Below are 219,596 nucleotides of genomic sequence, written 5' to 3'. Positions count from 1 at the left end.
GACAACGCCAGCGTGAATGGCGGTGGCTACGTCATAAGCGTGCCACGTGCTCTGCACAGTCCTCTTGACTGGCAGTGGAGTCTGCCTGCTCTTTATCAGCTTTAGTGTCACACTTGCACAGAAGAACCAAAATAAATGTGAGCTCATATTTGGATTTGACACCTTTCGCAACATCCGCATACACAATGTTGTACGCCTTTGTCCAAAAACGACAGCGTTTAAATAAATATGCTACACGATTGTGTAAATCCAGCGTTTTGACTTTTCTCATGCGCATATACTAAGTGGTATTTGTTCCATGTCAGCGATATAGCCCTTCGAGGTCATCATTACAATGCATGTCAGTCACTCGCAACTGGGCAAATATAATATAGTTTTTTTAAATGTTCATCACACAAAGACAAATATACCCCGTATAGCCTTTAACTGGCTGTTGAGGCAAATGCTTTTAGCAACCACCTATGAAGGCAGGCACGCCACACAAGGGGGTGGGAGGCCAACACACCCCGACCGCCTTTGTCTCCCCGAGTTCTGATGCTTACACACCGCGCCAGGTACTCATTTGAGGCTAAGTCAACCTCGGGGAGGTCCAGAGCAGGTTCAAATAATCGTCGCTGTTCTTGGCCGCGAGCGGAAGTCGAACTCGGGTCGCCGCGTACCTGTCAACCCATACGGTTTACCCCGTATTCTTGTACAGGGAAATTGAGTTTTCAGGTTCATACGGCGCACAGCCGTTTCAATACGGGCAAAAGAATGTCTTTTTCTCCATTGTGATGGGACTTTGTAGGATGAACGTTGAGATTTATAAGGGCACGGGGTGAGCAATAAGGTCTGAATTGGTCTGTAATAGGGTAGACACTGATAAGGGGTTGACAGGTATGTCGCCGGGTTCGTAGCGCAGTGTGCTAACCACTGCGCCACCGCTCCCCACACGTTCATCATCGGCGTTGCTTGACATGGCCCATTCGCACGGTGGATCACTAAACAACAATCCTGCTGACAACATCCTCCATAATACAGGTTTTTTTTTGGGGGGGGGGGGTTAGGTCGCGTAAATATAAATGTGCCGTTAAACCCGCCACCACCCGACAGCCAATGAGTAAAGTTTGTCACGTAAACAGAACGTGCCAATTCGTGACTAGTTCAGCACACCGGTGTGTTGGAGATTGTAAGTGTTGGAGTGCAAAGCCACAACATTTACAATCTGAGTACAAATTACAATCTAAGAGTACTCAAATCGGTGTGCTGTACTCGTAACGAATTGGCACGTTCTGTTTACGTGACAAAAAATAGTCATTGGTTGTGTCGGGTGGTGGCGGATTTAACGACACATATTTACGCGATCTAACACAAACAAAACCTCTATTACGGATGATATTGGTCGCGAAAGCCTCCTACGTCTTAAAGGAACACCCTGCCAACATCATCCTGCTGATAAGTCCAACGCTGCGTTGCGCAATCGCCCGTGTAAAAATACTGATTTTTCTTAATCCTGTCGGCTCCAAGGACCCTGCTTTTGTATCAACCTTTGACGTATGATTATGTCTAAAAGTTAATTATGTCTAAAAGTTTAATTTTAAACGTTATCCGTCACCGCCAAGCGGTGCTATTACACGGGATGGTGCACTAGGTGGCGATATCATGCTTTAACAGCTCAGGCCAGTGCACAATGCTTTCACGTTAAATGCCGTACGAGGACATTTTTTAAAAACCACGTTGTAAACTTGCTCAATTAGCAGTTACGAACGCCTCTAAGTCTTCCCGGGATATTAAAGTGTGCCCGTTTGTTTTTGTCATTTGAGTAATCATACTACAGTAATAATACCATAGCTGTCCATAAATGACGTCACGCGATTTTTGACCCCTCCCCCCCTCGTCACACGGTGTCACAAAAAGTCAGACCCCCCCCCTTTAAATATGACGTCACAAAGCTCTGCCCCCCCCCCCCAAATAAAACATGCTTCAAATCGCTTTAAACTATTGTCATTGTAGTGCGTATTTAATGTGCCGCTGCACTCTGATGTTGTAGGAGAAAACATTTATTAAAAAGTCTATTTAATTAAGTAGAACGTGTTGCGCATTTTGATGTGACGTCACATTTCTCAAGCCACCCCCCCCCCTCGTCACACATCGTCACAAATGTCTGACCCTCACCCCCCCCCCCCCTCTAGGTACGTGATGTCATTTATGGACGGCCCCTAACCCCTTATCAGTGCCTCACCTTATTACAGACCAATCCAAACCTTATTGGTCACCCCGTGCCCTCGTAAATCTCAACGTGCACATCCTACATCGTCCCATCAGATGGGAGAAACACAAAACGACTGTACGCCCCGTGGACCTGAACATTCAATTTCCCTGTACAAGAATACGGGCTAAGGGGCCGTCCATAAATGACGTCACGCACCTGGGGGGGGGGGGTGACAAATGTGACGTCACATCAAAATGCGCAACTTTAAATAAATATAGAATTGTTATAACAACACTAATTGTTATAACAACACTCCTACAACATCAGAGTGCAGCGCCACATTACATACGCACTGCAATGACAATAGTTTAAAGCGATTTGAAGCATGTTTTATTTTCAAAATGGAAATATGGTTTTGGGAGGGGGGGGGGGTGGCAGAGCTTTGTGACGTCATATTTAAAGGGGGGGGGTCTGACTTTTTGTGACGCCGTGTGACGATGGGGGGGGGGGGTCAAAAATCGTCCAAAATCGCGTGACGTCATTTATGGACGGTCTCTAAACCGTCTGGACGGACACGGTACGGACGAAGGCCTTCCCACAAGCCACGCGGTCTCAGGAACGTGAACGACGTGACGGGCACATAGCCGCGCAGCGGGCGAACGCGACACATCGCCGGTACACTGTCTTGCCGCATTCTCCCGGGCAGCCGAGGAGGGCACGTGGCATCACCCACCCGAGCGCCGTCTTCACATCACATGCCCGTGACCCCGGGCGAACCGTGATCATGATTCGTGATCCGTTGCCGACAAAACCGAGTGTGCGTGAACACAGCCCGTTTGTGCACGGCCTTGTGCTGCTGCTGATGATGGTGGTGGTGGGTGGGTGGGTGGTGGTGTTCGGGTTTGTTCCGCGCGTGATGCCTGCTTGGAGGGAGCTTCTTCCGAAACTGAATTCAACACGTGCAGCGAAACGTCGCGCATCGTGCCGAAACAACACGCAATGGAACCCCCCCCCCTCCCCCCTAAAAAAAGTATCAGCTCTACAGCACAAACACTAAATTTACATGAGTAGTATGTTGAACTTCTTTCGCACCGTACGTAGCCAACCGTGTTAATCGGAGGTGCTGGGGGAGGACTACAAACCAAACACGCACAACAACAACACAACAACAACACAACAACAATACAACAACAACAACAAAAAACGCGCTCTGACCCAATCTTCCCAAGTTGGATAATGCGTGTGCGCGCCTGCCCATCCACCGTTACGCAATCGCATCCCTTGCGTTGTCTTCATAACGCACGTCGCCTGGCACAATCACGAACCGATGACGGTCAGCAGGAGGCACGCCGAGGTTCCCGCTGTGGCCGCAGGGGCCGCTCAAAGAGTCTCCGGCCCCGCATCGACTCGATCGCACTTCTCCTCCTCCTCCTCCTCGCCACCGCCGTGTGCCCTGCCTGACGTCTCACCGAGCCAGGGCTTCCACGGCAGGGACGTGCGGTCAGGGGAGGCAGGGGAGGCAGAGCCTCGCCTGTCATTCTCACAATGAAAATAGCTGTTACAAAAAGTAAAAAAAAAAGAATAATCAAATAAAATCAATATTAGGATTTTTCCACTGATCTGTGTTATAAATGTCATTTCTGTACGATCCCAATCATTTTTATCGTCAAAATCGCCAAATTTGCGGAGCTCCGCTGGAAATAGAGGAAGAGCCGAGAGGTGATGCAGCGACGAGATCAGCCTCCCCTCTGATTGCGCAACCCCCCAGTAACTGGTTGGAGCGCGGGCAATAAGCGCGTGCCTGTTACTATCTCAGTATGTCACCAATGTAATGTTTGTAGACCCCTTAATTTCATGTCCTCGCCTTCCATACTCCAGGTAACTTATTTCACGTATGTGTATGAAGATGTTTAGGCTCGCTGGTCTCGTCATGAAACTGCAATGAAAAAGCACCAGGGGAGGCAGCTATTACATCTGCCTCACTGAAGGGGACGTTTCTAACACGCCCCCCTCAGTGAGGACACGCCCTCCTCCGTGAGGCCACACCCCCTCTCAGTGTGTGAATCTGGCTCTGACACTAGCCAGTGCCTCCCCAGCGATTGACCTCACCACACGTCACTGCTCTACGGTGTGAATGTTGAGCACTCCGGACTCTGAATCCAACGATCCGAGCTAAAATCTCGGTGGGATCTGCTAACGTTCCTTTTTGTGTGTGTGTGTCCTTGGTGAACAATATATTTTCATTTTTTTCAGTTTCATTAATTAGGTATTAGGTATAGCCCTGTGAGCTAATTCATCCCCACCGATATGTCCTATGAAAGAATATTCCCAAACGCGCGAATCGTGTTGTGCAACCGCAAAAAAACACAGGCGTGCTGAACAAATCATCTGGAATGCACCCGATCCCAAAAGCTAAGCAGCTGTGAAGCCTGTGGATAGTGCTGGATACACAGCAAGTTGTTATAGACTGGGGTAGTGATGGACACATAGCTAGTTGTTATAGACGGGGGTAGTGATGGATACACAGCAAGTTGTTATAGACTGGGTAGTGATGGATACACAGCAAGTTGTTATAGACTGGGGTAGTGATGGACACATAGCTAGTTTTGATTTAAAGCTTTCGTGACTGCAGTAATTCATATTCTTAGTTTTTTCAGTAAAGTCACGTTGAAGAGAAACAACAAAATAATAAAATATATATAAAACAATAAAAAATTCTCACGACGTTTCGACCATAACTCAAACGGTCGTCTTCAGGTGTGTTGGTTCGCATAAATTTATTTTTAAACGGCGCATTTATTTATTTATAAAAAAACGTTAGCGCCACGCGCAACGATTTGGCAGTTTACCCAGGACTAGTCCATCTATATTCTGAAAAGAGGAGGGGGGAGACGAATTTTTTTATAATGTATGCTGTCTGAAAGCCACTGTAAGCGTGAACAATCAATTAAGACCTGAAATGGTTTATCAAATCTTTCCAATGATTGCTAAGATATTCCATAAACCCAGCCATCAGATTTACCATGGAAGTCGAAATAGATGGCAAGATACCTTTTTTGGATGTCCTATTTAAAAAGAGACCTGATGGTTCAATGAGCCACTCTGTCTACAGGAAAGCTACCCATACGGATGCTTATTTGAAACCGGATTCCCACCACCATCATCTCAGAAGAATTCTCTCATCAAGACTCTGTATCATAGAGCCCAATGCATATCCGACCAGGAACACATAAGCAGTGAACTCAAGCACGTACACCAAGCTCTTAGGGCTAATGGTTACTCCGACTATACAATCCGCAAAGCTATCACTCAAACCATGAAGAAGAACCCTCTTGAGGAGCCTTTCAAAACCATCACTTTACCCTACATTGCTGGGATCACAAAAAAGATCTCCAAAATCTTGAATAAACACAAGATCCAGGTCCGTTTCAACACATTACATAAAATCCGTGATCTGGTTCCGTCTGTAAAAGATGTGATTCCGGACATACAATACCCTGGTGTCTACAAACTAAGTTGCCTCTGTGGTAGTAGTTACATTGGAGAAACCAAATGCCATGTCTCGGACCGCATTCGTGAACACAAAGCAGACCTTAAACACGGTAGGACCAACACCTCGGCCGTGGCAGATCATTGTTCTAATTCAGTAGGCTCATATGCCATTGACTTTTCCAAGACAGAGGTTCTTTGTAAGCCATCTGGCTTCCATGAGAGATTCGTTCATGAGGCTATCCACATATACAAGCACAGAGACAATTTCAACCGAGAAGATGGATTCTATCTTAGCAATCATTGGAAAAATTTGATAAACCATTTCAGGTCTTAATTGATTGTTCACGCTTACAGTGGCTTTCAGACAGCATACATTATAAAAAAATTCGTCTCCCCCCTCCTCTTTTCAGAATATAGATGGACTAGTCCTGGGTAAACTGCCAAATCGTTGCGCGTGGCGCTAACGTTTTTTTATAAATAAATAAATGCGCCATTTAAAAATACATTTATGCGAACCAACACACCTGAAGACGACCGTTTGAGTTATGGTCGAAACGTCGTGAAATTGTTTTATTGTTTTATATATATTTTATTATTTTGTTGTTTCTCTTCAACGTGACTTTACCGAAAAAACTAAGAATACATAGCTAGTTGTTATAGACTGGGGTAGTGATGGATACACAGCAAGTTGTTATAGAGTGGGTAGTGATGGATACACAGCAAGTTGTTATAGACTGGGGTAGTGATGGATACACAGCAAGTTGTTATAGACCGGGTAATGATGGATACACAGCAAGTTGGTATAGACTGGGTAGTGATGGATATACGGCAAGTTGTTATACACTGGGGTAGTGATGGATACACAGCAAGTTGTTATAGACTGGGGTAGTGATGGACACATAGCTAGTTGTTATAGACAGGGGTAGTGATGGATAAACAGCAAGTTGTTATAGGCTGAGTAGTGATGGATACACAGCTAGTTGTTATAGACTGGGTAATGATGGATATACAGCAAGTTGGTATAGACTGGGTAGTGATGGATACACAGCAAGTTGTTATAGACTGGGGTAGTAATGGATACACAGCAAGTTGTTATAGACTGGGGTAGTGATGGACACATAGCTAGTTGTTATAGACTGGGGTAGTGATGGATACACAGCAAGTTATTATAGGCTGAGTAGTGATGGATACACAGCTAGTTGTTATAGACTGGGGTAGTGATGGATACACAGCAAGTTGTTATAGACTGAGTAGTGATGGATACAAAGCAAGTTGTTATAGACTGAGTAGTGATGGATACACAGCAAGTTGTTATAGGCTGAGTAGTGATGGATACACAGCTAGTTGTTATAGACTGGGGTAGTGATGGATACACAGCAAGTTGTTAGAGACTGGGTAGTGATGGATACACAGCAAGTTGTTATAGGCTGAGTAGTGATGGATACACAGCTAGTTGTTATAGACTGGGGTAGTGATGGATACACAGCAATTGGTTAGAGACTGGGGTAGTGATGGATACACAGCAAGTTGGTATAGACTGAGTGGTGATGGATACACAGCAAGTTGTTATAGACTGAGTAGTGATGGACACACAGCAAATTGTTATAGACTGGGGTAGTGATGAATACACAGCAAGTTGTTATAGACTAAGTAGTGATGGATACACAGCAAGTTGTTATAGACTGAGTAGTGATGGATACACAAAGCAAGTTGTTATAGACTGAGTATTGATGGATACACAGCAAGTTGTTATAGACTGAGTAGTGATGGATACACAGCAAGTTGTTAGAGACTGGGATAGTGATGGATACACAGCTAGTTGTTATAGACTGAGTATTGATGGATACACAGCAAGTTGGTATAGACTGAGTAGTGATGGATACACAGCTAGTTGTTATAGACTGAGGTATTGATGGATACACAGCAAGTGGTTAGAGACTGGGGTAGTGATGGATACACAGCAAGTGGTTAGAGACTGGGGTAGTGATGGATACACAGCAAGTTGTTATAGACTGAGTAGTGATGGATACACAGCACGTTGTTATAGACTGAGTAGTGATGGATACACAACAAGTTGTTATAGACTGAGTAGTGATGGATACACAGCAAGTTATTATAGACTGGGGTAGTGATGGATACACAGCAAGTTGTTATAGACTGAGTAGTGATGGATACACGCTAGTTGTTAGAGTCTAGGGTAGTAATGGATACACAGCAAGTTGTTATAGACTGGGGTAGTGATGGATACACAGCAAGTTGGTATAGACTGAGTAGTGATGGATACACAGCAAGTTATTATAGACTGGGGTAGTGATGGCTACACAGCCAGTTGTTATACACTGGGGTAGTGATGGATACACAGCAAGTTGTTATAGACTGGGGTAGTGATGGACACATAGCTAGTTGTTATAGACAGGGGTAGTGATGGATAAACAGCAAGTTGTTATAGGCTGAGTAGTGATGGATACACAGCTAGTTGTTATAGACTGGGTAATGATGGATATACAGCAAGTTGTTAGAGACTGAGTAGTGATGGATACACAGCAAGTTGTTATAGACTGGGGTAGTAATGGATACACAGCAAGTTGTTATAGACTGGGGTAGTGATGGACACATAGCTAGTTGTTATAGACTGGGGTAGTGATGGATACACAGCAAGTTGTTATAGACTGAGTAGTGATGGATACACAGCAAGTTGTTATAGACTGAGTAGTGATGGATACACAGCAAGTTATTATAGGCTGAGTAGTGATGGATACACAGCAAGTTATTATAGACTGGGTAGTGATGGATACACAGCAAGTTGTTATAGGCTGAGTAGTGATGGATACACAGCTAGTTGTTATAGACTGGGGTAGTGATGGATACACAGCAAGCTGTTATAGACTGAGTAGTGATGGATACACAGCAAGTTGTTATAGACTGGGGTAGTGATGGATACACAGCTAGTTGTTATAGACTGAGTAGTGATGGATACACAGCAAGTTGTTATAGACTGGGGTAGTGATGGATACACAGCAATTGGTTAGAGACTGGGGTAGTGATGGATACACAGCAAGTTGGTATAGACTGAGTGGTGATGGATACACAGCAAGTTGTTATAGACTGAGTAGTGATGGACACACAGCAAATTGTAATAGATTGGGTAGTGATGGATACACAGCAAGTTGTTATAGACTACGTAGTGATGGATACACAGCAAGTTGTTATAGACTGAGTAGTGATGGATACACAGCAAGTGGTTAGAGACTGGGGTAGTGATGGATACACAGCAAGTGGTTAGAGACTGGGACAGTGATGGATACACAGCAAGATGTTATAGACTGAGTATTGATGGATACACAGCAAGTTGGTATAGACTGAGTAGTGATGGATACACAGCTAGTTGTTATAGACTGAGGTATTGATGGATACACAGCAAGTGGTTAGAGACTGGGGTAGTGATGGATACACAGCAAGTGGTTAGAGACTGGGGTAGTGATGGATACACAGCAAGTTGTTATAGACTGAGTAGTGATGGATACACAGCACGTTGTTATAGACTGAGTAGTGATGGACACACAGCAAATTGTAATAGATTGGGTAGTGATGGATACACAGCAAGTTGTTATAGACTAAGTAGTGATGGATACACAGCAAGTTGTTATAGACTGAGTAGTGATGGATACACAGCAAGTGGTTAGAGACTGGGGTAGTGATGGATACACAGCAAGTGGTTAGAGACTGGGACAGTGATGGATACACAGCAAGTTGTTATAGACTGAGTATTGATGGATACACAGCAAGTTGTTATAGACTGAGGTATTGATGGATACACAGCAAGTGGTTACAGACTGGGGTAGTGATGGATACACAGCAAGTGGTTAGAGACTGGGGTAGTGATGGATACACAGCCAGTTGTTATAGACTGAGTAGTGATGGATACACAGCACGTTGTTATAGACTGAGTAGTGATGGATACACAGCAAGTTGTTATAGACTGAGTAGTGATGGATACACAGCAAGTTATTATAGACTGGGGTAGTGATGGATACACAGCCAGTTGTTATAGACTGGGGTAGTGATGGATACACAGAGAGTTGTTATAGACTGGGGTAGTGATGGATACACAGCTAATTGTTAGAGACTGGGGTAGTGATGGATACACAGCAAGTTGTTATAGACTGAGTAGTGATGGATACACAGCAAGTTGTTATAGACTGAGTAGTGATGGATACACGCTAGTTGTTAGAGTCTAGGGTAGTAATGGATACACAGCAAGTTGTTATAGACTGGGGTAGTGATGGATACATAGCAAGTTGGTATAGACTGAGTAGTGATGGACACAAAGCAAGTTGGTATAGACTGGGGTAGTGATGGATACACAGCAAGTTGTTATAGACTGAGTATTGATGGATACACAGCAAGTTGGTATAGACTGAGTAGTGATGGATACACAGCTAGTTGTTATAGACTGAGTAGTGATGGATACACAGCAAGTGGTTACAGACTGGGGTAGTGATGGATACACAGCAAGTGGTTAGAGACTGGGGTAGTGATGGATACACAGCAAGTGGTTAGAGACTGGGACAGTGATGGATACACAGCAAGATGTTATAGACTGAGTATTGATGGATACACAGCAAGTTGTTATAGACTGAGGTAGTGATGGATACACAGCAAGTGGTTAGAGAGTGGGGTAGTAATGGATACATAGCAAGTGGTTAGAGAATGGGGTAGTGATGGATACACAGCAAGTTGTTATAGACTGGGGTAGTGATGGACACATAGCTAGTTGGTATAGACTGGGGTAGTGATGGATACACAGCAAGTTGTTATAGACTGGGTAATGATGGATACACAGCAAGTTGTTATAGACTGGGGTAGTGATGGACACACAGCAAGTTGGTATAGACTTGGTAGTGATGGATACACAGCAAGTTGTTATAGACTGAGTAGTGATGGATACACAGCAAGTTGTTATAGACTGGGGTAGTGATGGATACACAGCAAGTTGTTATAGACTGGGGTAGTGATGGATACACAGCAAGTTGTTATAGACTGGGTAGTGATGGATACACAGCAAGTTGTTAGAGACTGAGTAGTGATGGATGCACAGCAAGTTGTTATAGACTGGGGTAGTGATGGATACACAGCAAGTTGGTATAGACTGAGTGGTGATGGATACACAGCAAGTTGTTATAGACTGAGTAGTGATGGACACACAGCAAATTGTAATAGATTGGGTAGTGATGGATACACAGCAAGTGGTTAGAGACTGGGGTAGTGATGGAAACACAGCAAGTGGTTAGAGACTGGGATAGTGATGGACACACAGCAAGTTGTTATAGACTGGGGTAGTGATGGATACACAGCAAGTTGTTATAGACTGAGTAGTGATGGACACAAAGCAAGTTCGTATAGACTGGGGTAGTGATGGATACACAGCAAGTTGGTATAGACTGAGTAGTGATGGATACACAGCAAGTTGGTATAGACTGAGTAGTGATGGATACACAGCAAGTTGGTATATACTGAGTGGTGATGGATAGACAGCAAGTAGTTATAGACGGGGGTAGTGATGGACACACAGCAAGTTGTTATAGACTGGGGTAGTGATGGATACACAGCAAGTTGTTATAGACTGAGTAGTGATGGACACAAAGCAAGTTGGTATAGACTGAGTGGTGATGGATACACGGCAAGTTGTTATAGACTGAGTAGTGATGGATACACAGCAAGTTGGTATATACTGAGTGGTGATGGATAGACAGCAAGTTGGTATAGACTGAGTAGTGATGGATACACGGCTAGTTATTATAGACTGAGGTAGTGATGGATACACAGCAATTGGTTAGAGACTGGGGTAGTGATGGATACACAGCAAGTGGTTAAAGACTGGGGTAGTGATGGATACACAGCAAGCTGTTATAGACTGAGTAGTGATGGATACACAGCAAGTTATTATAGACTGAGTAGTGATGGATACACAGCAAGTTATTATAGACTGGGGTAGTGATGGATACACTGCAAGTTGTTATAGACTGAGTAGTGATGGATACACAGCAAGTTGTTATAGACTGAGTAGTGATCGATACACAGCAAGTTGTTATAGACTGAGTAGTGATGGATACACAGCTAGTTGTTAGAGTATAGGGTAGTGATGGATACACAGCAAGTTGTTATAGACTGAGTAGTGATGGACACACAGCAAGTTGTTATAGACTGGGGTAGTGATAGATACACAGCAAGTTGGTATAGACTGAGTAGTGATGGATACACAGCAAGTTGTTATAGACTGAGTATTGATGGATACACAGCTAGTTGTTATAGACTGAGTATTGATGGATACACAGCTAGTTGTTATAGACTGGGGTAGTGATGGATACACAGTAAGTTGGTATAGACTGAGTAGTGATGGATACACAGCTAGTTGTTATAGACTGAGATAGTGATGGATACACAGAAAGTGGTTAGAGACTGGGGTAGTGATGGATACACAGCAAGTGGTTAGAGACTGGGGTAGTGATGGATACACAGCAAGTTGTTATAGACTGAGTAGTGATGGATACACAGCAAGTTGTTATAGACTGAGTAGTGATGGATAGACAGCAAGTTATTATAGACTGGGGTAGTGATGGATACACAGCCAGTTGTTATAGTCTGGGGTAGTGATGGATACACAGCTAATTGTTAGAGACTGGGGTAGTGATGGATACACAGCAAGTTGTTATAGACTGAGTAGTGATGGATACACAGCAAGTTGGTATAGACTGAGTAGTGATGGATACACAGCTAGTTGTTATAGACTGAGTAGTGATGGATACACAGCAATTGGTTAGAGAGTGTGGTAGTAATGGATACACAGCAAGTGGTTAGAGACTGGGGTAGTGATGGACACACAGCAAGTTCTTATAGACTGGGTAGTGATGGATACACAGCAAGTTGTTATAGACTGGGTAGTGATGGACACACAGCAAGTTGGTATAGACTGAGTAGTGATGGATACACAGCTAGTTGTTATAGACTGGGTAGTGATGGACACACAGCAAGTTGGTATAGACTGAGTAGTGATGGATACACAGCAAGTTGTTATAGACTGGGTAGTGATGGATACACAGCAAGTTGTTATAGACTGAGTAGTGATGGATACACAGCAAGTTCTTATAGACTGGCTAGTGATGGATACACAGCAAGTTGTTATAGACTGAGAAGTGATGGACACATAGCTAGTTGTTATAGACTGAGTATTGATGGATACACAGCAAGTTGGTATAGACTGAGTAGTGATGGATACACAGCTAGTTGTTATAGACTGAGGTAGTGATGGATACACAGCAATTGGTTAGAGACTGGGGTAGTGATGGATACACAGCAAGTTGTTATAGACTGAGTAGTGATGGATACACAGCAAGTTATTATAGACTGAGTAGTGATGGATACACAGCAAGTTATTATAGACTGGGGTAGTGATGGATACACTGCAAGTTGTTATAGACTGAGTAGTGATGGATACACAGCAAGTTGTTATAGACTGAGTAGTGATGGATACACAGCAAGTTGGTATAGACTGAGTAGTGATGGATACACAGCTAGTTGTTATAGACTGAGTAGTGATGGATACACAGCAAGTTGGTATAGACTGAGTAGTGATGGATACACAGCAAGTTGTTATAGACTGGGGTAGTGATGGATACACAGCGAGTTGTTATAGACTGCTGCAGGGTAACGTGCTAGGCAGCAGAGGGCATTGAAGCAAAATCCATTGTTGGACTGTACTACGCCCCCACGTTTGCGTACCCCGCCTTCACCAACCCGCATTGACCAGCGTGGTGAAGTATGGTCAAATAACCTCCACGACCTGCACAGCCGAGGGAGGTCCTCATCCAGCAGTGGATTGACACAGCATTGTACGCATATGTACTTTATGCTATTGTAACCATTGCTGTATTTTTCAGTGTTCTGCAGGTGTCAAGTGTGGTTTATTATAAACGTCGCTTGCTGTGAGGTGGAGCGGTGGCGCAGTGGTTAGCGCAACGCGCTCTGAGCCCAACTTCTTAATTTGGATACATTATTTAGTGTCGCTGTTGCGTTGAGTGCACAAGCACACACATTCAAAAAACTCAACAAATTCAACATTACGGCCTTAACTCTACCTCTCTATGTATGTGCTATGAAGGGCCTTTGTCCGAAACGTCGCCTATTATATACTTTTCCTTTTAAGGTCACATTGTTATTGCCGATTGTGTTGAGGTTTTCTCTTATTTTTTTTTAAGTTGCACGACAATCAGCAGCGGAGTGGCTCACGGCGTGAGAGGTTGGCGAAGTCCTTCTTCATCTGGCAGTTGGCCAAATTGCGTGGCTGATTATTATTATAATTTACTATAGTAATTAAACACGAGGTCAAACAACGTCAAAACATCGCTGTTTTTCCAAGTACATGTGTCACGGTGAAGCTTCCCTATTCGTCATCCCTGGTAGTCTAGTGGTTAGGATTCGGCGCTCTCACCGCCGCGGCCCGGGTTCGATTCCCGGTCAGGGAACGTTGATTTTTTTTATCGATCGGCATACAACACACTCACACGTAGTCGGGTAAAAACAAAAAAATAGTGGTCCACATTTTGCAATTTAGGAAAATTATCTGCAAATAGCTTTTAACAATAATCGCACCATACTGTGAAATCTCGGCAGGGCCTTCCTGAAAAGTAATGATGAGGCTTTCCTACGTAAAAAAAAATCAAGGATAGTCGTAATAATAAATAAAGTGTGGGATCTCCATTCCATATATTCCTAGACGTCCAGCAGTGGCGTGTTTACTGCCCCAGCAATTGACGGTGCTGTAACATCACCTACTATTCCTGACCAAATAAAGCCACGCGTTACGTGGCTATTCTGCTCTGTTGGCAGTGGTGCGCTGGTACATTTAACAGAACGCGAACTAAAACATTCGTCAATTACACCGTGGCCTTAAAAGGACACACACACATATACATATAGCATGGGCAAACGTATCGGGCAATGGGCATTCTTCATCGCACTTAAAAAAAAAACAGTTTGAAAAAGAACCCACAGGATTACGATGACCGTGAGCGTATGGTTGCGCTATCTCGCTATGAGAGAGGGGTGAGAGAGAGTGGCTGGCCATGTGGTTTCATTGTGTTACGGTCCTGGCGTCACGCACGATCTACTTCGTGGCGATCGCGCGCCTGCAGATGGACCGTGCACGGAACGCCGTGTCGTGTGGTGTGTGTGGTCGCGGTCTTCATCTCTCACCGGGCTGAAACGGCCAAGGGGGTTTGCTGGTAGGGCCCTGCTCTCGGCCACCACTCCGTGTACGTGTGGACGTCAAACACAAAAAAAAACGTTCTAAGGAAATTCGTTTTCAATCTAGACTTAAAAGTGCATCGGCTCCCAATGGCTTCCCAATACAAGTCCAGTCCCATTCAATACCAACACATTTTAAAGAAGAAAACAGATAAGCAAACAATAAGTCCCCATTATGAAAACCTGTCTCTCCACATTAAAAAAAAATGTTTAATAATAATAAAGGATAATTCCACAACCTATCGCCCAAACCTAATTCTAAAAATCTTGTGAACATAGCCCATTTAGTTGATGGTTTCAGACCGGTCACGGACGACTGCACACACACACAAAACCCCATCATCATATAACGTTTATACGTTTGGTGTTAAATTTGATTTGGCAAAATTCCAGCTCTGAAAATGTTTTTTTAAATATATCGGGTCGAATTCCATGAGACAAAGCGCAGTACTGGACAGTATTGTACTGTCCAATATTCTACTTACTGTGCAGAGGGAGGACAAGATCGTCACTTAAAGGATGTTTCAGAAGTACCGAGCAATGGGCTTGTTCTCTGACACACGGGCCCACCAGCGTGGCTTTTGGGCCATTTCCAAACGGATTCTTCGTCTCGTGCCGTCATATTGACGGCACAATCGAAATACATCGGGTGAAAGGACAGCGTTTCACGTGAATGCGCGTGCAGACAGGGAGCGGGGGAAAGTGTTGGTTGATCCGCCCTCCTCTGTCGAGACGTTTGGCCAACGTGCAAGAGTGGGTCTAAACAACCATTGCTACAGTCTACAATAAATAATAACCATTGCTACAGTCTACATCATAGACTGCCAATACGCTCACCAGCTTAAAAAAAACAGGCTACAGTCTACATTATAGACTGCCAGTACACTCACCGAGGTTAAGAACCAGGCTACAGTCTACATTATAGACTGCCAGTACACTCACCGAGGTGAAGAACCAGGCTATAGTCTACATTATAGACTGCCAGTACGCTCACCGAGGTGAAGAACCAGGCTACAGTCTACATTATAGACTGCCAGTACACTCACCAAACTTAAGAACCAGGCTACAGTCTACATTATAGATTGCCAGTATACTCACTCCGATTAAGAACCAGGCTACAGTCGACATCAGTGGTTTTTAGTTTTTTTATTATTTTTATTCACTTTGTTCTTATTTTTATATCTACGTGACTTTACCGAAAGAACCAAGTAATATCTAAACAGCCCCCAGAAGGCCTCTCATTAGGAACTCCCTCTTGATGAGAGACCCTTACGCCAGCAGTGGCACGGGAAAGCAATCTTTACCTTTATGTTATTTAATAATATTTCACCGGGTAACAGCAGTCAAGGCGTTCGGTCATGCCCCTTGTTTTTTGCAGCGCCAGCTAAGGCCCATTGAGCATTAACAGATTATAAATATCGCGCCACAAAAAGCCTGCCGATAATAAATGAATAACTATTGACCCTGACTAAATTATACACGCTCACTGACTCGGGCGACCAAGCACAAATAAGCGGATGGAATTGTCTCCGCAGAAAGTTCTGTATTTCGCTCTCTATCTCTCTCTCGACATCTCTCTTCGTTGCCAGCATGTTAACTCAGCTGTATCTGTCCAGTGACAGAAGCGATCCGTTTTTTTCCCCCGCTGCGTCCCACGAACAGGAACCGCCCTTCATACTCGCATCAACGTTATGTGGAAGCCCCCAGGTGCGATGAATTACTCAAAAGGATCGTGCACTACTTGGGTCTGTGGCCCCAATATATTTAAATATCCGTGTATTTGGAGACCGTTGCCCTTACTGGGTATAGGTATTCGCGGTCGTGCCGTGTAACTGCTCTCCGACGTGTTTCCAGGTTGCGGCGACCCACGTATTCTGCGGCGATGAAGTCCGACGTTTCGTTGCACGTGCCAGCAGCTGCCTGCGGCGCTCTGCAATCGAGGGATAAACGTGAGCCGCTCCGTCCGGTTCTCAGAGAAAGCTCCCAAGGACGTGGAGAGAAACGTCTGGGCCATCGTTAACTGAACAATGCGCGGTAGAAAACGCATCGGAGAGCACGAGGTTTTTTTTGGTTGGCTTTCCAAACCCATCTCTTTGAAGTGCCGACATGGAGCGTTTGGGGGGGGGAGAGGTAGTAGTAGTAGTAGTGTAGTTTGTATCTTTACTGTCGGGCTTCAATGCAGAAGAACCGACACACAATGGCTGTCTTGTGCACACGTATTGAAAGGGGGTTGTATCGGATGACTTATACCCGCACGGTCTTTTCAAAATGTTTGAGGGCATGCATTTAAACATCCTGTTGAGTCTCAATTGTGCACGTCAACATTGTCTGGCTCGAAGTTTTTTTGCTGAGATTTATCGGGTTGCAGTCAAAATGCCTTTACGGATCAGAGATAATTGCCTGGTAACGATACAAAAATGTCAATAGCATTACACTGCTGATGCTGATCACGCAACATTTACGATAATTATCGACAACATAGCACCTATTATTGAATATGAACGACGCTAAGAACAGCCTACGCCACAATGCGAATTAAGAGGCCCTTTGTCAATGTCAATGCTGCGGATTGAAGTTCCTTCTCCTCCCCACGCCGTCTCATCAACGTTGTTCGGTGAGGATGAGCATTGGTGAAAGCTCACTTGCTGGGGGATAGCAGGGCCAGTTCAGATATCACTCCCCGCTGATGTTTAGTCGTGGCCGAGAATCCCAAAAGTATGGTGGCCGTGTGTGTGATATCGTACGGGGAGCACTGTCACCGCCCCACCGGAATTGTTGATCTCACGAGGACCCATCATCGTAAAGAGAGCGTCTTTGCCTGCTGCACCTTGCAGCCCTGCCAGCATGGATTAAAGCAAGTCTGATTCTATTTTGATTTAAAGCTTTCGTGACTGCAGTCATTCATATTCTTAGCTCTTTCGGTAAAGTCGCGTTAAAGGGAAACAATAAAATAATAAAATATATATAAAACAATAAAAATTCTCACGACGTTTCGACCATAACACAAACGGTCATCATCAGGTGTGAAAAGCATTGCTTTAACGTGACTTTACCGAAAGAGCTAAGAATAAGTCTGATTCTGTTGACGAGACCATGCGTGTCGATCAAAACCGGTCCAGGGGTTCGCTGCTGAAATTGTGCACCACTCCCAGAAGGCCGTGGCGCTTGGGGCCGATGGGATGTACAAACAAATATTTTTTGTAAGTGGAGAGACGGATATATGAAGGGGACGAGCGAGACAAACCTCCGTTTTGTATTTGTTTCAAAAGTGTACCCGGTCTTCCTCTACTTTAGTCCTCGCTCTCGCTCCGGCTTTCCACGCTCACACCAACTACCCATTCACGCGAGAACCGATGCACCGCAGCACAACTCTTTATTGCCAAACACGGGAGAGGTGAGGGCGCGGTGGGATGCTCGGCCCACTCGACGTTGGCAGTCTCTGGACCTACACGGAGCTCACATGGGATGGCTGGCGCATGGACGACGCCTCCATGGCTAGATTCATCCTTGCCTCGACCGCGTCATCCCCGGCGATCACGAACCTCCTCGGTCGCTCATACCATCGTTACTTTTCCATTGAACTTCATTAATTCGTTGATTCATCCCGTCATGTCGAGGACTCGGTCCGCCCGACTCACTGGTTCGTCTCATCCACGTCGTGTTCAACGGCCACACTGCAGTCACACACCACTTTTAAAACTAAATGAGAAACTTTTTTTTGTTACCAGGTAAAGCCCACTGAGCTATGTGGCTCTTTTTCAGAAGCGACCTGGGCACAAATTATACCGCAACGAAGTGGCTTATCACGTGGAAATGTATAGCAGTCAAATACTTTAAACGCGTGATGTTGATTGTAAATGTGGAGATAAAACCCGAATGATCCGGAGAAAAATCGAAGCGACCACGGCGAGAGAGACACGAAAATTCCAATTTACAGCAGGCGTCAGGGTCGGGATTGAACCCACGACCTCCTGTACACCTAGCGAGGTAGTTAACATCTCGTCACCTGTTTCGCGTCTCTCCTCACACTTTGGAATTCCATCCCATTGTCCCCCCCACCCTGCGCCAAAGTTTTCTTGCAACTTTGCTCAATTCAATAAACGTATGAACCGCTTCTTACACGTTCTACATTCAAGTGTGATGTTGTTTGGTGGCCGCTTGGGGTTTGTGGCCTTTGCGGGGCCGTGCACAGCAACCGCGGTTTAAAAAAACACAAAACAACAACACAAAACCCCTCCACAAATGTCGCCCCGCGTTCTCCACCAGAGCGCACCGCGTGGCCTCCTCGCCTCTTCCCCCAGCGAGAGATTCCGAGCAGCAGGGAAGGGGGCACGAGGGAGGGAAGCTGTGGGAAGGGGCAGGGAGGGGGGCAGCGGGGGAGGATGAGGATGGGGGGGGAGAGGGGGGCGGAGGGGGGGATGGGGGGTGGGTGGGTGAGGGGGACCCCCAATTTGTCCCGTTCGCTGACCCTACAAGCCCGAGGATTGACATTGTGTTGGAGCGGGCGGGGCTGCTGTGGGGTTAAAAAAAGTGGGGGGTGAGGGGCGGAGGGAGGGAGGGAGGAGGGGCAAAGCGAGGGTCCCAGGGCTGCATTTGGATGAGGAGGGGGTGGTGGAGAAGCGGGATGAGGAGGAGGGTGGAGTGGTGGTGGTGGTGGGGGGAGAATGTGTGACTGTGTGCGCGTGTGTGACTGAGCGCTGGGTGTGTGTGGGTGCGTGCGCGCAATGGACTGGCTGGTTGGGTGGAGGGGCCCTGGTGGGTGGATTGACGAGGAGGCAGGGAGGGGGTTATAATCGCATCTCTGGCTGCCAGGCGCTGTTCGCAGTGATCGGACACCGACTGCGCGCGACACGTGGAGGTGGTGGTGGTGAGCGTGGTGGTGGTGGTGAGCGTGGTGGTGGTGGTGGTGAGCGTGGTGGTGGTGAGGGTGGTGATGGTGGTGGGCATGAGGAGGAGCACCGGGGGGTGAGTGCGTGGGAACTTTCGGATGAAGAACCGACGCGGGACTTCTATTCTACTTCTTCTATCTTCTCCAGATTACCGAGCGAGAGCGATTACGCGCAACGCCTCTTTTAAACTGCACCAGCCACACGCGAGAGTATCGTTGTTTTTTACGAATACCAAAACCCTAATCGCCGAGAGACCGCAGAATCCCAGTGAACACGGACCGAGAGGATTCCTTCCTCGCTGTCGCCGCTGCCGCTGCTGTTCAGGTCGGAAGTTTAACTCGAGTAAAGTTTGAACTCGGCTTGAAGTTTGTGCCGGCGTTGGCAGGAGGAGGAGAGGAGGGGGGGGGTAGGCCGAGCCCCCAGGCAGGAGAGACACTTTGCCAGCGTTTGACTTCTGGAGACGCGCGCGGCACCGAGGGGAGCCTTGGAAGACGAACTGCGCTCGCGAACCCGGCAAACAACTTTGCGTCCACATGACAGCAAACCGCCTCGGACTACTGCAGAGCCCATCGGGAGGGGGGCGACGACAAGCCACGGGGCCCGAGGTGGTACGCTCCAGGTAGGGAAGCCTTTAGGGGCGTTCTGGGACTTTTGCTCGTTTCGACTCCCTGCCCGGCACCCCCCCCCTGTCCCCTGTCCCCTGCGTGGGGGTTCCGCCTCTGCCTCCATGGTTCCAGCGGGGTGAACCCGAATCCCGAGCGGAGGCGAGTCGACGATCACCGGCGACCCAACACAGCAGCAGGTCCCCGGCCCGTGTCCTCGCCGGCGGCACACGCGGGAGTCGTAGGGAGGAGGAGGAGGAGGGAGGAAAGGAATGGCGCAACATCGGACAGCCGAGCAACAGCCATTGCGGCGACTGCTGCCCTGCCTGCTGCTGCTCCTGCTGCAAGCGGCGCGTTGCGTGCGCGCCAGCGCGGAGTACTGCCACGGGTGGCTGGACCCAAGCGGGACCTGGCACGACGGCTTCCCGTGCCCCGAACGATTCGACACGGCCGAGGCGACCATCTGCTGCGGCTCGTGCTCGCTGCGCTACTGCTGCACGGCGCCAGAGGCGAGGCTGGACCAGGGGCAGTGCCGGAACGACCGCACGGAGCCGCCGGGGGGACAGGGCAAGGAGGGCGACGCGCCACCCGGAGCCTCTGCGCGTACGAGCCAGTGACACGCACGCGCGCACACACACGCACACACACGCGCACACACACGCGTACACGCACACACACGCGCGGACACACGCACGCACACACACGCACACACACGCACACACACACACGCGTACACACGCACACACACACGCGCGCACACACGCACACACGCGCGTACACACACGCGCGCGCATACACGCACACACGCGCGTACACACGCACACACACGCGCGCACACACACGCGCGCACACACGCGCACACACACGCGCGCGCACACGCGCGCACACACACGCACACATACGCATACACACACACACGCGCGCGCACACACGCGCGCACACGCGCACGCAAAGACAAAGATCCCCCCTGTACGGCCTCAACAAACTGTTGGGGCAAGTGGTGTTAGCGATCAACAATGAAGGCCGCCACGGCACACGAGTGGCCGGGTGCCCAGCACCACGCCCGGCCGCCTTTGTATCACCAGTGCCGATGTTTTTCACACCGCACGGGGTACTCGTGTGAGGCTGGGTCGACCTTGGGCAGAAGCGGTTCAAATACTAGCCACGGTGACTGGCCGTGAGCTGGAATCGAACTCGGGTGACCGGGTTCGTAGTGTGCTGACTGCTGGACCACAGCTCCACACACACACACAGAGTTGAGCACTGAGTTTTGCATGCCTACGCTCACGCAGGACTACTACCTCGATACATACAACACCCGGGCAGGACTACTACCTCGATACATACAACACCCGGGCAGGACTACTACCTCGATACATACAACACCCGGGCAGGCAGCTCGGCACAGTTGCACGGATGCATCAATCAAGCCGGTGTCATCCATTCTCTGAACAGATGCGCGCGCGCGCGCACACACACACACAAGTCACTCGCCGTACTCCACAACACATGTTCGGGTAATCTTGACATTTCAAGTCCTAGGAACGACATTGAGCGAGTTCATTGTGCTCATAGTGTGGTTCTTTAACATAACCATTGACCGGTTAAAACTTCCGGAGAAAAGTACCAGAACTTCTACGCATGCCAAATCTCGACACAACCGAGTTGGAACGCGCTCGTGTGACTCAGGGATTCGTTTAATTCTCCCGATGCATTCTCGGGTTGTAACTGTGTAATCTCCGGCAATGACGTCCGACGTTTCGCTCCGCGTGCCGGAATCTTTTTGACAATGGTTCAGTATTTAAATTAGTTTTTAAAAAAGCTCTCCTTGGGCAGGTTAATGAAACAACACGCGCTTACAAATTAAAACCCCTCTACGCATTGGGGATTTAGTGATAAGGAGCGGCGCTGTAATCGTGGCGAATGAGAAGTTTGATGAACCGATATCAACTTGGAATAGGATGCGGGGGGTGGGGGGGGGGCTATGGCTGGTGGAGTCGATGATGCCTTGTGAGCTTTACTGGAGCATACGCCAAGTTATTAATGAGACGAGTCTTGTACAGCCACAGTCCCTGCTTGCGGGGTATCTATTGAAACGTTTCTGCGGACGAGTCGAGCGATCACTGTCGACCGCTTTGCCAATCCACTGTTGCTGGATGAAGGATCTCCCAGCCACGTGTTTGTCGTGCAAGGCTTGGTTTTCAACGAGGGCTGAACGATTAATCGATTTCAAATCGCAATTTGAAACAATTCAATTAGCAAATCGCAAAGGCTGCGATTTCTTTGGCGATTTGAAAAGTCCTATTACTTTCCTATTGGAATTGTTTCATTCTTTTTATTATTATAACTTTATTTATTTAACTTAACAATTGTTCTACGTTTGATTGTTCTATTTCAATTATAACAATTTAATAAATACACGTTGCAAGCAATTAATATATTTTTAAGTTCCCATCCAAGCATTAGAATATATAGAGCTGTTCATATTTTGATTGTATCACGTAGTAATGCTCCATCACATGTTTTAAATCTATTACACAGTGAATATTTAACTGAAGCTTGCCTTTAAAAAAATCTATAATCGCAAATCAAATCGCAATCGCAATATCTGTCCGAAAAATCGCATATTAGATATTTTCCCCCAAAAATTAGGTGAATGTTGTTATATGCAAAAGCGACCATTGCAACTTTATCGACATCATCTTCTTCTTCACTTTACATGACGACTCCAGCAGTCAGACACCTGTCCCATCAACAACACAGTCGTGAGCACACTTACTACTACACACTACTACATACACACTTGCTACAACATACACACTTACTACACACTAACTACACTACACACTTACTACTACACACTTACTACAACATACACACTTACTACACACTAACTACACTACTACATACACACTACACACTTACTGCTACATATACACTTACTACACACTAACTACACTACTACATACACACTACACACTTACTATACAGTACATACCTACTGCTACACACTACACACTACTACACACTTACTACTACACACTTACTACACAGTACACACTTACTACTACACACTTACTACTACATACACACTTACTACTACTACGCACTTACTACTATATACACACTTACTTACTACACACTACACACCTACCATTACACACTTACTACTACATACACGCTTACTACACACTAACTACACTACTACACACACACTACTACATACACACTACACACTTACTACTACACACTTACTACTACTACACACTTACTACTACATACACACTTACTACACACTAACTACACTACTACATACACACTACACACTTACTACACACTACACACTTACTACTACACGCACTACACACGACAACAACCACCATTCGCTACTAAGTGGCGGTGACATCATCATGACGCTTGTGCCAGGCTATGTGCACGTTGAGGCACGTGAAGTGTCGAACACCCGCTGGCACGAGGTCACGGGGCAGACCTAGGTGCCACAGATCGACTGAGATGACTGGCTGATGCACCACCTGTGCCCCCTACTGTGCCAATCTGCTGTGCTTTAGCCACCCGGCGCTCCGCTCGTTGTTGTGAGCGTCGCTCCTCCGCCCTCCGTTGTTGTTGGAGGGCGACTGCCTCCAACTGCCCAGTAGCGTCCTTCACGAGCCTCCTCTACAGAGGCCGATCTTGACACCGCTGGTACCAGTCATCGGCAAGTTCATTCAGCTCCATATCCTCCTGTACCACATCACTCCATCTCTTCTCTAGCCCGTGCCGCGCCCATTTAGCCCCCTTGATCTGGCCAAAGAAAAGCTGTTTCGGCATGCGGTGGCTGGGCATGCGGGCTACATGACCCAGCCATCGCAGCCTTGCCCGCCGGAGGAGCTCACCGATGGGACCTTGCCCAGATCTTTCAATGATGTATGAGCTCCTAACAACTATACAGCCTGGTTAAACCCAGGATTGATTGTCGGCAGGCCAGCCTAAATGTTTATAACCGGTGAAGATGTTCCATTAGGGGGGTCCACGTTTCGCAAGCATAGAGAAGGGAGGGAAATGACGGTGGCCGAGAAGACCTGAAGCTTCGTGCAGGAGCGACAGACCAGGTAGCTTCCACACAGCATTACGCAACCAATGAAAAGATAATGCCGCTCGACTGATTCGGAGTGAGACCTCTACTGTCAAACCGGAGCCGGTCATGAGCACACTGCTCAGGTATGGGAAACTCTCTACTCTCTCCACAACTACACTCTCACCAATTGGGAGTTGTGGGGGTGGAGTGTCCAATACCCAGCCAGGTGCTTAGTTTTGGTGGGGCTGATTGTAAGGCCCCACCTCTTAGTGGCAAGCTCCAGGTTCAGCAGCAGCGCCTCCAACTCCACCTCTGAGTGAGCAGCAATTACCAGATCATCGGCATACATAACATGGTTGAGCAATAGGGAGCCATTCCTTGACCACACCAAGGCATCGATCAGCCTCCCATTGTGTCTGTATTAGATTGAAATTCCTCCGGTACAGCTATTGAAGGCTTCACGAACTACGTGGTCGAAATATATGTCAAATAATGTGGCAGCCAGAGGACATCCCTGTCGCACCCCAAGGTGAACAGGGAATGCCTCCGACTCCCGGCCACGTAGTTTACCCGGGCCCGCTCACCATCATGAAGATCCTTAATGATCGTGAGCAGAGGGTCAGGGACTCCGAAAGCATGAAGAACAACCCAGAGCCTAGGCCTACTGATGGTATCATAGGCCTTGACCAGGTCAATAAATCAGAGATGTCGGTCTTGTTGGAATTCCCTACACCTCTGCTGTGGCAGACGGAATGAAAATATTGCATCTATGCAGGACCGCCCTTTCCTGAAACCGCATTGGGGCTCCGCAAACCTCTCCTCAGCGTGCCTGGTAAGGCAATTTTGATTAATCCTTGCCAGGACCTTTCCTGGCACACTGAGGAGTGAGATGCTCCTGTAGTTGTTACAGTCTGCAGTCCCCCTTCTTAAAGAAGGGAACCACCAGGGCATCCTTCCAATCCTGCGGAACCCGTCCAGTGGTCCAGACTGTTGTTATGATGTCATATAGGGCAGTCTGTGCACAAACGCCACCCTCCCTCAGCATTTTGCTTGGGAGATCATCTCTGCCCGGTTCCTTTCCTGGTCTCAGACTCCAGATCACCTTCAGTACGTCCTAAACAGATGGCACCTCAGCCAGCCACTCACAGGGGGTGACTTCTTCCACTATTTGAAGCACCGCAGCCTCAGCAGGGTCATCCCCATTTTGTCCCACGATGTTTTCCAGGCTGAGGGATTCCCCTCCCCCAGGACCTCACAGAAATGCTCAGCAAATCCTCAAACCTGTTCCGGAGGTCAGAGATTGGATCACTTTTCTTTTCCTTAATGATGGTAATAGGTGTGGCACTGCAGGTTACTTTTTTGATCGAGTTAAAGAGCGATGTGTAATGGCAGGCCATTGAGGCAGACTCCATCTCCTCAGCAACCCACGACCACAACCCATCCTTGCAGCACCTCACGGCTCTCCGAACCTCCGAGCGAAGGCTGCAGTAAGCCTCTTTCTCTGACGTGGGATGCTGTAGATGGTGAGAGTGGGCCTGTTGCTCTTCTCAGCCAGCCTGAACACCTCCTGTGTCAGCGAAGGTCTCTGGGGAGGTTTAGACCATGCAGCCAAAGGAGCCATTGCAGCTGCATGAGCCACAGTCCTAAACCTCGCCCATTTCCCCTCGACATCAGGAGGAGTGGGGGACGATGCCAACCCCAGCTGCAAGCGATGATGAAATTCTCGCTTGCAATTTTCATTAGCTAGCTGAGACCATGCCACTATGGGTTTGAATGGGGTCCTGAGTGTACACCCACCACCGGAGTGGAAGAATGGCAGGTGCATCTTACAGATGACAAGTCGATGGTCAGTGGGCAGATCAGCTCCACGGTAGGTCCTGGTGTCAAGGACATGGGCCCACAGCCGCTGTTCCGTCACTATGTAGTCCAGCAGATGTTCTTGCTTGGACCCGGCATGCATCCATGATGTTGTGTGGATGCGCCGATGCCGGAATAGCGTGTTAGTATTTACAAGCCCATGGGCTGCACAAAAATCTAGCAGCCTCCTGCCATTGTTATTGAGCTGATCTGGCCCATGACTTCCAATCACTGCAGACCAGGTGCCAGCATCATGACCAACTCTCGCTTTGAAGTCACCCAACAAGATGACTATCCCGAGGGGCCACTTTAGCTAGCACCTGTGACAGGAGGTCATAGAAGGCATCTGACTCATCAGCTTTGCCTGCATCCCTCCACGGATGTTCGTCTTCGGTGGGGTTATAAGTAACCACGACCACCATTCCTTGCCTCTGGTTAATGGGAAGGCAAGCCTAAAGTAGCCTGGAGCTTAGAGCTTCCCACACCTCACCGCCACACTCCCACAACCCCTTCATTCTTTTGTTCAGAAGAAGAGCCACTTCCTGTTGTTTGGCAGTCTCCTACCCCGAGTAGAGGACTGTCCACCCCTCATGGTGGCAGGAGCCAGAGCCAGTCCATCGGACCTTAAGAATACCACAGAGATCCAGGCAGTACCGGTCCTGCTCCCGACAGAGGAGTAGCAGCCTCTCCTCCGCAATGAGCATTTGAACATTCCACGTGGCCACCCGTAGTGGTTTTATGTTGTTACTGGAGGAGCCCCAAGGGCAAGGATTCAGTCTCCTGGTTCCGCCAAATGGGGTTTTGCCCAGAGACATCATAGACGCCTGTTCCCCCGGGGCCTCCGGCACAAGCTTAATTAAATGTTTAAATCGTGGTTTGGTGGTAATTCATTCAAGGTGGAGGGGTTACCAGCCCCTCACACCCATCCAGAGCCCCTATTTGGCCACTGTGGTGTTTACAAACGCCATGAAGGGAATGGCCAATCTAAATAGGCCCTCCCCCCATAGCACTGCCCACCACAGTTTTGCCGTCCGGCACCAACAAGGAGGTAGGGGGTTGTTTTTGCCGGACAACACACACACATACTACAACACACTACTACACACACTACTACATACTACACACTTACTACTACACACACTACACACAACTGCTTACACAAGCCAATCGTGAGACCGCACGCCAAAGCCAATCTCCACTGCCTGCCTGCGTCGCTTGTACGTATGTTGAACTTCTTTCTCATTGTACGTAGCCAACCGTGCTCATCGGAGGTGCGCTTCCTTCTTCACGCTCTAGCGCGAGAGCAGCCGATCACACATGGCAACAACATCCTACACCGATGAGTAGTCATGATAAGAATATTTCGGATTTATTTTGTTTTACGCAAAGGAGACGCACTCATGCAGTCAGACAATTCGCGGCACTTTCCACGCATCACGGATTCTGGGTCAACCCGAAACCCCTCCTTGTTGGGCATCACCACCACTACCGCCACTACTGCCACTACCGCCACACCGCCACTACCGCCACTACCGCCACAATTGCGTCCCTCTTCGTGCCTGGCCCTACACACGGTCAAGGCGTGTGCGTGTTTCGACGTCGCAGAACGGGCGTTCGAGTCGCCTCTCCTCCTCAGTCGCCACTCAAGACAGATCCGCCTTTAATGTTGAACCACGGTTACTCTTATGATTGCTATGGTTACAATTTTGCTTCTTTGCTCAAGAAAGCCTCATCGAGTCTCATGACTCTGTTTTGCAGGGGAGCCCTCCCACCTTTCGCAGTCATTCTAGCGGTGACATTTTTGAAATATGGACCACGACTCTGGCACACAGCGGCATACTCTTGCACACGGTGTCACGGGATCTTTAGCTTGTGCATATTGCACGGTATATTGAACTTCTTTCGCGCTGTACGTAGCCGACCGTGCTTAACCGGATATGCGGGGGAACGACAACAAGCTGAGCGCTGTGAAGCGGCAGATGGCACACGGTGACCCCAAGTGAGTTACCTGTCCAGTGACTCAAAATACCTAGCGGCCAGCAACGAACAGCGAATATAAAGTGATTGTAGATGAGCGTTACTCCATGTTTTTTTTTATTGAACAAAGTTACACACTCTTAACAACTTGGGGACTCTTAAGAAGGGCCATTTCCCTGAAACTGCGTCGATGACATATTTTTCCATTTTAGCGCAGTGTTATTGACTAATGTGAGGGGTTGGTTTTTTTTCTCTCTATAATAACTTGGCAAAAGAGACTACGTCCCTTGTTGGTCTCTTACAGTTGTAACAGTAATATATTATAATAAACTCGGGAGTTTTTTTGCTATTGCGCAATTCGCATAAGGCCTCAAAGCTTTTAACATGAAGCTTAAGTTACGGGAAAAAAACCTGCAGTGACAAGAGGTCAGTTTGAAGACGCTGTTAAAAAAAAAGGTAACAGACTCAAGATTGCCTGATCGACCAAGGAAGGGAATTCCACGGTCGAGGGTTGTGGAATTCCATTCGCAAAAATCAACTGCTGGATTACGTTTGGGCATTATTCGCCACGCTGAAGGAGTCGGTCCCTGCGGCAAGGTTGGTTGCAGGTGTTACCTTCCGTCAGCCGCGGCCTGTGACTCGAACAAAACTCAGGACGCTAGAGCTGAATGGGGAGCGGCAGTGCGGTAACCCACTGCATCACCGCTCACACGCACCCCCGAAATTCCGCCGAAAAAAAGGAATTGCGGTAAATCCGACTCCCGGCCGCCTACAAAACAAGAAGAAGATTTATCCTCTTAGTTCTTTTGGTAAAGTCACGTAGAAGGGAAATAATAAAATAATAATAAAACATAATAAAATAAAATTCTCACGGCGTTTCGGCCACAACACAAGCAACTGTCGGAAAGACAGCGCTCCGACAGTTCTGTTTCTTCACCCGAGGACGGCTGCTTGTGTTGTGGCCGAAACGTCGTGAGAATTTTATTTTATTATGTTTTATTTGTATTATTTTATTGTTTCCCTTCTACGTGACTTTACCATAAGAACCAAGAAGATGAATCCCTGCAGTCACCACAGCTTTAAATCGAAATAGAAGAAGAGTGTTGTGGAACCTGGCCCCTGGCTCACGGTAATCCTCTTATCAACGAGTCCAATCAAATAAGCTCCATTTGTTAGTATTGCCGAGCCTAATCGAAAAAACGCGGGCTTTAAATCCTGACATGCATTTGCGGAGAGCGCCTCTTTTCTGTCTTCGCGTAATTAATTTGACGCGCTGGTGGTGGTGGTGATGGTGGTGGTGATAGTGGTGGTGGTCGTGTGTGTGATGGCAGTGGGGGTAGGGCCTTAAGTGAAAGCACGTGTCTTCTCCTGAGCAAACCTTTTCTTGGTGGGCTTGGTTGTAATTTATGTATAATTATTCGTTTCCAAACCACTCATTGATGACGCCCTATGTATGTACGAACTTCTTTCGCACCGTACGTAGCCAACCGTGCTAATTGGAGGTGTGGGTGAAGGATATTAAACTAAACACGAAAAAGCAGTTCTAAATAAATGAGTTTTCATTCTAGATTTAAAGGGACATAACTCCAGTGGCTTCCTATGAACAGCACACCCAGAATGTGCTATGCATTACAGCTTGCGTAAAGCAGGTTGCTGTTGTTGTGGGCTGCTCCGGGGCTGACACAGTGTGCGTAGCAGATGACAGTGCAGCAAAATCCATTGTTGTATTGCACTATGCTTCCACATTTATGCTCCCCGCCTCAAACCCCCGCACTGGCGAGCGTGGTGAAGTATGGCCAAATAGTTTAAGACGTAGGAGGCTTTCGCGACCAATATCAACCATAATAAGAGGGGGATTTTTGGGGTTAGATCGCGTAAATATATAAGTGTGTCGTGAAACGCCGCCGCCACCCGACACAGCCAACTAGTAAGGGTTGTCACGTAAACAGAACGTGGCCAATTCGTCACTAGTACAGCACACCAGTGTGTTGGAGAGCCAAGCCACAACTTTATGGCCAAATAACCTCCACAACCCTTGGGGCGTGGGGAGGCCATCATCCAACAGTGGATTGACAAAGAGCTGCATCTGTACATATGCAATTCGTAAGGCAAATGTGAATGTCATTTGAATAAAAAAATGCTTATTATATCCACAAATATATACCCCATCCTGCGTTCGCCAAAGGGAGAGAAAACAATCACGATGTGAATTCACCAAACACGATGAAAATCAATTTAACACGTAGGAGGCTTTCGCGAGCAATAGCATCCATAATAGAGTTTTTTGGGGGTTAGATTATATATTTACGCGATCTAACCCAAAAAAAACCCTCTATTATGGACGATGAAAATCATTCCACATTACCAATCAACAAATATTGAACCCCACTCGTAAACTTTGTCGCAAATGAATTCACGACTCGGTGAACAGCTGATTTCCAGCGTGAGCTCACAACCCCAAGGGGGATGCACGGGCGAGGCCCTCCGTCCCATGAGCAGTGACTCAACCAGGGGTCGGCAACCTGCGTCTCTGGAGCCGCACGCGCCTCTTTAAGGACTGCTTCGTGCTGTTATTTATTAAGGATCCACCATCTCGTATTCACACGCGTTGAGGCTCTTCAAATATTGAGCTTTTTTTACCGAATTGTAAAAAAAAAAATGGCTGTTCTTGTTATTTTGGTCGCCTGCCCCTGAGCTCAACCAAAGGAACTGCGCATGCACCTACGAGCGACACGATCGGCGAGTCCGAGCAAGGTCAACTCCAAACGCCTCCTCCCGCCTCTTGTCTCCACAGTGCCCATCTACGTGCCTTTCCTCATCGTCGGAGCCATCTTCGTGGCGTTCATCCTCGTGGGCTCCCTCATCGCCGTGTGCTGCTGCCGCTGCCTGCGCCCCAAGCGCCAGGCGGCGCAGAGCCGCCAGGCCGCCCAGTCTCGCCTCCTCGAGACGCTGCCCATGATACCCGGGGCAGCTCCGGGCTCCGTGGCCGGGGCGGCCGGCGGCGCCGGAGCTGGTTTTGCGCGAGCCCCCTCTCGCCAATCCAGCAGCGCCACCAGTTCCACGTCCAACGGTGCCCCCAACGCGCCCGGGATGACCGCCAACGCGCCCGCGGCGTCCTACAAGGCTCAAGGAGGCGGGCAGCAGCAGCATCATCAGCTGAACTTCAAGATGCCGGTAGGGGCAGGCAGAGCGCAAACCGGGGGACACATCGCTCCTGGTGGTGCCGCGATGATGCTCAAGGCTCCTGCTCTGTGCGCCTCCTCTGCGCAAGTGGCCGGGCGAGCTGGCCCCGTGGACACGGTGAACACTTACTACAGCTACCCCTACGGGTACCCGTTCCACGCGGCGCACCATCACCACCACCAGCAGCAGCAACAGCAGCAGCAGCAATTTCATCATCACCAGCAGCAACAGCAGCAGCAAGCGGCAGCGGCCGCGGGATTGTTCATGCGGCCCCAGCAGTACGTGATCTACTCGGTGCAGGGCGAGTACAGCCAGGCGCACGCGCAGGCGCAGGCACAAGCGCAGGCGCAAGCTCAGGCGCAAGCTCAGGCGCAGGCGTACGCCATGCACGGGCACCCGCCGCACGGACACGCGCACTCCGCGAGCGAGGCCGGGGTGCGGCCCGCTCTGGGTGCTCCGGCGCCGGGCGACGCTGCGCGGGCAGCGACCCAGCAGCAGCAGCAGCAGCTCGTGGCCACCGCGGCGTCGACCCAGGCTCCGGCGCCGGGGACCGTTCCCGCGGCCGGAGAAGCCGCGCAGGGCCCCGGGGGGACGGCCAACGGCCCCGCGTCAGAGGCCAATGGCCTGGGTCAAGCGGCGGTGGCGGGCTCGGCGCCCCCACGACACAGCGGAGCGCCGAGTCAGGAAGAGGGCAGCGTAGCCCCGGCTCACATGTGCGTCTGAAGTGCGTCTGAAGCGCGCGCGGGCGCACGTCCCCGCGGACGGTGCGGATGGCGGTGGGAGTCGTGGGGGGAAGACGGAGATTGACGACGCGGGTCTTCGACAGTCGCCGAGGTGAAGAGAATGAACGCCCAACCGGACGAGGGACACGCCTCCCCAAGTGTGCTTCTGGCCCGCGAAGTGAACGCTGCCAGACACTCCACGCCCGAAACGTGTGATTTGCGCGAGTCGCTTTTTCGTTTCATCATCATCAGCAGCCATGGGCAATCCACTGCTGAATTATGGCATCCCTACGTGGTCACCTCCTCTCACGATCCTGAGATGTAATTATAATTATAGTAATCCAGCTATAGTACCTGGCCGCACACGCGGTGATTCCTCGGTCTCATCATCTCCCGGAGAGATGCAGCTCTTAATGTCATGCCCGGTTTTTTTTTTGCGCATTAGCATCACGGGTTCAGAAACGTGCCACGTGCACAGCATCGGAACGAGGTGACGTGGCCCATTGATGACTCGTCGCGGGTGTGCGCGTGTTTATTTTCTTTATGCGTGCCTCATCAGGTTCAAGTGAATTCTCACCATTTCAAAAGGTGTGCGCCCGCGCTCGGTCAATGGCTTGGATTCTGTCTGGATTCTGTCTGGATTTGTATCTGTAGGATCGTGTCGTTAAATCCGGGTCCACGTCTCCATCCGTGCTTCATCGGTTCCACGGGGAATTGAAGCGTAAGTTTACGTGGCACACCAATTTCATGAATTCGGCAGTTTAGTGTTCTCCAAAAATGTTAGATTTCAGCAGCAACATTGTCACTGCTTTCTTCTGGAGTACTCCGTTTTCACTGTCACTCCATGTGTACCTTATAAATTATAAGTCGGTGTACGTTTGCTGAACTTTATTACGAATGTAGTAAATATCTGCACGCCGGCTTTTTTTACCACAAAAAGCGAGCGAGCGTGAGAGATTTCTCTAATAAACCAAGCGAGTTGGGTCTGTCGCGCGACCACCAATCCCGCGATAATTAGGCCGCATTAATACTCGGCGCGAGTGTTAGTGCGGCTGGAGGCTGATATATTGCCATTTATTTTGTACTAAGTACATATATTACTGTACAGTCGTTTCGTGCGTGCGGGAGCAATTGTCCATTCTCGCCACCATTAAAATCAGCTTACGCAGCACCAGCAACAGCCATTCCTTACAATTAAGATTATACAATTATACAAACGCGGTGCGGTGGAGAGATTATAATGACAGACAAGATCTTGCGCTCTTGTATGGGGTGTTTTTTTATTTTCTTTTTTAAAAAAAAAAGCGCTCTCGTTTTGTCATTAGGCAATGCCTAATGTAGACGGGGGGCACAAGGTGAAATAAGTTTTATTTATATATATATTTTAAAACGTTCACTGTGTAATGCCCCTGCAATTCTGCATCGCCTTTACCCGCTGATACACACACACAGAGAATAGTTAATTGTGTTCACGTGCAGGGCCCCTGCATACTCATTAAACCGCTTGGGATTTACTCTTGAATAGCAAATGTAGAATTTAATTATATTTAAAGGCCTCTTCTGCCCCATTACAATGGCCCGTTATTGTTTATGCGAGTCTCTTAATGGTTTAGAAATAGCGCTTACGTAATTGTGGCTGTCTCTAGCCCCTGACACTCGCGACTTGTTTTATCCATTACCGATAAAGATGTGTTTTTTTAAGAGAACCAGAGAATTGCTTATCATAAATTAAGTGCTCATATGCTGTGCGCTGGGCTTAATTTAAATCGGAGGTGTCCGGGGCTGAGCTCCGGAAAAAACACATTTACTCCGCACCCGATATCACCGTTTGGGAGGTCCTGGAAAATATTCCAAGAGAAATGAGGCCCTGGCCATGTGTATGGGGAATGGAAAAAAGCGTGAGGGCCATGTTTTGAAAATGAGACACCAGAGTGTGCAAAAATTCTCGAACATTACGGTTGCTGTGGTCCTAGTGTACTGCCCTATTGTCAATCGAGGGCCTCCCGCATGTGGTTACAAGTCGTGGTTGGTTTATTTGACCATACTTCACCACGCTGGTCCAGTTCGAGTTGGTGGTCGCACATCCAAACGCGCTCGACTCAACTCTGCTTAGCGGTGCCCACGATCCAACGACATTGGGAGCGCAATTCGGGTGATTTGGAGCGGATTATTGTCATGAAAATGCGTTTTTAAAAAAATATCCACAAAATCGGTCAGTGTTGCTATAAACTAATGCACGCCACTTGTACGGTGCAATGTGCAACAACCTAGAGATACGGCAATCCAGAGCAGTACTTTGTAAAACTGTACATTGATAACACACACACCATGGACATATTAAACATTTGGGTGTGCATAAAGACGTGTCGCCTTCACAGACTGTGGGGCAAGTGCTGTTAGCGAGCGAATAGATAAATATTTGAAGGCCGGCACGGCACAACGAGGGGGTGGGTGGCCAGTACCACGCCCGGCCGCCTTTCACACGCACATACGCCTTATTCACACACACACACGCCGGTTAATGCTGTGTTAATGGCTGTGATGAGTCACGTGTACTTCAGAGCCGACGCTACGTTTGTCTGCACTACAATATTGTAAAAAGCTTTCGTAATTATTCATACGGTGCCAATGTTTCTGAACTGAAATCGTCGTTACCTGTTACTGTACAACAACCATGTTTTTACAAAATAAACAGGGCTAAAATATGCACTTCTCATTTCGTGTTTTGCCAAAACGTTATTTCTCAGGATTGTTTTTTTTATAGAATGAGAATTTACATTTTTACACCTACCACGCTGTCTTTCCTTGTTTACCAATTTACTTTAAATATAAATGTATTTCTTCCCCGCTGCACTCACCCGATGACTGTTAAACAAATCCCAGGTGATACGCTAAGCAATTAACACTTCGTTAATAGATCCGATTCAAATTAAGATCTCGCTGTGCGCACGTGCTCCACACGACTGCAGACAGCGTTAAATGCTTTGCGTGTCACGTGGGACGTGTTTAACAATCATCAGGTGCGTGAAGCGTGACAAGAACTTAATTTGTATTACAATGGGGAGTAAATTGGTCAACGCGGAAAGACAAGGCAGCTCTCGGTGGGTCGCGCCGACTCGAGTTTTAGAAACAGTCTTAACGCGTGCGATTAAGATGCATCTTAAAATGGTTCCGTCTGTTCAAACTTTAAATCTTTCCGGATTATTATGAGTAGGAACTTCTTGACAGGTCTAGAGGAAGCAGTGAGGCATTTTTGGGTTCAGAAAAAACTAATTACATTAAACATACACCACGGGTTTTATATCCTGTATATCCTGTACCCCACCCCATTATACATTTCAACTTATGTGACCCAGATGTTCTTGTATGTAATACCAAACAACACATGCAACACATTGGGGGAGGGGGCGGGGAAACGTATCCAAACGCATTATTTTTTTTCACACCGTCTGCAGCCACAGTAGCATTCATTCTATGAAATCACTTGTCAAAAACACACCATTTCTATACTCTTTGGTTGTTTCGGTAAAGTCACGTGGGTATAAAATAAAATAAGGTGGGAAAGCACCTGATGATGATTGCTTGTGTTGCGCCCGAAACGCCGTGATTTATTTTATTTGATACCTACCGTGACTTTACCGAAATAACCAAAGAGTATGGATTCCTGCAGTCACGAAAGCTTCAAATCAACATCATGTCGACCATATGTTTGTTGTTCAAACCCGCCCAGAGTAACATGCGAATCTTTACAAGTTTTACACAGGCGGGCAAAACAACAACAAAAACCTATCCAGCGGCGTGGACACTTTAATTTTGAAAGTTGTTCTTTAATAAGACGACAACAATGAACAGCGAAACAAAAACACAAATACACAGGAACCCCCTTGCAAACGGGCTCAAGAGATGAGCGCTGGCCATGCAACCGCCGTGACGCGCTTCAATAAATAGGAGTTGTGTGGATGGTGGTGGCGGGAGGGGGCGGCGAGTTCCTCTGTGACGTGGAGCAAGCAACGGCGATTTACTCACAACCCACCCATGCCCGAGAGACACGCGCGCACACGGACGCCGACGAGACGCCGACGAGACGACGAGGAGGAGGAGACACCGTCGCGAGACTGGGCGCTAGCGAACCATTCCGAGGCATCATGCGGCGCCTTCGGTGGACGCGCCGCCGACGCACAGCGGCGCGAACGAGCGGCTCAAGGCGCGGGCGACGACGGCCGACGGACAGAGCCATGCGCGCCAACTTGTAACGCGAACAGAGAAACCCCCACCGTGGAGTGTTCCTGCGGATCTGAAAAACCTGCGGGGTTAAACCGGTGGATCGACTTCCGTTGGTGCGGCGCAGCACGGCACATTTACGGTCGCACCTCGGCTTTGTGCCGTGCACATCATAACTCAGTAGTTTTAACGGATATGTTCGAACGTCTACTTCGTTTTGTCCACGTAAAGGAAGGAAAACAAACAACTTAAATCATTTAAGACAAACTAGACATTTGAAAATGCAAATGTGATATTTTGCGTTTCTTTATATTCCCAAGGGACTCAGAAGAACATTCACAATACTGCAAACAACATTTTAGTCACAAGCCCACAGAATGCAGTGAGAATTGTAAGGTTTTTTTTCGTTAAGTAACTTAAACATACGCAAATATTGATATAGAAAAAAAAACTTCGTGAAAATCCATTTCTCTGCAATAACCTTGTTCACATGCACATTTTGACGTTACATTGCAGCGTCTACGTTTTCCATTTGACCTGTCAGGATACTTTTGCTTGACTCTATGAGCCACAGGCATTTTACTGCACATCACGAAGACTGAAACAAACTTTAGTACGAGAAATCTACAGTGAACTTGACAAAGAAAAAGCATACACAACACAAATGTGAACACAAACTCACAAGAGCACGCACGCACACAAGCACCACCTACTCTCCTCGGGACAATTATCTGTACTCCAACTACATCAAATTTATGTTTTGACTTGTTTGGTCGTGTGGTTACGGTGAATGAACGGAGAGCATGGACAGAGTGCAGATGCTTCTAAAATGAGGCTGTTTAGGAAACACTCGTGCTCTGTAGAGTTTCTGGTTTTGGTCAAGAGGCACTTTCTTTCATTTAAACTTTCACAAAACAGTAGAGAGCTTCTCTCTGTGTTGACCAGCAGGGTTTTGCTTTGATTTCAAAAGCAATTTAGGAAAATCTCAACAACAACAAAAGTGCTCGTCGATAAAAAAAGCACACTTGTTATGTTATGAAAATATCACTGCATGGCCTGGTTCATAAATACAATCGTCGTGTACCACCAAAACACACACACGTTAGTTTTGTATAAGACCAAATTCATGGGGTTGGTGGTGTGCAGGGGTGGATGTGTAGCAGAGGGGGGGGTGTAGTGGTTTTTAGTTTTAGGGGCACAGTGGAAGGAGAGTTTTGTTCCTTTTCATTTACTTCCACCCCCCACCCCCCAGAAAAAAAGCAGAGTTTTCTAGTGCACAGAAAGGAATATAATTGGTGTGGCCCCAGTGTCCTGAATGCTAACAGGGCAGCCTTTGAGGCCTCCCTTCATTCCAATGGCAGGAGCATGGCTGTTAATGGGTGGAATCAGAGGGCCCTTCACCTCTCCCCCATCTTGATGACAACAAAGATGGAGCCACAATGCCCGTGGAACCACACCCACCCCAGCCACATCGCGGTGCCCAGAAAACGGGGTTCCTTTTTTTCTTTCCCACAATGCCGCGCACAGTACTTGGATGCCTAATTAGGACTGTGAATCTGGTGACAAAATAGCTAAAGGGAAAATATATGGATTTATGGTGATAACATTGCGATAAAATGGTCAAAGTGCAGCGAGCTACGTACGAACGTGCCAGGTCAAGCAGCTCGTAAATAAATGTCTGATTAATATGGATGGAGATTTACCTTCCACTGAAAAAAAAAATCAAATAGCTGGAAAAAGTATATGTAAATAAAAGGAGACAGACAGACATAATAGACACTGGTAAAAAAAAAAAACCCGAGAGAGATGCAGGGATAGGAGACAGCCAGGGTTGTGAGAGTGGGCACGCAAAAAAATGAGAATTCGGGAGCCAGACAGAGATGTAAAGAAAGGAAGCCCCTTTTAAAAGACGATGCAGAAAAGGGCATTGCGACAATAGCAGGGAACACGCTGCCCACAAACCCCCACGTACCACCCCCTTTCTCTGCCCCCCCCCCTCGCATCCCCCCACCGCCGATCCCCGTGTGAATCCCGGCTCCACAGGGGCCTCTTTGTCCCCCTGGCCGGCAATGCTCAGTCGCACAGCACGAGGGATGAACCAGCAAGGGAGGTGGGAGCGACGGGGCGGGCGGGCGGGCGCAGGAGGCGACTGCCGTTCTGTTTCGGTGGACGAGTGGCTTGAAGGACACCACCCCACCCCGCACCCCCGCTCAACGTCCCCATCTTCCCGCAACTCAAACCCAGCAAATGGAAGAGGGGGCGGCGGGGCGGCGGGGCGGGCGGGCGGGGGGGGGTAAAGAAACAGAAAGCGAAATAGACATGGAGAGAGGGAGGCACAGACGCAACACCCCTCACACCCATCGCCCCTTACACCCCATCATCCCAACCTCCCGCCCCCCAAACCCCTTCTCTCCGCTGTTCACGGCTAATTAGCGCAGCGGCACGGAGACAAAGCCCGCTGGGTCGTCTCCTCAGCAACAAGGTCGCCCATGGGGTTACAGGGTGAAGGTCAGGGGTGATTTCACACCAGCTGTCCCACTCCATCACCGGCGGGGGGTTGCGGTTTGTGGGTTTTCTCGTTTTAGTGACGAGAGTGGGAAAGGAGACAGCCGGTGTCGGTGGCGAAGGGGGGCGAAGGGGCTGGTGGCTGGGATCGCGGTGGAGGAAACGTGCGGAGGCCACGTCTTACAGATTTACACACGCGGGGGGAGGGGTTAAAGTGTGCAGCAAGGTGGTGATTATTGATGACGGTGATATGATGATTGATGATGACGGTGGTGATTAATGTTTTCGTTCAGCTGCTGTCACTAGTTTGGCTGTGATCCACGCATGCCTTTACTCGTTATATAACTCAAGCCAGCAGCCCAAAATATGTACCTGTAACGTTAATGCAGTGCGTATTAACGTGAGCGTATAAATACGTGTTTTGATGCACGTGCTCGTGATGGACCACGTGCATCCCGCGGAATTCTGGGGTCAATAAAAGCCACACGGGTATGCGTGTAATCTCAATGCATTGTTATATCAAGGGCAAGCAACATCTCCAAAGGTCTCATGGGGAATCCGCGAAGAGCATCCATCCAAGAAAACAGAATACGTTCAACGGCATGAGCAAAATAAAGTGGTCAAAATATTTAACAAACAAGTAAAGTATTCTTAGCTCTTTACCGAAAGAGCTAAGAATATGAATTACTGCAGTCACGAAAGCTTTAAATCAAAATTTAAAGCAAAGTGGTTGGGTATTCAAAACCAGAAGCCAGCCACCAGTGGTAAGCCTTTAAAAAAGATTAAACGTAACCTACATTTTGACATCCTGGCAAGTGACCCAATTTCGTTTCTGCTCCAGACATCACCTTTCCTTCAGTAGTTAAATCCGCTGAGGTAAATAAAACACATTTAGTCACCAATAAAACCCAACCGCAGTTTCTAGCACGCGAACAAAAATGCGGTTGGGTTTTTAGTTTGTTTTGTTGCCGTGACGGCAGACGAAGCGTGAGAAAATAAAAGTACTGCATTTTTAAAACAAAACTTAAACGACATTCAACGCAACAAGTTGATGAAAAACAAAGTGATTTCACACGTTAAATGTCAATCGCCTTCAATTAGGTAGCCACGCGAGTCGGGAGGGTGTCTTTCACAATGGGGTCAATATACACCACGTGTGTGTGTGTGTTCGTGTGTGTATGTGCGCCTGTGTGCGGGGAGCGGGGTAGTGTGGCATTTATTAGCAGGCCCAGGTGTTGGTCCTGGGTGGACCAACACCTGGGCCTGCCCTAGGTCGACTCGGCCTCAAATGAGTACCTGGTGCGGTGTGTAAACATCGCCACTAGGGAGACAAAGGCGGCCAGGCGTGGTGCTTGCCATCCACCCCCTTCTGTGGTGTGCCGGCCTTCATAGGTGCTCGCTAACAGCACTTGCCCTAAGTCTGTTAAAGGCTATATAGGTGATATCGTTGTCTTTCTGTGTGTGTGTGCGCGCGTACAAACAAAATAACACCCAAGCAAAACAAGTTATGGGAAAGGTTTCAAACAATAAATAGTGAGAGATGCACAATGGCAAGAGGGAAGTTCAGCTCAGCGGTTCTGCTTCACGGTGTAACGGAGTGCTTGGCAGGCAGTCGTTGACGTTGGGCGTAAGGGGGGGCCGGGTGGCGGGCACGGAGGCAGTCAAACACACGGCGACGCAGCCCCCCCCTCCACGAGTTTAGGCACCACCAGGTTTCTGCTTGGTGGTGTCGTAGGCTCGCACCACTTCCTTTTGCGAAACGACACCGTTTTCTTCTTGCGAGAAGGCAAATCCGCCTGTGTGGGCATACGCAGAGACAGAACACAAAAACACCCCCACACAATTATCCCTGGAATTGACGGATGGCATCAAGAATAATTCATCAGTACCTTTCTTTGGACTAACCAAGCCTACAACTGGTACCTGCTGCAGCAAGAAACCCATCAGGCTTGGTTAGGCCAGAGGATCGGCAACCTGCGGCTCCGGAATGAAATGCGGCTCTTTAAAAGGACCGATTCGTGCCGTTATTTATAAATGACCACTGTCTCGTATTCACATGCATTGCGGCACTTGAAATAGAGATTTGTTAAACTAATTCTAACAAAAATCCCTCTGCTTGTTATTTTGATTGCCGGCTCCTCGATTAGACTCATCACACTTCCTACAAGCCACATTCAGATGTTGCCTCGTGTCACGAATTAAACCCAGATTTCAGCAATTGTGCTGCAGTGTGCTAAATGTCGCAACGTCTGCATGCACACGCACACACAAGACTAAGACCCACCCCCGTATAGCCCTAACAAACTGTTGGGCAAAGCAAGTGCTGTTAGCGAGCGCCTATCAAGGTCGGAATCGACTCGGGTTGCAGGCTTCGTGGCGCAGCACGCTAACCACGCACATGATCGCATCGGTATAAATTACGGCCAGTGTTAAAAGCACCGCACGCAAAATAACCGCAACACGCGCGCGCGTGTACAGCTGAACCACCACCCAGCCCGAGGACTCACGGAGGAGACTCTGGTCCATGGACTCGGAGCGACGTAACCCCGCCGTGTTGGTTCTCCGGAACACGTTCTTCAGGAGGCGTGCTCGCTCCGTCAGGCTGTCGGCGTGCAGCAGGAGGACGAGGTGACAAAGGAAGTGACGACGACGGTCAAGGGGATGATCGCCGTCATCATAACAACCGGCCCTCAAAATTGACCGCGCCACTCGAGCTTCCGTAAGCAAAGCGTCATGGCCCAAGGAAGATCATTTGCGATGGGTTAAGCGGTGGCCGGCAGCCAATGAGCAAATCATCCGGTGCTATATAGCGCTTTTACAGAAGCGACCTGGTCACAACTGATAACTCGACAAAGTGGCCTATGACGTGGAAATTTATAGCAGCCAAATGCTCTGAACGCATGTTTCTAAATGTGAAAACCTGAGGACCCGGAGAAAATTCTAAGCGACCACGTGGAGAAAGACACTCAAACTCCAAACATAAAACAGGCATTGTCAGGGTCGGGATCGAACCCACGAACTCCCGCGTACCGGGTGAGGGAGTCAACATCCCGGCACCGCAGCACACTCGATCTCAGAAGCCAAACCGGGGGGAGCGTGGACAGCACCGTGCCAGACGACCGCCACGCACAGCGGCTGCCGCAGGGCCACGGAGGCGGTGGGGGGGGGTGGCTACGTGGTAGGTAGGCAGTAGAGGGCAGTGCAGAAAAATCGATTATTTGCCTGTATTTCAATGAATGCTTCCACGTCTATGCTCACCACCTTCACCGCACTGATTAGCGTGAAGTATGGTCTAATAACGTCCACGACGAGCCGCGTGGGTATGGGGGCGGCCGTCATCCTGTAGTGGATTGGCACAGGAGCTGTGCGTGTACACACAGCGGTTGGAAACCAACAGTGGTCATGTTTGGATAACCGTGTGGGATTTCCACCGGCGATTCACGGCCCCACCGATAAGAGATGCGCACCGCGCTATTCCGCCTGTTTAGACAGGGAGACGCATGGACGTCTCTTTAAAGCGGTAATTATTGGAAAAACGGGGGATTACGTCTTTAAGTCAGGCATGGAGTGGACGCCGCACCTCTTTCCACGCTGGTGTTCCATGAGAACCTTCTCGGGATCCTGGCAGGCAGCCTCTTGCTCCTGAACCTCATCCATTAAGCTCTTGAAGCAGGTACGTTTGATCCTGGTCAGTAAATACACAGCACGGACGCGCAAACAAACAGACGTAGACACACACGCGTACGCTAAGATGCTAGAGTCTGTGATGAGCGTGCATTTGCATGCACACCAAAGATAAAGATCCCCCGTGTAGCCTTATCAGACTGAAGGGGAAAGTGCTGTAAGCGAGCACCACGAGAGGGTTGGTGTCCAGCACCATATCCGGCCGCCTTTGTTTCCCCAGTGCCGATATTTACACACCGCACCAGGTGCTCAGTTGAGCCGACCGGGATACGTTTCACATAATCGTCACTGGTTTTAGCCGTGACCGTGTATTGAACTCGGGTGGCCAGGTTCATCGCGCAGCGCTCTAAGCACTGTGCCACGCCTCCCATTCACGCACACACCTATAGCACCGTCACCCTGCAGGCAGAATAGACAAACGACAAGCCAAACGCGTGGGCGTACGTCAGCGCGTTCGAGAACGTCACAGAAATGTGCAACAAACTAAATCGAATATATCTTTGCTGGGTGTCAAAATAAATTAAACAAAACTTTTACTACTAAAGCAGCGCTGCGAGTAAAAAAAATAAGTTAAAGGAACGCAGTTCACGGGGAGAGAGCGAAGAGAAGGGCGGGGAAGGAGGTAGGAGATGAAAACGTCGTGAATTCATTCATAAAAGTGGGATATTAGGAGGAATGGAGAGGGCTCTGGAAGGCGCGGATCAAAAGGAAGGGCATTGTGGGGGGTAGTGAGGATGAGGCGATCCTCTTTCTCAAGCGTCAGGGACAGATCAAGAGGCGGGTGGCCTGCAGGATGGCACTTTCCCACTCGGTAAATGCGGTGCACCAGGGCAGATATCACGCGTGCGTGACCATGTACTTAGTTTGCGTGCAAGTAAGCGCGTGTACATGAGGTGCACATGTACAGCACTTTGTTAATCCGCTGCTGGATGAGGGGTTTTCCCGCGTCGTGCGGGTCGCGGGGGGTATTGGTCCATACTTCACCAAGCCCGTTCAATAAGGGGGGGGGGGGGGCAGGGAGGTTGTTGTTGGCGAAGGCGGGGAGCGCAAATGTGGGAGCACGGTGCAATGGATTTTGATGCATTGTCCCCTCTGGGGGCAACGTAGCCCTGCAGCAACACTCGATACCTGTTGTACGCACGGTGATTTGCCCGTTCTAACACTTTGCAGGCTCAACCCCAATTCGTTTCCGAGACCTGACGAGGGAAAATTCTGGGCGATTTGGGTCGTGGGTGTACGTACAAGCGAGGCTATGATATGCACGGACACTCACGGCTATCGACCTTTTGTGAAGGCAGGAAGACAGTGTTTGAGAATAGGTTTTCCCCTTTTTTACTGGCAACAATACAGGTGTTGAGATGTTAAAACACCAAACTGAAACCTTTTACAAGGAATCATGTCTGCATTAACCACACATACTTGTGATCAGAATGCAAAAAAAACCATAGTCTGATAATATATGCATTGTCTTTGAAACTGATTGGTCCACACCAGAGACAGCTTTCTTTTGAGCCTCGTCTCAAGACGGTGTTAGACCAGAGGACGCCAAAAGGCGTACAGTTCTGTTTTGCAAGTAGTTGAGGCTTTTCACGTTGGACGTCGCCACACTCATATGCACGCACACGCAGGCGTAGGGTCAGAGGTGAAAAGCGATAACTGTGCCCAAGTCAGCTCCAAACTGATATTAGCCATAATAACATCGATAACTAATCTATATTAGCAGTGGCGATAGCAATCTAATAACGAGACTAACATGTATATTGTACTTTACATGGATAGAGTAAATTCTGTAATAACATTTACTTTAATTAATAAATACAAGTTGGGTACAATAAGGCTTTGTGGTTTCACCTATTTTCGTTTAATTTTAGTTATATTATCCTTAGATTAAACAAAAACTTTGCGCGTAAAACTATACAGTGAAAACACTACTAATGAGATTTGCCGACGGCGTTACTTGCGAATTATACGAGGTTTTACATCGTGCAACGAAAACAACGAGAAATGGGAGGCAATAAAACGGTTAAAATAAACACTTGGCAGATCAAATTCAAAACCGGACCGCTCCCCCCCCCCCCACCAAAAAAATCATTTTGGCTTTTAGGATTTCCTCTCAAATGACAATGAAGTGGGTGGGGGGGGAGCACTTTGGAGGGAGAAGCCACAAGCCCCCCCCCCCACTCCCCAACCGGGTCTGTGAGCGCATCTGAGCAGTCACGGTGGATAATTGCCCGGCGCTGGGCGAAAGCGTGTGGGGGCTTGCCAGCCCCTCGCGGGGATAGCATCGACCCTCGTGGGTGGCGGCGGTGGTGGAGGTGGAGGGGGGTGGAGAGAGAGGGAGGCGGGGGAACGGGTGGGCAACTCTGAGCCCCCCCCTCGCCCCCACTCCCCCCAGGAGCAGCAGTCGTCACGTGGTGCCCCTAATTGCTGTCGTCCCCCCCCCCCGGTAGCGAGCGCAGTGGAGCCCTCTCGTGCGAATTTATAACGAGATTTATTTAAGCGTCCTTCATCAACCCCTTGAAAAAGCCTCGCTCGACGCCTCGAGACTCCGCACTGAAGAGGATCCTGCGATGGGATGTTCGGCCAATTCCTTACAGAGGTGCATGCGAGGAACAATTAGTAAACAAGACGCGACGCGAGACTTTCCAATACGGCAGCACAAGGGTGATCCATTTATAGATACCCCACTAAAATAATGGGTAGACGTAATGTGAGATTTCCAAAGCGCCACCAGTCGCTATACACATTACATCTTTTAGCACCCTCCTCCTGCGTCAGTTACGGAGCAATCGCTTTCACAGAACATCACAAGAAATCCCGGGTCAATTAAAAATCAGTGGCCTATCAATAAATGAATCACCCCATACGTGTGAAATGTGACAAAGAAAAGCCTACATTGAATGAAAATCGAAATAACGTATCAATATCTCGTGGGCAAAAAAAAAGTCCCCCCCGGGTGCTATGTCAAACTTTCTCTTTTCTTCCCAGCCATAAAAAAAGATTGCTCCTCCAACTACTTTCACTATTGGCGCACGCAGCCAGTCCAGCAGTAAGATATACATTCACTGTATTTAGGTAAACACTAAACCGAGCCACAGTGTGCGTGCGTGTGTGTGCGTCCGCTCAGCTGTGAGGTATAAACAGCCCGTAAATGAACTACTCGCCTTCAGAATAGTAAGTGGCTATGGGCAGCACACGTCGCTCGCAGCAGGCGTTATGGCTCGCGGTTGAGATCAGCGGCAGAGTCGCAACCCAATGAGTGAAACAATGCCACGAAGAGGACGTCCGCATGAAGCGATGGAATCGGCTCGGCTGAAGTCGCTGGGTGAATTGCGGCATCGCAGGGATGGTGGTGGAAAAGAGAGTGGTGGAAAAGAGCTTTATAGCTCATCGGATTCCTCCAGTATCAATAAATATTCTGATTCTGGCTTGAGAAAGCCTTCATCCAGCAGCGGATCGATCGTGGGTCATTTATGTACGCTGAACTTCTTTCGCACCGTACGTAGCCAACCGTGCTAACCGATGGTGATCGCGGTAAAAATGGACTGCGCCACTCACGCCATCCACGCCACGTCCCGCATGAGGCACACGATCGGCACCAGGAAGAGGCCCATCCAGAACACGCCCGACCTGAAGAGGGCACTCGCCTGTGGACAAAACACAAAGACAAAGACTAAGATCCCCCGTATAGCCTGAACAGACCGTTGGAGCAAGTGCTGTTAGCGGGCACCTATGTAGGCCGGCACGGCACACGAGGGGGTGGGTGGCCAGCACCACGCCCGACCGCCTTTGTCTCCCCAGTGGCGATGTTTACACACCGCACCAGGCACTCAATTTGAGTCCGAGTCGACCTAGGGGAGGCCCAGGAACGGTTCAGATAATCGTCACCAATGTTGGCCGTGAGCGGGAATCGAACTCGGGTTAGCCGGGTTTGTAGCGCAGTGCACCGACCGCCTGTGGGGAAAAGGCAGACACATCGACGCAACGCGTTCACCACTCCACCGCACTCGCGATTCACACACCCCGGTTTCATACCCTCTCATCAAATCTCACAAAGCCAAGCAGGTTGGGGCCTGGACAGTGCATGAAGGGTCGACTACCGTTTCACGAAGGTGTCGCGGTGCTACGTTGTCAGAGGGTGGGAGCGCGCCACCCACTTTCACCATCTCTGAGCAGTGTAGTGAAATACAGGCAAACAATCCCCACGACCTGCATGGCATGGAGAGGCCTTCATTCTTCAGCTGTACTTGTCCGTTGCAACTGCTAAAATGAATGTAAAGTTACAAGTTTTTAAGGATGATTTGAAAGCAGTTTTTGATGATAACCAAATAATATACCCCACCCTTTGGGGGGGTGAGAAAGAAACCAATGTAAAGTGACTTCATATTTATAAACAAACCACATTACAAATTCTTGGTTCTTTCGGTAAAGTCACGTAGAAGGGAAACAAAATAATAAATACAAATTTCACACCTGTGGTTTTCACACCTGATGATGATTGCTTGTGTTGCAGTTGAAACGTCGTGATAATTTTATTGTTTTATATTTTTATTATTTTGTTTCCCTTCTACGTGACTTTACCGAAAGAACCAAGAATATGAATCCCTGCACTTTGGTTTTTTCGGTAAAGTCACGTAGAAATAATAAAAAATAAAATTATATAATAGCATACGACGTTTCGATTGCAACACAAGCAATCATCATCAGGTACAGAATTAACACAGACACATCAGGGGACACAGAGAGAGGCGGAGGAGCACACTAAATCAAACAGGGTTTAGCAAAAATTATGAAACTATATAAAGCAACACAGACGGTCGGTTAAAACACAATTAACGCATGGTCTGGTTGATTACGCTATTTCAAAGATTGCTAAATTGTAAGTTAAGTGTGAAATTTAAGAGAAGTGATAGAACACAGATCGCAAAGAGACATATGGTGAGGGACACGCACACAGCGCATCTATGTGCCGAAGCCTTATATAGACAGAAACGGTGGAGCTGGGACTCAGAGACAATAGGACACAAATTAGCATGAGGAGAGCACATATCAAAGGAAGGTGCGGGTGCAGTCACGAAAGCTTTAAATAAAAATGTAAACCACATTTCAGTTAAAATATATAAAGATATCCAATCTGTGAAAACTTAATGCGTGAATTAAGTCAAACGCTGCTTGCAGCATGAACCCCGAAACCGCAACCACGTTCACATAATGAACACACCTGCAAAACACTGCAGTCCATTTATTGCAGTGTTGAAACATTCACATGTACGTGTTTGTCTTTTAAACAGTCTCAAGGGAACAAATAGAAAAGACAATCCAACCGCCCTTTCATCACTTCCAAGTATGTGCCCATTGTTTGGCAGAGAACATTTACCGGAGAGTAACCCAGTTGTAAGGACTGCTGGGTGCAAGAGGGAAAAAAAAAACACTGTCAACAATAAATAGTCAGCGTCGATTGACATATTCAGGGTAAATTCGGGCAGTAACGAAACGCCGAGGGGGCATGTAGGTCGTCTGAACGCGCTCGTGTCTGATAGTGATGCGCTGTGGACAGATGAGCAAACAAACGAGCATTATCATTGGCGCGCCTTCCCTGCCTTACATGGTCTGCCCCCAAAATCCCACCGTTGCAATTTAAACCCCACAAATAAGACCACCAAGAAAGCTTTAGGCTTTATATTTGTAGAGAGTGGGGGACTGGCAGGGAGGGTGGGTGTTTGGTTGGTTGAAATCCAGAGGCTATTGCGTCAGAAGCTGTTAGAGAGTGGGAGAGAAACTGAAATGACTTTTAAACTCTTTCATGGAAAGAATATAGTGTTGATGCTGAAAAAAGTTGTGTTTTTTCGTACTTGAATGTGCCCAAGGCAATGGAACACCACTGGCCTTGCTCACATAACCGTGTCCGAGAAAAAAAAACGACAGCGGTCTAGCAGAGATAAAACTAAAACAACACCGCAAAAAATATGCAAGGAAAATTAATTCATCCCCAGGCCAATGTCCGTGCAAACACATGCACGCACATTCAGCACAGGACATTCATCTGCTTCGGCTGAAACGCCACGTGCCAAGGATTGGTTCAAAACTAAACGCCTTGTAGAAGATTTTAAAGTGAGATTTGCATTAAACTACCAACAGGGTGTTATTTTATGACTTTCCATCTTACAGCTGACGCGGCAGCGTCCAGCAAAACTACCCGGAAAACGACTAATCCAGGACCTCGTGCTCCGGCTGACATTTCAAGAACAAAAGCCCAAGGGTGCTGCGGGGAAAAAAAAGCATCCCAAATCTAACAGGTGTCCATTTTTTTTGTTCCTTTTAACAGGACAGCATGATGCATATTTTAGGCTGTATTTAGGCTGCCCCCGTGCCAACAGGTGGCCTGGATTAGTCCCGGTGCCAATGCTCTTCGGCCCAAAGATTAACGGTGCGAGTGATGGCCACGGGGTCCTGGTGCGTGCGGGAGGCATTTCAGGGTTTATGCGGAGGTGGCATGGCATGGAGAAGGTCTTGACCCTCACAGCGGGTATTTTCAGTGCAGCCATCGATCACGGTGCATTAATGCCACGATGCACGCACACAAACACGCACAAATACAAAGACCCCACCCCCCCCCCCCCCCCCCGTATAGCCTGAACAGACTGTTGGGGCAAGTGCTGTTAGCGAGCAGCACCTATGAAGGCCGGAACGGCACACGAGTGGGTGGGTGGCCAGAACCACGCCCGGCCGTCTTTGTCTCCCCAGTGGCAAAGTTTAAACACAGTCATAAGTGCGCTTTGCGGATTCACGCTGGCTGCTGCGTTGGTAAATCATCAAATGAACAGCGGAACTCGTTGAGCTTAAATATATCAAAATTGGTCTTTCAAGCCACTCTTAAGATGGCAAAGTGAATTACTAGTAACACACCCGTTAGTAATTCCAGGCAGCAAGCTGTAAATTGTATTCAATGTGTTTAGAAAGATACCCAATCAATATGCGAAGTGGGGGGGGGGTAATCTATAACATTAAGTCAAGCAAACATTAGAATGCACTATAAATAGAATGTGGATTTTACAAGTGGTCCCATTGCAACCTGACTGCATACAATCAACTGGACACTCAGCATGGTTTGGCTCTCGCATAATCCCAGCCGCACACGATTTGGAAGCCCCTCCATCCACGGAGAGGGTGATAAAATAGCATTTCGGATGCGGTTTTTCACACACCGCTTTCGTGTTCGAGGCGGCAGGGAACCCAAGGGCTCACGACTTTAGGTTCCCAGTTTTCCCCAACACCCCACCGCTGCCACCCGTTAAATGCCTAACAAATGTCGATGCACCATCTGCGAGAATTAGAAAGTCATTTGGAACATCACCTTCCAAAAAGGAGAGGATAAAAAAATGCAGCACTGTTAATTTTTCACACGAGATTAACTGGCAAAGCAGTTACATTTTCCGCTCCAATGTCGTAACAAAAAATAAGAACAAAATCCACTGCATTTATGAATCAATGGGGTTGCTCATACTGTACAGATTTATTGTTTTCATTCATTGTTGCGGTTCTCGATTGCTACCAACCAGCACATGTGCTGCACATGCAGAGAGTCTGTCAGCAATGCCCTTATGCTGTGAGTCAGAGTGAATTTCTGCCAAGATAAACTAAATGTAGGTTACAGTGGCCATTCCGCTCTGCCCATGTGCATTTCTATCCTCAACATCGCGGCAGCTTTAGTGGGCAGACGTGCCATGACACACCGGGAAAATGTATCCGCTGAAGGTTAACGAAAAGTGGATTTGACATGGTGGTGGTGCAATGGGAAAAGGGCTTTGGCGGCCCCTCTGCTGTGTAAGGGATTTAGTGAGAAGCCAAAATGGACAGGCAGCTTTTTTTTTCACAGACGCTCTCATGGGCTCTCATATCTTCCCCTCCATCTGTCCCACCGTCTCAAACCACGTCAGTCACAGTTCACATGCATGCTAGTCAACGGGAGAGGTGACGACAATGACAAGCCACTCTTATTTTCGGAAGTATTGACATACTGGCACTGACGCGTGCTTGCGTCTGCCGAAGATTGGTAAATCTACAATTCTTCCAGCGTCAGAAAGGACAATGTTTTGCTGCGACTCGAAAAGCTCTCGGGTGAGGCACGTAACGTCCCGGATGTAACGTTTACTCTGCTGCAGGTGCCTTCCGTATTCGCCTCCTCGCCCGTGCGCGCCTTATCGCACGCTTTATCCACCTTCGCCATCACACGAACGATGAAGCACAGGCGTGAAAAACACGTCCCCCGTCCCTTCTCCTCACTCCTCGCCTTTCAGCCCCAGCAGCCACGGCGAATCCCCAACCCCGCCAACCCACCACGTCCACAAAAAAATGACACCTCCGACGTTCTCATCATTCCACCCTGGAAAGAAGAAAATAAAATATTTAATTAACGTTAGTAAAATCCAGTAAAACTCCTCCCGCCACGTCGCGACAGCCTCCCACCCCATCCCCGGCAAGCGTCGCCCAGGACCCCCCCCTCCCTCACATCGCACGCTCCTGTCTAGAGGGAGGTTGGGACCAATGGAATAATTGACATTTTAGGTGTAATTATAGGCCGTTGGCATTATCCCCGAGGCTCCTTAAGGGCAGATTGTTTGCGGCTAACGAGAAGGGGGACTGGCAGCTGCTGCTGGGGTGGTGGGGGGGAGTTGGTGGGAGGGAGTTGGTGGGAGGGGAGGGGAGGGGGTAGCTGGGATGGGAAGGTTTGCGGAATGAACATAAAATCATGGACTAGGCACGCGGCAACACAGAATTGTGTGCGAATGTTGAAGGAGAACTGCGGTGTTATAGCAACTGACAGACGGAACGCTGGAGGTTATCAAATGGCCCAAAGATATTGTACAAGAAGGTGGCGGCAGCTTGGGGGAGGCATTCATCCAACAGTGGATTGATCATGGCGGATGATGTTTCCAATGTTCTTTGTAATAATCTATTTATATATTAATTAATAACACCGTAAGGTGGAATTCCCATGCATTGGCAATCACCATATATTAAATCCCACGGACTTTGATCTACTTGTTGGCTTCTCTTTACCCAGATTTAAAACTGCAGAAACAACATAAAACCCACATGTTGGAAACCACACAAACATCACGAGAACCCATTCAGTGCAACTCTCAACTGTTTTTCTTCTGTGGCTGCAGATTTAAACCGCAACACACATGCTACCGGAAATCCTTTACACAGCAATTTAAAACGCCTGATTTTTGTAAATATTCTGTTTACAATTTTCCTTTTTTCTCTTTTTGTCGATATGCACAGATAGAAGCGTCTTGCCATGAGGCTCGTGTTACACAATACATGTATCTAATAATGCAGCCACTACCCCAAGAACTTCCCCCACAATTTGTTGTTGTTGTTGCGCAAAGGGATGAGAGATGATTGTAGGAGCAGATTAACTCCCTAGGGGAGGGAGGGAGACAGTCACTTGCATAGTCAACCTCCGTAAAAAAAGAATCACTTCCCCCACCCGCACAAGCACATGTGAACACGCGACAAAGATTAAGATCACCCGTATAACCACGGGACAGACTGCTGTGGCAAGTGCTGTTAGCGAGCAGTGCCTATGAAGGCCGGAAAGGCACACCAAGGTAGCGGGGATGTGCCAGGCACAGTACTCATTTAAAGTTGAGTCGACTTAGGGTAGGCTGAGTACTCCAAGACTGGTTTAGATATATGGCATTGATGCTAGCCGTGGACACGAATCGAACTCGGGTCACTCCGAGTTCGTAAGCGGAGTGCACTAACCACTTGCACCAACGGCTCCACCCACACATGAACACACGTGCACACGAGCGTTCCCACCTGTGGAGGTAAGTGTAAGGAAAGCACGAATTGGTGGGTTAGTACACCTGCACGCACACAAGCATGCACGCACGGCCTTACACATACACAAATACACGTGAACACAAAGCACGTGCACGGTAAACTGTGCAGGGCCCAAGGCTTTGCGAAATCCCGCAAGGGCCAATGGGCAAAAAAAAAACGTTCGGTCGGATGTTTTTGTTTTGAAAAAAACCCACCGTGTCCAATAACCTCAAACACCCCCGAGAAGCAAGTCGCTTACCAAAGGCCAACAAAGGAATGCATTTCTGTTTTTATGCAACTCAGATTTCATTTGTGCTCTGCAACAACAACAAAAATCACACGTGCAAGTACGAATCTATGTTTTTCAATAAAGGACTTTACACAAAATGGCAATCGTTTTTTGTATGGAATCTGTCCAGAGCTATTTTATGCAAATCTGTGCATTACTAAACAAAGCTTTCTCCAACACCACCCAAGTACTTTCACTCGCTTTGTCAGTAAGAACACTATTCTCCCGGAATTTTGCAGACGCGGGGTTTTTTTTACCGTAAGTCATCACGTTGATGACGTCACCTATCACCACGAGTACATTTTCAACTAATATCTCCACACATTGTATTAATTGAATGTAAAACAATTTAAGCTCATCAGGCGTGCTTGTTTGATTTTTTGAAAAATGTCCAGAAAAATGGCTCACGAATGAAGATGGCAACGTCCGAATGTTTTTATACGCGGACCTGCAACCCTCCCACGTGCTGGTTAAAATCAATTCCAGATCGTGTTGGGCTTAATCAGCCCTTCAGGGATTTTATCAACAAACAGCAGAGACTGACTAGTGCAATCCGTTCTGCCTCTCTAACCCCTTAACTTTCAACACAATTCTGGGCATGACTTCTGACCAGTTCGCCACCCATCAAATGTCTTCACAGTTCTCACCATAGAATCCAGAAGCAGAAGAAGAAAAAAAAGCATCTGTTCCGTGTCTCTAACTGCAATACATCATGAGGACCAACCCGCATCCAACACAAATTGCGAGATGTTTTCTTTCCTTGCATAGAGTTGTTTCACCACTCAGTTAAGAACGCCAATATAACTGTGCATGGGAACTTCGACAGACCGGCTGTTTTTCTGCCCTGCTGCTAAATCTTCGTGTCTCATAGACGCTGACTCAGTACCCTACCATGGGCACTGGCTTCCTAAAGGCTGCAATGGCTACGGTCTCGGAAGTTGATCTGTTAAAATTATTTAGCTCCTCTTCTTCGTTGTATTTATTGATTTTGGTTGTGGGGGAAAAAAAAAACATTCGTTGACCCTGCGCGCTTTTCTCAATGTGACGGGGAATACAGAAAAAAAAAACATTGGGAGCACATGAACGATAGCCTCCTGCCCCGGGTCTGTGCATTTTCAAAAAATTGGTTGCACATGCATTCAGACCACGAAGTGTTATTGGAAGCAAAAAACCAAACAAACATCCGTCTCAACCCCCGGCGTGCTCGCTAGACATATGGACAAACAATCTGAGCCGTACCCAGCTTTCCAGAGCCCCACCCTAATGCCAACACCCAGCAGCACCTCCCTACTCCCGCCAGAGCGAGCAGAGCCTGGCACGTCCAATGACGCCCACTAAGAGCTCAATGCCTTAAATGCATGCCGATGTTTTTTTTGTGTGCCCCCAATGATTTTTAAGGTCGCATTCATTGCACACAAAGTGCCTGCCACAAATGAACCACAATACTTCGCTGATCTCGTCAAGGAGCATAAACCACCACGCAAACTTCAGTCATCCTTACAGCACCGACTTTTGGCTAGCCAACGTCCTTCTTCAGGTGGGGAACAACTTAGCAAAAACACACCGCTTAAGTGTGTCACACCGCTTAAGTGTGTCACACTTAAGCGGTGTGACACACCGACAATTTAGCGAAAGTGCTTTCGCTAAGTTGTCCCCACGTGAAGAAGGACGCTTGTGTTGCGCCCGAAACGTCGTGATTTAATTTATTAAAAATTTTTACCTACGCGACTTTACCGAAAAAACCAAAGAGTGTGAATCCTTGCAGTCACGAAAACTTCAAATCTAGAATTTTGGCTAGCCATTGAACAACGATGGTCACCGCATCGCGCGACGCTTTCAGGTGCGCTTCTGCGGCCGTCTGGAACGCTCTTCTAATATTAGAAAGCCACTGGAGCTATGCACTTTTAAATCTAGATTGAAAAGTCATTTCTTGATCGCTGCTTTTTTGTGTTTAGTTTGTTGCCTTTTCGCCGCACCTCCAATGGTGCGAAAGAAATTGAACGTATGATCGGAGTACTGCAGTGGCAGCAATTGTGTGAGCCTTAAGCAACAGGGCCGTGAGCAACCCGCGCGCATTTTTATTCCGCCCCATGTCACACTACAAACCCGTGATAAGGGCTTAAGGCTCGGAAGCCCGGCAAGGAGGGCGTCACAGGATCAAAGCATGAAATACCCTTTTATCCCTTTCATTTGAGGAATGCAACCCAGTGCCTCGCGCAATTCGCTTGCCGCGCAGTGCCATAATTCAGGTGGGATTAGGAGCAACCTTCGCAGCTTTTTCGGTGGAGACTTATAGCCAGGCTGCCACCCTGTAATTGAATTTAAGACTTATTTTTTTCGTGACCAGCATGGGTTTAGTTTTGTAACGATATTCGTTTAACACGTACCTTTGCAAGAATTACAAAAGGATTACTTTCAAGTGAAGCTAATTATTTGGTGGTGGTGGTGGTGGTGGTGCTGCGTTGGCAGTGTTCGACAAGCACAAGTAAGAAAAGACAAACTCGTCAATAACACTGTGGCCTTAAAAGGAAAAATACATGAGGCAACGTTTCAGGCAATAACCCTTCTTCACAGCATATCGAGAGGCCAGAGAGGTACAGCGGATCAGAGTTTTGAGACTGCACTTTATAAACACGTTTCCTGATTAATGGTTGTACATAAGCCACTTATTTAAATAATTAAAAGTCAATAAAGCATGCATAAATGTGGCGCTGCAATATAAATAACTAAACGGTCATGTTATTGGCTCTGTGATCAGTACGTACAAATAGGGTTTGATACAGATTATATTGGTTTCATCTTGCTCCATTAATGAGGATAAATATAGTTGTCTAATTTCGCTGGAATTGTGATATATTTGATTTGCATTACAACAAAAATCTACATATATACATCAAGTGTTAACTTTCTAAAGAAAATTTACCCTGGTGAAGCTGGTTGTAATTACCAGCAAAAAGTCGTACTTAAATTGTAAATGTTGTGGGTTTACTCTCCAACACACCGGTGTGCTGAATTAGTAACGAATTGGCATGTATTGTTTATGTGGTGGCGAGTTTAACCACACATTTATATATTTACGAGATCTAACCCAAAAAAAACTTCCATTAGGCAATTAAAACATAGTTTGTGCTGTAATGAAAGCACAATGCGAATCACAGCCACGACCAACATCAGTGGCGAGTGACATCTGAACCGGTCCTGGATATCCCGGCTTCACCAAACCGCACGAGCCAGCCAGGTGCGGGCTGGTCCAACGAGTCTCATTTGTACAAACTCGCTCACAAAGCACTGGCGGCTCCAACGCGATGCCGGTGAAGCAAGCCCCCCACGAGCACACCTCAAAGATGGAGGCAGTTCGCGTACGGTACTTCCAAGTAAACATTCATTCATTTTATGCATCGGGGAGGGGGATGATGAGCCGGCCTGATCGATGGTGGCGGTGGCGGCGGTGGCTTCGCCAAGAGAGGGGGGGGGGGCAATGTAAGCCAAAGACTCGGTGGTGGGCAGGGACAGGCCGTACAGCTTGCGGAGAACAGACCCGCGGGGGGGGCAGCCGTGAACCACAATTTGGACCGAATTGAAAACAAAGTGAGGGGGAACAATCAACGGCGAAGAAATTGTCCCAGACCATCACGGCCTCACTGTGCACTTCATTGCGAGTGACCTGTCACCTGCTGGCTGGAGGCTCTTCATTATTTGCCGGCGGTATATACATATAGGAAAGACGGGGAGAGCGGCACAAAAGAGCGTTTAAGAAAGGAAACTGTTGGTGGTGATTGCATGCTGAATAGGTGGGCCGGCTGCCAGCGCAGGGGCCCAGCGTGGGCCGATTGAGGCAATTAGAAATACAAGCACTTCCCGCAGGCTCCGCCAATCCCTGCTTCCTCTCCCTCGGCCATCACATTCATCCTTTGTTTTCTGCGGCGGCTCGTAGGCACGCGGGGCCTTGCGCACATACCAGCAGTCCAACACACGCACGCACGCACACACGCACACACACGTGCGGGTCGCACACAGGCACACGTGGGCTGGCGGGGGGGCATGGTTGCGGGGATGAGAAAACGCCCAGTGCCCGCTTTTTATGAAACGTAACGCCATTTAACACACGCACACGTACATGCACAGGCACGCGCGCACGCACACTCACGTGCGCCCACTGCCATGAATTTGAGCGTCACAACGCACGAGTGTTTCAGGACCGCACGATTGTTGCGCGATGTGGTAATGTGCACGCGGGCAACACGTGCGTGCCCACGGCCACCCGCAACTTGTGAGCGTGTGCACAGAAGGGGCCTATTTACGTCCGCCGCACAGATGCCCGTGCGACACCGCGCCCCGTTAATTAGCGGCCGCCGCATTCACCAACGCGGCAATTGATTTATGCTCTGTGGCTAAATGGCCGCTGGAGGAAAAACGGGCCACCAGTTATCACAAATTGCCACGTAGCAGCACCTCATCAGCTGTGCTCGTGGTAAATGGGCCGAAACAATCGACGGCAGTGTTGCGTCGGAACAAGATCCAGCTATGTTTACTACTCGATGTATATATGCTGATGAGAACGAGGTTGCTGTAGAAACCAGACATGGAATGCGTGGAATTAGTGTCCAAGGCAAGGTTATACATCCAGTGGCTCCAGCCCACTTGTCATTAAACTCCGGTTCTCTGGCTACATTCCACACGAACCCTATTTATGAAGCTACCCGGCACTTAACAACGTTTCGGTGTCACGTTAAAAGCCTGCCAAGCACACGAGGCTGTTGTCGGCCATCCCCCCCACGTGCGACAGATGCATAGCTCACTGCTGCAGGTGAACTACAAATGGACTACAAATGGACGGATGCTGAGAGATGCCTGCATTGCTGCCAAGAGCACTTCTGGACAAGTTAAAGTGTCACCGAATCACTGTCCGTCTCTCCTCACTCACCGCTAAACTGAGCTTGTTAATAACTCAACCAGTTGCAGGGTGGACCCTTTTGTCACGTTACACTGTGGCGTGATAGATAGTAGGCGGTTCCTCCTGACATGTTTCACTTGTCCTCGAAGAAGAGTGGCTCACACGAGCGGAGGTGCAATGGGTGTGACCCCACTAATGGCTGTCCGTTCTTCACAGTGCAGGTGCAGCCATTGCACTGGTAATGTGCCGGTGTTTAAACAATCCTCAATTATCGCCCTGAGCCACATCTGGCGTGGGGAATTAAAAAAAAAGCATGAAGCAGACTTGAACCCGGTCACACGAGTTCGATTCCTGCGCCATGGCTAACGTCAACGGTGAGTGACATCCGAACCAGTTCTAGTTCCCCCTTCTTCCCCAATCACCAACCGGCATCGACCAGCGCGGTTAAGTATGGTCAAACAACCTCCAAGAACAATACAGTGTGAGGAGGCCTTCAATCAGCAGTGGATTCACAATGGACAATAAACAATGTTGTTTCTTATTTTCGGCGGACTAATCCAGCCTGGCAAAAAAATAACACGTGGGCATCTACACCCGACGCAGCAGGGTACCCTGCCGTTCAGCCCCAACGCATCCCTCAAGTCACCCGGCTTGGGACACGGAAAAGTGTCAAAAATGCACAACACAAATAAATATGGCCACACGTGCGGACTCACTGTGACGGGGCGACGGAGCCAGCCTTGAGGCCAAACTGCCAGACAGTAATTGCGAAAACACTTACAGACTCTCGCCAGAAGCCATTACGGCAGCAAAGTGCGCATTATGCGGGGCTGGGTCCCTGGCGCCGGAAGATTAACTGGGCCGCCGTTTGCAGCCGAGCTTCTACGCTGGACAGGAGGCGGCCAAACAGCGCGCCGGTGATTGTGATGGCGATCGGAGCGGCGATAATGACGGTGGCGGGGATAGTGACGGTGGTGGCAAGTTCAATTTTTTTCGAGTTACTGCGCTAACGATGGCAAAGATCAGAATTAAAATAATAATAATTACTAGTGAAACATCGCACTCGAATTGTAGATGTTGTGGGCTTATTCTCCAACACACCCGTGTGCTGAACTAGTAACGAATTGGCATCTTTGGATTATGTGACAAACCTTAGTAATTGGCTGTGTCAGGTGGAGGCGGGTTTAACGACACATTTATATTTACGCGATCTAACCCAAAAAACATCTAATATGGATATTAATTAAAAACAAATCTTGATGCAAAGCGTGTGCCAACTGACTGCTGGAATCCCAATGCACAGCTAAGGAATACTGATCGTCTCCTTCACAAACATAACAAATGGACAAAGGAGACCAATGTACAGTTTATGTATATATATTGTGATACGCACCGACTCAGATACAGTTATAATCCAGTTATGCACAATCACTGACGAATGCATCCCACGCGTGCAAATTAGGGCGCACGACCGTGAACTATGTTAAAATGTTGTGAAAATAAGTGTGGCTCCATGGAGCCACGGGGAGCAAAAGTGGCTGCTTCATAAAGGTAGGGAGCAGTTGAGGTGGAGGAAAGGGGGGGTGGTGTGGGGGAAGAAAAAAAATCATCAAGAAGGAATGAAAGTTGTCCGCTCGTTAATCGCCTGCTCGTTAATGAGCTGCTGGCTTGGCTTGGACCCTCAGCGGTGCCTTACCAATGGCTATTTAAATATAATTCTTGATTTAATCAAGAGGCCTTGCTTACCTTAGCCCTCCACTGCCCTCCAAACGCCACAGCTGCCGCCCCACCCAGCCAACAAAAGCAAGCGGCGAGAAAAGCTCACGACACAACCTGCACCTTCGCCAAAATCGCTCGCAAATTGACCAAGCACAGCTTCACCTGTTTATCTCAATTTATATTCTCCCAACTCCCAGCAGCGTTAAGAGCCACATGGGAACACTCTCGACTGCATTAAATTCGTTTTTCTCTGCTTTTTTTTACAGGAAGAAATGTGCAAGTCAATTTTTGCGGCAATCTCAGCACGAAGATCTCAATGCATGCTCACTGCCCGATTCGTGAACCGGGAACGTTTTTTCACGTGAATGCAACGTCACATTGTACACGCTGCTGTGCTAAAGTAGCGTTGATTGACATATGTGTGTCGCCAGGACTCAACTCTCCTGCTTAAAATGCAGACTGAACCTAGTTGCACAACTCATTAAACGTCACTTCCACTGCGCCGTTACCGGGGCAGTAGAAGCCGCTAAACAATGACACGTGTGTGCAAATGCCAACAGGTCAAATTCCAAAAACGAGTGCATTTTTACTCTCACTCAAGAGGGTCAACGAGTTTTTTTTGCCCGCGCTCTTCCGGCAACGGATGTGGGAAGAGAAGCTGCCTGTGCACCGGCGCAATCCGCGTTTAAAGCCTGCACCTACGTGTGGCGCTGGGCCCTCTCGGCACACTGCCCAGCTTTCGGCCCGTCGCACACTCTCACGCAAACGCGCAAACGCGGCTCCTTCGCGCGCGCACGGACGTCCGGACGTACGTACGTACCTACGTACAAATGGACAAGCAGAGGGACGAATGGGCGAACGGGACGAAGGGCCGGTGAGTTTCCCCCCCCCCCCCCCCCTCCTGTTGTCCCGTCACAGCTGGCTGCCCATCTGGCTCCTGTTTTTCAGCCGACGCTATTAATTCCCCAATTATTACCTCCCTTGCTTCCCCCCTCCCCCCCCACATGAAATCTCATTCTGACTCAAAAAGCACAGGGAGCAGAAAAGAACCCCTTGCCTAAATAGTGCATTATGGAAAAGCAATACATTTTTGTTAATATATAAATAAGTAATAATACAACCGCAAAGTGAACTTGTGGAAAGCACGGGGTAAGGAGGCCGGCGCAAACCTCCCCCCACCCCGAGTGTGGGGGCATGGGAACCGTGTGAGGGAGCCGGGGAGAGGGAGGGGGTTGGGAGGGGGGCCAGGGGGCAGCGACTGACCTGGCCCGACATGTCCGGCGCGAGGGGGATCAGCGGCCATAGTGCGGAGTAGATGAGGAAGAAGACGATCCACATGGCGATGCTGCCCCAGATCGCCAGGTGTGTGAACTGAAGGGAAGTGGACGACAAATCGGCTCAGAAAACTATGTGTGTTTTAATGAATTATATCATGCACCTGAGGCTGTATTCTAATACTTTTCGATTTCTCTAGAAATATTTCCAATTCAAATATAAAATACAAGTTAAGTAATATTAAGTATTTATTTTATTATTCATATCTACTTTACTTTACTTCATATCTACTTTTGTGATGCATGAATACTAACAAATAATATAAACAACCATACATGAAAATAAAACCTTGTTTAGTCCATTTACTTGCACCAATTTGGCTGCGTAAATTGTGCATGGTATGGGTGCTACGCTACCTTAGTCCATGCAGATGTCACGAGCCCAGCCTTCAAACATACCGTGATGACTACGTACTAAAAACAGAAATGAAACAAACACTTAGTTACACGGAATAAGTTCATGGAGTGAGTCCACATCTCACTCCCGCACCTCCGATTAACGCGGTTGGCTATGTAAGGTGCGAAAGAAGTTCAACATACAGTACATAATCTGCTATTCGTGGCATAACTGCAGCCTGCAAATTTCCTTGAAGTATGCCAGTCACGTATGCAGTCACGAAAGCTTTAAATCAAAATTTGTATGCCAGTCAGTTATAGAAAGCACCCACCAATCTGAAACTACATCACATGACAGTGGTGGGAAACCTACAGCCCACGGGCTGGATGAGGGCCATGACTTCACGTCATATTGGCCCGTGGGCTCTATAAAGCCTACCATTTGAAAAACCGCCACAGACGATATTTATCCATCACTGCAAGCATCTGAGACGCAAAAGTCTGGAAATGGAGGGGAATATTTTGGACCAGGCAACACGGCGAAAGAAAGACGTGGCTTCTGGGTCGTGCTAACGTGTGGCCCGCCAAAGGCAATTCAAGGTCCAATTTGACCCTCGATATAGTGTACGCTGGGTTTACGCATAAAAATCACCGCCTTCTACTGGCAGACAAACACCAGGTGCCGAGCCACCTTGTGTCCACTGGGGCTGCCCTATCAGATGTTTCAGATGAGATGTACAGTGCTCTGAGACGCTCCGTCGTATAGGAGAGGCGCTCCATCCAAAAACATCATTATCGTTATTATCTCTGCATCTTCAATTTAAAGGTGTTCTGGGGACAAAAAAATACTAAATAACCCACAAAATCTCATTGTCCAGGATGCAGGCTTTGTTGAGAGCAGGCGGATTTAAGATGATGGCAAAAAGTGTATTAAGCTCATTGTGTGGCCATCCGTGGGAGAGATGATGCAATAAAACTTGACAAAAGTGAATTGTGAAGTGTTCAAATGAAGCTCGAAATGGTTATCTCAATCTATATCCACGTGGGCGATCAACCTTTTTTTTCTCCAGGAAACCCCACAACTGTGAAGGGTTCATATGGCAGGAAATGTTTAAGCGGGCGTGCGCGTTACACGAGCTCCCGATGTAGGAAAACGGGGGACAATATGCAAATAGGGTCAAAAACAACAATAATGGTGCCCAGAATTCATTGCTAACACGTGTATGCTCTACAGAAGCGATATATGGCCACACACAGCCACACACGCTCCCAAATGTCAGGCGTTTAGTGTGGACTTCTCGATTATCGTTCTGGGGGGGGGGGGGGGGATTTTACTTGAAAAACACCAAGAAATCTCCTAGCACTCTAGGCAGTCACAGTTTACAACTCACTTTGTCTGGGATCACGGGCGAGTCCGCTGCTCTGGGTCAGGCTACCTTCACGGATTTCGATCAGCACCAACAGTGGTGCCTTTATCCAATCACAATCGTCTCCAATTCAAAGGATTCACAATATTCTTGGTTCTTTCGGTAAAGTCACGTAGAAGGGAAACAATAAAATAATGAAATGTCGAGTACTCACGATCGCAAAGCTTTGAGAACGTATTTTACCACGTAACAAAATTCTCTTACCAATGCAACAGCAACCTGAGGTTGATTCCCAGCCTTGGCTAACATCAGTGGTCAGCGATATTTGAACTGGGCCAAGGCTTCTTCCCTCTCTTCACAAAAACCCACACTGACCAGCATGGTAAAGTATGGTGAAGTAAACCCCATAACTCGCATGGCATGGGGAGGCCTTCATCCATCAGTGGATTGACAAAGGGCTGTACATTTTTTCAAGGTTGCATGAGTATTTATTACACAGCATGTGTACGTAGATTCTACACTTTATTTTGCAGACAAAATCCTTGTAGTATCTGGAGAGTAAATCTTGCTTACCGTATAAACCATGTTGCCCAGAAAGAGATTATCGACCACCTGGCCATTTCGAAACAGTGTGCCTAGAAAATGAAAGCAAAAGGCAAACGTGAGACCAAAATCCTGCATGGCCAGATTCAAAACACACGTAAACATTTTGTTGGGCTGCATCGCTGAACTTTGCAGAGCGTGGATGATACGCAGTAACTTTCTCTGCACGAATATTTGGAAAATTGCATCAATATTTATGCAGGACCAACATTTGTATTTCCTGAAGGGCTTCGCAAAGAAATAGAATATTGATGAGGACAAAAAAAAAACAACATTAACTATTTACAAAGCATCTTTTAAACGATGGAGTGTCGAGCTCAAAGCGGATATTTAATGTTGTCTTCGATGTAGTAAAAAATACTTATTTCAACAAAGGAGTAACAAATTACAAGTTCAGACCACAAAAAAATGCTGCTTTTGAATTTCCTCTCTGTACCTCTGCCTTGGCCTCACTCAATAATCACACACATTTCCTGGCCGTGAATTATAATAATAATGTGATCTACTTACTAAAAAAATATATCATAAACATAGACACAAGGTCCACAGAGAGTAAAAAAAATGTACCGTACATTGACATTATAAATACTTAACAGCGGCGATTAGAACAAAAACCCACACTGTGCGATAAAAAAATATATATCGTGGCGATTAAGGGTTAAATATATTTTTTGTTGTTGTGGAGACTGCAAGTTTAGCCTTTCAAACAAGTGAACGGACACACGCGCGTGCACGCGCACACACACGCAAACGCGCGCACACACAGACACATTCACCCATCAGCGAACGCACCCGCAGACAGAAACGCGCTCACACGGGGACAACCCACCACTGCTCCATATGCTAATTTCACAAATCATTCTGGAGAAACGCGTTTCTGTTTTCCCCGCGAGTCGGCTCAAGCCTCCCCCTCTACCCCCCCCCGTCGTCCGCGCGTCCACCTCGGTCTCTCCCCAGACACACACAGAGAGCCAAGCACCGCACATAATACCCAATTTGCATTCACACCACACGTAGCGCAAGGAAGACGGGCCAAGTGTTTATTTCCATATGAAAACGTCCATAAGGGTGACCCGGCCCCCATTGGAGATGCAGAGATGCCTGGTGTCGGCCGGGGGGTCTCTGTCAGCCCCTTGCAGTCTCCCCCCCACTACCCCCCTCACTACCCCCCCCCACTACCCCCCCCACTACCCCCCCCCACCCACAAAATAAATTAACCTTTAAGTTGCACAACTCGCAAAGCTCAAATGTGTTTTGTGATAAGTATAAAAGTTAAACTGGATATTGTTTAATGTATGCATCTGTGCAAGTTTGTCCATTTTTACTTTTCTGTGCAATTGATGCGCGCAGATTTTGTTACCCAGTAGAAGTAACTCGTGGAGAAGTGAGAGAATGGGACGAAAGAGAGCAAGGCCATCAACCGAGCTGAGCTCCTCCACAGTAATATTTGCGATGACATCTAAACTGCTGAGATATGGCCATTACTTTCTGGACAATAAATTCCTACAGTTAAACACAAGTGTGCAATTTTTTTTGCGGTGCGTTACTGACTGCAGGCCAACCTGGACTTATACCGAGGAATAATCCCAAATAGTTTTTGGTGTGTGGCCACCACTTATCCTTCCAAGTCGCCCCAGCCGCCCTCTCCCCCAGCCTGCTTGGCCAAGAAGGACACACAAGAAGGACACACATGAAGGACACACAAAAAGGACACAAGGACACACAAGGACACACATCAAGGACGTACATGAATGACGCACAAAAAGGACACACAAGAAGGATACACAAGGACGCACATGAAGGACACACAAGAAGGACACACATGCTGTACTTCCACAAGGACACGCGATGACCATGGAGAGGGGGGCTCCACTAAATATCCATTCCACTCGACGATAAGACCGAACCAACGTACAAACACCCGCACGACTCTAAAGACGTCGCAAAATGGAAAAAAGATAACTAAATGAAATGCCACGCCACACTCCCCACCGCACGCCCACCAAGCTTCCTGGGACTAGTGTGGTAAAGTATGGTCAAATAACCCCCGGGATCCGCACGGCGTGGGATTGTACACATCCAACAGTGGATGGGCAATATCTATATATAAATGCCACAACCACCTGGTTTCCTACTCTATCAGTTGGCCGGGATGAGGGCTACGTATGGCCTCCTGCTACTCAGACATTTACAGAGACCCTTTTTTGTAAGCGATTCCGTGTACACGCCCACCGAGGTCTGGCCCTCCCTGTGTTGGCTGCACAGAGAGGCCATTCTTGTGAACAACTTTATAGAAGGGGGGAGTGGGAGGGGGGAAATCAGCGGGCAGGAATATGTTGACTCAAGCATGTGCGCCGTCTGCCATTCATTGTTGCTTCAGCGCGTGTTGCTTTAGCGCGTGATGCTCAAAACGGTCTTCATCGGTAGCACTAAAACCACGTGGCGAGCATCGGAATTGCCTAACTTCCATCGCGATATTTTCATTGCTAATGTGCGTCAGGCTCATTTATTTGGAACTGCTTCTTGTGTTTAGTTTGCTGTCCTTCCTCTGCACCTCCGATGAGCACAGTTGGCTACGTACGGCGCGAAAGAAGTTCAGCGTCCACGCGTCACACTTGCGCACTGTGGTTATTCGCTTAAGACTGTTTTTTTTTTCTCGGGAACGTGTTTTAGAAGAAGAGAAAAAAAGACATTAAACAGAAGATCAAGAGTTGGAATGTTAACGTGGCGTTTCTTATGAGGGATGCAAGTAAACAAAAGCAGCCACCAAAGGTCACATGAAATAGCTGAGAGGACACAGGGGACCAATGGCTGCCCCCCCAAGCCACCCAACTCCTTCAGCCACGATGTAAACATTAGCCCTTTATTTATTTAAATTTGAAGGTGGGTAGAATTATAAACACACACACGCGCTGAAGACAAGCCACCTATTTCACAGTGTCAATGGCATTTCACATTTGACGAAAACACAGCTACTGTACTGATGAGCTCTGAAGAATAATGCAATCCCCAATTTAGTTTCTCTGGACTCGTTGATTATTCTATTGAAGAGTTCCTTAAACTTGTAATGAATGCATAAAATGTCACGTGAAAGAGGCAATGTGTTGACATTCGTATGTGTTGTACGTAACGAGTTTGGGTCAACCGGGCCAGCCAATGCCCGTCGATTACATTTGCCGCAACGTTCAAGGAAGAATTAAGGAATCAACTCTTAAAACTGATTTGCGACGTGAAATAACAAAAATGTATCAAAATCTCCAGGGAGAAACAACGAATCATTACGCCTCTGGTTGCCTTCTACTGCCGTTGTGCACAATGTTTTTCTTTCACCGCATCCATTCGCTCGTTCCTTTCTTCGAACATTGCACCTGACCGTTTGGTGGCTCATGCTCAGGTCGCGGTGGCGAGATGTTAACTACCTCGCCTGGTATACAGGAAGTCGGGAGTTCGATCCCGACCCCGACGCCTGTGTATTTGGCGTTTGCATGTTCTCCCCGTGGTCGCATGGATTTTTCGCCAGGTCATCCGGTTTTTCCCCTCCGCATTCAGAATCAACATCATGCGTTTAGAGTATTTGACGTTGAGAGTATATATATTTACGCGTTCTAACCCAAAAACCTCTATTATGGAAGTATTTGGCTGCTATAAATTTCGACATGATAAGCCACTTAATTGGGATACCATTTGTGGCCATGTCGCTTCTGAAAAAGAGCTATATACCTCAGTGGGCTTTACCTGGTAAAATAAAAAATAAAAAGTTTAAATAGTAAATAAGTGAGACACGGGCTATGGGGGCCCCCCACCCCCTCCCATGCCCGTGGGTGGTGGTTGCGAGCGCGACATCCACGCAGTCAAGTGGTCACATCCTCACGTACCGTACTGGAGCATTTTCAGTGGGAACCAGAATAAAAAGATGGAGTCCAGAAGTCCATTGAAGCAGTGACTCCAGAATACCTGGTAAACAAAAAGCCAAAGCATTCCGGCAGCATGATCTTGTTTTAGGGGGGGGGGGAATACAACTCAGAGGGGGGGGGGGGGAGAACAACACAATGTAAAACACTTTAACTAATGTTAAGCTCACCAAGCGCATTGCTTTGGTCTATCACGCATTCTGTTCTATCGTGTATGTATTGTATGTTGAACTTCATTAGCACCGTACGTAGCCAACAACCGTGCTAATCGGAGCCAAGGCTGTACCTATTTTGTTATCGACTGTAATATTTAGAAGGGGGGGTGGGCTGAGCTTTTCAGCAGGGCAGGGCGAGGTGGGGGCTCGACCCCCTCCCCCCTTCAGTTGCCCTGACCCACTGCAGGGCAGTACCAAAGGAGGCAGCAGCAGCAAAGAAGCAATGGAAATGCAGAAATGGGGGCTATGGTTGAGAGACGGTCAGTCGTGAGGAGGGAACAGGAGGTTGTGGTACTGACGCGGTGACGTTTGGGACGTGGAGGGAGAGGGATTGGCGACGATGGCCGAGGGGTAGGTGGTGAGGTGCGAGAACGAGGGCGATGATTAGATGGTGGGTGGTGAAGGGCTGAGTGGGGCGACGGTTGGGCCGTGTGTGTGTGTGTGGCGTGTGGGGGGTGGCGGAGGAGATAAAGCCGGGAGAAGTAGAAAAAAAAAGGTCAGCGGTGATTAAAACTGGCGACCTTTCTTGGCCTCTGACCCTGCGGAGAGGGCACATCCTGAATGCATACCTACGGGAGGAGAAAGGGCTAAGGCCAGGCAACCCTGGGTCATCATATATTTTGAATAATTTAAACATCGGCTGCACGGCAAATAAACACGTTTCCAACTGAAATTGCACTCGTTTAAACTATTTTAATTCAAGTTTAAAAATCAAGAAAAATAATGACGGGAAAAAAACGGGGGGGGGGGGGTGGGAGTGGCGGTGGGAGTGGCGGTGCTCTTTATTTTCCCGTCCGCTCCCCTCGCGCCTTTCCCTTCCGCTCGCGCGCCGCCGCCGGACCCCGCTTGCTGCGGCAGGTGTCCCGCGGTGCCGACAAGCCGGGCCTACACCGGCAGCTGTCACTCAGCGCTCGAGCAGGGCTGGGAATAGCTGCCACCGGAGCACCCGTGTACGTGCGTGCGTGCGAGCGAGCGAGCGTGTGTGGGTGTGTTTACACGTGCCAAAGCGCACGCGCACGCACGTGTGCGCGTGCGTGTGGCCACTTAAGGTTTAAAGTGCTCGATGTGTGACTGAGAAATTACGAGTTCCACCGGGGTACCGGAGTTGGACAGCACCGCGGCTTGCCGTCGTGCACCAATCAAGCGCTGGCAATTAAGCCTGGTGGTCGCGGTGGTGTGTGTGTGTGTGTGTGAACATGTGCGGATTCTTTGCCTTGCCGCACCAGGGGTGCCTCACAGCCGCCGTGATCAAAATAAACCGGCCACCCACAATGCTGAAGCTCAAAAGACTTCTCAAATGTGTACACCTCCCCCCCCCCCCCTTGCATACAAATTCATAAAGTAAAAAAACTCCTACCTCACAAGCGGGCACTATCTTCTCACCCTTCTTTAATATCGTCTGCTCTACTGTTAACATTACACGATACGTATTTCCACCGCACTTTCAATAACATATGCACATCTTCTAAGCCATCACTCAGCGCATATTTCATCTCAGTGAAAGCATCTCAGTCTCCCCGCACAAACAGAATTGACCTTTATTTTAGAGTTCCATTCTGCCCTGTTTCAGTGCCACCATCAGCAGCCATTACAACCGACCAGCCCATCTTAATCACTTACATTACTTGACCTGCATTCCCGAATACTCTGGATTAAACGCAGCTTGCCCCTACTCAGCAAATCTCTTCCGCCCCTGGCAGCAGCTGGTGGTAACGGAAGGAGCTAAGGGATCACATGGGACGGAAGCGTGGAGGTGTTCATACGGTAGTTCTCCCTCGCTAACCATGACCCCCCCCCCCTTCCAACCCACGCAATTTCACCCCCCCCCCCCCTCCTTGGTCCTGAAGGTGCGAGGCAGCGGGGGAAGGGGGGGGGCTCCCGCACGTAATTGCATCCAGCCTCGTCACCCGAACTTCCGGAGCGGTTCAGGGGTCTCGGAATGAAGACGATAATGTTTTCCTCCCTGCGGCGAAACTGAAATCGCGAGAGGGCTTAACGGCAGCTTACACATGTCTGCCGCAAGCAGGGGGCTCACGGGGCATTGTTCCGAGACACGACTCCCCGCCGGCCCGGCTAATCCATGCCTAATCTTCACTACGCAACCCCGCAGAGCCCCCAACTACATCCCCACTAAACCCGAACTAACTAACTATCGCGCCCAACCCCGGAAACACACCACCGTGACATCGCCATTCATTAGTATGGCGCACACATACGCACACACGTAACCAAAATAGCTAATCACTTCGACACACGCGATTACTGTAATTGATCATTAACAGGGGTTGGGGGGGGGGGTGGCTAAGTTTTTGTAATTATTATTACTTAATCTATACATTGTAAGCAAGAAGACCAGGCAGGAACCAATTACCTTCAATTGGTGAAACATGATGAGGACGGCAAAATAATAAGCACATTGTGGAAAATAAATTGGCCCCTAACAAGATCTGTTACAGCAGGTACAACAATCTGCCTGGAAACGTGAAGAAACAGACCCACGACTAAAATGTATTATTATTATTATTGTGCAACTGCTCTCACAGGGCGAATCTAACCCAGCAGGGAGAGGGTTAACTGCACGGCCAGATTATATTATGGGAATTTTTTTTCCTGCTGCTGCTGGGAGGCACCCCGGTGCCTCTCCTAATTGGCGCATTAGGCGCGGGGTGAATCCAGGCTGCTGTCTGTCAGACGAACCCATCAGCAGTAGCCACGAGCGTTTCGCTCCATTAAACTTTAAATCTGTGTGGCGGCAGAGAGGAACAAGCGGTTAGGACCTGCCCCCGCCCCCCCCTCCAACCTTCTTACCCTTCGTACCCTTCACGTCACCCTCACACCGCCTCCTCCCCACGGCCACCTTCAGCCCATGCACCCGAGGCCCCAAAAGCTTCGGGACAGAGGCTAGCGAAGGACCATGGCTTTGTCAGCACGTGCCTGCCCGACCGATGTCCCGGAGGAGACAATCGGCAGGCCAGCCCTGCATATTAAAGTTCGTAAAAAACATCACTGATCAGAGCATGAAGCCCGATTGAAGTCCTGCACACCCAACAGGGTTGAGTTTGTCTGAACTGTTAAGAGTGGTGTTCAACGTGGAAAGAGTTGCACTGTCTGCGCCGTGTCCAGAAACTTTAATAACGCTTGGACGTCGAACTTCACAAGGGCAATTGTTATGAGCGTTAAATAACTTTGGATGTAAGTATGTATGTTGAGCTTCTTTCACACCGCACGTAGCCAACCGAGCTAATCGGAGGAGCGAGGCAATAACAATGAGAATGACCATAACTGTGGTGACGACGATGTCGGTGATGACGGCGATGATGAGCGAGGGAGGATGATTACAACGGTAATGATTGTGATGATGGCGCCCCGTGAATACCTTGGTGTTGAAGACCACTGCGTTCTGAGACATCTTGTAGAGCTCAGGGAAGCGCAGCATGCTGTTGGCACTGCACATCTGGTCGAATATCCCCAGGGCAAAGGGCGGCAGGGCCAGGAATGCCTCGAGGATAACAACAAACAACAGACAACAAACTACAACAGACGCATAAAAACCCCTGCACGCACGTGCCCGCAACACTGTCCCCCATGTCAAGTTTTCTGAAGAAAAAAATAAATTCTTGATTTAAAGCTTTGGTGACTGCAGGGATTCATATTCTTGGGTCTTTCGGTAAAGTCACGTAGAAGGGAAACAATAAAATAATAAAAATATAAAACAATTAAATTATCTCGACGTTTCGACTGCAACACAAGCAATCGTCATCAGGTGTGAAAACCTTCTACGTGACTTTACCGAAAGAACCAAGAATATGAAAAAATACATCTTCATTAATATTGGCATGAATATCTAAGTTTCCAATTAAGTAGTTCATTTCATTTATATTCTGCGTAGATAAAATACTACCAGAATGTACAGCATGTCTATGCAGAGTACAGACAAACTCATTTCTTTAGAACCGCTGTTTGTGTTAACTTTGTTGTCTTTCCCCGCACCTTCCATTAGCACGGTTGACGACATACGGTGCAAAAAGAAGTTCAGCACTTACATGTACAATGAAGGGAGCAGTAGTGGCGTTGTTAGCGCAATGTGTTATGAACTCGGCGATCTGACCTCAATTCCCGGGCCAGGGCTAACAACAGTGGCGAGTGATATCTCCAGCGGTTCGGTGCATCCACATCACCGGCCCGCACTGCCCAGAGAGGTGAAGTATGTTCAAACAACCCCCTGGCGATCGGCACAGCATGGGGGGGAGGCCTTCACCCAAGCCAGGTATTGAAACATTGCCAATTTTTTTATATTAATATTTTATTGCATACAATTTATATTGAAGCCAGGTTGCGTACGATACACACATTCATACCGTTCAAACTGTATGCACTGGAAGAAATCACAGCATGCAGTCTCTCCAGTTTGCCACACACAGAGTACCCCCAAGTGCACAGACAAAACCAATTATGGTGGCAAAACCGGATCGCGTGTCTATGGTAAGAGGCCAAGTAATAATTCGAGCTTAGCCCTGTTTGCATGAACAATCCGTATAAGAAGGCCGATGCGAAAGAAAATAAAAACCCTTCAACGACCGAGAACGTTGCGTCACCTGTAACCGACGGTAACATCGGCGACGTGCCTGCCTCACTGCGATGCACGGACAGGTTCTAATGTGCGGTCGCGCCTTAAAGAAGCGACTCGAGCGGATACTTACCACATTGTAGAGGCCGATGCACCACCGTTCAAAGAGGATCTGTCCAGAGAATCCGCTGTTGAAGGCAAACCAGAGCTGAAAAAAATAATAACAGAAATAAAGTTTGAGTCAAGCAGCTTACATGCGGCGAGTAAGAACCCCCATTCAGCACAACCCTTTTGTTGCAGGTTGAAGACACAGCATTTCGTTATCGTGTTATGCCAGGGCTTCAACACAGGATTCCATGAATTATGTCCAAGCTCTTTTGTGTGTGAAATCACATCACATGAACGGAAGATAAATCTGAGTCGTATAAATAACCCGAACTTTATCATTGGCGCAATGGATAGTATTTTGTTCTTAACACATTTTCACAACTGCTGGTACTCAAATGAATAATTATTTCAATTAATGTACAACTCTTGATTAATCCAGTTGGATCAAGCTTTCCCATGCTGTGTGAGTCATGGGCATTTAGTTTCTCCATACTTCACCATGCTGGTCAGTGGGTACCCAGGACCAGTTCAGATATCAACCAACACCGATGTCAGCCATAGGCAGGATACAAAACTCAAAGTCTCCGGGACCATAATACAGTGCGCTAAATTCTGCGCCATCTCGGCACACACTATGGATTAACTTTTAACATTAGTACCAAATGCAGCATTTGCTACTAATGTTAAAGGGAGTGCAGACTATTATGAAGAGTGAGCTTCTAAAGGCCTGGCTCAAAATGAAAAACAATGATATAAGTAATAAATAAAAGCATTCGTCACAACAACTGTACCAACTGTTGTAAATAAGTCATCATTCCTCCAGCAACTTCTGTAAATATTTAGTCTTTTAAAACTTGCAAGCGTGACAATGTCAAACTCACGCAAACAGTTGAAGTGGACCTGTGTTCATAAATCCCGTGGAAATGCGAGAGATGTTCGGGCTGCAATCAAATCTGAGATCTGCGAGTATTAAAACGTTGAAAAAAAAATTTAACCTAACTTTTGGCTTAATGTGAGCAAGATGTGAGCTTGCTTTTTTTTTGGTAAATGAAACTCTGCTCCAAAAGTTGCAGAGCCCCAGGGACAGTCACGTGCCCTAAGTGGAGACAGAGACCGGGATTGTTGACGGGGCTCCCGAGATAACACGTGCACGGGACAAGGACAGATCTGAGGAAGAGCAGGGCAATACAACAATAATTATAAAAACCCTACCAAAAACACGTGTCTCTTCAAAACCCTTGCAATGATGCTGTAATGCCATACCCGTATTCAAAAGCCGGGCATGAGTGCTCACATTTTTGATCGTTTTTCCCAACCACCCCCTCTTCTGGTTCGACATGGCTCTCAAAGTGCACGGCTCAGTGAGCCAGCCAACACGGTAAGGGATGATGGTGTGTGTGGTCATTGGAATGGTATTGACCAGTCTGGCGCCCCTACAGCTGAAGAATGCAACACGTGTAGAGATATGTGTTCTATCCAATTTGCCATAAAAATGGTTTCAATCATGTCCAGTGTAAACACTATTTTTTGTACCCTCCAAGTGGGAGTACATTCTTCTTCACGGCAGTTTAGAGGTAAAATGCGGTGCAATTTATTATTGCTGTGGTTGTTGGCTAACGATTTTGACAACAAACCCAAAAAACTCACACTTGTATCAAAGTAATGCATGGCGGGGCACAGGAACTAAAATATTCAAATGAAGTAAAGTAAGAGTAGAGAAAAACATTTATTTCATTTTCCAGCTTTAATCGGACGTAAAAAAAAAGGATCTACCTCGCTTCCCTCCCATGCAACCCTTGGCCTCTTCCTTTCCCCACCCTCTCTTGGCGTTCTCCTTAATTAATCCAAGGGCCTCACCTCAGCATCCAGAGCCGACTGACACCCGCCCTGCAGCGAGCTAAACGCCAGAGCAAATCTCTGAGCGCGGTCAAGTCCAGGCCACGAGGGCTTCCTTTTCTGACCGTCTGGATTTTAATTAGCGAGACGATGGGGGGGGGGGGGGGGGGGGCGGGCTCCAAAATGTGTCCTGCTCGACTGCTGCCACTGCTCTCTCACTGCCGCCCCACCTCCTCCCATGCACACGCACCAGCCTCTCACCCGCCAGTCCAGTCCCTCGAGGGCGGTGAGCGCGTTCGCCTGATCGCTGCGGCGGCTGCCCCTTCACGAAGAACGTTAAAAGATCCCCCGCGTCATTCGCAAGAGGAGGCCATTGGGTGCCAGCCGGGCCTGAGCGTCCAAATATGGCATTATTATTCGGGAATTGCACCGCCAATTATTCAAATTGGGATTAAACACAGCAATCATCGCCCGCCTACTCTCAGACTATGTATTGCCCCCAGGTCATTCTTGCAAGTGAGACTTTATCCTGGTCCCTTTAGTTCTCACCTGGTTAAAATAAAATTCAAGCTCTACTCGGCGAGCACCTCAAGTCTCACCACACAATGGAAGCGCAACATCCGACCACGCCCACCGCGGGTGCAACAGCTTCTCCTGAATAAAGCGGGGAAATGGGATTCCATGGATTGTATTTCTTATGCCTGCCCCCGCCCCTGCCCAACAACCCCCCAATCGCCCCTGTCCCTGCCACTGCACCCCACTGACACCAACTGCCACGTGCCTCAGTTCCCAGAGGTCCCAGATATTTATTGTGCCCGTTTGGAGCCCCCAAATATGGCACATCACCTTTGATTTATTTCTTGGAATGTGGGTGCAGTTAAACTTGCTCAGTGTCATCCTTCCTCTTGAGTCCATAATGAGTATTGTTTACCCGTGTGAATAGTCATATTTACACGTTTTTGTGAAAGCGCATGAAGGTTGACGCAAGAGATATTAAACAAAATCAATGCCACATTAAAAGCCACGAATGTCCGTTTCTAAACTTGCAGCTCAACCAATTTATAATTGAAGCAACAGAGTGCACACTTGTAAACACACCACGGGCTATGTCGGCAAGTACATATCATGACAAATCTACACAAAAACAAGGAATCAAGTTTGTCATATTTGGGAAAAATATTGCTTAAAATCAAATCTTTCCCTACCTCACGATACACGAATAATGACAGTGAAAACATACGCTTTACAAGGTTATGCACGTAATTACGTGCAAAATATATGCTCACGTGGCAATTCGACCGACTAATGTGTGTTGAGCAAAACCAGACTTATGAGACAAATAAAATGAGACAAAGGAAATGAAAAACAATTTAAAAGGACAATACAAATGAGACAAAAAAGTATCGTACTCCTGCACAGTGGTTCGGTACAGACCTCCGATGTGTTTCCAGGCTGCGCCACGTTGTTGTTCGGCACGATGCTTAAATATTTGGGTTGTACCAAAACAACAAATTGGCACATCCCGCTAATATATCGGAGATCTAAAAGAGAATTGATTCTTAAATCGAATCACAATGCTTATTCGTGATAATTCATCGTGTGTGGTGAGGGGGGGGGGGAAGGAGGTAAATCATTAGCCAGAACCAGGATATTTATTTACACGGGAGATATCCGATGAGCGATAAAGCTCTTTTTCACAGATGTCACCCGAGTCAGAGCATCACCCTCTTAACAACTCAACGGGCCACGATGGCCACCGTAAGGCTTAGCAGAGCAATGTCACCACCACTTTATCACAGAATACTCTTTGGTTCTTTCGGTTAAGTCACGTAGGTAGAAAAATTATCACACCAATCAAAAGTCGTTGGGAAATAATCATGGGAAATGTTTATTTTTAATAACTGGTAGTTTTTTTTTTAAGTTAAGCGCTTTTCTTTTGCCTCGGCCTAATAAAGGGTTTCACTGACACAAGGGACCATCTCAGCCACGTTCAGGGCCTTAGCACCACAGCAGCAGCCTAACCAAAAGCACTGGCCAAGTGTAAGTAATATACAAGTAAAATATTATTTTATTGTTTCCCTTCTACGTGACTTTACCGAAAGAACCACGAATATGAATCCCTGCAGTCACGAAAGCTTTAAATCAAAATTAAAAATATACAAGTAAAACCATTTACAGAACTGTGCAAACAGGTACAATTAAAAACGGCCAGAAAATACCCTGAGTTTTGGCCTACTTTCAGACCCTCTCAGGGGTAATATTAGGACTAACAATACACACGATTCTAAGAAATGCCACTTTTTATAACAGCTGTGCTGAAATCTGGCATGCCAAATGGGTTTTATTTTTATATGAGGTTTTTTTCCTTTCAAAGAGCAATTAAAATAATATTTTTGTAATACTTTGTGTTGCATTTTAAACCGTATAACAGCATTAGTCTTCATGCCTGCACTCTGCTTTGTAGCAACTTATCAAAAATGTCATTCGAGCAAAACAAGCTCTGCTTTCATGACATTGAGTAATTTAAATATTTAAACAAATTGTCAACGCACCTAACATTTACTCCATCATGATCGTCTCCGTCACAAGTTTAACATATTAATGCACAACATCAAATGTTGTACACTTAAACATGTTTTCGAGTGTCGGTTTAGAACTACCCTCTCTGCCATTACAACGGCCCTCATTAAAATTTTACTGTAAAGTGTTTTTTTTTTACATATAAATGCAAAATGAACGCCTGCCATTGTCAATATTGAAAGCTTATGAAGGTTGGTGGTCCAAAGAACGCCTAGAATTGATTTATTCAATTGGCCAAATGTTTGGTTGACTAGAAGCCCGAAGTGTTTGTGAGTGTTGGTAGTTCGTTAAAAGTGATGGTTTAGAATAAAGCTGTGGATTAGTTGCCAAGTTTGGTGTGTACAGTGTGGGATGGGTAAGGTTTAAGATGAAATGCAAGTTAATCAGTCTGTAACCCTCTCACTGTGATTACTGAGAACTACTGCAGCTGAACATTAAAACAATTCATATTGATACTGCATTCACAGGAGGTGCACAAGCACATACAGCATCAAACAAAACACAACTATGCATCCTATGAAGGATGGGCCAAAGCAGAATCGTTGCCTCTTGCATATATATATAATTCACTTGTTCGGGAAGAATTATTGACAAACGTGTGTTTTGTAATAAAGTACGATATATTGCAATGAAATGGGACAAAACCAATTAGTATAGCCTCGAATGTGTGTCTGTTATATATACACACACATCCACAACAAGTAGTTTATTTTATACATAGCCACAATTAATAGTAAACATGCAGAAAGGTTATTATTTTCAGTGTGGTATGATGACATCAAAACTGCTGGCATACAGACGATAGCAGCAATTAGTGCAATTAGGCAGAGCCAGCGAGAAGCGAGCGATTAGGGCCCCCGGCAGATGGAGGGGACTCGTGATTTGCAAGTCCGGCTGGGCAGAGACAGCAGAAAAAGTGAACGTAAAAATAAAGGTACATTTGTGTGTTTTCTGAATTCATATAAGCACACACACACACACAGTCACATAAACAACCAAGAATCGACATTCATCTCGGCAGTATCCCAGACGATACAAACTGTGGAAATTGCTATTTGCAACAATAAAAACAAGGATACATACACACACACAGGGCCAGCAAGCTAATGAACTAGGTCACACCATATCACCAACCATCCCCCCCACCCCTTCCATAGTTTTCTCTTAAGCATTTTTGCTTAAGACTTAACTAAACTTGTAATTGTGGCCAGATTAGAATAGACCAGTTTGCAAACATTAAACTTAGTCATTATCCCTTGTGAACAGACAAGCATAACTGAAACACTTTGGTGTGAAACGTATATACCCTGACATCACTGTTTAAAAATAAATGCTCTGCTTATTTAAGGATAGCCATCTCAAGCGTGTTGCCAAAGAGGCCAGTTATATATTATGCATAGTCTTAATTAAAACCTCAGCACCAGAAAGTGTGGTGATGGAACAATATGAAACCAAAAGCATGGAGGTGTCATATAACAAAGCTGCTGCATGTGATTATGATCTAAATTTGCGATTGCTGCTGCTAGAAGGGACATTTCTGTCAGCGAGGTTGGATGTGGCCAGGAGGAGATGCGGAGAGGGGGCTGGGGGGGGGGCACTTCAGCTCAGAGCTGGCGCAGTTTGGGTTTTAGATTTCCGGCGACAGGCGGTGAGGCCAGACGGAAGGGCGAGGAAGCTCAGGAAAGAGGACGATAGCGGCTGATGCTTCTCCCTCGTGAGACAGGTGGCTCCCAATGCAGCAGGGGAGTCCGGAGCCAGAGCAGGTGTCGGCTTTCGGCAGAGTCTCCAGGCAGGAGGAGCGAGCGCTTTCAGAGTGAAAGCAGGGATATCCATAGTTGTCCGTTACAAATTGACTCAACTTGGCAACATTCCAGCTCGAAAAATGTTAATGTAGGTCTGACGGTTGTGCGACAAACATTACTCTCGTGAGAAAAGCGGATGGGCAAGTGGTGACCCCTCCCCTCTACAATGTGGAGCAGAGGTCAAACAACAAGGGACATTAAGAGATAGCTCTGTGATATCTACTTCTCCGGGCTGTGCTCTTAACATGAAGGGTTACACACTGCAAGAGATCTGAACAGACGTTTCATCTCATGAGATGAGAGGAAGCACTGTTTGGCAAAAGACGAAGACAAAATGACGAAACAAAATATATAGTTTTAAAAGTATGGCAAAAGAACATATTTATTGCCTAGTGAAAAATCAAACATCTAAATGAATGTAAGAAATGTGCCTATGCATGCCATAGGTGGATTGATGTGCAATCGGCAAGACGCCACACGTAATGCTGCTGGATTTTAAAAGCCACCTGCGATTTACAAGGAACGTAATACAGTAAGGTGTCACGAGTAAGCGGCGGCGGCGGTTAGGTTCCGTGTACCCTCGCGTACGCGCAAATTCGTGTAAGTTGGGGGTGTTCGCTCACACGAGTGTCATATAAAATGTATATAAATGTTTAATAAAGCACAGTACATCCACTAATCAGCGGCGGCATCCAGGTCATATAGAACGCGAGATTGTTCTGGACTGGTTTCTTGCGCGGGTGACACAGTTACATGCCCTCAAATCCACGTCCACGTTATGGCGGCGGGGGGGTCATTAATGACTCCTCGCGACCCACTCTGTGCATGTAGCGAAAGTACGAGTCACAAAGTGCGAGTATGAATCGGGGTCGGTCACGTACGAGTGGGCCCGCGTACTCAGATCCCGCGTACTCAGATCCCGTGTACTCAGATCCCGCGTACTCAGATCCCGCGTACTCAGATCCCCGCGTACTCAGATCCCCGCGTACTCAGATCCCGCGTACTCAGATCCCGCGTACTCCGAAACCGCGCTGTATTCTACTTTGTTATGCATTCACTGTAACTTTCTTCGTAAAGCAAATTTTTTTAAATTCCATTACGTGTGCACAGCCAAATCCTTCATTGAATTACGTCAAAAACAATTTGCGCCCCAATGGTTCGGCGGAGTTGACACGACAGATTACAAGGAACTTCTCTCGAGCTCTTAGACGCCTGCCCTCCTCCACGACCCCCCCCCACCCTCCCGTTGTGATGTCAATTGAATTCCGACTGCAGTGGTCGTGTCAGCTTCTACTTCGTCTCAGTTAAAGTCCCCAGCATTATGTCTGCCACTCAATTAGCTACCAACGGGTAAACTAGTCATAGGCCAAACATATTATAATTTGATTTTACATTCTTCTCAGATTAAAGTCTCCAATTCGTCTCCATGGTCTGCCTAGTCGCTGTGAAGGGCCATTTCCCAAACATAGCCTCTTATATATTCTTAGCTCTTTCGGTAAAGTCACGTTGAAAGGAAACAATAAAATAATAAAATATATAAAACAATAAAAATTCTCACGACGTTTCGACCATAACACAAACGGGCGTCATCAGGTGTTATGGTCGAAACGTCGTGAGAATTTTTATTGTTTTATATATATTTTATTATTTTATTGTTTCCCTTCAACGTGACTTTACCGAAAGAGCTAAGAATATGAATTACTGCAGTCACGAAAGCTTTAAATCAAAATATAGCCTCTTATATTTTATAAGGCCACAGTGGTATTGACGAATGTGGTGGGTTTGTTTTATTTGTGTGTTTGGCACCACTGCCAACAGTTTCACAAAATAACCCGTTTTATATACACAAAACAAAAAAGACAAATATCCCACTGTAGACTTAACAGACTGTAGGGGCAAGTGCTGTTCGCGAGCACCTATGAAGGCCGGAACGGCACACGAGGGGGTGGGTTGCCAGCACCACACCCAGCCACCTTTATCTCCCTAGCGGCGATGTTTACACACCGCACCAGGTACTCACTCGAGACTGAGTCCACCTACGGAAAGCCCAGAACCGGTTCAGATAGTCGTCACTGGTGTTGGCCGTGAGCGGGAATTGAAGTCGGGTTGCCCGAGTTCATAGCGAAGCGTGCTAACCGCTGCACCACCACTCCCCATCTCACGCGTACACACACACATACGCGTTCTTTCTTCAATGTTTGTGTTGGCGGTTAATATTTTATGTGGGTTTTTATTGTCCATTGTCTTTTGTCATACAAACATTTCCTTTTTTTCCCCATTCTCGTTTTAAAAAAAAATGCGAGGCTGGAGTCTGTTAACAATGGAGTGGGGGGGGGGATAAACATGCCCCCCTCCAACCCACTGTGACAGAGAAAGGAGGATTAGTATCACATTTGTTTACTTACCACAGCAGCACAATTACCGTTGTCAAACGGCTCGCTAATCCAAAGCAAATGCCAATTACCGTGGTTTAAAATGGATTAACTTGTGAACTTAACATGTTGGGTCGGTCCATTTCTCTGTTAATTTACTTTAGGTGTTCGTGTACAGTACGTATAAATTGTATGCTTATAGGATTATGCGTTTCCACATATATCCGCTTGTGCGGTTATCCTGTCTCAACATGTGATTAAAATAGCGACACCTTTGAATTATAATGATGTTGGCATGGGAGATGGGGAGTATGATTTTTATCGAGCAATGCTTAACAATTACAAACACAATGACTATTTGATTAAACTAAATAAAAATAGAAATGTTCAGCCTTTTGTAAACCCCACAGCTCGATGAAGGCCTTTCCACACCGTGGCGGTTGTTTGACCATACTTCACCTGACTGGTCATTGCAGGTTGGTGAAGGGTTTGGAGAGGGCAGGCAGGGCCGGGTTCAGATATCACTCGTCACCGATGTTAGCCGTGGCCAGGACTCAAACTCGTCAGGTTCATGGTCCATTGCGCTATAACCAATGCAACGTTCGTAACCTCAAACAATTTACGAATATACATTTTGGGATAAACACACCCTGTAACATGGGTAGAGAGATTACGTCTAAAACTGCACGCTGGTAGCAAGATGCGCGTGGAGCATTGTTAAGGGGAAGAATATTCTATGGTTCTTTCGGTGAAGTCACGTAGACAGAAAAAAGAATAACAATAAAATAATATTATTTTTTCCCTATACATGACTTTACCGAAAGAACCATAGAATATGAATTCCTGCAGTCACGAAAGTTTTAAGTGAGAAGGGGGAAGAAAAGTTAGGTTCGAAACACCCCACACGAAATCAAACATTGCGAACACGCCACTCATTAGGCCACCCAGCTGCTCGTACTTGTGTGTTTATATTTAACAATCCTGAAACATTAAAGACTATGCGGTTGCACTTGACGGCAATGACAAATGTCACAATGGTGCCACCTGCTGTCCCACTGCGTGTGTTCGGACCACAATCCCAGGGGTTGACTGCGCCCACATGGCAGCCAAGAGCCAACAGAGGCCCCCCAAAACTGACAGGCCAAAGCACCAAAGTTGACATAAATAAGTTAAAATTTAATTATCGCTGGAATGTATACAGTTGGTGCTAAATGTTTTAATTAGAATTTTTTTGTGCTGCTGCTGCTGCTGCCAACATATAAAAAAATTAATACGTAAAAAAAATGAATTCATATCAGATGGCCTGGCAGTGGTTGTCGGCGGCGACGCGGAAGTTTCTCCGGGGCTGCCGTGGCGCGCACCTGGGAAACGATACGTGTCTTGAATAAACACGCAGGGCCCCGAATATGCACCGCCGCGTATGGAAGGAATGCAACGCATTGATAGGAAAGGGTGGGTGCCGCAAGTAGAAGTTGCTGTCGGGAACTTGTAGGTGGGGGGCAGGGGCGGGGAGGCCAGATGGCGGTGTAAACAAGAAGACAAGCGGGCAGACAGCGCAACGTGATGGGCTTCTTCACTCCCACTCACATCCCATCTCCACTGCATTCCTACGCGGACCTCTCTCCTCATTTTTCTATATCTGGGTCTCTTTTTAAGCCGTGGAATTTGCCGCTCTCTGCTTCAGGTCTCCCCAATCCCCCCCCCCCTCCCTCTCTCCTGCAGCTTTCGGCTAAGCATTCCTAACCGAGAGCCTCCCAGCACCGGTGCAAAATCTCAAATTTGAAGAAGGGCCCCCAAATGAAGCGACTCTTCCTCTCGTACCCCCCCCCCACCGCCCCCCCCCGTTTCCAAAGCTCTGCGGACGCCTGTGCGTCCGCAGGATGGCGAGTGAAATTTCCACTCGAAGGAAATCTCATCAGTGGAGTGCTCAAATCACGTCCCATGCTGACACTCAGCTGGTTCCGTTCCACCGCGGGCCGCTCCACCACCCACTGCACCTCCTTCGCCACGCCGAGCCCAGGAGAAATACGACTGGGGAAACATTTTATTCCACGTCCAATGACAGTTTCGGTTTTTTTCACACCTCCCCGACTGAAACGTGTGAAGTTACTTCATTTAATTATTTTTTTTAATGTTTAGGCCAAATATGCATATTTTCAACGCAGGAAATCCCTGGTCAAAAACTTGACATCCGCAAAAATGTCGAACACCCATGGAAACAAAATCGCATTTTGTATAAGCAGTGTACATGTATGTTGAACTTATTTAGCACCGTACGTAGGCTAATCGGAGGTGCAGGGGAAGGACAACAAACTAAAAACAAAAATCAGTTCTACGTGTGTGCTTCAAAACATCCCGACTCATTAAAAAGCATATTTACAAAAACATTTTCTAAAGAATGCAGCAATGGTTTTGTGTTAGGTGGCGTGTAGGAATGTCAGCTCACGTTGTTTTGGGTTACGGTGCACGCGTTCCTTGCCTCTTTATGGCTTAAAATATTTGTAATAAATAATTAGCTGACTTGAGCCTCAGTTCCCAACCGAGACCTCTCTTATTAATGTCAGAGTAATTTTTACGGTTATCGCGGTAAGCTAGGGTTTAAACTGTTACCTTTGAACCTCGCACACGGGCAGGGCATAACAAAGCCGGCAAGCCCCTCTTCAGCTGTTTGCAGACATCCATTCCATCTGCTTCACATTTTTCTTCCACCGTTTTAATTTTTTCATTTCTCCCCCTGTCTGACGGGGAATAAGCTCCTATGATCTATTCCATACACTGCAGTAAGCATATATATACACATATGTATACTGTATATGCCAATCTCAATGCATTATTCAATACCACTGGTGTGGCCTTAAAAAGGAAAGAAATGTATTGGGTGACGTTTTGGCCAATGGGCCTTCTTTATTGGATATAGAGGCCAGAGAGAGAGTTTGATGCAAGTTGATATCTCTCTGGCCTCTCTAATGATGGGCTCTGAAGAAGGGTTATTGCCCAAAAAGGTCACCTATCATGTATTGTTCCTTTCTAGGTCACAGAGTTATTGACGAATGTGTTGAGTTTTTATGAACCGTGCTTGTACTTAACAAAAAAAAAGATACATTCCAACGACTCTCATTTAACAAATGGATGAATATCTCCTGACGTAATTCAAGGTGGTTTTTTGACCATACTTCACCGTGCTAGTCAGTGCGAGTCGGGGGGCAGTTAGGGCAGGACTGGTCCTGATATCACTTGCCACTGATGTTAGCCATGGCCGGGAATCAAACTCGGGTAACTGGGTTCAGAGCGCAGGGCAAAGCACTGTACCCACCACACCCACGCCATGTTACAAATCTTCTGCAACATTTAGGGCTCATCGGGAGCTCACGAAACCATGAAAATCTAACCCTCAAAATAAAACCAACATCTTTGTACTCCGAGAGCATTATGCTTCAGTCACCCTGTAGCAAGTGTTGGAAGTAAACCGCGTACTGGATACTTTACGCATTAAAAATATAAATTCTGCATGGCCTTTACTGTCATGCGTAATATCAATTTGGCTGTACAGCTTGAGTTTGCACAATGCAGCCAGCGTGCGGTGAAAAAGTGATTCACGAGGGGCCACCCGGTGATGTGGTGTTTAGTCTTTGTTTTTATTGGTATATTCTCATTGACAATCTTTCTTTGGATTTACTTCCTCCTTTTTGAGCTATTATTGCCCAATAGGGAGATGTTATCTGCCTCGCCTGGTATGCAAGAGGTCGTGGGTTCGATCCCGACTCTAACGATGCCTGTATATTTGGTGTTTGTATGGTGGTCAGGTGGATTTTTCTCCGGGTTTTCGGGGTTTTCCCTCCACATTTGGAAACATTCGTTTCGAGTACAGTAAAACCTTGGATTGCGAGTAACTTGGTCTGCGAGTGTTTTGCAAGACGATTAACGAGCAAGGCCTTGCAATACGAGTAGTACGTATACGCTTTGTCTGCCGAGCGTCACGTGATCACACCTAATATACGAGTGCTTTGATATACGAGTGCTTAGGATTACAAACACGTTCCGGAACGAATTATGCTCGCAATCCAAGGTTTTACTGTATTTGGCTGCTACAAATTTCCACGCGGTAAGCCACTTCGTTGAGCAATCATTTGTGATAGCCAGGTCGCGTCTGAAAAAAAGCTACATAGCTCAGTGGGCCTTACCTGGTAAAATAAAACATCTTCTTTGGTTCTTTCGGTAAAGTCACCTAGAATGAGAATAAAATAATAAATTGATAAAATAAAATAACACAACACAAGTGGCCTTCATCAGGTGATGAAGGCCGCTTGTGTTGTGGCCGAAACGTCGTGAGATTATTATTGTGTTATTTTATTTTATCTATGTATTATTTTATTCTCATTCTACGTGACTTTACCGAAAGAACCAAAGAAGATGAATCCTTGCAGTCACCAAAGCTTTAAATCGAAAAATAAAACATGTTTAATAGTTTGTAAAACCAAGTTTTTGCAAAAGGCTTTAGTCAATGCATACCCTTGAGAGGCCTTCATCCGGCAGCGGATTGATCACGGCTGATGATAATGTTCATTTAACAGATGTGCTACGTTTTTTGTCGCAATGTGGGAGCCCGGGAAACTAAGCCGAAACAATTTTGTGGTTTCTTTGCAGCAATTAAAACTGCTCCACTAATTATTTTTTTTACTTTAATGGAATTGCCAGCTATTATTGAGGCAGTGGCTAGAATATAAATTGCAATCATATGCAAGGAATGCTTTCACGATTTGGTGGCACTTAATCACTCGGGAACTAACAAAAAAAAATCGCAAACGGGCACACCCTTGCATCACAAGTACGGGTACTTTTATAGACCCATGCACAGTAAACAGAAGAGGAACCAGAAAATAACGAGCGGGGTGTATTGCACAATCATGTGCTGGAAGGGCTTCCCTCGCTTAACCGCTCCCATCGATTTAACGACACACAAAGGTGTGCATTGCGTGTACAAAAGGCTTATCAAAAACCAGTTCAGGAGAACTGCATTGTGGTCATGATTGCCTTTGACCACAAACTCCATACAATGTGAACAAATGTGAACAAACTACAGGCGGCAGTAAAACAAATACAAAACTGCAGACTGGTTGTCTTCTTATGAGGACTTATGAGTACAGTACTGCCTCTGGGAAGTCTCATATATGAAGAGGGCTTAGCTTGACACTATGGGGACTCATTTTGCTTTCCCAATGGCAACAATAGTTCAAATCCATAAGTGACAAAAAAACAGTGCTAGATGTTCTCTCAATGTTATGAACAATGCAGTTCTTCTGAACTGGTGGTTTTGCATAAGGCCGAGAGCTTTAGTACATGCTATGCACATATTTAAGTATTGTTAAAATCTATTTGTTTCCGGCCTGTGCCAACCGTTCTTTTGTGGTAGGTTTACAGTGAGGGAAAAAAGTATTTGATCCCCTGCTGATTTTGTACGTTTGCCCACTGACAAAGAAATGATCAGTCGATAATTTTAATGGTAGGGTTATTTGAACAGTGAGAGACAGAATAACAAAAAAATCCAGAAAAACGCATGTCTAGAATGTTATAAATTGATTTGCATTTTAATTAGGGAAATAGGTATTTGACCCCCTCTCAATCGGAAAGATTTCTGGCTCCCAGGTGTCTTTTATACAAGCAACGAGCTGAGATTAAGAGCACACTCTTAAAGGGAGTGCTCCTAATCTCAGCTTGTTACCTGTATAAAACACACCTGTCCACAGAAACAATCAATCAATCAGATTCCAAACTCTCCACCATGGCCAAGACCAAAAAGCTCTCGAAGGATGTCAGGAACTAGATTGTAGACCTACACAAGGCTGGAATGGGCTACAAGACCATTGCCAAGCAGCTTGGTGAGAAGGTGACAACAGTTGGTGCGATTATTCGCAAATGGAAGAAACACAAAAGAACTGTCAATCTCCCTCAGCCTGGGGCTCCATGCAAGATCTCACCTCGTGGAGTTGCAATGATCATGAGAACGGTGAGGAATCAGCCCAGAACTACAATGATCTCAAGGCAGCTGGGACCATAGTCACCAAGAAAAGAATTGGTAACACACTACGCCGTGAAGGACTGAAATCCTGCAGCGCCCGCAAGGTCCCCCTGCTCAAGAAAGCACATATACATGCCCGTCTGAAGTTTGCCAATGAACATCTGAATAATTCAGAGGACAACTGGGTAAAAGTGTTGTGGTCAGATGAGACCAAAATGAAGCTCTTTGGCATCAACTCAACTCGCCGTGTTTGGAGGAGGAAGAATGCTGCCTATGACACCAAGAACACCATCCCCACCGTCAAACATGGAGGTGGAAACATTATGCTTTGGAGGTGTTTTTCTGCTAAGGGGACAGGACAACTTCACCGCATCAAAGGGACGATGGACGGGGCCATGTACCGTCAAATCTTGGGTGAGAACCTCCTTCCCTCAGCCAGGGCATTGAAAATGGGTCGTGGATGGGCATTCCAGCATGACAATGACCCAAAACACACGGCCAAGGCAACAAAGGAGTGGCTCAAGAAGAAGCACATTAAGGTCCTGGAGTGGCCTAGCCAGTCTCCAGACCTTAATCCCATAGAAAATCTGTGGAGGAAGCTGAAGGTTCGAGTTGCCAAACGTCAGCCTCGAAACCTTAATGACTTGGAGAAGATCTGCAAAGAGTGGGATAAAATCCCTCCTGAGATGTGTGCAAACCTAGTGGCCAACTACAAGAAACGTCTGACCTCTGTGATTGCCAACAAGGGTTTTGCCACCAAGTACTAAATCATGTTTTGCAGAGGGGTCAAATACTTATTTCCCTCATTAAAATGCAAATCAATTTATAACATTCTTGACATGCGTTTTTCTGGATTGTTTTGTTATTCTGTCTCTCACTGTTCAAATAACCCTACCATTAAAATTATCGACTGATCATTTCTTTGTCAGTGGGCAAACGTACAAAATCAGCAGGGAATCAAATACTTTTTTCCCTCACTGTATCATCACTTACAGATTTACACTGATCTCACAGTTGGAGATTACAGTGGCTGTTTATCTGTATCGAACATAGTTTGCATATATTTTTATGAAAAACTATTTATGCCCTTACAGCCTTCGTGGCCAAGAGAAGAAGTCAGCCTTATTATTAAATTAACAACAAAAAACACTCCCCATTGTTGCACACGGATTCAAAGGGACACACAACGGATGGCTTGCACATTTGGTTTCGGGTGCTGTACATGAACGGTTGGCACACGTTAATAGGGGCGGCCCTATTCTATCCAGTGCGGCGAAACGAAACGAGAGCCAAAGCTTTATGTTTCCATGTTTCCATGCCTCTCGGGGATTTGCAGAGTACACTTTTGACCTGCTCGGCAGTGGAGCTGTGGAGGCCAATTTCTTTGAAGCCATTTTTTCTAAACTTTTCCCAGCGTATCCAAGCGCCAAACAACATTCACTCGACACAAACTGGGCGCAAGTGAAGAAAACGCACGTATATATCCGCGCGCACGCACGCCGTTTCACACAGACCAACGCACACTCGCAAATTATCGTTGCACCACACGGTCCAACTAAGGCTCTGTGATGCACTGGATTCCAAGGGGGATCAGGGGTGAGAAGCACCCAGGCCGCAATAAGTCACGAGCTTAAGCCTGCCAACAGCCGGAATTTCACTTTGAACAAAGCAACGCATTGGCCACCAGTAGAGCTGGCCAGGACACTGCGCAGAAAATCCACTGGACCCTCTGTAAATTGTTAAGCAAGAAAATTATTCAAACACAGATAGCATTTTGCCAGACAGACATTCTCCTCAACTAATTCCCCAAACCATATCAGCGATGGAAAAAAAAATACCTTCCTGTTGTATTTGATGTGAGCCCAACTGGCCATCACCCACTTTTACACTTGCGGCCTGTAGTTCCTCAAACTAATTTTTGCCCTTTTACTGGGGGCAGATGTGGGGAGTATAGGGCATGGGGTTAATCCACAAGGGACCTAGAAATTGATGATAAAATCCTTCGAAATTGCCCTTTTAATAGCAGAGTGAAACGAACAGCAACCAGATAGGACTGTGGCAGCCCAGGGCTCTGGCTTAAGTCATTAGGCACATGTGGTGAAGGTGTGGAGCCCACGCGTGTGTAGGACCTCTGAGTAAGCCGAGCAATGAGACACCAGAACTGGTCCCATGTGAGCCGTTTGCAGTGGGAAGGCAGAGTGAATGTGCACATGTGTGAGCACAGGTTTTTATCAGTCGTAGGCATTACATAAACACATGTGTGTGTCAATGTACCTGTGTGTGTAATGATTAGCACCCTGCACTAGAACCACATGACCAAAATTTGGTTAACATCAGTGGCGAGTGATATCTGAACCTGGTTCAGGAGACACAGATATTTAGAAATGGTGCTGGCCAAACTCCCCCCAACCCCCATACACTATGCAAGTCTCAATAAGTGGTTGCTCACAGCACTTGCTCCAAAAGTCCTTGAATGCTATATGGGGGATCTCTGTCTGTATATACAGCAGGGTCAGCCACAAGCCATGGTTAATGTCAAATTTCAGGCATTCAAAAATTTGCATAAATTACTTTAAATTTACATTAACTCGTATATTGGACTGTACAAGCGACACATTCTTTCATGAATAATTGCCTTCCGTGTGACTTTTCAAGTATCTTATTTTCTTAACTTTCTGGCTAGTCCTATAATAAAATTGTGAAAATTTAATACATTCATAAGCCACCGCGTGAAGCAAAGTTTTGATGAGGAATGCACAGGTCAAGGTCAAACCAATACCTTTAGCTTTTGTTACGATACTGCTTACTGGGGAGAAGAATATTAATTTTTTTTGGGAATTGCAGACAGAGGTCTTTCTGCCTTCCGTTTGCATACAAGCGGAGATATGCATTCACACACACACACGCACACAAACCACACAAATTTCCTATTACTGTACACCCACTAAAGGAGGAAAACGTTGACAGATAACCTTTGTAATGCCCAGACCATGCATCCGCTGGAAGGATTGACAGCTTATTTTCATATGATGAGTCAATTCAATTATACACAGCTGTCAGCAGGAGTCAGTTTGAACTCCGTTCATAGCTCACTTTTTTGTATCAGTTGAGCAGGCAGTAAATATAACCTCTTGGGTGTGTCTGTGTGAGCACGTGTGAATGCTTGTAAAGGACAGCACCTTGGTTAGCGCAACTACCATACGAACCCGGCGATTGCCGGCTATGGCTAGCAAGTGGAAATTCATATCTGAACCAGGCCTGGGCTTCTCCAAAGTTGACTCAGCCTTAACAGAGTATCTGGTGCAGTGGGTAAACATCAGCACTGGGGAGACAATAGGCAGCCGTCACGCCCTTCGTGCGCCGTGCCGCCCTTCATAGGTACTCGTGAATAGCACTGTGTAGGCTAAAGCATGCTTGTGCGTATGTATGCTTACGTGGGAAGGCTTAAGTAAATAATGCGCGCCTCTATTCTGTCCTCTGCAAACAGCCAGCGTCAAAGACGCTGCATAGCAAATACAAAGTACGATTCCCCATACAGCCTTAACACACTGTTGGGGCAAGTTCTGTTAGCAAATGCCTATCAAGGCCGAAACATCACCCGACATGGCACCCGAAAGGGTTGGTAGCCAATGCCACGGACGGCTGCCTTTTTCTTCCCAACGCTACTGTTTGCACACCGCACCGGGATAATTTGCATTTACAGCAAATTTCCAGCACTTTGCTCAAGAAATTGCACTTGGCTTAAGAAATGCTTTGAGATTTTAACCATTCTCTCCAACCATCGACGACGGCTGCCAATGCCGCACGGCACACGTGTACACCTGGGCACAAACCTCAATGATGTAGAGCACGACGTTCTTGTAGAAGGAGTACAGGATGCACTTGGCCACGCGGTTATAGCTCCAAGCGCCGTGGACCAGCAGCAGCTTCTTCAGGAAGCGGAACTGCTCACCGCACAGCGGCGTCGACACACACCGCGACGACGGGACACATGGTCAGAACACGGCAAACCACAAAGCCGAGCATTCTTTGTTGCAAGGCCCGTGGGGCCACTGGCGGCCCCCTGGTGGCCTTTAGTGCGGCCCCTGACGTGCAGTCTCCCGACAATTCACAACACGTGCGAGAACACCCCCCCCCCCATCATCGTGCTGCTGTCAAACCCGATGGTTTCAAATGTGTGGCGGCCTTCGCACTGAAAATGAGTGAAGGATACTGCCACGACACGCCAACCGCAACGCTTTTCACATTCGTACGACGGTGAACAGGTTGTCCGAGCGCCCACGGCTTGCTTCTTTGCCCAGACGGTTGTGACGTTAAGCTCCTCCAGCCATCATTCTCTGCCCCTTTTATTTCCAGTTTTTTTTTATAACACTTTCAACTTGTAACGCACCGTACAGGATTCGTTCAAACTCCCAGAGACTCAGGAGGCGTGAGGGCCACAGACGAGCTGTAAGGCGGCTGGCAGGGTGTGAGCCGAGGCCAATAATTGCCCAAGTTCTGTGGTCCTCCATATATTAAGGTGTTTACATGTGGGAGGTAAACCGCAGCACGCGAAGAAAGCCCACGTGTGCGAGGGGGTAACGCTCTATCCCATACAGATTTAACTCGTGGAATCTACATTCGTGGCAAGCCAGGGTATGGCACCTCGATGCCACAGGAAGAGAGTTTCACAACAGTGGCGTGATCCACCAACCCTAGGTGCCTCCACACTGCTGGATAACAGGATCATATTTACGCCCGTTATTGTGCCCCCGGGTCATAGGCGGACAGAGCTGATGCATTAACGCTTTAAACCTTAAGTTGAAAGGCATCAGTACATTGTAAATGTTTACGACGGGGGCTGCTAATGCGAGTACCAAGAGCAACGAAAGTTTCCTACACGTGGCGTGGACTCAGCCAACCTGATTCCAAACCAAAAAAAACGATGAGTGTGACAATACAGCGAAGTCACATTTTTTTTTTACTTAAAATGAATAAAAACATGCAAGACACTGAGCTCGCTCACAAAGTCGTGCCACAAGCCAAGAGTTTCGGCTTTTTTGTGTTTCTTATTAATCTTATTGCCCCACAAGTGAGTTTTATTATGAGTGAGGTCATCAACTGGCACGAACTGTGGCAGCACGTGCCAGGTTCGTGAACATCTGCCTTTTAACAGCAGACGACACATGCGCCACGTCAAACTCAGCTCTAGTGTAGAAATTTCCTTTCTTGGTCCTTTTATTTTTTGTAACATTAGTTGGGAGTATTAGTTTGGACTAACACAGAACCATCAGCAGCAAAAGGCCTCTAGGGTTTTTCTTATATCACCCCATTTCTCTGCATTATACCCGCAAACCGTGTACGGCACACGTGCACTTTTGTCAACACGTGTGCGTGAGTGCGTGAGTGCGTGAGTTTAAGTGCATTGCGCGAGTGCGTGTGCGCGAGTGCGTGTGCCTGTGTGTGAGTGTGCGCGAGTGCGTGTGCGTGAGTGCGTGAGTACGTGAGTGCAAGTGCATTGCGTGAGTGCGTGTGCGCGAGTGCGCGTGCCTGAGTGTGAGTGCATGTGCGTGAGTGCGTGTGCACTCCTCGATGTGGAGAGTAGTGGCGCGGCTCTTAGCGCACGGCGCTTCGAACCTGGCGACCTCAGTTCGATTCACGTTCATTGCCAACACCAGTGACAATTATCAGAACCATGTCGAACGCGTCTCCTAGAGGTTGACTCAGCCGTCAACTTCGTACCTGGTGCGGTAAGAAAAAGGCAGCCTGGGAACGGTGCTGGCCACCCACGCCGGCCTTCATAGGTGCTGCTCGCTAACAGCACTTGCCCAAACAGTCTGTTAAAGCTATACGGGGGGAATCTTTGCCTTTACTCGCTGGTGTGCGAGCGAGTGAGTGCGCGTGTCCTAGCCCCATTGTAATTTAGCAACGTCCATGAGCCGCGCCCCATGCGGCTGCAGTTTAATGGAAAAATAAGCTTCTCATTATCGCGCTTGAGGTGTGAAATATGAACTGCCACCCAAGCACACGCCGCACTCTCCTCCGCTCCTCCACGGTGTGCCAAGTAATTAATCTAAAGGTGACGTTACCGTTGCAAGTCGAGACAAAAACCCAGACTGGTGTACACCCAGGGTGGAAAATGGCCGTGAAGGAATCTTTTTTTTCCTCTCTCCTCTCTTCTGGATTTTGACTCCGTGACTGAACAAAAGTGCATGTTTGGCACGAGATGTGTTGCACTCTCATGCCAAACATGCACAGTTGTATTTGAACAGCCAGAAGAGAACGAGGTGGGGGGGGGGGGGGCGACGCATTGGGTGACGACCCTGGGGAAGGGTCAAGAGGTGGGCTTGCGCTGGAGGCGAGGGAGCTGGGGGGTGCGCACAGCAGCAGCAGCAGCGGAGCTTTTGGGGAAACATCGGCACCGCAGTGACGGGCCAGGGGGAGCAGGGAAAAACAACGGAATCATTAAGACTCGTGCAAAGACTGAGAAGTGCGCAAGGCAGCGTGGATGAAACGCACGCTTGGAATTGCGCTGGAGAGACAGAGAGAGAAACGGGTGAGATATTTACAGGCATCGTTATAAAATGGTGAAGAGAGTAAGCAGGCATGGGAAGGACATGTCGTGTGAAGATACGATGGCCGACGGTCAATAATAATTATGGAAGTGGTAGCCAAGGCATGGAACACGTCTGGGGAGACGACTGCCAAGGAGACAGAGCGATGACATCAGGTCGGGTGCAGGTACTGGGTGGTTTATTGCATCGCAGGACCAAGGAGAGATGGCAGCTTGGGTAAGTCTTCATGCGGCAGTGGATTGAGCACGACTTAACGACGACGATGACGATGATGATGACACATACGCTGAAACATTCTCACACACGTTTTGTGCGCTGCTAGAGTCACCGCTGAGTTGAGCTACAGCAACATCAGGCAGCTAATCTGAAGGGAAATACTACAAGATAGCGTAATAACGTTCTTTGCAACAAATCCACCTCAGTGTTGGCATGGGACGTGGTGCAAGGAATGAAATAAGACTCTCTCCTGGGTTGCCCAGCCGTGTGCAGTTGCACTGCCATCGACAGCTACACCGCAGGTCCACACATCCTATGTATCCTGGCCACAAGAAGTCATTGGAGCTATGCAGATCATCACACCAGCCACTGGAGCCAGCGTGATGGTTTTAGGAAGCCAATGGAGCTATGCACTTTTAAATCTCGGCTGAAAACGAATTTCTTTAGAGCTGCTTTCTGTTTTTAGTTTGATGTCCTTCTGCCGCACCTCCGATTAGCGCGGTTAGCTACGTAGTACGGTGTGAAAGAAGTTCAACGTGCATAGGCGTACTTGATGCCAAGGTGTCAATTTCTTATAACTGCACTTGCAATTGGATCTGACATATCGGTCTGTTTACATGTTAGTATAAAAGTCACCCTTTACCCGTTTATGTTTCTATTGTAATTGTAAATCGCGCTATGACCAGTCTCAAAATAATTTTCCCCGAGCCAACTTACACTACAGGGAGTTTATTATTTAACAGAGATTTATGTTTGTGCATCAATTTCGATTTCTCATGTGGTGACGTGGTTTCTGTACTTTATTCATTTTGCTTTCGTCACTTAGGTGACCCAGATCACTCTTACGAAGGATAAGAAACTAAACACCAAAGGCAGTTCTAAAGAAAGGATTGAGCAATGAGCGACCGCAACAGAGGTTACTCTGGGGGGGGGGGGGGGGGGGAAATCACGAAAGAGCAGGGGAGGGACGGAAAGGAGTGGAGGTGGCGAGGGGAGAGAAGAGAGAGGGAAGAGAATGGGCAACAGAAAAGAGGTGGAGGCTTTTAAGAGTGGAACGGAAGGCGATTACGAGTGGGACGAAGTGAGGCGGGAGGGCGGGCGGGCGGGCAGCAGGAGGGACCGAGCGGAAGGCAGCGCCACGCTACCTGCCCGATGGAGTAGTCGGAGGAGTTTGCCGCCTGCAGCCCCTCGACGCCGCTGATGCCCACGCCCACGTGCGCCGTCTGAATCATGCCCACGTCGTTGGCGCCGTCGCCCACGGCCAGCGTGATGGTCTTCACCTGCCGCTTGATCATCTCCACGATCTCAGACTTCTGCAGTGGGGACACCCTGCGAGGGCGAGGCGGCCCACCCCGCCACCCCCGAGGCGAGATGGACGCGATGAGGCCGCGAGGAGGACAGGGACGGTGGGGGGGAGGAGGGGGGGGGCGACAACGGGGAGGAGAAGGAAACAATTAAACGTGAAAAGGGAAAGCGTGTGCGTCGATAAATGTGGAATAACAGATTAGCAGAAATCAAATCGTCTAGGCTTACCGCTTACTCTTGCCCCCCCAGGTTTAGTGGATGTAAAAACATCGAAGGAAACAGCCAATGACCGCGGCCATTTTTTTTTTTTACATTCTGCGTATGCAGTATTTATGTAACTTAACGTACGCCTTGGCGATTTTTATTCAGAAATAGCAAGCATCTGCCAACTCTCCGTAGGTGCGTTTCAACCTCGAGGCTAAGATCACAACATAGAGAGACGTGTGCGCATTAAAGACAAGCTGAATAAACCCGTCGTGTCCAAGAAAACCAAAATTGCCGACCACCTCCAGGCACGAAACCGTGAAGCCCGTGACCTCCACGTGAACCGGATTGTCCTGAAATTGACCGCTCTTCCACAACGAAAAAAAAATAACAATAAAATTGGATGAACGGGGGGGGGGGGGGGGACGACGAATGGGGTTGGGGGGGGAGGGAAGAGGAAATGAGCAAGAAGAATGAGACGGAGAGACAGAAGCAGATGCTCCTGTCAGGTTTTGTTTTGGTTTTTTGGCGACGATGGGCGGCCGTTTGATCCTCCACCCAGCAGAAGTGCCACGGGCCCTGAGCTGTCAGCAGGAATCCCACAACTTTTCTCAGTTTCTTTTTACTTTCGTTCTATTTTCTTTTCACGTTTTTTGTGTATATATATATAAAGCTTCCCTGAAGATTTTCATTGGCCGTTCCATACAGATGTAGAAATTTCGCCGAAACGAAAAGCCGAAGAGAACATTAAACAAAAACACCCAACTCTGCATTAATTACACGGAGAGCCTTCTGGAGCACGTTCAGATAACAAATGACAACGGCAACGGTGAGCAAAAGAGGTCAAACGTAGGCACGCACGTCAACCGCGCCAGAGTGTGCAAGCAAAGAAATACGGAAACACGACAGAGAAGTGTACGAAGCACACGGGGGGGGATCCGGGTCACTGCCAACAGACAGCACGAACGGGAAAAAAACAATCTTGATTTTAAGCTTATGTGACTGCAGGAATCCACACTCTTTGGTTATTTCGGTAAAGCCACGGGAAAAACAACTCGAAACGTCCAGCAAAGTTCAACTCTCGCTTTAATTTCCGTACGGTTGCTCTTTTGCCAACAACAGAGAACGTAAAGACCAAATCAGGCACGCTCGATCGGTCAGATCACCGGTCGTCGAGAGCAACAACGACAAAAACGACCGGATGTGTAATTTTTTTTTACTGCTTTCCATTTTTTTTGTTTTACAGAGGTCACCAACCGGCAGCAGATGACGGACTTGCAAGAGAGGGCGAGGTCGAGGAACGAGTGGCGGAGGTCGTAGGCGAGGGCATACTTCAGCGTCTTTCCGTCCACGATAAGGGCCAGCTCGTGCTCCTGGCCCAGGTTCTCGCCCAGCGAGGTACAGTGCTGAGCCAGCGTACGCCTCGTGGCCTGCCAAGCCCAGCCCACGAGCAGAGACGGTGTCCGTCAGCGAATCATTCATTTATTCATTTTGAGTCCACCATACCGCTCATCTCGTCAAGAAGCATAAACCGTCACACAAACTGGGGTCATCCTCGCAGGAGGGGCTTTTGGCTAGCCGGTCACCGCATCGCGCACTTTCAGATGCGCTTCTGCGGCCGTCTGGAATGCTCTTCCTTCCGATATTAGGATGCCACTGGAGCTCTGCACTTTTAAATCTACATTGATAACTAATTTATTTAGAACTGCTTTTTGTATTTAGTTTGTTGTCCTTCTCCGCACCTCCAATTAGCGCGAATGGCTACGAATGGTGCCAAAGAAGTCCAACGTACAAATGTAGTGGCCTTATTGACGTCGCAGACTGTTCACTTGAGGCAACACATTTATTACAGACGCTTAAATTACAGTGATACTGTACTGATACTTTAAGAGGTAATGGCCTCTTCACCCGTACTCTATAGAGGGAACGTTCCCCGAGCTTTAGCCCACGCTAGCTCCCTGGTTCCCTCTATCCTGGTCCTCTCTCAGGAGGCTATCTGACCTGGCCCAGCTTCGGCGCAGGTCCCGATCACCAGCCCCACGAGTCCGGCCCTCAGAAGGACGTCGGCCCTCGCGGCTCTGGTGTCACACCCTGGCTTGCTTTGCCCGGCCCTCAAAAGGACAGCGGGCCAAAGGAGTTCCAGGGTCTGGCTAGTCGATCTTCTTTCTTCACTGGCTCTTCATCTTGCTTGAGTCGAACTGCCTCTCAGCTCTAAATCATTGGCTGTGCACGACTCCTCTAAGAGACGACACCGGAGCAGACGAGCGAGGCATCGTCTGCTCTCCGCCGCATACGCAGTTTCGTGTTCCGGGTATCCGGGTGGAGACGGCCACGATCGCCGAGGTTCGAGCTGCAGCAGCCGACACCTGCACGGAGGCGGTCCGGGCATCGCCAGATCGCCCGCGGTCCTTCTAAACGTCGTTGGAGAAGTCTGCGCTACTCGCAGTCTCATCTCAGCAGCCACAAATATTGCTTGCAGTCATCACGAGTCATCCGCCAGATGGATAATCTCTTCGCCGAGCCTTTTATGAATAACCTCAATGAAACAGGTGAGGAGTAAGTATACCGAACAACAGCAGCCAAGCAACAATAAGACTGACGGTACTGCATCTCTACAAGGAGCTATAAATACTTGAGATGTGACATTAAGATTCAATGATTGAAATTGGAAGCTGGCGGTCACAATGCATGCATTGAAACATTCACGTGCTAATAGAATATGTACGATCGTTGAAAACAATATGCAAATGCTCTGTTAGCGAAACATTTAGGCTGGTCGGGCAATTCTTGAAAACAGAATCGTGATCCTGATTTGTGACTTGTCAAATTACGGGTGGGAGTGAACCATTGCACCTTTCATGAATACCAATTAAAAAGGCTGCATGCAAAACTAATTAACGCTCATAATTCACTGTTCAGACATTGTCAATATTGGGGGTAGGATCTTGCCTCTCACATCTGGCAAGCGAGCAGTAAGTGTTTCATAAGCAAGAGAATCAAAACCCAGTCCAGAGTTGTGAACTGCTTAAACAAACGTTACTGGAAAAGAATGGTCGACAGGCTGCCGGACAAGAAAATACATTTTACTTGAGCGGCGTGTTGAACTTTTCCTGCGTTTATTATTTAGTTGCAGGCAATCAGATTTAGCAGGATTAATGCGGGATATTTTTTTGTTTAAGTAATTTGAATAAAAGTTTAAATTGAAACTCCAGAGCCGTAAAGGGAAAAATCCTACAGGGGCTACTTTGGTATAATTTATTAAACCCCATATATATAACAAATGGGTGCCAAATACCAAACACCGCGTATGTGACCGACAGAGGCCTGGAAATTATCTCTGAATGAGCCAAAACATGGCCTAACACCACCAGAGACCAATCAACAAGTCCACTTGCATAACATTCAGAACACATAAAATACCTATGAATGTATAGATCATTTTAAAATATATATATTTAAACATTGCTGAACATCATCAGCGGAGAAAAGAGGAAAATAAAACAAAATGACCACTGTCTGAAAAATGTGTTATTTATTTTTGTTAGAAAACACACTTAAGGATTTGGAGTGGGGCTCAGAGAAAAGGCACGCCCTCGTTAGGGTTATAATTGCATTAGGCACCCCTTTTTTATTTATTTAGTCTGCACATTGACTTTCCAGGTCCCGAGGGGCCAGCTTATTGCATTTAAGGACGGAGCGAGAGGCAGGCGGTGCACTATTAGAGTAAATTACTGTGTGACGCTGCACACTGCCACTCACACGCAACCCAGATGGGGTGGCTGAGAGCGATTACAAAACTATCCGAGAAATGATTCAATGTTTTAAGAAATTTTTGAAAATAAGGATACGTATTATGCAATTAGCTCCCGCGAAGGAACGCGGCCGGCTCTATTTTGCCCCCCATCCCATCAGCGGCGATGACGAAATGGGATCACACTCACGTCCAGCGTTTCCTCGTTGACAATGAGCACTGACATGTTCTGTGACAGCAGCTTGCAGGCGTAGCCTTTCGGACGACAAAACCACAGGAAGACAACAACAACAAATGCCATTCGCGACTAAGTGGTGGTGACGTCACAACGGCGCTTGTGCCAGGCCACATGAAAGTGTCAAACGCCCGCTGGCAGGAGGTCACGGGACAGACACCGGGTGCCACGGGTTGACTGAGACAGGAAGACGTGCGTGCAACAACAACAACCGCCATTCGCCACTAAGTGGCGGTGACGTCACCACGACGCTTGTGCCAGGCTATGTGCACCTTGAGGCCACGTGAAGTGTCGAACGCCCGCTGGCAGGAGGTCACGGGGCAGACCCAGGTGCCACGGGTCGACTGACTGAGATGACTGGCTGATGCACCACCTGTGCCCCCTTCTGTGCCAACTTGCTGTGCTTTCGCCACCCGGCGCTCCGCTGATCTTGACACCGCTGGTACCAGTCATCGGCAAGTCCACTCAGCTCCACATCCTCCTGTACCACATCACTCCATCGTTTCTCTAGCCCGTGCCGCGCCCGTTTAGCCCTCTCAATCCAGCGTAGCAAAAGCTGTTTAGGCATGCGGTGGCTGGGCATGCGGGCTACATGACCCAGCCAACGCAGCCTTGCCTGCCGGAGGAGCTCACCGATTGGACTTTGTCCAGATCTTTCAAGGATATGTGAGCTCCTCACACAATCCAGCCTGGTTAAACCCAAGATGGATCGTAGGCAGGCCAGCCTAAATGTTTCTAACCAGCGAAGATGTTCCATTAGGGGGGTCCACGTTTCGCAAGCGTAGAGAAGGGAGGGAATGACTGTGGCCGAGAAGACCTGAAGCTTCGTGCGGAGTGACAGACCAGGTAGCTTCCACACAGCATTACGCAACCGATGAAGAGATAATGCTGCTCGACCGATTCGGAGTGAGACCTCTGCTGTCAAACCAGAGCCGGTCATGAGCACAGTGCCCAGGTATGGGAAACTCTCCACCTCTCTCCACAACTGCCCTATCACCAATTGGGAGTTGTGGGGGTGGAGTGTACGATGGTACAAAATACCCTCCAACTCCTCCTCTGAGTGAGCAGCAATTACCAGATCATCAGCATACATAACATGGTTGAGCAATAGGGAGCCATCCCTTGACCGCACCCGGGCATCGATCAGCCTCCCATTGTATCTGCACCAGATGGAAATTCTTCCGGTACAGCTAATGAAGGCTTCACGAACTACGTGGTCGAAATAGATGTTAAATAATGTGAGAGCCAGAGGACATCCCTGTTGCACCCCAAAGTGAACAGGGAATGGCTCCGACTCCTGGCCACGTAATTTTACCCAGGCCAGCTCACCATCATGAAGGTCCTTAATGATCGTGAGCAGCGGGTCAGGGACTCCGAAAGCACGAAGAACAACCCAGAGCCCAGGCCTACTGATGGTATCATAGACCTTGACTGGGTCAATAAAGCAGAGATGTAGGTCTTGTTGGAATTCCCTACACCTCTGCTGTCGCAAACGGACAGAAAATATGGCATCTGTGCAGGACCGCCCTTTCCTGAAACCACATTGGGGCTCCGCAAGCCTCTCCTCAGCGTGCCTGGCAAGGCGATGTTCAATAATCCTTGCCAGGACCTTTCCCGGCACACTGAGGAGTGAGATGCCCCTGTCGTTGTTAGTCTGTGCGGTCCCCCTTCTTAAAGAGGGGGACCACCAGGGCATCCTTCCAATCCTGCGGAACCTTTTCCAGTGGTCCAGACTGTTGTTATGCCATGTAGGGCAGTCTGTGCGCAAACTGCCACCCTCCCTCAGCATTTCGCTTGGGAGATCATCTCTGCCCGGTGCCTTTCCTGGTCTCAGGCTCTGGATCGCCTTCAGCACTTCCTCAACAGATGGCACCTCAGCCAACCACTCACAGGGGGTGACTTCCACAGTCCTAAACCTCGCCCATTTCCCCTCGACATCAGGAGGAGTGGGGGACGATGCCAACCCCAGCCGCAAGCGATGATGAAATTATCACTTGCAACTTTCATCAGCTAGCTGAGACCATGCCACTGTGGGTTTGAATGGGGTCCTGGGTGTATACTCAGGCATTGAAGTCACCCAACAAGAAGACTCTATCCCAAGGGGCCACTTTAGCCAGCACCTGTGACAGGAGGTCATAGAAGGCATCCGACTCATCGGCCTTGCCTGCATCCCTCCACGGATGTTCGTCTTCAGTGGGGGCATAAGTAACCACGACCACCATTCTTTGCCTCTGGTTAATGGGAAGGCGAGCCCAAAGTAGCCTGGGGCTTACAGCTTCCCACACCTCCACCGCCACGCTCACACGGCCCCTTCATTCTTTTGTTCACAAGAAGAGCCACTCCCTGTTGTTTGGCAGTCTCCTGCCCCGAGTAGAGGACTGTCCATCCCTCATGGTGGCAGGAGCCAGAGCCGGTCCACCGGACCTCCTGAATACCACAGAGATCCAGGCGGTACCGGTCCAGATCCCAACAGAGAAGCGGCTGTCCTAAGTGTTTTTTTGTTGTTTCTGGTGGAGCCCCGAGGATAAGGATTCAGTCTCCTGGCTCCGCCAAATGGGGTTTGGCCAGGAGACGTCATAGACACCTGTTCCCCCGGGGCCTCCGGCACAAGCTTAATACGTTTTTTACATCATAGTTTAGTGGTAGTTAATTGAAGGTGGAGGGGTTACCAGCCCCTCGCACCCATCCAGAGCCCCAATTTGCACGCTGTGGTGGTTACAAATGCCATAAAGGGAAAGGCCCATCTAAATTGGCCCTCCCCCCCACGGCACTGCCCACCAAAGCATTGCCGTCCGGCACCATGAGGAGGTAGGGGGTTTTTTTTGCACGTGCACACACCGTGTGACATGCAGCGGGTTAGCTCGCCACGCTCTTCTCCGCATGGAAAAAAAAAACACAATCGACGCCACAACCATTGGAAAACGAACGTGAAGCCCCGCGCGCATCTCAATCTGGCTCCATTCCATCAAGGTATTGCAAATCCAGTCCACATTTTACGCCGCACCAGTGCGCGCTGACAAGCAGATCTGCCGCCCACTCTGAAAACAAACACGTCATCCAATCTGATTATTCATAGCATCATAAGTTATGTGCCCCTTGTTTTGTAATGCCAGCAAATACATAGAGGCTGAACAGACGGAGCGGGTGTATGTCCGCTTGGAATGGATACCAACTTACAGCTATAAAAAAATCTGTGCATTTAATTGATCCATCCAAAACTTGTTCCTCCGCTGTGGGTGGTAATAACGCACCCAATCCCACGTGTATGACAATCACGTAGACTGTTTTCCTTTGGTTCGAAATTACATGGCCATTTTTTGATGGATTCAAAATCGTCGCAGCGCTGCCACGGTGTAACATCTGGCCAGCGTGGAAGAGTAGGCCAAATACCCTCTTGGAGGGGCTCTCAAGGGCTCTCTGTAGCGGAGCCCCTTCTTCTGCCAGTGTTGCTGTGAGCACGCAATTGCAGAGTCGGACCTTCACTTCAACCCGGAAATCTTAGCAAGAAGACATCACATGGACAGATTTGAGAGGTAAAGAAAAAAAAAAACACAAAAAAGGGAGCTCTATTTCTGTTTCTCATTTGACTGTGCATTCAGGTAATAGATAATAGAACAAAACGCTCACTAGATTGCGTTATGAACAAATGCTTTCAAATTCCCTTGTCGGAAGTGTGTTCAGTGGTCTGTAAGAGCTGCAAGGAACAAATTCCCTGCTAATCAAAGGCAAACGTGACCCATCTAAACCATTTACGTCCATTGCACATTCAATTCTTTCTGTTAGAACTACTGCATATCTTGTTTCAGCTATTAAAGCCATTTTCGTAGGCCTTTAACATTTACGGGAAAAAAATGGTCTTAGGAGCAACCTACTGGCATATGGGCCGAATTCCTTGGAGGGAATGTTGGCAGCTGTCCAGTTAAAGGTTCAACAATTTACATGCCTTCAAAAATGCATTTCTGCTAAAAATCCACAATGAGCATTTGGTCATAATCGTGACCTTTTCAACAACAAGCAAACCAAAACTATATCAAGTCATCAGCAGCATCTTAAGGATATTACATCATGCTGGTTTCAAGGCTGTGTGTTTTTCTGGTGAATAAACTTTTCCTCTTGTCACCATGCATTACGCAGTAGGAAAAGAGCAATAGGTTATACACTGCGACTTGTGTTACATGACAGAGATTAAGCTGCAATTGATTACATAAACACAGCTTTTCTGGTGACATTTACACTCTTCCCATTATGTTTTGTTCGTTTTAACAACATGTGTACATCTCTGAGTCCGTAGTTTTGTAGATGCCCTCTATAAAAAAAAAACAGTTTACAAATAGCAATGTTGAACTTTACTCCTGGGTATGCGTCACTGGCTGTGCCTTTAACATAAGGACTAGCAAATGTGTTTCGGGCGAGTGGGTAAAGAATCTGCCAGATTTTGATGTCGGCAATCAGCGCTGTACCAATGTTGATCGCGGTCTCCTGTTTGTCTCCCGTGAGCACCCAGATCTTGATGTCAGCCCGTCGGAGCGTGGCAATCGTCTCTGGGACCCCGGGTTGTAACTTGTCCTCAATGGCCGTGGCTCCCAATAGGTGCAGGTTCTGCATATACCAGCACACAAGTACACACACACACACAATCAATTCATTCATCAGCTGTATAGATTGTTCGAAAGAAGAGATAACCGATTAAAAACGCTTCTGAGTTGCCACACCACTGGCTACATTTGCTCTCTCCGTAGAGCTGACATTGACTGGCACACTAAACCCATTTTAAGCTTCATCAATCTAGGGCAGGCCCGGCCAATGTTCAGGTTAAAATCGTCACTGAAGATGTGCACAAATGAAGAAAAACACTCTGCGTCAATGGAATTACAGTGCATTGCAACGCCACCCACTCCAGCAGCACGCCCCTTAAAGCATGAACACAAACGCAAGCAGGTATACCAACATGCACACACACACAAACCACGAGCTTGCACGTGCTCACACAGAGGAACGGACACACGTAACGATTTTCTTTTAATATTGGAGAGGCTGATGGCGCAGGTGCTTTTATCTGGCAACTTTTATTACTGGCACAGAAGGGGAGGGAGCGGTGGTGGCCAGCTTCAAATCCTTTTTTTGTTTGCCTCCCCAGAACGAGTGTTTCCGTAACTGCACCAGGTACTCATTTTAGAACGTCGCCCTTCGGGAAGCTTACAGCAAGACCAAATGGCAGCAAGGTAGCGGTAAGCGGTGCTAAGAGCCGACCCGTGATCACTGGCATTGTCGTGAAACGCACTAATTGGTACACCGCTGCGTCGCGGTGGCATTTACAAAGACCGTGGTGCGGTATTTTCAAGACCACGACCGGGCGGCCTGCCTGCCAACCGCGCTCATCCTGCGTGGGACGCGAAGATTCCCATTCGTCACGTGGAGCGAAGGGCGCGGCCATGGGATCGCTTAATCCCCGCCGTGCTGCGAGCTTCGATAAACGAGTTCCGCCGAAACGCACACAACACGGGTGGGGGGGAGAGCGACGCGTTGCGTACGAAAGCGAACCCGTGAAAAGCTAACGGAGGACTCTGGGAGGATTCTAAGCCCGCCGAGGTTCTGCCTCGTGCTTTATAAGAGATGCCCCCCCCCTCGTGCGCCTGGCACGCGTTCACTCGCCGGCATGCAGGAAGTCACGGTTCGTGCGAGCGGGCCACGTGCAAGAGTTTTTCGCCCACGATGAGGGGGAAATTTGAATCAGTGGGGCTGAAGGAATGGACTAAAAAAAGAAACTTTTCTAAATTCCCCTTGTTTATTTTATTTCTTATTTGATTGTGAATTATTATAATAATTACACTTGTTGGTTTTCGTGCGTCACCACTTCACGCCTGGCGTGCACGCCATCCTCCTTCGTGCCGGGTGGCTGACATCTGGTGGGGCTTTGTTTGGGGTCGGGTGAAATTTCATCCGACTTTGCAGCTGTTCCAGTAGAGTGTTTGGATTGGATTCCTCCCAACACTGGACTGATCTCACTTTCTCAATTTTATTTCCCCCCCGCCCTCTTTCTTGATTTATTAATTCGACAAAAAAGACGTTTTTTTATCCATTGTCTCTGTGGTGTTTTTCAAGCATTTTTAAAATATATATGATATCAACGTGTGCCTCAAACATTCCCAGAGTTTCTTTTGCCCTTATATACGAATTGAGTTCCGTGCTAGCACAAGCTTCCTTTGTTATTCGCTCTCTCGGTCACGTGAGAGTTTCCTGCGTCTTCCGCCAAAAAAACCTGAAGCTTCAGGCAAAATTCCCCCACCACCACCCCCTTACTTTTTATTTTTAGAAGAAAAAAAAGTAGAAACCTCATTATGACCAAAATTTATTTTAATTAGGAACGTCAGCCTTCTGAATAGACGAGTTTGTGCTGGGTACGTACAGCTCCCCCTTATTCGGCTTTGCCAACATCACATGTTTAACAGGCCTGCCAAATTGGAGGGTTGTTTACACTTGACTTTGAAGAAAATTGAGTTAAATTAACGGAGCGCCTTTTTGGACGGCAGAGCTGAGCAGAACCCACAGCCATCCTAAGGGTGGCTTCTCAGCATCACCACGAAGACCCGAAAATGTTACTAGAAAGCGGCAGCAGTGCGTCCATGATTTAAATTGTAAAATAAAATAAAAATTCAGTTCCCAAAACCTGATTGTACAATGCATCTATGTTATAGCAGACGTACAGAAGCAACCTGATCCATAGACTGCACTTCAAAGGCATGCTGGTCACGGCCGTCTGCGGTCTCTTTGAAATCATTATGCAGGGGGTTGTTCTGGCTGATGGAGATTTTCATCGCCTGTTGACAATGTTTTCCCTTCACGCAGGGCTATGTTGAGCCACACGGGCGGCGTGTTTACAGGAATGGAATGCTTTTGTGTCAGGAAATATCGGTTACTCTCAGTGATTAATTTAGCCACGGTGCTGAAGAACCTTGCCGAGATTAGATGAAAACCAATGTGGGGTTCTTTCAATGAATGATAGGGGTCAGGGCTAAATGCTCAAAACTAAATGTGTTGTTGGCTCATGATATCTCTGTCACCAAAGCGGGCAGTAGGTAAATACTACACGTGGATCGTGGTCGTATATTCCAAGTACTAAAGCGTACCCCATGGCTTTGGGTCACGTGTAACCAAAATTATAACCTGATAAATCAAGCAAGAAACTGAAATGCCATCAAGCAGTAATACAAACAAAACGTTGACCCAAAAAAAAGATTCTTCCCCATGAGAAAATAAACCTCAAAACATCAGTGTGTCTGGCCAAGTACCTACTCAGTAATGAAATCTTTGATCTCTCAATGTGGGTATTTGTTTCGTGAGCTACACTTGGGTAAAATCTAAAGTCCTTAATGCAGGGGCTTTTATTTCTATTCTCCTGGCGCCGCCGTGGCTTCTGTGCCTTTGCCAGCGTTCGCTCGTGTGCCCTCGTCCCTCCTGCCCACGCGCGCGGTGGATGATCTGAAGTCTGCACGACGTGGTCTGACATCCCATTATTCTCACCAAGTGGAAGGGCAACAAGCCCCCTTTCAAAAAAAGCCCTCTCATAGCCACGTCATCCGTGGCCACTGAGAAGTAGAGCCGGTTCGGTTTCGAGAACCGGACTCAGCCCAGATTCCCGTGGCAGCCTCGCCAGGGCGACCCAAATCAGTGTTCAGGGCCCGTGCTTTGCTCTCTTTTGTAAGGGAGCCGCCACCGCACGCATTTTTCACCCGGGCCGCACTCGTGGGGACGACGACAACGTCTGCGCTTCCCACCGTCACCAATCTGCACTGACCAGCATGGTGAATTATGGTTAAATAACCCACCACAACCAGCGCTACGAGGGGAGGCCCTCGTCTGGCAGTGTATAGCCGAAAGGGCTGTACATGATGTGGTATACATAATATATATGTAAAAACATGTGTTTTGAGAGTAAATATAACAATTTTCCCATGTAAACAATATTTTTTGCCAAAGGCTAATTAAAAAAACCATGCCGGTAACGAATCTCACCCCTAGCCAAGCTGTCACGGTGTATTTAAATTCCACATTGAATCACAGGCCTCCTACGGCGAGGGAGATTCTCACTCCAAACGAGCAGCTGTTGGCTATGAGAAGCTCGCCACCTCGTGGGCAGAGCCGAAAGTGCTTCTGTGCCAAAGTAGAGACGTTAGACGGGGGGGGGGGGGGGTGTGCCAAGCGACCAAGCTCTGAGAGAGTGAGCTGCACAGAGCCGTGTGCAGTGGTGCGGCGGTTGGGTGGTGGAGCGGTGTAGCGGTGGTGGAGCGGTGGTGGAGCGGTGGTGCAGCGGTGGTGGAGCGGTGGTGCAGCGGTGGTGGCACCTTCTCGATGAGCTCGTAGGCCTCGTCCAACTTGACGGCGCGGTCCTGCAGCGCGGTGCTAGCGCGTCGGTACTCCTCCAGCCAGTCGCCGTACTCGTCCTCCGACAGGTCCGCCGACGCGAAGCACAAGGTGCGCAGGCCTGCCGCAGACGCGGCACAGCACGCCTCCACGCTTACCGCCGTACGACACGACCTCGTGGTCATCGAATTAAGATTAATTTGGTTTACCGCACGGCGGTCGCGGCAAGGGTGATTATTGGCCGGGCGCCGAGTTGGCAAACCATCGGAACAATGTCATTTAGTGCTTGGCTGGGTGATCACGACGAGCAACGGGACGGGTGCTTGAGGCGTCTCATCCACACTCGCGGATGTTGTGGGCGGCAGAAAGCAGTGCGGCACTATTTGCTGTACCGCCGCACTGCCTTCTGTGCTGCTGCACTGTACTTCTATGTTCCAACGTCTCCCCACTGTCAACAAACCGCACCAACCAGCGTGGTGAAATAAGCCCCATGATAGCACAGAGCCTCAAATGAGTCGCTGGTGCGATGTGAAAACATCGCCACTTTGGAGACAAAGGCGGCCGGGCGTGGTGCTGGCCACCCACCCCTTCGTGTGCCTTGCAGGTCTTCATAGGTGCTCGCTAACAGCACTTGCCACAACGGTATGTTAAGGCTATACGGGGGATCTTTGTCTTTGTTACCTCAAAAAGCCTCAATTAGTCTTAAGACGTTTTTAGGAGGGTTCTGCGTTGGGATATTTGGCCAAACCTTTAAAGAGTGATCGTTTTTCATGTGTAGGGAAACTAGCCATATGAGGATATAATAATGAAAGTTCCACTATGAAAAATGTACAACCTATTTGATGCACTGCCACCTCCTGCCCACCTCGGCCCAGTGGGTTTGGGAATCCCAAATATGCGCGACTTTGACCAACCTTAATGTCCGGAGTACTGGGTTAAAGGCATACACCACCTTTGGTTTAACTATTATAATTCGTATTAAAATCTGCATATATATACACAATATGATACTATGCCATTGTGACAAGGTGATATCCAGATTGCTAGAAATACAATGAACTCTTCGTTCGCGTGACGTTGCTGAACACGTGACGCGTATTCTCACAATGTAACCACAGTGCCCATGGTTACGTCAACTGTGCCGAATACGACAGTGCTTACCCTCGGAGGCGAACAGCTCCAGGTGCTGGAGGGTGTCCTCCTTGTACAATGAGTTATTCGCTAGGCGCTCGTATATAGCGTTATCCTGCAAGGTGAACAACAACAAACAACGACAAAAGGGAGATGGTACAACGCTGGAACACGTTCACATTTGAGTTCTCTTCCCCACACGATCCTACGCTGCAGAGCTTCCCGCCTCCACCTGCGCAACATCTCCCGAGCTGCTCTATTTCCTTACCCCAGGTGCCACCGAGACCCTCATCAATGCCTCCCCTCACGTCCCGTCTGGACGACCGCAACTCTCTCCTCCACAATCTCCCCCCACAAACATCTCACCTCTAAACTCCATTTGATCAAAAACGCTGCTGCTGCTGCTGCTCAACCACACTCGTTAACGTGACCGCGCCAACCCCCCCCCCCCCGACGCTTCAATCACTGGGCTGGCTGCCAAATGCAATATCGATTCTCGGATCAACATCAACATCAAACTGCACCATCTAGGGGATCCTCCACGGGCTCGCCCCTACCTACCACGCGCCCGCTTCTCACCTCGCTCGACTGCTTCTGTTGTGGCACTTCTTCCCCCGCCACCAGCGCCATTCTCTGCTACAGCAACCAAGGCTCTTTGCCAAAGACACCGCCACTGACCCCCCGCGATGTAACCGTCGCTCAGTGGGAGATCACTGTTTTTCTCCTGTTCCCTCCCCCCCATTGTCCAGAACCACTTTCGTTCAGTCATCTGTGCTGCTGGCTCCCTGTTTCCGTTCAAGTCCAGGCTCAAGACTCCCCTATTTCCCTCTGCCTCCCAACTAACTGTCTATTATCTAAATATCCGCACCGTTTCTGCGGAGCATCTTGAGACGCGTTCGCAATGAGATGCTGCACAAATGCACAGTGCGCCGCGTCGAACTAAAGGCGGCGTGCCGTAGGAAAGGGCTGTTGCCAGACTCACGGCTCCTTTGCAGTAAAGACGAAGCTTTCCGGACGGGGTCCTCACGATCACAGACATGCGGCGCCGCACGCTGAAGGAAAACAAAGCACACAGCAAGGGAAAATCATTCGTTCACTCACTCACCGACCGACTCCTTCGTTATCGGTAATCAATAGCTGTCCTTTAGAATTGGATACATATGGGAGTTTGCTTCACCGTGTGTACCATATACATGTACACCTGTGAAAGAGAGCTTTATAGCTCATCGGATGCCTCCAGAATAAATATTCCCATTCCGATGTACGCATTGCATGCAGGTACGCACGTACGTATGCGTGTGAACGCGGAAACGGCGGTGCAGTGGCCAGGGCACTGTGCTACGAACCCTACGACCCGAGTTTGATTCCCACAGCCACTGCTAACATCAGCAGTAGTGGTCTTTGAATTAGCCTTGGATCTCCCCGAGGTCTACTCAGCCTTAAATGGCTGTTGCGTTGCGTGTAAACATCGGCGCTGGGGCGATAAAAAGAGAATCAGAATGGTTCTAACCGTACCACCTCCTTCGCGTGCTGTGCCGTCCTTAATCACTTGCTTGCTAACAGCACTTGCACTCGAGTCTGTGGAGGCTAAACGGGGGACCCTCTTTGTCGCGTGCGTGCGTGCGTGCACCGCATTACAATAGATGCACGTAACGGATGTGTACGCACATTGCGAGGGTTCTGCACCCTTACCTTGTAAACTCGAGCACATGCAGCAGCTCAAAGTTCTGTTCCTGCCCCAGCTGCAAAAGCAAATAAAACAATAATGAATGCACAGTCAACTCTCAGAATACACAATGACAATAATCCTTCCGCTTGAGCCAATGGAATGTTTGGGGGGGGGGGAAATAAGCATTTATGTAAATCGATCAGACATCTGTCACGAAGCTATTGCCATAAACAAACTTTAGACATTGTAAGTGCCCATGTGATACGAGCATTTCCTGATTATGCGCGTGTGAATCCTGAGCGTATAAACAATGTCATACAAGACTAACGTATGCAGCATCACAGAGTCAGAGAAACAACACCACCATTGAGAATACACACATTCCACATACACTATTGTAATAATGATCCACCCAAAAAGATAGAACACGCCCGAGAGGACCTCAAGCGTGAAGACGGAGCTATACACTCGGCTAGCGTTGCAAATGCGTGACGGATCGTCGTAGCGTCACAAGATGGTGGTTTACGGGGAGCGGAGATCCTTCATCGGGCAATCGATTGATCATTTATGATTGATAGCCAACCAATGATCACGGTTGGCTACATCCGGTGGGCGAAACAAGTTCGGCATGCATCCGTGCGAAAAATGCACACATTCTACCCAGTAGTACCCCCCGCCGTCGCCTCGCCCTAGCCCCCTGCTCACAGCGTCGATGACGACCATGTTTGGAGTCCGCACGGTGAAGGTGAAGCCCAGACTGCGGGCGGCTCGCACCAGCGCCCCCTCGTCTGCAACACGGGAGCCACGGACAAAGCACCACGGTCGTATCGCTCTGCGGGCAGCGCGACTGCAGAATCAGCATCTTTATTTATACTGGAGGAATCCGATGAGCTGTCGAAAAAGAGCTTTACAGCTCAGTAGGCGGCACGGGGTCAGAACGTTTCAAAAGCAGACAATGCAAACACGCGACAGGGAGTGCAAAGTATTGGAAAGGAAAGTAAATCACTAAAAGATTTAAATAAGCATTTTATTTTTATTTTACCAGGTAAAGCCCACCGATGTATTAGCTTATTTTTCAGAAGCGACCTGGCCACACATGATATCTCAACGAAGCGGCGCATCATGTGGAAACTGAAAGCAGCCAAACAATCGAAATAATCTCGATGCATGTTGTGATGTTGTGCGCACGAAGAAAACGAAATGTGGACGATCGCGTTAAGTGGGAGCAGAAATGTTCCGACTATCAGCTAATGTACAAAAATTTTAATGTTGATCGCAGAGTTGGATTATGTTTTAATTATTCCGAGTTAATCTTTTTTATTTTAATCATTTGTTTGCCGCGTGTTTCATCCGTTCCCGAAATGTGTTTGCAAAAGGGGGCTGTGCATGTACAGATAATGCTATTCACAGAAAGCTTGACAAAAACCTTCCATAGGCCTATACCGCATTGTGGTGCTTGGGCATCGAAAAAAAAAGTAAATTTCAGGTGCTAATTGTACAGTACAGTAGGCTGCAGGTGTTTGACTGCGGCATTGAGCTGCTTGTGAGTGTACAGTTGGTCTCTTGATCCCTCATTTACAATGGACACAGAAGACAATGGTGTGCACTTTGTCAACGTTGCAACACGGCTGGACATAAGAGGTCAAACTTTTTTTCTGGCCAAGGGTCAAACTAAACACCGGTGTTTGCGTGTCACGCAAGTGAAACTGGTTCTCAGTGAAACCCAACTCCAGTAGTGGACAAAAGATTGACTGAGTGAAACGATGAATACCCTGGTGTTTAACGAACACCAAATCCGTCACACAAATACGTGGCACTCTTAAGGATGGCACTCCGAGAAATGCTGTGTGGTCTGTAGAATTATATTTTAAATATATGGAAAGTTTAATGTGAAGATATTATGTTCAAGTAAAGGATACCTTCCACGTGTTAAAAAAGTGAATCAAATTACTAGAACATTAATTTTAAGATTATATTCACCGGTGTAACCATGACGCACACTGGCTGTAACAGGTCATGCAGTGGCCATGAATTACCATGAATGGATTATTGAGAGCAGGGGTGGGGACCCTACAGACCACGAACCGGAAATGTCCCACAAATTCTTCTTCTTAATTAATGTCTCGAGGCTACATGAGGCCTAACACTTTAAAACAGCATCCCCCCCCCCACCCCCAAAAGATTTTAAATCCATCATAGCAAGCATCGTAAAAACAATAATTGGGTACTAAAGGCGAATATTTTCAACTTAACCACACTGTGTTTTTTAATTTTGCATGCCATGATGGGCCTCCTGCAGGGACAGTAGTCACCAAGGTCAAGGTCCAGATCACTCTTGCAAATGAAACTATCCCGGTCTCTTGAGCTCCCACTTGGTTGAACAAAATAAACTTGAACGTGTGCTGCGTGTTAATGTGCGGCGCACCCACCAAAGGTAATTGAAAATCCTATTTGGCCCGCAGCAAGGCACAGGCAGGTTCCACCACCCCCCCATAACCGCCGATTTAAATTCTTCCGGTGAGAAGCGAAGGTCGTCCTCTTACCGGGCGAGGAGGCTTGATAAACGATCGAGCCATCCTCCGCTTCCGGCACAGCCGTGTGACACACGGACATCATGACGAGGAATTCGTAGATGACCCCAGCCGACGGCTGACAGGACAGATGACGTGGAAATCAAATTTTTATTTTTACGCCATAATTACAATTCCACGGGCCTAAATGTTTATGTTTGAGAAGTGTTTTCATTTTTTGCACAAAAAATAAGTAAACAAACTTTTGGTAGCAACAACACCCACATGGCAAATTATGTGATGGTAATCAATGTTATGAAACTGTTATTTTTACAAAAAACCACAATAATAATAACGCTTGTCCTTTTAAACACATTTCTTTCACCAATGTTTCACGGCTCACATGATTGCTGTGGAGATTTTGCAGCAAAGCTGGGTCCTGAAATCCCACTTCTGATGGTTCTTCGTTATGCCTTGGAATAAACAAGTACAATTTTCAATCCACCCTCCATGTGATTGAAAAAAATAAACATGATAACGACCAGTCAGACAAAAATAAACTATTGATGTCCACAACTTACCCATAAGCGATGCCGGCCACTGTGGCTTTCTTGAACTCCATGACATTGCAGGTTAGTGTGCCGGTTTTGTCCGAGAAGATGTATTTTACCTGCGAAGATTAGAGATTGCCAAAATTCAACTCACCGAACTCATGGTAAAAAAAAAAAACCAGACCAACAAAAAGAGGAAATGACAGCTCAATGAATTTGCGTTTTTTTTTGTGTATGACAATAACAGTAAAATTTCGTGAGTTAGTCCAACAAAGGTCATGCTCGTTATGATGACAATGAAGAATGCCTGAGATGAAGTCACTGTGTGCCCTACCTGTCCCAGCTCCTCGTTCAGGTTGGATGTGCGAGCCATGGCATTCGTGTTGCTTTCCTCGTGGTACATCTCCGAATCCTGTGGGCACACCAACAGCAAAAGTCCGACAAATGATGCCACTTTCCCCTAAGTTGAACTCGTACCGTGACACGCTACTGCTAGACACGTTAATTTTTCCATTGAGATATCCCGTCTATGTGGCGCTGAATCAGATACAATTTATATACGTTTTAAATTGGCGTTAATAATAACAATACAAATGTAATTTATCCAGGATAAACAAAGAACACCTTAAGACTCTTTTTCAGGAGGGTCATCATGAAATTTGGCCAATTCTATGAAAAAGTATTTGGTGCGTGGGAGGAAAATGGAGTCATCGGAGATAACCGATGCACACTGGGGGGAAAACACAAATCTCCGCACAGATGGATTCAATCGACTTGCTGTACTACCATATCTCGGCCATCTCGCAGCTCCTCAGACGTGTGTGATCAACCATCCCTCGCCTTCCAAAAGGGTCGGATTCGAGGCGTGAGCCACCCAACCAGCGTATTAAATTGATAGATTATAAATACTAAAATTAGCTTTTTTTGACACTCGGGGTTCGTTTGGCAAAGCTGACGGTGCAAACAACTGTAGCGCAGCAGAGTGAGCAGGTGCATACCCAGTTGATGAAGAAGGCCTGTATGAACTTGACAACCTCCAGGGTCACCAGGAGGCTTATGGGAATCAGGTTATTGTAGAGGATAATGAAGGTCAAAAAGTTGAAGCCAAAGTTTGACGGTGCATTATCTAAGATAAAAAACACACGCAAAAAACAAGTTAGGTTAATGTTTATAAAATCACATTAGCTTACTGTTGAAGAAAAAAAACAGAGCATGAATCGACAATGATCAGTCAAAAATAAACCAATGTTTTCTACCCAACCCTATTAAACTTGGCAATCATGCCCATCAATCCCCATAAGCCGACACACCCATCGTGGTGCCCTGCCAAGCCCTTTGAGTTAACACCTAAACTGTATTATCACGCTCCCAATGCCCGTACGTTTACAAAATAAGACGCCTAGAAATTACCTCTCATAAATCCTCATATTCCATCACGACATCTCAAAAGCTCTACAGAAACAAACATAACCAGCCATGACAGCCAAAATAACCGTAGCCCCGGCAAAACCCATTACGCCGCTGTTTGCCACGTTTCGTAAATAGTCTTCATCCATCATGGCACTCCAGAAGCTTCACTCTCCCGGCAATCTTCTGGGGCTGCAAAAAGGGGTGACACACATTTAACCCGATCATCGCACCCGCATTTGTGCACCCAAAAATCTGACCTCGGAACCCCAGGTACCAGTCCCCTTTCCAGTGTGCCGAGGTCCAGATGGAGGAGCCAATGGCACTGGCCAGGGCCATGAGCAGAAGTGTCACCACCAGCAGCAGGATCTGCAGGTTCGTCACGCGGTCCACGTTGGAGCGCTTGAGTGGTGCGCGAGTAGAGTTCTGAGGTGTAGAAAGACAAGAGGAGGTGTTTGACCACGCAAGTTTTGCATCCGTTCGTAATCCAAGTGGTCTTCCCGGGTGAGGCCATCTTTTGAGCATTTTGTCTGTTAAGCTTCACCACACATAAAGACAAAGATCTGCCGTATAGCCTTAACAGACTGTTGAGACAAGTGCTGTTAGCGAGCACCTATGAAGGCCGGAATGGTACGCTAGGGGGTGGATGGTCAGCACTACACCCGGCCCCCTTTGTCTCCCAAAGTGGCGATGATTACACGCCACACTAGGTACACATTTGAGGCCGAGTTGACTTAGGGGAGGCCCGGAACAGGTTCAGATATTTGCTACTGGTGTTGGCCGTGAGCGGGAATGGAGCTCGAGTTGACAGGTTCGTAGCGTAGTGCACCAACTGCGACACTTTCGCTCCCCACACAAACACTACCACAGGCATCTTCTGGAGATGAAGATACCCGCAGTCGTGCATGGCAAAAGTTTCAGAAAAAATACCCAACACGCAACCTAACAAAATACTCATTCATGAAATTGGCCCAACATCCCAATGCAGGGCCCTCACAAAAAAGAGTTTACTATAGGTTACTATAGGCCGTGGCACTCTGGTTGACCCCAGAGGACACGTGACCGGTTAAGTCTACACAGGGCCCCCAAGTGGGTGCTAGGGGTGGTCACGTGTCAGGGTCGAGATCCTGCTCGAGGATTCTGGAAGGTGGTCGTGGCTAAGGGCGGGGCCAGCCACGCCACAGAGGATATAAGCCGGGTGCCCCAGAGGGACCGGCTGCTGCTGCTGTTCATCCTGAAGAATCTACGTTCCACAGAGTCACACGTGGACCTGGACCCAAGCTGTGGTCCGGTCCGTTGTAGCGAGTTACGTTGTTATTAGCGTAGTTAGCCTGGTGGTCCACCACCACAGGTTGTTATCTTGTTCAGGGGTATTAATAAATGTGTTGCCTCCAAGAAGTGCGTCTGCGACTCAGTTGAACTCACTACACTTGTATTTACGCATGAATGAATGCCTGCTTATTTGAAGCGATAAACATTGCTTTACCAGGTGAGAATCAAATGAGGATGTCTTCAAATTTCAAATGTGCTGAGTAGCATGCAACACGTGTGCTGTACCTGCATGAGCTTAGTGTCGTGGCCTGTGTACACCACAACGCCAAACACCCACTGGGTATTGCGCAGCTGGGCTCCTCTCAGTAAGATCTGGTCTGGGCCCAGTGGCACCGTGCTGTTCAAAGACAAAGATCCCCCGTAGAGTCTCGGGAATTGAACTCGGGTCGTTGAGTTCATAGCGCAGCACGCTAACAGCTGCACTGCTGCTCCCCATTCACACACCCCCGAGTATAAATCGCATCATCTCCATCAGTCGTAACCATCGTAACCTTATCAATCAATCGCAGCCAATAACACGAACAATTAAACTATATTTACATATGAAGAAAATGTATTCCCTTTCTACCAAGTGTTTTTTTTATGGGTCTGGCAGTAGCATCTGCAACATGTAAAGCGGTCAGTTCAATGCATGGCTCTCCAATATGTTTTCGGTTTATGCCACGTGTTGTTCAGCATTACGTCCGCCGTTTCATCCCAAAGACTGGGAGCTTTTTCAGGAATAGAAGTTCTGACGTTCCTGAAGAAATTCCCAAAAATGAAGCTCTAAGCTCAAGAAGATGCTCCCAGCCCGTGGAGCGAAACGTTTGAGATCATGCCAAACAACATGTGGTACAATCCAAAAAACATGTCGGTTAGTTGCATGTACGTTGAACTTCTTTTGCACCATACATAGCCAACCATGCTAATCGAAGGTGCGGAGCTACACCGCATAACCACAAAATACTCCGCAGTAATTCAAACGCAGAATCAAATAAATGCATTTTCTGGAGGCTAGAGCCTCGAGCAATGGAGAAAGTGACACGTTATTCGAGGAGACCTACCCATGTCCCTGTAGTTGGATGTTCCCCGTGAAGTCATAGAGGTGGCGATTAGGGGCCTCGCATTCAATACGCCCGTCAATTGACAACAAGGAATCGCTGGTCTGCAGCCCAGCTGTCAGTGGCAGGCCCTGCGTGTGGTCGGTGTAAGGCAAGAAGAGATTTGCCGGTGAACAAAGGGTGAGTAAAGAAGACGGGAGTTAAATTGTAACAGCCGGGGTCGATAAAAAAAAATCATGGAACCAATCTACGAAAAGACAAAAGCAATTTAAAACTTGATCAAGTGCCGGGACTTTGTTGTTACCTGCCGAATTTTCAGGTTCGTCTCACCGTCCAGGTTTGCGGTCTCGATGTAGCACATGGCTTGCGGCTCACTAAATAAAAACCAAAGCACAGAATGTCATCGTCGATTACCAGACTAACCTGCATCATAAAGATGAAATAATATAGCTTCTTAACCAGCGGGAGATAATAAAGATCGTAGGGTATATTATAGAAACGGAGCGATATTTGATTCTAATCGTGAGTGCTGACCTATGCTGCTGCTTGCTTGTGAGCATAATATATTTTCACATTGGATCTCAATCCCAATTCATCTTAATGTGGATATGTGGTGGTGCTGCTGCAATGCTCTTTATGGAACAAGCATCCAAAACAGAAGCTGCCACAATGAGAAAAGATGAGTGATTGCTCGCTGAATGGAAAGCAAAAGCCAAGGCTGAACAGAGACGTTGTGACTGGATTCTAAATTAAGTTATGCAATCTCATGGGGGTTTTTTTTCGCTTTGTACTTTTACAAAATAAAAGAAATATAATAATGTATTTCTTCTTGGTTACTTGGTTCAGCAGTTACACATCAACACGTTACCAGATGACAAGCCCTGTGTGAGCTGTTTGAGTATATATATTTTACATGTATACTTCCTTTCGATACAACAACATTTTAAAATATATTTTTGTCAATTTTGGAATCCTTTTATGTGTACATAAATGTATTGCACATTTGTTTAAATAATCATCTGCCAAGAATTTTTTTGCCCGTTTATAATTAGTCCTGTAAAGGATCTTTGTTATTCTTTCAACTTAGCACACGGTGCACATTGCAGGCATGTAACAATCCACCCCACCCCAATGATTGAATGGATTAAAATTTTGAGGTCTGTTTGACAACAAAAACGCATGTATTCATGGTATCTTGTTTAAAACGTCTCATTTGAATTGCTTTACGTTTGTTCTGTCTCATTTGTAGAGTTTCGTTTGCCCAATTGGGCCAATGTTAAGACCCACCCATAATTTCCAGAAATAATACGCAATAGATTCTCACAAGGCACATATTACGAACAAGACAACAATTTTGAATCGGGGCAATGCTACATGCCCAGCGTCGCATCAAAGTGTACAGCGGAGTGCGTGCCATGCCGCGTGAAATGGACCGTGATTGGCCGAGCTACGCCGCGGTCATTCAGACAAGCACCGGCGTGGCCGAATATTCACCGCAATAACGAGCACAAAGATGAAAAAAGTGGATTCGCGTGTAAACAATAAGAAGTTTGACACAGTCGGGAAGGACAAAAAAAAAAGCCGTCGTGAAGAAAACCAAAGGGGGGAACAAGAGGAGAGCGGAAAGGGACAGACCTGGAGGACAACATGACCAGGTCTGCTGGCAAATTCTGCCCATTCGTGATTCTGAGAACATCACCGACGCCAACCTCGAGGGGCCATGGGAAAAAGCGCACGGCAAGGGTGCAGAGAAAAAGAAGTTCGGAAAGGGACAACAAAGAGGGTAGAGAGGACAGAGGGAGAAGAAGGAAGAGTCAGATGGTGAAGCAAGGGAATACATTTAGTGAGAACCGTAGCCAGGGCGGGAGGGGAGGGAGTCACTTCAAAGGGATACGAGGAGGAGTAAGTTGGCACAGTTGTGTGCCCACAGCTAAGAGCTTCTCAAAACCGTCTCAAGAGCCACTACCTGGATGCCAGAATCACAATGTCTGCTGGGAAATGCTCCTTGCTGTTTATCTTTACTACATCACCCACTGCCACCTGTAGGAGAGAATGGGTGAACAGCATCCACAGCTGGTGGCAACGTTAAACGATATCAATGCAGGTTTGGTAATTGGTCGGTAGGTTTCCGATATGCGGCAATACTACGGAGCACTCGAGACAACAGCGTTCAAGGACGAGTATAATTTCAAGTAATTGTACAATAACAGCATTTATTCAATTGCATCGCGTCATAATGAAACTTTTTTTAAAGACATTGTTTTCCGAAAGTAGCTCGGAGTAAAATGCATAGGAAAGCATTAATTTGATAATTATATATAGTACATATATATTACAGCCCTTTGTAAATCCACTGCTGAATGAGGACATCCATATACCATGACGATAACAGGGGGTTGTTTGGCTATACTTCACCACGCTGGTCAGTGCGGGTTTGTGCAGAAGGTAAAGCCCAGGTGCAGTTCAGATATCACTAGTAACTGATGTGAGCTGTGGCTGGGAATCAAACTTGAGGTTGCTGGGTTTGTAGCGCGGTGTGCTAACCATGGCACCACCGCTCACCCGATGTGTACATAAACAACCAATATTGGATAATCCAATTACCGCTGCTTTGGTGCACGAGATAACCGGGCACTCACCTTCTCCCAGCTCACGGTATGCCAGTCTCCATTCTGCAACACTAAACCAAGGGTGGGTCATCAAAGGGGTTGGTGAAATAGACACGGTTAAGAGAGCAAAACACAATCAAGCACACACGCAGATTGCACAACGCGTTCCAACACACACACACACACAACCCTTCCCACTTTGGAAATATTTTATTTGCAACAATAACGGCCAAGCTGGAGCCAAGCGCGGCGGGAAGCGGTGCGTTGTCCCCGCGCCAGGACGAGATAACGGGAGCTCAGATAGCGGCTCTGCTGATAGGGAACGTCTCAGGCGGCAGGGCAGGGACACCAAGCAGAGTCCGTTTGGGTCGTGTGTCCAACCTTTTTGGGAAACCCTTCGATCAGTGTGTCTGGTTTTCAAATCGGGTAAGTCCCTAAAGAGCAAACGCAACCTCATGCCCACACTTAATTGATATTGGATCATTTTTAAGAGAATTATCATGCCTACCAACCAATTTCGGACAAATGGACAGAGCTCGTGGATAAATGCTTTCAATGTAAAACGTCAACAAGCTTGGGCCCTTTAGAGCCAAGTGAAACTGGAAGAGTTACAGCCCACTGCTGGGCTATCCGTGCGACACCACTGCAGAAAATAACCGAGATGACCAACAACAGAATGAGTAGCACTACCTTTACCACACTTGGCTGTAAATAAAGGTCACAAGAGCTGTAACGGAAGCTAACAGTCCCTCCGAATGTAGATACAATGTCATTATACTCGAGCCAAATTTCCAACAAGAATAATTGAATCAGCTAAGTTGCTGCAAGTTACTGCAAGAACCGAATACATTAATAATCACAAGTCAATGGCACCCATTAACACCACTTGTGCTACTACCCTTTGGCAATACAGCTGCTGACCATATCACAATATCACACTTTAGGCTCCAGAAAAGACGAGTAATAAATATAAGAATAACGGAAATCACCTAATCACTATGGAGGTCAAACTGAAGGAACATCAATTGCATTCAAGAGGAGACCAGGCCCCAAATTAGCCTCCTGAGCTTTGAGATAGGATTTTGTACGTGTGTGTGTCAACCATTGGTGTCGTTTCAAACTATACAATCTGGCATTATTACCTTGTGTCGTCTTCTTCTTATTGACTTCCCTGTCAGCTCGGTGTCTTTTCTGGGAAAAGGATAAGGCGTGACATTTCTCTGAAAAGTGTCAATCCTTAGGAGGCTCAAACAGAAAATAAAACGATGCGGCAATTTGTACACAAGTTGAACACATGATCGGTGAGAGCATAACCAAGGGATTTCGTTGCTACCAAACCGAGACACGTTATAAGCCTTATTTAATATGCAGAACAGAAAATGTACATTTTTATGATTTAAAAAATATTCGTGTTAAAGTCAGAAAATACAGTTACCTGCAGCAAGAAGACTGACTAAACTTGTTAAATTCTCACTTACCTTATTTTTATTACGTAACTGTTATGCAACTGAACATATAAAATGGAACAACAAGTGGACTAATGCTGCATCCCCACGACGACTCGACACGAGATCTGAGCCGCGCTTGAGCAGCCTGACTCGGGTTTTGTCCCAACTCGCTGATCCACGGGTTCCATTACTCACCACCTCCATAACCCCCCTGTCTCTCCCTCTACTCTCCCTTCCCTCTACGGTTGAAAGGAAGTAATCAGATGTCATTTAACTTGCGCTACATAATATTTGCCCACTTTCCAGTTTTCTAACCCGGTCAAGTGGGCCGTTAAGATGCCCCGTGGTAACCCAGCATCGGTGGGGGTATAACTCACGTAGTCCTCAATTATCTCCTTGAGCGCGGCCACGACAAGGATGAAGATGAGAGGCATGAGAGTTGTGTAGCGCCCTGTCGGAGACACCTCTGGGATTTGCTGCTCAAAGCGCGGAGGCACAAAAAAAAGGGAGCGGCACAATTAGCATCGTCACAAAAGTGCCATTTCTCCAAGCAACGTCCACGGCGCTGCTAAAAGTGGAACAAGGGAGAGAAAAAAAAACTGGAAAATGTACGAGTCGGTAACATAGCATTGCTTTCCGAGATAAGCACACACCTAGTGCTTTGGGCGAGCCTAGTCGTCAGCGGAACACACATCCGTCTTTATCTCTGGCTGCCTCGCTATGCTATTGAACATGGCGGGATTGACCACGCCTGACCAATGCACAAGCAATTTTGAATCTTTGCTGAACACGCTCTCACCACGAATGAGCTTTGCAAAACTCCTGGATTTCCATTCGCCTTTTACCGGAGGCAGCTTTTGTGCTTTTCTAACATTAGCCCTCATTTGGCTCGAGGCAAAAATCTGCGCATTGCCTTCGCGCGATGCCATGTGGCCCACACGCGTAATCACTTTTCAATGTGTACCCCGTGCTCCAGTAAAATACAATCTAGAAAATGGACGCTCGTAACTCTCCATACAAACACCGACACGCATTGGATCTTGCCATTTCGTTTTCTTGATTGCACACAATATTTACCATGCACGACTTGTTTTTTTTTTATAAACCCACCACATTCTTTCATTTGATGTGTGCATTTAAAATCACGAGTGTATTTTTGGACCCCAAGCAACGTCTTCATTGGCTTGCTATGTCAAGAAATGGCTGGGGAATTTTCATTGAAAGTGCCGCTGAAAACTGATACTGTACTATCCTTGGTTCTTTCGGTAAAGTCACGTAGAAGGGAAACAATAATCATTGGAAGGATTTGATAAACCATTTCGGGTCTTAATTGATTGTTCACGCTTACGGTGGCTTTCAGACCGCATCCATTATTTTCGTCTCTCCCCTCCTCTTTTCCGAACATAGATGGACTCATCCATCTGAATAACTGCCAAAATCGCTCTCCGTGGTGCTAACGTGAAAAAAACCCGCCACTTTTTTCAAATTTTCTTGCTGTGGTTTTCACACCTGATGATGATTGCTTGTGTTGCAGTCGAAACGTCGTGATAATTTTATTGTTTTATATTTTTATTATTTTATTGTTTCCCTTCTACGTGACTTTACCGAAAGAACCAAGAATATGAATCCCTGCAGTCACGAAAGCTTTGAATCAAAATTTGATACTGTACTGTTTATCAATCATACTGTTGCAATGGCCAACAAGCTCCATTAATTATAACTAAATAATTCACTAAATATCAACATGCCAACTCTGAATTTTAATTAATAAACATAAATGTCAACAAGCCACTCACGGCTCACACTGCATTTGTACAGATTGAAGTTCCTGGAGGGCCTCTAAATAATTGTGAGTGTCATCAGCATTTGCTGGCAACAGCAACTAATGAATTACACTTTGAAGGGCAGGGCAATGTAATCACAGGAGAAAAAAAAACAATATTTAAAATTCCAGAATGGGGGGGGGGGGGTATATTGTTAAGCAAACCCTGCAAAATAACAGAGGCCCTCCCTTCATTGTTCGGACCAGGTGAGAAACCCACTTAAAACGGAAAGTCTCTTATCAGGCGGGGTCTGGGTTAAAAGACAAACACGGGAAATAAAAGACAAATGCACAAACATACAAGGTTAAACAAGGGATGAAATATCTATGTTGATAGAGGGGAAAACAAACATCTAATCATGAATAATTATATGGACAGACTGGTCTCCACAACATGAAAGCGAAATTGTCACCACTGGCTCAGGGCTTTCAACGGAGATAAGTGCCACCAACGCTCCTGGACATCTGTGCAAAAGAGCTTCATAGCTCATCGGATTTATCCAGTATAAATAAGGCTTCTCATTCTGAAATGACCGCAAGAATACAAACTCGATATGCTTTGTTGTCGACAGGCTCAGTCCAACTTTGGTAAAAGTGAGCGTAAAGCGAGTGTTTTCTCTTGAGGATACAATTGTAAACAGTCGATACATTTTTTTCGTTCCACAGGGAAAACAGGACACTTCGGAATTATGAATTTCGCAACTGGCTTCGGACCACCAGTGGAAGTGGCACCCAATGCACGTGCGATCAGGGGGAAATTTAAGACCCGATTAAGTTGTTGGCAATTGTCCTCTCTGGCAAGACAAGTATCCCTTTTGACAAAAACCTGCCAATGTCTCCATTAAAGTGGGGCAAATTGCCAAGGAAACGCGTTTCTACCTGCAACCATTACGTGTGGACAGCCGAAACCACGGCACGACCTGTCACGTGCGTAAACAGGTCTCCATCAGCAATCAACACACGCGCGCAGGACTGCGTGCAGCCCTAACCTCACTCTTGCCCCTAACCCAGAGGTAGTCCACGATTCATCAATTTCCGCCACCTGAGCTGCAGTGGCAATGTGAATTGTGTCACCCTCACCTGCAGGAGGGCAATGAAGAGGAAGAAGAGGTTGGCCGCGCGGCTGAACTGCTCGTACAGGAAGCGTGGCAGGAAGGTCAGAGCGTTGTACTTGGCCGTGCTGTGGAAGCAAGACCACACATTTGAACGTACAGTATGTACGTACACTGAACTTCTCTCGCACTCTACGTAGCCAACCGTGCTAATCGTTTTTTTGTTCAGCCCTCTGTCAACCTTCTGCTGGATAAAGGCCTCCCCATGCCCTGTCAGTCAACATGGAGATTGTCCGACCCCACGCTGGTCAGTGCGGATTAGCAACGGCAGGGGCCACAGAGGTGGGAACACAGAAGTGCAGTGCAGCAGTATTACTCTTGGGGAAGTTGGACCGGTTCAGACATCACTCACCACTGATATTCGCCGTGGCCAGGAATTGAACCGTGGTACATTACATTATTAATCGTTGTGCACGTATTACTCTAGTTTTCCATAATATCATGTCCAGGACTGCATCAACAATATTCAACAATGCTTCAATACATTTATCTGCATTCACTTCATACCAGAAACGTATGCAACCACCTCTTCATATGAAGCAGTGAAATGTATTTAATCTGGGTGGTGATTGAATTCAATGATTCATTATGAGTTTTAACACGATGGTGAATATAGAAGCCACATGTAGCTGCTGTGGTCATGCGTTACAGACAAGTTGAAAAAAAAATGTGCACACGCAATTCGATGCATGTATCCTGAGTTTATATCTAATCAATATTAAGAATCAGTATTAATTAATAAATCAATACTTCATTATACTACTGCTCTATATGAGCGAGAAGTCAAACAAAAGAACGAAATGAGCAACGACGCATATATGTGTGATCGTTTTTCGTATTGGGTTCTGTCAAAGTAATGACAACCCGCAATGTCAAATGCATTAGCATTTAAAGTGTGTATTATGTATGCAGAACTTATACGACGTAAAAAAAAAGTTTGCGACGCTTAAGATTACAATTTCATGAGACACAATTATCATGGTTGAATGTTACTGGCATTGTGTCAGTGTGAGGTTTTTCATTTAAAGTCATGTAACAAGAAATACTCTTTCAATCCAAAAAGTTACCGCCACTTGAAAATATATATTTGTATCAGTGGCAGTCCAACATTACGTTCATTGCAAGGTATAGCTGCCCATATATAAATGTAAAAAAATGTAAGATTCAACACATTATTCCACAGTTGTATTCTAAAATATAGTGTGACCCCTGACAGAGTTCATGTAATTTCCTCTTGTGGCTTAGGGCCACCATCACAGATGATCACCCAACACTTATTTGAGCAGGGAGGGCACTTTCGACTTCCTGACTCTTAAAAAAATATGACGACAGAGTCGCAGTGAAAGGACAGAATACGTTCGGATAGAATACGTTCGGATAAACCGGACGACCAGGATTCCTCCTGGTCGTCCGGTTTATCCCCCCCGCAGTTAGAAACATGCATTGAGATTGTTTAGATTATTTTTCTGCTGTAAATTTTTAAGTGATAAGCCACTTTTGAGCTATTGCTTGTGGCCAGGTTGCATCTGAAAAAGAAGTGAATACCTCAGTGGGGTTTGCCTGGTAGGATGGCGACGGTTGAGTTGTATTTGTGTGTGCCTGGGTGAGTTGTTTACCTTTCTTGTACTTTGCACTCCTTACGTGTGTTCGTATACTGTTTGTTGTTGTAACGTCCTTACCTGCCCCGACTGGACATCTGTGAAAAAGAGCTTTATAGCTCATTGGATTCCTCCCAGTATAAATAAATATTCTGATATTCACCGCAGGGGCAAAGTGATGACACCATCTCATGTGCAGGAGCGAGATGGATTGTGGCACCGCACGATCATGAGAGATGGCAGCAGCTTATGGGGGCCTTCACCCAGCAATAGATTGATCATGGCTGATGAGGATGATGAAGACGATGGCAATGTAGCAATCATACGGCACGGTACAACTTCTGGAGTCACGATTGCAGGTCAAAAATGAAGGGACAGAAGCAGTGTGAATCTCCCTGCTCACCTGACGCGGTTATTGCAGAAGCGCTGCTCCTGTGGCCGATTGATGACTACCACGCGGAAATCCTGCTGGTCTGCCATGGACGTCGCCGCCGACATTTCCTCGTCAGGACGCGAGTAGCCTGCGTGCACACACACACGAATCCATCCTCGGCTCATTCCCTTAGACTGTTGGGACAAATGCCGAGCCTTCCCCCTTTCTCCTCTTCCGCTAGTTTACACATGGCGGCTGACGACGAGGCTGGACGAATTTTCTTCCGCTCCTTATTTTCTCTGGTCATGGCGACCCCTCTCCGCAGACCTATGTTTGTTTTAAGTCCTCCTCTTTAATGTCATCATCAGGCCACCTCCTGCGTGGACTGCCTCTACTTGTCGCTCTCTCCACACGGCAGTGCAAGGACACTGATGGTAACTTGTCGGCCTCCATTTCAAGTACGTGCCAAAACTAAAGAATACCACTTCTTTTGTATCTTTTGCAGCAAAGTCTCCTTCTGGACTACCTTTTTGTTTATGCTCACATCGCTTCGTTTTTGCGCTCTCGATACTTGCAGGAAACCATAATACTGTATGCGCTTGCTAATAGCAATTATTTATTAAGGCCTGAACAGCGAATGGATTGGTCAGGCCAGCACCACACGTGCCCGGCTGCTTTATATCTCCAGTGCTTGTCTCGAAACGGTACCAGATCATTTCATTTAAGTTTCATTTATTAGGTATAGCCCTGTGAGCCATGCGGCTCGTAAGTCGGATGAAACCGCAACAAACAAAATTTGAACACAGATCATATACTCGACTTTGGATGAGTCGACCTCGGGGAGACCCAAATCAGGTAAATATTGCAATTTTCATCTAATGTTATCCAGTATAGCCAGGTACTCGAACGCAGTTCACCTGGACGATCGCGTACTGCACCAAACCACTATACAACTGCACATACACGTGTACGGATTCACACGCAACACGCATGCCCGCACACACAGCGATCCCTGGTATGATGGTTTAACATTTAAACATCTGTAAGGTCTTCAAACACTTTACATGTTATACTATACAGGCTTGCAGACCTGAAGAGAGACTAAAATAGGCTTGTTTCACTGCACATAAACAAAGTCACAAACAACTGCATGCAAATCAGAGATGCTGAAAGTGACATGGGTAAAACAGTGTGGCGTAATGCACGCGGCTGTAATCCATAATTGAACAAGCGAAGCGTGAATGAGCATACAGGAGTACGGTATATCTGTCCATCTCACACACAAATGTAATTGAAGAGAGCAGTGAGGTATTGAATCGGCCACTGGTTTTGGGGTCACCAGAGGGCCACTGATGCTAATACTGCCTCAAAGGGAATGATTTGCACTCTATATGAATAGGCTTTCCCCTTTTATCTGGCAACAAAACAGGTATCCATACTCTTTGGTTCTTTCGGTAAAGTCACGTAGGTAGAAAAATAAATAGATCACGACGTTTCGATCGCAACACAAGCAATCGTCATCAGGTGGGACAACCACAGCAAGAAAAAACTGCTGATGTAGCCTACTTCAGCAGTTGTCCCACCTGATGACGATTGCTTGTGTTGCGATCGAAACGTCGTGATCTATTTATTTTCTACCTACGTGACTTCACCGAAAGAACCAAAGAGTATGGATTCCTGCAGTCACGAAAGCTTCAAATCAAGAACAAAACAGGTGTTAAGATGCTAAAACAACAAACTGAAACCTTTTCAAAGGAATCATGTCTGCATTAACCACAGATTCTTGTGGTGAAAATACAAACAAAAAACATGCTCTGATAGTATATGCATTGTCTGATTGAAACTTATTGGTCCACACCAGACAGCTTTCTTTAGAGCCTAGTCTCAAACAGTGTTAGACCAGAGGACGCCAAAAGGCGAACAGCACAAAGACAATGCCACGATCAGGACAATGAGAGCTCGGGGTGAGCAGCTACATCATGGGACCTCCTTTGCAAGTATCAAAATATAAGAAAAAGTGTTCCCCTTTTTTTTGTTCCCCTTGCAAAAGGTTTCAGTGCCACAAAAAAGGGGAAAACCTCTTCTTATATTTTGACACTGGCAAAGGAGGTCCCATGACTTGGACGGTCTATTTTACCCTGCTTTAGACAATACGTTTACAATATATCCCAAAGTTATATTTTTCCCTTGCTTAGTTGTCCAGCCTATAAGCACGTGAATGCTTGGCGTGTTAAAATTTCCAACATGTAAAATGGGATATTTTCCTTCAGTGCTTGATGCCGACTTCGCTACAATTCATTGGCCTACATGAACAAAGGCCTAAATATCTCATTTTCATGAACCACAGAACTCAAGGGGGGTAACTCAAGTGGTGTTTCCCCCCTTAAGCCCCATTACAAAAAAATGTTTTAGACAACTCGAGTTGTCTGCCGAGGCTGAATTTGGGCTGACCAGAAATATCAATACCATGGTGAAAGACTCTGCCGAACTCACTTGATAACCTGAGCAACTCGGAAGGTCCTGGAAGTGCTTCTTATTTTAAATCAACTCGGAGATGTTTCTGGGGAAAAAAAACCTGGCCAATCTGAGTCGAGTCGATTCTCGTTCGCTGCCCACTGGAAAGAAGTCCGAGTTTCAGCATTCACGAATCCGCTTCAAGAACTGGTGTGTCTTTTTGGAACATGCGACTGCAGTTTATTTTGGTAAAGTTAATTACTAATAAGCCTATAATTTGACATTAATCCCTGAAGGATACGCATTAGTATGATTATTGTTTTTTCCCAACTGCAAAAATATTTGTCATTGCAGCAACATGTCCCTGATATACTGGAGTAGCCAGGAAATTTAATCAACGTGAAGAGCTGCAAGATACAAAATTAAGTGGTCGTTCATAAAAGTTGTAAGTGGCATTGAGCCAGAAGAACAATGAGAAAAAAACCATAGAAATGAAAACTAATACATTTCATAATATTTAATGATAATTTATGCTGCGCTGACCCAATCTGTCTGTAATGCGCAGTAAAAATCACAGACCAGGGCAGACCTGGCATGGCTTGTGCTGTGCGTATTGCTTCTCTAAAATCAACAACTGTGTACATTTAACACTGTAAAGCCCCCTCCTGCTGGCAGTGGGTTAAGAAAAAAAATCACAGCTGACAATTTTTGTAACCAACACATAGAAGCCGATGTACCCAAACAGCGCCAGTAAAGCTTACCGGCAGAAATCCCACAAACATGTAAATGTAAATAAATCTCACAATAATGACTTCCCTGTTACACAAGACTAAAATAGCTTCTGTACCTTCAACAGCTCATCCAGATACAGTATAGATCAAGCGAGCTGTTGATGAAAGTATGTGACAAGTATGCACAAGCCATTGTTTTTTTTCCAAAACATCATTAAAAATTCATAAAAGGTTTTTGGGTTAGATCGCGATGGCCGGGTTTTGTGCATTGAACAAAGAAATATTAAATTATCTCAAACAACTTTCGGCAGTGGCAGAAAATGCTTGCCAACAAGGCCACTCAATTGATTTTGATAACGTTGAAGTGTTATGTAAAACTAATTATTACTGGCCAAGACTAATTTGAGAATCCTTTGAAATTGAGAGAAATACAAATAATTTTAATCGCTCTGACAGCTACAGGCTTAGTGCGGCCTAGAAGCGTATTAATAATACATATTCCAATTACAATTCCTTACAGGGGGAAACGCATACTAATTCACTGATTACTAACGTAGTATATTACAATAACCCCCCCCCCTCCACTTCTGATTTCTGCACCTGATTGGGTATAGCGATTGGGTTCAGTTATTAAATAATACACATAACAACTCCTTATAGAGTAATCATAACAATTAACTGATTACTAATCTATTATATAATTACAATACCCCCCCCCCCTTCGGCCTCTGATCTCTGCACCTGATTGGGTGAAATGATGACGTCACCCTGCTGCTCGATTTAAGCAGGTGGAGGGCTTCACTATTTTGGCAAATCGCCCGATGATGCTGGATGTAAATACCAGCGAAACGTCATACTCAAAATTGTAAATGTTGTGGATTTACTCTTCAACACACCGGTGGGCTAAAGTGGTGAACTATGTCTTTTGTCAACGTGACACATTTTGGAGCCGTCCATAAATGACGTCACGCGATTTTGGCCGATTTTTGACCCCCCCCTTCCCCCCTTTGTCACAGGGCGTCACAAAAAGTCAGACCCCCCTCAAATATGACGTCACAAAGGTCTGCCCCCCCCCCCAAAAAAAACTCATTTACATTTAGAAAATAAAACATGCTTCAAATCACTTTAAACTATTGTCATTGTAGTGCGTATTTAATGTTGCGCTGCACTCTGATGTTGTAGTAGAAAACACTATTAAAAAGGTGTTGAAAAGCTGAAATTTAGCATAAAATTCACTCGAAAATATTCAACGTCTAACTAAAACTGCAGATGTTCAGAATATATTGAAATTCTCTTATAATTATAAAATATTCAAAGTAATTATAACTATAAAAAAATACTTGAAACTTTGTAGTAGAACGAAGAAATATGGAGAGTAGAATTATAACGATCACATATTAATTCCACAGAATGAAAAGCCCTGGTAGAATCATTAGAATCAAAATGTTTAATAACAATCATTCAAAAAATTTACAAAATGTATGCTTCTCCATTCTCCCATGGAGAAGCAAAATGATCCTTCGTGGAATAAATAAAAGGTGACCTCAGTAAATTTAAATAATAAAAGAGTTAATCATGAAAATTAATCGAAATTAGTGGTCATAACAATTCTGTTCAATTGAATGTATTTAAAATTGCGCATTTTGATGTGACGTCACATTTCTCAAACCCCCCCTCGTCACACATCGTCACAAATGTCTGACCCCCCCTCTCCCCCTCGGTGCGTGACGTCATTTATGGACGACCCCTTTTAACTGATTGGCTGTCGGGTGGTGGAGGGCTGCGACATTTATAAATAACGCGACCCAACCCAAAAACCTTTATTATGAATAATATTGGTCGCGAAAACCTACGTGTTAAACTGATCATTAAAAATTTAAGGAAAATTATCCCACCCCACTCAGCAGGAGTACAGTAGATGGAAAGCACCATTTGTAAATGTAGGAAGGACACAGATGCGTTGTGTATGTATGTTGTGTGTGCGTCTTCTGCACACTCGTAAACAGATACACGCATGCACCACCCGTGCTACGGCAAACCGAGCCCAGTAAGTAATACGGTCCGGCTCTTCACGATGTCCAAACCCTGGCCGGATATCAGCGGCCGGGAGCACAATGCAGCGGGCTGACTGTGCACAAAACAGCCACACGACGCTGGGACCCAACTCCCCAGGAGGGACTGCCAGCGCTGATAAAGGCGCAAAAAAAACTGCAAACCACAACACTAATTCGACCTCGAATAACATTCCCCTTAATCCACCCCCAACAGACATTACTTTCATTTGTCTTCAATTTAGTGTACGCATATTCCAGGTTTTTTTGTTTGTTTTACTTGAAATTAGAATGAATGCTGTCCATGAAGGTACTGTAATATCGTTAATTACTGCGGTGTTAATATTGGTTGCAATCAACATGTCACCGTTTGAAAATTACGCCCCCCCAAAAAATTCTCAATTTCAGGGCTGCAACCTTTACATGAGGACAGCGGTTTCAATGGATCATGCACGATTTCCCCAACACATCCCAATGAACATGACTTCTAGGTGTCAATAAATCTACGACCGCATCACTGTTCGCGATGCCGTTTCCGCAATAGGTGCGGTCAAAAAGAAGAAGCGTCGTCGCAGGCCCCTTGTTCTCGGCACAAACCTGACGGCACCCTGAGCATCTCCATGCTGCGCTCCATCATCCCAGCGTCTCTCACTCCCTGGTGGCCGGGCAGGGCAGGGCCGGGCAGGGCCGGGCAGGGCCAGGCAGGGCGGAGTGCGAAACACCCACGGAGCTCACCCCACGGCACACCAGCGGGTGGCCACACCACACACGGCCGTGGGCCAGGAACCCACGGCAGAACAACGGTCACCCACGAAACGCCACCAACATTTAAGTCAGCATTCTTCCCCTCCTCCTAAAAACAAAACAGGTCGTGCTTAAAGCCGAACAGAAACTACAAACGGCATGTAACAAAAAGTGCCCTGTTATGACACGCACATACATTAGAAAGATTTTTTTTTGGTAAATTGCTGTCAAATAAAATCAAACTCCCCAAGCTTTCATCTTGATTTGAAGCTTCCCCAAGCTTTGTAGGGCTTGAGTGAGGTGGAATCCGCCTGCGAACGCTTTCACCGCTGGAACATTCCACGGGCTCCTCCTCGCGTGCGGTGGCCGCTCACGCCTGCCCCAAGTCGGTCTTGTCGGTCGGTCGGGGGGTGGCCGGCCGGGCGAGTTGTCGAGGCGAGCCAACGGGACGGGTTTGGCGATGGGCAGAGCGAGCCAGCCAGCCAGAGAGAGAGACAGAGATAAAGCCGCCAGCCGGCCACCACCACCACCACCTCCCTCCACTGTGAGCGAGTCAAGCGCAGCGAAACCCCGCCTCGCACGTCCACCCACCACCACGACTCACATTACGCCGGCCGCCTGTCGCGTACGGGCCATGTGACGGACGCCACAACAACAACAACAGAAAAGCTCCACCCACCCCCCCTCCCACGCCGCAGCCAACGCAACCGCCGCGGAATTCGGCCCCATCACCATCATCAACGAGGGTGGCTACATCACAACGCTGCAGCACTGCAGCACGGTTCAATATACACAAATACATCTCGCCTGCTGCTGCTGCTGCCTCGTCTCCCCCCCCACCACCACCAAAGACAAAGGTCCCCCGTATAGCCTTAACAGACTGTAGGGGCAAGTGCTGTTAGCGAGCACCTATGAAGGCCGGAATGGTACACGAGGGGGTGGGTGGCCAGCAACCACGCCCGACCGCCTTTGTCTCCCCAGTGGCGATGTTTACACACCGCACCAGGTACTCATTTGAGGCCGAGTCGACCTAGGGGAGGCCCAGGACCGGTTCAGATAATCGTCACCGGTTGTGTTCGCCGTGAGCGGGAATCGAACCCGGGTGACCAGGTGCATAGCGCAGTGCGCTAACCGTTACACCACCGCTCCTCACTACCACCCCCACCACCACCCCCACCACCACCAACCACCACCACCCACCACCCACCACAACCAACCACCAACCACCACCCACCACCCACCACCAACCACCAACCACCACCACCACCCACCACCACCAACCACCACCCACCACCATCAAGCAAGGTACACAACCAACACCAACGGCTTATTTATTTGGTCACATTGCACGATATCACTTGCATGTGGAGGAGGGCTCTACCATCAGCTGTGCAGGCTGCATTAGAAAGTCATCAAAAAAAAAGCTCCAGGGCACCACAACCGATATATGTGGCTCTCGAATCTTCCCCACCGTATATTTTAGACTACATCACCAATGTAATGTCATGATGCCTTGCAGTTATAATGCAGTACAGTTACAATACCTATCGAGCCATAAGGTTTACCCGTGTACAGGGAAATTTAGATTTCAGGTCCATGCGGCGGCGTACTGCCGTTTCAATACAAACAAATTCGTATTTCGTCTATTTGTTTTTGTGTTTCTCCCTTGTGATGGAACTTTGTAGGATGAACGTTGATATTTACAAGGCACGGGGTGACCAATAAGGTTTGGATTGATCTGTAATTAGGTAGGCACTGATAAGGGGTTGACAGGTTTGAGTTACTGATCATCGGGCAAAGGCAAATGGAATGCCACCGCTGTAAGTCTACAGACGCTGACGAGTGGCGTGGGAGTAGAAAACTCAAGCGCAGGGGCGTGTGGCTTGGAGGCTGTGCCCGCATACGCAGGTTCGGTCTTGCAGGGAACATTTTTGTTTAACGCAGTGCAGTGGCAAATGCCCGAAACCAAATGGGGAATCAGAGCCTCGCGTGTCACGCATGGGTTGCGGATGCAGTGACTCGCGGTGTGGCAAAGCTTCACTTCATGAAAGCATTGTGTGGTTGGTTGTCTTATTTGTGTCACGCGCCATCCATCATACGGGGCATTATTGTGCCTGACGTTCTATGCATTTGGAGAGCCTAAAGGCCATGGATGCCTATGAGAGTATGATCGTGAGAGGTTAAGATGGGGCCGTCTGTATGATGTCAAGATTAATCGCCTGCAATTGGCTAACGGGCACAAACATCTAAACAAGCTCTGAGCTGCTTCGTTACAGAATCTGAATGGGTGATATTGTAATAGAGTCATTCCAGGAAGCACCTTCACACCTAAGAGTGTTAAGCTTGTTTATTCATTACATGCATTTTGAATAAACACTACATTTATATTTGTACCTAGTTTGTCATTTTTAAATAATGACAGCACACATCCATTGGGAGCATCGACAAACGTTACCACCCACGACGTAACTGGATCAATGGTGTTATAAATGATAATGTACACAGCCCTTTTCCAATTCACTGATGAGTGATGACCTCTCCATGCCGCTGTGAGTGATGGGGGCCATTCCTGGAATCAAACTCAGGTCGCTGGGTTCAGTGCACTTATCCACCGCTCCACCCGTGCATCATTCTGTGCCATCATTAGACCTTCGCCAGTACCAAAATATAATAATAGGGTTTTCCCCCCTTTTTTCCGGCAACAAAACTGAAACCTTTTTACAAGGAATCATGTGTGCATTAACCACAATACACTTGTGGTCAAATGCAAACAAAAAAAACACTGATAATATATGCATTGTCCTTGAAACTGATTGGTCCACACCAGAGACGGCTTTCTTTTGAGCCTCGTCTCAATTGGTGCTAGTCTAATGATGTATATGCTTACCGAGCCCTCATTACTTTGATAGCGCATTGTCTTTGAGCTGTACGCCTTTTGGCGTCCTCTGGTCTAGCACCAATTAAGACGAGGCTGTGGACCAATCAGTTTCAAGGAAAATGCATCTCTTATCAGAGTATATATTTTTTTGCATTTTGACCACAAGTATTGTGGTTAATGCACACATGATTCCTTGTAAAAGTTTTCAGTTTGGTGTGTTAAGATGTTAACACCTGTTTTGTTGCCAGAAAAAAAGGGGAAAATCTATTATCATATTTTGACACTGGCAAAGGAGGTCCCATGATGTAGCTGCTCACCCGAGCTCTTATTACTCTGATAGTGGCATTGTCTTTATGCTGTACACCTTTTGGCATCCTCTCGTCTAACACCATTTGAGACGAGGCTCTAAAGAAAGCAGTCTGGTGTGGACCAATCAATTTCATTCAGACAATGCATATGTTAGAGTGGTTTTTTTGCACTCTGACCACAAGTATTGTGGTTAATGCAGACATGATTCCTTGTAAAAAGGTTTCAGTTTTGTTTCCATAAAAAAAGGGGGAAACCCCTATTATATTCTGTGCCATTTTTGTCATGTTCTGGAGCAACACCAAAAGCTATAATCAACTTATCTTCTCCTTTCATATGGCAGTGTTAATGAGTTATATTTTAATGTCTAGGTTGGTGAGCCAATTGAGGACATGAGTGATGATGTAATGTCTGAGATTAATCTGATTGTACAGTACATGTACAGTAATTTGTCAATCCACTGCTGGCTGAGGGCCTCCCCCATGACGATGCAGATCATGGGGTATATTTGACCATACTTCACCTTGGGACCTTTTTTGCCAGTATCAAAGTATGAAAAAATAAGAATAGGTTTTACCCTTTCTGGCCAATCAATTTCAAAGACAATTCATCATATATTATCAGAGCACGTTTGTTTGCATGTTCACCACAAGTACTGCGTGTGGTTAATGCAGTACATGATTCCATGCAAAATGTTTCTATTTGGTTGTTTGAACATCTGAACACCTCCCTGTTTTATTTCCAGAAAGGGTAAAACCTATTCTTATTTTTTCATTCTTTCCCTTGCTGGCCATTGCTGTTTGGTGAAGGCAAGGAGCATACACGTGGGAGCATAGTAGTACCTTACAACAATGGACGTTGCTGCAACTTAATGCCCACATGAGCCTATTACACCTTTCATACAGTTCTTATGACATCATCACCCATCGCACCTCTCTGGCGTGACGTCATGCTCCTCTAAAACACCCCCCCAGCGTGTGTGACGTCATCGACCCCTTTCGTCTCACACCGTAATCTCGCGTGACGTCATTACGCCCTTTCCACCCCCCCCACCCCCGAACCACACTCAATCAAAACTGGGTGTGGGGGGGGAGTTTCTCCTGCGTTAGACAGACGAACTAAGCGTATTATTATAATTATTACAGAGAAAATCCTAAGTATCTTGAAGGCGTATTATCTAGGTGAAGCACACTCCCCTAAGTGAAGATTGCCAGCCAGTCCAAGGTCCCCACACGCAGCCGTGTATTAAACTCCAGGAACATCGCCCTGAAATAATCGACCCACCCATCAGAATAATATTTGTTATATTTACTGGAGGAATCCGATGAGCAATTAAGCTCCTTCCCCCCCCCCCCCCCCTACAGATGGTCCAGCAGGGGCGGGACAGAAAGTTACAACATCAACAAAGAAAAGAATACAAAAAAAACACAGGATATGTGCCGTCTGCTTCCTTGAAATTTTAAAATACGCAGAAATAAACACCACTAGGCCATGGTGTATCAGCCTACAATTAGCTCAAGTGGATAAATATCTTTGCCTCAGGGGTATTTTTTTTTTAACCCGGGCTTACTGCCGATGTATGACTACAGTAACCGAACTGTACTGGCGTTACCGTCAGTGGGCTTACACGTAAAGCTACTGCGCTCAATTTCACACGCAATTGATGAATTCTGACGTTGTGCTTTATACCATTACAAATAATTCATCATTCATGGCAAGCAATGGAATCGGTTGGAATAAAACGGTGCGTTACTGCTCCTCGTCGTGCGAGTTCGCACAGGGTGTGATCCATTAATAGACAACACCTCTGCTGATTTCTATTAAAAAAGGTTTAAATACCGAGGTTGGTCGAGGCGTCTAGAGGCTCTGAAATACCGATGTAGTTTTTTGTTCTCTAAATTATCCTCATTGTTCGAGTGTGACATCTAGAAACGGATCACCCTGGATCAACTGCTGGCATGGTGCATGTCTTTCTCTCAAAAGAGCGAGCGATTCATTCGGTGAATGACAGCGTATCGATGCGAACGAAAATATTCAGACTCGAGTTTAAGCCATTGCAGTACATGCTTGGAGTCAAGGCTCAATGTCAAAAGAGGAAAAAAGAAAACCTAAATTTATCAGCGATGCAGTGGTTATCACATTGCACAAATGAACCCGGTGACCCGAGTTCCATTCCCGACTATGGCGAACACAAGTGGCCAAGTGGGATCTGAATCAATGTGAAATATGGTTAAAACATCTCCCCCATGCCCAACAGGTTATTGGGGGAGGTCTTCATTTCAGCAGTAGATTGCAGAACGCCTCAACATTATTATTAATATTATTACGACCAGGAAATACTTGACGAAATTACAATGCAGTAAATTTTGATTTAAAGCTTTCGTGACTGCAGGGATTCGTATTCTTGGTTCTTTCGATAAAGGTCACGTAGAAGGGAAACAATAAAATAATAAAAATATAAAACAATAAAATTATCACGACGTTTCGAATGCAACACAAGCAATCATCATCAGGTGTGAAAACCACAGCAAGAAAATTTGAAAAAAAATTATTGCTGTGGTTTTCACACCTGATGATGATTGCTTGTGTTGCAGTCAAAACGTCGTGAGAATTTTATTGTTTTATATTTTTATTATTTTATTGTTTCCCCTTCTACGTGACTTTACCGAAAGGACCAAGCATACAAATACAGTAGTTGGCTATTTTTATTACATTATTCAAAAGCTCTCCGTGGGGCAGTGCGTATATTATTAGAGCATGTTTTTGTTTGGAGAACAATATCATCCATAATTCTAGATTTAAAGCTTTCGTGACTGCAAGGATCCACACTCTTTGGTTCTATTCGGTAAAGTCACGTAGTGATTTTTGTTGTTTTATTTTTACCTACGTGACTTTACCGAATAGAACCAAAGAGTATCATCCATAATACAGGAGGGGTTTTTTTTTGGGGGGGGGGGGGTAACTAGATCGCTTTCTAACCCCCCAAAAAAAACCTGTATTATGGATGTGTTTGCTTACATGTTCACCAAAAGTATGTGTGGTTAAATGGAGCCGATTCCTTGCAAAAGGTTTATGATTGGTGTTTGAACATCTTAAGACTTGTTTTATTGCCAGAAAGGCTAAAACCTATTCTTATCTCCGTGTTAAATATTTATGATAAACAGCAGCGGCTTCCCAACCTGTGGTCTGCGAGGCTACTACTACTACAGGGGGGGAAGTCCCGTGGGGGAAAATAAACAATAATAACATCCTCACCAAGCGAAATGTACAATATACTCTTTGGTTCTTTCGGTAAAGTCACGTAGGTATAAAATCAGTTATTTGTTTTATTTAAAATAAAGTAAATCAGTGATTTATTGTATTTTATTTTAAAATAAATCGGTGATTTATTGTATTTTATTTTAAACCCGCGTGACTTTACCGAAAGAAACAACGAGCGTGGGTATTCCTGCAGTCACGAAAGCTTCAAATCAAGATTGAAATGTACAATGTCAAACACCTCCGAGGAGCGTGTGGCGATCTGAAAAAATTTGCGTTGGTTCAAAAAGACCCCGCACACTCCAGCAAGTTGGGAACAGGCGATGTCCAGCATCCACGTTTCACCATTACCCGAGTATTAATTCTCACCTATCACATGTTGACGACATACAAGAACTGAATTCCTCACATCATATGCATACTGATGTTTAAAAAAAGAAAAACTTACATCCCCAGCAAAAAAATGCATTGATGAAGTACACGCGCATCTTAAAATGTCATGTCAGTTCATGGGCCAACCAATGAAAGTGGAAGAGGAAAGCGAGCAAGGTGTAGGGGGGGGGGAGTTTGAAGTGAGATGCGGTGGATGAGCTCAAGTCAAGAGGCTGCCCTCTTCTATATGAACGATGATGCACTGACGCATCAATTTTACACTATGACTATACCATCCCCCCACCTTTACTTGGTCAATTCACGTGCACAGCGTCGCCTTCAACTGCCAGCTCTAGAACGTGGGAAAACGCCTTAGGTCATCTTGCGCAAGCCACGTTGCGCAGTGCTTAAACGTATTTGTTTACGGTTCAGTGCATTTCGCAGTTGTGTGCACTTTGAAAGTGAACGCACGTGAAACAGAGATCGCGGTGTAGCCGCACGAAATCCCGAGTAAACAGCTCAGGAAATCGGTCAAACAGTGCTACTGTACTCGCCATACGATGCGGAAACGAACCTGCACAGAAAGGAAAGGCTCTTAAGGTTGAACCAATTCCAGAAATGTCAGCTTGTAGTGCAGTTTTTTTTTAGTTTTAACACAGCCAGCGCTTACAATGGCAGTGGTACTTTATTTGATCAATCTTCCTATCACCGTTCTTGGTTTTTCATTTCACCCGACTTGCCTGCAGGAATGCTAATATACTAGCACCAAACAAAAGCAACAACGCCTCAAAGCAGACCACTACTTTAAGTCACCGCAGCTATAGGAGGCATGCATTTTGTATGCACCGATGGCTTTTAGATCAAAATGCCTTATTTGGCACACACCAGCACCCGTGAAATCAGACCAGCACACCATCAGACACCAGGACATGGCAGCGAATGAATGCCTTAAAGCAGCAGAGTGTAAATTGTGTTTTTGACAGCAGTGGTAGATGTCATTGCGTCTAAATGTAAAAGTGAAACTGCAGGGCGGAATGTGATGAAGTGCTTCTTTACTCCACCAACGCACTCGCTTCTTGCAGCTGTTTCCTTGGCAACCCGAACGACCAAAGGGACATTGGCTGACATCAAAATTGTGTCTTTTGAACCACCGTCCACCCATACCCAAACTCGTATTTTTATGGCTGTTAGATAACTCTGCAAAGTGATCGGTATAACGGGGCCATTGCCATGGGGTTTACAAGTACAAAAAAATCAGTGTTAATGCCAATTTTCAAAACCTTTTCATGCATGAAGAATCATTTTAATAAAATGTATAAAGTGGCAGCGTGTTAATGGCTGTTGTTTTTAACTAACCCTAAACTGAATAAGTTCTACATAACATGAGTATGTAATTTTTAAACATTCACTGGGAGATGACAATCTATCCGACCGACACAATGGGCAGGATCACACGGTGTTATTACCTTCATGATAATATACAGCTCCATGTCAATCCACACGACTGGAGGAATGCCTCACAACTGTGTGAGTCACATGGGTAGTTGGCCATGGTCTTAAATTAAACCCCGGTCACCAGGTTCAAACTGCTGTATCACAGTACCACATCATTGCACTACCAACAAAATTGTAATTATCAATACGTAATAAATTGCTTGAATTTAAAACACACACACAAAACAGCTCTGCTATTTGACCTGTGTAGGGCACACGCAATTGTGTTGCAAAGATACCGATCGGAATTACAATCGTCATGTCAAAAACATGGTATTACACACCATTTACTTTACAGGGCACTGACTTCCACATTCAGCACAAGGGATGTAAAATGTTTATCAAATTTCCGACAAGTCACAGCTGGTTACATTTCAAAACGATTCGAAGCAGCTGCATTCACTGAACCGATTTTTCGTGTGTCTAGAAGTATAACTGCCCTCGACTAAATTTGTTAATGGTCAGGAGCGCAGTGAATGATTTTAAGTGCTGCTTTGAGAGCACTCTAGCGGCAAATTTAGCTCTGACAGCATGTCAAGTGATTTGCCACCAAAGCAAAGACTTCCAAACAGTGGACAGCAGAGTCAACAATTACACAGATGCTGCTGCAATTATACTTTCTGAAATATCGTTTAAAATACTCATGCATCTGTGGCCTAATGTCGCAGGCTATAGTTTTTAAACTAATGTGTGGCCTGAATACTATGTCAAGAAAAGGTTTGTACACCCTTGTTTATAAGTTCCAATAACTTGGGGCGGAACGATGCATCAATTAATTCGTTAATATTGATATATGACGTTCACGGTACATGGATGAAATTGCGTTTTGTAAGAATGTTTTTTTCGATTGATATGGGTTGCATGTGAAGGGTTCACATCAACCGCGCAGCCACAAGAGATGCTACCATTCACAAAAAAACACACAAATAAATAAATCATTGAATTGAATCATGATCCTATATCGGGACATTCGAACTGCAGAGGGGGGCAAGTCGTTCCAACCGAAGCAAGGGTCATAACCAACTGTGCAAAGAATCCCATTACAGGGCTTTAACCAGGGCACAATTAAATCAATCGAGATAATATTTCCCTCTGTTGGACAATACACCACATTAAAACACACACACAGTAAACTATAGAAAACGCCGTCTCAGATTCACCTACCTTCCACGTCAATGTGCAATGACCATCCATCGACGTGGCGACTAGTGACACGGCATACACACCCATGTGAATACCTCCCAGCTCCAAACAAAACAGCGTCTGCATGAGACAACCCCTTTTACGAATTGCCAACGTGCTAGTTGTAGACTAGAAAGTCCAGTTTCTGGACCAGTTTCTGATGTAGAAACTGTGACGAACAAAAGGTAGCATCAACCTCAACCATCTGCCTACGATAACATGTGTACATGGAAAGTAATGTTTGAAGAATTTGTCCTGATAATACTATTTTACAGCCCTGTGTCAACCCACTACTGGATGAAGGTCTTCCCACACCTTGGCGGCCACAGGGATCGTTTTTACAATATTTAACCATCCATAATACAGGTTTCTTTTTGGGTTAGATCGCGTAAATATATAAATGTGTTGTTAAACCCGCCACCACCCGACACAGCCAATTAGTAAGGTTTGTCACGTAAACAGAAAGTACCAATTGGTTACTAGTACAGCACACCGGTGTGTTGGAGAGCAAAGCCACAACATCTACAATCTGTGTTGGCTTTGCTCTCGAGTAACGAATTGGCATGTTCTGTTTACGTGACAAACCTTACTAAATTGGCTGTGTCAGGTGGTGGCGGGTTGAACGACATTTATATATTTAGGTGATCTAACCCCAAAAAAACCTGTATTATGGATGATATTGGTCGCGAAAGCCTAAGTGTTAAACCAATATTTAATCATGCTGGTGCGTGTGGGTCACGCACCACCTCCGATTAGCACGGCTGGCTACGTACGGTGGGAAAAAAGTTCAATATACATAGAGGACAGGTTCAGATATCATGCAGCAAGGATGTTAACCATGAGAATCGAAATCAGGTTGCCGAAGGATTTAAAGCTTAATACAGTGGATAAATTATTCCGTATTGAAACAAACAGATACGTACAGGTAGGATAGTAATTACCGTAAAGAGCATATTATGCTAATACAGTGTTTGACAATTTGTAAGCACATTGTTTTCAGTTGCATAATTTTACGCATGGTAAAGCGTGTGGCCAGATTTTTCAGAAGTATGGTACGGTACTGTACAGTATATCAGCCCATTGCACACAAGCTAAGTTTCAAATGTATTCAGTTTCAAAAGAGGCCAGGATAGTCTCAATTTCAAGAGTGACCTGGGTACATTACTCTGCCAGTGGGCGGAAATGATTGCTATGTATAATCCCAATTGAGAAATTTGCGGGTAATTTTAGAACGTGTCAGATTTGTACCATGGCGCTGGAACACTACGGCCTGCTCTCACGAATAACATGAGCGGCTATTTCTGCCGCATTAATAGCCAGGGCGGCCGCTGGATTCGAACCGCAAAACCTCTGTAGCAATCGGCGAACGTGCCGCCAGTAGGCCATGTCACTTCCAAGTGGCAATGCAATCAACACCGTCACTCAGTGCAGGCCATTGTTTGATTTGTATCTGGCTTTTCTAGCCAACCCCTCAAAACCAAAAGCAGTGATCCACTTTTGCCCTCATGCTTGAACCACGTAACGCACACTTTGTACAGTGTGTATTTTTTTTCGCCTCCAACATAATTATAATCTACCACTATTAAATGAAACCACAGCTGCAATGTTCTTGATATTGTCAACCCATTACCAGAAGAAAAAAAAATGTCTCTCTCCATGCCATGTCAGTGATGGAGAGTTTGCTTCATCATACTTCACCACGCTCGGGGGTCCCATGGCAGGTAAAGACGTCAATCACCACTGGTGGTAGCTATGGCCAGGAAGAGAATTGTGGTTTCCAGATGTATAGCAGAGTATGCTAACCAACTGCCCCACCGCCCCGCTCTGATCATTTTATCAGGGCAATATTGCTGGAGGCCTTTAGGCAGCATCTTTGAAAACAAAAACGTTACTGTTTAAAAAAAAAATAGGTAAATTATCTAATATGGACATTTGCCAATTTTGAATTGCCCGGTGATAAAGTCACCGTCTTGCCCATAAACTACATGCACACAAACCACACCTTTTCATGCGAGCAGGAAATTGCCGCAATAATGTTGTACACCTCCTATCTGTTATGACTCTTGACACCATCCCTCAAGTCGTGGCACAGCAGCATACAGCAACCGCGTCCTATGTTCTAAACATGTTCTATACATGTGTTACAGGTGGCCCAACTTACAGCGGGTGACGCCGTCTTGGCCACTACAGAGCTCAGCGCACGTAACCTTTGTGTTGCGAGGAGCACACGAAGCGAAAGCCCTGTGGACACTTAACTTCACCGTTTCTGCACGTCCATATGCAGTCCAGTTCGTCGCGTTCACTCGACGCGAGCCGCAAGCTAATAGTTCGACACTCACGCTCCAAGTGTCACTCCTAAAAAATTCATCGCTTATCGAACGAGGGCAGATAGATAGCACCGAGTGGCGGTCATCACAAGACGCGCATGGTACGCGCACATAAACGTGCCTCGCATACAAATGACAGGGAATGCATACACACGCACACAGCAGGGGTAATGCGCGCACACACACACACAAGAGGTGATTTCCGGACGTAAAATTGGTGCTTATTGTGACCATAAGCTTGGACCTACCTCCCAGCATCCCTAGCATGCCACGTGACATCATACACATGTGTACTGCATGCAAACAACACATTACTCTATGCACAATAAAGACCAGAGACACTACGGCGCACACCACTCAGTAAGATATACTGTTCAGTGCATTAAATCTGAACAGTATATCTTACTGTTCAGTGCATTAAATCAATACCATTAAACGACATGCAAGACACACACCACATTACACACACCCCCCATCACATATTCCACGTGACTAGGCATTTCATGCAGAACGAAACATACCACAGTACATACATCACACCCACATCACATATACACCATCACCAACACCCCACATCACACAAATCACACCCACATCACACAAATCACACCCACATCACATATTCCACGTGACAAGACATTTCACGCAGAACGAAACATACCACAGTACATACATCACACCCACATCACATACACACCATCACCAACACCCCACATCACACCCACATCATCACGTACACACACACACCACAACCCACACCACACCCAGCACGCACGCCCACATCCCGGGCAGTGGTGGCTCTGCACGTGGCCCGCAATCCAGCACTTTGGAGGCCAGGGTTGGTGGATCACAACTGATTGTCGCGGTGGCATGCCCCCTGGCTCACCGGGAGAAGGCAGTACAGCAAACGTGGAACTTCACCTGTTCCATCCGATATGAGATCGCTAGTTGCCCAGTCGCACGTGCGATTGTTTTTCCTCCCACACGTATAAGCAATGACTTGGTGAAAACATCGTCATGTCCATCATGTATGCGTGTGTGGCGCACCTCTTTGTTGCAGTTATATAAATGACGCTATATATTTAAAAAAAACCGAGCTATTATCATGCGCACATCGCACGTAACACCCAGCACATGTCTCAACGCACCCATCACATCACACTGACCACAAGACAAAGATCCCCCGTGGAGCCTGAACAGACTGTAGGGGCAAGTGCTGTTAGCGAGTAGCACCTATGAAGGCCGGCACGGTGGCACACGAGGGGATGGGTGGCCAGCACCACGCCCGGCCGCCTTTGTCTCCCCAGTGGCGATGTTTACTACACACCGCGCCAGGTACTCGGTTGAAGCTGAGTCGACACTGACCACACACACACAGACACATACACACCTGTCACTCATCCATCACGCGTCAAATCACCCATCTCCCAATATCACCCACACTTACCACCCCAGTACCAAGTAAAAAAACCCCATCACTCACCACCCCCATCACTCACCACCCCCATCACTCACCACCCCCATCACTCACCACCCCCATCACTCACCACCCCCACCACCCCCTTAGCTGACCAACCCCGTGACTCACCACCCCCATCACTCACAACCAACATCACTCACCATCCCCATCACCCACCCACACTCACCACCCTCTAAGCTGACCACCCCCATCACTCACCACCCCCATCATCACCACACTCACCACCCCCATCACCCACCCACACTCACCACCCCTTTAGCTGACCACCCCCGTCACTCACCACCCCCATCACTCACCACCCCCATCACTCACCACCCCCATCATCACCACACTCACCACCCCCTTAGCTGACCAACCCCGTGACTCACCACCCCCATCACTCACAACCAACATCACTCACCATCCCCATCACCCACCCACACTCACCACCCTCTAAGCTGACCACCCCCATCACTCACCACCCCCATCACTCACAACCAACATCACTCACCATCCCCATCACCCACCCACACTCACCACCCTCTAAGCTGACCACCCCCATCACTCACCACCCCAATCACTCACAACCAACATCACTCACCATCCCCATCACCCACCCACACTCACCACCCCCATCACCCACCCACACTCACCACCCCTTTAGCTGACCACCCCCGTCACTCACCACCCCCATCACTCACCACCCCCTTAGCTGACCAACCCCGCCACTCACCACCCCCGCCACTCACCACACTCACCATCTCATCCCCACCACTCACCACCCCCGCCACTCACCACCCCCGCCACTCACCACACTCACCATCTCATCCCCACCACTCACCACCCCCGCCACTCACCACCCCCGCCACTCACCACCCCCGCCACTCACCACACTCACCATCTCATCCCCACCACTCACCCACACTCTCAGCACCAACCCCCCCCACCCCCCAGACCCCACCGCCCCATCTCACCGGCAGTCGATCGCGCACCGGCCGAGTCAGCGCCGGGCCCTCCTCTGCGGCCCGGCATCGCGACGTCCACGCCGCGACGTCACCTCGCCGTCCCTGCCGCCGCAGGCCCGGCACAAACAGGGGACAACGCCGAGGGAGGAGGAAGGGCCGCCAGTCCTGGCAGCGGTGGCCGGGAGACGGAAAGGGCGAGGGGATGAGAGACGGCGGCGATGATGGTGACGACGACGACGACGGGAGGGAATCGTTACGGGAGACGCCGAGGCTTTGTAAAGCGGAGCCTCTTTCTGCAGTCGGTTGTCCTGTCGTGGATGCGCAGTTTGGGCCCCTGTGCGTTCGAGGTGTCCTCTCTGTCTCTTCTCCTGCGATGTGAACGCGAGCCCCTGGGTTTGGCAGTAAGCGCGAGGTATCAGCCACAAGGGGACGCTGTCACGAAGCAGTGCCCATTCGGCTCATTGTTGCGTGTGTCCAAATAAGCGTGGAATGTTTGGCCAATGTTGAACCAACATTGGGCCACCGTTGGGCCAGCATTGGTCCAGTCGTTTCAACCGTATGGCAACGTCGGCATACGGTTGGTATGCCGACGATATTCAGTCTATGCAGCATTATTTTAAAGAGACAAATTCAGCGATTTATTTCTCAAATGAGCATCAAAGGCCAGTGCTCATCTCCCGACTGCAGAGCCGATCCAGTGGTGGAAATTCCACATTAATATGGCCGAGCAAGTCTATCCATAGGGCATCCATTGCTGACTTTCTCCATAAGGCGGTTTTCATTTAATCGACCCCCGCTCAGGATGAAAGGGCCCGAGTCAATCTTCAGCTCAACGGAGCCATTCCCCCCTACTGAATGGCTCCCTTGTTATTGGTTTACAACTCGACTGTTACGCATAAAACGAGACGTCTATGCAACCACTTGTAATAATCGCCCAAACTACGGCAGACGGAAACAGCTTTTGTCGCCAGCACTACGAATCCTTTGAAGGTGGAACATCTGAAAGGTGAAAATTCAAACTCGCAACGCGTGACTATGACCGGGTTTACCGTAGGACACGTTTTTTTGCCAGCGTTTAAGTGCCATTTATTTGCATATAGAAGTTTTTGGAAAACCCAATAAACATTTCACACATCCTGAACAAAAACGTATTTTTGCGAACGGGATATATACGTGTCGAACCTTTTATACATTACTCAAAGCCATTTTGTTTAAAAACATTCGTTCATTGGACACAGTGAATAGGTTTTATGTTGAAACTATCTAGTTTGACCGTCCTAGGACGGAAGCTGTCATAGTTACGGAAAACATTTAGCATAGTATAAGTGTATCGTGTGAATTTAATGGCAGTGAATATTGCACGAAAGTATGTCATGAAACACTTCACTGCATTTCACTGTAGCACTGTATTAATGGCAGTGATTCTTGTACAAAGCTCTGCCATAAAACACCTCACTTCATAATCACTTTTAGCACTTTATATAACTGACCTTCAATTTGTTCAAATTCACTGCTCTGATAATTTATTGTCTTCTGCTTTCGGTCGCTGGGATTGAAATAAATTACAATTCGATCAAATATCTGGAAAAATCACCGAGAAATGTCTATTTTACCATAATGTAGACGCATAAATTAAACTTACCTTTTGTCTCAAGTGCTGAATAAAGAAAGACACCAAATCCACGTTGTTGCTGCGTATAATTATTTATTAGATTCACTTTCAATAAAGAAACGTCAAACTTAAAGCGAATTTGCGAAAAAAATAACTTCTGCTCGACCTTCTGCGTGAGTGTAAAAACCACCCGCTCATGAATATTAATGACGGGGGATGCGGAATGTCGAGTGACGTCACGCGCGTTACACACAGACATTATTGGCTCATTATAGCGGTAATAAACTTAATGTGATTGATTATATCCACTGGCGGAGCCAGTGGGGGGGGTGGGGTGGCACGTGCCCCTCCAATGATCCGATCGAAATCCCTAATTTCGATCGAGTCATTGGAGTCCATAATTGGCAATAAGTAACGGCAAAGCGGTTATAAGTGACTCAGAATTGTGCGCAGTTGCGTATACAGTCCACAAATTCCCTGAAGGCATCAACACCTTCAGCGAGCACGATGCCGATCACAAAACGCGGTTCGAATTCGCCCCTCGATCGATGGCTGTGCCATCGCCGCACACGCGTCGAATATAAAAGCAAGGGACAAGTCCTTACTTACTAACAACTCCTCTATCACTTTTCATACCTGAAAATCCTGGCTCCGCCATTGATTACATCCAATTACAGACGGCTATAATCAGCACACAATGTGTGTTTTTTTAAGTTCATGATGCCATGCAAGTATTAAAGAAGTGTCAACAAATTCCACATTTCACACCGCTAAAGTTACTCAGGTTAATAAGCGGCGCGGTGGCTGCGATGCACGCCTTTAATCTCGCAATGTGGAGGCGAGGGTTGTTGGATCACACAAACGTTTTGAAGCTCCCTTCCCGTTGGCGTCCAGGAGGTTTGCCATGCCCTGGCTTGCCAGGAGAAGACAAGCCAGGATATGCCCCCCCCCTAACCACCTGTTTTGTCTGTATGGGATAGCGCGTTTCCCCCTCGCAAACATGTTTTCTCCGGGTGCTCCAGTTTCCTCGTACTTGTCCAGCTTCCTCCCACGTGTAATGTCTCATTATTTGGCCAACAACACGTGAATATAAAGAGGACTGCAGAACTTGGGCAATTGTTGGCGCCGGCTCACCACGTGCCTGCCTTCCTGCCCGTCTGTGGTTCCTCACTCCTCCTCCGAGTCGTTATTTTACTCTGCAAGTACTGTGCGCGTTACAAGTTGATTCGCCTTTATTTCTCCTACTTAAATGGCAAGTGTCGATGTATGCTGTGTTTATGTTTGAATGAGCAATTGTGTATTGTATTTAACTTTTTTTTAATCCTGGCCATAAGTTAAGCCTTTAACGTCTGTTATCTGGGTGACTCAAACTGAACTTGAAGCTGGATGGATGGGGACACATTTGTGGATTAAGTGCCAACTCTCAATGAGCCGGTGTAACGGAGACGAGGGATGACCTGGAACAACAACGGGTCATGCAAAGCATGTCAATTAGGCACGACAACCGTTACAGTTTATCTACTTAGAAAAGAGGGTTGAAGGTGGAGGATGTGTCATTTGTTTTCTTACAGTAATCCGGTTATTTGGGGACGTTTACAGACACCTCGGCTCCTGAGTCACTCCTCACCCACACTGGGTGAGACTCAGCTGATAATAGCCCAGCTCACACGCAGAGATAGTTTATTATCCTACGAGCACGGTGAATATGCAAATCGGATAATGCTGCCCAAGGATGATTGAGCGTTCACTGTACGCTGTATTTTACTCTGCCTTAGGCCAAGAGGGCTGGAAGACTCTGCAACAGGTGAACCAGGGAGTCAAGAGGAGGCTACGTCTCCTTGGGGGCCGTCCATAAATGACGTCACGCACCTAGGGTGGGGGGGGGTCAGACATTTGTGACGATGTGCGACGAGGGGGGGGTTTGAGAAATGTGACGTCACATAAAAATGCGCAACTTTAAATAAATATAGACAACACGTTCTACTTAATTAAATAGACTTTTTAATAAATGTTTTCTCCTACAACATCAGAGTGCAGCGCCACATTAAATACGTAGTACAATGACAATAGTTTAAAGCGACTTGAAGCATGTTTTATTTTTGGGTGGGGGGGGGGCAGAGCTTTGTGACGTCATATTTGAGAGGGGGTCTGACTTTTTGTGACGCCGTGTGACGAGGGGGGGGGGTCAAAAATTGTCCAAAATCGCGTGACGTCATTTATGGACGGCACCTTATTCCTATCCACGCGGAAAAAGTATATTGCAGAATCAAATTTAGTGTGATGAGGTCATTGGTGACTTGTCTGTATTCAAACCCAGGATATATTCAAATGTCATTTGAGTGTTCTGATCTTTGAGTCACCCGGCGACCTGTGATATCGCATGTTGTAAACATTGGCGCCAATAAACCAGGTATTTAGCTCAGCCAACAAAAATGCTGCCACTAATCAATCCGAATTAAAGTGAAAGAAACAATCTTTATCAAAAAGGGGGTTCCACTTTCAAAATGCGTCATGACTGAGCGAAAATGCCACGTGAGAAAATTTATCTCAAACAAAAAAGTAATTTATTGCCCCTTACAAAGCGGGTCTAAAGGCCACCGTTGATTGCCCCGGCGGTTGGAGCCATAATGCAATCACTGCACCTTGTCACCTCGATGTGCGCGATCTATATATAGAGATCCAGGAAACATTTGTTTTAAATTCACGTGGGGCGAGGCTGCTCTTTCACGAGTGGCTGGTATCTTTAGTGGGGGGGTAAAATAAGCTTACATGCATATGTAATAAGTGGGGGGCGACCAGTTACGTGTGTGTGCGCGTGTCGTCGATAGAAATGCCCTTCCCTGTCGTGCTGACACGCGCATGCATTATTGACACGAGCCCAGCGCGTCTCAGGTATCCTCCTCCCCACCCCCGCTCCTACTACACAGAGTTGGCCGTAACCGAAGCCAACGGGGTCTTTTGACAAAAGAACGACCTATCGTCGGCATTAAAGGCCACGGTCAGGCAGCAGACGATTCCACCGCCTTCGTGGTTTGCCCAAATTGCCGCGTTTTTTGCCTTTTTGTTCGTACGGCCATGGGCGAGAAGCCGGCACAGGTGGGAGAGGCATCGGGCCGCGTTAGATTTCGCGTCTCCTCATCCCACAGCGGGCGAGTGCTCCAACAGGTGAGGCTATCCGCGTGGATGTGTTTTGTGTGATTGTGAAACAACAACAAAAAAGGTAAATGTTAAAGCTCTTTGTCAATCTATGATGCTTCGATCAAATGTCTCCCCGTGGGCTAAAGCGAGCATGGGTGTCGCGTGGACACCGCGCTGGTCAGTGTGGGTTTCGTGGTGAGACGTGGGAAGAAAGTCCCAGAACTTATTCTTAGTTTTTTCGGTAAAGTCACGTTGTTCAGATATCACGCGTGCCGCTTGCTGATGTTCGCCGTGGCCTGGAATCGAACTCAGGTCACTGGGTTCATATCAGATTTCGATAACCACTGCTTTCTTCCATATACACATTATACATTCTAGCACAGATCCATTGAGCGCTTAGCTAAATTGGAACATTATTTGGAAAGAGTCAACACTTAAACATTTTGTAAGGAAATCAAAAATGTACGTGACTGTTCATATGTAACTAAAGACATCGAGGTCAATCTTGCTTAAAAGGTGAACATTATTCAGAACAGGTGATCAATATGTATTTCAACAGTTTGGCTTTTTAAGTTAATTCCAAATCTAATACTTAATACGTTTGTACAGACATACGGTGTCATTGCATATATGCGTAATAAGAGTACAATTTAAAACACGCACACACATAAATTACCGTAACTGAAGCTTTGTGTGTGTGTGTGCACAGACGCTCCTGAATGTGTGTCCACAGAGAACAAAACACATTGACCTGCATGGGCTACAGCCACACAGACGCACACCGCGATTCATTTAAAAACAGCAAGGACCCCAATGCATGTGAAATTGCCGCGTTAAGGACACCGCGGTTCTGTCCTCCGTCAATGGTCTCGGCAATGCGGGGAGAGCAGTGGTTTGGTGCACGTTGTCTCGTTTTTTTATTAACAGTCGAGAGTTTCCACTGTTGCATCGACGGCGGCGTTGCCCTGTGTTGAGGGTGCTCTCTGTACGAACAACTCAGCGCTTGCCACAAATGAACCACGCTACCCCTCGCTCATCTCGGCAAGGAGCATAAACCATCACGAGAACTCCGATCATCTTCGCAGCGACTTTTGGGCTGAGCCATCGAACAAAGACGGTGGTCACGGCATCGCGCGCTTTCAGATGCGCTTCTGCGGCAGTCTGGAACGCTCTTCCTTCCGATATTAAGGAAACCGCTGGAGCAATGCGCTTTTAAATCTAGATCGAAGACTCATTTCTTTAGAACTGCTCTTTGTGTTTAGTTTGTTGTCCTTCCACCGCATCTCCGATTAGCACAGTTGGCTCCGTATGGTGCGAAAGAAGTTCAACATACATGCGTAAACCAAGAGTTAAAATCCATCGGTGGCTTCTGAATAGTGCCAATACACCCCATACTTTCACTTTCTGCATTTATTTTTTTATTTGATAAACTTGTGACCTCTGTGTGATTAGTTTGGGGGGGGGGGGGAGAAGGAGGAGGGGGGTGGAAGTTAACAGACCACTTGTGAAACCGATGTTTGGTCAGGTGTACGAGGAAAGAAATGGCAAGGTGGAGCATCACGGCGCCACTGCCAAAGATATTGAAGAGATCGGAGCAGCGAGGACATCCCCAGAGCCGGTGCCAGGCGGGTACCAGGACTGCCTCCCCAACAACGAACAGCAGCAGCAGCAGCATCAGGAGCCCGGCGACGAGGCAGACCTCATCCTGAGCAGCTTGGCTCGGAGCACGCCGTGCTTTCGTCGCTCCGACATCCTGAGCAAGAACGGCACAGTACGGGGCGTGCGGCACAAGGTGTCGGCGGCTCAGGCGCACTTCGGCGGCTTGGCGGACACGCGGCCCTCCGTAAGCGAGACGCGCAGCAGCAGCAGCACAGCAGCAGCAGCAGCACAGCAGCAGCACAGCAGCAGCAGCACAGAAGCAGCAGTAGCAGCGCAACAGCAACAGCGCAGCAGCAACAGCAGTGCAGCAGCAGCAGCGCAGCAGCAGCACAGCACAGCAGCAGCACAACAGCATCACAGCAGCGCAGCACAGAAGCACAGCAGCAGCACAACAGCATCACAGCAGTGCAGCAGCAGCACAGAAGCACAGCAGCAGCAGCACAACAGCATCACAGCAGCACAGCAGCAGCACAGCAGCAGCAACAGCAGCACAACAGCAGCATCATCAGCAGCAGCACAGCAGCAGCATAGTAGCAGCACAGCACAGCAGCAGTAGCACAGCAGCAGCAGCACAGCAGCAGTAGCACAGCAGCACAGCAGCACAACAGCATCACAGCAGCACAGCAGCAGCACAGCAGCACAACAGCATCACAGCAGCACAGCAGCAGTAGCACAGCAGCACAGCAGCACAACAGCATCACAGCAGCACAGCAGCAGCACAGCAGCACAGTAGCAGCACAGTAGCAGCACAGCAGCAGCAGCACAACAGCAGCATCATCAGCAGCACAGCAGCAGCACAGTAGCAGCACAGCACAGCAGCAGCACAACAGCAGCATCATCAGCAGCACAGCAGCAGCACAGCAGCAGCAGCACAACAGCAGCATCATCAGCAGCACAGCAGCACAGTAGCAGCACAGCACAGCAGCAAGCAGCAGCACAGCAGCAGTAGCACAGCAGCACAGCAGCAGCACAACAGCAGCATCATCAGCAGCACAGCAGCAGCACAGCAGCAGCACAGCAGCAGCACACGGCGAGTGGGGTGCAGTCGAGGGCATTGCATCGAGCGCAGGGGGATGATGCCTAAAGGAATACCAATGGTCATAGCCTATGATCATTGATTGATTGTTGATGATCATTGATTGGTTCATGATGATGACTATGATGATCATTGATTGATGACGACGATGCTGATTATCATTGATTGATTGATAATGATCATTGATTTGTTGATGATGATGACGATGATGATCAATGATTGATGATGATGACGACGATGATTAATCATTGATTGATGAGTTTGATGATTATTGATGTATTGATGATCATCATCATTGATTGACGACGATGAGGATGACGACCATTGATTGATTGATGATGATCAGGGCTTACATTCAAACGGAATTGTCCAACGCTGAACTCTGGAAAATATTTCAGTACTCGGCACACACCACATCCGGTATACCCCTGGTCATCGCTGCGGACGAGGTCACGCACAAACTCCCTGCCTACCTGTCATGAACAATGAGGTTGAGTGAAATGTATATTATAGTTTTGTGCAATTATAATCTGAAGTGGTGGTTTTTTATTATAAGTTTGAAAATGTATTCAATCGTGACTGATATGCGGAAATTAGACTGGCCCCAACATCAAACATATCTGGTTCCTTCTGCAAACAAGCATTACAACTGTGGAAGTATTTTCTGGATAAAGTAATTTCTAATTGATGTTTTTTTTTTTTACAATTGAAACTTTCACTTCATTGTACTATAGCAGATATTCATGTTGTATTCCCGTCAAAGTCACTGAATAACTTTGCCAAAAGGTGTGGGTCACCTTGTCGAGGTCACCTTCTCACATAAACTTTGTTATTTGCTTCATGTAACGTGAGTGCATTTTATTACTCGCTTTGGTACGGCCCTACTTTGGGAAGTGTAGTATACCCAGTTGCGCATTGAGCAACGGCTCTTGAATCTTTTTTCCCCATTGTAGATGTCACAGTGAAGAGAAATGTGATCATCAAAATACACCTCTTACATTTTGAGCCACGTGTTGCCAACATGTCATGCACATGGCAAATTTCAATGCGGGTAAAATAACTACGGGTCACTTGCGCCGATCCTGCAATGTAACCGTCTGTTCAGCATGACCGTAAGAGATGGTCGTGGCGGTGATGGCTTGGAGAGGCTTTCATCCAGCAAGCAGTTCGATCGTGGCTGATGCTGATGATGATTATGGTCAAGAGCAGCCTGCTACTCCGACCATGCAGCACACCTAGCTAGCAGTCTGGCTTGCGGAATTTAAATGCACGGATAACATATCCTTATTGAGGGACTGTGGTGTGTTATCTTCACAAAATCGAGCTTATATAATACATTCGTTTGATATATATTTCGTGACTCGCTTACCTCTTTCTCTATTTTGCACTCGCCATCGTTTGCATTATTTGCTGTTGTGACTTGCTCACGCGCTCGTGCTGAACGTCCGTGAAAAAAGAGCTTCGTAGCTCATCGGATTCCTCCAGTCAGATTCTGACTGTGCTTATTATGTAAGGTGGATTTTCAGAGGCTGCTGCTGCTGCTGACGACGCCGATGATCGAATCTGTGCGATCCTCGTTCCGCGCGCACCTCCGTCCGTCCGTCCGTCCCGTAGGCACCGCGCCCGCTGGAGATCGGCAAGCTGGTGGTCTACACGACGAGCGTGCGCGTGGTGCGCTCCACGTTCGAGCGCTGCGAGCACGCCCGCCGCATCCTGCACACCCACCACGTGCACTTCGAGGACCGCGACGTGGCGCTGCACGCCGAGTACGTGCGCGACCTCCGCACGCGCCACCCTTGCCCGCCTTCGCCGGCCGACCACCGCCAGCTCCCCAACGGCGCGAGCGCCGCGCGGGCGGCGCAGGGGCCCAGGCACGACCAGCGCCGGAGGTCCGGCGACGAGGCGCAGCCGGACGGCGCGTCGGGGTGGCGCGGTCCGCCGGAGCCGGAGGACGTGTGCCGGACCGAGCTGATGCAGTTGGCGCCGCCGTCCCGGGACCCTCAGCAGGCGCACGGCACCCCCCTTGAGTTGCCGGCGATATTCATCAACGGTGACTATTTCGGGGTAAGGACGTGTTCAGCGTCTGTGCATTCCTTCATCACATTTTTGTCGGCTAGGTGCAAAACGGTTCATGGTTCTCCGATGGGGCGGGGGGGAGGTTTGGGTTGTTCTGCGTGTTTGTTCGATCCAATGTCCGACGTTTCACTCAGTGGGCTGGGGCGCATCCGTCACCGTGGCGAACTTCGCGCGGGACAACTGAGAGCCGTAGCCGCACAGTTGTGAAAACCTACGGGGCTGAACGATTAATTATTCGCCACATTAGCAAGGTGGAACAAGGAGGTCTAAGTTGCACGCACTGTGGTTGGCTACTCCCACAGGTTCAATGACATTTGTAGGGCAGGCGAGCAGCAGTGAGTCAGTGGATGGAGAAATCAAGTGGCATGAATCAGCATACTGACCTTGAATTAATTTAGAGTGATATCATTTGGTTGCTTGAGTTTGTTTTTATGAAGCCAAGGTTGATCATTCCGGTGATAAAACGTTATTTAGTACTTCTAAACAAACTAATAGTACCCAAACACCTTCATTTGTTTGGCAACTTACCAAATAATTTCAGTTAGGGCCTTTAAAAATCAAACATCCAGTAAATGTAATTATTTTTAGGCGCAAAGCTCTGTGAATATAATTTCGCATAAAGGTATCGGCATACTGTAGTGGTAATGGGTTGGTTTAAGACCATACTTCACCCTGCTGTTCAGTGCGGGTTGTTGAAAGCGGGAGGCCCAGGACTGGTTCAAACATCACTCGTTAAAGATGATAGGCCATGGCCAGGAAGCTAGTTCAGATCACCAGGTTTAGGGTGCATGTGCTAACGACTGCTCCATTGTCACACATTAGCAGACTCTTCAGAGGATAACGTTTAAATATCTGGAAAGCGAGAAATACAATTTGACCGTGAAATATATATTAAGTCCACTTTGGCTGCAGGTCATATTTAATAAGACACATTGTGCCTCTGCATCAAAATAAAACAGAACCCATTACTAGCTGACATACACAATTCATTTGGGAATGCATGCTGTACATACAATATTTGACATGGATTGTGTTGCCTCTTCACAGACATGAAGAGTCGTCTCGTAGCGCTTGCGGATTTCTTGCCTGTGCCCGTGCATCGTGTAACGCATGTCTCGTGCAATGCCGTGTCGACAACAAGCGAATACAATGACCAAATATACCAAACATTTGATCAACCATGTGCACTCGTAATCTCTATGACCCAAATTTGCAGTTTCAAAGACGGGGAGGCCGTGTGTCTGAGAAGCCCACTGTCTTTTGTACACCTCCACACAGGGCGCCGACAGACTTATGGCTATGAATGAATCGGGAGAGCTTCGGGCATTCTTAAGGCAATTTAAGGTAACAATTAGAGCCATGCTCAATTCAATTCGTTATCGCCTCTCGCCTGTGCTTTACGTGTCAGAGTAGTATGCTGCTTATTATTTCCGCTCGTGGAATGCCTCTATATTTGTTTACCCTACCATGATTCATTTGTAGTGGCAACGAATCAAACGAGGTGTATTTCTATGGTATCAAAAATGATGATGAAAAAGAAGACTAGGTTTTTACCATTTATGGCAATGAAACATGAAGTGTTAAGATATGCAAACACCAAATCGGCATCAAGTCTGCATTGATCACGCATACGCGCCGCAAAACATGCAGACACTCTGATAACCACGAGCAGGCATTAAGCACACTTGCTGGTGCGGTTAGTGCAGACTTTATGCCTTGCAATCTCTTTGGGTTTTGAACATCTTAGCACTGCGATTTTTTATTTACTTTTTTATTCTGATGTATGTACGGAATTGATCAATAATCACGGTCCTGATATGGAATAACATTTTTAATTAATGGTCACATTTTTACAGCACACGTACCAAAAATGTTTTTGTTCCAGGGTAAAGCGTATGTGATACAAAACTGTATGTTAGCGATGGGTCATGATCCTAACGCGATCTGTTTACACATACGGATCGCTATCAGATGTTTGGTATAATAATCAAACGTGTTGGCATGGTTTTAAGGTTTCAGTTTGTGGTGCAGACAATGTGGAAATGTGTTTTGTGTTTGCATTGCAGTGTCATTTGAAAGTTCGATTGCACTATGAATTTAATGTGCCAAACTGTATCTGTTGTGGTTTCTGGGGTATTGTTTAGACTTTATCATACTACTATTAAAATAATCTATACCTCGGGTTTCCTGGCTGGCTGCTGGCTGCTGGCTGAGCTCCTCACCAGCCCAACAATAGCTCTGTTGTTAGTGACTAGCTGGGCTCCTCACCAGCCCAACAATAACTCTGTTGTTAGTGACTGGCTGGGTTACTCACCACCCAACAATAACTCTGTTGTTAGTGACTGGCTGGGTTACTCACCACCCAACAATAACTCTGTTGTTAGTGACTGGCTGGGCTACTCACCACCCCAACAATAACTCTGTTGTTAGTGACTGGCTGGGCTCCTCACCACCCAACAATAACTCTGTTGTTAGTGACTGTCTGGGCTCCTCACCACCCAACAATAACTCTGTTGTTAGTGACTGGCTGGGTTACTCACCACCCAACAATAACTCTGTTGTTAGTGACTGGCTGGGCTCCTCACCACCCAACAATAACTCTGTTGTTAGTGACTGGCTGGGTTACTCACCACCCAACAATAACTCTGTTGTTAGTGACTGGCTGGGTTACTCACCACCCAACAATAACTCTGTTGTTAGTGACTGGCTGGGTTACTCACCACCCAACAATAACTCTGTTGTTAGTGACTGGCTGGGCTACTCACCACCCCAACAATAACTCTGTTGTTAGTGACTGGCTGGGCTCCTCACCAGCCCAACAATAACTCTGTTGTTAGTGACTGTCTGGGCTCCTCACCACCCAACAATAACTCTGTTGTTAGTGACTGGCTGGGTTACTCACCACCCAACAATAACTCTGTTGTTAGTGACTGGCTGGGTTACTCACCACCCAACAATAACTCTGTTGTTAGTGACTGGCTGGGCTCCTCACCAGCCCAACAATAACTCTGTTGTTAGTGACTGGCTGGGCTACTCACCACCCCAACAATAACTCTGTTGTTAGTGACTGTCTGGGCTCCTCACCACCCAACAATAACTCTGTTGTTAGTGACTGGCTGGGCTACTCACCAGCCCAACAATAACTCTGTTGTTAGTGACTGGCTGGGTTACTCACCACCCAACAATAACTCTGTTGTTAGTGACTGGCTGGGTTACTCACCACCCAACAATAACTCTGTTGTTAGTGACTGGCTGGGTTACTCACCACCCAACAATAACTCTGTTGTTAGTGACTGGCTGGGTTACTCACCACCCAACAATAACTCTGTTGTTAGTGACTGGCTGAGCTCCTCACCACCCAACAATAACTCTGTTGTTAGTGACTGGCTGGGTTACTCACCATCCAACAATAACTCTGTTGTTAGTGACTGGCTGGGCTCCTCACCACCCCAACAATAACTCTGTTGTTAGTGACTGGCTGGGCTACTCACCACCCAACAATAACTCTGTTGTTAGTGACTGGCTGGGTTACTCACCACCCAACAATAACTCTGTTGTTAGTGACTGGCTGGGTTACTCACCACCCAACAATAACTCTGTTGTTAGTGACTGGCTGGGTTACTCACCACCCAACAATAACTCTGTTGTTAGTGACTGGCTGGGCTCCTCACCACCCAACAATAACTCTGTTCTTAGTTTTTTCGGTAAAGTCACGTTGAAGAGAAACAACAAAATAACAAAATATATATAAAACAACAAAATAAATTTATGCAAACCGACACACCTGATGATGACCGTTTGAGTTATGGTCGAAACGTCGTGAGAAAATTTTTTATTGTTTTATATATATTTTGTTATTTTGTTGTTTCTCTTCAACGTGACTTTACCGAAAAAACTAAGAATATGAATTACTGCAGTCACGAAAGCTTTAAATCAAAATAACTCTGTTGTTAGTGGCTGGCTGGGCTCCTCACCACCCAACAATAACTCTGTTGTTAGTGGCTGGCTGGGCACCTCACCAGCCCAACAATAACTCTGTTGTTAGTGACTGGCTGGGTTACTCACCACCCAACAATAACTCTGTTGTTAGTGACTGGCTGGGTTACTCACCACCCAACAATAACTCTGTTGTTAGTGACTGGCTGGGCTCCTCACCACCCAACAATAACTCTGTTGTTAGTGGCTGGCTGGGGTCCTCACCACCCAACAATAACTCTGTTGTTAGTGACTGGCTGGGGTCCTCACCACCCAACAATAACTCTGTTGTTAGTGGCTGGCTGGGCACCTCACCAGCCCAACAATAACTCTGTTGTTAGTGACTGGCTGGGTTACTCACCACCCAACAATAACTCTGTTGTTAGTGACTGGCTGGGCTACTCACCACCCAACAATAACTCTGTTGTTAGTGACTGGCTGGGCTCCTCACCACCCAACAATAACTCTGTTGTTAGTGACTGGCTGGGTTACTCACCAGCCCAACAATAACTCTGTTGTTAGTGACTGGCTGGGTTACTCACCACCCAACAATAACTCTGTTGTTAGTGACTGGCTGGGCTACTCACCACCCAACAATAACTCTGTTGTTAGTGACTGGCTGGGCTCCTCACCACCACAACAATAACTCTGTTGTTAGTGACTGGCTGGGCTACTCACCACCCAACAATAACTCTGTTGTTAGTGGCTGGCTGGGCTCCTCACCAGCCCAACAATAACTCTGTTGTTAGTGACTGGCTGGGTTACTCACCACCCAACAATAACTCTGTTGTTAGTGACTGGCTGGGCTCCTCACCACCCAACAATAACTCTGTTGTTAGTGGCTGGCTGGGTTACTCACCACCCAACAATAACTCTGTTGTTAGTGGCTGGCTGGGCTACTCACCACCCAACAATAACTCTGTTGTTAGTGACTGGCTGGGCTCCTCACCACCGCAACAATAGCTCTGTTGTTCGTGATTGCTTTGGGGGGCATTGCCACCTAAACTAGCTGGGTAACTGGCTACACGAGATGTTTCTGTGTAACAAATACACATTCATTTGAAACGGCGGAAGAAGTTCGCAAGGCATTAAATAGAAAGCGACACCCAAGACGTGGGAGTAATGAATACAGAAGACCGACATGGTTCATTTAATATTGCTCTCGTAAATGTGTGTGCTCCCATTGATGTCATTATTTCGTCAAAATATGATTTAAGTGCGAGAGAATATAAAACAAAGCCTCAAGATACATACTGCTTTGGCATTTTATTACGTAAAACAGCAGGCTAATTTTAGTGTTCCAAATAGGGGAACGTCAGAATAGTATGCACATAAAAGCTGTCTCTTATTTTGCGGAACATGGTTCTCTACTCATATAATGTTTTTTTTTTTAAATGATAACTTACAGCCCTTCGTTAATCCGCTGCCGGATGAAGGCCTCCCCACACCGTGTTGGTTATGGGAATTGTTTGACCATACTTCACCACACTGGTCAGTGTGGGTTCGTGAAGGGAGCACGGCGACCGCATCAGATATGAATCGCCACCGACGTTAGCCGGTGGGCTCCACTCCAAGTCACTGGGTTCAGCACCGTGGGTGAACTGCTGTGCAGTGGCCGCTCCACCCTAGGCTGTAGACACCATGCAGTTATATAGTTCACAGTATTTATTATCATATATTGTATACATGGCCCGTTATTCTTTTTGTTTTTTTTCGGTAAAGTCACGTAAAAATAAGAAATAATAAAAAAATTACATAATAGCGTACGACGTTTCGATTGCAACACAAGCAATCATCATCAGGTACAGAAGAGATAAATTAAAAAGAGGAAACACATAACCGCAGATATATACAGACACCCAAGTGGAGGGAATTAACACAGATACACCAGGGGATACAGAGATAGACGGAGGAGCACACTAAATCAAACAGGGTTTAGCAAAATTTGGAAACCATATAAAGCAACACAGACGTGACTTTACCGAAAAAACCAAAGAGTAGTTCCTGCAGTCACGAAAACGCCAAATCAAGTATGGCCCGTTATACCAGCAACTGAGTCAGGCGACATTTTAATGACTAATTTGGTTAATTTCTAAATAGTAGTGCAAGATGAACATCTAACAGTTGGCTGAGGGCACGAGTATAAAACTGAAGACACACTTGTTTCATGTCCTTTCTACAAGGATCCTGAGTGTCTGGATTATATTACCACAGTTCCACAGTGGAGAGATGTTAACTTCCTCGCCTGGTATTCGGAAGGTCGTGGCTTCGATCCCGACACCGCCGCCTATATATTTGGAGTTTGTATGTTCTCTGCGTGGTCGCGTGGTTTTCTCCTCCACATTTAGAATCAACGTGAGTTTATAATATATTTGTCTGCTGTCAATTTACACATGATGAGCCACTTCGGTGAGCGATCATTTGTGGCCGGGTCGCATCTGAGAAAGAGCTATAGAGCTCAGTGGATCTTACCTGGTAAAAAATTGTAATAGTTTAAAGAATAGCTCGTATACGTACCTGGTTCTCTGCCTTCGTCTTGTTTCACCCCAACTCTGTGTCCTGTTCAGTTGCTACAATTTCTATTTCCTGCCAATAACTCAGCTTTCTAACATCCAAAGCCTCTTGGCATTTCGCTCAATCCAACTCGTCGGCCACATTCTTCCACGCGTCCGCTCCATTTGTTGCTGCACGATCCTGCTGCACCGTACCGCGTTTCTGTTTTCCCTTTCGCCATCTCTTCTCATCCACAACTGTGGACGTGTTCCCCATTTCCATCCAGATTGATCTGAAAAATATATAATGAATCTGGGCAGTGCGTGAAACGTCGGATGATCCGAAAATGTGATGACACAGTGGCATAACATCAGCGCGATTCCCACAATAAATGCCGATTGCATCTTCTTAGCTTTTTCGGTAAAGTCACGTTGAAAGGAAACAATAAAATAATAAAATATATATAAACAATAAAAACAATAAAAAATGTGTTTATTGTTTTATATATATTTTATTGTTTCCCTTCAACGTGACTTTACCGAAAGAGCTAAGAATATGAATTACTGCAGTCACGAAAGCTTTAAACCAATTACATCGTTTTGATTATTTAAGAACGTATAAAAATTCGTAAAGTAAAATGATCGCTTTACTGATGAATCTCTATGTATTTTAAAAAAATGCTATTCATGATTTATATTTAAAAGATTTCACGGAGTGAATTAACAATAAACAATCAAAAGCGTCATAAATTCCAATCCGATAATACGAGAGTGGGCCGAGAATGCAATCTCCATATTTAAAATCCAACCTTCATCCCAAAACATACCTGTCAACCCATACGGTTTACCCCGTATTCTTCAGGTCCATACGGCATACAGCCGTTTCAATTCAGGCAAAAAAAGTCTTATTTGTTTGTTTCTCCCTTGTGATGGGACTTTGCAGGATGAACGTTGAGATTTTGACCAATAAGGTCTGAATTTGCTTGTCATAACGTAGGCACCGATAAGGGGTTCACAGATATGCCAATATCCACAACGCTCCCTCTCACCCGTGTCCATCCACCGTCTCTCTGACCATTCCTGCCCCACCCCTCCCCACAGAGGAACACTGCTCCACGCAAGTGCGCGCACTGCGGCGGCTACCGCTTCGTGCCGTGCCTGGCTTGCCGCGGCAGCAAAGTGTCGCAAGTGCGGACCAACTTCGGGGAGCGTCCCAGGGCGTTGCGCTGCACGTCCTGTAACGAGAACGGCCTGCAGCGCTGCACGGAGTGCACCGAGTGAAGCGTCAACCCCCCCCCCGAACCCCCACCACGCGAGAGAGGCCGCTGATGGCAAGGGGCACTTCGTCACGCCAAGGGAATGGAATGGGGGTGCAATGTCCAGTTTGTGGCCCGATGTCTGGGTCCTTTCGGCAGCGTGGGCCCACAGTGGCAGTTGCACCGCCTGTACACTCCGTTTTGCTATTGCGACTGCACATCGTGGCGGAATATTCCAAGCGGTGTCGGCTGACGGCCACACAACCACCGCCGCCACCACAACACACGGGGTGTTTGAGAGGAATCATTGCTGGTGACTTAGAATATGCGATAGCTTAGGCGACTTATAGTATTATTTATTGGCAAGGTAGCTTGTGTCTCTAGTGGAGTTCATTGTCAGGAGCGCTGCCAACACTTCCATTCGTAAGAGTCATTTCGGCCCAGTCTGGCAGTGGTCAGTACCTACAGAGACCATTAACCATCAAAAGCAGCAATACATATCCATTGCCAGCTGTTTGATTTCATTTTAACAGCCGTCTTACAACCCTTTCCAAATTATCCACAGCCGTTTTCGCCAATTTATTTGCGAAGTGTATGCAACGATGCAGGTGGCCAACTTTATATTTGCTTATATTGCCCACGGCCAAGAATGTGTGCTATGTGAAACCTCATGGCAAATCGAATCACTGCGATACAACTGGAATTATGGTAATATTACCGCCACTCAATTCTCCTTTTAGCCATGTATGTTAAACTGAATTTTAAAAAACCCTGCAATGCTCTCACGCTCAGAGACGAGATGCCGAATCCAAGCGTTACATTCTTGCATTAAAATCCCAGCAATCCCAGTTTGCTGCACGTGGGAGGATAGTCATTCACAGTATTCATCATCGGCCACGATCGATCCACTGCTGGATGAAGGCGTCCCAAGCCATCGCCGTTTCTCACGATCATGCTTTGAGGATCATTGCGTCAGTGGATCGACTCAAGTGACCAGCCGTTACTTTAATCATATTGAAATTTACCATTCAATCAATTGTTGTGTAACATCAAATGAGAGCTGTACTATGCTGATTACATTTCCCTTTAATATTGCATCTTCAATGGAATAAGATTCAACAGGTGTAGTCCATTACACACGTGTACACTACACTTGCCAAAGTAGGGCTGTACAAACACGAGAAATGTTATTACTTTTATTATTTAAACCCCCTACATAAAAAGCAGAATGTACAGTCATTGTATTTTTTAAAGCTTAGATTACTTTTATGATGAATTGTGCTCCAAGTGCAGTGAGTATACACTATTAACATTAATATATTGTAATCAAGACGTCGTTCATTTGAATGACTTCACATAAATATCACATGAGGGAGTGGGGTTACCGATTTGCTAAACCAATTCCCTCCAAGACTATAAAACAAGAAATGTTTCAGCGGTTTATAAACACTGTACAGTATTTAGGCATGCCTTTATTTTTCAACATGTGATTAATAAACTTTATTTTACACATTGATTAGTCCTGATGCTTTACGCACCCTTGGGCACCATGTATATTGTTCAAGCACACACATACAATGCACCCGATCTCATCGGATTTCAGAAGCTAAGCAGCGATTGAGCTTGGTTAGAGTTTATTGGCGGACGGCCCCCATGCGTAAGAGGCCTCGTGGGCTGTGTGGTGACATTGTGGACAGCAGAGGGGCAGTGCAGAAACATCTATTGAACTGTGCTTAAATGCCCCCCACAATCTTGGTTCTTTCGCTAAAGTCACGTAGAAGGGAAACAATAAAAAATATATATAAAATAATAAAATTCTCACGTTTCGACTGCAACACAAGCAATCATCATCAGGTGTGGTTTTTGTCAGGTCAGAAAATTTCAAATTTTCTTGCTGTGGTTTTTACACCTGATGATGATTGCTTGTGTTGCAGTCGAAACGTCGTGAGAATATTATTGTTTTATATTTTTTTATTGTTTTATTGTTTCCCTTCTACGTGACTTTACCGAAAGAACCAAGAATAAGAATCCCTGCAGTTACGAAAGCTTTAAATCAAAATTTAAACCACGTTCACCGCCACCTTCACCAACTTCATCCTGACCGGTGGGTTGGCGAAGTATGGATAACTCCCAAACACCCCAAGTGGCTATTTAGTCATATGGGAGTTCAACATGACAGTTGAATAAGCACGGAGCCCACAACATTTTTTTTTAAACTGCCACGAAATGATCCATGTGCACTTTTTTTTCAAGTGGAATATCCAAAAGTGTGACATGGAGTTACGCGACGATTCTAAAACTGTAGCATCAAACGTTCCGACTGCTACGGCGGCAGGCAAATTTGAAAATCGTGTTTTTGTCAGGTCATTATTGGAGCCTGTGGAACACAGTAAGTTATTTGGAAGGTAGCAACCAACCTAATGTTCAATAAACCGAAACGTGGGCATATGCGGACATGATACACGATCATTATGTTCACGACTTTTAGCAAACGGCTGAAATCACCGCAACATTCTGATCTGTTCCAAAAATATATAGGATGAAGAAACACCAACACAAATACATTATGAAGAGAAAACATTTAAATCGATCCAACACCGTATATCATTCAGGCACTCGTTATAACTAAAGTCAAATAAGGTGTCAACAGAATTTCAGTCAAAGGCCACTTTGGTCACCTGTGCACATAACAGTTCACATCACATGTTGGTTACGACTGTGGGCCAAACAAAGATCACCATTGCATTTGTGGAAGAACAAAAGTTGCTTTTATAGTTCCACACATTTTTTTACACGGTCATGTCATCCAATCAAATTTTTTTGTTTGTGTAGAACGTGCATAATGTTCATACGTTCCCTTTGAAAATAACTTTAAACTTAACATTTTTTTTAATGACAATTTTCTCCGAGAAGGGTGTATTTAACAACAACCTTACGTCAGTAAATGCTCCTGGAGTCAATGTTATTGAGAATCAAGTTATAAAACTCAACTCATGGCAAATCACGGCCAACCGAATCAATGTAAAATATGGACAGCACTGATTTAGGAAATTTCTATTGTAGCTATCCTATGTATTTTTAGGTTGTACTGCGCATTTCTCGATATGCTAGCCAATGTTTGCTTCATTTGCAAAGTTTTTCAAGAACTGTTGAAGTCAATGAAGTGAATGAAGTTTATAAAGGAGCGACATCCATCATGCCAAGCAGACATGCGTCCAACCCAAAATCACATCAGAGGGCTATACAGCACAACTGCAAAATTTACGCAGTAATATGCTCCTACTCTGCACCCACAAAAGTACAGCTGTAATATTTTCAATGGCATACTCTGGTCCCTAAGAATATATTTCCAGGCCTCTTAGTAGGCCCCGCGTTACAAGGAATCAAAAAGACGGGGCCACCTCCCGATGCGCTGGAGTCTAAGATCTACGCAACGGATGCCTGCAGGGTGCTGACGCTGCACTTGACGATTTCAGAGCACTGTTCGTTGTTCTTCCGCACTCGGTAGAAGTGGTCCACGTACTCGGAGCGGCCCAGCAGCTCCACAAAGTCCTCATCGTGAGTGATCACCAGCAGCTGGAAGTTCCGCTGTCGCGAGCGGCTCTTTATGATCCTGCAGAGCAGAGAGATGCCGGACTCTTATCGCATACTTACCCCGCCAGGCTTTCCGACTCCCTGCAAGGCAAGTGTACAGTCAATCTCTACTCTTTTGACTCGCTTTCGCAAGCAATCCGGAACAGCGGAATCGATTACAGCTTGTTATTATCTTATCTTAAAGCAACAGAAGTGGTCATAAATTGTTACTGTTCAAATGAAAATCTTTCCAGAGCTTGGAAACCCAAATGCTTGCTTAAAACAAACAAGTCTAGATAAAGCTCGCGTTCCTCACACATTTGTTGGCACGTGATGGTAACTTTACTCAAGTTTAATTTGAAACATAACGATGCCAAAAGTGCACACTCGTGTAAGAAAAAATGAACGATGTACTTAGAACCAGATTGCAATCCTTCAAAATAATGTCCTTGGACTTCAATCTATCAGTGCAGTGCAGGATAGCACTGAAACGGTTCATATCATTCACAAAATCACCAAGAAAAGTCTTTTGAGTTAGATGTTTTTTAGGCAAACACTATAAACAATCACACTTTGGACCAAGACTGTTACAAACATGTTTTACCTTCAGCATTAACGTCAGGGGAAACATTTACAGACTTACAATGCCTAATTATATTCTGCCATAAATAACTACGCGCATGACATCCATTTATTTTGTGAGCTTATGCAAATCCACATCTCTTGCATGCAAAAACTGCATAATGACTGGTGTTATTGTGGTGTAGCTTCTGATATACAGTACAACCTTGGATTGCGAGTAACTTGGTCTGCGAGTGTTTTGCAAGACGAGCAAAATTTTTTAATAAATATTAATTTGATAAACGAGCGAGGATCTTGCAATACGAGCAGTGTACGTATACGCTTTGTCTGCCGAGCGTCACGTGATCACAACTGATATACGAGTGCTTTGATACACGAGTGCTTTGGATTACAAACACGTTTCCGGAACGAATAATGCTCGCAATCCAAGGTTTAACTGTACTTGGGATCCAGGCTTACAAAACCAACTGAAAAGCAGCCTACCCCCCCCGCCCCCCTGAGCCATGTCACCTAAAACTTAATCTAAGGAATGTGCCAATTAACACAATCAATATAAATAGCTGCACTCTTACAAGCACGTAGATGTTGCGCAAGCGCTGAGAGAGCGTTATAATGTGCTCAAAAATGCGGAAGCCTCTTGATTTCAAAGCTTGACAAGTGACCTGAGATTTAGGCCTCTGCTGGAAACTCATTAGTGATTTCACGTTGCGAGAAAGGAAAGGATGAAGTAAGTGGTGATAACTGATCTTACAAGTAGGTAAGGCTGTAATTATGATGCAAGCGATAGAATAAAGGAGTGGAAGAGAATTTCAGAGACGGGACCAGGTTGGGGTGAATGTGTTCTCTCAGGGCACCTGTTACAAGCGGCCCTCATGAAAGTAACTTCCCCTTAACGTTTTACAGCGTTTTGAGCGCGCGGGACTCAACATTTACTGTGTGAGGAATTTTCACGAGTGCTCTAAGAGTGGACAAGCGCATGTTGAGTTTAAAAACAGAACTATTAAATAGTAAAGTGAAGTTATTGTGCTTTACGTCTTGCACGAACTATGCAAATCCATCACCACATCCGACATTGCGATGTCATACAAACTCATTCGGCATTGTTGTGGTGCTTTATGGGCAGAAAAATATACAAGCAAAACTCCGTTCTGTGTCTACACGTACAATTGAAATGTCCAACGGCCTGCCGGCTTTACGGACCGATTTTAACCGGCAGCATTCGTTGAAGCAAACAAATGCAGGAGCCATCAATGCATTCTTACTCGACTAGTGCATGTGCCAAGCTCTCTATGTTCTCTCGGTCCAAGTTGGTGGTCGGTTCGTCCAAGGCCAAAATGCCACAGTTCAGACAAAACGTCTCTGCCAAGGCCAGCCGGATAATCAGCGACGCCAGTACCTGGGAAAGCAAGACAGAGAGCCACAGACGAAGGAATCTTGACGTTTCACGTTTCTCAATTTGACCCCATACGCTGCAGTCAGGAGACACGTGACTTTGGTAATTTTGTGATCTGGAAGTTTTCTCTTGAAACATTTCCCAACATCGTCCTGTATAGCAACATCAGTGGAACACGGTGTAGAGCACAGTTTGTAAACCTTACCTTAGCGAGAGCCGAATAGGACTTTAAAATACCTTTGGGGGGCCACACATTTTCACACACATCAGTCACGTCCGTCACTTCAAAATTAGAAACGCACTATTTCCAAGGTTGAAAACAACTTCCTCGAATACCCAATTGGTGCAACTAAGATTCTTGCAGAAGTGGACAAATATTGAGTGCAGGCCATTTTGAAGTGGCCTACAGCCACATGAGCCACAGAGCACCGATTCCCCACCTCTGGTCTAGAGGACGACAAAAGCAAACGTGCTCGAATACATCTGAAAATGGGAAATCCCACTCCCAGAAACAGATCGGCGAGCCAGAGACACACAGTTGGAAGTTGGCAGTCGACTCGCCGGTGTTGTTGAGCCAGAGTAATCTGTGCAGGATTCACGAGGAGAGGAAAACAAAGGAGACATCAGGATTTCCAGACCTTTTGGCCAGCACTGCAGCGACCTCGCATGTCCAGAGGCGTGTCCCCTTTCACCATCACCACGCGGTAGTTGTAGTTGCGCCGCTTGTCGGAGGCCGACGCGCTCTCGTCAGCGTCCGATCGGATCTCGATGTACTCGATGTCTACACTCGCGTGACGGGGGAAGTGGCTGTGAGCGCTCTTTACTTTTACACGAAAACTAAAAGCTCGGGACTTCCATTCACATAGTCCACTGCTAGATGAAGGACTCCCCGTGTTGTTCCCGCACCTCGGATTAGCACGGTTGGCTACGTATGGTGCGAAAGAAGTTCAAAATATATACGTATTGTTTAACAATACTTCACCTGCTGGTTTAAGCAAGTTGGTGATGGGGTGGTTCCAGGACCAAGACTCACCACGAATGTTCGCCACAGGCAGGAATCAAACCACTGTCACCCAATTGAGTTGGTCCAAAGCATTAGGGTGAACATAGTCACAGGTTAAATGTTCACTCTAATACTGGTAGGAACCTCCTGGTTACACCAGCCCACAGGGGATTATTGTGTCCGTCCGTCGTGCATCCAAAAATGGGAGGGGTGGGGCTGGGTGGAGAGGGGAGGGTGGGGAGGGGCTGGGTGGGGAGGGAGGGGCTGGGTGGGGAGGGGAGGGTGGGGAGGGGCTGGGTGGGGGGGGCTAGGTGGGGAGGGTGGAGAGGGGCTTTGTGGGGAGGGTGGGGCTGGGTGGGGGGTAGGAGGGGTGGGGCTGGGTGGGGAGGGGCTGGTCACCCCGTGGTGCCCTTATAAAACTCAACGTTTAACCTACTCACGCCGGCTTGTGCCCGCCCTCACAGTCGGGCATATTTGCGGAATACACCACGTGGTGCCGCCGTTGACCCTGGCCATTGACCGAGCAACCCAACGTTCCTACCAGCTCCCTCCACAGGAATGTTAGATGTGATACAACATCTTCAACGTGGTGTGGGATAACTGGTGTTGAATTAACTTCATGAAGGCATTTGTACAAATTGAATGTGTTTGAATTTACCTTGACTCCTGTAAGTGTTCCTCCACAGGTCACGGATAATCTTGTTGATCTCTTGCATCTTCATGCTATGAAATTTCATGATAGCCCTGAATGACAGAAAAAAAATCATGAACAAATTAACATAACGTGATGGACAAATGAACACAATTAAAAAACGTACGGTAGGAATTCACGGCACACACCTGCAAGAAAATGAAAACAAACTCTGCGTATGCTCTGCATGTGGCCGCCGCTAAAAAAATCAACACCACGGCAATTTTACGAACGAAACGAGCACAACCGACGACGATTAAAAAGAACAAAGATGGAAAGCATTCACACTGGTCCAGAGCCTTGTAGTAAACGTCCAGGTCTTTGCAGGCAAGCTCGCTCGTTTTCATGACGATTATGTTGTCCATGTACTCCTTAGCAGCATCTCGAAACTGCTTTTCCTTGAGCTGCACTTCGAATTTGTACTTCGCGTCCTGAAGACCCTGCTGCCTTCCCAGGGCGCGACTCCGCTTGCTTTTCAGCTCCTCCAGGTGACCGATCAGCCGCTCCTGCTCTCTGCGCGCACACAGCAACAGATGACCCCAAGTCGGCCACCATCGCTCAAAGAGGCTGTGCGATCAATAATTTAATTGCCGCGAATGTAGAACGACAACGTTGCCCTCTTATTTGCTTGCACATAGACGGACGTCTTGTGAAGCTCTTTAAAATGAACGCGCGCGCTCCTACGTCAATCCAATGACGGACAAAAGCATCCTCATACCGTATCGGTCATGGGGATTATTTCAACCGTACTTCAATACACTGGTTCGTGCGATATGGTTACGGCGGAGGCTAAGGACTAGTTCAGATATTACACACCAGTTATGTTAACCTTGGACAGGAATTTCACTTAGGTCACGGGGTTCACGGTGCAGTGCATGGAACCAGCGCGCGCTAACCCTTCCAACCACGACAACACTCACGAATGTGACCATTGTGATTCGAGTCGCAGTTAACATTTCTCGGTAGAAGGTCAAGAGGTGGTTGTTAGCTGCGCTTGATAAAAACCCACGATTTCAGCTGCATGACGTTCATGCTGCCCATCTTCTCCAGCAGGCGATTAATGTTGTTGGCCACGTTCGCGAGCTCTTGCTGGCGTCGTCGCAGAGTCAGGTTGTCCTGCAGGCAGCGCTCCCGTACCTGCGGCAGCGCGGGCGAGACGACAACTTGATTCTAGATTCGAAGTTGTCGTGACTGCAAGGATCCATACTCTTTGGTTCTTTCGGTAAAGTCACGTCGGTGAAAAACGACAACTTGAGCTGGGAAGAGGAGTGTGGCCTGGTCACCGCTAGTGAAGTCCCACTAACTCATCGTCTACTGAAGTACAAGACAATACAGCGGCTCTCAATTACCCGACCCTCAACACAACCAGACCAGGTGGTCGGCACTCTGCGGCTTTGGAGCCGCATGTGGCTCTTGACGGATTGCTTCGTGATGTTATGTACATATTCACATGCATTGCGGATTTTTAAATAGTTTTTTTTACTGAATTATATATATTTTTTAATGGCTCTTCTTGTTTTTTTTTAGTTGCCAACCCTGGAACCAGGTGGTATTCTGGTAGTACCCGACTTTCAATCTTTCGGTTGTCGGTTAAAATTCCAGTTAGGAGTGGATACTCGGTTCGTCATCCCTCTCATGGAGGTTTATAACTGAAAGAAGTCCTATGTTGGTTGCTTTGTGCATCCCTGACACACTTTTCATGATGAAGAGAGCTCAAGTTATCTTAGGAGGCAGTTTGGAGCCTTGTATGTATGTTGAAATTATTTCACACCGTACGTAGCCAACAGTGCTAATCAGAGGTGCGGGGGAAGGACAACAAACTAAACGCAAAAAGCAGTTCTAAAGAAAGTTTGTAATCTAGATGTACAAGTCCATAGCTCCAGTGGCTTCCTAATATCGGAAGAGCGTTCCAGACGGCCCGCAGAAGCATATCTGAAAGCGCGCGATGCAGTGACCGTATTTGTTCAATGGGTGAGCCAAAAGCCGCTGCCCTGAGCTCTGTGGAGGTGGACGATTGTGTGTGCGTGCGTCCTTGTGCGAACCTTCTGCGTGTCAATTTCCTGCCGGATGCCGCTGATGTCGCGGCCGATCTGCACTTGATTCTCCTCCTCGCCACTCAGCTCCCTCGCCACCTCCTGCATCTCCAGTTCCTTCTTCTGTTCACGCCATGGGATGCTCATGAGAACCGCGCGTTGTGTTCATGAGAAAGCTAATGCTCTATCACTGCGCTACAAACCCGGCGACCCGAGTTCGATTCCCGCTCACGGCTATCACCAGTGAGGATTTTCTGAATCGGTCCCGGGCCTCCCCTAAGTCGACTCAGCCTTAGATGATTACCTGGTGCGGTGTGTAAACATCGCCAATAGGGAGACAAAGGCGGCCGGGCGTGGCGTTGGCCACCCAACCCCTCGTGTGCCGTGCCGGCCTTCATAGGTGCTCGCTAACAGCACTTGCCCCAACAGTCTGTTAAGGTTATACGGGGGAATCTTTGCCTTTGCTCTAATGAGAGTGAGTGCAGAGGTTGAGTGTCACAATTTTCAAGCTGTGCAAGTAGTGCACTGCACTTTCAAGTTCATATTACATAAAGTGGTAAAGCCACGTAAAACAGTCGTGAAAGGGAAGTCGTATTGATATAATCGCTGCCGCACTAAGTAAATAATAGGAATATAAATATAACGTGTAACTTACCTTATTAAGCTGGTCTCGTCCAGAATTAATGTATGTGTCCACTTCTTTCATGTATGTTATTATGTTCTTGTTTTTATCTTGCAAATCAGTTATCTGTTGGAGTCAAAAACCGACACGCGTAAAACACATTAATAAATGTAACCATCACAAACACTGCAGCATGGAAAGCTTTTAAAAATGGTGGAAAACATATCGGAAATCAGCGACAGAACTCAGATACATTGGACGTGATAGTAAATTTACTTGCAAACACTGAATTTGTTTCGTGTACAAATGTCTTCACGGAGCAGGAAGTTGCGGCCAAGTACCCGGCGTGCTTCCTGGTTGTGCTCGCGAGTTTTCCTCGCTGTGATTTCTGCCTTTTCCTGCTGAAGCTTCCTCAGCGTTCCTTCCAGTGGCAGCACCTGCTCCTGTGCCTCCTGCACCCACGCAAGGATACACACGTTTAGTCATGCAGGTTGGCGCTATTAGAGAGTGCCGACATTCAACTTGGTATGTTAAGATTATACACATGTAAGCGCCAGCGCCTACAGTCACCTTAGCACGTTACGCAAAACACCCATGAAGACAATACAATTTAAAGGCAAATTAAATTTAAGACAACACGCATTTAACACGACACAAATGTGTTAAGACGATGCTAATTTGTCAGGGAATCTACAGCTCTGCAATTGCTTGCTCAATGCACCAAATGCAGAAGGGCCTCCACTCTCGAGCTCCCTCCACGCTGCCCAGACACAGGAAGACCGACACTTTATCCCACCAACACTCCGGCCAGTGATGCCCGTCAACCACCACGGACGGGGTGGGTCGTTCTTTGACCAGAATCCCAAATGGAATTCGAGAAGCCACCCCGTGACCTGTGGTGTCAAAACACGGCGCCCCCCAAATGACCTGGATCTGCCTCTTGAGGTCGCTCGTTTCGGCCTCCAGCTCGGCAGTGACGGATCGCAGCGCCTGGATGCGCTGCATGCCAGTCGCCAGCCGGAGCCTCTCTTCCCGCACGGAGTTGACCCTCGACCGAAGCTCGTTGATGCGTTCCACGTCCGTCTCGAGCGCCAATCGCTTCAGCTCTAAAGCGTTGTTCACTGTAAAGGGAGAACACGCGCAGCCCGTGCGGCGCAAGCGGTGTGAATATTCCACCTTGCTGCGAGGAGGCCCACGTTGGACCTGCCCTGCTCAGCTGGGGACAGCTACTCACTGTGGTTTTGAGTTTGCAGAAAGGGAAGTCCACTCGGGAAGATCACCCACGGCTATGGGCATGAGATACGGCATTGTCATTGATGTTTAAAACAATAACGGTAAGGGGTGGGGCTGGCTGGTTCTGGTCAGAGTGCTGAACCTGCATCGCTGAGACCCGAGGTTTGGATCCAGGTTTCAGCTGCCTGTTATTAAACCAGAATCTCAAGTGTAGTGAGCATCTTAGGATGTATAAGCGGGTGAATAATTGTATTCATTTTTCCATCCAGGAAAAGCTCATAGAGTGTCGTGTCACTTTTCTAAGACCATCATTCTGCTATCCTGAACATTTGACCAATTCCACCAACGAGTGCTCCATATGCACGGATTTGTTGCGAATGTCCGGGTGGCGTGGTGAGTGCTACGTCCCTTTGCCGGTCCAACACAACCGTAGTGACGATAGCAGCATTAACCCTTTCCCGTTCTGAGACGTCTGCAAGTTGCGGCGAGTTTCCCGTTCACTGATGAATCTCGGAACGCGCAAGCGCTTAGCGTTAATTTGATTTAAGAGGCTTAGCACTGCTGTTTTTAAAGACATTGTACTGTTCTCACTGCAGAGAACTGTAGCGGCACGACCGTACTCTTATGATAGCTGGCACCAAACTGTGCCACACGCCCTCCCAATACCTTTCAGAATTGGATTCGATTCCATTCGGTATCGATTCCATTCCGATGATGTAAACGTATGTAATCGGAACTGAATCGGAGAGGAAAAAACTTGACGATGCACACGTAGGTACGTCATCATCGGAACGGGAAAGGGGGTTAACGACCGGCCACTCCCTCACCGTTGTCGAGCTTGCGTTGAACATCCTGCTTCTCGTCCCCGACCACCTGCAGCGTGCGCTCCACGTCCACGCCCGCAAGTCGTGCCATCTGCTGCGCCACCTTCCTCTCCAGCTCCCTGAGGTCGCTCTGGAAGCGGTCCATGAGCGCCACGTCCTGCTGGCAGCTCTTGACGGCGTCCTCCTCGGACTCGAGCGTGGCCTGCAGCGTCTCCTCCTCGTCCAGAGAGTTCTTCAGCCGCTGGATCTCCTGGTTGAGGCTCGATAGACGGTTGCGCAGCTCTGGGAGCTCCTTCTCGCTAGTTTCCACCACCCTCTGCCTGTGAGGAGTGGAGGAGGAAGCGAAGAGGAGGACACGATCAATTGTTGGGGCACTATCCAGGCTCAAAACGTTGCGTAGCTTCAGAAAACCTTAACACCAGGCGTATTTCAGGCGAGTTGATCTTAGGCATATAGGTTTATACAAATAAAATATTACAGGGCCGCCTCGACAGTTGTGCACTCAGTCAGACCTTTCTGGGTAAACAAACGTGTAGTAATAAATAATACATGTGCCACATTGGTCATTAACACCGCTTTATAATGTAACACTGTATCAGAAGATATTTCAAGCAAAGGCCAATCCTCTGAATGATAATTTCCATCCATAATAGAGTTTTTTTTTGTGGGTTGTATGACCATACTTCACCACACTGGTAGTGTGGGTTGGTGAAGGGGGGGGGGGGGGGCAGGACCGGTACAGATATCACTCGGCACTGATCGTAGTCATGGCCAGGAATCAAATTCAGGTCCCTGGGTTCATAGTGCAGTGCCCTAACCACTGCGCTACAACTCCAAGCTAAACCATATAGACAATCTTGATAAGGAACACGTGAGCTCGTTTTTGTATGTGTATGTATGTATACGCAGCCTGGCATAGTCTGCACAACACCAACATTTTATTCCCAAGACACCACGCAGCCGAACACACAAGCACTAAGCCAGCATTAATTAAACCACAGAGCACCACTCGAAGACACACCTACACAGACCCATGAGTTTCATTTCAATCAACAAATCACGTCAAACAAAAACAACAGGGGACTTCAGCGACCGATGCAAACCCAACCAAGGCAAGGGTGGTGCAAGTCCCCACGCGAACCTCGCTTCTACCAATTCCCCCAACGCTAATTGCGATTGCAACCGTAACCGACCCCCCCCCCCCCAACCCGAGCTGTGACCCGACCCCGGCAGCACTCACTGCACGGGCTTGAGCTGGATCATGTTGTCGCGCCGCTTCTGCTTGCGAGTCAGCTCGGTCTCGGTGGCCCGCAGCTTGTCGGGCACCAGCCGCAGCTTGGCTTGGAGGTCGTTCACCACTTCGGCGAGGTCCGACTCGGACTGGAACGCACGCTGGCACACGGGGCAGCACGGCGACCCCTGACCAGCGCCGCCGCCGCCGCCGCCACACCCCGCCGCCGCCCCCATACCCTCCACGTCGTCGGGTCCAGACTCCTCCGTGAGCTGGCTGATGAACTGGGTGTACACGGCCGAGGCACCGGCGAGCATCGCTACGTGTCGCGCGGAGAGGAATGGGACGGGCGGCGGGGTCCGTGACGAATGCCAGAGCAGATTGGGAGCAGGCAATGAGAAAATTAGACGTCAGTTCCCAATTATCTGTGGCAGGGGTGGCCCAGATACAACTAAAACACGGATGATATAAAACATCTGAAAATTAGGCAAAAAAAAAACACGTATGTATCATCTAGCTACAAAGAATGAAGGTAAAGACATACAATGGTGATATGTTTTTCCTGACGTAATCGATTTGCTTGTCGATATTTTTGTGGTGCTGTGGGCACCGAGTCACTGACCCCAACAAATGAGTAGCAACTAAGCATTAAAACAGCATGTGCTTTAAGAGGCTGAAATGAGCACGGTTAATCCACAACACAAATAACCTGACCAAGGATAATCAAGAGTTACAATAATTAAATTATATCGGCAGGACCGTGCAAACCATCACCCCACCTCGCTGCTTGTTGGTGCGCTCAATCTGGTCCTGCAGCGCCAGCAGATCACTTTCGAGGTCACGACCCCCGCACAGCTCAAACAGCTGCTCCTCGTTCTCCTTGAGTCGCTCCTCCTTGCGACGGAGCTCCGTCGTCAGGTGGGACTTGTTCTGTTCCGCCGATGCCAGCTGCTTGCTGTGGTTTTAGATTCGCACAAAGGTGCCCAGTGGTAAAAGACACCCCGCCAGCGAAGGTCGTGAGACAGAGACACACTCAAGGAGAACGAAAGGTTTTTATGGGTTAGATTGCATAAATATAAATGTGTCGTTAACCCACCACCACCCGACACAGCTAATTTGTAAGGTTTGTCAGGTAAACAAAACGTGCTACTTAATTACTACTTTAGCATGCCAGTGTGCTGGAGATGAAAACCCACAACATTTACAATTTGAGTACGACGTTTTGCTGGTGAATACAACCAGCTTCATCAGGCGATTTGCCAAACAAATTGCAGCAAGAGGTGGCCAGGTGGCTCAGAGGTCCAGCTGGCATTGCTGAGATCTTGGGTTTAAACACAGGTAATTAATCTGCAATTCAACTGGGTTTCGCGCGTTGATTGTCTCAGTTCGGTCACCCATAACTTCACAAAAACACCCATTTCAGCTCTGAGAATTAAAAATATTGGGGTTGACTGTCATGCAAAGAACATTTCTCTCTTTAACAAGGTGGGTGTGACAGTGCTGCTCACTTGTGTGGACAAGTCACTTTAAATTAATCATAAACAATTTTGTGAGATCCCCTTCTGTGGACTGTTATTCAACATTGGGTGATGCACCACTCGCAGAGTTCTTAATGGAGCCGTGACCTCAATACGTGACGCCTATAACACAATCGGGACAAAAGAATTGTAGAACGAAAAAAAATAAACAAACGGCCAAAGTTCTCCCCCGTGGGTGATGATGACAAGATTATGACTCACTTTTCAGTCTAGGTGCAATTGATGAAACAGATAGAAGCACTCACTTGAGACCTTGGATCTTGGCGTGCAGCTGTCGCCTCTCCTGGGAACGACGGTCCAGCCACATCTCCAGCTCTCCCTTGCTGGGGAAGTGTCCCACGAACGTCACCAGCGTTTTGTCATGCCGCAAACGGATACGCCGGATCTGCTCCTCCTTTTCCACCTAGAAGACGTAACACGTGTTTCCCGAAAGAAAATGAGCGTCGTGGTGACCAGTTGCCTCGGGTGTCAAGAGCGCTAAGATGGCACTGCTGAGATCCTGGGGATTAATTGAAGCAGCCACCAGTGATTAAACCGGGTTCTGAAGTGCGGGGAAAGTTGAGTCGCAGCCTGGCCAACAATAAATGAACAAACATATAGATTTTAAAAAAACATCATATTTAATTTAGTTTCGTACTTAACATGGTTCTATTTCAACTTTGAGAATGAAATATTATTTTGACTCCTCTCAAGCAGCGAACACTACTTTCTGTATCAGAGCAGATATGAAAGTGCTGCCCACACCCCCCCCCCCGCCACCCCCCGTGTTGAAAGTATCTTAGTGGTATCGTAGTGGATTCCGTGGACCATTCTCTAACACAGTGGGTTTTACTGCTCCACGAGAGATTAGATTTGATTGTTTGTCTCGTGGCAAGACGCGAAACAAAGTCGCACACCCCTGGGTCCACACCGCGGCTTCACCTTTTCCTTGTTGTGCATGTCGAGCTGCGTGCGGGCCTGCGTGTGCAGGTTCAGCGTGGACATCTCGTGGTCGAGGCGGCGGAGGAGGCTGTCGAAATCCGTGCGCTCGCGCTGCATCCGCTGCAGCTCCGTGCGCAGCCCCTCCGCCTGCGACGAGCCCTCCGCCACCTCCAGCTGGTGCTCCTGGCAGTGCCAACGCAGGTCGTACAAAGTGGCAATGTAAGCGGTAAGGATAAGTAATACATACTCACATGACATTGATATGAGTACAATGTAGTTCCATTTGGGTTTATTATGTGTCCTCGCTGTATAAAACAGCGGGACATGTTCATCATGAGGAACATGATGAACGTATGCTGGGTAGGTGTATATGTGTGTGTATATATGTGGGGAGTGGTAGTGTTGCGGTTAGCGCGCTGCACTACAAACCCGGCGACACCAGTTCGATTCCCGCTCGCTGCCAACACCAGTGACGATGATCTGAATCGGTCCTGGCCCTCCCCTAAGTAGACTCAGCCTTAAATGATTACCTGGTGCGTTGTGTAAACATCGCCACTGGGGAAACAAAGGCGGCCGGGCGTGGTGTTGGCCACCCAACCCTGATGTGCCGTGCCGGCCTTCATAGGTGCTCGCTAACAGCACTTACCCCAACAGTCTGTTCAGGCTATACGGGGGATCTTTATCTTTTGAATATATACTAGCAGTTTACTAGGATTCAATGAGAGTAAATTACTTTGAAACTCACGGATATCATATCACAACCCTCCTCATTCCCCACAAGCTCCCCAGGGTGGAGACCCAGTGGCAGGCCTAGGATAGGGTGGTTCGAAGCAGTGAGACAGGATAGGAAGGAATGTGGAGTAGATGTAAAGATGGCCCAGGACAAATATTAGTGGAGTAAGAGGAACCAGGAAGTCTACAACTAGTATATTAAAATTTTCCAGGTAATGCCCACTGAGCAACGTTTTTCAGAAGCGACCTGGCCACAAATGATAGCTCAACGAAGTGTATTATCATGTGGACATTTATAGCAGCGAAAAACTTTAAACGCGTGTTTCTAAAGGTGGAGGAGAAAAACCGGAGGAACCGGCGAAAAATCCACGCGACCACGTGAAGAGAACATGCAAGCTTCAAACATACTGGCACCAGGGTCGGGATGGAACCCACGACCTCATGTATACCAGGCGAGGTAGTTAACATCTCGCCACCGCGGCGAGACCCCACACGAGTGGAACATATGCCAGGAAGAAGAATAATTCAAAACATCGTCGAAACAACATCGCACGGCCTGCTCAGAGAGCAAAACTTTCTATTGAAAGAATTAACGAAACGGCTTTCACGTAAAATAAATCACTGCTACTCACGGTGTCCCTTAGCTCGCTCTCGACGACCTGCAGCCGGTCCCCGGAGCTCTGCAGCCGACCCAGCTCGGCGCGCTTCTCCTCCAGCTCGGCTTGCTTGTCGCCCAGCAGCTCACGCTTCAGCTGCACCGAGCTCTCGGCCGCCGTCTTGCGCTCCCTGGCGTCGTCCATCTGACGCTGCTTCTCGTTTTCCTTTTCCTCAAACTCGTGCTGCCGTGCCACACATTGAAAATGTAGCAGGTTAGTGTATAAGCATCATTGAAGCTACGTACAGTGCAAAAGAAGTTCAACATACATACATAAAGTGGTGCATGTCATTCAATATGTCCTTATGTATAGTACATGTACAGTACATGTATAATCCTTTTGTCAAACTACTGCTGGATGAGGGACTGCGCATAGCGTGCAGGTAATTTGACCATACTTCACCACCCTGGTCAGTGCGGGTTGAAGGCAGGCAGCATAGACGTTGACGGATATAAGGGTGCAACAATGGATTTTAGCGCACTGCCCTCTGCTGGACATCATAGCACCTCAAGCAGAAACAGCAACAGCAGACCATGACACCTGTTTTATGCGTTCTCTCCACGGAGAGAAGCGCCGGTTGACGATTTACCAGCAGGCGCTTCACGTTGTTGTTGTCTTGCTCCATTCTCTCTCGGACGAGCTTCGTGAAGCTGGACACCTGCCGGTCGGACAGCGGGACGCTGCTGTACCCGTCAAGCCCCAGCTCTGACGCGAGGGTCTGGACCAGCTCGTCTCGACGCTTCACAATGGACGCGTGCCTCTCCGCCTCTTGCTGTAGTTTGCCTGCGAGCACGACAGAGACCGACGGTGTCAAGCAACGCGCACAATGCACACGGTGCATGCAAAGCCACCCGGCCCGCCCCCTCTCCGCCGTCCTTGAGGCTATTCGGCCCGCTATGTAAGGTGCCGTTTGCAAGATTTTAGGAGGACAGTATTGCCCATGACGTTTCGCTTTCATGCAAAGTAGCAGCTATTCCAATCCCGGAGCCTACAATAATGGGTGATAATTTATCAGTGAGAAGATATTTCAATTTGTCATATCATTAAAATTACACTCCTATATTATTATTTGTTGAAAACATCTGTGGCACTAAACAGGCTCAATAAATTATGGGCACATCTTTAAGGCTCCACCCACACCAACCTGTAGTTGAAACCCCATGGAGCTGTAATCTCAAGGTTTACAACTGTGCTCAGCTTCAACAAAGATCCGTGTGTATTCTCATCCCTGTGAAAATCAATTAATTTTGTCCAGCTGCATTAAGGGGGTCCAAGTTATCATAAGAATATTTATATGTTCATTTTTATATGACCTATAGCTCTCCGAAGAGTTTTCGAGTCGTACTGCGTGTTGTCTGGCATGATGTCAGACGTTTCCCTCCACATCCTGGGAGCCTCTTCAGGAACTGAATATATATCATGTATAAAACACAGCACGGAGCTATACAGCAAAACTTTAAAAAAACATACATATGTATGTACATACAACTTATTTTGCACTGTACGTTGCCAACCATGCTAATCAGATGACACATACACGGACGAACCTGCATGAAACATTCTAAACACAAGCGCATAACATACTTGTGACCCATGCGTAACACGCGTGTGACCCATGCGTAACACCCGTGTGTGTGTTAACGCCTGGGTCAGAAAGTACGCGGGCAGAAAGCGATCAAAGAACGCCCTCTTCACGCACCTTGCTCCACGTGCAGCCCCCCCTTGACGTTGCGGAGACGGAGCACCTCCCTGTTGACGCGTTCCAGCTCGCGCTGCCGCTCCCCAAGCCGACGCTCCTTCTCCTGCACCCTGCGCTGGTGGCTGCTGTAAGCTTCCTGCAGCTGCTCGTCCGTGCCTTGAAACACCTAGGCACATGACGCCGCCACGGGGTCATCTTATCCCTGCTTTCCAATGTACAATCGAGCTCAGGCGACACAAGGTTGTTGTTTTTTTCCACCACGGGAGCCAAGCCGTACCCGCCGACGTCAGACCTTGTGAACAAGCCCAGGATGCATGCACATGACGGGGTGACGCGATGTTCGAGTTGGACAGACATCAAATGCAATTGAATAAATTACAAAACACGCTCCTGGCCTTCCAATGGCCCCAAGCCAGATAGAGGTTCTTGTAGGGCCAGCGAAATCACGGTTTGGTTCCGGCTCTCCACGGCAAATAGCCAGTGAAAAACCACTCGTACTATAAGGGTCCCCCCGCTGGCACAGCTCAGATGTGCCAGTGGAAAAAAAGGTGTTTGTAGAGGAAACCGGATCGTCTACATTGACAGTCAAAAAGCAATTACTGGGGTTCGGGTGAAAGCGGTCGTGAAGGCTGTTTGAAGGTTACAGTTTAATGACAATGTACATGTGCGGCCTTTTATGTACGGTAAAAACAATTATTTTTATGCACTGCTTTCTACTGCCTACCATGCAGCGTAGCCCAACAGCCACCGATGCATAACTGCATGTGTGGTTGTCACCCATCCAAGCACTATCCGAGATCTGACGAGGTCGGCCACATTGTGGGCGATTTGGTCAGTAACGCGAATATATAGGGGTTATGTGCTTTTGCTATCATTTCGGCTTTGGATAGAGTAGATTGCGATACAGAATTTGAGTTAATAATTTGCAGCATTAAATGACTACTTCGCATGTTGTCCTTTATCAAATTATATTAAAACTCGACAGCCGTATTGGTTGCCACAAAAGCTCAAACGAAAGTCTCCCGAGCCCCTCAGTACCCGTGCAGGTCAAGAGGCTCTTGGTTCTTTCGGTAAAGAACCAAGAGTAAAGAACCAAGAATATGAATCCCTGCAGTCACGAAAGCTTTAAATCAAGGCTCTTACCTGTTCCATCTTCTCCTGCAGGTCTCGACTGTCCACCTCCATCTGAGCTTTACGGCTCTGCGTGGCCTTCACTTCGTTGTCCAATCTTACCACCACTGCTAGCTTACTCTCGACGTCCTTCAGGTTTATCTGAAATGGCAACAAGCCAAATTGAAGCATTAAAAGGGTCTTCATTGAGGCAGCGATTTGGAAGGTGGCTTCGGATTGTGCATGTAGAGCTCTTTTGTCGATTCACTGCAGGATCAGGGCCTTCCCTATTCCATGCGGGTCATGAGGAGTTATTTAAACAGAGTACTTCACCACGCTCGTCAGTGCGGGTTCAACGCGGGTAGCATAGACGTTGGAGAATAGGTCATTAGAGCAATGGCTTTTTTCTGAGCTGTCCCACGGCAACTTACAACATCCTAGCAGTATACAGGCTCCAACTAGTTTTAATACATGAGATCTGACGAGATCGGGCACATTCTGGGTGCATTTGATCATCGCTAAATTATCATTTGGTGGGAGTGGACTAGCATTGATGCGGAAGAACAGGCCAATTATAATCTCACCACTTTCATCATTGTCAATGCCTTGCAAGAGGATACAGGTTAACAATTCAGACAAGGAAACTTCATTACAGCAGGAACTAAAGGGCATGATGGATATAGATTTAAATAGCATCTAAATGGCACCGTATCTCACGGTCCTGTGTACAGAAACAGTGGAAATTTTTTTTTCTACAAAGGTAGTCAGTTATAGGTAAAGTGCAGATTCGATCTCCTGGTGTGGCAGTTGAAACAATGGGCACGTTTCCTAAATAGCCGTGCCTATGTCCACACAACAACAAAAACGAGCACACTACAGTTAGCCGATCCACAGTTCACGTGTGGAGGCTTAAAGTGTGGCTACTTCTGAGACATCTGGCCAGCATGAGTAGGCCAAATACCCTCTAATGGGGGGCACTCTTGATCTCCCTTTAGTGGAGGACCTTCCTCCAGCAGTGGCGTGAGTAAGCCATTGCAGAGCTGCACCTTTATCGCCAAAATGTTACCGCTCGTCTACACCGACGTCAATGCCACGAAACGCTGGGGTGAAATGTCTCAACCTCGAGCGGGCTGACTTCCCGGTCGATGGTGAGCACGCTCTCCCGGGAGGCCTCCAGTTTTGCGACAATGTCATCAAGATCCCGCTGCAGCTCCTCCGCCTTGTTCTTGTTCTGCTGCAGCAGCTTCACGACGGCCTGCAGCTCTCGCACGATGGAGCCCTGGTCCTTGCGCACCTTGCTCAGCGAGTCCAGTGCTTTGATGTACCTGGGTGCAGGCAGAAAAGAGCGTCGCTCACAACTTTGGCGGCGATGTCCGGGTCGCGCAACCGACTGGGAGCCGCGGAGAGAAGTTAACTACCATGCGTGGTATGCAGGAGGTCGTGGGTTCCATCATGACCCTGACGCCTGCTGTATATTTGGAGTTTGCATGTTCTCCCTGTAGTCGTGTGGATTTTTCTCCGAATCCTCTGGTTTTTGCCTCCAAATTTAGAAACATGCCCTTAAGAGTATTTGGCTGTTATACATTTCAGCAGAAAGCCACTTAATTGTGCTATCATTTGTGACCAGGTCACTTCTGAAAAAAAGCTAAATAGCTCAGTGGGCTTTACCTGGTAGAATAAAAAATGTTTTAGTTTTAATAGTTTTTGACTGCTTTGATCCCAACGCTGGAGAACAAGAATCTTGTCAAGGATGTAACGCTTCAATGATAATTACATTTTTTTAATCACAATTGATGAGCACGGGCTTGAAGGCACATACCGCTATTATAATTACACTTGTTTCCCCAGGAATGCCTGAGTCCCACGACTCATTTTCAACCATATAGTTCAACTCAGTAACGTTTGGATTTTTTTTATTGTCAAACATTAACTATGACGTCGGCACGCAATGGGCTAATCTTGCAAACGACGTCACAGGATTTGGAACGTTCACTGTGAAGCAGACGACGCGTATGTTTACGGTTAACAGATGCGCAGTCTTAATCAGGGTGGCCACTATATCTGAACGGCTATGTGGTCAGCAATCAAGAACAATAGATAATACCAGAAAATAAAAAAAAATGTTTTCTTGCATTGAGCATCGTTATAGGAACTTGGGTAAGAAGAGACAAAAAGGGAGTGAGTTTCAAAGTCAAAAATTATAAGAAAAAAAGGAGAGGCTATATTGCCTGATTGTGCGGATGAATAACACTCAAGTGAAAAGGTCCTTTGTGTAAAATAGCTGAGTTGTATGTGTAGGACTATATTAATTTGAGGACAGTGGCATTATCAAAAAGTACTATAATCAGTTGTCGAGTTGATTGTCAAGGTTAAAGGCAAAACAATCATGCGCACTGACTTCAGAATTCACACCTACTCCTATTAAATATACTTGAGAGAGTCCAAAGTCCACAAAGGTCGGCGTTTTTAACGTATGCAAAATAAGGATTGTTATTGGTGCTGCGTTGTCTTAGTGTCAGTTTATTAGCCTTAAACTTTAACAATAGGAAATGTAAAGTCAGCTGGTGACATGCACATCACGTCATACGGATTTTCATCTCAACCCTACGTGGCCGTTTGACCTTTTGAAAAACGAGCCAAGACAATAGACAAGTTTATTTTCTGTTTCCGTACCAAAAATATAGTCGTAAAATTAAGTAAATGTCACTATTTGTGGCCCAGTCATGCACACGGTGTGTTCAAGAGTCATTGCATTTACATCCCTCTTCCTACACAATAAACCCCAATCTATTGCTGCCCTTGCCCAAACTGGCCCTAACAATTTTCACAGCAAAATTGCGATTCTTCGCAGCAAAAAAAAATGTATTGTAAAAACGAGAAACGTTTTAACGTGCGAAATGATTTGAGTGCGACGTTTTCTATATGGTTTTTGAGCAATGCACACAAAGTTACATCTCTCACACACCGACCTGGTTGCAGAGAATATTTCATCGAATTTTTGCTTGAGAGCCTTCCCCTCGCTGAGCGGCCAGTTAGAGTCCTCCTGGTGGCAGAATATGACGTTTGACAGGACGGCCTTGGAGACACCAAGGGCGGTGATCATCTCGCGATTCATGTCGGTGCACTTTGAGCTGATGCTGTACTTTTCTCCATTTCTGCTCAAGAGCACACACACACACACAAGCGTGCAAAACACACGTATCCAAACACGCAAACATGAAACGACATTCACGTAAAGTACACTGTTGTTAGATTTTTTTATTGGCATCATTAATAGTTTTTCATCATTAATCATTACATTTTGATCAGGTAAACAAAAATTATTTGTGAGTATATGTACAATCACCATATGCATATATCGTTTATAATATGTACACCTTCATCAATCCGCTATTGGACGAATGCCTCCCCACGCCGATTTGGCCAACGGGACTGTTTGACCATACTATGCCACGTTGTTCAGCATGGGTTCAGACATCACTCACCACTGATGTCAGCAGTGGCCCGCAATCCAACTCAGGGCATCCGCGTTCAAAACACAGTACGCAAACCACTGCATTGCCATTCCACCCAATAGTCAAATTACTTAAGACATAATGCCTAAAATGGTCGGCATACATGTCAACATTGCCGTATGTAGAGGAAAACTACGAACAAAAAAGCACATTGCTCACTTCAGTCGGGTGAAAACCCCCTCCAAGGTCTTGAATTCCACTTTCTTGGCCTTCTGTGTGGCGTGCAGCAATCGCTGCACGGTTACCTTGTCACCGTTCACATCCATGAACTGCAGTCGAATTTGCGCTTTTACATCCGTCTCGTGGGCCACCTGCCACAATTCCAGTCACGTTTGTGGAGGGACAGAAGGTGAAATGATAGGAGGATGTCAGTCATGGTGAAGAATATCGTCATGTACATTTTATGTATTAATAGCATTGTCTATATAAAGCAAATCCTTGCAAAATTCCATACGAATACCTTTGGGTCGTGAATGAAGGAAGCACCGCTTGTGCCCGGTGGGAAGTCACCAGTGCAGATGTATTTCAAGCACTCGATTATCGTCTGCAGGGAAGAGTCAATCAACATCAATTTGCCAACCATGAGGAACTACCAATACATTTGCACAACTACTCGAGCACTTCATTAGACCTCCTTTGCCAGTACCAAAATGTAACAATAGGGTTTTTCCCCTTTTTTCTGGCAACAAAACTGAAACCTTATTACAAGGATTCATGTCTGCATTAACCACAATACCTGCAGTCAAAATGCAAACAAAAAACATACTATGATAATATATGATGCATTGTCCTTGAAACTGATTGGTCCACACCAAGGGACGGCTTTCTTTTGAGCCTCGACCCAATTGGTGCTTGACCAGATGACGCCGTCCCTTGGTGTGGACCAATCAGTTTCAAGGACAATGCATATATTATCATAGTATGTTTTTTGTTTGCATTTTGACTGCAGGTATTGTGGTTAATGCAGACATGAATCCTTGTAAAAAGGTTTCAGTTTTGTTGCCAGAAAAAAGGGGAAAAACCCTATTATTACTCGAGCACTATTGGTTGAATCTTGGGAGTACTGAAAGAATAACTTTGTGTCTAACCATAGGCTACTGCAGGGACATAAAGAAGAGGCGAACAACTTAATATGGTACAGCCAACTATGGGACTTGTGGTTCATTTCGTCTTGGCTGATCATGCCTACAAGGTTCTCTGTACTAGAGAACCATGCTGGTGCTGGAGCCCAAGGGGCCAGCCACAGGTTTTGTGGCTGCATCAGATCGACCGCGATTGTCTAAACTTGCGGATAGGAAGAGATGTCGCTTGGGCGTTTGGAGTCAGGATCAACCCTTGGGGTTGGCGCCTGAGTATGGATGATGCTATGGAAATGTCTCTGAATAAGATCCCGCACATGAATTGTTATCTATTTATACAAGAGGTGGGCTATCCGATTATTTATATAACCACAAAACCGATAATAGGTTGCATTGCTCGTCGAGTCGGATAACGTGAAAATAATTGGGGGGAAAAAGCTTCACTTGTGCTTCAACGTGTGCCCCTGGATGGGAGGTGATAGGTAGGGTCTTGGTGATCACTTCTGCATTGTTTGCCGGCTCATGCTTGATGTGGCTTGTAGCGGGGTTCCCAGCCTTTGGCTGTCATTTAAATGGGCCCGAGTAATTAACCACAAAAAAGTAGCCGATTGCGATGTTCAATGGAGTAATGCAGTGAAGCAACTACGGTAAATATCCCAGCTCTGATAATGCTGATTTGTGGTCCTTACCGTCTTGCCAGCGCCGTTGTGGCCCACCAGGATGGTCAGCGGCGTGTGGAAAGTGATCACTTGCTTGTCGCAGTCACCGATGCCAAAGCTCCGTACGCCCAGGATGCTCATCTTGTCTATTTTGGCCATTTTCTCTTAATTTCTGCATGCATTGACATGAGGAAATCACATTGAGCAAGGGGTGGCCAATACACATTCTATCCATAAAACGTGATGTAGATGAACATACAAGCAGCAGTCAGTCGGCTGTTGTGAAAGCAGCAACCTGCAGAAAATGATTTTGTCTTTACAGCAAGCCCTCGTATAATGCCGTAGATGCATTTCTGAAAAGCGCCACGTTAATGGAGCGAGAACAATTTCCCCATAAACAACGTAACTATAAAGTTTGGCGAGATGTACGCACAAACGGCACGACAGCGGCATAAAGAACTGAGGGTATGCCGCCGCGTTACTGTATCATTCCACGTACTGTATCACTCCGCTCAGTTTGACAGCTCAGAAACCAACGTTATAACGGGTGCCTTCCGTGATATTGCTCAGTGTTCCCGAATGGAAGAACCGCGTTATAGCAAAAACACGTTGTGTGAACACGCGTTAAGTGAGGACTTGCCGTACGTGTGTAGTGAGTCCAACTGAGTCGCAGGCGTTATCTTGAGAGCAACACTATTTATTGTCACTACACATGTACAGCCCTTTTGTCAACCCACTGTTAAACGAGGACATCACCATGCCGTGCGGATTGTGGTGGGTGATTTAACCAATGGTATGGGCTGGTGAAGGTGGGGAGAGGCAGTGTCGGATTAAGCTAGTGCGGGGCCTGTAGCATATGTTATAAAGGGGCCCTAAATAAAATAAAAATTCATAATTCAAACACCAATTTTTTACTTGCTTAGTAAAGTAATTGTATTTTTTTCATTTGCTATACAGCCAGATAATACGGCAAAATCGCTAACCTTAAACACCCAGTCGTTCATAAAAGTTGAAGGCAGTATAGTACCATAGTAATCGAGCAAGTGCAGAATCAATGAACCGGAATTGATAGCTTGAAAGCATTTAGCGCGGGGCCCTTGAAAGTGCGGGGTCCGTAGCATATGTAGCTACTTTTGCTACTAGGATAATCCGGCACTGGGCAGAGTGATATGATTCAATTCAGATATCACTCACCACTGATGATAGGTGGGGATCATAGAGGTTGGAGCACAGTAGAGGTACAACAATGAAATGTGTTGCAATGCTCTCTGCTGAAAATGTAGCTCCAACCAAAGTCAATTAACAAATGAGCGTTGTGCCTCTGCGGTCAGATTCAGTACTGCTGCCGGGCGGATGTTAATAATAATCATACCCACGTCTTGGGAAAGTAATAACTCACCACCCTCCTTAATATCACCATTGTCTTAGGAGGTTTTAGCAGTAGAGTATAATACCAAAACACAATCTGACCTTTCAGACAGTGGCTCTAAAAGGTCAAACTTTATCAAAGTAAATGGGCCATTGCCCGAAGCGTTGACCTTAATCGGTATACTCAGGGCTTCATACCTGTCAACCCCTTATCAGTGCCCTACCTTATTACAGACCAATCCAGACCTTATTGGTCACCCCGTGGTGCCCTTATAAATATCAACGTTCGTCCTACAAAGTCCCATCACAAGGGAGAAACACAAATAGACACAAAAAATGTTTGCCCGTATTGAAACGGCTGTGCGCCGTATGGGGCCGTCCATAAATGACGTCACACACCTGGGGGGGGGAGGGGTCAGACATTTGTGACAATGTGTGACGAGGGGGGGGTTTGAGAAATGTGACGTCACATCAAAATGCGCAACATTAAATAAATATAGACAACACGTTCTACTTAATTAAACTTTTTTTGTTTTCTCCTACAACATCAGAGTGCAGCGACACATTAAATACGCACTACAATGACAATAGTTTAAAGCGATTTGAAGCATGTTTTATTTTCAAAATGGAAATATGGTTTTGGGGGGGGCAGAGCTTTGTGACGTCATATCTGTGGGGGGGGGGGGGGTCTGACTTCTTGTGACGCCGTGTGACGTCCAAAATCACGTGACGTCATTTATGGACGGCCCCTATGGACCTGAAAACTCAATTTCCCTGTACAAGAATACGGGGTAAACCGTATGGGCTGACACGGATCTGTCTGGGTAGGCCACCCGGCACCCCACATCAAGTACACCTCTCGCTATGATTGCTGACCCGCCCATATGCTGGACATCTGTGAAAAAAGAGCTTCATAGCTCATCGGATTCCCCCAGTCTCAACACAGATGATTCTGATCAAGATTCCGACGTACCGATTGCAATCTTCCAGGGACTCGAAACAATTGTGCAGCAAGTGACACATTTAACTTTGTAAAGGGCAGCGTTAACGATGAAAACGATGAGTTTGAAATAACTTTTAATGAAAATAACGACTCAAAAGCCATCGTGTGCCCTTCGGTGACATCACCCGACCCAGCATCATCGTCGCCTTGCGATCTCCCCGTTGTCAGACATCCCACAAGAGCACAAGACGACGTCGTCGCCCTCGTGTTGTTGACACAACTTCATTTAATCAGGGCGAGGCCCCCCGGCTCCCCGCTGCACCACAAAGATTCCCCCCGTGTGTCGAGACCCTAGGCACAGCCTTGACCCGACCGACAAAGGTCCCCCATATAGCCTTAACAGACTGTAGGGGCAAGTTAGCGAGCACCTAAGAAGGCCGGAACGGTACACGAGGGGGTGGGTGGCCAGCACCACGCCCGGCCGCCTTTGTCTCCCCAGTGGAGATGTTTACACACCGCACCAGGTACTCATTTGAGGCTGAGTCGACCTAGGAGAGGCCCGGGACCGGTTCAGATAATCGTCACTGTTGGTGTTGGCCGTGAGCGGGAATCGAACCCGGGTCGCCAGGTTCATAGCGCAGCGTAGCGCTAACCACTGCGCCACCGCTCCTCGCGCCGCACACAGCGCTCGGTACTGTAGCAAACAAACGAGCGGGAAAACGCGAACACGCAGAGACAGAGACGCACGTACGTGTCCAGAGTCGTGATATTGCGTCGTCCCGGCTATTTCTCAGTCGCCACTCGCGTCGCGTCGCCGTGTATCGCGAAGATATCGACAACGGAGGAGAGAGTTGTACTGCACTGTCGATTGCGCCCGTGACGGAGTCCGCGCAGACCCCGATCGATGCACGCGGGAATGTGACGTCACTCGTTTTTTTAATCTATAAACAAATTACGTCACCCGCGTCGTTGTTTTTTTATTGCATCCCTCCCCTCCCCCAACACGCGACCTACTGGAGCCATGACGTCACGCGCGTGTTTTGAATCGGGTCGATGACGTCAAATCTACGGTGGCGGAAACTGACGACCGATGGAAAACGCGATTATTAAATGAGCATCTTTATACCATTAAGGCATAACAATAATAACTCGACATAAAGTATTCGTCATTAACGCCGTGGCCTTAAAAGGAAAAGTATATATAAAGTACTATAAAACGTGAACAAGGGATTCTCGCAGTGAAGAGTTGTGGTGTCACCACGTTAAATTGTGTCATGCTTTTCGATGGTAAATGTTGTGGAATTGGCTACGTTCTGTTTACGTGATAAACTTTACTCAACAGGCAGCTGGAGATGAAACAGTTTTTTTTCTCATACAAAAAATACTTTATCATTGTTTTGTTGTGTTTAAAATAAAGTAAACAAAAACATTGATTTAAAGCTTTCGTGACTGCAGTAATTCATATTCTTAGCTCTTTCGGTAAAGTCACGTTGAAGGGAAACAATACAATAATAAAAAATATATAATTGTTTTATATATTTTATTGTTTCCCTTCAACGTGACTTTACCGAAAGAGCTAAGAATATAAAAAAACTGATTCTTTCATTGTGAATTGCTGTGTTTAAAATAAAGTAGTAAAGAAAGTCTTTCATTTTCTTATTTAAAGCTTTCGTGACTGCTGGGATTCTTATTCTTGTTTCTTTCGGTAAAGTCACGTAGAAAGGAAACAATAAAATAATAAAAAATATAGACATTTTTTATTATTTTATTGTTTCCCTTCTACGTGACTTTACCGAAAGAACCAAGAATGAGTCTTTCATTGTGAATTGCCTCGTGAAGATAACATTTAAAGTTATTTTTAAAAACGCTATGGTGTTAGTTCGCGTAAATATGTGTCGTTAAACCCGCCACCACCCGACACAGCCATTGAGTAAGGGTTGTCACTTAAACAGAACGTGGCCAATTGGAGAGCAAAGCCATAACATTTACAATCCGAGTACGACGTTTCGCCTGTTATTGCAACCAGCTTCATCAGGGGACAGCCTGCTGCTGATTTGTGCCTCGGGGAGGTCCCGGGCCTGCTGTGGAGGCGTCCGAGTGAGACATTTTCCCCTTCGTTCGTTGCGATGAGCTTCGAGCATTTTCGCCACGGCGTTTGAGCCCCATTGAGGGCGGTGAAAAAGGCCCCCTTGGCTGATATGAGACGATGTCACAACACGAGGTGGCACTGTGCAGGTCACGGTTCTCGGAGGTTGTGCAGTGTGGACTTGAGGGTCATGGGGACAGCATTTGAGTGCTTTGTTGTGTTTTGCTTCGTATTGTTTTTCAATACCTACCGTTGGTAGATAAGACAGTGATATCAATCTTGATTTGAAGCTTTCGTGACTGCAGGAAGCCATCCTCTTTGGTTCTTTCGGTAAAGTCACGTAGGTAGAAAAATAATATATCACGGCGTTTCGATCGCAACACAAGCGGTCGTCCTCAGGCGAAAAAAATAATCCGGCAGTGGAACTGCTGAACCAGCGAGAGAGCTGTTACAACAAGGAGGCTATATATGTGGCGATGGGCAAGCAAGCGGGGTCTGAGCTGGAAAGAAATTCCATCCCCGGACGCAAGCACTTCAGTTGTGTTAATGGGGGAGATTAGGGAAAGAGAGATTAGCATGAAATGAGCTTCCGTTGCCTCATAAGAGTATCATCCCCGCATATGCGCACAACAGCAGTGTTAATGGGAGATTAGCACTAAGCGGTGCTGCCAACTGTGCTGAGGCAAGTGCATCCACGCAAGAGAACCACCGCAATGGTGGTCACGCCAGTGAGACACAAAGCCCATCACACAGCCAGAACCATCGATACATCGAGGCTAAGGGAGCAGAGGTGGCCATGTTAGTGAGACCCCAGCCCGTTAATGCAGAGGCACCTAACAGGGCAATGCAACTCAGAGAGTTGGAGATAACAGCCAAACGGCAGGGAAGAATGGAAGCACCACAGCAAGTTACTACTTTGCTTGGTTGATAACGTCCTTCCAATGATTGCTCAGCTTATACCCATCTTCTCGGTTGAAATTGTGTTTATATATCTAGATGGCTTCATAGACAAATCTTTGATGGTAGCCTGAAGGTTTGCAGAGTACCTTGGTCTCGGAAAAAAACAATATCGTGCGAGCCCACTGCGTTATAACAATGATCAGCCACTGCAGAGGTATTGGTTTTGGCGTATTTCAAATCTGCCTTGTGTTCACGAACACGGTCCGAGACATGTCGTTTTGTTTCCCCAATGTAACTGCTGCTGCAGACACAACTTAGTTTGTAGACACCAGGGTGTAGCATGTCAGGAATGACATCCTTCACAGATGGTATCAAATCACGGATTTTGTATACTGTATTGAATCGGATCTGGATCTTGTGTTTAAGATTTTGGAAATCTTTTTGATAACACCTGCTATGTATGGCAAGGTGATGGTTTTGATTGGGTCCTCAGATGGTTGTCTCCCCATAGTTGGGGCTACAGATTTGCGGATTGTGCGGTGTGAGTATCCATTCATCTTGAGGGCTTGGTGTACGTGCTCCAGTTCGCTGGCTAGGTGGCGCTGGTCGGAGATGCAGCGGGCCCTATGGTATAGTGTTTTGATGAGGGAGTTCTTCTGGGCTGGATGGTGGTGGGAGTCAGGCTTTAGATAGGAATCCGTGTTGGTGGCTTTCCTCTCGACGGAATGTGCCAACGAGCCATCAGGCCTCTTCTCGATTAAAACATCCATTTTTTAAACCACATCAATTCCATACACCCATCCATCAAATTCCCCATGGATGTGGAAAAGGATGGGAAGCTACCATTCCTGGATGTTTTGATCGAGAAGAGGCCTAATGGCTCGTTGGCACATTCCATCGACAGGAAAGCCACCCACACGGATTCCTATCTAAAGCCTGACTCCCACTACCATCCATAGGGTGACCACTCAGTTGCCTAGTATTGTACCATATTCACTATATTGCTGATGCCTGATTTTGTAAAAAAAAAACTCAAGCAATGTACACCACATTGGGGTAAGAGCTAACTTCAGTAGTTTATCACACACACTACAGCCACATATCGTGTTCTCTCTGGCATGTCCCTCATCTCGGGGGTCTGCCTTCCTTGGTGCTCTTTACTCATTCCTGGCCTGGGCCATTTTCCACTCCCATGCCACAATCCAGGTGTATTATTAACTGTCTATATTCTCATTGGTCATTTGAATTTGATAGACACAAAGGCAGCTCTAAATGTCAACATTCTTGTTTTTTTAAACACAAGAAAATAGACGTGTGTTCTTTTATTTTTTAGATTTCACAAAAATTACAGGGCTGTATGCAGCTCAATCGTTGCAGATAAACACCTTTATTGTGAAAATCACTTGTGCAGTAACTTTTGTTTATATCCATTAAAAGGTAAACTTGTTTATGTGCTCTCCAAAAAAGATTTTCCTGATCTTATGCTAAACAATTACTGTTTTTCTTATACTGGTAGGAACCTCCTGGTTACACCAGCCCACAGGGGATTATTGCGTCCGTCCGTCGTGCATCCAAAAATGGGAGGGGTGGGGCTGGGTGGAGAGGGGAGGGTGGGGAGGGGCTGGGTGGGAAGGGTGGGGCTGGATGGGGAGGGGCTGGGTGGGGAGGGTGAGGCTGGGTGGGGAGGGGCTGGGTGGGGGGTGGGAGGGGTGGGGCTGGGTGGAGAGGAGAGGGTGGGGAGGGGCTGGGTGGAGAGGGGAGGGTGGGGAGGGGCTGGGTGGGGAGGGTGAGGCTGGGTGGGGAGGGGCTGGGTGGGGAGGGTGACGCTGGGTGGGGAGGGGCTGGGTGGGGGGTGGGAGGGGTGGGGCTGGGTGAGGGGTGGGGCTGGGTGGGGAGGGGCTGGTCACCCCGTGGTGCCCTTATAAAACTCAACGTTTAACCTACTCACGCCGGCTTGTGCCCGCCCTCACAGTCGGGCATATTGTGCGGAATACACCACGTGGTGCCGCCGTTGACCCTGGCCATTGACCGAGCAACCCAACGTTCCTACCAGCTCCCTCTGCAGGAATGTGTTTCTAGCACTTGCGAGTACACAATTCAGACTTCGTTGTTAAAGCCGTGTAAAAGGTAAAGGTGAAGCCCCACAATTACATGCTCATGCCACTGCTGGTGGAAGGGGCCTCCTTAAGTGAAAACTTTCGTGGCCTATATTTGGGCACAGACCGGCATCCCTCTGTATATAGAATGTAGCCCACATTGGCCTTGTTCAGGTTTTTACTAAATTAATGCCAAAGTTAGTCTGTAGTTTATGCCTTTGCGGCCGCTTGTTATAAATATCGAACCACGATGAAAACTTGACAAAATAAATTATCAACACACAGCCCAAATTAGAAAGCTGCATTGTACGGGTCGAGATATATTGTTAGTTTGTATGTTGTGCTGCAACCCAGTTCACCCTTCCAAACAAGGCAATGTTTCATTCCTCTCAATGAGTTAATTTCATCTCCTGGTTGGATACTGATAAAACTCCCTGCGTTCAATCGTCACCGATCGAAATAACACCACTTTGTTTGAAGCAGCCGTTGTAATGCTTTCCCTAACTTTCAGCGCTCAACTTCAATCGTACAACCGTGGGTATCGTGTAAACAGGCTTTAAGAAAAAAAACAAGGTATACCAACCCAACTAAAGTCATAGCATCCTACAGGAAACACATCCCACTGCTTAACTGCATTATGCGTTGTTATAAAGACGATGAAAAACTGAAAACGTTCTGTGAAGTGTACCCTACAAAGTTCGCTTTCATATTAGTGTACAGAGCTACACATACTGAATTAACAACAAGGGTTTAGTTAAACTGTCGAAAATTAGGTTCTGCAGCCAGTTGCAATGAAAACATTGAGCATTAGCCACTATACTGCTTTAAGTTAAAAACTTAGCACCATTTAAGTCTTTTTTACAACTGGTCATAAGGGGGAAAGAAAAATCACACCAAATCAGTGATGTTTATTCTGAAATTATCTTAAAATGATTCAAGAATCTATATGATGGGAGATACTGTAAGTGAAAAATATTTGTCATCTCATTAATCATAACTCTTTAACTCCGCTTTGCACTTCTAACCTTCTTTGGCACTACCATTTCCCCAGCTTTACAATTGTAAAAAATGCGAAATAAAAACCATCCATTTTAACTTATTTTCAAGTCTCTGAATACTTAAACTCTGCACACCATTACACATTCTTATAAACAAAGCACATTTGTAGAGATCCCTTTTCACCATATCACAAGTAGTAGCTTTCACACTTCAAGTTAAGGCAATGAGGCTTTTCATAACGCATCCATCATTTAGGAATAAGAATTCTGGTAATAACCATCGATTGTCATTCGACACCTGTATATATTTTTTCTCTCAATAAAAATAAATTTAAAAAAATACAACCATGGCCCTTCTATATCCACATGGTATTACTATTTAAATATGCACGAAATTCATTACAATTGTCAGGATTTGTTATTCTGGATGCAGGCACGATTGTATGCATACATTTACCTTGTCCTCTTGTAATGGACAAGGAACACAATAGCTGCTGATGCATTGTGTGGCACAGATCACTTTAAAGAGGCACATTAATGGCAAAACAAATGGTGATACAAATTGTCCAAAATAATATGCATCCCTTTACATTTCTTTGGAAAACTCTTATTTGGGAAAAAATTATAGTCTAACTTTGTTACACTAACAAAAACCTAGCAATGGACTTTTGCCACTGAATAATTCTATAAATATATTGATATTAACTTAAATAATACAATATCACTGTAGACCTGGATTTTACAGAAATTAAGCAAATCACAGAGCAAATGTATTCCGTCACCCATGTGCTTTAAATCTTCATTGGTAATGTAAGCTCTGTGTGTGTTTACAGCGCCAAAAAAAGTTTTTTCTCAACCACTGCAAAAGGTAAGCTGTATTTTTACAAATTTGTAATTATCTAACACTTCACTGGTTTTTCGCAGTTGTGCCCCTTAGCTCTCAGATGTGTTCAAATGTTTTGCCACGTGTTGTTCGGCATGTCCTATTTATTGCTGAGCGTGCCGACAGCTTTCTGCCACACAACACGTGGTAAAGCCCAAAAACCGATCGGACAACTACTAGTCATGAAATCAAACACAGATGAAATGTCGAGACAAAACTCACGTACCATTCCTTTTTTCCTCCCAAGCCAGTTTGAATTGTCAGAGGACACAAATCACCAAATTTGTTTGAAAATATCAGCCATGCACTTAATGAAAGCATGAATGTGACTTACCCCTACAGCCAGTGACATCAACCTACATCTCGCTACCGAAAGGGGTTTTGGTGGTGTAAAAAGACCTTGTATGCTCGCCCATGTGCTACTGCGTAGGTTTTCACGGTTTTGCTGCATTTTTCTCCAGTGTATTTTCAAGTTGTGCCACATGTCATTCGAAACGATGTTTTGACACTTCGCTCCTCAAAAAGCTCCCAGCACGTGGAGAGATATGTCGGACATCATGCTGAACAACACGAAATATAACCTGAAAAACACATTGGGGTGGTTGTCTCTGCGTTTTAGCCTTGTGTGGCACTGTGGATCTCTAGCTCACGGATGTACCATTCCGGGGCCTCCGCCTGCCTCTTTCCGGCCGGGTTGTGGTCGTAACCATAGGCGACTGTCAGTTCTTCATCACGATATACAGCCCGCACCGTCCGCACACACTTGATTGGCCCAAACCGTGGGTGGTTGTAACTGCAACACAAATGTAAATCAAAATCCATTGACCTTGAATATTTACAAAAAAGTGGTTCATAAAATAAGATAAAATGCTCGTTTTTAAACAATGATATAAAAACAATCCTGTCGCAACTACTTACAAGTCGTATTTGCAGTTTGGCGTGAATGAATGGTTGGCCTTGTGGCCCAGTGAGGCACAGTATCTCTCCACACTCACGAAGTGCTTTGGTACATCAATGACGATGTCATCATCAAGGGAGATGGTATTGCCATTCAGTGACCAATCTCGTGCATCCACCTTTAAAACGTGGCAACAAAACAGGAGAAAAACAATGACAAATATGAGCATTACATGGTGTCAAAATGTTAAATCAATCTGTAGGTCTGCAATTACTTGCTCACTCCAATGCTGGAAGAAGGGCCTCTAGGGAGCCCCAGAGAAGATACTTGGCCTAATCTACCACAACGGCTAGACGTCTTGGAAGAGGTACCCACACTATGGGCCACCAAGAACGACCTGCCAATCAACCGTGGTAGACCCATTTGATTTAAGGAACTCGGCCGATGTTTCAATTGCTGCACCGTGAGACGGAAACGGTGACCTCTGGGTTGGAAACCTGGTCTGCTCATCATTATGATCAATTCAGTTTACAATTTACATTGATCTGTTGTAAAAACACACTTTTTTGTACCACACAACACATCAGCCTCCTAACAGAATTCATTAAAGGTAAATAACCATCTAATAATTGGCTGATAACACTTTGGAAGCAGAGAGGGCTGTAATGCTTGGGCAATTGTTGCTGCAGTGCTGACTTTGTGGCTGCTGCCTGCCCACTTGTCTGTGGTTCCTCACGCGTCCAAAGTCAATCTCTGTGTTCGAGAGTGAGCGAATAGGGCGCACGTTAAAAGTATGTATATGATTACTTTCCTTCTAGTTACTGTACATATACAGTCAAATGCGGAAGTCACACTGCACGCCGTTACACAGTGAGGCCACACAGAGACACCAAAAGCAAGGGGAGTTAAAACATTTGCAGGAGACTGCTGTGTTGGATTATCGCTGATCCTACCTCCTCGTGCGTGATCCGTGTGCCATTGTAAAATGCAGCCACTGTGCCCGTTTCCATGTCGACCTTGGCAAAGAGTCCCTCTGCTGCTCCTGTGATGAGCGATTGCCCAACACAAACTCTGATGGCAAAATTACATATAGTCAGAAACCGTCACGGTAATGGGTGGGTTTTAAAATATATATAATCTAAATACTATTATATTCTTGATTCTTTATAAAAATATAAAACAATTGTTTTATATTTTTATTTTATTGTTTCCCTTCTACGTGACTTTACCGAAAGAACCAAGAACATGAATTCCTGCAGTCACGAAAGCTTTAAATCAAAATTTTATTACTATTACTTACAGTTTTTGGTCAGAATGCCCATAACTTCAAATTCCCACCATAATTTGTCCTTGCATATTAACTTTATTACTTTTGCTGGTTTTAACTCTTCTCTGCAGGAAACAATTACATTTAAAATCCTCACCCAATGTATGTACATTATGGCCAACAAGCACTGCATTGTCTTTGAGCAGAAAATAAAGTGTCAGAATAGAAGTACAACAGACCTGTCCTTCTCATAAAGGTCAGCACAGAGGGGCTGTGAAGAGATGACAGTAGATGTTGACTTGTCCAAATGAAGTATGGGCCCTGCTTTGAGGAAAAAAATGACAACATTTTAGATCCATCAGAGCACTTTCATATACTAACTTTTTCAGCTATCCACTAAGGCAATACTAGAAACAATGGTTATTTTTTCAGCCGTAATAAAGAGCAGCGTAAAATGATGCAAACCTCCTTTGTCCACCTCAAAGCGTGGCTTCTCATTTTTGTCAAGACCCAGGAGGATAGCCGGCTGTGCCGAGATCATCTCGCCATCAGAAAAGCGTCCGTAGAACGCCGTTCGACCGTCTGGGTAGACATAGGCTACTTGATCACCCGTCATCTCCCCATCTGAGTTAACCTCTCCTACGAGTCTCCCGCCATCCTGCATTCATACATACAGATGTACAAAACATTAAAGTGTGTCTGGTGTGTATGGTGGTGCAAATAGCTAGACATCTCTAGTTTAACTTTTACCAGTTTAAAGAACACCCGAAACTGCAAATGGCTGTGTATATACAAAACAAATATTTTAAAAATTAGATGACCTTGTAATGTTTCGATTTAAAGCTTTCGTAACTGCAATGATTCATCTTCTTTGGTTCTTTCGGTAAAGTCACGTAGAATGAGAATAAAATAATAAATTGATAAAATAAAATAACACAATAATATTCTCACGACGTTTCGGCCACAACACAAGCGGCCTTCATCAGGTGAAGGGACGAGACTGTCTGGTAGGACAGCAAGGACAGCGCTGTCCTACCAGACAGTCTCGTCCCTTGTAATGGTTTAGCACCTCCGATTTGCACGGTTGGCTATGTACGATGCAAAAGAAGTTCAAAATTTTATATGTTAAAACAGCGACTACAATAAAAAAACGCTGCATTAAAATCTATTTTGTTTAACCAGGTGACAACTCAAGAGAACTGGATGAGTTAATTGCAAGAGTGACATGAGTTACCAGTAGGGGACAATTGTTGCCATGTATATCACGAGTAAATTCCTGGTAATTTTCAAATTTGGAATATTTGGACCCTGACGCAAAGCACACAATTGCCAATTCTTGCCAATAACATCAGGGGATCTTCAACACTCACTCTGAACCAGACGGCGCAAATAATTGTGGTTAGTACACCTACAATAATAATCGGGGAAGCCGCTGGAATTGAACCTCGATCCTATGCAACAAGTGGCAAGCGGGATACCGCTAGGCACGATCACCGCCCTGTGTCACCACTGAGATAACGCCACTCACGGAAAAGTAGATCCAGCAGAGGCCACAGCGCAAGTTGTCGCGGTACTGTCCGCGGAACGTGATGCGGCCCTCTGGGTCGTACTCTCGCGCCGAGCCGTGGAGCTCCCCGTCGACGTACGTGCCGTGAACCGTGCTGCCATCCTCGGCCGTGTACACCGCCTGCCCCTGCAGCACGTCCTCCACATAGTGGCCCTCCAGTGTACTGCACACTCCGAGCAATCGCAATTAACCCTTTCCCGTTCCGAGACGTCCGTAGGTTGCAGGGTGGGTGTCCTGTTCACCGCCGAACCTCATAACGCGCAAGTGGTTAGCGTTCATTTTATTTAGAGAGTCACATCGCCGTTGTTTTTAAAGACATTGTACTGCACTCACCACAGAGAACTGTAGCGACACGACCGCATTCTGTCAAAGCTGGCGCCAAACTGCACTACATGCCCTCCCGCATGGCCCTTTCCTTCCGATTCCATCCGGAATCGATTTGATCTGTTCCAATGACGTAAGCGTACGTAATCAGAACGGAATCGGAAGAAAAACCGACGTACGCATACGTACGTCATTGAAATGGGAAAATAGTTAACTCAAATCACCGTCTCTGTGCAGTACTTGTGGGATTCAAGCAGAAGGGAACAAGCTTTGGCAAGATGTGGGTGGCATCAATGGCTTTGGCGATAATGACGTACTTAAAATGGGGACGTCACGGTTGAGTAATATGCGGCCAAATTCATTTTCACGGCCATTTCTTCAATCAATGATGTTGCAGTGGTGTGGGAGCCCAGGACCGGTTCAGGTATCACCCACTACCGATGTTACCCGTAGCCCAGATTTGAACCCGGGTCACTTGGTTCACAGCGCAGTGTGCTAATCACTGAACCACCGCTCCACCCCTTTCCAAGGGGCAGTCATTAATTTGGGGGGGGGGGGGGGGGCAGTGTATAAAACGGGAGGCAAATAAATGAGTGATAAAAATTTCTGCAATGGTGTGGGCACTTTATTCAGGTAAAAATGTCCAAGCACATGGCCTTACCTTCCATCAAAGAAGAAGAATTTTCCAAGGCCATTCTTCTCACCATGGACAAAGTGTCCTTCAAAGCAGTCCCCTGAAGAGTAGGTGACCCTGCAGGAGCCATGTGGAAGCTGGTCGTCGTCCAATGGACCTGGGTCGTCAGAAACGTGGTAAACTATGAGTCTTCTCATTGCATGCACAATCAGAGCAGCAGCAATGATGGAAAACACGTGTGTCCACAGAGCATTGAGTTCCAGTGATAAAACGGTACTAAAACTATTCGATTCAGTGGGGTAAACGAGATGATAAAAAGGGTCAGGAACAAGGATAGCAGGGACAATGTAGCCAAGGATAAATCACGTAAGCATAAAAGGTGCACGAGGCAAAGAGAGAAAACCAATCGTCAAGATGATCTTTTGATTTGGGGATGCAGGGAGAGAATGAAGGATGAGGTGGAAATGAGGTGTCGTGGAGGCCTTTGGAAATGGTTAGAACAAAACTTTGGATGATGGAGAGACAGAGTAGTTGAGAAAGATATTAATGCATTGAGAGATGTTGTCTACCAACTGATCAAGACGATGCCTGGACACGAAGACCGAGGACATCAATGGTACTTCTTCTAGTTGTCAAATAAATCAGTATAATGCTTAAGTAAAAAAAAATTCGTTGACTTTTGATTTTATAAACTGACATGAAACCAATTCATTGTTCTTGCCACCATGTGACCAGACTGTGGCCTCTGAGTCAGTGGCTAATTCGGGGTAGGGGAGGCGATGGGGGCAATCCCGCCTTAGACTACACCACAACACTGCAGAGTTGATGCAGAAGAGCAGCGTCATCATCACCTGATCAACACGCAGCACCGTTGCCCAAATTAGAGGAGGCTATTTAGAAAACGTGTCTTGGTTAGATTTTCTTCTGTGCTAAGGGGCCATCTATTTAGTACGTACGCATGGAGGGGGTAGGGGGGGGGTTAACCCAAATGTGTACGCTTGCGTATGGGGGGGGGTCTATTGACAATGTACGCATAGGAATTGGGGGGCTGAAGCCTCGATACTCATTTGTCGACATTGGCCTTCAAATGAGTTAGTCCGGCGGTGGACTTTCTATTTGCTTGAACACGTTTAATATTATTAATCCTTGATCGTTTCTGCAACTGAGACAACATAAGCAATATGCGTTTGAGTATTTTACTGTTACACATTTCCATATGATAACCCACTTAATTTGGCTATCATTTGTGGCCAGGTCCGCTTCTGAAAATAAGATAGCTATAGAGTATAGCTAAGTGGGCCTTTCTTATTGCGTTTCAAAATGCGTCACAACCAATTACCCCACAGCAACCACTCCCCCCCCAACCCGTGACAAAAACCACCTTCAGGATGTGCCACTCAGTAACTAGCAAAGAGTTTTGAAACACAGCAGGAAACATCTGTGGCTGTTCCACAAGTTGCAGAGCGGATGCCGAGGGTGGCCGAGGGTGGCAGACAGCCGTGAAATGTTATAGCACCAGCACCACCACCATCAACCACCATGCGAAAACTAAAAATAAATTCCCACCAAACTCCACGCTCATTGGGAATTAAAGAGACAACCAACAGCTCGGAAATTACGGTGAATAGAAGCAAACCAACGTCGTGACTTGTTAGACTGAGATATACCCAGGGGCTCGACAACTCACCCTACTACATTTTACTATCTTTGCCGGTATCAAAAATGATGGGAGAACACGAATATTCGTTACCCTGTGCGACAACACAACATTTTACGACTATGCTGCTTGTGTTTTACCACTGATAGACACAACAAGTCACTGACAGACACAACAAGTCACTGACAGACACAACAAGTCACTGACAGACACAACAAGTCACTGACAGACACAAGTCACTTAGACACAACAAGTCACTGACAGACACAACAAGTCACTGACAGATACAACAAGTCACTGACAGACACAACAAGTCACTGACAGACACAAGTCACTTAGACACACCAAGTCACTGACAGACACACCAAGTCACTGACAGACACAACAAGTCACTTAGACACAACAAGTCACTGACAGACACAACAAGTCACTTAGACACACCAAGTCACTGACAGACACACCAAGTCACTGACAGACACAACAAGTCACTTACAGACACAACAAGTCACTTACAGACACAACAAGTCACTTAGACACAAGTCACTGACAGACACAAGTCACTGACACACCAAGTCACTGACAGACACAACAAGTCACTTAGACACACCAAGTCACTGACAGACACAACAAGTCACTTAGACACAAGTCACTGACAGACACACCAAGTCACTGACAGACACAACAAGTCACTGACAGACACAACAAGTCACTGACAGACACAACAAGTCACTTACAGACACACCAAGTCACTGACAGACACACCAAGTCACTGACAGACACAACAAGTCACTGACAGACACAACAAGTCACTGACAGACACAACAAGTCACTTACAGACACACCAAGTCACTGACAGACACAACAAGTCATTTAGACACAAGTCACTTACAGACACAAGTCACTTAGACACAACAAGTCACTGACAGACACAACAAGTCACTTACAGACACAACAAGTCACTGACAGACACAACAAGTCACTTACAGACACAACAAGTCACTTACAGACACAACAAGTCACTTACAGACACAACAAGTCACGGCCAACAAAGAGGGATCGGCAACCACGTGGAGTCCAACATCGCCATGGACGTGGAGGGCTTCACAAACAACAGCCACAGCCAGACAAACAACAACCACTGGTGGACAACAGCCACTGGTGGAGGAACAACAACAACAGCCACTGGTGGAGGAACAACAAAGATCCCCCGTATAGCCTTAACAGACTGTTGGGGCAAGTGCTGTTAGCGAGTCGCAGCTATGAGCAACAACAGCTACAGACGTACGAACGGCTGCCCCATGCGCCCAGAGAAGCCCACCAAAAACCGCACACACAACACACAACATACACACACACAACATACACCACACACACAACATACACCACACACACAACACACAACATACACCACACACACACCACCCCACACACACCACACACACAAACACACACCACACACAACACCCACACAACCACACACCACACACAGCACACACACCACACAACACACACCACACACAACACCCACACAACATACAACACACACACACAACATACACCACCCCACACACACAAACACACACCACACACAACACCCACACAACCACACACAACACCCACACAACATACACCACACACACACAACACACACACCACCCCACACACACAAACACACACCACACACACACACAACACCCACACAACCACACACACACAACACCCACACAACATACACCACACACACACAGCACACACACCACCCCCACACACAACACACACACCACCCCCACACACAACACACACACCACCCCCACACACAACACACACACCACCCCCACACACAACACACACACCACCCACACACACAACACACCACACACAGCACACACACCACACAACACCCACACAACACACATACACAACACCAACACACAGCACACACCACACAACACCCACACCACACAACACCCACACACACACCACACACAACACACACCACCCCCACACACACTACACACCACACACTACACAACGCACAAGGCAGCAGTAACACAACTCTTGTAACAAACAACAACTCTCGTCACGACGACGACGACGTTGAGCAGCAACTTGTCCACGTGTCTCCTACCCATCACGGTCTCTTCCACGCCGTCTTCGTCGCTGTCCATTATCGCGTTACCCTTCTGCGACTTTTCCCTTCTCACCTCCCCCAGGCCGCTCTCTTAATAAGTTCGTACAAAGTTGTTAAGGAGGTTAAAGAAAATGAACAACAACAACTAACTTTCTCGTGGTGGGTGGTGGATGGGTGGATGGGTGGGTGGTGGGGAGAGTTTTGCCCGTGGCGGAATCCTTCAACAAAAGTCCGCAACCAGGAGGGAGTGAAAGGGGCCGGCAGGCAGCAGGAAGAGCAAATGGAGGAAGGGCGACACAAGAGGAGGAGGAGGGAGTGAAGCTTGGTAGAGAGATGTTGTAGAGAGATGTGTAGAGATGTAGAGAGATGTTGTAGAGAGATGTTTGTAGAGAGATGTTTGTAGAGATGTAGAGAGATGTTGTAGAGAGATGTTGTGTAGAGAGATGTTGTAGAGAGATGTAGAGATATAGAGAGATGTTGTAGAGAGATGTGTAGAGATGCAGAGAGATGTTGTAGAGAGGTGTTGTAGAGAGATGTTGTAGAGAGATGTTTGTAGAGAGATGTTGTGTAGAGAGATGTTGTAGAGAGATGTAGAGATGTTGTGTAGAGAGATGTTTGTAGAGAGATGTTGTGTAGAGAGATGTTGTAGAGATGTTGTAGAGAGATGTTGTAGAGAGATGTGTGTAGAGATGTAGAGAGATGTTTGTAGAGAGATGTTGTAGAGATGTAGAGATGTTGTAGAGATGTTGTAGAGAGATGTGTGTAGAGATGTTGAGAGATGTAGAGAGATGTAGAGATGTTTGTAGAGAGATGTTGTAGAGAGATGTTGTAGAGATGTAGAGAGATGTTTGTAGAGAGATGTGTAGAGAGATGTTGTAGAGATGTTGTAGAGATGTTGTAGAGAGATGTGTGTAGAGATGTTTGTAGAGAGATGTTGTAGAGATGTTGTAGAGAGATGTAGAGATGTTTGTAGAGAGATGTGTGTAGAGATGTTGAGAGATGTTGTAGAGAGATGTTGTAGAGAGATGTAGAGATGTTTGTAGAGAGATGCTGTAGAGATGTAGAGATGTCTGTAGAGAGATGTTGTAGAGAGGTGTTGTAGAGATGTTGTAGAGAGATGCCTGTAGAGATGTTGTAGAGAGATGTTGTGGAGAGATGTTTGTAGAGATGTTTGTAGAGAGATGTTGTAGAGAGATGTTTGTAGAGAGATGTTGTAGAGGTGTAGAGATGTAGAGATGTTGTAGAGAGATGTTGTAGAGAGATGTTTGTAGAGATGTTGTAGAGAGATGTTGTAGAGATGTTGTAGAGAGATGTTTGTAGATATGTTGTAGAGAGATGTAGAGATGTTGTAGAGAGATGTTTGTAGAGATGTTTGTAGAGATGTTGTAGAGAGATGTTGTAGAAATGTTGTAGAGAGATGTTTGTAGAGATATGTTTATAGAGAGATGTTTGTAGAGAGATGTTGTGTAGAGATGTTTGTAGAGATATGTTTATAGAGAGATGTTTGTAGAGAGATGTTTGTAGAGAGATGTTGTGTAGAGATGTTTGTAGAGAGATGTTGTAGAGAGATGTTGTAGAGAGATGTTTGTAGATATGTTGTAGAGAGATGTTGTAGAGAGATGTTTGTAGAGATGTTGTAGAAAGATGTTTATAGAGAGATGTTTGTAGAGAGATTTTGTAGAGAGATGTTGTAGAGAGATGTGTGTAGAGATGTTGTAGAGAGATGTTTGTAGATATGTTGTACAGAGATGTTTGTAGAGAGATGTTGTAGAGATGTATGTAGAGAGATGTTGTAGAGAGATGTTTGTAGAGAGATGTTGTAGAGAGATGTTGTAGAGAGATGTTTGTAGAGAGATATAGAGAGATGTTGTAGAGATGTATGTAGAGAGATGTTGTAGAGAGATGTTGTAAAGAGATGTTTGTAGAGAGATGTCTGTAGAGATGTTGTAGAGAGATGTTTGTAGAGATGTATGTAGAGATGTTGTAGAGAGATGTTGTAAAGAGATGTTTGTAGAGAGATGTCTGTAGAGATGTTGTAGAGAGATGTTTGTAGAGATGTTGTAGAGAGATGTTGTAGAGAGATGTTTGTAGAGAGATGTTGTAGAGAGATGTTGTAGAGAGATATAGAGAGATGTAGAGATTTATGTAGAGAGATGTTGTAGAGAGATGTTTGTAGATAGATGTTTGTAGAGAGATATAGAGAGATGTTTGTAGAGAGATGTTGTAGAGAGATGTTAACGCCCTCCGCACCGCCGTTGAGCCGCGTCTACCCCCCCCCACCCACAACACAGTGGAGGCGATGAATGTGAATGAGAACAACGAACGTCACTTTGTCTTTCTGTTGTCAACAAACTGGCGAACTCACAACTGGTGCCCGACAAACGATGGTGGCTCGGAGTTGACTCTCGTAAGAGTTTTGTGGACGAAACACAGAGGCGCCCTCTGCCGAGCTTGTCCCGCAACAACAACAACCCCAGCAACAACAACCCAGCAACAACAACCCCAACAACAACAACCCAACAACAACCCCAGCAGCAACAACAACAACCCAGCAGCAACAACAACAACCCCAGCAGCAACAACAACAACCCCAGCAACAACAACAACAACAACAACCCAGCAGCAACAACAACAACCCCAGCAGCAACAACAACAACCCCAGCAGCAACAACAACAACCCCAGCAACAACAACCCCAGCAACAACAACCCCAGCAACAACAACCCCATCAACAACAACAACCCCAGCAACAACAACCCCAGCAACAACAACAACCCCAGCAACAACAACAACCCCAGCAACAACAACAACCCCAGCAACAACAACAACCCCAGCAACAACAACCCCAGCAACAACAACAACCCAGCAGTAGACTCAGAGTCGTGTCTGGAGAAGAAGAAACATCATAATAATGTTCAGTTCAGTTTCATGTATTTGGTATAGCCCTGTGAGCCATGCGGCTCTTGAATCGGGTGCAACCGCAACAAACAAAAAACATCTTAAAGTGACTTCGCGCAACAGAAAAATCCAGGAAAAAAACAGCACAGTCTTCCTAAAAAAAGCACAATTATATCAACGCTGTGTGCAAAAATCCCAGTGGGATGCACGTCAAACAATAACAACCATAAATGTGTGCGTTTTAACCCGTTCTGGCAGTGAAACAGGAGGTGTTTAAGATGTTCAAGCACCAGATGGAAACCTTTCGCGAGTAATCAAGTTCGCGTGTTCACCGCGCGTACTTGTGGTGGTTGAACATGCAAACAAAACTTGCTCTGATAATAATGAATATATGAAGCATTTTTATTTGAAGCTTTCGTGACTGCAGGAATCCATACTCTTTGGTCCTATCTGTAAAGTCACGGTAGGTAGAAAAATAAAATAAATCACGACGTTTCGGGCGCAACACACGCGTCCATCATCAGGTGGGAAAGCATGCTTTTTATTTTATACCTACGTGACTTTACCGAAAGAACCAAAGATTACATGGAGCATTGTCTTTGAAACCGATTGGTTCTGCACCAGGGACAGCAGCCTTCTTGATAGCCAAGTCAGACCAGAGCACAACGACAAGAAGTGAACAGCACAAAGACAATATCAGGCCATTTATAGCTCGTGGTGAGCAGCTACAAAATGGGACTTTTTTGCCATTATCAAAGTATGAAAAATAGGAATTGGTTTTACATCGTGGGACCTCCTTTGACAGTACCAAAATATGACAATAGGTTTTCCCCTTTTTTCTGGCAACAAAACAGCTGTGTTTAGATGTTAAAACACCAAACTGAAACCTTGCATATATTAGTGTTTTTTTTTTGTTTACATTCTGACCACAAGTATTGTGGTTAATGCAGACACGATTTCTTGTAAAAGGTTTTACCCTTTCTGGCAATGAAACGGGAGGTGTTAAGATGTTCAAACGCCAAATAGAAACATTTTTTGCAAGGAATCCTGTCTGCATTAACCACACGTACTGGTGGTGAACAATGTGCCACCCATGCACACGCCATTCTGGAGATAATCACTCCACAATGAACTGGTGATGTACGTGCACAACCCTCTACGACCCTGTTGTCACTACATCGTGTGTTGCTGTTCGCCCATCCAAACACTATCCAGGGTCATGCCTGCTTAGCTTTCGATATATCATCTAAATCGGGTTCCATCCCGGGTGATTTGGTCAAAGGGCTGATTTTAATTGCCACATCACGTTCACCGTGCTGTATAGCTTTGCATTACTGCAGAATGTACAATGCCAGTAATCCATCCGTCATTGACCATGCCACCTTCATTTCTCAATGCATATATCCGTGTTGGTCATTTGCGCTTTTTGTTGTCGCTACCATTGCCAACAACGCAGTATCACAATTTGCGGTTGTTGATGAGTTAGAAATGTGTCACTGGCACTCCTGTAACGTTTCCGACCCCCCCCCCGCCCCGTGTTATCTCAATGTGTGTCCACTGAAGCGTACTTGCATCATCCTTCTTACCCCCCCCTCCCCCCACCACATTCTTGTTCACGGCTTGACCGCACTGCCAGTGTCACCGCAGGCACCACGAACTCGTTGCTCCAGATTTGGTCCTGTGCAGTAAAAGCAGAAGCCGCAGAAAGTCAGAAGTCGCAGAGATCAGCAGCAGTCGCAGTAGCAGTCGCAGAGATCATCAGCAGCAGTTGCTCGTTTCAAGAGGCAAGGGACCACCCCAAAGTCAGCGAATTGAACCGACGGTCGCAGCGTCAGCCTCTTTGAGTGTGGACATCATGCTCTCCGACATTGTTCTGCTCGGTCTTGCAACGCTTCTCTCCGTGTTGGAGCAAGGTATTGTATCGTTAACTCACGGTACTCGTTGCGCGTATATGGTCATGTTATATCGTCAAGGTTCAAGTCGATTTCATGAGCCAGGCGAGAGATTGAGTCTTAATAATATTGTTTTTCCCCTTTTTTTTCTGGCAACAAAACTGAAACCTTTTTACAAGGATTCATGTCTGCATTAACCACAATACCTGCAGTCAAAATGCAAACAAAAAACATACTCTTCTTGGTTCTTTCGGTAAAGTCACGTAGAATTGAAATAAAATAATAAGAATAAAACAATAAAATGAAATTTATATTGTATTATGTTTTATTTTTATTATTTTATTTCAATTCTACGTGACTTTACCGAAAGAACCAAGAAGATGAATCCTTGCAGTCACGAAAGCTTTAAATAAAAAAATACTATGATAATATATGATGCATTGTCCTTCAAACTGATTGGTACACACCAAGGGACGGCTTTTTCCAGCAGCAGACATTGGTTGCCTTGTACAAATAGGTAAACAGTATGTCAGATGCAAGTTAAGTTATAAATAATCGACAGTCTAGCATTTAACTGTGATTTATTTGTGAGGGTAAGCAAAGGCACCGGAAGTGATGGAATTGGAGATTAACAGAATGATAACAATGTGAGGGGTTTTTTTCATTCTTGGCACAGTGCCCTGTAGTGTTGTGGTGCATCTAATTTAGAGGTTTTTGTTTTTGCATAAACATTGTGGATATGTAAGGGACTGAAGTTATGAGTGGATACATTTACAGATGAACCTATCCCAATGAATCTCCCTAGCGAGTTGACCGAAGGTGATAACAGGTCTTCAAGTAAAGATCACAATGATGAAGTGGAGCGTAGTAAGGGGCCGTCCATAAATGACGTCACGCACCCTGGGGGGGGGGGGGGTCAGACATTTGTGACGATGGGGGGGTTTGAGAAATGTGACGTCACATCAAAATGCGCAACTTTAAATAAATATAGACAACACGTTCTACTTAATTAAATATACTTTATAATAAATGTTTTCTCCTACAACATCAGAGTGCAGCGGCACATTAAATACGCACTACAATGACAATAGTTTAAAGCGATTTGAAGCATATTTTCTATTTTGGGGGGGGGGGGCAGAGCTTTGTGACGTCATATTTGAGGGGGGGTCCGACTTTGTGACGCTGTGTGACGAATGGGGGGGGGGGGCGGGCGTCAAAAATCGTCCGAAATCGCGTGACGTCATTTATGGACGGCCCCTAAGGGGTAATTAAATAAAGGATTGAGCAAATCTAAAGTGCTTTTAGAGGTGAATTTGTACTGTAGATGTCCTCATCACCAATTATTTGTCTACTGCTGGATGAAGGCACCCCGAGTCGTCACAAAACCCCTTATCGGTCTCGCGATGCAAAACCAAACCACGTGGCGCTTCCACATTGATTGAATATACTGTTACCATATACCAACACAGGTAGGCAGACGATACGTCTCGTAAATCTGTCTCTCCGTATAGTATATAAAAAATATAAGTTTCTTACACATCCCATCGGCGTTCTGGGAGTACAGGTACATTATTACAGTGGCATTAAGTATAGGCAAAGTGTAAGAAGTATAAGCAGCGTAAGAAATTATTTATATTTTAATGTGGGGGAGAGACATATATAGAGGCATATTGTCTGTTAATCTACCTTGTTTTACATATATTTATATTCTTCACAACAACGCTTGAGATTATTTTGATTAATGTACATAAGCTTGCGTCGAACAAAGGTGACATCTATAGCATCTGGAAATTAGTAATATGAGTGAATTTGCCAATTCACCAGCATTGATTCTAGCAAGCCGAATTCTGCCGATAAGACGCTTGATGTCGAAATCCAGTGCCGCTGTGGCCAGTGGAGTAAAACTCTACCGCTTTACACCAAACTTGACCACATTTCCGTCACGTGAACACGCCTAGAGGGCATTGCAAAAAACCCAGGAAGTGGGCCCCACATGTTATTATTATTCAGCTTTATAAACATTCCAAACGCCAGGCACAATGAGTAAGAGATATTCTGCTTTGACAATCATTGCTTCAGCTCCAGATCTTACTCTCCAATGTTGTGTATGAGGAAAAAGCCATCACTGGTGTTACATTTCGTACCAACATTATTTTGACTACAGTTTTTGGGAAGCCTCCACCCAGTGGAACTGCATGACCACAACATTCATATGTTATTTTATCAATTGCCCAACCTCCGTTTAACGAGAGATGTACATTAAAAGCGCCGTACCCAGTTTTTCATAGTGTACTTAGTTAAAGCAACACGAGATGCGCTCGTTTAAATTAGCAATGTTCACCTCTTATTTCAAGTATGCATTTACCAAATCTATATATTTTTATCGACTTAATTTCTTGTTTAAACAATGCCTCTTCATGCACCCGGACATTACAAACGAATAGTGCTTGCGTAAGGGTTTTCTTTAGGACACCTAAAAGTAATAATCTAATGATCCGGGACTTCCGATTAGCAAGGTTGGCTACGTACGGTGCGAAAGAAGTTCAACATGCATACATACAATGGTCACGTGCGCGCACAAGGTTCCGTGTGCAATTAAACGTGGTACTGTGTGAAATGGGAGAAAAAATAAAAATTTTGCGGTTAAAAAAACGGTACATCCAGTCGTCGTCTCGATTTGAGGGAAGTATATGTCGTGACTTTACCGAAAACAGGTCCCTGCAGGGTGGGCTGGTAGGAACATTGGAATTTTGCGCAATTTTATTACACCCAACAGCACGAGATTTCACTTCGTTAAAGTATTGAAAGGGGACGGACGGACACATTAATCTATTGCAGGCTGGTACACTCAGTTTACAAATTCGTTCCTACCAGTATAACTAAACAGTATATGTCGTGGGTTGCAATCGACCCTGCAAGCGACCCCGACCTGGTTGACAACGAAGTTACTTATCATCACGTGAACATTTATAGTTCGCCAAATAATCTAAACGAATGTTGATTCTAAATGTAACATGCAAACTCCAAACACTGTATATTTTTTTGCCGAAGGCTATGTGCTGGATATTATTATATTATATACGTGACTACCTCTTGCCTTTCATTCTTCCTCAGCATATTTCGTCAGTAAGGTTTACCAAGCCCGGCGCAAGTACAAAGTCAGCCCTCCTGCCATGAACGGACCGCCCGAGTTTGATCGAATCTCAAGGGCACAGTGAGTCGATACTATTGTAATCCCGTGTTGCAAATGGTAAACAACACACGCATGTAGAAATAACATTTGTTGTTTCCCCGGGGATGTGAGCTACGGTTGACCATGCGTCGTCACTTGTATCTGCATAAACTGCAGCCATAGATGGCAGCAATGGCCTTAAGTAAAGAACTTGGATTTTGTCATCGATGTAAAAGCCGCAATGACCGATTACAGATCATCACCGTGGCCCTAACATTAGTACAACCCACGGTAAAAGCTGAACAAGTAGTCATCGGTGGAATTAATTCATTCTGGTCACAGTTGTTTTTGTATTAAGGTTCACTAATATTCTTACAAAGAGTAAAATGTTGCTTATAAACACATTATTTATTGTTGTTGAATATTATAGATACAATAATATACTTCATAAGAAGAACTCTGTACTTGGTATTTATATAATAAATAAATAAAAATGATCCATTTGACTTTCCAGACCAATAATACCCAATCGCTTGGTGGACTAAGAAATATGTTTATTTATATGTGAATACAGAATGGAGTTGTACAACAAAATATTGAACCAGTGCTAAACTTTATGGGGCTACATGTGTTATTGCTTGGGCAAATTTTATACAAAATAGCCCCTGTGTTGTTATTTTTCCACCCAGAGTCAAAAGCAATAAACATATCCTTTCATTTGAAAAGTTTCAGTTTCAAGCAATGGCAAACACTTCTCAACCAGCATGTTTTCTTTGGGCAATTAATGCCATAGCCAATTTTAATAAAACCATTGACACTCATAACCACGCTTTACTTTTCTTCTTCCAGAATCAACAGCTTTGAATACTACCCAATGTTTTTAACGATCATGTGGACTGCCGGTGTATTCCAACATCAAGGTCAGATTCTCCTGTAAACATGTCAGTTGCATTCCTTGTGCAAGTTGCATATGCAGCAATCTCCAAAAGCAACTGTCCACTAAGACCATATACGGTCCAAATTTTTTTCCACATAATACACACTAATTGTAATTCAAGCACATGTGAATCATTTATAAGGGTTCCTGTGAAACAGGAATCATGTCTTTCATCGCGCCCATTTGAAAAAACGAGCTATGATACTCCATGGCATACAAGATTTAGTGTGTGTTCTGATACATGCACAATATGTGTGTATTTGTCACGTGTCAGAGTGACTTCTGTTGGTTACCTCTATTTATTGTACATGTCTTCACTTGTTCTTCCCAGTCCCAGCGTTTGTAATTGGGCTTGGATACCTGGCAGCGCGATTCAAGTACTTCCACGGCTATGCTGAGGCTGCTGAACTGAGGTGACTACTCCATGCACCGCATCACGCTCGCCACTTGCGAGGCATCATCATTAGGTACACAGTAAGGCCTTGGTTAATGCGGGAGATGAAATCCTAAAAAGTCCCGCGTTAGGGGCCGTCCATAAATGACGTCACGCGATTTTTGACGATTCCCCCCCCCTCCTTCGTCACACGGCGTTTTAGCGAAAACGCGGTTGTGTGAACACCACGCGTTAAGCGAGTACTTGCCGCAATTGTTGCTGTTATTCAATTTTAATGGGATACAGCTGTACTGGAGCCCCTAGGCTTAAAATTAGATTCATTTATTTTACTGGCCGTACTTCACCACACTGGTCAGTGTAGGGTCGGTGGAGGTGGGGGAGCAGAGATGTGGGAGCGTACATTTGAATTGCAATAATGTATTTGGCTACACTACCCTTTGCTACACTGGAGCAGCCCAGTTATACCTGCTGGCCCATTCCAAAATGTTGTGTTGTTGCTCATCACTGCCCACCGCATGCCCTAACGCAGGGTGGTTCCACTGCGTGTGGCTGCGCTGATGCTGTGGATACTGGTGGGGCTGGCTGCCATCGGAATCGGCAAGGTGATAGTCTACAAATATGCGTACAAGGACATTCTCCGCGTCTCCAGATATTTCATGGGTAATTAAAATTCTGCCGTGACCCAGGCTGTATTTTTGGTTTGATTTTGCACGTAGCTTTTCACAGCTATTCGCATTACAAGTGGTCTTTCTGTATTAAAACGCCTGTTAAGTATTACTGCCCTAATGCTTTCACCGCAACAATTGCAGGCATGAACTTGTTATTTTTTGCCAAACCAGTTATGGATTTTTGTGTTGTGTTGAGCTGCAGGGAATAGGTCTTGCCGTGGCATATAGAGTAACCACAATTGTATATTTCACTTGCCTTATTACTCATATGACAGTTTCATGTTTTTAATGTTACATTTGATTAAATTTGTGTTTTGTATGCATTAAATGGCAATTCCATGAATGATGGGCTGTAAATGTACATCTATGAGGTCCAGCAATGAATGTATTACATCCATAATAGTTCAGCCATGAGTTTCTAATGTAGGCTTCGTTCAAATAAGTCCTGTTCCACACCAATATATTGGTTCCATTGATCACGTACCAATACATTTCATTCAGTCCAGGGGCCCAAGTACAGACATTTTTTGTAAAATCTGGCAAGCTGTGAATGTTGTAGGCAAATATTTGAATCCGAGTGAGGTCACAAATCTAAGGATATGGCAGCAGTTGCTAGGGATGATGTCATCACACCCACTGTGCTAACCAATCGGCTGACTAGAAGAGAACCCCATGCAACATGGCCATCATGATGTCATTTCTCTACACTTCAGCAGGTCTGTGATTGAGGTAAGTCCAGTATAATTATGTAATTCATGTTTAATATAATCGTTATTAATGCAATTATTATTGTGAATGTATGATATTCATATTAATAATTGAATTTTACGATGTTTATTTTGACAATTGACATAGGAGTAGTCCTGACCACCCCTGGTTTTTCTCCTAACTTTTGCAGCTTAATCAACTCCCTTTAATGGAATCGGAGTTATGACAAGTGTTAGGCAAGGCAATTTCTAAAATCGCATAAGTCGTTCTGCACTTGGGGCCCCTGGACGTCTTCAGATTAAATTTCTTTATTTTTCAAGATGTTTTCTAAAATGCCCTCGATGGCCTCTGACACGTATGCTTGGGTTGACTCAGATCTGTGAGGTGAGTCCCCTGGATGAAGCTACAAATTGTTTTAATAATAGGGTTTTTCCCCATTTTTCTGGCAACAAAAGATACAAATTGTATCTTTCAAAGCGAGCGTCATACGCTCCATGCTGTGCTTTGGGTGTTGTAACACATGCGCGTTTGGTAGTGCGACTTTCTCAATTTAACATGGAATTTGTTTTGCACGGTTGCTGTTTCCCCGCGATAACTCACATGGGCTTCTTTGGTTCTTTCGGTAAAGTCACGTAGAATGAGAATAAAATAATAAATTGATAAAATAAAATAACACAATAATATTCTCACGACGTTTCGGCCACAACACCAGCGGCCTTCATCAGGTGAAGGGACGAGACTGTCTGGTAGGCCGCTTGTGTTGTGGCCGAAACGTGGTGAGAATATTATTGTGTTATTTTATTTTATCAATTTATTATTTTATTCTCATTCTACGTGACTTTACCGAAAGAACCAAAGAAGATGAATCATTGCAGTCACGAAAGCTTTAAATCGAAACTCACATGGTGCTTAACTTACACTGAGAGTGTCATCTGCTTGTGTGAATGCCCTGCTGAATCACGTGACTGCGTTGAGGTGGTGAAAAGATCTCAGGAATGTTTTATCCAAAGGTGCATTTTATTTCGAATTGTCTTTTCAACCCCCAATGAAATCATCATACAAACCTTTGATTGGGGCTGGACATCTATGCAATTTTAACGATAGTTTTACCATGAAGTGGACATCCATTGCTGCACGAGATAGTTCGCAGTGATATTTTTTTTGTTATTGAGGTATAACTTGGTATTTAAAATGCGTAATAAGAAAAAACGCATGGAGCGGAGTAAAGTGTTTTAGATGTGTGCGGATGAAGGCCCAAGCATTTGAAGGTTATTTGGTTATCCATCGCCATGCTGGTAATTGCTCAGGGAACATAGGTGGTGGACGAGAGCTCAATAAAACTTTTGTTTTGGTGCAATTGCCTATGCTAACAATATATTATTGGTTATTTCGGTAAAGTCACGTAGAAGGGAAATAATAATATTATTATTTTATTTCCCTTCTACGTGACTTTACCGATAGAAAACAAGAATATGAACCCCTGCAGTCACGAAAGCTTTAAATGGAAATTTTATGCTGACAATGTTGTCCACAACAGCCTACAACACGTGTCTTATGCATGGCAGTTGCCCATCTGAGCACTGACAAAATCAAATTGCATGGAGGTCATTCCAGTTGATTTGGTCATATCCATTTGGCATTTTATACGAAGTGAAATATTTTTTCATGGTTGTTGTCTTGCACCATCTTAATGGGAAGTATAGTATTAACAGTGCTAATCCAGGTCTTTATTAAGTGTGATTGTCATGTAAAAGCTTTTCATATTTCGATTAATATTATAAGTTAAATAGTTTGTTTTACTTCAAATTAACTAATACGTGTTATGTTTCTATTTTAAATGCGTACTCTGAAATAAATGGCTACCAAGAACTATACAGCGATTGTTACTCGTTTTGTTGTGGCAACAAACGGTGTTATTTGTTAATCGTTATCATCAACCAATCCTTCACAGTCCTGCAGTGCCACAATCTATCTCACTCCTGTACAAACACTTATCTTATTTGTTCAACTCTGTGGATAAGCCGTCATCGTCACTGGTGCATTATCTCCTTTGCCTATCGTTATATTAATGTTTTGTTTGCCTCCGACGAGCACGGCTGGCTACCTATGGTGCACAAAAAAGTTCACACATACATAGTATTTAAAGTTTTAAACAAACACAAGATCCTGGTCCGGTTCAATACAGTACACAAAATCCGTGACCTGATCCCATCCGTGAAGGATGTCGTTCCTGACTTACAGTACCCCGGGGTTTACAAACTGAGCTGCACCTGTGGTGACTGCTATATCGGGGAGACGAAACGACATGTCTCTGACCGAATTCGCGAGCACAAATCAGATTTGAAACACGGCAGAACGAATTCTTCTGCCGTAGCTGATCACTGTTACAACGCTGTGGGTGATCACGATATAGTTTTCTCCGATAACAAGGTTCTCTGCAAACCCACGGGTTTTTATCAGAGATTTGTCCACGAGGCAATTCAGATTTACAAACACAGACACAATTTCAACCGAGAGGATGGTTTCAAATTAAGCAATCATTGGAAAGATGTTCTAAATCAAACCAAACATTAAACTAATTTTCAATGGTACAGTATATTTATTCAAGTAGTGGTATTCCAAACTTTCACAGCAGCTTATTTCCCTTCACACCAACATTATGTAAACTCACCCTCACCGTGCCGGTCCAGTACATCATTTTATGCTAATTCCTTTGTCAAGACGTTTTTTTGTTTCCTCCCACACAGCTTAAAGGACGCAACCTGGGCTTGCTGTCCTCACTCCAACGCTGTCCTCTGGACAGTCCAGTCCCTTCACCTGATGAAGGCCACTTGTGTTGTGGCCGAAACGTCGTGATTTTTTGTTATTTTATTTTTACCTACGTGACTTTACCGAATAGAACCAA

The 219,596-nt window shown here is 46.5% G+C and overlaps 6 protein-coding genes, 1 long non-coding RNA gene and 1 other non-coding gene across 14 annotated transcripts; 5 read left to right on the top strand and 3 right to left on the bottom strand.

Annotated features, from left to right (window-relative positions):
- The first annotated feature begins 14,133 nt into the window (after positions 1–14,133).
- TRNAE-CUC (transfer RNA glutamic acid (anticodon CUC)) lies at positions 14,134–14,205 on the top strand. Its single transcript has one exon. It is a non-coding gene; the product is annotated as a tRNA-Glu (tRNA).
- Positions 14,206–19,647: 5,442 nt separating this feature from the next.
- On the top strand, positions 19,648–34,996 carry LOC116942970 (uncharacterized). The gene is made up of 2 exons (XM_032955511.2): positions 19,648–21,080; positions 31,181–34,996. The coding sequence occupies exons 1-2, from the start codon at positions 20,750–20,752 to the stop codon at positions 32,290–32,292; spliced, it is 1,443 nt and encodes a 480-aa protein (XP_032811402.2). The 5' UTR covers positions 19,648–20,749; the 3' UTR covers positions 32,293–34,996.
- A 3,812-nt stretch (positions 34,997–38,808) lies between these two features.
- Positions 38,809–40,489, top strand: LOC142924729 (uncharacterized). The gene is made up of 2 exons (XR_012941797.1): positions 38,809–40,249; positions 40,290–40,489. It is a non-coding gene; the product is annotated as an uncharacterized LOC142924729 (long non-coding RNA).
- On the bottom strand, positions 39,510–147,819 carry ATP8A1 (ATPase phospholipid transporting 8A1). 6 transcript variants are annotated; one of them, XM_076067424.1, is made up of 38 exons: positions 147,576–147,819; positions 145,943–146,322; positions 144,743–144,869; positions 125,743–125,860; positions 123,710–123,809; positions 121,185–121,283; positions 120,502–120,550; positions 119,390–119,430; positions 118,717–118,790; positions 117,055–117,124; positions 116,754–116,881; positions 115,936–116,047; positions 114,639–114,804; positions 113,970–114,097; positions 113,306–113,383; positions 113,002–113,090; positions 112,824–112,893; positions 112,454–112,559; positions 110,616–110,698; positions 109,934–109,983; positions 109,224–109,293; positions 108,272–108,356; positions 107,092–107,231; positions 103,210–103,348; positions 98,705–98,769; positions 96,021–96,193; positions 94,400–94,583; positions 90,318–90,428; positions 71,904–71,978; positions 70,580–70,702; positions 66,953–67,031; positions 63,048–63,109; positions 61,129–61,185; positions 60,701–60,808; positions 46,260–46,348; positions 42,598–42,702; positions 41,525–41,619; positions 39,510–40,813 (listed from the first exon to the last, which is right to left on the bottom strand). In XM_076067424.1, the coding sequence occupies exons 1-38, from the start codon at positions 147,802–147,804 to the stop codon at positions 40,716–40,718; spliced, it is 4,155 nt and encodes a 1,384-aa protein (XP_075923539.1). In that variant the 5' UTR covers positions 147,805–147,819; the 3' UTR covers positions 39,510–40,715. The 6 variants fall into 6 exon arrangements, with proteins under 6 accessions (XP_075923539.1, XP_075923540.1, XP_032811399.1 ...); XM_076067425.1 differs by lacking the exons at positions 118,717–118,790; positions 144,743–144,869 and adding an exon at positions 118,386–118,459 and having other exon boundaries at positions 145,943–146,098; positions 147,576–147,655; XM_032955508.2 differs by lacking the exons at positions 118,717–118,790; positions 144,743–144,869; positions 147,576–147,819 and adding an exon at positions 118,386–118,459 and having other exon boundaries at positions 145,943–146,136.
- A 2,446-nt stretch (positions 147,820–150,265) lies between these two features.
- Positions 150,266–164,689, top strand: LOC116942971 (glutaredoxin domain-containing cysteine-rich protein 1-like). The gene is made up of 5 exons (XM_032955512.2): positions 150,266–150,710; positions 152,209–152,526; positions 154,993–155,442; positions 156,733–156,798; positions 163,023–164,689. Exons 1-5 carry the CDS (start codon positions 150,621–150,623, stop codon positions 163,200–163,202), a joined length of 1,104 nt encoding a protein of 367 aa, XP_032811403.2. The 5' UTR covers positions 150,266–150,620; the 3' UTR covers positions 163,203–164,689.
- RAD50 (RAD50 double strand break repair protein) lies at positions 164,630–191,555 on the bottom strand. Its single transcript, XM_032955513.2, has 25 exons — positions 191,334–191,555; positions 188,302–188,443; positions 186,994–187,077; positions 186,693–186,844; positions 185,988–186,173; positions 184,139–184,343; positions 183,052–183,180; positions 181,909–182,074; positions 180,799–180,992; positions 180,186–180,392; positions 178,822–179,004; positions 178,146–178,303; positions 177,142–177,317; positions 176,372–176,681; positions 175,135–175,451; positions 174,002–174,195; positions 173,416–173,526; positions 173,108–173,200; positions 172,462–172,575; positions 171,429–171,556; positions 170,708–170,932; positions 170,387–170,472; positions 169,364–169,506; positions 168,595–168,728; positions 164,630–166,790 (listed from the first exon to the last, which is right to left on the bottom strand). The coding sequence occupies exons 2-25, from the start codon at positions 188,428–188,430 to the stop codon at positions 166,604–166,606; spliced, it is 4,011 nt and encodes a 1,336-aa protein (XP_032811404.2). The 5' UTR covers positions 188,431–188,443; positions 191,334–191,555; the 3' UTR covers positions 164,630–166,603.
- Positions 191,556–194,837: 3,282 nt separating this feature from the next.
- Positions 194,838–206,193, bottom strand: SETD7 (SET domain containing 7, histone lysine methyltransferase). 2 transcript variants are annotated; one of them, XM_076067423.1, is made up of 8 exons: positions 206,021–206,193; positions 202,263–202,392; positions 201,239–201,440; positions 200,176–200,368; positions 199,950–200,034; positions 199,397–199,514; positions 198,464–198,621; positions 194,838–198,338 (listed from the first exon to the last, which is right to left on the bottom strand). In XM_076067423.1, exons 1-8 carry the CDS (start codon positions 206,058–206,060, stop codon positions 198,161–198,163), a joined length of 1,104 nt encoding a protein of 367 aa, XP_075923538.1. In that variant the 5' UTR covers positions 206,061–206,193; the 3' UTR covers positions 194,838–198,160. The 2 variants fall into 2 exon arrangements, with proteins under 2 accessions (XP_075923538.1, XP_032811405.1); XM_032955514.2 differs by having other exon boundaries at positions 199,950–200,031.
- A 2,058-nt stretch (positions 206,194–208,251) lies between these two features.
- Positions 208,252–218,565, top strand: LOC116942975 (leukotriene C4 synthase-like). Its single transcript, XM_032955515.2, has 5 exons — positions 208,252–210,833; positions 213,927–214,026; positions 214,834–214,904; positions 215,253–215,334; positions 215,845–218,565. Exons 1-5 carry the CDS (start codon positions 210,776–210,778, stop codon positions 215,981–215,983), a joined length of 450 nt encoding a protein of 149 aa, XP_032811406.2. The 5' UTR covers positions 208,252–210,775; the 3' UTR covers positions 215,984–218,565.
- The last annotated feature ends 1,031 nt before the right edge of the window (positions 218,566–219,596 follow it).

The sequence above is a fragment of the Petromyzon marinus genome, chromosome 16 (assembly GCF_048934315.1).
Source record: "Petromyzon marinus isolate PM22_M1 ecotype Great Lakes invasive population chromosome 16, UKy_Petmar_22M1.pri1.0, whole genome shotgun sequence".
Taxonomy (NCBI): Eukaryota; Metazoa; Chordata; class Hyperoartia; order Petromyzontiformes; family Petromyzontidae; genus Petromyzon; species Petromyzon marinus.
This window is presented reverse-complemented; position numbering and strand designations above follow the sequence as displayed.

Coding starts and splice junctions, on each gene's coding strand:
- LOC116942970 (XM_032955511.2), top strand. CDS start 20,750: ATGGCGCAACATCGGACAGCCGAGCAACAGCCATTGCGGCGACTGCTG. Junction 21,081..31,180: donor GCCACCCGGAGCCTCTGCGC/GTACGAGCCAGT, acceptor TTGTCTCCACAG/TGCCCATCTACGTGCCTTTC.
- ATP8A1 (XM_076067424.1), bottom strand. CDS start 147,804: ATGTCTGTGTGTAACGCGCGTGACGTCACTCGACATTCCGCATCCCCC. Junction 110,699..112,453: donor TTATCAAGCCTCCTCGCCCG/GTAAGAGGACGA, acceptor CCCGTGTTGCAG/ACGAGGGGGCGCTGGTGCGA. Junction 40,814..41,524: donor CATGGACCAGAGTCTCCTCC/GTGAGTCCTCGG, acceptor ATGCCCACACAG/GCGGATTTGCCTTCTCGCAA.
- LOC116942971 (XM_032955512.2), top strand. CDS start 150,621: ATGGGCGAGAAGCCGGCACAGGTGGGAGAGGCATCGGGCCGCGTTAGA. Junction 150,711..152,208: donor GCGGGCGAGTGCTCCAACAG/GTGAGGCTATCC, acceptor ATGTTTGGTCAG/GTGTACGAGGAAAGAAATGG. Junction 152,527..154,992: donor TGGCGGACACGCGGCCCTCC/GTAAGCGAGACG, acceptor TCCGTCCCGTAG/GCACCGCGCCCGCTGGAGAT.
- RAD50 (XM_032955513.2), bottom strand. CDS start 188,430: ATGGCCAAAATAGACAAGATGAGCATCCTGGGCGTACGGAGCTTTGGC. Junction 180,393..180,798: donor ACAACGTGAAGCGCCTGCTG/GTAAATCGTCAA, acceptor GTGGCACGGCAG/CACGAGTTTGAGGAAAAGGA. Junction 174,196..175,134: donor TCAACGCAAGCTCGACAACG/GTGAGGGAGTGG, acceptor CTCCCTTTACAG/TGAACAACGCTTTAGAGCTG.
- SETD7 (XM_076067423.1), bottom strand. CDS start 206,060: ATGGACAGCGACGAAGACGGCGTGGAAGAGACCGTGATGG. Junction 200,369..201,238: donor TCTGCTGGATCTACTTTTCC/GTGAGTGGCGTT, acceptor GTATGAATGCAG/GATGGCGGGAGACTCGTAGG. Junction 198,622..199,396: donor CACGGATCACGCACGAGGAG/GTAGGATCAGCG, acceptor CACGTTTTAAAG/GTGGATGCACGAGATTGGTC.
- LOC116942975 (XM_032955515.2), top strand. CDS start 210,776: ATGCTCTCCGACATTGTTCTGCTCGGTCTTGCAACGCTTCTCTCCGTG. Junction 210,834..213,926: donor TCTCTCCGTGTTGGAGCAAG/GTATTGTATCGT, acceptor ATTCTTCCTCAG/CATATTTCGTCAGTAAGGTT. Junction 214,905..215,252: donor CGGTGTATTCCAACATCAAG/GTCAGATTCTCC, acceptor TGTTCTTCCCAG/TCCCAGCGTTTGTAATTGGG.